At 47.4% G+C, this 288358-nt stretch overlaps 2 protein-coding genes across 5 annotated transcripts; one reads left to right on the top strand and one right to left on the bottom strand.

Annotated features, from left to right (window-relative positions):
* Positions 1 to 44975: 44975 nt before the first annotated feature.
* ABCA1 (ATP binding cassette subfamily A member 1) lies at positions 44976 to 180914 on the top strand. Of its 4 annotated transcripts, none has more exons than XM_077817924.1 (50): positions 44976 to 45133; positions 63719 to 63852; positions 68669 to 68762; positions 74466 to 74607; positions 76003 to 76121; positions 109612 to 109733; positions 114831 to 115022; positions 125326 to 125412; positions 131559 to 131799; positions 132471 to 132610; positions 133222 to 133338; positions 137804 to 137992; positions 138699 to 138904; positions 139000 to 139176; positions 139963 to 140185; positions 140988 to 141209; positions 144632 to 144836; positions 145427 to 145540; positions 146134 to 146305; positions 146955 to 147086; positions 148132 to 148271; positions 149440 to 149577; positions 152217 to 152437; positions 152970 to 153042; positions 153563 to 153765; positions 155612 to 155660; positions 156738 to 156851; positions 158436 to 158587; positions 158730 to 158854; positions 159338 to 159436; positions 161211 to 161400; positions 161552 to 161646; positions 162692 to 162724; positions 163662 to 163767; positions 164892 to 164966; positions 165586 to 165755; positions 166474 to 166651; positions 167699 to 167814; positions 167905 to 168049; positions 168924 to 169047; positions 169947 to 170076; positions 170936 to 171056; positions 171712 to 171774; positions 172401 to 172507; positions 173172 to 173313; positions 175924 to 176058; positions 176918 to 177021; positions 177221 to 177313; positions 177538 to 177781; positions 179241 to 180914. In XM_077817924.1, exons 2-50 carry the CDS (start codon positions 63787 to 63789, stop codon positions 179379 to 179381), a joined length of 6786 nt encoding a protein of 2261 aa, XP_077674050.1. In that variant the 5' UTR covers positions 44976 to 45133; positions 63719 to 63786; the 3' UTR covers positions 179382 to 180914. The 4 variants fall into 4 exon arrangements, with proteins under 4 accessions (XP_077674050.1, XP_077674052.1, XP_077674051.1 ...); XM_077817926.1 differs by having other exon boundaries at positions 44977 to 45133; positions 158439 to 158587; XM_077817925.1 differs by lacking the exon at positions 44976 to 45133 and adding an exon at positions 61699 to 61919.
* Positions 180915 to 183687: 2773 nt separating this feature from the next.
* Positions 183688 to 203259, bottom strand: LOC144265338 (protein NipSnap homolog 3A-like). Its single transcript, XM_077817923.1, has 6 exons — positions 203012 to 203259; positions 192283 to 192490; positions 187753 to 187914; positions 185937 to 186086; positions 184781 to 184867; positions 183688 to 184674 (listed from the first exon to the last, which is right to left on the bottom strand). Exons 1-6 carry the CDS (start codon positions 203069 to 203071, stop codon positions 184598 to 184600), a joined length of 744 nt encoding a protein of 247 aa, XP_077674049.1. The 5' UTR covers positions 203072 to 203259; the 3' UTR covers positions 183688 to 184597.
* Positions 203260 to 288358: the final 85099 nt, after the last annotated feature.

The following is a 288358-nucleotide window of genomic DNA, read 5'->3' as shown; positions in this document are numbered from 1 at the left end:
TTCAGGTAGTTAAAAGTAGCTATCAAATCCCCCCTCATTCTTCTCTTCCGTAGACTAAACAATCCCAGTTCCCTCAGCCTCTCCTCATAACTCATGTGTTCCAGTCCCCTAATCATTTTTGTTGCCCTTCGCTGGACTCTCCAATTTCTCCACATCCTTCTTGTAGTGTGGGGCCCAAAACTGGACATAGTACTCCAGATGAGGCCTCACCAATGTCGAATAGAGGGGAACGATCACGTCCCTCGATCTGCTGGCAATGCCCCTACTTATACACCCCAAAATGCCATTGGCCTTCTTGGCAACAAGGGCACACTGTTGACTCATATCCAGCTTCTCGTCCACTGTCACCCCTAGGTCCTTTTCCGCAGAACTGCTGCCTAGCCATTCAGTCCCTAGTCTGTAGCGGTGCACGGGATTCTTCCTTCCTAAGTGCAGGACTCTGCACTTGTTGAACCTCATCAGATTTCTTTTGGCCCAATCCTCCAATTTGTCTAGGTCCCTCTGTATCCTATCCCCACCCTCCAGCGTATCTACCACTCCTCCCAGTTTAGTGTTATCCGCAAACTTGCTGAGGGTGCAATCCAAACCATTCTCCAGATCATTAATGAAGATATTGAACAAAACTGGCCCCAGGACCGACCCTTGGGGCACTCCGCTAGATACCGGCTGCCAACTAGACATGGAGCCATTGATCACTACCCGTTGAGCCTGACAATCTAGCCAACTTTCTACCCCCCTTGTAGTGCATCCATCCAGCCCATACTTCTTTAACTTGCTGACAAGAATACTGTGGGACACCGTGTCAAAAGCTTTGCTAAAATCGAGGAATAACACGTCCACTGCTTTTCCTTCTTCCACAGAACCAGTTATCTCATCATAGAAGGCAATTAGATTAGTCAGGCATGACTTGCCCTTGGTGAATCCATGCTGACTGTTCCTGATCACTTTCCTCTCGTCTAAGTGCTTCAGAATTGATTCCTTGAGGACCTGCTCCATGATTTTTCCGGGGACTGAGGTGAGGCTCACCAGCCTGTAGTTCCCAGGATCCTCCTTCTTCCCTTTTTTAAGATGGGCACTACATTAGCCTTTTTCCAATCTTCCAGGACTTCCCCCGATCGCAATGAGTTTTCAAAGATAACGGCCAATGGCTCTGCAATCACATCCGCCAATTCCTTTAGCACTCTCGGATGCAACGCATCCGGCCCCATGGACTTGTGCACGTCCAGCTTTTCTAAATAGTCCCGAAACACTTCTTTCTCCACAGAGGGCTGGTCACCTCCTCCCCATGCTGTGCTGCCCAGTGCAGTAGTCTGGGAGCTGACCTTGTTCGTGAAGAGAGAGGCAAAAAAAGCATTGAGTATGTTAGCTTTTTCCACATCCTCTGTCACTAGGTTGCCTCCCTCATTCAGCAAGGGGCCCACACTTTCCTTGGCTTTCTTCTTATTGCCAACATACCTGAAGAAACCCTTCTTGATACTCTTAACATCCCTCACTAGCTGCAACTCCAGGTGTGATTTAGCCTTCCTGATTCCATTCCTACATGCCCAAGCAATATTTATATACTCATCCCTGGTCATTTGTCCAATCTTCCACTTCTTGTAAGCCTCTTTTTTGTATTTAAGATCAGCAAGGATTTCACTGTTAAGCCAAGCTGGTCGCCTGCCATATTTACTATTCTTTCTACAAGTTGCAGTGGGGGAGGTCTAGGCTGGCTTTTAGGAAAAAACTGTTTCACTAGGAGGGTGGTGAAGCACTGGAATGGGTTCCCTAGGGAGGTGGTGGAATCTCCTTCCTTAGAGGTTGTCATAAATATAAAGGGAAGGGTAAACCCCTTTAAAATCCCTCCTGGCCAGAGGAAAACTCCTCTCACCTGTAAAGGGTTAAGAAGCTAAAGGTAACCTCGCTGGTACCTGACCAAAATGACCAATGAGGAGACAAGATACTTTGAAAAGCTGGGAGGAGGGAGAGAAACAAAGGGTCTGTCTTTATGCTGTTTCTGCTGGGGATAGACCAGGAATGGAGTCTTAGAACTTTTAGTAAGTAATCTAGCTAGGTATGTGTTAGATTATGATTTCTTTAAATGGCTGAGAAAAGAATTGTGCTGAATAGAATAACTATTTCTGTCTGTGTATCTTTTTTGTAACTTAAGGTTTTGCCTAGAGGGATTCTCTATGTTTTGAATCTAATTACCCTGTAAGGTATTTACTATCCTGATTTTACAGAGGGGATTTCTTTACTTCTATTTACTCCTATTTCTATTAAAAGTCTTCTTGTAAGAAAACTGAATGCTTTTTCATTGTTCTCAGATCCAAGGGTCTGGGTCTGTAGTCACCTAGGCAAATTGGTGAGGCTTTTTACCAAACCTTGTCCAGGAAGTGGGGTGCAAGGTTTTGGGAAGTAATTGGGGGGGAAAGACGTTTCCAAACAGCTCTTCCCCAGTAACCAGTATTTGTTTGGTGGTGGTAGTGGCCACTCCAAGGACAAAGGGTGGAATATTTTGTAGCTTGGGGAACTTTTTGATCTAAGCTGGTAAAGATAAGCTTAGGAGGTTTTCATGCAGGTCCCCACATCTGTACCCTAGCGTTCAGACTGGGGGAGGAACCTTGACAGAGGTTTTTAAGGTCAGGCTTGACAGATCCCTGGCTGGGATGATTTAGTTGGGGATTGGTCCTGCTTTGAGCAGGGGGTTGGACTAGGTGACCTCCTGAGGTCCCTTCCAACCCTGATAGTCTATGAGTCAACAGGCCGTGCCCCTCACTCCAGGGTGTCATTACACACAGGCGTCTTCAGGGGAGAACCTTTTGCTCTGGAGGAATGAGCCCGCGGGGATCGGGCGGTGGGGGAGAGGAGAAGCAAATGCCACCTTTACTCTCTGCTGCTGCCTCCCAGCTGGGAGGAGACTCTCCTGCATGCACACGGAGAGCTCCCGCTCTGCCAGCGGGCGACACCCGGCAGAGTCCCTGGCACATGCAGGCAGCAGCCACCGGCCCGGCCCGCTGCGGGAGCTGAGCAGCGACGCCAGGGCCGCTTTGCAGCCGGCTCTGGGCAGCCCCGCCCGGGCACGCGCTCAGCCCCGCGCCCAGGCAAAGGAGCGGCGGGGGAGGGGCAGGACAGCGAGGAGGCGCCCGGCCCTTGGTGCGCACGCGCACTCTGCCGCGGCGGCCGGGGGAGCGCGCTGACACCGAGTTACCTTTCACCCACTTCGCCGCGGCTCGCCGCCGCGGGGTAACTGGAGTTCAGACGCTGCCGCTACTGCGCCTGCGCGGCGCTCCCTGCCTCGCGCGGGGCCGGGGTGGGGTTTGCAGAGGGGCGCTGGGTGAGGGCCGCCCCCCCCCTTATCCCAACGCCCGTCCCCCCTTATCCCGTCCCCCCTTATCCCAACGGCCGTCCCCCCTTATCCCGCCCCCCATCCCAACGCCCGTCCCCCCTTATCCCGTCCCCCCTTATCCCAACGGCCGCCCCCCCTTATCCCGCCCCCATCCCAACGCCCGTCCCCCCTTATCCCGTCCCCCCTTATCCCAACGCCCGTCCCCCCTTATCCCGCCCCCATCCCAACGCCCGTCCCCCCTTATCCCGTCCCCCCTTATCCCAACGCCCGTCCCCCCTTATCCCAACGGCCGCCCCCCCTTATCCCGCCCCCCCATCCCAACGCCCGCCCCCCCTTATCCCAACGCCCCCCTTATCCCAAAGGCTGTCCCCCCTTATCCCAACGGCCGCCCCCCCTTATCCTGTCCCCACTTATCCCAACGGCTGTCCCCCCACTTATCCCAGCGGCCGTCCCTCCCGTTATTCCATCGCCCCCCTTATCCCACTGGCCATTACCCCCCCTTATCCCAATGGCCATCCCCACCTTATCCCATCACCCCCTTATCCCAGCGGCCGCCCCCCCTTATCCCACTGACCCTTCCCCCATCCCAATTAATTCTTCCAAGGCAAAAGTCAACAAATATTGTTCACTGTTGTTATTTTTCCTCTTCTACCTCTCAAAGGTTCCGCTCTGCCTGGCTTATGCTGCGGATACTCCTAGTGCTTGCTTGTCTTAAATGTTGGCAAGGAAATAGCATGTTTTCACTTCTGGCTAAATCTGTCCCTCCCTGCTTGAGGTTACTATCGGACAAATCTTCAGAGCGAGTGTATAGTTCTGCTTTGCATTACTGAGTCCTGTACAGGAAAAGGTGACTTCATTGTGTGCATTTAACCATCATTTACATCTTGATTTAGATTTCCTTTTAACTGCTTTTGGCAAAATTGTAATGCAACCCATTCCTCTCCTCAGAGTTACCTCTCAGTAATATTTATGGGTCTCCACGGTATTCGCTGTATCAATGAGTCTCTGTTGCACACAAATCATATACCGATACTGTATGGATTTAAGTACGAAAGTATTACTTGTAATGAGATTTTTGATCTTGGATCTAGCATAACTGTTTGAAAGAGACCGAGGAAACCTCTAGACCAACACCAAACCATTGTTTCAGAGCTGGCAGTAAATGATGGAAAAAGAGTCAGTCAAATAAAATGAGGCCTCTATTTGCAATCTTTTGAGGCAGCAAATTGAAATTTCTTGCAATTCCTCCAAAGTTTGTGCAACTCTTGAACAAACTACAGTGAGGGGGTGAGGAGATGTGATGATTTTTAAAAAGGACAGTCTGCAATAAGTACAGTTATTAAGGCCAACCATGTAGACCTGTAAGCACAGCTAAATTCACAGTTAATGTAAGGGGGAGAGGGAGATCTGAATTTGGCCTCCAAAGTCATTATACAGGAACTTAGCCCTGCAGTCTCTCTACAGGCAAACCAAGGTGTCTGGCCTTTACCAGTAAGGCCTTATCTACACTGCAGTTGTAACACAATTGTTCCATGGCTCAGGTTCAAGGTTAAAAGCCGCAGTATGGATGGGTCCAAACTGCCTATAACCTGTCTAAAGCCTTGTACTGTCCAGGGTTTTACCTCCATTAAATGGCAGTTAAATGGACGTTATTAGATCCTCTCTACCCTGTGGCTTTTGACTGTTTCCCCCAGCATTTCCTTTGAAATAATTTTAAGTTTAGCTGTCATTAAATCCCTACAAAAGAGATGAAAGAAACTGCATGTTGCTTGTATCCAACTACTCAGTGTTTGTGTTTTCCTGCAAAGCAGCATAAGATTAACCAGCAATAAGCTAGGAAAAAGTGTTCCTTTTGCTCTTAGAGAGACGACTGTCTTCTCCCCGTAATATCTAGTGATGTGCTGTAGAATGAAATGTCTTTCACTCTCCCCCACCTCTCATAGTCTTTTTGTCCTTCAGCAGAATCATAATCCAGTCTTTAGATAAAGATTTTCTTCTGTTTTTTCCCCATTGCAAGCACCGATGCATTCTCTCAGCATCTCAGTGCATCCAGGTTCCTAAGTAAAGCTATTTACTTGCCTTTCCTACGCTGTACAAAGACAGCAATGTGCTAAGGGAAATAATAGATTTGTTGAGGGTAACTAGAGGGCTTTAGGAAACAAATCATTTGTCACCTTCTCAAGCTTTGAAGCTACTTTTCAATAACAGAACAATTCCCACTCCTGTTTTTAGTAGTGGTTTTGCTATCTTTCACTTCAGGAGCTTTAAAGGGAAGTTGTACAGTTATTTAACTGTCTAGGGTCCTGTTACATATGACAATGATTCCTCTGACATCCTGGGAAGCACATTCAAAAGTGCTGCAAGTTTGAGGCCTGTGGTATTACAACTGTATATATGGAAAAAACATGAATTTTTAAAACAGTTTTTACATTGTATCTGCACTCTCCATCACGGCCATTAGAGCTAGTATTGCTTTCCACTGGAACTGACATTTTTTGATACTTCATCAGCCTGAACGTTCTGGTGGCAGAAGAAACAGAGCTTGTGATTGGAATGTGTGAGAAGTGTAAACTTTCAAACTCTTTTTAAGTTAACCTCTATCCTTGCTCTAACAAACAAACTGGCTAAATCATCCATTTTGTTTCTAAAGTATAGCGATTACAATGTCTTCTGTTTACATTGCAGGTGTCCCTTCAGTTTTAAGTAATAGCTGTGGACTCATGCATACTAATAGTCATAGTATGCTGTCATAAAAATAAAGGGAAGGATAACCGCCTTTCGTATACAGTGCTATAAAATCCCTCCTGGCCAGAGGCAAAATCCTTTCATCTGTAAGGGGTTAAGAAGCTCAGGTAACCTTGCTGACACCTGACCCAAAATGATCAATGAGGGGACAAGATACTTTCAAATCTGGAGGTGGGGGAGAAAGGCCTTTGTCTTTGTGATACCTTTGCTGGGAACAGATCAAGGATGCAAGCCCTCCAACTCCTGTAAAGTTAGTGAGTAATCTAGCTAGAAAATGGGTTAGGTTTTCTTTGTTTTGGCTTGTAAATTAGCTGTGCTGGAGGAAATGTGTATTCCTGTTTTTATGTCTTTTTGTAACTTAAGGTTTTGCCTAGAGGGATTCTCTATGTTTTGAATCTGACTGCCTGTAAGATGATCTTCCATTCTGATCTTACAGAGTTGTTTTCTTATCTTTTTTTGTTCTTTTAATAAAGTTCTGTTTTTTAAGAATCTGACTGGGTTTTTTGGGTCTTAAAAATCCAAGGCTGATTTGTGCTCATCTTGTTTATTCTCAAGTCTCCTGAGGAAAGGGGGTATAAGGGCTTGGGGGGATATTTTGGGGAAATAGGAACTCCAGGTGGTCCTTTCCCTGATTGTTTGTTAAATCACTTGGTGGTGGCAGCGTTTTACCTAATCCAAGGGCAAAGACTTTGTGCCTTGGGGAAGTTTTAACCTAAGCTGGTAGAAATAAGCTTAGGGGGTCTTTCATGCGGGTCCCCACATCTGTACCCTAGAGTTCAGAGTGGGGAAGGAACCTTGACATATGCAGTGCAGAAAATATGATCTAAATGGATTTGGGTAAAACATGCTTTAAAGGTGAACTGTGAAGCAATAATATACACATACATACCCTATAGAGGTCCTGATCCTGCAGTTGGATCAATATAGGCCATATCTTATGCCATTTCCTACTCCTTTATAATATGTCTATGGGCCTCTTATTTCAAATGTAAAAAGACCTGTTAGATTCTGTCTGTCTTCCTTTCTCTGCGGGACTTTAGCACTCTTTGGAAGACCTTGATAAAGACTACATCAGCTGCAACATTCCCAAACCCCCAAGGAGGGAAAAGGGAATAAATTTCAGGCAGTTTAAAGGCCTTGTCTATGCTGGCCTAGGTATTGTTTGAAAATGGAGTTACTGTAAATACAGTATTGTTTTCAAGAACTGCTCCTGTTCAACTACTTTCATATCGTCTTAAGGTTTAATGTGGATGGGTCAAAACCATGTAAGAACTGGGTTAAAAAAAATATCTAGCCCAGGTAAATAGTGTAGGCTACTAAAATGGTTTGAAGAGGTTGGATATGTCTCCACTGACTTTGAAACCATGTTAAAACCCACTTTAGCAGGAATTGTTTGAAAACTGTTGTCTTACAATATCACAGGTCCCATTGTTCATTTTCAGTTCATCTTTTAGAGTTAAGGGAGTATTTGCATTTTTGTATTAGGAATTATAGTTCCTGTCTTTTCTTCCTGTCTACTGAAATTTGTTTTTTTTTTTTGTTTGGTTGGTTGGTTGGTTTTGGATTTTTAGCCATTTATGCAGATATCCTCTTCCTTCTTAGGCTTAATTTAACAGAAGGAAAGAATTTTGGTTCATTCTGCTATCAGAATTTGGAGCAGCTTTTTAAGGCTCCAATCATGCAATTGGACCCATGCAAACAGACTCCTAAATCTATTGACTAAAATTTTAGTGTGTGACAAATGAGGTATTGGGAGTTAATTTTTAACATTATATGCACTTACAACTTTGTAATAACACATTTGCAATTACTTTATCTACCAAATTCTAGGTGAAAACAGCCGTCAACATTTATAAAACACTTTCATATGATGCAGGGACTGTCTTTTTGTTCTGCGTTTGTACGGCACCTAGCGCACTGGCATCCTGGTCCATGATTGGGGTTGCTAGGCATTACGGCAATTCAAATATCTATTGTAAAAATCACCATAACTAATTTCAAAGTGTTTGAGGTGCTTCAAGATGGAAATATAAACCTACTGTAAAACATCACAAAAAGAGCAAAGTTAACAGACACAATTAGTGCAGGGTAGTCACCATGTAACAGTTCTAAGATCCCATACCTGGAAAGATGCAGTTTGTTTGTAACAGTGGGTTTGTGAGTTACCAGTCCTGTTATTGCTCTGAAAGAATCTTTTGTAGTTTGATTAAAATCAGTGGAACGTATTTCTGCCTATGTGAACAGTGGAAACTGTCTTAAACCCACATTTGGCAGTTGTCTTTAATGGGGTTCTATGTAGGCACAGTTCTATTCAGGTTCTCAGACTGCACCCATCACCATGGCATTTGAGTGTACTTGAGGACCACAGGGGCTGCCTCTAGTCCATAAGTGGTATTTTTGAGTGGTGTACAATTATTGTTTTCAGTCTATCAGTATGTCCATAAACCCCCCTTTTCATGGATTTATAAGTCTGCCTTCATGGGGCTCTGCAGAACTCTTACTAAAAGTTCAAAATCTTGTTTGTAGAGTTCATTGTACAATTAATATTTTGCACAATTTTTCTTTTGCCAAAATTGCAACACAGTTCAATTGAGCATGATGAGCACAATGAACAAGCCAAATCCTGTGGCTCCAACTAAACTTTATAGCTTACAGAATTACTCTGAGCGTGTGTGTGTGTGTGTGTGTACAGACTGAACAAAAGCACTCTTAGTGCAGGCAAAACTTCTGATTCCAAGAATTGCTCTGAAAGGAAAGAGCTTTTCCTATGCCACAACTAAGGAATTGAGAGGGTTTTTTAAAGAAATGTGGCTGTTTAAAAAAAAATTCACTGGTGTTGTAGTGTAATAAAATTAGGGCCCAATCCTGTACTTGTTGATGTCAGTGAGAGATTTGTCACTGATTTCAATTAGAGCATCATCTTGGCCTCAGATTATACACTTCTTAGCTCATCACCTTATTTTTCTGCTAAGCACCTACTAGCATGCTTTGGGAATGATGTAAATAATGACAATTCTGCATCCTTGAAAAAAGAAATATGTTTATATAGAACTACTTGGAGTGTCCCCTTAAAGCAGAGACTTGGGCTCTGACATTGCGATCATTAACAGCATATTGTGCCTACCGGCCTCTATAACAGGGCCTCAAACTGGGGGTCATTAAGTTATTATGTGGGGGTCGCAATATCAGCCTCCATCCCCAAACTCTGCTTCACCTCCACCATTTATAATAGTGTTAAATATAAAGAATGTGTTTTTAATTTGTAAAGGGGGGGTCGCAATCAGAGGCTTGCTGTGTGAAAGGGGTCACTAATACAAAAGTTTGAGAACCAGTGCTCTATAATATGGGTTCTGTATTCTCCGATTGATATACACAGCTTTAAAGGGGCTGCTATAGCTGGCTGGGAAATGGCTTAAATTTTTTTTACAAAGTATTTTAACAAGGTTTAAATTTTTTCTAATTTTCCTTGAAAGTTTCCTTTTGACATTCTTCAGGTTTTTGTTAGCCTGAAAACTGAAAATTTTCAGTTTAACCCCCCCCACCACCACCACCACCCATATTGGGGTTTGGGTGTACTATACATACCATAAGTGCTCTGCTAGGATCATATTTCACATGGCCTTCAATAAATGTGATTGCAAAACTTGTGAATGCATCCATTTGTGCACACAAAATGGATAATGGTGTGTGTTTTAGATGAGAACTAGCACAAACAGCTGGGATGGCAGCTTTTAATTTTTAAAACATTTATTTGAGTTATATCCGAAGTGCAAACAAAGTATGAGAAGCACCTGCTTATCAAGGCAGAGAACAAACTAATAACCCATAGGCATTACTTGTATCGTCCAAAAGCAAGGTGTGTGGGAGGAGGCTGGCTGCTGAATTGCACACATTTCTGAGCGCACTTAACAAGAAAAAATGTCCCAGCAAACAATAGTGTATAGACATGCTTCAACACTCAGTAATTTTGTGCCATTTTCTCTGCTTATAAGCCATGCATTTCTGTAAGTCAGTCTCGGTCCTACTAGGAAGGGTTACAGTAAGGCATGTGATAGGATTCAAGTGAATGAATATTACAGAAGTTGCAAATAGAAGTACTCTAAATGTTGGACTAGGGTTGTTCTATAGCTAACTTCACCACTTAGGCAAGGGGATCCCCCAACCCTGGTGCCCAGAGTCTGCACATTATCACTGCTGAGACTTGAGCTGGGACCTTTGTGGTCTGACGGCAGAAGCTCATTCACAGGGAGCCTAGTGCACAAGGAACTAGGAGCTGTGCTAAGCTTGTCTCAGTAGGACACATCAGAAGGTGAAATCAGCTGCTTCGTCCATTATTCTTAATCATAAGAAGATACAGTGTGGGCTCTAACTTGAAGGTACTGGGTATATGAATAATGCCTGGTAACAAAGTACATGTGTCTGGGTGACTCTAATATTCTGGGACCAGCGTGGGTACAACACCAAAAACAAGGGTGAATTCTACCTAGTGAGACCTAAGTGAGCTTTTTATTTCAGTAACAATTATATTAATTTTGTTTTCAACAGTCTCTCTTTAAAACAAAATATAGCAATGTCCAGTTGAGCCAGATGAGCACACTGAACAAGTAAAGCCAAAACCTCCAACAAACTCAACTTTTCATTTTACAGAATACATTCTGTCTGTGGACAAACTGCTCACAAAAAGCCACTAAATGGCTTTGTTTCCCATGCCTCTTGGCAAGTGTTCAGTTAGTCATTTTCAGAACAAGAACTGCAAAGGAAAGACCAAAATAGAGCTTAATGTGAAATTGCTGCTGCTTTGCTGTGATCTGAGAACCGTAGTGCAATGGGAGGTGGAAGTCTATATCGGAAAGAGCCAGAAGACCTACAGTTCCCAGCATGTACTGCAGAAACACGCCTATGGCTGTACCTAGGCTTAAAAGGGCAATTATTACAGAAAATGGCAAGAGCTGAGACAGGATTTATTTACTATGTGAAAACAGTTGTCAAGATCAGTTGATTGGGACAAGAAGTTGAATAATATTTAAGCACAATAGGTATTATGACTTTTCATTAAGAGATACATTTCTTCAGGAAAATTCTTATAAGGATTATTTTAAAGTTATGCTTAATGCATTTTTGTTTTCCCCTCAGCAGGGTGGATGTGTTCAGAGGCACGAGAAACAAATTTCACATGTTCTTTGGAATGGTGTGAGTACAGATATGGCTGTTAAAGTATAATTCTATCCTTTTGGCACTCCTGTGGGCCATGAAAAGTGTGTGGACTTCAATTTGTGCATAGCTTTCCTGACAGCAGAAATCAAATCTTGTGTATGGTAATTTATACTAGACAACTTAAACACTGGCCTTCCATGTAAATTCACATGAAAATTATAGAACCACAGGGGCAAAGACTAGGGCCCTTAGACTTTTTATATTATTAACAATACATAGCTGGCAATTTAAAAAAAAAAAAAACCTATCCCTTACTGGTAGTTTTATGCTTTAAAAGAGAGTCCCGTGTGTAATGTGATTATAAAGCTGCAAAAATAACTGCATAATTCTCTGGTTTTTTTGCACCGTCATATGCTTGCACTCATAAATCTAAGCTTTCATTTAAAAAATTAGGACTTGTACTTGATGTAACTAAAGGCACTCTTAAACTGATTTCAGGGTGCCCAACCAAGGAGGTTGCTCTGACATAACTAAGGGCACGTCTACACTTAAAATGCTGCATTGGTGCAGCTGCAATGATGCAGATGGACTGCTGTAGCTCTTAATGAAGATGCTCTATGCCGAAGGGGAAGAGCTCTCCCATTGGCGTAGTTAATCCACCTCCCAGAGAGGCAGTAGCTTTGTTGGTGGGAGAAGTTCTCCCACCGACAGCGCTATCCACATGGAGGTTCATAGAATCCTAGAATATTAGGGTTGGAAGAGACCTCAGGAGGTCATCTAGTCCAACCCCCTGCTCAAAGCAGGACCAACACCAACTAAACCATCCCAGCCAGGGCTTTGTCAAGCCTGACCTTAAAAACCTCTAAAGAAGGAGATTCCATCACCTCCCTAGGTAACCTCTTCCAGTGCTTCACCACCCTCCTAGTGAAATAGTGTTTCCTAATATCCAACCTAGACCTCCCCCACTGCAACTTGAGACCATTGCTGCTGCTTCTGTCATCTGCCACCACTGAGAACAGCTGAGCTCTATCTTCTTTGGAACCCCCCTTCAGGTAGTTGAAGGCTGCTATCAAATCTCCCCACACTCTTCTCTTCTGTAGACTAAATAACCACAGTTCCCTCAGCCTGTCCCCATAAATCATGTGCCCCAGTCCCCCAATCATTTTCGTTGCCCTCCACTGGACTCTCTCCAATTTGTCCACATCCTTTCTGTAGTGGGGGGCCTAAAACTGGACTCAATACTCCAGATGTGGACTCAATACTCCAGATGTGGACTCACCAGTGCCGAATAGAGGGGTATAATCGCTTCCCTTGATCTGCTGGCAATGCTCCTACTAATGCAGCCCAATATGCTGTTAGCCTTCTTGGCAACAAGGGCACACTGCTGACTCAGATCCAGCTTCTCATCCACTGTAATCCGCAGGTCCTTTTCTGCAGAACTGCCGCCTAGCCAGTCGGTTCCCAGCCTGTAGCAGTGCATGGGATTCTTCCTTCCTAAGTGCAGGACTCTGCACTTGTTGAAACTCATCAGATTTCTTTTGGCCCAATCCTCCAATTTGTCTAGGTCACTCTGGCCCCACTCCCTAGCCTCCAGCTTATCTACCTCTCCCCGCATCTTAGTGTCATCCACGAACTTGCTGAGGGTGCAATCCATCCCATCATCCAGATCATTAAAGAAGATGTGGAACAAAACCGGCCCCTGGACCGACCCCTGGGGCACTCCACTTGATACTGGCTGCCAACTAGACATCGAGCTGTTGATCACTACCTGTTGAGCCCGACAATCTAGCCAGCTTTCTATCCACCTTATAGTCCATTCATCCAGCCCATACTTTAACTTGCTGGCAAGAATACTGTGGGAGACCATGTCAAAAGCTTTAGCTTTAGGTCTGTGTAAGTACGTTGCTCAGGGCTGTGGATTTTTCACACTCCTGAGCGACCTAGTTATACCTCTATAAGTCTGTGGTGTAGATCAGACCTACTTTTCCAAGCAGCGTGTAGACAAAGTCTCATTTTTTAGATTATTGTGAAGGTGACCTTTTTAATTGTATTACAAACAGGGCTCTTTGCCCTGAAACAATAGATGTGAAACAAGTGTGAAGTGCTTCTATTTATCGAAATGGAATAATGACCAGATGTCCTGATTTTATAGGGACAGTCCCAATATTTGGGGCTTTTTCTTATATAGGCTCCTATTACCACCACACCTCCTGTCCCAGTTTTTCACACTTGCTGTCTAGTCACCCTAACTATGAAGCTCAGTTACATCTTCCCTACTGCTGCACTGCAGTGTGAGTACTGCAGATAAGCTTGCACCCATGGGCTTGTCTACATGAGAGGGTAACTCCAGTTTAAGGTATGATTTTAAACTGATTTAGTTAAGAGTGTCCACATAGCCTTCTGTGCCAGTTTATTGCAGTTTAAATAAGGATTATTTTGTCTTAATTTAAATTAAGAGCAGGGTTAAGTTAAAGAGTTTTTCTTTAACCAAAATCAGTGTGTACACAGGGGTTTGCATCAGTTTAATTAATTTAATTACACCGGTGCAACTTCTGCAGTAGACCAGTTAATTAACCCATATCCCTTGAGCTCAGAGATGGCAGTAGTAGCAGGTGAGTTCTAATAGCGCAGAAATGAGTGTGCATATAGCTCCATCCATTTGAAGAGCTCACAATACTTTATGAATACTAATGAATTTAGCCTAATTAAATTTGGGCATTAATCATCCCTCAGTAGAATGGTTCTTCTAAAGTCTTATAACAAGCCCAGACCTGAATTCACATTTTGGTCAGCTTTATAACAGATTTGTAACATCGTCTTGCAGCACCTCAGAAAAGATGTTCCAGACTCCGAAAGTGGAATTGCAGGTAAGGGTATGTCTACACTGCAATGAGAGGTGATTGCAGCAGGCATAGACTTGGGTGACCAGATGTCCCAATTTTACAGGGACAGTACCAATATTTGGGGCATTTTCTTATATAGGCTCCTATTACTCCCTACCATCTGTCCTGATTGTTCACACTTGCCATCTGGTCAGCCTAGCATAGACATACCTGAGTTGGCTTAGCTGTAGCCAGCACAGCTGCCAAAAGCGGTGAAGCTGTGGCAACACTAGCCAATCATTACCCAGGGTTCTGGACAGGTTTATACAACCCAGGCTGAAGTCTGTGCTGTTGCAGTTTCACTGCTATCCGTCCCCAAGCCAGCTAGATTAAAGCTAGCTCAGGTATGTCTGTGCCCACACACCTTGACTGCAATGCAGCCACCCAGGGGTTGCAAGTGACTGATGAAGGGCAGGACTGGCAATTTCCCTACATCTGGAAGTAGCCATGCTTCAACAAAAAAACTTCAAAAACAGTCTTCAAAGAGAAACTGCAGAGCTGCAATTCATTTGCAAATTTAAGACCATTAATTTGGGCTTTAATAGGGACTGGGAGTGGCTGGCTCACTACAAAAGCAATTTTCCCTCTCTTGGTTTTGACACCTCCTCATCAGCTATTGGGAGTGGACCACATCCACCCTGACTGAATTGGCACCGTCAGCACTGGCTCTCCACTTGTGAGGTAACGCTCTTCTCTTCATGTGTCAGTATAATAACGCCTGCATCTGTAATTTTCACTCCATGCATCTGAAGAGGTGGGTTCTTTACCCACGAAAGCTTATGCCCAAATAAATCTGTTAGTCTTTAAGGTGCCACCGGGCTCCTCGTTGTTTTTGTGGGTTGTAGTGGTGCAGGTGGCCCACTCCAGGAGGGGGTGGGGCAGAAGCAGCCAGGGGAGGCTGTGGAAACCTGCAGCTAATTAGGGTGGGGCTTGTTAGGAGCCAGACAGGAGGCAGCTGCTGGGGCAGCCCAGATATAAGGGGCTGCCCTGCAGAGTAGAGGGTAGTCTTTCCCTGACAAGCAGGGAGGAGGACTGGCTCCTAGGGATAGCACTTAGGATAGAGCAGTACTGGGTAGTCTCAGGGGAGTGGAGGGTGAGCTCTGGCCTGTTACTTGCTAGGCTGCAGAGCCCTGCTAGAAAGGGCTAAGAAGGTTCAAGGGCCAAAGGGAAGCGGCCCAGGGATGATAGACAGACAAGTGGGGGGAGAGAGAGGCTGCCCCTAGAGAGTTCCTGGGTCAGAGTAGCGGGTGGGCTTGGGTCCACCCCCCCCCCCCCCAGCCCCCTGCACTGCACCTGGCCGTGGAGGAGCATAGCCAATATGGACTGCAACTTGCCCCTAAAGTGAGGGGCTAGACTTTAGGTTGTGGTTGGCCCCTGTGGCAGGTGCAAGCCAAAGGACTGCCTTGACCTCCTGGTAGGGGGGTGAGAAAGAAGTAGTGAGCATTGCTGAAGGGCAGTGTCCTGAAGAAGACACTGCCGAGCTGGGGAGCAATGCAGGTCCAAAACAGCAGAGTAGAGCGAACGGACAAGACGCTATCCATAGAAGGTGCTCTGGAGCTGGACTGAGCTAATTCTCAGCGTGACCAGCAGGAGGTGCCCCCATGGTGAGTTCTGACACTATTACAAGATACAGATTAACATGGCTACCCCTCTGACTTTTCAAGGGTGACACCCTCAAATTTACTGTCACCTCTCAAAATACTCCTATTTGGAGGGGGTGCAGGACTTGCCCTTCCACTGACATTTCAGAAATGGCCTCTCGTTGCTCTGGTCTCAAGAAGGAGGGAGATAAGGATGGGAGGAAGTGGTGAACAGAAAAATAATGGTCGGATCAGACTGGGACAGAAGGGAAGAGCTGGGAGGGGAAAGAGACTGAAGGAGGAGGAGAAGAACCAGCTCAGGAGAGTAAACCTCCTTGAGAGAGAAAAGTTTTAAAAATGAACCTCCTGAAGAAACCTAATCTGAGGGAAAGCAAGGGCTGGGGGGGAGAGCCCAAAGAATAATGGAATAAGGTACAGAAAGATGGTGGTGAATGGGAAGGGTGGGGAACTGAGGGCACCTTCATTTTCTCTTTGAAAATGTGATAGTCATGATAACTGCAGTCTGACCTACATGGAATGGACTGGTGGATCCAACTCCTGTAATGACCACACAAGAGCCCACGCTGCAAAATCTGCTATTGTCATTAAAAACATCTGGCATAGCTATATTGGCTCTCTCGGCCAGGAGTTATCCGTTCATTCCAAAGGCAAGTGTCGATGTAACTAAAGGTGTGATTTTTATACCCATTTAGTTAACACAATGCAGCTGTGTGTGAGAGCACTCTCCCAGTGATCTAAGGCTGGGTTTAGCTTGCTGGCCTGTTCTACACATAGATTTATGTACTGATTTAACTAGGTCAATTAGGGTATGAATTTTGACTGGTATGATTATGCTGGTACAACCTCTAGTGAGGACAGTCGTATTGGCATCAGAGGCCTTCTCCTGGTACAGTTTATTCCTCTTCCTGTACTAGAATAACCTATACTGGCAAAAGCACCTCTTTATATGGTACATCCGCGCTAGAGAGGTTGTACGTCTTTAACTACACTTGTTTAGTACAAGCTGTGGCTGTAGACCAGCCCACAGAAACCTTCTGTCTAAACCAGGTTTAAGACCCAAATGTCTGGGCTCAGCAACTGTATCCATTTTGTGGCTAAAAAGACGTTTCCTGGTAACTAACTGTAGTCTTCTTTTTAAAAAGTACATATTGCACAAAGGCTTTCTGCTTCACTGAGAGTCAGCATTAGTATTAATTACACTTGCCTTCTAGATCAAGCAGTTTGCTGTAGTCTGTGTTAATGATTCTAGCTAGAACTGGTAGCACCATCTAGACATGAACTTGCCCAATACTTCCCATTATAAGGACCTGGTTTTAGTTGTTTGTAACTCTGTCAAACTTTGACTGCTTGTGCTGAAATTCCCTGTGCTGGGTGTCTGTTTCAGGCTGAAATGTTTTAGAAAGTTGCACCTAAAATGGCTCAACTATTTCAGAGAACGAGGGCTGATTTGCAGAAGTGCTGAGAACTCATGGCTGCAACTGAAGCCAATAGGAATTCTGTTTTAATGTGCTGTATTACACTAACCCCTGGTCTACACTGCGGGGGGATCGATCTAAGTTAAGCAACTTCAGCTATGCAAATAACTAACAGCTGAAGTCGACGTACTTAGATCTACTCACCGTGGTGTCTGCACTGCCGTGAGTCGACAACTAACGCTCCCCCATCGACTCCACCTGCACTTCTTGCTCCGGTGGAGTACCGAGTCAACGGGAGAGCACTTGGCAGTCGATTTATCGCTTCTAGTCTAGATGCAATGGATCAATTGCTCTGGAGGTCAGTGTAGACATGCCCTGAGTATGCTGAACAATCAGGCCTTATGCTTCTCAATTGGGGATCCAATGTTAGTGGACACTTTGACCTTAATCTTGCTGTGCCTCCATTCTCTATCTGTAAAATAGGGATAATAATACTCTGACTTCATTGTGATGTTGTGAAAATAAATGCAGTAATGTCTGTGAAGCACTCAGATGTGATTGTGATGAATGGCATAGAAAAACTCATGAGGAAATGAATAATCTGTATTTATCACAGCATTTGAACAGTGGGCAGTAAACTAGGGCCACACATTGGTCAATATTTTGTTTTCTCTTCATTGTTCATGCTGTGCACTGAATGAAGCAGGTGCCTTAAACGGGGTGGGGGGAATAGTATGTGATCATACAATTAAAGACTGTATCACAGCACACTTGCAGGGGGTGTGAATTAAGCTTTCACAGGCAACCTTTAGTTCTGGCATTTCCTAACTTTTGAGTGCTTGACTTTGCAAACTTAACGTTCTTTTATTGGAGTTTTTGGTATGTAATTTATCATTAGATTTCCTTATAGTGTGTACACAGGTTCCCTAATAGTAGTGTCTTACAGTCAGCCTGGCAAACAACCTGCCTTAATATCTAGTTCTATCCAGAATAGTTTAATCCTAATGGGATTTGCAGAAAAATCCTGGTTTTCTCATAACTCTTAATTTTGTTCTGTTCTTGTTCTTAGTGAAGCTCTGAGCTCATTGATATCAAAACATGATAGATTGGGGTTAAGTGCAAGCTCTGCTTATCCCTACCTCCAAAGCACTTGATACTCCAGCTCTAGACCACTCCTGAGCAGAGACTCAGTTGTATTGTGTACCAAAGTGTGTGATGGCTCCTGAGATGGATGAATGTCCATGAGTAATTAAGTTAAGGCCATCTCCATTGTGACCAAATGCAGATTGTAAATTAGAACCCATGGCTTAAATTGTGAAGAGTGTGGCTAGTGACTTGGGGTGCACAACTTGAGACGCCTTAAGGAGCTTGACTTTTTAAAATGTGCAAAACTTCCCCCCCTCTGAAAATCAGCCCATCTAGTCTCAGATTGGGCACCCAAAAACAAAGGGTGTCACTTCTCCTATCTTAGCCCAGGCTTCCAAAAGACAGAACTTAGTGCACTCGCCCAGTCTGCTGCCTACAGAAGGTCACTGAATCCTTCTTTGCTACTGAACCATTGCATATGCTAGATCGCACACTGTGGCCACTTCGTTTTTGGCAACCACATAATTATAAGGGCTTGTTGGCATAAAAATCCAGTTACTAGTATTAATTTCACACTAGCCCTGGGCCTGTCTGACACACATTGGTGTAAGAAGCATCATTCGTAGGGTGCAGTCAATAAATTGTATACCAGCTGTGGCTATTCTGCATGACAACGCATACTTCCATGTTCCAGTGTCTCTAATTAATATTTGCAAGTTTTTGTAGTTTTGTTTCCTTCGTGCTCACATTAAAGAGCTGGTATTTTCTTAAACACAGTTGTAATCAAAAAGGTGAAGTTGCTGCACTGGAGGCTCATAAGTGTGAGAGAGACTCAGCCTGTTTGTGGCTGAGTAAAGAGTGAATAAAAGCCCTTCTATTTCTGCTGGCTAATGGAGATTCCCCTTTCCATTCAAGTGGTAGGGGCATGAGATTCTGGAACCAAAACCCATCCCCTGTGTGCAGAATAGCTGCTGATCCTAATACTTGCATGGTATGTACGCAGCCCTGAACTGCTTCTGAGCTGCAGACTGGCTTGAAAAACCAAAATTACTTTTGACACATACAGAACATGAGCCAGACCCTCGATTGATGTGAACTGGCATCCCTTAATTGAAGTCACTGGGCCTATACTGATTTTTACCAGCTGAGGATTTGGCTCCTCCTCAGCAGGTTGATGGCCTGCCCAGATGGGTTCAGAAGGGGGTGGGGAAACTAGTAATAAGGTTTGTGTGCATTGGGTAGGGTGTAAGGAGTGAGTAGAGTGTTTTGTGCGTGAATGGGGTGCTGGAAAAGGCTGGAGAGGCCTGGGACTGAACTGGGCATGGAGACTCGAGGTAAGTCTATACAGGAATAAAAGCCCTGAAACACCGCTGCAGCTGGCCTGGGTCAGCTGACTGAGGCTTGCAGGGCTCAGGCTGTGAGGCAAGGCTCTGAAGCCCCACTAGGGGTTAGGGCTCAGAGCCCAGGCTCCAGCCCATATGGAGAAAATTAGTGGGTGCTCATCACCAACTGGCAGCCAGCTTCCCCCCTCCATCCGCCTGCTGCCCTGCCGATCAGTGCCTCCCCCTCCCTCCCAGCACCTACTGTTTCGCTGCAATTGGCTGTTTCGCGGCATGCCAGAGGCTCTGGGAGTGAGGGGGAGGAGTGGGGATGGGGCATGCTGGGGGGAGAGGAAGGAACTGGATGGGGAAGAGGTGGGGCAGGGGTGTGGGCGTGAGGTGGGGACTGGGCCTGGGGTGGAGGTGGAAGCTCGGGGGAAGGGTCGGGTGAGGGTGGTGCCTGGGGTTGAGCACCCCGAGGCCTGAAGGAAGCTGGCGCCTATGCTCCAGCCTGAGTCCGAATGTTTACACTCGATATGTAATCCCCAGCCTGAGCCCCGCCAGCCTGAGTCAACTGAGCCAGGCTCTGAGGCTTGCAGCTGTGGGGTTTTATTGCAGTGTAGATGTCCCCTAAACCACGCTTCATCACGCAAAGAGGGAGGAGGGTGAAGGCTTTTGGCTAGTTGCGTCTGCACTGTGCTAGGTCTCAGGCAAGAGTGTCCAGCTTGCAGAGCTGCCAAGCCTATGTGTTAAACGGACAAAGCCACTGGGTCAGATCCTCTCGGCACAGCTCTCTTGGTACAAAGCTGTGCTAGTTTACACCAACGGAAGACCTGGCCCCATTGTTTTCAGCACTCGGTCTCATTTGCTTGACAGGGTGGCTGACACTGCTGGAAACTGAACTCTCCTGGTTAAATATCCTTAAGCTTGTGAGTAATTAGCCAAGTTTGAAAGGCATGTAGTTAACCAGGAGAGCTTTCGTTTGAAATATGAACCAGCTTAGTGAATTGCAACAAGGGGGCTGCATCCCCCCCCCCCAATTTGAGCTCTGACCACGAACCCACAAAGGGAAAATAAGACACTTGAAGCTGAAATCCTATCCTTAATCTGCCTCCCAGTTCTGCCATCAGTACTGCCCTGCACAAAGGTCTATTCTGCCATCACTGCATAAGGAGGCTTTTTATATAAAGTAGCACAATAAGGGGCTTAAAACAGCTCTCTCCTTGAACTCCTGCATACATGGGGCCAAATTCTCAGCTGGTGGGTAACTCAGTTGAAAACACTGGAGTTTTGCTAGCAGAGAATTGGACAAATGGCATTTTCCAACTAGCTGGGGAGGAATATACAAGTGTCTTCCTAAACCATGGCTAAATATGGGGGTGGCAGGGATGTATGAGGGGGTTCCTTATAGCCCTATTGAACTGATGTAAAAAACACACAGATTGAATTCCATCTTCAAGAAGGATCTGCAATCATCTGTATCCATCACTAGGGACTGTCTATTCCTCGGTGTTTGTATAGTGTCTAGCACATTGAGTCCCTGATCTTGGTTGGTCTCTAGGCACTACTTTAATAAGCATGATTCAGTAACAAGCACTCCCGTAGCACAAAGCATTAATAAGGTGTTTAAATCAAACAGTGCAACTGGGAGTTGATCCAAGCATCAAGAGTAGGGTTATTAGATGTGTTGCTTCAAAATCCACCCCCCCACCATCCCTGTCTACATTTTCTGATATGGGATTTTACCCATTGCAGCCACTTCTAATTTCTTAGCTGTGTGCATGCTGTGGCTCAATTTCCACTTTTAAAAAAAGCTGACCTCTGCTTACACACCAATATCAACACACCAGGACACTAGCAGCAAGACACAGCTGGAAACAGTCAACACAGCTACAGCAAAGGGGGCTGCAAGTAAAAGGCTGTGAGCTCAACAAGTGACTGTCTCTCCGTAACAGTCTAGAGGAAGAGCATGCATCTTGAGATCTACAATTTTAGAATTATACCTGAGCAACTGCATGAATGAAAAATATGCATGCAAAATTTCCACACCCACAATCAGGGTAATTGAGTGCACAATGAACCAGTAAGGTATAGGCAAAGTATGCCAGTGCTCATATCCAAAGATGTAGACCTAATTTTGCCCTTCCTTGCCTGTGGTAGAAACAGGCCTGCTCTTTCCCTCTGTATCTTCATCAGGCTCAATTTCTCTCAAGTTTCCCAACACATTCAAATCTCAAACACTGTGAAAAGGACTGCAAAGGCCCGGTGAAATTTCTCATTGATAGCATCAAGGGTTTGGCTGCAAATAAGATGTGATTCTGAGAACATAGTGTCACTGCTAAAAAGGGAGTTAGTAGTGATTGCTCAATTTCCATTTATTCCTATTGCCAACAAATTCCATAGTTTAGACATTTGTGGGGAAATGGTTGAGCAGGAAGTGTATCTGTGGAGAGCACTGACTGAGTCACTCGAGTTTCCAAAGGTTACTACAGTTGATATGGAGGCCAAAAAACCAGAGTGGGCGTGTAAAGATTTTAAAACTGAACGCAAGGGGGTGACCTAGAGCTCTCAGGTGGGGAAAAATTTTGGTGGCTTGTGTACATGAACACTTCCACCATAGCCAATACCGGTACCATAGCAATGGTGGTGGGCATCTTCCCTAAATTCCTCTGTGTCAACACAACCTGGAACCAGTTCAGGGGTGTGTGTGTGTGGGGTAGAGATGGGGCCTCCTATCCATCCCTCTATAATTGGCTTGTCCAGTTCTTTTTTCTCCCAGCTTTGTGTGAGGCAGGACAGCCCAGAATGCGCTGTAGACCATGCAGCTCCGTGTGCACGTCTTCCAAGCACTTGATCTCGTTTGCTGGGGCGGTGTGGTATTTTCCCAGCATGCAAGCTTTCCCAGCTAAAAAGCATAGGTTAGAGCAGGGAAAGAGCTGAGGATATACACAAGTGGCTGTGATCGCAACAAAGCTGCTGCATCCCTCCCACCTGTCCCAGGCTTTGTGGAACTATCCCCCTGTTGGCCCCCAAGCCTGCTGGCCTGGTTGAAGGGCAGTTTGCAGCACCACTCGTATTTGCTCTGTCCACCCCTCTGCCTTCATCAAAGGGTGGGTGGCTGGGCCAAGCCAAAGTGGAGCTGTATCCAGCATGAGCCACTCGAAATGTCGTTGGGAGGTAGGCTGCTATGTGGATGCAAACAGAACTGTTACTGCTCGTGGTGACTGTGCCACAAACATGTGACACAATCCTGATTAAAAGTGTTCAGTGTGGAAAGGATCTCAAAATGTACCTGTAAATGGTGACTCATCGAGTGGGACTGTTTCCAGTGGGGTCCCACAGGGATCTGTTCTGGGCCCTTTGCTATTTAACGTTATCAGTGACTCGGAAGAAAACATAAAAGCATCACTGATAAAGCTTGCAGATGATCCAAAAATTGGGGGAGTGGTAAACAATGAAGAGGATTGCTCGAAATCAGTGACCCATCTGGATTGGTAAATTGGATGTAAGTAAACAATATGCGTTTTTTAATATGGCTAAATGTATACATCTAGGAGCAAAGAATGTAGGCCACGCTTACAGGACAGGCCACTCTAGCCTGGGGAGCAGTGACTCTGAAAAGGATTGGTTCTCCCCCTTCCCCCCGCCCCCCAATCAGCTGAACTTGAGCTGCCAGTGTGGTGGTTTGGCCAAAAGGGCTAATGCATCCTGGGATGCATAAACAGGGGAATCTCACTACAGGAAGAAGGATTCTAGGTGGACTCCTCCTGAAGGTCGAAACAGCAGACTGGACTTCTACATAGAGTGCTTCCGCCGACGTGCACGGGCTGAAATTGTGGAAAAGCAGCATCACTTGCCCCATAACCTCAGCCATGCGGAACGCAATGCCATCCACAGCCTCAGAAACAACTCTGACATCATAATCAAAAAGGCTGACAAAGGAGGTGCTGTTGTCATCATGAATAGGTCGGAATATGAACAAGAGGCTGCTCGGCAGCTCTCCAACACGAGTTTCTACAAGCCATTACCCTATGATCCCACTGAGAGTTACCAAAAGCAACTACAGCATATGCTCAAGAAACTTCCTGAAAAAGCACAAGATCAAATCCGCACAGACACACCCCTAGAACCCCGACCTGGGATATTCTATCTACTACCCAAGATCCATAAACCTGGAACTCCTGGGCGCCCCATCATTTCAGGCATTGGCACCCTGACAGCAGGATTGTCTGGCTATGTAGACTCCCTCCTCAGGCCCTACGCTACCAGCACTCCCAGCTACCTTCGAGACACCACTGACTTCCTGAGGAAACTTCAATCCATCGGTGATCTTCCTGATAACACCATCCTGGCCACTATGGATGTAGAAGCCCTCTACACCAACATTCCACACAAAGATGGACTACAAGCCGTCAGGAACACTATCCCCGATAATGTCACGGCTAACCTGGTGGCTGAACTTTGTGACTTTGTCCTTACCCATAACTATTTCACATTTGGGGACAATGTATACCTTCAGATCAGCGGCACTGCTATGGGTACCCGCATGGCCCCACAGTATGCCAACATTTTTATGGCTGATTTAGAACAACGCTTCCTCAGCTCTCGTCCCCTAAAGCCCCTACTCTACTTGCGCTATATTGATGACATCTTCATCATCTGGACCCATGGAAAAGAAGCCCTTGAGGAATTCCACCATGATTTCAACAATTTCCATCCCACCATCAACCTCAGCCTGGTCCAGTCCACACAAGAGATCCACTTCCTGGACACTACAGTGCTAATAAACAATGGTCACACAAACACCACCCTATACCGGAAACCTACTGACCGCTATTCCTACCTGCATGCCTCCAGCTTTCACCCAGACCACACCACACGATCCATCGTCTACAGCCAAGCTCTGCGATACAACCGCATTTGCTCCAACCCCTCAGACAGAGACAAACACCTACAAGATCTCTATCAAGCTTTCTTACAACTACAATACCCACCTGCGGAAGTAAAGAAACAGATTGATAGAGCCAGAAGAGTTCCCAGAAGTTACCTACTACAGGACAGGCCTAACAAAGAAAATAACAGAACGCCACTAGCCGTCACCTTCAGCCCCCAACTAAAACCCCTCCAACGCATTATTAAGGATCTACAACCTATCCTAAAGGATGACCCAACACTCTCACAAATCTTGGGAGACAGGCCAGTCCTTGCCTACAGACAGCCCCGCAACCTGAAGCAAATACTCACCAACAACCACATACCACACAACAGAACCACTAACCCAGGAACTTATCCTTGCAACAAAGCCCGTTGCCAATTGTGCCCACATATCTATTCAGGGGACACCATCACAGGGCCTAATAACATCAGCCACACTATCAGAGGCTCGTTCACCTGCACATCCACCAATGTGATTTATGCCATCATGTGCCAGCAATGCCCCTCTGCCATGTACATTGGTCAAACTGGACAGTCTCTACGTAAAAGAATAAATGGACACAAATCAGATGTCAAGAATTATAACATTCATAAACCAGTCGGAGAACACTTCAATCTGTCTGGTCACGCAATCACAGACATGAAGGTCGCTATCTTAAAACAAAAAAACTTCAAATCCAGACTCCAGCGAGAAACTGCTGAATTGGAACTCATTTGCAAATTGGATACTATTAATTTAGGCTTAAATAGAGACTGGGAATGGCTAAGTCATTATGCAAGGTAGCCTATTTCCTCTTGTTTTTTCCTACCCCCACCCCAGATGTTCTGGTTTAACTTGGATTTAAACTTGGAGAGTGGTCAGTTTGGACGAGCTATTACCAGCAGGAGAGTGAGTCTGTGTGTGTATGGGGGTGGGTTTTTGGAGGGGGGTGAGGGAGTGAGAGAACCTGGATTTGTGCAGGAAATGGCCTAACTTCATTATCATGCACATTGTGTAAAGAGTTGTCACTTTGGATGGGCTATCACCAGCAGGAGAGTGAATTTGTGTGGGGGGGTGGAGGGTGAGAAAACCTGGATTTGTGCTGGAAATGGCCTAACCTGACGATTACTTTAGATAAGCTATTACCAGCAGGACAGTGGGGTGGGAGGAGGTATTGTTTCATATTCTCTGTGTATATATAAAGTCTGCTGCAGTTTCCACGGTATGCATCTGATGAAGTGAGCTGTAGCTCACGAAAGCTCATGCTCAAATAAATTGGTTAGTCTCTAAGGTGCCACAAGTACTCCTTTTCTTTTTGCGAATACAGACTAACACGGCTGTTACTCTGAAATAGAGAGGTTATTTTACTCTTTATTTGGCACTGGTGTGACTGCTGCTGGAATCCTGTGTCCAGTTCTGGTGCCCACGATTAAATTGTAGAGGGTTCAGAGAAGATCCACAAGAATGATTAAAGGATTAGAAAATATGCCTTTATAGGGATAGACTCAAGGAGCTCAATCAATTTAGCTTAACTAAGAGAAGGTTAAGTAAGGGGTGACATGATTACAGTCTGTAAGGACCTAAGTGGGGAATAAATATCTAATAATGGATCTTCAATCTAACAGCAAAAGGAATAACACAATCCAATAGCTGGAAGTTGAAGCTAGACAATTTCAGACTAGAATTTAGAAGCTGGACTGGAAATAAGGTAAAAATTTAACAGTGAAAGTAATTAACCATTGGAACAAATTACCAAGGATTGTAGTGGATTTTTCCATTGCTGATGATTTTTAAATCAAGATGGGATGTTTTTCTAAAGTATCTGCTCTGGGAATAGTTTTGGGGAAGTTCTCTGGCCTGGATTATACAGGGAATCCGATTAGATGATCACAGTGGTCCCTTCTGGCCTGGGAATCTATGAATCTAAGGCCTTGTCCAGAGCCCTGTAAATCTGCGGATATCCGCGGGTTCAGATATCCACAGACCAGGTTTTCTGATTTGGATGGGGATAAAATTTTGTATCCAGGCAGGGCTTTAGTCTTGTCTACACTGGGAGACTGTCCTAAAAATTGGAGAGAGTCCAGCGAAGGGCAACAAAAATGATTAGGGAGCTGGAACACATGACTTCTGAGGAGAGGCTGAGGGAACTGGGATTGTTTAGTCTGCAGAAGTAAAGAATGAGGGGGGATTTGATAGCTGCTTTCAACTACCTGAAAGGGGGTTCAACTACCTGAAAAGAGGATGTATCTAGACTGTTCTCAGTGCTAGCAGATGACAGGACAAGGCGTAATGGTCTCAAGTTGCAGTGGGGGAGGTTTAGGTTGGATATTAGGAAAAACTTTTTCACTAGGAGGGTGGTGAAGCACTGGAATGCGTTACCTAGGGAGGTGGTGGAATCTCCTTCCTTGGAAGTTTTTAAGGTCAGGCTTGACAAAGCCCTGGCTGGGATGATTTAATTGGGGATTGGTCCTGCTCTGGGCAGGGGGTTGGACTAGATGACCTCCTGAGGTCCCTTCCAACTCTAATTCCAGCTATCGGGGATGTATCTGCACTACTGTAGATCTGCCATATGCACCATTTCGGGGGTTCTCCCTCACCACATATGGATTCCAAGGCCTGAAAGGACCATTGTGATCATCTAGTCTGGCCTCCTCCTGTATAACACAGGCGAGAGACTGTACAACTTTTTAAAATAGTTCTACAGATCTGTTTCCTGAAAATAATTTTGATTTCTTGATGGAAAAACCTGGAAACTCAAACACCAATAGTGTTTGAGGTTTTTTTAAAACTTTTTTCCATTCCCCCCACCCATTTTTTCTTCCTCCTCTCCCCCCACCTTTTCTTTTTTCTCTTGTTTTCACTTTTTTCCACAGGGTAAAACAAGTTGGGGCAGGGAGAGGGGGAGAGAGAAGGAAATGAGGAAAAAACAAACACCTGAATTTTTTTTTTTCAGTTTAGAAGACAAGATTTTTTTTCATGATTTCATACAAAAAAATCTTTTTTTGTTTTCTCTCCAGGAAATCTGTTTACCACTTTTTGATGTTTGGTTGGGGGAGGAGGGGAGGGGGAAACTGTTTTGAATGAAATGTTTGACCAGAACTACAACCATAATTGTACCAGTGCAGTCTGAGATTTCTGACATAACTATACTAAAGTTTATTTGAGCATAAGCTTTCGTGACCTACAGCTCACTTCATCTGATGCATACTGTGGAAACTCCAGAGTGGGATGGGAGGAGGTATTGTTTCATGGTCTCTGTGTATATAATGTCTTCTGCAGTTTCCACAGTATGCATCTGATGAAGTGAGCTGTAGCTCACGAAAGCTTATGCTCAAATAAATTAGTTAGTCTCTGAGGTGCCACAAGTCCTCCTTTTCTTTTTGTGAATACAGACTAACACGGCTGTTACTCTGAAACCTATACTAAAGTTGGCATCAATGTTACCTGTGCTCTGATTTCAGGTGCAGGAGACTACCAATAACTCAACTTTAGTTTGCTTATGCATAGCAATTTGCAAGTGTTTGAGTCCTGTTGCAGCCACTGCTATGAATAAACTCTAATTGCATAGTAAACAGTCCTTGCATCAGCTTTACCACCATTGGAGATTTATTTGTTAGGCTTCCTTGAACATGCATAAACAAATCATTAACATTGGCTTTAAAGTTGTATATCCATCATTGTGTGCAATGTTGAGAAGTGGAAAGCAGATAAAATATTGTGGCTGATTTAAATAGGCATTAAATATCTGTGAAACAATGGTCGGCTGATTACACTGATGGGTTGCCTGCAGTTTTGTTCAAGCATCTTAAATGGGCTGGGGGAAGTGCCTAATACTTGGTGCATTGGTACATAAGCTGTTGGCCCCAGTCTTGCAACCTCACCTCTGCAGGCAAAACCCTCATGTGGATGTGAGATTTTAGGGCCAGATCCAAAGACCATTGAAGTGAAGGGGAATCTTTCCACTGACTTCTTAATAGACTTTGGATCGGTACCTAAATATTTTTAGCTCCCTGCAGTTTGCAATTATTTAAGTAAACTTAAGGTGCTTGGTGAAGATATTTGCAATAGACATGCTTGTTTATTTTGAAACCCAGGTGACTCTTTGTATATCTACAGTGTCTGGGTAGCATACAAAGAACTTGATGAAGTTGATACTGAAAACAGCAGCACAGAGAAGAAGTGGCTGATGGAACCCACTTTGTTGTCCAATAAAACAAATACTCTACTTATCTGCTTAGAGGAATTCAGCACTCTTGGTCTGGGAGTATCCAGATTTGATATACATAGAATCCTGCTTTGAGCAGGGGGTGGGACTAGATGACCTCCTGAGGTCCCTTCCAACTCTGATATTCTATGTAGCTGGAGAATCATGGCCTAAAATTGGACAATGCTGATGTAAGCAGAGTCAGGATGAGCTCCATCCTGACCTCTGGTCGTGAGGTGTGGCAAGTTGTGGAAAAGAACTTCAGGGGCTGATCTCATTTGCATATGCACACCCACCCCGCCTAACATGAGCCCATAGCTGCCCAAATGGTCACTTTGGCTGCTGTGGGATCCCCAGTGTCTCTGTTATTGGGGCAGGAAGAATAAATTGTTATTACCCTGATTATGGGAACTGTGCTTGGAACTGTACTTGGCCTTTTGTTATGATGGAGGGACTCGCCATCAACTAAGCAGCACTCGCTAGGCAAGGGACATGGGTTCCAAAACTCTGTGAATTGAGAGAGGTTGGGGACAGGTATTTATACTTGGTGGCATGGGCCCGCTGGTGAGGGCCTTATGTGCTAATTGCACTTCCTCGTCTCTCCACTGTGGAATATCCAAGCTAATGTTGATTCCATTAGGAGTCTAGTTACAGGCTGCTGAGCTGAATTCGCTTTGGGCTAATGATGCACCAGCACTGAGGCTCCCCAACTACAAGCTGAAATCACAAAAGAGCTAAAAACTGACTAAGAGCTGAAATCACTGAGTGTTGTGTTAAGTAGTGGGGGAGCCTGAAGATATATTGTGGAGCAGTTTGTGGGACAGCTGGAGCAGCTTGTGGACCGGCAGTTCGTGGGACGGCGGGAGCTGCTTGCAGGACACGGAGCCAAGCAGAGCAGTTTGTGGACCGGCTGGTGGAACGGAGTGGAGCCCTATGGAGCTGTGGGGCAGTCAGCTTCAGATCATGTAAGATGCCCCTTACCTCTCACCCCCCCCCCCATATCCACCCAGATTGGGAGGTAAAACTCTGCAGATAAACTTTTGAACTCTGGGGCTGCCCTGACCAGGGACACAGCCTTTTGGGTCATTGGACTTTTGGGACTTTGGGTGATTTGGGGTTGCTGGACTCAAGAACCCAAGGGAAAGGACACGCCCCAAATTGCTTGGGGTGAGTTTTTGCTCATGGGTTGTGTTATGAATCCTGTTGGTGGTGTTTCCCCAACATAATGCCACATTGTTATTAAAAGGCTTTTTTGCTACACTCAGACTCCGTGCTTGCGAGAGGGGAAGTATTGCCTCCTGGAGGCGCCCAGCGGGGGTGGTATATATTTTGTCCCAGGTCACTCGGTGGGGGCTCGAGCCGGTTTTGCATTGCGTTATTGGAACGGAACCCCTAGATACTGAACCTGGCCCTTGTTACTGCCAACTCTAATGGGCAGAAGGGTTACACTGAGAAGACTGACCATGCGTATGTGGCCCCACTCCATGAAGTTCCCAGGCTCAGCAGGGCTGCCATCCCATTGTGGTCTAAATAACTTCTGACTGTTGCTGGCAGTGCTACAAGTTCAATAGCACATCTTCTTTTCATCCTTTTAAAAAAAAAAAACATCCCAAGGCAGCTACATTGTGAAAAGCCGCCTCCTGCTAATACACTGAGACAGAAAGCAGAATTTTGAAGTGACTTAGAGTGGAACTTTTAAAGTTGATTAAGGAATTTGGACACCCAGTTCCCATTTAATTGGGTGTTCTAATCCCAGCCTTGCTTTGCCTTGAGATGCAGTGATTAGCATTTTTTATACTGCATACTCCGCATGTGACCTGCAAAGGAATAGAATTGGGGGTTGTGCCTATTTCTGTCTCCACCTTTTGCTTTTTTATGCTTTATACAAAAGAGTGTGCATGTGAGTAAATCCACATTTAACTGCAAATGCCTGAGAGACACCTGGGAGACAGTTGTCTTTGATTCAGCATCTGAGACCTCAGACTTCCCCAGCAAAACCAGAGGTGACCTGACTTCATGTTCCTGATATATTTAAGATTTGGGGTTTTTTTTAAAGGCAGAAAAAATCAAATGGTCTTCCAATCCTTTACGATACATCATAAAGAAGAAAATCAGGGTACAAAACATTTTTCTTTGAAGGCCATCTTTAATTTACATCAGCTCTTAACAGCTTCCTTCATTCTGTTAGTAGAATGAATCTCAATTCACATTTTTTTTTTTCTCCCTGTCCCCCTTTCCCTTTTGGGATGTGAAGGAGGCAGAGACATCCCAGGGGACCACATAGAGATTTCCTCTATGCAGCAGGATATCAGAGATAAACACACTGAACCTGCATCCAATGAAGTGAGCTGTAGCTCACGAAACTCATGCTCAAATAAATTGGTTAGTCTCTAAGGTGCCACAAGTACTCCTTTTCTTTTTACACTGAACCTGATCAATAATGAATTGGATTCATAGGGGAACCTTGCTTTTGAAGAGGAATTTGCTATTTTATCATAAATGAGATCATGTGTATCCATATTTATTGAGTCAGTGATTTAAGATAAGTTGTAGGTGACACTAGGCGGTTATAGCACAGGGGGAAAATGACAAAGGAGCAAATACAATCATGGGACTGACTCACCAATTATAAGCTAGCATAATTCCACTGATTTTTGAAGTTGTAAAACTAGAGTGACACAGTAGTGAATCAGGCCCAATGTGTGTATACTGTGAACACATGAATTGCCTTATCAGGTCAAGCCAGCGGTCCATCTAGTTCACCAGTATCTTGTCTCAGACGGGGGCCGGCACCAGATGCCTCAGAGGAAGGCATAAGAACCCTACATTAATAGCACTAGTGTTCTATCTCGTCTAGATCACCACCTGCCCTGGTTGTGTGTTCACTGAAGAAAATTAACTGCACCATCTCTCTCCTTTCTCTGAAATACTGAAGGATGTTTCAAAATGTTTCCCTGGGTGACTCTTTAAAAAAAAAAAAAAAAAAAAAAAAAAAAAAAAATTGTCTTATGGTGGTTTGCCTTGTGTTTCTGGCACCCAGAACTAAAAATATCCTGAAGTTGCATTGTATTGGCTTTACGCTGTTTTAAGACAGGAAATGCAACCTCCCCATGGTCAACCACAGAGTCTTCAGTAGTTTAAGTTTTGGAAGTTCTGAATTATAGTATATGTATTCCATCTTTATGATCCAATTTTTTTCCTTTTTCCCCCTTTTTTAAACTGGATAATGCCTATCAATTGTCTCTGGCCTGTGTATTTTCTGAATGACTGCTCTGGTAGGTAATAACAGAGCTGCATGCTAGCTATGGAGAATATATCATTGTACAGATTATTTCTCCTGAGATTATTTCTCCATTCCACCTACAGTGATGCAATAACCCAGGAGACCATGAACAGGACTCCTGGAAACCTCTGATCTTTCTGTCCTAGACTACTGTTGTTGGACCAAGCCCTCTTTTTAAAAACATGTGAACTTCAATATCCACAACAGTTTAGCCTAGAATTCTAGACAAAGATCACAGATTAACACAACAAACTTAACAAGCTTTTTTTCAAAAGTGCTTTATAAGGAAGGGGGCAGCTCTCCTTGTTAGTGAAGAAGATATCTGAATTTTTAAGTTGTTTTACTGTTCTGTAAGCTCAGGGTCATCAATATTTCCATCTTCAGCATTGGCCCTATTTCAAGGATATATCTTTGCGTTTTATTTGCTCACAATCCAATGCACATTGAATTAAATGGGAAGTCTTTACACTGGAATGGGCCCTGGATCAGGCCTGAAATGTATGAGTTACTGCTCATCATGATAAGGCTCTCTGAAATATTTAAGTGGATAACTCCATGTCCACCTATTTTATATTTGTTGTTTTTGACATGAAGAATTAAAGATCAAAATGTTGAAGGTGCATTTGTTTTTCCTTCACTGATTTTACTGGAGCTACTCACATTTACAGTAGCTGAGGGCTTGGCCGGTAGGTAAGTAGGGGTGTGTGTGTTGTTGGCTCAAATGCAGAGGTCCTACCTTGGGCAAAACTCTCATTGACTTTGGGTTGGTCTACACTATGTCATTAGAACAAAATTCCCTGTATTGGACTGAGTTTATAATTAGCTTGTCTACACTACAGAGCCCTTCCTGCAGACCTAAAGGGCTTTTAAAACTGATGCCTGTACTCTGCCTCTACAAGAGGCGTAGTGCTAGATTAGACTTTTCCATGTCAGATGGGGGTAGTGCAGACCGCACAGTGCATTTCAACTTATTTGGCCTCCGGGAGGTGTCCCAGAATGCTCCAATGTGTCTGTTCTGGTCAGCACTTTCAACTCCACTGCACTTCAGCCAGGTAGACAGGAAGAAAAGCCCCGGGAACTTCTGAATTTCATTTCCTGTTTGATCAGCATGGAGCGTTCACCACTACAGCTGACTATGGCTGCCCAGGGCCGCGAACGCACTCCAGGGTGGAGCACCCAGGAGACGCTGGATCTGTATAGGGAGAAGAGTCTGTGCAGGCAGAGCTCCCGACCTGCAGCAGAGATGCTGACATCCATGCCAAAATGGCACAGGGCATGGGGTTGGGGGAGGCTACACCAGGGACACACAGCCGTGCCGTGTGAAAATTAAGGTCAGGCAAGTGTACCAGAAGACAAGGGAGACAAATAGTAGCTCTGATGCTGAGCCACAAACATGCTTCTTCTATGAACAGCTGCATGCGGTTCTAGGCGGGGACCCCACCAGTCTCCATGGATACCACCCAGGCAGCCATGGGCAACAACGAGGAGCACATTGTTGAGGAGGAGGAGAAGAATGCACAGCAGGCAAGTGGAGGATCTATTCTCCCCGACAGCCAGGACCTTTTTTCCGAACTCTGGGGCTAATCCCCTCCCAGGTCCCACTGGTGCGTGACTGTGATGGCGGGGAAGGCACCTGTGGTGAGCGCACACTTGTAATAACACTACGGGGGTTAAATGTAATTGTGGTTAATGTTTATCCCAGTTGTTTACCGCAGATGACAGTGGTAGCCAGTCCAGCTTCGCAAAGGGTACTCCCCGAAAAAGCCTGTTTGTGCCAAGAGTTTCCACACTAAAAAAAGGTCCCCAGATATGCCCTCAAATCACCTATCCTTTCATGTGTACTTACTATGCCTGCCTGCAAACTGAAATCTGCTGCCCAGTGCTGTACCTTACTGGCAGGCTCTTCTTTTGAAACACAATTTGGCCAAGTACCTCAGGGAATGTATTTACTGCTGTGAATTTTTTCATTGCAACAATTAACCTTTTGTTTTATGCTTTTCCTTGCAGCTGCAACACTTTCTCTGGGTGCTTCCTCTACTCCAGCACAAAGGCTGTTACAGATTAGAAGTTGGAAAAAGGTGGACAAGGGAAGACCTGTTCTGTGATTTGATGCATTCCTCCAAGGCTGACAGGGCCCAGCTCCATGCATGGAGGCTCACGCTCTCAGAGCAAACATGTCGACCAAGAGGGCTGGAAAGCAAGCAGGGAACAAGAGCATAACACGCAAGAGGAGACGATGGAGCTTATGGGGGAGCAAACAGACATGTTGAGGTGCAGGAAAGGCAGCTAGACCTTAGAGTCCTACTGCACCCAGGGATGAACCAGCTACCCTCCTCACCACGTTCCATATCCTCCTCCTCCCAGATGTCCTAGAATGTGTGGGGGGTTCTGTTATCCCTTGAACTCAACTCCAGGGGATGGTTCATGGAGCAGAAGGCTCTCATTCTCATACCTTTGATAGCTTATTACGCTTTCACTGACTAGCAATGTGCCTTTGCCCCTCCCTCCCTGTATTATCAGGCCCTTACCTGGTTATCATTACTATTCATTGCTGTCTCTGTTCAGTGTTTGTTGTCCTCAATTCATGCATTTTTATTATGCTAAGAGGTTCTTTATTCACTGTGGTTGGTGGGGGTTTAGTTTATAGGGTAGTACATGCAAAAAAGGGGGCAGGTTGGTCAGGAACAACACACACAACTACCACATCACTGTTGGGTCATTCATGAAACTAGTTATCAAAGCCTCTCAGAGATGCAGTGTGCTGTGATGTGCTCTTCTTATTGCCCTGTTGTCTGGCTGCTCGTAATTGGCAGCCAGGCAATCTGCCTTAACCCCCCACCCCCCCGGAAACTTTTTTCCTCTTTACTTTCACAGATCTTATGGAGCACACAGCAAGCAGCAACAACAATAGGAATACTGCTTTAACTGAAGATTAACCTAGTGAGTAAATTGCACCAGCGCCCCTTTAGATGTCCAAAGGCACATTCTACCACCATTCTGCACTTGCTTAGCCTATGGTTGAACTGCTCCTTACTGCTGTCCAGGCAGCTTGTGTATGGCTTCGTGAGCCCCAGGAGCAAGGGATAGGCTGTGTCTCCAAGGATAATTATTGGCATTTCAACATCACCAACAGTAATTTTCTGGTCTGGGAAGAAAGTTCCTTCTTGCAGCTTTCTGAAGAGACTGGAATTTCTAAAGATGTGAGCGTCATGCACCTTTCCCGGCCATCCCACGTTGATGTTGGTGAAATGGCCCTTGTGATCCACCAGCACTTACACCATTGATAAGTACCCCTTTCAATTTATGTACTCTTGGGCAAGGTGGTCTGGTGCCAAGATAGGGATATGCGTTCCGTCTATCGCCCCACTGCAGCAAAGCCATCCTCTATGTCCTGCATGTTTCCCAGAGTTACTAACCACCTTAGCGGAAGTGAATTGATTGCCCCGGTGACTTGGATCACAGCAGCCCCCATGATAGATTTACTCACTCCAAACTGATTCCCGACTGACCGGTAGCAATCCAGCATTGCAAGCTTCCACAGGGCTATCACCACTCACTTCTCAACTGCCAGAGCAGGTCTCATTTTGGTATTTCTGTGCTTCAGGGCTGGGGAAAGCAATTCACAAGTTCCATGAAAGTGGCCTTGCACGTGCAAAAGTTATGCACCCAGTGCTCCTCATCCCATATCAGGATGTGGTCCCACCAGTCTGTGCTTGTTTCCCGGGCCCAGAAGTGGCGTTCCACTGTATAAACAAGCCTGGCTGCCACTGCCAGTATGTACTGTATTCCATAGCTTCCAGCACAGCTATTTGCATGGCATCACATTTTCCTGTGTTACTGCTCTTGGCTAAGCTCTGCAAATACTGCAGGACAATGCACGAGGTGTTTGTGATGCACAGCGTACAGCTGAGCAGGGTCTATGCTATGGTATCTGCACAAGTAACCCAGGCTTAGGTGCGAAAATGACTGTTTTGCCTTTGCTTTCAGGGAGGGAGGTAGGAGCCAAGTGCATCGTGGGAGGCTGATGATATGTACCCAAAACACCTCACAAAAATGTTTTTGTCCCATCAGGCATCGGGAGCAGGAACTGTGGGATAGCTGCCCACAGTGCATCGCTCTGTGAGTCAGTGCTACCCATGGTAGTGGGGATGGGCTTGCCGACGGAATGTACATAGTGGGGACATACACCATCGATTTTTGGAAAATTGGAGGCTACAGGTCAACTTTAATAAATTCAGCCTAATTTCATAGTGTAGACAAGCCCTTTGAGAGTGAGTCTGAATAAGAATTTACAGCCAGGTTTTGAACTTTCTTAGACTGGTGTCTAAGAAACCCGTGAAAGCAGCCAAATTACTCTGGCTTATTATGCCAGGGTAACTGAGAGCAGAATTCAGTCTTGCATAAAAGAATCTAAGGTTTTGATCATTACATGTAACACCAGATCAATGGAGATACACTAATTTAAACCAGCTGAAGATCTGGACTTAAATTACTCAAACTGAGTTTGCAGGGAAAACATTTCTCCCATGGTGTTTTGTGTTAACTTTTGGTAATTGAGAGAGCTTTGTGTAGTCACTTTCACTTCTTGGTCACATGCACTAGCATCATGACTCTAGTATTTGCATGCAGTGCCCTAGACTCCCACATACGTGCTTTTCATTGGGTACTGCAAGAGTAGACAAAACTTTTAAAAGCACAATTTTGCACATCTGACCTATGCACTTCTAATGTGCAGCCAGAAGGCCTGCACGCAAGCCTTTGCTTGTGCATACATATCAAGAGTTCTATGTACATGTAAACAATAGCCCTCTGAAAATCTGGCCCATAATATACAGCACAGGCTGAAATGCTTATGCAGGTGTCCTTGTTCTTGCTAATTTTTACAAGCCTTTGCAAATTGTCCATGCTATTCTAGTCTTTTGCCACCCGATTCTGCTTTCCTTTGAAGCTGATGAGTTTTACCATTGATTTCATAGAAGTAGATGTGGACCTTTAACATTATTATAATACAGTACAATAAATGTATGTTTTGTGTATACTTGCATTCAGAGAACTTGAAGAGGAAACATGTCTGATTACTAAATTTAGAATATCTAAATATTTTAACTAGCAGTTCTACATCTTTTCTTTGCTTTGAAAACTGCTTTAAAACTATGGACCGGCTTGGCAGGTACTCAGTTTAGTTCCATTGAGTTGAATGGATTTGCACCAGCTGAGACTCTGAGCTCCCTCCCTTTCTCGCTTCTGAAACTTTGTTAGAGTTGTTTATTAAAAATACATATTGAATTCCTTTGTTTTGCTTTTTAAAATATACCCTGGTAGATATTTGTGACTGGGGGAGTATAGAAAGGATACAGAATAGCTATGTCTGTGTAACATATAGGTCCCACCCTCCTTATGGAGAGGATCGTAGCCGTTGTGGAGAATTCAGAACCCTCACTAATGGCTAATTATGATAGCCCTTAAATCATTACGTACCCAAATCCTATGGATAATGTAGCACTTCACCCCTTCCTTGGGGCAGGTGGCATTGTGCAAGTTACAAGGCCTTAAGGTCCAGATAATAGTTCTCCTACAGCTATCCAGGTGGTAACATGTCTTTGAAAGAGCTGCTGATCTGTGTATTACTTGTCTCAACCATCTGGAAATAGAGGAATGAAAAGAAACTGGGAGTAGCAGATTGCAGAAAATATCTTGATGTAATGATTTGCACTGTAGTGGAATAGCAACTGCACTTACCTGACTCTAACACCTGCATGAGGAAAGGTAAATGGAGGGTGGGATGTTAAAATCTTGCTTTTCTAAAGAGGACATTTTAACATAGGAAAATTTTTCTTTTTGTTTAAAATTAGAAGGATCTGTCCAGGAAACCGCACTGGTGGCATTTCTGATTGGTGTCAGATAACAAAAATCTAGTTTGAGAAGTTCAAAAAACCAGGGCAGATGCTTGATATACTGATTAACTTCCACTTTGTATAAGAAAATGCAATAGCTAGGAAGGAGGAAGCTTGGCACAAAGGCTGTGTTGCCACACTGTCAAGTAATAAGGAAGTTGTCAAAGTTTGTTAGGAAGCAATTTCTTGAATAAAAGTTACTAAACAGTTTGCACATCTTTCTTGCTGCCTGACCTGAGCCCAAACAAGGTCACGTAGAATTAGAGTTCAGAATTTCAGACATATCCCCATAATACTTTACTGCAAGAAACCCAAAGACAGTAAAAGGCATGTTAAGCTTTTGTTTCCTTTGCTCTTGTAATACACAGCCTTTTGGTTAAGTGGCTTAAATCTTCTCACTTTATATTGGAGGCTCTCTTGGTATGGGTGACAAAGTGGCAGAAATTTCTCAAGGGTGTGTGAGAAAGAGAGATGCTGTATAGCTCGCCTGTCTCACTTAAATTTACTGGGGCAGTTGATCTACTAGACCCAGCAACAGCTTGCATCAGCAATGTCTCTGGCCCCTACGTGGGAAATGCAACCAAACAGGTACAAGAGAGAAAAATGCGGTCAATGAAAATTAATGAGGGATCTGAAAGAGAGCAAAGGGCCAAACAAATATTAATATGTGAAAGTCTCATAGGAAGATACTAAACGCCTGATCTAAAGCCCACTGAAGTCAATGGAAAGACTCTCACTGATTCCAAATGGACTTTGGATCAGGCCTTGAGTGTAACATTGATCCTACTGCATAAAGTTTTGGGAACATGCCTGGAGAGTTCCCCCATGGCTTACCCCTTAGAGCATTAAGGATGAATACGCTTATTTTTCCATGCAGCAAGTGCCCGGCCTCCTTTCCCACATCTATTGCCTCCTGTTCCGCTCTATCAAATGAGCTCTCTTCTGCGACCCTCAGAAGATTTCACTTTCCCATCCCACTAACTACCACAACACAAGCATCCTGAGCAACTGTCTAGCCTCAAGCACCTCACCCATCTTCCACCTCTAGCCCTGTCTCCCCTCTCACTCATGCTGCTGCCTCCATGTCCGTTTCTTCCTGCTGCTGGCCAGTGCCTGCTGTCCGCCCTATGCTGGCCCAGGCCTGCAGGTGGTTGGTCATGCTGAGGGAGAATTGTTGGGCTCTTGGAGGAGGAAGGTGGAATGGATCATAACTGACTCCTCTTGTGAGTTCTGACCTGCTCCACCTCCCAGTACTGAAAAAGGTACTAGGGTTAACTTCAAATCTGCTGTGGATTTAATACTCAGTACAGATTTTGATCTCCATTTCACTGGTATAAATCCAAAGCATTGAGATGAATGGAGTTACTCTGCAATCGCAGTGATGGAACTGATATCAGAACATGGCCAGAGAATCAAATTCTATCCAGAAGTGGATCCATTCAATCCCATTGATTTAATTTATTCTTTGAGATTACATAGTTTGGCATAATTCTACTTAGTTATACCTTTTGTGTTGAATTCAGTGTGTGACCCTATACATTGCATACGTGAGTATGCACATTTATTTGGTATATTTGAGGCTCACGTGGCTAATTTTATTTTAAAGCGGGATCACTGTAATCCTTTGAGAGTCTATTTCAGGGTGTGATCACTCACTTCAGTCTCCTGATTTTTCTTTAAAGAATGAAAGAGGTTAAAAGTTAATGTGACTTTATGGCTGAGCATTGAAAAACACAGAAATCCGGAGATTCAGACTCTGTTCCCACCAGCCAGATTGCTCATATTAATAGCATGTGCAGTAATGCAAAAGACTTTACTACACATGAGCAATGGACCTGCAGTGGGAACCCTAATTTAGAACTTCTTATCTCTTGTGCATTAAATGTTTTTACCATATAGAATTTTTGGTGGAAAAATTCACAATACACAGGCACAGCCTATGCTCCAGCAGCTTTTGAGACCCTCTTTCTAATAGTGATATATCAGTAGGCATTGCAGAAGGAGAAAGCTGGGGTAATAACGGAGCTGTAACAATTTACACCAGCTCAGGATCTGCCCCCTCGTACAATAAACTAGGTAATCAAGCACATTTCCCAAGGGCTGAAAAAAAATGTTGACTCTACGTCTTACAACTAGAGCTGGTCAAATTATGCACCGCAAATAATTCTGCACATGAGTTTAGCCTTTTTTCTTTTTCTTCCCAATTGCTTCCTGACCTATTCATAAATATTAGTTGGACAAACAACTTGCAGCCGATGGGTTGTTGGTGAACTGCTAACTTTTGCCATTCATGCTTTGTTACTTACAATAAGTAACATGGGGTGAAATCGTGACCCTATTGAAGTCAATGGCAAAATTCCCATGGACTTCACAGGGCCAGGATTTCACTCCTGGTTTGTTTCCACTAACCAGAAGGCTCCTTTACACCCAAAGTTGCATTGGTATAACTGAAGGTGTTGTTCAAAAAATAGTTAAACCAGGGTAGAAGGCTGTGGAGATGCTCTTACTTCAGTTTAAAGTAGGCTTTGAGCACAAGGAGGTAACAGCACACCAGCTTTGGTCTTGCCAAGACCTTGCCAACAGGAATTTCCTCAGCCTAGACCATTTCTGCACACAGTCTGTGGAGGGAACAGCCTGTGAAAGGAGTGTCACAGCAAACTGGGGCATTACAAACCATTGGGTACACACTCAGATTTCTCTGGGTGTGGATACCATGCCAGGCTGGATGAAGGCATGGCTGCAGTCATGCAGAACTTGCCTGCTACTCTGCAGTGTTGTCGTGCTCTATTGAGTAAAGCAAGGTAACTAATTCCCAACTGCCCACCTTGAGGTTTGACTGTAGTGAAGACCGTCACATTTTGGTTTCGCTGAAGCTGACTAGGGACAGGGTCATGCAACACCAAAATAAACCATTCAAATCAAAAGAAGTTTCCATTTTGGGGTTTGCACTGGTTTAGCTAAACAAATGCAAATGTGGGTGTAGAAACTCCAAGATTTTTTTGAAAGGAGCATAACAAATGATTAATAATGTCACCTTTCTGTCAGAGGGAGCTGGCAGCAACCAGGGCCGGGTTCAATATCTAAGGGTTCCTTTTCAACAATACAACATAGAACTGGTTCGAGCTCCCACCCAGTAACCTGGGAAAATTACACACGAGCCCGAGGCACCTCTGAGAGGCAATAATTCCCCACTCGCAAGCACAGAGTCTGAGTGTAGAAAAGAAACTTTTAATGAAAGAAGTCACCCAACGTTAATTAGGGAAAATGTCACAAGCAGGATTCATAAGCATAAAACTGTGAGCGGGACGCCCACCCCAGAGTGCGTGGGGCAGAGCCTTCCGCCTCCTGTTCTTGAGTTCTACAACCACAGTTCCTTTACTGTGCCCCCCTCTGCTTCTTCACCATACCCAGGGGTGAAAGCAATATGGAACACTTACCAGTATGGGGCCTGGCTCCGGCCCCCCCGGAAGGGGCGGAGCCTTGGGGGAAAGGGGCAGGTCTGGGGGTCAGCCTCCCCCAGCCAGCCCATTCATGCTGCCTGGCCTTGGCGGCGATTTAAAAGTGCTGCGGTAGCAGCGAGCCCCTGGCCCTTTTAAATCACTGGTCCCGGGGCAGCTGCTCCTTTTGCCCCCGGGCTGTTGGTGGCCGGGGGGGGGCACAATGATGTTAAAGCACTGCCATGGAGGCACTCGAAGAAGGGTCCTTCGCTGCGGCAGCACTGTAACATCGGCTGGATACGGGCCGGTACCAGCTTCGGGCCGGAACGCCATAGCAGCCTGTACGGACCTACTTTCACCCCGACCATGCCCCACTCGCAGTGATTGCCCTTGGTCAGGGAGGACCCAGGGTTCAGAGGTGCGTGCGTGTGAGGTCACCTCCCACCTGGGGAAGAAGACACCTGGCTTGCTCTGCCATCTGAGCACTTGCTCTGGCTGGCCTCTCCTGCCGCTTCAGTTCCCTTCTGCTTCTACCTGCCTCTCTGCTGTGACCTCTCCAGGTCAGTCTCTTAGTGATTTTTAGCTCTTTGCAGACTGGGCAGAAACTGGGTCCCACCACAAGTGATTTCAGTTCTGACTGAGCATTTTAAATTACAGAGGTTCCTAATAAAGCGTATTTAGTTCTCTTTGAACAGTGGGAAAGAACAGGTTAAACCAGACCAGCACCCTTGGGAACAGTCCACACCTTCTGACTGGGATACCTGTTTCCCCTCCCTTTACTTTCTCTGGCATTGGAGCCCCTGGCTTAATGAGGCCCTTTCAGCTGAGGGTGACCACCTAGTTTGGGACAGGTTAAGCACAGTTCTGCTTCCCTTTATTCATATAATAATGACAACAACATTAATAACAGCATTTCACTACCCCTGCATTCAGTACTAAAATGATTTGTAACCAGTGGTGAGCTGGAGCCAGTTCGCACCGGTTCGCTAGAACCGGTTGTTAAATTTAGAAGCCTTTTTAGAGCCGGTTGTTCCATGAGGGAGAACCGGTTCTAAAAGGGCTTCTAAATTTAACCGGCCAAAAGTGGCGCCTTAGGCGCTGACTCCATGGGTGCTCCAGCCCTGGAGCACCCAAGGGGAAAATTTGGTGGGTGCAAAGCACCCACCGACAGCTCCCCGCCCCACTCCCGGCCCCAGCTCACCTCCGCTCCACCTCCGCCTCCTCCCCTGAATGCGCCACCCCGCTCTGCTTCTCCGCCCCCCAGGCTTCCCATGAATCAGCTGTTCGCGCGGGAAGCCGGGGTGGGCTGAGAAGCAGGCCACGGCTTCCCGCGCAGGCCCAGGGAGGCGGAGGTGAGCTGGGGAGGGGGGGGCGGAAGGAGGGCCGCCCACGCCGCAGCAGGTAACCCGGGGGGCGCACAGGGGAACCGCTCCCCACCCCAGATCACCTCCGCCACCCTCGGCCTGAGTGTGAAGCCGCCGCCTGCTTCTCAGCCCTCCCAGGCTTCCCGCGCGAACAGCTGATTTGCGGGAAGCCGGGAGTGGGGGAGTGGAGAAGCAGAGCGGGGTGGCGGTGAGGTGAGCTGGGGCCGGGTGCAGGATGGGGAGCTGCCGGTGGGTGCTCTGCACACACCAAATTTTCCCCATGGGTGCTCTAGCCCCGGAGCCTATGGCTCCACTTTTGATGTGATCCATGGGGGAGTGGCCGCTCCCCCTGCCCCTCCCTGAGCTGCGCTTCCCCACCCCTAGAAGCCAGAGGGACCTGCCGGATGCTTCCTGGGAGCTGCCCCAGGTAAGCACCTCTGGGACTCCGCACCTCGCGCCCCGGCAGGTCCCTCTGGCTCTTAGGGGTGGGATGGGCACCCACTGCAGTGGCCCACGAGACCCTCCTGCCCTGTTCTGGGGGCAGTCAGGGGACAGGGGTGGATGGGGCAGGGGTCCTGGGGGGGCATCAAGGAACACGGGGGGGTTGGATGGGGCAGGAGTCCCGGGGTGCGGGGGTGAGCAATAACCCTCTCGTGGGGTAAGGAGGAAACCCATTGTTAAGATTTTGGCAGCTCATCACTGTTTGTAACCCAACACCAGCCAAAGTTGATTACTTTGAGTAACATCACTTTATCTGCTGGGTATCTAAGCAGAGTAGGATTGTGTTCATGTAAATACAGTTTGCTCCTGCAGTCTCTCCCCCAACCAGCTAGCTGTCAGGGGAGAATTCATTCAGATCCTCCTTACATCAACTAACTTCTGGCATGAATGTTTGGATAAATAACCATCCATACTCAACTTTATAAAACATCCAAGTTTACAGACTTTATAAGACAACTGGCAGTTGCCTGAATATGCCCAATTAATATTAAGATCCCATGGATACTAGTGGCTCATTTGCTCATAAAGAAATATATTAAAAGCCCCCCCCCCCCAATCATTCCTCCCTCCAGCTCTGCTCACAACATTTTGGCACCTGAAGAGGGGAGCTCAAATGATGCCCCCGTGCCCCCTCGCTTGGGCCAAAACTTTGAAACTCTGGGTCCTAGTGGCGCCCCCGCCCCAGTCTTGCACCTGAGGCGGCTGCCTCAGTTTGCCTCATTGTAAGGCCAGCCCTGCTTTTTGGGCACAGGACTGATTTGTAAATGTTTATAGACTGTTATGACCTAGTAAATAGTCTGGGGGTGGAGGGCCCTGGGGTGGTTTCAGTCAGGTCCTGCGTCCCAGGAGGGCTGGGCTCTGCGGGGCATTCACCCCAGACGGCAGCTCCTGGGCTGTGGGGCTGGCTGGGCCCAGCTCTCTGCTCCAGGCATTGCCACCCTGGAGTCACAGCGCTGCTCAGGTTTGGCCTCCCCCGTCTGAGCAGAGTTGTGACCTGGCTCATGGGCTCGCAGTGCCCGTCCGTCAGGTTTGGCCTACCCAGGCTCTCCTCGTCCTGACGGCTGGGCCGAGCCTGAGTGGCGCGGGGACCATAGGCGCTAACTCGGTGAGCGTCCCGGGCTGGAGCACCCACGGAAAACAAAGAGGGCCCTGCCGCTCAGCTCCCACCCTCGCCCCCATGCCTCCTGCCTGCCGCCGAGCAGCTGTTCAACAGCAGGCCCTGGGGGGAGAGGGGGCGGGAAGAGGCGGGAAGGGTGTGCTTGGGGGAGGGGGGGAAGGTGGTGGGAAGAGGCAAGGCGGGGGTGTAGCTGGGGCAGGAGAGGGGGTGGGTCCCTGGGGGAAGGAGTGGAGTGGGGGCAGCGCCCTGGGCAGAGTGGGGGTTGAGCACCCCCAGGGAAATCAGGAAGTCGGTGCTGGGGGCTGGGCCCCCAGAGGTTGCAATGCCTGGAGCAGGGCGGCGAGCCCAGCTGGCCCCCGGGCACAGGAGCCATCAGGGGACCCTTTGAAACCCTCTGGCGAGTGGGGTGGAGAACCCCTGATAACCAGGGGGACTCCCCACTGCTGGCCAGCTACTCCGGGCAGGCTAGGAGGCCACGCACGCGCGGGCGGGGCGGGGCTGCGGGCGGGGTGACCGGCCCCTCGCCCGGTAGCGCTGCTGCAGCGGCGGCAGCAGCTGGTGGCTCGAGCCCCCCCAGGGTGCCCAGCTGCGCTAGAGGCGGCGCGGCCGGGGCCCGCCGGTGGCGCGCATCGCCCTTTTAAGAGGCGGGCCGGGTCTCCACGTGCCGCGCGTGAGTGACGGCCCGACATAAACAGCCGCAGGCGGGAGCCGCGTTTGACCGACAATAACCTCGCGGCGCGGCTGGGGCCAGCTATAAAAGCAGCCGCGGGTTCGAGTCCCCGGCTTCGCAGCAGCAGCGAGCGGGACAGCGGCGGGTCGGGGCGGCCGCGCAGCTCAGCGCTCGGGGCAGGGGGCTCCGCGCAGCCGGGAGACCACAGCGACAGCCAGGTAGGGCTCGGCTGGCGCTTGCTGCCCTGGGGGCGATTCCTGGAGAGACTGGGGCGGGGGGGTCTCCGGGCTGGGCTGCGCCGCGCCGGGAGCGGCGCCTCTCGAGCTTTGTTTGCGGGGTCGCCTCTCTCTGCTCCCCCCGCTCCTTCTGGGGCAGTCCCCGTCTCCCCTTGGCCCCACGGGACACGGGGCTTGCCCCTTCCCCCGGCTCTCTCCCTCGCCCGTGTCTTTCCAGCTGTTGGCTCGCTTCTGCTCCCTGAAACGCAGTGCCCCGGCTGGGCATCGCTCCTGCGCTAGCCCCCGGCTCGCCAGCTCGAGCCCCGGCTCGCCAGCTCGAGCCCCGGCTCGCCGCGCCGGCCCGGGACCTCCGCGGGGGGAGCCCGGGCCCATCCGCTCGCGCTGACCGCGAGTAACCCCGGGCCTGCCAGCGCCGCTTCCTCCGCGACCTAACCCGGGGCGGCCGCATCCTGGCCGGGCTGCCCAGGCGGCTCTCGCCGGGAGACCGGCCCCTCGCCCGGAAGGGAGACACGGGGCTCGTGCAGGCGAGCGTCCCGCCCCGAGGCAGCGCGGTTCTGTGCGAGAAGAAAGACGGAAGGGCTCCCGCGAAAGAGAGGGGGGGAAATGGAGACACAGCCTGGAGCGGGGGCGCAGCGCCCTTGCGCCTCCCCCGGGTTCCCCGGCCCGCCCGCCGGGCGCAGCGCCCTTGCGCCTCCCCCGGGTTCCCCGGCCCGCCCGCCGGGCGCAGCGCCCTTGCGCCGGAGCGTGTCTGTGCAGAATAGCAAGGAGTGCTTGGGACGAGGGGCGGGCTTTCTAGTCTTCTGGACAGCGTCGTTCACTTTCTTTAGGTGTTCTTGCGGGGTACATAGTTCATGCTCCCTGCATTTATTCCTCCACTGTGATATGTGAAAGCCGGATGGGTCAGAATCTGATCTCCGCTACAGCAATGTCAATCCTTTAAAGTCAGTGGAGTTACTCCAGGTGCATACAAGATCAAAATCTGTCCCAGGACTACTTTGTGAGCGACGGAAACTTTAAGGGAGTGTTACATCCTTTGTTTCTATGTTATAGCTGATTACCCTAAATTGGTACAGTATAACCTATTATCAGCCTCTTATAAACACTGATGTTTGGTTTTCCATGGAGTGTAAATTTTTTTTTAAAAAAGTGTCAAAATAAAGCAACAAGATTCAAGTTGCAACTTGAAAACCACTGATATTGTTTTCACCAAAAATTCCTTTTGGTTCTAGTACAGATAATGCATAAAAATGCAAATGAACATTTCCAAATTCTTGTTTGTTTTCGATCTTAAAAACATAAATAAAAAATTAAAGACACAAAATATAGTTTTAACCTAAATACAAAATGTGTTAACCTCAGGGAAACATTTAGGGCGGATTCTCAGGTGGGGTGAATCAGGTAAGCCAGTGTGTGCTTAAGTGCTTTGTTGAACTGGGGCCTAAATGGAAACTGAGCTTTCTTGAAAATCTGGCCACATTAATAAAATACTAAAACCCAAACAGCACAGCATACACTGTACAGCAGTGGATCCTATGTACAACCCAACACTAGTCACAGTAGAAAACAGATGTGCTTTAATTTTCATGATGTTTCATTAACAACTGGCACAGGGTTGGAACTTCACTCCTAAATGAGGAGTTAGGCACAAAGGGCATGACTGATCAAACTCCATGTAACTTCATTGACATCGACTGTGTTATTTTTGATTTATCTTGGTGTGAGTGAGAGCAGAATCAGTCCTAATCTTTTACTTTACCTCCAGATTTTCTTTCTTTTTGTGGTGATGCTAGGGACCAAATTTTCTCTTGGTGTAAATTGGCAGAGCTCCATCGACTTCTGCGGAGCTCTGCCAGCTTACATCAGCTGAGAATTTGACTGTGGAACTTGCATTTTATTGTGATCTATTTTTGTGTGTAGATACCCAGCATGTATGTAGTTGCAGAATATGTTAAGAATATACATTAGATATGTATTATTGCTCTCTTTTGCAGGATCAATAATATTAAAAATACATTCCAGACTTTAGCCATACTTCTGAACTTCAGTCGACTTTTCTTGGTCACACAGTAAGTCCTCTGAAAATGCAGGACATTAAAAGAATGTTAATGTCACCATGTCCCGGTTATTGATGGAATATGTTCATAGACTTTTTCTCTGTGTTCTGTTATGGGTAGGCTTTAAAAAGGCTAATTCTACCTTTTTTTAAAGCATTTGTCATTGGACGAAGACCTGTGATCTTGTCTCAAGGACTGAGGCAGGGTAGGATGGAAAACTGTTGATGCAGTTTTTCTGACAAAACGGCCTAACATCATGGACTGATAAAGAACACTCAGAGCACTTTATTCTTCTGAGCAGTGGATTAAAGATTACAATAGGAATGAACATCAGAGCCTGTAGTTTAAACAGGATAAATATCCACATTCAAGCTGACTTCTTATGCCCGTTAGTTATTTTCTGTGGGAGTGCTGCTTAGAAGAATGCTAGCTAAATCCAATAAAGGACCATTTTGCATTCTGTTAACTTCATTAGGGAACAGTTGGCATTAGACAGGAAAAAAGAAGAGTAGTTCCAAGACTGTACCAGTTTGGGCTAGACTGAAAGGTATATTCTTTGGGAATAAGCAAACAAAGCCCGGGCCTCTGACCGGAGTCCAGAGAGCATTTCAAAGGAAATCTGGTTTTCTTGTCTGAGACACCAAGTTAGTGGTGCCCTAGAAAAGATTTGTAAGTGACCAAAAGTTATTACCCTCAGATCATTTGTCCCAGGTGAAATAACTTGTGGAGTATCACCCCAAAAACCTCTCACTAAATTTTGTACTAATTAACAATCCTGGCAGTTTATCTTGTATTTAAACTATAAGGTTTTGGGGGCAGGAACTGTCTTACTGTGTGTATGTATAACCCACACACTTCTTGGTTGTGGTGTTCTGTCCCCTCTATTGGCACTGAGATCACTAAGAGAGAGGATGAGTCTGCTCTACAGCTTTAGCTGGGGGTGGGGGGTCACATGGCTCTGGGCTCTGCCCCTCTCTGCAAGCAGCACCCCCACAGCTCTCCCGGCCAATGGGAGCTGCAGGGGCAGTGCATGGAGGGAGAGCCCTACTGCCAGGGTCAGGCTGGCCACTTCCGGGAGTGGTGTGGGGCCAGGGTAGGCAGGGAGCCTGCCTTAGCGGCAGCCACGTTCCACCACCGGAGATTGCAATTGACTTGTTGGTGAGCACTGATTTAGAGAGATTGAGTCTGCTTTACAGCCTTCACTAACAGCCAGTTGGCTTTTAGTTTATGCAGTAGAGGCTCATGCACTAAGTTCCAGAGGTCCCAGGTTCAATCCCACCCGCTGATATGTGCAGTGCTTAGGATGATGGGGAGCTCAATTAGGGCTTCTGGCTGTCACAATACAAATAATATTAAAGTTAGGGGCTGACACTATGCCAGACACATGAGAGCGCAGTGTTTCTCAGAATTGGGAGAGCTGCATATCTCAGTGGGGGGAGGAGGGGTGTATCTCCTTGAGGACAGCGGTTGGGGAGATCTTTGTGTCCATGTCGTCTTGCTGAGTTTAAGGCCCAAGTTCTCCAAAAGGAACTCTGCTCTTGCAGGTACTTTCTGTGCCTGCACAAAGCTGCATCTGTATCTGTGGATGCAAATATTAATAAACTGCTCGCATGGTATTTTCCAAAGCTCTCAGCCTTGGCCTAGCTCTGCTGTCACTGAAGTCAAGAGTTTCACCCGGTTGATTTCAGTGGGAGCAGAGTTAGGCCCAAACTCCCACCCCTACCTACCATTTGTTCTGGGAGCAGTAGCTTCGGCCCATCTGTTTGTGGGGGCACAAACTAAGGCCTGATTGTCAACCAGCTTCCACGTGGCCTTCAACAGGTAGCTCTAAAAGGTCAAAGTGACCACTAACAGAACTGACCTTGTCCTGTAATTACATAACTCTGCCTTTTTAACCTAAAAAAGAAGTGTCTCAAAACTGTTTCTTTGCAAGAAAAATGTTTCCCTTCCTGTTGACCAATTGTCTTCCTTTTTAAATACAATGTGTTTTTAATTATTATTTGCCCCATTAAACTGTGTTGGCAATTCTTGCTGTCTAGGGGTTTTTTCCATTGACTTCAGTGGAGTCAGGGTTTTACCTTTAATCCCTGTTTGTTTACAGGGGATGGACACCACCTCCTCTTCTCTTGATGTCTTCCCATTCCCTCAGACTACCTCTTACTGTCCCTGAAGCCTTCCCCCCCTTTCATTTCCTGTCCTCTTTGTTCTTTTTCCAGAGCCTCCATCCCAGGTTCATGTCATCATTTCACTAGTGCTACATTCTAGATCCTTCTCCTCAATCCCAGTCACACATGGTACGGTCTGGATTTATTGCAGTACCCAGACACGCATAGGCCAGATCCTCAGCAGATACAGACCAGGTTAGCTCCTTTGACTTCATTGGAGTGTTGCCAACTCAATCAACTAAGGATATCTTGCTCTCAGTATTTAAAATGGATGGAGCCTATTTTTCTGTTAAAACAAACAGTCTCCTTCTTAACAACTTGTAAATGCTTGACCATTATGTGTATTTTCATTTTTGAAGCCAGTTCTTTGTCTCTTTCTTTCTCCTCCATCTGGTAGTTTATACTGGTATTCTGTGCTGGGTTTCCCTCCCTTTTGAACCTCACAGTCCTTCTGCATAGGCACAGAATTGTGTAGTTCAAAAAGAAAGCAATATTGAAGCAACATTGTTTTTAATTGACCAAACTTGGACTTTCCACCTCTCTATATATTTTGTGTGTGAAAATAAAACCCTAAACTCCGAAAATTGAAGTGTGTATTAGAAAAACAAGGTTATATCATGTATTCTGTATAAGAGGAATTTTATGTATTGTAAGTAAAAAAAATTGTCCTGAGCCAGTGTTTAGTCTTTAAAGTTAATGGAGAAAATTCTGCTCTTTTCTGAATCTGAATCCTTCCTGAGCCATGGGATGTAGCTTAGGGCTTGAACAAAACTCCGCCATCCATGTCTATCCTGGGCTACTTTTAGTAGGCCCTCTGTTAAGTCCCATAAGTTTTCCCTGTCTGGGTCTTGTTTGATGGAGGGATTCTTTCTGTTGGAGCCTTTTGCATGTTCCTCCAGCTGCCCAATGGCACACCTGTTATGGCAGATGTTCTTAGTGCCCTGTTGGGCCATGTGATGACTGTTGTATTTGTCTACACTTTTTTTTCTCATAATGAAGTCAATACCAGTGCCAGACAGTAGAGGTGAGAGAATACATGGTTGTTTATGCCAGTGTCTCTTGAACTGTTCGCTCAAGCCGGATGCAGTTTACTTCAACTGTATGAGCTGCACCTTGATAGAAAGCCTGGATGAGAACTGGTTTTGTTGGCATACCACTGCACTTCAGGATGTTCCAGAGTGAACTGTAATGTTGAATGCTTTCTTGACATCTGTGAAGTTTATGATAAGTGGCTTTTTGCCATTGGATGCTCTTTTCCAAGATCATTCTTAAGAGGGAAATCTGGTCGATACGGGATCTTCTGGGTCAATCTAGTTTGCTCTTCCCTCTAGTTTTGTCTCAGCCACTTCCCCTATCCTGCTTAAGAGGATACTGCAAGGAGAAAGGCATGTAGCCCCTTGCCACTTAGTCCCTTAGGTCACCAGGCTTTGCTATTGTGACACTGATGCCACTTTTCCATTGCTCTGGAACCATTTCTTGGTCTCTTACTCTTGGTGAGTTCAGTGATTCTTATCCATGGTGACACCCATGCTCGTGGACTGACTTTTAAATGGAATTGTGTGGTTTGCTTAAGAGCAGAATTTATCCCCACAAATGTAACCCTGACAAATTATTGGTAGTGTTGGTGAATCCCAAAAACACCACTAAAGAATTCCCTCTTCACCAAAAAACGATGTGTTTGCCGCTAGTTACTGCAGTTGACCTAGGATAGTTTGTGGCATATTGGTCCCAGAGAGCAAAGCCCAAAACAAAAATGACTGTGATGTTTGAACTTCAGTGGGTGAAGCCTGCACCTAATACTGCAGTCTGAATGTGCACCATCAGTTGCAGAAGTCGATTTTTATCAGGATTGTGCAATTTTTGTGCATGATACATTGGCTCTTTTAGAACAGAGTTACTGTGAGATCAAGGCTGAGCAGAGCCCAAGTTCTTCAATTCTGGCGTCAGTAGGATGTGTACTACTCTTTTCAGATCCTGCTACAGAGACCAGCACGTTCATTGGCAGTAAAAAGAGATTTTCAGCTAATATGGGCTCTGGATCTTTGGCACTGACTGATTAATTGACTATCTTATTTGATTTTGTATCTTGGCAGATTGGAACCTCGCTTTCCCTATGTTTACCTGGCACAGAGAATAAACTAGATTTTGGCCTTTTAGTTTAGGACAGCCAGGGACTTTAGTTTATAATAAGAGAGCTTCAATATCTCAGCCAGTTCGTCTTTCTAGTGGCTTTAGGAATGTGCATGATAGGTTAACGAATTTCATTTGGGGTGTAATATTTTAAGTTCAATGATGTCTGCAAGTGCAACTCCTTCAATCCCATTGGAGCTGCATTTGTTTTCACTAGTGGAGTAAAGTATCCGGGAAAAGATTTGGCATTGGCTGAAGGGTGGAACTACCACCAAAGAACATGGATTGTGGCGTCAGAGGTTTGTGGATGATGCAGATGGGGAAAACCAAGCGGGAGAGGAGCAGTGGTGGACTGATGTGCAGATAGCAACTGAAACAAGAAAATGGTACTTAAAGAGAAAGGAATGAACCTGTTGAGTGCTAGTGAAAGCAAATACAAAGAAGCAAAGTGAGCTGCCAACAGGCAGTGAAGAAGGCCCAAGAGAACGTCCTAGATTTCCTGTACGCTGAGTGTAAACTACCCACAGCTGACTTGCAAAAAGATCTGTATCGCTGCAAAAATGAGGCAAACAAATGGAGGATGGTATTGTAAACACGTGTAAATGATGAATAAGTGAAGGAAAGGTGGAAACAATCCTTTGATAGTCTTTTTTAAATGAGGCAAATCGTTGGCAGAGTTGCCAACATGTGATCCTAGTGTGGTGCCTGAGCCTGACCTAATGGAGGAATAGGTGAGACCTGCAGTCCAGATAATAAAGCCTAGTAAGGCAGAGAGCTGTGATGCTGGATCTGGTGAAAGCCTTGGGCAAGAGAGGCACAAAATGGATGAACAGAGTGGTTAAAGCCATATGGCGAGACAAGAAAATTCCCAAAGATTGGCACAAGTCTATCCTGATGCCTGTATACAAAAAAGGAAGCATCAATGACTGGAAACTATTGAGGGATAGAGGTACTGGCACATGGGGTAAAGCTACTGAATATACCTTGGATGTCAGGACTAGGAGGGTGGTGGAACCTCTCCTTGAACAAGAACAGTTGGGTTTTAGGAAAAAATGAGGAATCGCAGATCCCTTGTTTGTAGTTCGGCACATGAGAGAGAAGTGTCTAAGTACCACCAGGACTGTATTTGGGATTCTACAGACCTAGAAAAGGCATATGATACAGTGGACAGGAGAATGCTTACACCAGTGCTGAGGAAATATGGAGTATCTGAGGATTTAATAATGTCAGTGACTGCTCTATAAGGATTACCTAAGAGTATGCTGAGCATGTTTTGGAACTAAAGTCCCTTTGAAGGGGAAGTCAGATGGCACCAGGGGTCAGCCCTCAACCCACCGATGTGCCATGTCAGCAGGAAGATCCCAAAAGGAAAAGGTGAGAAACTGCTATATAGCAATAAGGGCATCCTCAAAAGAAGACCTGGAGGTACTAGTAACCCAGTGGTTAGGGCTGCCAACTTTCTAATTGCACAAAACCGAACACCCTAGCCCTGCTCACTACATTCCCCCTCCCCTCGTGGCCCTTACTCACTTTCACTGGGCATATGTATCCTGAAGGGATCCTATTTAAAGTGATATGGGCATCAAGCCAAGGAGTTTTGTTTAGACTAGAGAGACTGAATCACTATGTGAACTGAGATTATTTAAGTAACTTCTTATTTTGTCACTGTGCTTCCAGTTGTAAACTTCCCAACTGGTAAGAGTTGGGGATAAAGAAAATTACCATACACACTGCAGGTGAGCACAAAGCTTTCTTTCCTTTTTAGTAGTCTACAGCCAATTTCAAGCTGCTTTCATTTATTTAGATGGCAGGCAAATCACTTTAGTCTTGGTTAAAACATGAATTTGTTTTTATTAAGTGTTAGAGAACAAGACTTGGATCTGTTTATTAACACACGTAGGGCCAGATTGTTAGCTGACATGAAATGATGTAAACTAGCTGAGGATCTTGCCCATAACTATTAACGAAGAGTAATTATTGTGTGATTAAATGCTTCCCTATTGTCTGCTAAGTCAGCAGTTCCCTGGTTGCCCTGCAAAAAGGAGAGCTCCAAATATAAACCAGTGATTTCTGCTGGAGAGGAGCTCTTGCAGACTGAAGTTTTAAGGCTGTATAGGAAATGGGGGATGGGTTTGCCTAATTGGAAACCCTGAGTGATATAGAAGCTAGTGTTTGGGAATTCTGAAAGAGCTGTTTTCCAGTGACTCTAGGGTTCAGTTGATAGCAGTCCTGTGCCACAGCTAGAGGGTTGTAGGTTCACAGCTCTTATCTACAGCTTTCAGAGGGGCAGCTGTGTTAGTCTGTATCAGCAAAAACAATGAGGAGTCCTTGTGGCACCTTAGAGACTAACACATCTATTTGGGCATAAGCTCTTGTGGGCTAAAAACCCACTTCATCAGATGCATGGAGTGGAAAATACCATAGGAAGATGCATACAACAGTACATGAAAAGATGGGAGTTGCCTTTCCCAGTGGGAGGGTGGAGGCCAGTTCTAAGGAGACAATTCAATTAAAGTGGGCTATTATCAATAGGACAAAAAAATCACTTTGTAGTGGTAATCAGGGTGGCTCATTTCAAACGGTTCACAAGAAGGTGTGAGTAACAGAAGGGAGAAATTAGCATGGGGAAATTAGTTTTTAGTTTTCTGTAGTGACCCATCCACTCCCAGTCTTTACCTACATGCCTCCAGCTTTCATCCAGATCACACCACATGATCCATTGTCTACAGCCAAGCTCAAAGATACGACCGCATTTGCTCCAATCCCTCAGACAGAGACGAACACCTACAAGATCTCTATCAAGCATTCTTAAAACTACAGTACCCGCCTGCTGAAGTGAAGAAACAGATTGACAGAGCCAGAAGAGTACCCAGAAGTCACCTATTTCAGGACAGGCCCAACAAAGCAAGTAACAGAATGTGGCTAGCCATCACCTACAGCCCCCAACTAAAACCTCTCCAGTGCATCAAGGATCTACAATCTATCCTGAAAGATGATCCCTCACTCTCAGATCTTGGGAGACAGGACAGCCCTCGCTTACAGACAGCCCCCCCAACCTGAAGTAAATACTCACCAGCAACTACACACCGCACAACAAAAACACTAACCCAGGAACCTATCCTTGCCACAATGCCCGTTGCCAACTCTGTCCACATCTATTCAAGGGACACCTTCATAGGACCTAACCACATCAGCCACACCATCACAGGCTTGTTCACCTGCACATCTACCAATGTGATGTATGCCGCCATGTGCCAGCAATGCCCTTCTGCCATGTACATTGGCCAAACCAGACATTCTCTTTGCAAAAGAATAAATGGACACAAATCTGACATCAGGAATTACAACAGTCAAAAACCAGTAGGAGACCTCCCTGGTCACTCAATAACAGACTTAAAAGTGGCAATTCAACAAAAAGAACTTCAAAAACAGACTCCAATGAGAAACTGCAGAACTGGAATTAATTTGCAAACTGGACGCCATCAAATTAGGCTTGAATAAAGACTGGAAGTGGATGGGTCACTACAAAAACTAAAAACTAATTTCCCCATGCTAATTTCCCCCTACTGTTAAAATATGTATCATCTTTCTACTGTATTTTCCACTCCATGCATCTGGTGAAGTGGGTTTTAGCCCATAAAAGCTTATGCCCAGATACATTTGTTAGTCTCTAAGGTGCCACAAGGACTCCTTGTTTTATCTACAGCTGATACTGTTATGCTACTTCAGCATGCTGCAGTGCTTTCTAGTACTTAGACCAGGAGACTGAGAACTGTGAGGGTCTATTGATTCTATTCCCAGCTCTGCATCTGGTTTAATGGGTGATCCTGGGTAAGTCACTTAACTTCTGTGTCTCTGTTTCCCACCTTGTAAAATAAGGCTAGTGATGCTTTAACAACTCTCTCTGTAACTTGACTCAAATTCATTAGAGGAAAGATGTTTTAAAAGCACCAAGTATCTTTTTTTTTTATTGCCATCAAAGTACCTTTGTTTGACTGACTTGTCAAACCGGGTCCTGACTCCCCATCTCCACTGGCCCTCCAGGTGGAAATTGACAATTCTGTGGCACTTCTAGAGAAGGGTTTTGGAGAACCCCAGCGCCCAATCCAATTGACAGCTGCACACTTCAGAAAGTTGTTCTTCAAGAGTTTCCAAGTCTTTGTGTGAGCTGTTATTGAGCACATAATAGATACTACCATTCAGAGCTCTCTGTAGTCGTTGACCCAAAGAATTATACAAACACCTTTGCTATGGAATTCATTACCATTTTAGCACCAATACAAATGAGAGCTTACCTTGTGTACACATGCTGTTAGCTGTCCTTTCTCACTTGACTTGAACAGAACTTAGCCTAAAGTTGTCTGCTTTAAGTCCACCGGTCCAATTAAAGTTGGAGAGTTTACTGTAATTGTTTAGTTTTAATATAAGCTTTTCTCCAGATTTCTGCACATTGCTATGTTACTTGTTGGAAGCTACCCTCTATATCCCATTGTGCTGGGAGAAGCTGGAATTTGAAGTCTAATTTGAAGAGCTTGCAGGCAGATGGCTAAGGTTGAAGGCTGTGATTTAGGAGAGCTGCATATAGTTCCCAGGTCTCTGGCAGGTGCCTTATGTGACCTTGGAAAAGTCACTTAGGCCCAGATCCCCAGAAGTATTTAGGCACATAACTCCTATGGACTCCAGTAGGAGTTAAACACCTAAACACTTTTGAGGCTTGAGGCCTTAATCTCTCTGTGCCTCGGTTCTCCATCTGCAAAATAGGGATAATAGCACTTTCTTTGGCTAGTTTATTCAGAGTGTTAACTCTTCGTGGCAGGGATGGTCTCTCTCCATTTATGTGTAGAGCACCTGGCCCACTGGGTGGGGAGCTCTAGCATTACCACAATACTACAAGTAAGGGCTTTGCAAAGCTAATCATAGAATCGCAGGGTTAGAAGGGACCACAAGGGTCATCTGGTCTAACCCCCTGCCAAGATACAGGATTTGTTGTGATTATTTATCAAATCCAACCTGGAATTGCTTAAAGGAAAGTAAATAAGACATTTTATGCATTGAATCAGAATTTAAAGCCAGAAGGGACCATTAGTTCACTTAGTCCGGTATCTGACGGGCCATTAAATTTCACCCAATTACCCTTATGTTGAACCCAGTAACTTGTGTTTGGCTAAAGCATAACTTCCAGAAAGGCATCAAGATGGAGACTCGACTGTTTCCCTTGGTAGCTTGTTCTAATGGTTAACCCCTATCATGGTTAAATTCAAATTGGAAATAAAGCACACATTTTTATCTGGCTTGAGCTTTCAGCCATTGATTTCTTGTGCCTTTGTCTGCTAGATTGAAGAGCCCCTTAACCCTCAGTATCTTCTTCCTCCCAGGAGAAGGTACTTGTACATTGTAGTGAAGTCACTTCTCAATCTTCTTAATAAGCTAAACAGGCTGAGCTCTTTAAATCTCTCCCTGCAAGGCATTTTCTCCAGATCTTGAATTGTTTTTATGGCTACTCTGGTTTGGTTTGATAAGATTCATTTTGGAACCTGATCCAAAGCCGATGAAGCCAACCATTGATTTCAGTGGGCTCTGCGTTTGATCCTCCCTGCTCATGCAAGAGGCTGAATAGATAACTCAGGCAGCTGTCATCAGGGACAGCACTGGGAGTGGCAGTGCAAACCCACGCTGTCCAGCCAGTGTGCTTCAAACTTGTCCTGGTGTAACCATGTCAGTCTCCATGGCCCCTCAGTCCTTGGCCTCTGGAGAGCTGCCAGCTGTAGTGGTTATGGTTGTGGATTCTTGCCCGCTAACCACTGGACTGAGGCCCCTGAAGTTATTTAACATGGGCCACTGAACTCCCATCAGTTGGTAATAGCTGTTGGTCACAGCTGTCTGTAGGTTAAAGGCTCGGTAGCCCATTATCAATATTCTGAAACATCTGGATCCCCTGGGATTTGATTAGTTTGCTATGTTTCCTGTCTAAATAGTGATTTATTTTCTAGAGGAAAGGTCTTTCCCTGTCCTAGAGCAAACAGCTGCACTGTTTGCAGATAGATCTTTTGAAGGCTGTTGTATGTTTGCTGAGTACAGACACCAGGAATGGAAGGGGGAGGGAAGAGAGGCAGGGGTGGATTCTCTGCCACTGCAGCTTTTTTCTCTGTTTAAATTCTAAATCTGTAAAATGCAGCTTTCTGTTCGGACTGGGTCCGGTGTTGGGGACTCCTGTCCGACTGGCTTAGAGGCACTTTGGAACGCTCTGATTCAGAGCAGTGCAGGAGTGTTGTGCCAGTAATAAAGGGTGAAGAGAAGCACACCTTTTGCTGTCAATGCACCTGCAGCTCTTATGGCACAGATGGTCCATTGTGATAGTTTATTGCTAAAATTACTGATTTCCGCTGCACTGCTGGATCATCCCTCAGATGGCATGTGCAGATGGGGGGGCCTCTGCTCTGAAATCTCTCCTGTCCTTCTGTAGGGTTGGAGAGCCACTCAACAGACAGAGGTATAGGGAACAAACTGGGGAAAGGGCATGGATAACAGTGAAAGGGTAACAGCTGGCATCAGGCTGCATTTTCTTATATGCAGTTCCTACTCTTCTATTCAGGCAATAGAACTTTCCCTATGGAGAGTTAAGGCATAAAGGGAGCCCTGACCATACAGTTGCATTAGACCTGTGCTAAATAAGCATCTGAGAGGGGCCATATAGCCATGAGCCAGAGCAGAGGCATTTGACAGACTGCTCTGGGCCCATGCAGATTGTCTGAGATCCATTGGTTCTGTCGGCTGCACTGTGACAGATTTGGCAATTTCCTGCAATATTCTTTGGAGACCTTTTGAGTTATTAAGCTACAAAAAGATGGGGTTGTGCATAACTGCAGGAGGGGTATTTGCATTCACTGTCCCTTAGCCATTCCCCAGGCAAACCACTTTTTTTGGTTCCAAAAGTCCATTCTCATCTGGCACTTCAAGAGTGATTTCTCTATAAAGAAATCAGCTGAGCTGCCCTGTCAGGGTTCTGTTTCTTAATCTGAAACAGTTATGAACTTGTAACCACAGAGAGAACCCTGTTGTGAGTTTGGAAGATCTGACACCAGATCTTCCAAACTCATAACAGGTACCAGAGTCCGAGGCTGAAGTTAGGGTGATCTCCGATAAGCTTTTTAGCATACGTGTAGGATTTTTATAGTTTTTAATGTATTTTTCTCGAATGCTTTCATCTTAAGAATAAGCATGCTTGCTTGTTAGAAAGGGCTGTGTAGTAACTTATAACTGTGGGCCATTGAACTGTTCATAGAGTCTGGAGGGAAAGCAACATGCAGACACTAGTTTAGGCACGATGCCTTGCTGCAAATATCAGTGTAGGCAGGGAGCTGGGCAGCCTGGAAACGTGGGTCTCTACCCAAGAGTTAGTGATGAATGAGGAGCTGGGAGCCTACGGTATCCTGGGCAGGCCACAGAGGGAGAAAACAAGTGCAGTTGCCTGGAGCTGTGACATGAACCACTCACTAATTTGGTGATTGGGGGGGTTAACACCCCCACACCCAATGGATTGATCTGGGGGGATGCTGTGAGGGGGAAACTTACAAATTTCTCTCACCTGGCTCCCTCCTGTGGATTTTTTCAGTGCATGTGGATGATATTCAGCCAATTGCTGGTAGGGCAGACTGCACCCTGTACAGACAAGTGGCCAGAGAGCTGTCTTCTCATCCTCCCCTCGGCTAGGTATCAGAATAGTGATGTGCACAGCCGAACCCATGGAGTTGTGCATGAGCTTAGGCAGAGTATTCTCTGCCAAATTATTCACATAAAACCCAATACACACTCTATTCTTTGAGGATAGAGAATAACCTCCCGCACCACAGTTGGTTCTGGATTAAGAGTCTTGTTGTGTTTTCCTGTGATCAAGTGCAAAGGGGCCTCCTGACCATTAGATCTGCTCTTGCTTGTTCTTTAGCAGAGACCTTAGATTGTTCTCAGCCCTCCCTTGTATCTGCTAATATGACTGGGCTCTGTGCAGAGACTGCTCTGCATAGAAATAACACTGCTCCAGAGTGCAGTCACAGCCCAGTTCCATGCTCCAAGTAGCAATCAGTTCTTATTTGAATTCTGGTAGGACCTAAAGGCTCCAACTGCAATTATGCTAGGTGCCATACAGCCACTTAGTAAGAGACAGTGTCTGTCCTGAAGGTTTTACAATCCTAAATAGGCAAGACAACCAAAGGAAGAATTATTATCCTGATGTCTCATTGAGGGAACTGAAAGAGAAGTGACTTGCCCAAGGACGTCCAGGGAGCTTGTGACAGAGCTGGCAGTTGAGCTCATGTCTCTTAAGTGGGTATGAAAATGAAGGTTATGCAAATACATCACAGAATCTTTTCTGCTGGCCTGTTCCTGTTGATTCTTGCATGTGGGAATAGCTGGATTACTTGCAATAGTAAGCTCTATGCATTGTGGTGAGGTGTATGTAGGACAGCAGTGTCCAATAAAGCTCACTCCAGACAGCACCATCTGCCACAGTAAAGGGACTTCTTGCTGTCTTGTTGGAGAATATGGGATATATTAAAAACAAATTATGCCATAGATTGAAAGGACCAAATTGTCTGTGGGTGTCAATGTGTGGCTATCCATTGACTTCAATAGGGTGGCCTCAGTTTACACCAAGAGAATTTAGCCTATAGTTAGTGAATGCATAGAACAAAAGTTTACTTGCATGCCTCCACTCCTGCATTTAGTACTTTTAGGGTTCATGGTATGTACTAATGGCTCACAAAATGTTACTGGAAGGGGGAAGGCAAAGTCCCTGCTGAAACTGGCTGAACTCTGTTGTAGCATTGCACTTCTCCATTGCAAGTTGGCCTGGATTTTTACAGCTGTGCTGAAAACCCATCAGAATAGGTTAGGGTGGAAATGCTGATGGACTTTCAACTCTAGGTGACCTATTGGTGTCTGCTATAGCAAGGATCTTCCAATAGGTGGTGGTTTAATTCTCGTCCTTTGACTGCTGGAAAAACAAATGTCTGAAATATCTGAAGGAGGCTAAGGGGGGTCATTCTGAAGAGATTCTTACCCACTAGAATTTTCTGATGCATTAGTAGTGAATTTGGGGAGCTACCTAGATTATGTCACAAATGAATGAGCTCTGTCAGCCTCTCAAGTCAGTTAAAATCAGAGCCAGCTTTAGGCATGCACAGAAGTGTTTTGCCCAATCTCTGTTGATGTCTGACAGATACTCAGGATGTCTCTGTATGTAGTCATCGGATTAGTAGTTGTAGATGGCTGAGAGGTGGACGTGAACAGGTGTGCACAGTTTGGAATAACACATGTAGCACCCTCTAGTTTATCTGGGAAGTCCTGGCTTTGTCCATCCTATGGATTTTTGGCCCAGACTTCCCACTGTCCAGTTACACTCAGCTGATTGAATCTCTTGCTCCTAACAAAGTCAGTTCTTGCTGTTTTGCCTCCAGATTCCAAGTGCTGGGCTTTGGACAGTTGGGCATGGGATTTGCCTGTTGTCCTGTGGGACATCCTGCTCCCATTCCAGGCCTCAGGTTTTCCACTGAAGTGGATTATCCCAACTATCTAGTGATTAGTTCTCAGCAGAAGCATCCCATAAATGATTGCTTGAATTTCCATACTGCCTCTGTTGAACTGAGCACTAGAGCAAACGAATCTAGGGTAAGCTCAGTTGTAAACTTTTGTTTGCTTAATGGGTGCAAGATTAGGCCCTATGCAAGAAAGGGATGAATCCTTTTTGCTGTACTACAATGGGAATTAGGAAAGGGGGAATCATGGATTCATGGCCCAGGGACGGTGACTGTGTGGCAAATGCTTGGAAAAACAAGAGTTCTATGTAGTTGCTGGGACATTTCACTAGAGTCATCTTTGTACTGTTAGTGATCACAGAGAATCCATGTCTGTTCGCTCAGTCTTGTAAAGAAAATGCTTTTGGATACCCTGCAGCAATGAGTGGGTAGAGGGGACGGTAATGTTCCTTAGTTTCTTTTCTGGGTTATGTTTTGTTGCAGTTTGAAATATTTCACTTGGATACGTCACAGAGAGGTTGCCACGTGGCTCTGTTATCAAGCAGGAAAGCGAGCATGCTGTTGGTGGGAGGTGTTTGAGGGGAGTCCTTGGAGGCCAAAGCTTGTCCTTTGACCTTGTCAGAGGCCAGATTTTTCCCTTTGGATGTTCTGCAGAGCCTGTCAGCACCTTGTTTTTAGCATGTCTCGGACTGCCACACACCAGATGTATGTGCGGCTTGAACGTCCCAGGCGGAGTTGTCCAACGAGAGGGAATCTAGAGTGAGGCATTCCCTTTGCACAGAGCACCAAGGCATTTTCTGACTGGAGAGGGGCAGCTGTGGATAAAGAACACTTCTAGATCCTGGAGAATCCAGTGATGTAAATGGACCTATCCTGACAATATACTGAGGTGACTATGGGATGAGATTGATCACTTCTTAGATCCATGTTTGGTGGTGGTTATAGGGAGCCTCTTCTCGTGTTCTCCTGCTCATTTGCTAGTGTTAAGCAGCACTGTTGTCCTACAACACCGTGGTCACCCTAGGGATTTGGTATAACAGCAGTTTGGTTTAATTGGTTTTGGTAGTTACATTATGAGAAAATGACAGGTTTCAGAGTAATAGCTGTGTTAGCCTGTATTTGCGAAAAGAAAAAGAGTACTTGTGGCACCTTAGAGACTAACCAATTTATTTGAGCATAAGCTTTCGTGAGTTACAGCTCACTTCATCAGATGCATACCGTGGAAAGTGTAGAAGATCTCTTTATATACACACAAAGCATGGAAAAAATACCTCCTCCCACCCCACTCTCCTGCTGGTAATAGCTTATCTAAAGTGATCACTCTCCTTACAATGTGTATGATAAATCAAGTTGGACCATTTCCAGCAGCAACTTGATTTATCATACATATTGTAAGGAGATAATTGTGATATTGATGTTTAGTCTTCGACAACATTAAAAAACTGATTAGTCTGGACATTCATAGATTCAGATTTTTAAAGGCCAGATTATGATGATTTAGTCTGACCTCCTGTATAACACAGGCCGGAGAATTTCACCCAAGTTTATGTTCATATCTTGTTGATGAATTTTGGGAATGCTTTCACTGCACTTTGCAAGCAGGAATGCAATTTAGAATCTCAGTGCTGAGGCACTGTCAGGTGATTATCAAAGGCGTGTGTGTTCTCCGTGTAAGTAATATCAAGCAGGGGTAGCTGTAGCTCAGTGTGTTTAAATAACTGGTTAAAGCTTTGATAGCCTAGAAAGTCCACCCTATTAACATATTGTACTAGTCCGAAATTGACAGCAATATAAATACTAGGGATCTGATTGTTATCCTGCCCCTTGTGTAGTCACCTTACCCCAGTGCAAAGTGAGTGTGACATGCTACCAGGTCAGAAAGCACCATGCTCACAATTCCTATATTGATTTGGGAGCATTTTACACTCAGTACTGCTGTAAATGGCTCTGCAAGGTGCAGAGCATTGGTTGATCAGACCTCTCGTGTTGAGGAAGATGCATCAGTGGCATCTTAGCAAGCATGTAACTAAACCTCTCTAGCAAGATTGGGAAGAGATGCTTTTCTACTTGCCCATCAAGTGTAGCTGCATTTGCTGTTGCCTATGCCCTGACATGCCTATTGTGTGCCATATGGAGAACTGTTTGACTGACCCAATGTTTCCCCCCACTATGGGCACTTCTGGTGCTGCCTTTTGCGAGTGATGCTGCTGACAGAGGCTGAAGCTTTTAAAATAGCTGCACTCCCATCCAAATGGCTGGTTTTTCACCATTATAAAAAAAACATGTGGAGGGGAACACACAAAGCCATTTTACAAGATCTCTGTAGGGTTTAACCTGAAATGAGGTTCTCCAAGCAGCTGTAAGTAACTAGAGCTTTGTCTCCTGGTTTTGTTTTGTTGTTTTTTGCTTTCAGATTTGATGGGCAGGAAACAGGGGAATGGCCCTCCTGGGGATGGTGGGTTTAGTCTTGGAACCCTTAGGGAGGCGATGCTATGCGTCAGTCTGCACTCATTTGCACCCATGGCTGTCCACAGGGTTGGTGTGGGTAGGATGGAACAATCTGGCAGCAGCACTGGAGTCAGCACGGGTGTGGGAGTGTAAGAGAGTATCATGTAAGTGTCATGCGGGAGATCAGAACGTGGACTTGTTCGTTTGCTTTCTGTTTGTAACTTAGTGTTTCCTCTCCAGTGAATGCCCAGCCACAGTGGACCCTGCCGCTGCTGCACCGGGGAGCTTCCGGGGCTTGCTGAAGGAAGATGGCTTTCTGGACACAGCTGGGATTGCTGCTATGGAAGAACTTCACATACAGGCGAAGGCAGACAGTAAGTTTGAGCCATTGCCTAAGTTGCAGCCTCGTAACCCACCAGACTTAGAAGAGAGAGAGCAAGACACACTGGTCCAGGATGTAATCTTGTAAAAATGTCCATATTAATATGACAGTCTGATTTTTAGGCCTCTGAAAGGACCCAATCCTGCAAGGTGTCGAGGTGACCTGGTCAGTGGGAACTGAGGGCGCTCAGCACCTTGTAGATTTGGAACCGAAGTCAGAAGAGTGTGAACTTGTGGGCCAGCATCCCGAGTACAACCATATCCAAGCCCACCCACTCGTGAGAAAAGACAGACCCCTGCAGCACAAAGAGGTGGAGCTCACCTCAGCTGAGCATTTGTGCAGTGACCACGGCATCGCTTGCGGTGGTGCTTCGCCTGCCGATCAGGCTGTATGTCAGGACTGAACCTGGGGCCTCTGGATCTAAAAGCATGAGCTTCAGCTGCGTGGCCAGGGAGGAAGTCCTGCTCCCATTAAAGTCCTTCACAAAACTTCCCTTGACTTCCGTGGGGCCAGGACTTCATCCCTCGTCTGTTAACTAGAGGCAGTAGCAGATCCATAGGTCTCCGTGTGGTCCCGTCACTGTGCGAGGAGCGGCACACTTGGCCAGTGTCTGTTTTCAGTGCTGTTTTCAATACCACGAGTGCGAGATGTGTCTTAAGTGGCTGACATGGTGGCGCCGTGTGCACAGACCTGCCTTCGGATAGGGTGGCACTGTAAGAATTCCAGGCAGGTGCTTAATCCGGTCAGGTGTGGGGCTTCAGGGTTCATCACGTCTTACTAGGGCCTGTCTTGCCTCAGCCTGTTGTGTAGCTCCAGTGGTTTCTAGAGCAAGAACTACCCTGGAGTGCCCTCCAGGGCTTTTGCCTGGGTGTCTCTGCCAGTGGGGATAGGAGAGCCCTTTCTTTGGAGCTGTGGTGCGCAGTACTGTTGTGGTGGATCTGACCTTGATGAAGTGTGAATTGCAAAGTCAGCATGAGATGCGTTATGTAGACTGGGGGTGGAAAGTAGCCTGATAAGTTGTATGACCCTTGTAAATGTCAAGAAGTTGCCAAATGGCCAGGCCTGAATCTTATTAGAAATGCTGACTTATGAGAGAGAGGGGGCCAGTCATGTTCACTAGTGGAAATGGAAACTGTGTCCCTAAAGTGTCTGCTTCAATGTGTTGTAGAAGACCCAAGTGAGCTCCAACATAAGCAGGGGATAAATCCATGAAGGCCACGGGACTTCACTCATTTACTTCAGGACTGAGTTTATCCCATTCTACAGTACTTAAAACCAAACGAAGTGAGGTCAAGCGAACTTTAGCTTTTTCTGGCCGTCTCAGTGATGGCAAGAGTGCTGATGAAGCCAGGAAATTCTCTTTAGTCGAGATTCTCCCACTTCATGCATTCTGCATCGGCTCCAATCACACAGAACCTGCTCCTCTAGCCCATAAGTCCTCACCCTGCAGTTTAAAACAGGTGCCCAGCACATTTTGCTAGATTTTGAGGGGGATCCTTCCATGGAGAAGGCTGAGAATACCTGCTCTAGGCCTTATGTGAACTGATTGAAGCAGAGCTACTCCTATACGTAGAGGGCTGCAGCATGGCCAATAGGGCTGTTCTCTCCATTCATCTCTAGCCCTGTTTCTCCTTCTTATGCAAAACCTATATAAGCCCTGATCCTCCCTTGGTGTCAATTGACAGAGCTCCATGGATGTCAGTGGAGCTATGCTGGTTTGCACTAGCTGAGGAACTGACCCCTGTATCTCAAGCGTTGTTTATCCCCAGGCCTTCCGAGAGTCCTGCATTCTGAACAAAATAGAAGGTGGGTAAAGGAATTTAGTTTTAGTTTTAATCTATATTGACCAGGCAGAATATATCAGTTTATTGGGCAACCTGGACATAATTAGACCTCTCGAGATACCACAAAAACGTAGTGACCAATATAGAAGATTAGTGAACCGTGTGACTGTCAATGAAAATGGCCTTCTGGCTCTTTCCTTGTGCTGTGTTCTTGGTTGTCTTAATTCATGTTTTTTGGTACCATCTGGATAGCTTCTGTGCTGTAGTTTTCCTGGCTACTAGCCCATTGGATAAGATACAGTGCTAATAATTTTTTTAATGAACGGTTAGTTAACGTGTAATGAAGGCCTCAGGCAGAGTAATTTTAGTGCCTTCTCTGGTGCCTGTCCTCAAGGCTTTTATCTTGCTAATGATCCAGCTGTGGGATCTGACTGGCAATACCAAGAGGGGAAGAATATTACGTGATAGAAACAAAAATGAGAGGAAAAGGATCCCCACTACACCATTTTCATGGCTAGCTTGGTAATTCTGTGTTAGAGGCTAGTGTAAATGAGCATAGGTGCATTTAAGTGACCTCTTCTCTGATTTACACCAGCCAAAGATCTGACCCAGAAAACAGTGTGTGTGGACACAGATCAAATATCATTTTTACATCCCACAAGAACCCCTGTAATGAGCCAGCACCGCCTACGTTTCCTATCACAACTTCGCTTCCAAGTTGGAGTGAGTTTGAGCTGCATTGCAAAAGCTGGGTTCAAAGCTCAGCCTGACGTGTGCAACTCAAGTATAACTGTTGTGCTGTTGGAAGTTGTCCAGTATAAAGTATCCTGACTGCTCCCAGGGCAGGGGGAAGGAAAGGAAAACCAGGGGCAGGGGTCACAGTTGTGCAAAAACACACTGTTCTGATTCAACTTCCCTTATTCAGCACCTCCTCCTCTTGCTACTCTATTCCTTTGCAGATAGCTAGCTATCTAAGAATCAGACAGCTGTACGCAGGCCTATACACCCTGCAAGATCTCACTATCTAACTGTCCCCTCACATTGAGTTAGATCCTCTGCTGGTGTAAATCAGAGGAGCTACATTGTCCAACAATGCTAAAACACCCACTGATTTCAATGGGAGCAGAGTTGGACTAATGCTGGGAGTGTGCATGGCAATGATGTGATCGTTCCCCTCTATTCAGCATTGGTGAGGCCTCATCTGGAGTACTGAGTCCAGTTTTGGGCCCCACACTACAAAAAGGATGTGGAAAAATTGGAAAGTGTCCAGCGGAGGGCAACAAAAATGATTAGGGGACTGGAACACATGACTTCTGAGGAGAGGCTGAGGGAGCTGGGATTGTTTAGTCTGCGGAAGAGAAGAATGAGGCGGGATTTGATAGCTGCTTTCAACTACCTGAAAGGGGGTTCCAAAGAGGACGGTTCTAGACTATTCTCAGTGGTAGCAGAGGACATGACAAGGAGTAATGGTCTCAAGTTGCAGTGGGGGAGGTTTAGGTTGGATATTAGGAAACTCTATTTCACTAGGAGGGTGGTGAAGCACTGGAATGCATTACCTAGGGAGGTGGTGGCATCTCCTTCCTTAGAAGTTTTTAAGGTCAGGCTTGACAAAGCCCTGGCTGGGATGATTTAGTTGGGGCTTGGCCCTGCTTTGAGCAGGGGGTTGGACTAGGTGACCTCGTGAGGTCCCTTCCAACCCTGATATTCTATGATTCTATCCTGGAAGGATTCTGGACTGGAGTTGGGGAAGTATATTTAGAAGTTTTCATTGCTGTTTGCATTCCACGGGTGGCAACATCATCTAGTAGTTATCATGGAGTCCTGGGTTCTAATCTAGACTTCCTGTGTGACCTTGTGCCTCTGTCTTCCCTTTACAAATATGGGTAAATTAACCCCACCTTTACACGTGAACTATTGATGAAAAGTGATGCATGTAATTAGCAGGAGGGAAACCCACTGAGTTTTAGAAGCAAAAGGAGGATGTTCGGTTTTTTGAGTTGATTGATGAGGAATGGAACAGACCCAGCAACCAAAACCATCTTCTAAAACGCAAACGGAGACCAACTTATTTTTGATCTTACCTTAGGGCTAGCATGTAGTGTGTAGGCAAGCTTTCTGAGCAGCAAAACTCAGGGGAGGAAGGAACTAGACAGGGACACAGACACTCTAGGTTCAATTTCTAGCTCCAGCACAGATGTTTGACCTTGGGTAATTCACTCGATGTCTCTGCTTCAGTCCCCCATCCAGATAACACTATAGGGATAATACTCTCTTCTCCCACCCTTTGTCTGGTCCATGTAGATTGTTGTAAGCGATTTTGCATCAAGGACTGTCTTGCACTATGTATATGTGTAACGCTGACAGACCTGGGCAGGAGAGAGAGAATATGAATCTCGCCTGCCTGCCACTAGATGGGACAGAACACCACACCCAGGAGGTGTGTGGGTTACATATGTACAGTGCCTAGCACAAATGGCCCCCAGTCTGTACTGGGGTCTGTAGGTACTAATGAGGTATAAATAATAATTTGTAGACCAAACACGACAGTATGGGATCAATTGTGCTCTAATGTGTGCCATCAGTGGTGATGTTCCAGGTACACAGTGCTGTAACTAATAGCTGGAACTGAGTCCCTGGTTCTTGGGTAAAGGTTTAGGGCTTTGGGGGTGGGTGAACTGCACTTTTCAGCTATCCTTAACATAGGAGGCCAAAGTTTCAGCTAGCTGGCTGTGAGATGCATTGGGGGTAAGCGTCATTTCTTCGCCCAACAGACTGAAGTTAACCAGAAGTAAGCCCTCTATGGTATATTTTGTATATTCAGTGTAAGTGGCACTTAACAGCCCCAAAAGGTTCTTGGAATCAATAGCAAACAGAGAATCCACTGACTCTTTAAGAGCACTTACGCAGAGAGCCAGTGTGAAGCTTACAATATTTCTGACTAATATGTGGATTGTACTGTGATCTCAGCTCCCTCGGTATTTTCAATATGAAATCTTAATACTTGTTGTCTTTTTTTCTTTCCAGTTTCAGCTGCTGATTGAAGTTGCTTGGCCTCTCTTTATCTTCTTTATACTGATCTCCGTACGCCTTTCGTATCCGCCCTACGAACAACATGAATGTAAGTAACAGATGAGGCTTCTGTACCAAGGACAGGCTATTGTTTCATGGCTTGGAGGGAATGCAGTTTGACACACTGATCAAATCTTAATCAGGGCTGTTTACCATCACCTTTCCTTCCCCCTCCAACTGCCACCAACACAGATCTTGGGGTGTTATGCCACTTGTGGCCTGCTGCTGCAGCATTGTACCTAGCTGCTGCTTCTCTTGGGCGCATTTGGCATTTATATTACGTTGGCCTAAGCAGGTGCTGTATGAAAACATCTAGTTTGTGGGAATCCTCTGGAAAGCACCTCAGCCTTATTCTCAGTCATTGGTCCTTGAGTCTCCCTTCAACAAAAATAGACCTAGAAGAAAGCCACATTCAGAGCAGCATGTGACTGGAGTTGCTTTAAGCAGTCTGGCTCCTGCTACGGGACAGAAAACACTAACCTGGGTTACCAGTTGTAATATGGCACTGCCCTAGCATGACTGACATAAGTTTTGGGATCAGATGGGATAGCCTAAGTGTTAACCATGTTCCTAAACAGTACTAAAGGCCTGCAGTGTGCTGTAGCACAGAAGTTCAGGGACATAGTGAAAACATTGCTCAGTCTCCTTAGGCCACAGACTGACCCAAATTGTGCAAGGGCACTGCTGTGCTGTAGTGGAGTCCCCCACCACCATTTTTTGCAGTGCAGATGGGACTTTTACCTGCCCCTCTCCCAAATAGCAGACGTCAGCAGCTTGGACTCTGCTGCTCCACAAGGATGTCGCTCTGCATCACTCGGCACCCCACTGACTGCAGAGTCTGCAGGCAGTTCATACGGAGCAGCTTGCAAGGCTGAGCTTCCTTGCAAGCTTGCTGATGCAAGCAGAACCATCTTCCTCACAAAGCATTCAGAACACTGACTGCCAGCCTGTTGGGAAAGGGGACAGTGCAACTTCAGCGAGGGCCTGGGAAAGATAAGACAGTGTGGTCCAGTGGGTAGGGCACAGGACATGGAATCTGGAAACCTGGGTTCTGTTTCTGCTGTCCTGCTGTGTGATCCTGGGCAAGTCACTTCCCCTCTCTGTGCCTCTGTTTGCTCTCCCACCAGTTGGCTGTCTTGTCTAGTTAGGTAAGATCTCTAGGGCAGGGGGGCAGTTTTATATGTGACTGTACAGCGAACAGAAACGTGGGCCCTGCTCTCAGCCGGGGCTAGATGCTACTGCAATATACATACTAAAGAATATAAAAACACGAGGGACTATGTTGGCTCAGCACTCTGCAGACTCCACAATAGCCAGCTTATCTCAAGGGCATTCCTTTCCATCTTGAATCATGTGCAGCTTTTTGTTTGGGGAAAACTGGTTTGCATTGTCTTTTTAGATCTATGGACATAGAATAGTCCTCTCAGCAAGCCTTTTAAAGAGGCAAGAGGAAGCTATCCTCCTTTTAGTTACAGTGACCTCTTCTTCAGTCCTCTGGGATGCTCCCTGTTTAGTGAGCCAGATTTGCTGGTCAGCACAGTGCCCAGTCTTATGATAACCGCCTCTTCTCAGCAGTCAGCCGACTGGGGAAGGGCTCCTTGTTTATCTTTCCTTTACCTGATTACTTCTAGGTTAGGCCTAATGCCCAAGTTAAGAGAATTTTTGCTCTCCACAAAATGCACAGGGGAATCCCAAGTGTTTGATTTTTTTAAACGCAATATAACAATGGATTATTGTGAAAGCAGCTTTGCTACATTAGCACAACGTTCCCACATGAGTGACTGCTGTACAGAATGCTGCCTGGTAGAGCTTCAAGCCATCTGGGAATCCCTTCACAGAGAAATATTTTATTCACGATCTGGCTTCCAGCAAAGCTGAAGTGCTGATGTTTGCAGTTTTCCATTATCCAGCAAACTCTGGACATACGCAGCCTTGTGGGTTTTCTTTTTTGCCTAACTAGCCTATTGCTGTCTGTAATGCTTGGCAGGCACTGGAAGTTTCCCTGGGTGAAATTTTGTGCTTTTGTACTCCTTGAGACATTCCTACAGTCTTTCCTTACATGTTAGTGGAGACAGTGGCATTAGGACACCTTTCAGAGTAACAGCCGTGTTAGTCTGTGTTCGCAAAAAGAAAAGGAGTACTTATGGAACCTTAGAGACTAACCAATTTATTTGAGCATAAGCTTTCGTGAGCTACAGCTCACTTCATCGGATGCATACTGTGGAAAGTGTAGAAGATCTTATTATATACACACAAAAAGCATGAAAAATACCTCCTCCCACCCCACTCTCCTGCTGGTAATAGCTTATCTAAAGTGATCACTCTCCTTACAATGTGTATGATAATCAGGGTGGGCCATTTCCAGCACAAATCCAGGGTTTAACAAGAACATCTGGGTGGGGGGGTAGGAAAAAACAAGGGGAAATAGGCTACCTTGCATAATGACTAAGCCACTCCCAGTCTCTATTCAAGCCTAAGTTAATTGTATCCAATTTGCAAATGAATTCCAATTCAGCAGTTTCTTGCTGGAGTCTGGATTTGAAGTTTTTTGTTGTAAAATAGCAACTTTCATGTCTGTAATCGCACGACCAGAGAGATTGAAGTGTTCTCCAACTGGTTTATGAATGTTATAATTCTTGATATCTGATTTGTGTCCATTTACTCTCTTACGTAGAGACTGAAACTCAGGGAAAGCAGATGGGCTCAGTCAGCCAGGGGCTCAGTTGGTGTAAATCAGTGTAGCTCAACTGATGCTCATTTACACCAGCTAAAGATCTGGCCCTGTGTGTAGCCTGAAAGCCAGAGCTATTTTCCCTGTTGAGACTTGCACTCAGACTTGCATATGGCTGCCCTAAATCCTTTCCTTTTAACACTGCTGTGTCAGGAGCTGAATTTTAATCAACCATTGTTTGACATGCAATCCTTCCCTTTTATTTAATTTATTTTTTGAGGCTTTTAGCAGGGATTGTGGAGTGGCATCCACAACTTTTAATTCACTCTTTGAGTTAACCTCTTTCCTTTCATCTAATAGCTTCCAAGAATAAGTAACTGGATTCTTTCTTTTAAGCCTCTCTCTAGTGCAGTTCAGTTTCATTGAACATTCACTCATTTGCAAACAGACATGGATGAATCTTGTAAAGTGGAATGTTGTCTCTTGCTGAATCAGGAGCTGGGCTATGGAGAGAAACCTTGAAATCAGGTCACAGTGAACTCTGTGGCAACTCTGCATATGTCTTTAGAGGAACAGAGTTGTTATCTGTAGTGTTTCAGAGTAGCAGCTGTGTTAGTCTATATCCGCAGAAAGAAAAGGAGTACTTCTGGCACCTTAGAGGCTAACAAATTTATTAGACCATAAGCTTCCGTGAGCTAGAGCTCACTTCATTGGATGCAATGAGCTGTAGCTCACGAAAGCTTATGCTCAAATAAATTTGTTAGTCTCTAAGGTGCCAGAAGTACTCCTTTTCTTTTTGTTATCTGCAGTGGTGATCCTGTACGGTGTTAAGAAATGACTTGCAGACAATTACAAATTATAATAGTAACTAGGCCATGCAAAAACACTTTCAAACTGAGATATTAAATATTTTATTGTGCCAAGCATGGTTAAAAACAAAAAATTGTCATCTGTCTAATCTTATCTGAAAAGGACAAGAATGTAACCAAGGGTTGAGTCACATATTAGGCTAAGCCTTTGCCATTCAGGTTTTTGATAATTTTTAACAGCTTCAGCTTGTTGAAGCACTCTTGTCAGATCTAGTCAGCAGGATTTTTCCCCTTATATAAGTGATCGTTATGACTTCCACCATAGTCAAGCCAAACGGACCATTGTAAATATAGCTCTGTGGTGAGATTGCTGTCTTTATCTTGTGGAAACTTACTTTTTTAAAAATCTGCCTCCTCAGGATTTCAAACCGTGTACTTAGAAAAAAATCTGCATTACTTTAAACATTGCTGAAAAAGAAGCTGTTTGCAGCTATGTCACTGAAGGGGAATGCTAGCATTCTGTATGCTGCACTTCTAAATGTAGAGGATGCCTGGTTGCTGCAAGCTGCCCCTTTGTGTTTCAGCTCACATGCAGAATGCAACAGAGTGGATCCCAATGTACATGCTCTCGTGGACTATGTATTGGTTCTTTCTTTGCTAATTTCCTTAATCTGAAATGGAAGTCAGAGCAAAATAAATGTTTTGCTCTTTGTGCCTGGGAAAACTTAAAGGAAACTGATTTGGTTTAGTTTAAATTCCATCTTTGTCGCCAAAGAGCTCAGAGATGGTGAATAAGCTTCCTGGTTTATAAAAATCTCATGGGACTGTGGAAGGTTTTCAGTTTTGTAGAAAGGAGGAAGAACTGGAATCATAGAATCCTAGGCTTCAATAGTAATTTTATGCAAATACTATTAAAGATAACGGCAGGAGACTCTTTTCCTAGCGCTGGTGGGAAAAGTCATTTTGCCTTCTGTGTACTGTAAATGTCCCAGTATTTCCTTTCACTTACATGGCCATAAGTAGATAGCTTCTATCATCCTGTCATTGGTAGGAGAGAAGACCCAAAGATATCCCTGTGAAACACTGTCATAAAGCTCAGTCATGAGTAATTTACATCACTGCCTTAATAGCTCTATATGAGGCAGTAAAAAACTTGAGGGGTGATTTTTTTTCTCCCCTCTAATAGACCCTCAGTAATCAGAGCTGGGGTTTGCAAAGGAGCCAGACAGCTGGAAGCCAATGGGAGTTGGGTTTCTAACTCTCTTAGCTGCCTTTGAAAACCCTGCCCCAGAGCTATTGCTCAGAAGCCAAGCCACTGTGAGTTAGTAGTGACATGCCCACCTCACTGGTGGACTAGTGCAGAAACTCTCCTGCTTTCCTGGCATTTCAGTGGGATGGGCTGAGTTGGAAGCATCTTTAAAAAATAAAATGGGACTCGATTAGACAGTGGCCCAAATGTTGAATCCAAACACCCCTGAATGCTACAGGGGTTCAAAAAACAAATTCAAATGTTGCATGTAGCCTGAACCAAATTCTTCTCATTAGAACCAGGGTAAATCCAGAATGACTTCATGGGTTCAAGAGACGTGTGCACACAGAGCTGTGAAGTTCTGTGTAGAGAGTCACTTATTTCCGTGCATAGCATGCCTGGAGTGACAGGATGACGGCAGGGAGGAGTCTGTACCTCTGACACAGCAGAAGCAAGAGGTAGGAGGGACCTAAGGGCAGCTTGAAAGGTGGAGGGAGCCAGGGCTGATAGGGGAGCCTGCAAGGGAAGCCGTGCTGCTCATCCATGCATCTGAAGGGAGAATTTACCCTGTAAGCTTTTCTTAGCTGTCAGCCTGCTCTCTCTGTGTTAAAGCATCTGCTAGGACATGCGAAATTAGGGATTGGTGAGGAGGGAATTTGGAGAACATTCTAGCTCCAAATTCAGGGCCAGGTCTTGTATTCCTTGTTCACGCCAAAGTCCTGTCAATTCAGTGTTGCCAAGTCTGTTTTATTTGTTCATTTTGTTTTATTTATTTATTTTGTGTGTCAAATTTTTGGTGGGGTTTTTTTTTAAAATTATTTTTAAAATCTCAAGTTTTGGGGGCTGGACTCCTGAATGCTTGGGGTTGACATATTGTTGACCTCAGTAAGAGGTTACGGTACATAATGACCAGATTGGACCCTGTGCTGTCACACACCTCTCCCATTTCCTGGCTATGTTTACGATTTTGCAGTTTTGCAAACAAAGGGGTAACTTTTCCAAACATTTGCCCCTCTGTTCTAGGTCACTTTCCAAACAAGGCCATGCCTTCAGCAGGAACCTTGCCCTGGATCCAAGGGATTATCTGTAATGCCAACAACCCTTGCTTCCGCTACCCAACGCCTGGGGAATCCCCAGGTGTCGTTGGAAACTTCAATAGGTCCATGTAAGTACAAGATCTTGCTTTTCCTTGTGACCATTCACAGGGGTCAGCCAGCCAAGCGTAAGCTGTGAATTGTGGGAGTAGCAGCTGGTGGTTAGATTGGCATTAAGGGTTAAGTTACTTCAATCACCACCAAGTGCTTTGTTCTGTGGTGGTGCTTTCCTGCAGCTGGACTCTGAAGGAACCATACAAAGAACCCATGGCTGCAGTACCCAGCCTGTGATGTTATCGATAGCAAATGGTTGTGCAAACCCAGTGTTTACTCAGGCAGAGCTCCCAGTGAAATAAGGAGCTTTGCCTGAGTAAGGAATGAATATAAACAGAGGTCCAATTTGGCCTATAGAGAGAAGAGTCAGGTCTATTCCTTGACTGAGAAGCTGTTTCATTTGGGCGATGCCAGGTTACAGACTGGGTGTGACCTTTCCCTGATTTCCGTGCTACAGAGAAATCACTGGCCAATTGTAACAAAGGCATTAAAAACCCCCATCAAAGCTGTTGCATCTTGTACCTGTAAGGGCAGGAACAATAGTGGTGGTCTGGAACAATGGCCATAAAGCACTTCTGGGCAATGAGATTGGGTGAGTGAGATGGAGGCATGTGCGCCTTCTGCTAGTCACTGAGGAAAATACACCTTTCATACATACCACGTGATATGTGTGTAACATGAAGAGCTTTCGAGAACAGCCCTGTGTTAGGGATTGGTGTGACTCTGCATTGCTCCCAGGGGAGCATTGGGAAGTGTTGCCTCTCAGACATGCCATGTTCCCTGGGTTCCCCAGTCTGGGGGAGCAGGGGGGAAATTCACAACATGGCACTATGGAGAAGCCTTGCCCAAGTGGTCCCACTGGAATGAAATGCAGGGACTCCAGCTGTGGTTGGCATCCTTGTGCCCTTCCCTTACCACCTCACTATGCCCACGGGACGGTCAGCCCCAATCTGTCCCTAAGACCATGGCTAGAATCACAGAACAATCGGAGTTCAGGGTCAGTTGACTTCGGCTACCTGGAAAAGAATTGTAGAGAACAGGGGATGTATTTGTTGAGGCGCTCTACAAGCAGTGTGTTTACAAACAACCAAGTGTTTTATCCTAGCAGATAAAACCAGACAAACCTACCAGAAACACCTCACATTCTCCCCCATCTTAAATAACTGCTTTCAAATAACTTGAAGGGTCCCAGTGTACTTGGTTTTCTTTAATCTTTCATTAAAGGCCATTTTTATTTAGGCTGTCTTGCATTGTCCCCTGGATGGTCGCTTAACAAAGGTTTCACGGTACAGGAGAGGGTTGTCTTTGAATATAAAGGAATTGAGACATAAAACTGAGCCTGTGGAAGTTGGTGCGGACAGCACCACATGGGTAATGATTGCATTGTCTGCTTTTCCATCCCTGTCCTGCAGCATTTCCCGCTTGTTCTCGGATGCCAAGAGGTTACTCTTGTACAGCCAGAAGGACAGCAGCTTAAAGGATGCTCAGAAACTCCTGGGAAAACTGCAGAAGCTCGGGAACTCTGGCTCAGGTAACTCAATGGGGAAAAAGAGCCTTGTACATTTGGCAGTAGAGTTTGTTGTTAGTCGGCACTTTTTAAATTTTATTTTTTGGAAACCAGTGGAAAGGGCATAGTGTATATTGTCCTTGCTCATCAGATCCCACCCTAAAAACATCTGTTTCTCCAGGATCAGTGTTCTGTGCAGTTTCAGTCTTTCTGGCCTATGGCAGCCACCTGCAGCAGCTGGTTTTTAATGTAAACTTACCATCCTCAGAGCTGAAGTGAGCCTCATTTGAGAAATTGCCAGCATTGTAGCCTGTTGCTGCATTTTTGGAAAATACAAGTTTTGTTAGGGATTTCAGAGACAAATGACAAAATAGTAAAGCACATTTTCCAATACAGCTGGCACTGGCAGGGGAAAAACAAACAACAAATCAAAGGTTCAGAAGAACACGGGTGTGAAACAGCTGACGCTGAGCCATAGCATGCTAAATCAAAGCAGAATATTATCCAAAATTAATTACCCCACTTCCCTTCTAATGTAACCGGGTGTATTTAGGACACTTAATTATTTGATGTAGTCTAGAAGGAATTTGATCAGTTTCTAAAACAAAATGCTGTCTCTTAGGTATTTGTATGGCCTCCATCATTGTAGAATCTGATTGCCTCATAGTGTTTCATATATTTATCTTCACAACACACTGATGTGGGGAGGGAAGTGCTATTTTCCCCTTTCTCAGATGGGGAACCAAGGCACAGAGTCAAGGGACTTGCCCAGGGTCATGCAGAAGGCTATGGCAGAGCAGGGAACTGAACCTGAGTTTCACACATCCCTGGCTAGCAACATCCTTCCTCTTGTCAGTGTAAATGCCATCTAATTGGGCAGCCTTTATTAAGAGTTTTTTGTGTACTCCCCTCTAAAGGAATAAATATTTATTCCATAGGTTATTTTTCATATACTACCTAGGCTCTGCCTCTCCTATTAGAAACAATGATGGGGGGCAGGGGGTTGGTTTAAAAAGCAACCTTCCAAAAACAAATGGAAGCATCCAGTTGTGGACATGCCTCTAAGCTTTGATCCTTCAACTGCCTTTGCACAGCCAGGCTCCTGCACCCACGTGGAGCCTTGCTGAAGTCAGTGGGATTTAAGTACATGCATAAAGTTAAGCACATGCTTTGCAGAATCTGGGTCTTAATGGGGAACTGCACAATTTTACTACGGTGACATTCCTCCCACATGCATTACTTGGTGTCTGTTCATGATTCTTGTTTAGGCCCCAGTCCTGCAAAGACTTAACTACTCGCAGTGCTTCAAGTTCTCAGGTCAGAGTTAGACTATATACTCTTTGGAGCAGGGCTTGTCTCTTTACTTCTTTTCACATCCTTGGGCACTTAGACAAGTGAGTGTGTGTATTAGGACTCGATATATCCACTAATATATTGGGGGGTTGTGTTCAGAGTAGAACTGTGCACAAGATTCATTTAGAGATTCAAAACCCCAAATCAGGGCTCTGCAGCTTCTGGGCTCTAAGCAGACCAACAAACACCAGCCTAGGCCTTCAACATTTCCAGCTTATTTCCTTCTCTTCTGTCATAGGCCATGTCTGCACCCTTTTGCTCACGTTTGTCTTTGGGGGCACCAGTTGTTGAAACCCTACCCTGTCAGGCTTGGTGCCCCACCTCAGGTTTCTCCCTGGCTGCTCCCCCTCTTGTTGCTCCTTTGGGAGCTGACCGATAGGGTCATTGTCTTGTGCCCAAAATCCACCAGGTCTCGAACACGAGGAAGCAGCTTGATTTGCTTGCTCAGGAGAAACACAACGCCCTGCTTCTTCCCAGCCCTGCCACACTAACTAGGGAGTCCCAAATCTTCATGTCCCAGGTGTGTTCAAGGCAGCTGCTTTTGACAACTCCCCAATGCCACCTGCAGAGAGTCTGTGCCCTCATCTGACGCGTGTGCGTGCAGAGAACTACGCCCAAGACTTTCTAAAGTGATTTTGGTTGCTTCCATTTTTGGGTGCCCAACTTGAGACTCCTTAAAGGAGCCTGATTTTCCACAGGGTGAGTGCTTAGTACTTTCTGAACTTCAGCCCCCTTTTAAGGTGTCTCAAGTTGGTCACTGAAAACTTGAGGCACCTAAAATCACTGGTCAATTTTGGAAAAAAGTGTCTACATTTTACTGGTATGTCTTGTTCCCCTTGAAAATTAATGGCTGCACTCCTGTCGCCTTCAGATGGTGCAGAAGCAAGCAGTGTCCTAATTGGGAAGAACAGTACTTTCCATAACCAGGCCCTGAGGGTGTGCTTTGATATTGTGTGTAGTGAAACTTGAAATGTGAATCCAGTTTGGATGTTTAAAGAAATCTGATCAGAGCCACAAAGCTGAACTAGATGCTGCTGGGAAGGCCAGAGGGAGGGGTTCTACTCAGGGGTGTCTCACATAGAGGAGCTTGGTCAGTACAAGTCAAAGCAAGGATGCTCATGCTGTGTGATTATAATGCTTGGTGAATTTATTGCAAAGACAAGGCTCAGAGCAAACACAGGAAAGAGCTTCATTCTATAATAAAGTGTAAAAAAAAAAAAAAAAATCAACTAATTCAACTGTGTGTGTGTGTGTGTGTGTAAGTAAAAAACCCAACAGCTTAGTCATGACAGACCCTCCATTGTTGGTGTGGCAGAGAACAAAGCCCGATTGTCCCTTCCATTTTACACTCACTTACAAACTCTTCATTAAAACAAGTGTGGAAGTTTCCTATCAGGCTCTCCTGGCTGCCGACCTTTTCTCTAGCCGCATATAATAAAGGATCTTTCAGCTTTGCCTGACACAGGAGGACCATTTCTTACAGGACCAAGAGGAGGATGAGGGATATAGCGGTACCCTACCATTCTCTGCCACCTGCCATTGTCATCTTCAATGGGGTTCACTGATTCTGCTTTGATCAAAGTTTAGTGTTAAGAGAAAATTGTTGGGTTTTTATTTTATTATTGATCAAAAAATTTCAGAACTTTTATTGGAAATCTGGCCTTTTTCCATGGGAAAAAAGGCAGAAAATTTTCACATCTGAAGGCTTTTCATCTAAATAAAACATTTGATTTTAAAATCAAAGTGAATTTTTTTCCTCCTTTTTGGTCAATTCCCTGTTTCTCTCCCTATTTTTTCCTAGTTTAAAAACAAGGACGGGGTAAACCTTTAAAATCTGAAGCTAAAAAAAAATTTGAATCTAAATGAATATTTCTATAAATTGAACATGTCCATGAAAAATTTCAAAAAAATGCCAGCTTTGAGGAGAAAGAAATGAAAACACTTAGCTTTTTGCCTACCAGCCCTCATTTATTCTGAATGATTGTTTAACACTTACCATAGTAATTAAACACCTGAGCCATCTCCAGGCCCCATTGTGTGAGGTGCTGGACAAATACCTAGTATAGGACAATATTGCATCATAAAGGTTTTTATGTCAGTTGTAGGAAAGGGGTGAGGTCACAGCTTGTCCAGGGAAAAAAGATGACATACTTAATCCCCTTTCTCTTCCCCCACCTAAATAAGGAACTAAAGTTATTATCTTGTTCCAGCACCTTGAGTTAAAATGTAATCACTATGGACCTGCCTCTCTCCTGTACTAACATGGCCCTCTGTGCTGGTGCGATAAGGAAGTGCTGTTATATTCCCCCTTTTACAGCGGGGAACTGAGGCAGAGAGAAAGAGAAAGTGCCATGCCTAAGATTACACAGGAAATCTATAGCAGAGCAGGGACCCAAACCTGGGTTTTACAGCTGGACCAGCTTTCCCCTGCTTTGTTACACACTGGATTTGTACCAGTGTAACTCCATTGACTTCAATGTATGCTTAGTCTAATAGAGGAGGAGCAGGCTCCATAGGTGTGTTCTCTCTTTGTGCTGATGTTTTCCGAAGGACACAGACCTTAAGTCTGTAATATCTACTTGTCTTAGTGTAAAGAGGAGATAGCTGCAGCTGTGAAATGGTATGGCAGGGTGACAGGGTATTTCTGACTACTGGATGAAGAAGAAAAACAGTCCTTAAGAGTGTTGTGTGGTGGTTTCTCCAGGATCATTTTGATATTTGTCTCCTGTTACATCTAAGTAAATACACCATAACTCCACTCAGGTCAATGGCGTTATGGAGGATTTACAGTGGTGTAGCTGAGGCCAAAACATGGCCCTCTTGTCTCCAGCCCCCTTGCAGCTCATCAGAACAAATGCTCAAAGCACCTGTAGCTGTTTTCTGTGGCCTATTCATCCTCATGCTTCCCTTTTCCTTGCTTAGTTGCTGGCACAGAGCCAAACCTAAGTCTCCAGGGAGCGCAAAGAGACATTGGTTATCACTTGTCTGCAAAACATAGAGACTCATTAAGAATTTTTACATTATGGCATGAAACATGTCAGAGAGAGAAGGACAATGAGGAGTTGCCCATGGACCTCAGGCTAATCCTAATAGACTAAACAGCAGGAATTCTGGCACTCTGCTGGTTGCATCTCACATGTGAGCATCAAGTCCTTGACATGGTAAAGGCATTTTGTTTGTTCTTGGCAGGATTGGGAGTGTTCTCATGAAATAGACAAGCTGGTTAAAGGGAGGGAGTAGGCAGATATAGAAAGGGGTCATATGGCATTTTGGTTCTACTCAGCTTGCCACGCAGGGCTCCCTTGTTATCGTACACTCATGACTATAGCGTGTCATCACTTTCCAGAGCATATGGGCCATCTGTGTTTCATTGGGTGTCAGATATCCACAGATAATCCCGATAGGTTTCCTCCTCTTGTGCAACCATGCCCGTTGCATTCTGCACAAGCTGGGTCTGCACCAGCCAAGGGCAGGGCAAAGTCCAGAGGTTGCATCTGACTCTGACTGCCCCCTCTCAGCTCATCGCAATATGCAGGACTCAGTTGGCACAGTTGTTGCCTTTCTGTAGAGCAGTACTCAGCAGCGCGCTTCTAATAGCGGTTGCATCTTTATCAGCAGTTGTTGAACTTTATCTTGCTGAAAAGACACTCTGAGTTGGGAGTAAAGGGCTCTGTGCCTGGACCTCATACTCTGAATGCCAGAAGCAAAAGCTTGCCTGATAGACAAATGAACTACCAGCTTCTAAATACACTGTGCGTGTGTGTGTGTGTGTGAGCAAGAGAACTACCAGCTTCTAAATATATACACACATACACACACATGCGCGTGTGCTGTAAATGTGTGAAAGAGAGAAGATGGTACCTTATTTAATCTACCCTATCTTTTGTCTTTAAGGCTGAGGTCAGCGGGAGAAGGAGCCTGGGGCTGCTCTCAGCCATCAGTAGTAGCTGGGCCTATTGCTCACTGAAGCAACACGAAGTTAATTATTTAAAAGTTCTGTATTACCCTCCCCGCTCCAAAAATGGACCCATGCAATGCCAATTGAAATAATTGGGGGTGGGAGAGAGGCTTGCTTTTGCCTCCGCTAGGTTTTGGAGTAGGCCCTAAATCCATTTAATAACCTTCAGTTTGTTTGTTTGTTTTTTAAAAAGGAAGCCCTGCCTCTTTTCTGTTTGCTCTATGAAGTGCACCCAGGTGTGGTTTTTGGCATAGCTAATGCTGTCTGTGTCTAAAGCTGGGAACTTGTATCAGTTATTGAGTCAGCATTTGCCAGAGTCCTTTGTTCACTTCTTGAGAGGTCCAAAGTCTCAGTGGATCAGTTATATCATCCTTGATCTGAAAGAGCCTTCGTGTCCAGGGCTCGCTTACCGGAGGGGAGGATGCCCCTAGACCGAGGGATGGGGAAGGCCAGTTACCAGTGGTTGTGATCGCTCTGTTCCTTTTGCCCAGCCTCATCTTCCCGTTGGATTTTTTTAATCCAGACTTACTTAGAGCAACCGAACCCTTACAGGGGCTGCCATCCGTCTGTGTGTCTCCTCCTAGCCCGAGGGTCATTTCCTGCCTCCATTAGCTAGGGGGGTAGTACTGACTGCTGGGAGTTGGCCTGTTGCTCCTAGCAACAGTAATTAAGCACCATGGTTCTGTTCATTTTAAGCATGTGCTCAGCTTTAGGGGTGTGAGTGATGTCACTGAAGTGGGCCTGCTTGCATCTTAAAGCCAGCCACGTGCGTTAGCTCCTGGCTGAAATGCAGCTGCTTCCCCTGGAGCACGCAGCTTCCTGCTTTAGCACCTACCCTAGAAGGCACTGAGCACCCCCTGCGAGGCGTGCTGCAGCCAGAACGCCTTCTGCCCTCAGGGAGAGCAGAGGGTGCTCAGCACCTCACAGAGTTGGGCCCATTCTCCAGAAATTATGGAAGTGACCTGCTTACCCCCCCTCGCAGCTACAGGGGAAGGGAGACATGCATGGGATCCACTGGAGAGAGTACAGCTTTATTTCACCGCCCAGCCAAAGCTCTTTGCACAGATACATTGTCTCCTTACAACGATTAATGCTACAGAAGGCTTTCCAATGCTATAAGCACTGCTGCTTAACGGCCCTGTGAGCTCGTGGGCTATCAATCACTAAGGAGCCTTTAGGACAAAAAAAATCAACAAGAATAAAAAAATAACCCAAGCCAGGTGCCAGAGCTTCTCTCTCCCCCTGTGTTGTTGATACATGTAACAGAGCCAACTCTTCAGCCCTGAGACGAGAGCCAGACACGAGAGCCAGAGCCTAAGCCTCAGAGCCCTGAATCATAGCCGTGCCAGAAGCATAACACGGCAGTCAAAGCTCCAGCCACGCAGCCCAGTTTGCAGTGGTTGCTCTAAGACGCTGACTGCGTGGCTCCCATCAGCAGCATTTTAGGTGACAAGGAAGGGTTCACAGGGACAGAGTTTGAGTTTAGCAGCTCTCAAGAAAAATTCCCATGCTGCTTTTGCAAATTGCATTGGTGTGTGAAGGCACCCTGTGGAGTTAGCCCTGAGACGCAGCCCCCCCACAAGAAATACTAGGTCTCTGGCTCAGTGTTACTGTCTGGCAATAAAAATCCCAGGGTAACACTCAGCCAAATTTCCTGTTAATTACTAGGAATCACACAGCTGTGAATCAGCAGTTGATAGTCAACTCATGGCTTCCATGTTCTAGGGACATCAGAATGACAGTCTGCTTTTTCACTACAGCTTCTGTTCACTTCTTACAAAAACAACAACGAAACACACAGCTCCACACAAATATCCCCCTCAAGAAGTACGTATTCCTCAGGCTCTCACTGTGGGCTGCAACTTGCCAGACAAGGTTTCAGCATGGATTGCCCTTCAAGTCTTGTTCTCCCCTTTCCATATGGAATCACTTGCTTGACTAGTATTACTTAGTAATATTATAGTAGCAGCCAGAGGCCTCTACTGAGATCAGTGCCCCATTGTGTGAGGTGACAGTCCCTACCCAAAAGTGCTTAAAATGTAAATAGACAAGGGAAATACTATCTTCTTCATTTTTCAGGGGGAGAACTAAGGCAGAGGAAGTGATTTGCCCTAGGTCACACAAGATGACTGGGGTAGAGGGTAGAGGCTGAAAATGAAGCCAGGTTTCCTGAGGCCTACGTTAGTGTCTTCCTGTATTCTCAATACTGCCCAAAAGACCAGCTTTTGATTGGTTTTGGAAGTGGAGGTTCCTCTACCATCTCACTTTTCTCCATCTTCTACCCACTGGCTTCAGAGGTCACATTTTGTGGTGACCACTGGCTAAGGGAAGGGTTGGATCTGACTCCTTCCAGACCCCACAAAAACTGGTCCTATTTAAAGCAAGGGTGAGCCTAACCTCCAGTGCCTCAGGAAGCAAGCTGGCAACTTGAACGTAGAACCTCCACACAGCAGCATCTTAGGCTCAATCCTGCAAGGTGCTGCATGCCCACAATCCCCATACTTCAGCAGGCAATGATGATGCTCAGAACTTCACCTCATCAGGCCAGTTTTACAACAACTTGATAAAAATTGGCCCAGTGAATTTGAATTAAAAATGGAGATGAGGCAGGTGGTTGGTTTGTAGTAGAGACATCTTATGATTGGTCGTCTGTTTTCTCAGAGTAGAAAACAAGCGTCCCATATCCACGTGCCACAATCCCAGTACTTGATACAGGGCTGGAGGGACTTGTTATGCTTTCTGAGTAGTTCACATCTCGGTTCTGCTTTGGCACCACAGATGGAATGACTTCAAATTCTAAAGAATGCACTGATCGAAGGGGTGTGTAAGTGGGCAATTAAATGATAAGCCGGGTGGATTCAATGAGACTTGAGACCAGAACTGCACACGTGAGAGCATGAAAGCAGAGAGATGTTATATCCTTTGGCAGGCTTGATGCTTGCCCAGAGGCTTCCAATGTTTAATATTTCTTCAGATTTAAAGAAGAATAAAAACCCCATACAAAAAGCTTTAGGCATGCTAATGATTAGGCTTACAAAAGCGATGACCATCTATCAACAAAATATAAATAGTATATAAATAGTGAATGACTTGTATTACAATAATGCCTAGAGGTCCTAAGCAAAATTAAGACCCCACTGTGTTAGGCACTGTACAAACCCCTATTAAGAAATGGTCCCTGCCCTGAAAAGCATCCGACCTAAATACAAATTTCACTCATGATTAGTTGTTGACTTTGATACAATGGATATACTGATCATACTTTTTGTTTACAAGTGTGTCAAGGGTTGTCTACATAAGAGTTTTAATAGGAGAAATGATGTTACTTACCCAGACCTCCATGAGCCTGGGCAGTTGCATTTAGGAATGTCTGAGCCCATTCAGAGTACTAAATAATTGAAAATCTAAAAACAAAAGCGTAAGGAACACTATGAAATTTGCATTAAAACAACATCAGGAACAGACACTTCAATTGACCTACGCTAAAAGGGCTGTACCTTTTGTCTCCACAAGTCCCAGTTCAGCGCTCTCTGCCTACCCATTTTGCCAGAGCCCGCTTACACAGGTTTCGGCATCAGGCAGGCTTCACTATGTTGCCTATGCATTTCTGATGTAGCTGAGAGCATGGATCTGGCCCGGCATCCACTGCAAGCCAGGGGAGTCTTTGCATTGACTTCAGTGGACACTGAATCGACATTACATTATGGCAACAGCATAGCCTCACTGGAAACTTTGGTGGCCCCAGAGTGTGGCCACCACCTCTTGCCGGTGATGGCACTGATGCTTTTTACTAAAATACGTAATTAACTTTAGGAAAAACAAATATGCCTATAAATATGGACAGATACACATCCAAATCATTGTAATTTATTTATGTAGGGTTTTTTTGTAGACTCAGTAATAAAAAGAACGCTGTGAAAAGAGAGATTTGTATGTGTGTTAATATCACTTTTTACATCACACTTAGTAGCTAGCTGGAGGGCTGTGATAAGTGGTGTTAACCAACATGGAAGTATCACTTATCACAGCCTCCCAGCTAGCTAGAAAGTCTGCTAAGAAAAGTAATATTAACAAACATGCAACTATTACTTTTCTCAGCAAGCCCCAGGACAAATTAAGCCCGGATGGGGGGATTATAAGGGGTGGCAGATGGGGCCTGGGGCAATGAGGGGATGGATGCAGGTCCAGGGGAAGACAGCGGGGATCCGGGGGGATGGATGTGGGGCCAGGGGGAGGCAGTGGGGGCTGGGGTGAGGCCAGGGGGAGGCAGTAGGGGCCTGGGGCAATGGGATGGATGCGGGGCCAAGGGGAGGCAGCGGGGGCCTGGGGCGATGGGATGGATGTGGGGCCGGGGGGGATAGTGGGGGCCTGGGGCGATGGGGGGATGGATTTGGGGCCAAGGGGAGGCAGCGGGGGCCTGGGGCGATGGGATGGATGTGGGGCCGGGGGGGATAGTGGGGGCCTGGGGCGATGGGGGGATGGATTTGGGGCCAGGGGGAGGCAGCGGGGACCCGGGACAATGGGATGGATGCGGGGCCAGGGGGAGGCAGCAGGGGCCTGGGGCGATGGGATGGATGTGGGGCCAAGGGGAGGCAGTGAGGGCCCGGGGCAATGGGATGGGTGTGGGGCCAAGGGGAGGCAGTGGGGAGCCGGGGAGATGGGATGGATGTGGGGCAGCGGGGGATAGCGGGGGCCTGGGGCGATGGGGGGATGGATGCGGGGCCAGGGGGAGGCAGCAGGGGCCTGGGCAATGGGGGGGATGGATGCGGGGCCAGGGGGAGGCAGCAGGGGCCTGGGGCGATGGGGGGGATGGATGCAGGGCCGGGGGAGGCAGCAGGGGCCTGGGGCAGTGGGTTGGATGCGGGGCCAGGGGGAGGCAGCAGGGGCCCGGGGCAATGGGATGGATGCGGGGCCAAGGGGAGGCAGCAGGGGCCCGGGGCAATGGGATGGATGCGGGGCCAAGGGGAGGCAGCAGGGGCCCGGGGTGATGGGATGGATGCGGGGCCAGGGGGAGGCAGCAGGGGCCCGGGGCAGTCGGATGGATGCGCGGCCAAGGGGAGGCAGCAGGGGCCCGGGGCAGTGGGATGGATGCGCGGCCAAGGGGAGGCAGCAGGGGCCCGGGGTGATGGGATGGATGCGGGGCCAGGGGGAGGCAGCAGGGGCCCGGGGCAGTGGGATGGATGCGGGGCAAGGGGGAGGCAGCAGGGGCCCGGGGTGATGGGATGGATGCGGGGCCAAGGGGAGGCAGCAGGGGCCTGGGGCAGTGGGATGGATGCACGGCCAAGGGGAGGCAGCAGGGGCCCGGGGTGATGGGATGGATGCGGGGCCAGGGGGAGGCAGCAGGGGCCCGGGGCAGTGGGATGGATGCGGGGCCAAGGGGAGGCAGCGGGGACCCGGGGCAGTGGGATGGATGCGGGGCCAGGGGGAGGCAGCAGGGACCTGGCGCAGTGGGATGGATGCGGGGCCAGGGGGAGGCAGCAGGGGCCCGGGGCAGTCGGATGGATGCGCGGCCAAGGGGAGGCAGCAGGGGACCGGGGCAGTGGGATGGATGCGGGGCCAGGGGGAGGCAGTGGGGGCCCGGGGCAGTGGGATGGATGCGGGGCCAGGGGGAGGCAGTGGGGGCCCGGGGCAGTGGGATGGATGCGGGGCCAGGGGGAGGCAGCGGGGGCCCGGGGCAGTGGGATGGATGCGGGGCCAGGGGGAGGCAGCAGGGGCCCGGGGCAATGGGATGGATGTGGGGTCAGGGGGGGATAGCGGGGGCCTGGGGTGATGGGGGGATGGATGTGGGGCCGGGGGGGATAGCGGGGGCCTGGGGCGATGGGGGGATGGATGCGGGGTCAGGGGGGATAGCGGGGGCCTGGGGCGATGGGGGGATGGATGCGGGGTCAGGGGGGATAGCGGGGGCCTGGGGCGATGGGGGGATGGATGTGGGGCCAGGGGGGGATAGCGGGGGCCCGGGGCGATGGGGGGATGGATGTGGGGCCGGGGGGGATAGCGGGGGCCTGGGGCGATGGGGGGATGGATGTGGGGTCGGGGGGGATAGCGGGGGCCTGGGGCGATGGGGGGATGGATGTGGGGCCGGGGGGGATAGCGGGGGCCTGGGGCGATGGGGGGATGGATGTGGGGTCGGGGGGGATAGTGGGGGCCTGGGGCGATGGGGGGATGGATGTGGGGCCGGGGGGGATAGCGGGGGCCTGGGGCGATGGGGGGGATGGATGTGGGGTCAGGGGGGATAGCGGGGGCCTGGGGCGATGGGGGGATGGATGTGGGGCCGGGGGGGGATAGCGGGGGCGATGGGGCGGGGGCGAGCTTGCATGGCCGGAGCCAGGGGTCGATACCTGCGGCTGTGCAATCACGGCTGGGGCCATGCGGTTGAACCCAGGGGTCAGAGCCTGCAGCTGGGGCTGGGGTCAGCACTCAGAGCTGGCTGCCCACCACGCAGCTGGCGCCTGGGACTGGAGCCGGGGACCCGGGGCTGGTGCCAGGGGCCAGAGCCCAAAGCCAGGGCCACGTGGCTGGAGCTGGGGATTGGCTCCTGAAGCCGCGTCAGTGGAGCCTGCTGCCCAGCCACCCCGGAGGCCCAAGCCCCTTCCCCGGAGGGTTGAGAACTCACCTTCTGCAGTGCTGGGCCCCACCTGACTCCAGAGGCAATGCAGTGTGGCACGTCCAGGAGCAACAGGTGGGGCGGAGGCTGATCCTTTGCCCCCTCCGCGCCCCCCCCGCCCCAATCACCACCCAGGAGGGTGTAGCGGCTGCACAAAAAGCCCATGGTGGCCGCGTTTGAGAAACACTGAGCAGGAGACAGGGTTGTAGACTCACAGAAATATGGGCAAGAGAAAGGGCAGGGAGAAACCAAGAGACGACTGAAAGAAATGGGCTTTAACCTAAGAGCTCATTCAAAAAAATACATTAACAAACTGTAATAACAGCTGTATGAAATAGTCACCCCCCGTCGCTCCATCAAACCCACCTTTAAGGACAAAGACACAGCTGCCTTCAGACCCCACTGTTTGTGCTCAGGTCTAACCAACCCTTCATCCTGACCTGATGGGGCCAGAAACCAGCATTATAAACCCTTGGCGCCACCCTCTTTTGGTGTCATCTAATCAGCCCCCTCCACTTTTCTCTCTTTTTATTTGTTGGATTTTTTTTTTTAATGTGTATCTTTTCCTCCTCTCTTCCTTAAAACACTTTCCTTTCTCACTTTGCCCTGGTAGGGACCACCACCAAAAACCGAACGAATCAGAATGATAAGAAAGCAAACAACGAATATATGTAGCACTTTCCCACTCTTCAGTGGGGAGCTGCCTGTCCAACACCACAAGGGGCTGCGTAAAGGTATAAATCGCAGCACTCACCTGAGGACCCCAAATGGAGTCTAGCATGGAGTCATGCAGTTTGGCTTCTCTTGGTTCTAGAAACATGCTGCCCAACACACTGCTCTCAGGTATGAAAGGGATCTCAAGTTGCACTGGGGGAGGTCTAGGCTGGATATTAGGAAACACTATTTCACTAGGAGGGTGGTGGAGCACTGGAATGGGTTCCCTAGGGAGGTGGTGGAATCTCCTTCCTTAAAGGTTTTTAAGGCCCGGCTTGACAGAGCCCTGGCTGGGATGATTTAGTTGGGGTTGCTTCTGCTTTGAGCAGGGGGTTGGACTAGAGGACCGTATGAGGTCTCTTCCAACCCTAATCTTCTATGATTCATCTGTGCTCTGGGATAAGGCAATTGAGAGTAGTTAACTCTGCTGTGTGCACTACATATAACTCAGTGGGAGGTTCCCATACAGTTAATCCCATTGTGTGCTTTGCTTGTGCTACCAAAACTAACATCTTAGTGACCAATTCAAGCAGTTTTTTAGAAATACACTGCCTGTCTCAGTCCCAGTGATTGAGGTTTTCAGAGCAGTCCAGGGTATTGAGACATACAAGGGGGAAGTTTCAAAAGCAGTCCATGTGGGCTAAAACTCTGCTCCTGTTGAAATCATGGGGAGCAGAGTTAGGCTAATGCTGAGTGCTTTTGAAAGTCTCGCTCAATTCTTCTGTTAAAATAAATGGAAGTTGTGTCTAAATCCCTGGGACTGCTTGAAAAATCCCAGCCAGTGCTTGCATGCATGCCTTTGTGGTGGCAGGTCTCTGTGTCCCCCTCCCAGACAGTGGGCTCAGAATCTAAATGAATCCTGTTGTTTTTCTGTTTTATACCAAAACAAGACACCCTGCCAGAAAATGCAAATATGATACATGCAAGTGAAAGGTTTCTTAGGCTATGTCTATATTGCAAAGAAAAAGGTGAGTTCTTAACTCAGGTTAAAATAGCAGTGAAGACACGTCCGTTCAGCTTTTAACTTGGGTTAGCATCTCGAGTTAAAGTTTATAGGGGAGTCTGAGGTTGAACTCAAACTGCTATCTAAGTTAAAAGCTGAGTCTTCACTGCTATTTTAACCTGAGTTAGAATCATAGAATATCAGGGTTGGAAGGGACCTCAGGAGGTCATCTAGTCCAACCCCCTGCTCAAAGCAGGACCAAATCCCCAATTTTTGCCCCACATCCCTAAATGGCCCCCTCAAGGATTGGATATCCCTCAAAGACACTCTGGGTTTAGCAGGCTAATGCTCAGACCACTGAGCTATCTCTCCCCACCTTAACTAACCCAAGTTAAGAACATCCCTTTTTTTCCAGTGTAGACAGACCCTTAGTGTGATATTGGTAGAACTGTCTGTGTTGGGGGATTAGAAACACAGCTCCTTTAGCGAGGCTTTATTGTATATACTGAATTCCCCTGTTCCATGCTGAGAAATTATCCCTTTAAATTTAATGAACTTCTGCTTTCCCCTTTTATTTTTCCAAGTCAATGGTAGGATTTTTGTAGGAAATTATCTCTGCAGCAGTTTGAATAGAAAGGTCAGGTGAAGCGTTAAATTTCTTTTCCCCATGGAGCGCTCTGTGGGTCAGGATGCCCCGGAACTTTCAAAGCATCTGTTTTCTTTAACAGCATAATTACATGATCCACAATCAGAGGCAGAGGTTGGCAACACGGCACAGGGTGGTACGCTACAATGTGCATTGTACTTATGCGATTCTAGCAGAACTGGACTTAGATGTGTAGTTCAGAACTGAACTTCCCGAGCAGCTCAAGGGGGACCCTATTAATTAGTGTGTTGTGGGAGTGGCGGGGGAGGCAAAAATATTCCTGTTCAAGGGCCCTCATGGGCTAGCACTGGACTGCATGTGTGTGTTAGCAGAAAGGAGAGTCTTAAGTGTAATACTGTTAGCCAGTATTGGTTGGCAGTTCTGTTACCTTCTTCAGTATGTTCTGCACTGCCATCTTACTGATTGGCTCCAGGCCCAGGAAAACTGATAGTTTTTACTTTTTTTAATGATAGCACTTAGAAACACATAACAGTATTATTCCAGTAGGCAACAAAATACTGTATCTTAAGGACACTGTTTTTATCTTTCCATTAGCTTGTCTTTACTGCCTGGATACAGCCATAATAATAGAGAGAACAAGCACTTCCCAGTTCTGATGTTAGAGTCAGTGTAACTAGTATCTGCCTGCATAAAACACTGCTGGGGTTGGTTCTGAAAACTCTGTGTGGCTTTGCTTTTAGTCAACTAAAGTACTTGCTGTAGCCTTATCTGTAAATACAGATTCTATCTGGAACTGAGAAGTAAAAATTGTACTGAATAAACAATAGAACGTTCGTACTTTCCCATTATCTTGTGCTCTCTCTCTATAAACTTGTCCGCATAGTTTATTACACACTGGCATTGTGTAATCAGAAATATATGCATATGGTTATCTTCAGTTTGCAATTATTTTCACTCTTCAGGCTGTGTTGACAGAATTTCTGGGTTTGTAGTAAATTTTAAGCCTCAAAATCTTGAAATGTAAAAATTGGCTAATTTGCTGAACGTTGCATTTGGCTTCAGCTCAGTAGGCAGAGCCTGGACATGGGCTAGGGTTCATGGTTTGGCTCTGACCCATGGCTTTGATTTCAGAGTGGGTTTGATAGCACCAATATCTTGTGCCATTTCTGCCAAAAATAGTGAAAAAGTGACCTTGGGAAGCTTATGACATTTTGAATGGTGGACAGATCAGCTGTTTTTGGGAGACTTTCACCATCTGGAACAGAAATCTTGTGCAAATGGTTGCTTTTGAAAGATCGCAGCCACATCAGATGTATGGCTAGAACACAGGCCCCTTCCACGTTTGCATCTCACCTGGAACCAAATCTGTAGAGAGGGATTTGGTTCTGAGGCCCTACCTCCCCAAATTCAGAACTTCTCTGTTCATAGCACTTTTCATCTTCAAAGTGCTCTACAGACATTCACCAGTCAATTTTCACAATATCCCTGTGAGCTAAGTAACAGCTGCCAAAGGACTAGAGTCCTCACTCCGAAATACAGGGGGGTGTGGCATGGATTTTAGTGTAACATTGGGGCAGTAAAAGACTGATGTGTTGGAAATACTATCTGTGTTGAATCAAAGGTCAGCTTTAGCCAGGCAGGAACATGGAGCATACTTTAACCAGAATATCTATGAATCCATGGGAAATAGATTTTTGCAGGCTGCTTCTTCATGCAAATCAAATGACTTACCTTTTAAAATGTTATTGGTAATATAAATAGGTGACTGTTAACCCCAGAGTTCTGGCTAAAATCCAATATGTGTAATTCTTCTTCGAGTAGTGTCCCTGTGGGTGCTCCACGTTAGATGTCTGTGTGCCCCTGCACCTGTAATCGAAGATTTTTGGTAGCAGTGGCCCATTGAGCCCGGGCATGTGCTCTCCCTCCCTCCTGGTCTGCCTCTCGCCCCCTCACTTCCTTCTCTACCGTCTGAGGGAAGGAGCAGTTGTCCCTTCCTTATCTATGTCCTTAGCATATGTTGTGTTTGTTTCGTTACCTTTGTTCTCCCTAACAGTACTCAGGCTAGTGTTTTGTTTTATTTTATTTTATTCCTTTGGTTTAAAAAGAAAAGAGAAAAAGGAAAAGAACTTCACTTTCCTTCCCTGTCAGGGGGCATCCCCCCCCTCCTCCCCAGGCATCTAGTAGACTCATAATTATTTTCTTTTTCAGTAAAAAAAAAAAGGAAAGATGATGTTCTTCTGCATATTCCTCCCTGCTAGAGGGTGACACCCCCCGCCCAGGGGCTTGCCTGCCTCTCTCTGCTCCAAGCGGTGCCTCTCCTGCCAGGAGTCAGTTTCTGTCATGGCCAGACGCTCACTGTGACTGGGAGATCCTCACAGAAGTGCTTCACCCGCCACACCGAAAACTGCAGCCTCACAGGAGCTGGGAGCTGAAGTAAAAATTCCTCCCTATGGAGAAAACACTTCAGTCTGCAGGGGACTCCGGTGGGTGCTGACCCTGGATCCTCCCCGTCCCCAGAGCCTTCACTTCAAAAGGGATTGAGTGGTGAGGAGGAGAGAGAGAGAAAAAAGAAGAAGCCACCAGCAGACTCCCCCTGGAAAGGCTCCTCCGAGCAACTGGCCAGCCAGAGGGGTGTTCCCCAGTGCGGCCATCTCGGCACCGATCCCCAGTAACTGGCCAGCCAGAGGGGTGTTCCCCAGTGCGGCCATCTCGGGCACCGACCCTCGAGTAACTGGCCACCAGAGGGGTGTTCCCCAGTGCGGCCATCTCGGGCACCGACCCTCGAGCAACTGGCCACCAGAGGGGTGTTCCCCAGTGCGGCCATCTCGGGCACCGACCCCCGAGCAACTGGCCACTAGAGGGGTGTTCCCCAGTGCGGCCATCTCGGGCACCGACCCTCGAGCAACTGGCCACCAGAGGGGTGTTCCCCAGTGCGGCCATCTCGGGCACCGACCCTCGAGCAACTGGCCAGCCAGAGGGGTGTTCCCCAGTGCGGCCATCTCGGGCACCGACCCTCGAGCAACTGGCCACCAGAGGGGTGTTCCCCAGTGCGGCCATCTCGGGCACCGACCCCCAGCAACTGGCCAGCCAGTGGGACTCCCCAGTGCGGCCATCTTGGGAACCGACCCCCAGCAACTGGCCAGCCAGTGGAACTCCCCAGTGCGGCCATCTCGGGCACCGACCCCCAGCAACTGGCCAGCCCGAGGGGTGTTCCCCAGTGCGGCCATCTTGGGAACCGACCCCCGAGCAACTGGCCAGCCAGAGGGGTGTTCCCCAGTGTGGCCATCTCGGGCACCGACCCCCAGCAACTGGCCAGCCCGAGGGGTGTTCCCCAGTGCGGCCACCTCGGGCACCGACCCTCGAGCAACTGGCCAGCCAGAGGGGTGTTTCCCAGTGCGGCCATCTCGGGCACTGACCCTCGAGCAACTGGCCAGCCAGAGGGGTGTTCCCCAGTGCGGCCATCTCGGGCACCGACCCTCGAGCAACTGGCCAGCCAGAGGGGTGTTCCCCAGTGCGGCCATCTCGGGCACCGACCCCCAGCAACTGGCCAGCCCGAGGGGTGTTTCCCAGTGCGGCCACCTCGGGCACCGACCCTCGAGCAACTGGCCAGCCAGAGGGGTGTTTCCCAGTGCGGCCATCTCGGCACCGACCCCCAGCAACTGGCCAGCCAGTGGGACTCCCCAGTGCGGCCATCTCGGCACCGACCCCCATCAACTGGCCAGCCAGTGGGACTCCCCAGTGTGGCCATCTCGGCACCGACCCCCAGCAACTGGCCAGCCAGTGGGACTCCCCAGTGAGGCCATCTCGGGCACCGACCCCCGAGAAACTGGCCAGCCAGAGGGGTGTTCTCCAGTGCAGCCATCTCGGCACCGACCCCCAGCAACTGGCCAGCCAGAGGGGTGTTTCCCAGTGTGGCCATCTCGGGCACCGACCCCCAGCAACTAGCCAGCCAGAGGGGTGTTCCCCAGTGCGGCCATCTCGGGCACCGACCCCCAGCAACTGGCCAGCCAGAGGGGTGTTCCCCAGTGCGGCCATCTCGGCACCGACCCCCGAGCAACTGGCCAGCCAGTGGGACTCCCCAGTGCGGTGAGGAACCTCCTGCTGTGAGCTCAGCTGCTGTGAGCTCTGGAAGCTGAAACCTGCAAAGGGGCTTCCTGCTGTGAGCTCTGCCCTGCTCTGAGCTCTGCTCTCCGCGGACAAGGGGTTTCTGTGAGCTCCCTGCTGCTCTGAGCTCTACTCTGGGCAACTACTGCATCCAGAGGGCACCCTTACCGTACCATCTCTAAAAGAGCGGCACATCGGCACCAAGACACCAGAGGCTTCCACCCTCATGCTCTGAGCCAAGGGTACCATCCTTGTTACCGTACCATCTCTAAAAGAGCAGCATAGAGAAACCCTTTGGTACCAGATGCAACAAAACTCCCATCTAGGAAGTGTTCTGCACCTTCCCAACCATTGATACCGACTACAGACACTCCTCTGGGGTTCCGGATGAGCCTATGGTAACACAGGTGCTCTGATACTCTGGAGACCTGTGGCCTCAGTACCCAGGGAGAGACAATTACCATACCGTCTCTAAAAAAGTGGCACCATCAAACTTTTTGTACTGGGCGAAACTCTCATTTAGGGAGTGCTCTGCCCAACTATTGGTACTGACAATGTACCACGGATCCTCCTCTGTGGTACCAAATGAAGCCATGGTACCGCATGAGCTCTGGTACCCTGGAGACCTGATGATTGGGGAAGAACCATAATCCCCATTAATTGGTACCCCGGTATCGAGCACATCCTGGCACCCAGAATCGCTCTTAGCATTGGGCTGTATACTGCCAATGCCCCAGTCAGCGGCACCCTTACCCACGGATGAATCTGACACTGGCCAGGAGGAGATCATTCCCTGGCCCCTCAAGGTGGCCCACCACCACACTACAAGGGTCATCCGCAATTCCATCATGCCAACCGCCCGTGCCTGCCTTCCTGCCTCTCCCTCCCAAGGCCATATTGTAATTTTTTGGGTATATACCCACACATGGTGCGACCGTCTCCGGTGTCTCTCAGGGAGATGGTTTACTACAGCCTGGCACCTGAGCCAGTGCAGGAGAGCACCTGAGCCAGGACAGGAGAAAGCTTTTTCAGAACAGGAAAGAAGGGAGAAGGGGAAAAAAACCAAAAAACAAAAAACCAACAACACCTGAAGAGGAAACTACCTCTTCAGCACACTTCTCCTCATCTCTCCCAGATGAGACTGGGCTGCCCACCCCTCATCACTAGGTGAAGATTCAAGAACTTTCTGGATCTTACCAAGAGGGTGGCAGACGAGCTGCAGTATTCCCTTACAGGAGGTGGCAGATACACATCACAAGTTGGTGGAAATTCTGCACACTACCTTCTCATCTAGAACTGTCCTCCCAATTAATGAGCTGATTCTAGATCTTACCAAAATCATCTGGCAGAGCCAGCCTCCATCGCACCAACCAGCAACAGAGTGTAAACAAAAACAACCCTACATCTCTACCCAAAGAGGCAGACTTTGTTTTCAGCATCCGCAACCCAACTCCATCATAGTGGATGTGGTTAATGCATGAAGCAAGCAGCATAATGCCAAGTCAACTCCATATGATCAGGCTTTGCAAGATGGCGTATTCATCAACAACATTACTGTTTAGAGTCATAAATTACCAAACTGTCATGGCCAAAACAATTTTGTTAATCTTGGGAAACCCAGGATGTTTCTGAAACATTACTGGAAACACAAAAAGAACAGATTCAGACCATTCTTAGAGAAGGTCCGTTAATAGCCAGACTGGTCCTAGAGACCCCAATGGATGTAGCTGTTACAGCTGCCCGCCCAGTCTCCAGTGGTACTGAGGTGGGTTGTGGGTTTTTTTTTTTTTGTTCGCTACACCTCTCTAGATTGCCCAAAGAGCTACAGACTTCCAATTTGAAGGGCCAAACTCTTTGCAGAGAAGACAGATTTTCTCTCCACATCCTGAAGGATTCTCAGACCACACTACACTCCTTAGGAATCTACACTGTGGAACAGAGGAGAAGATATACCCCTCAACCACACCACAGATCACAGTCTTCTCAATACTCACCATCTCTGTGCTGTTATGAGCCACAGTGTAAGAGGCCCAGGGCTCAGAAGTGAGAACAATCTGCACCCCAGTCCATGACCTCTCAAACTGCCTCTTATAAGCACTTTGTTGACCTGGTCGGGGGTCTGAACAATGATACCGTACAGCATCAGCTGCCATCTATATACCTGTCACACCACTCAGAAGTCACCTTACCTTACTTCACAGCAGTTAGGACCAGTTCTAGAGCAAAGAGATTTATTTCTAGCCCTGAACTTACAGGGTGCCTACTTCCATATCTCAATACAACCATCGTACAGGAGATTTCCTACTGCTTACCTTTGGGGCAGGATCATTATAGGTACAGACTGCTCCACACAGGGTAGTCTCCAAGGTTCACTTCATTATAGTGGCATACTAACCCCGGTACAGTGACTGGACTTTATTAGCACCAACCTGATGCAGTACAAGCGAGAGCGCTCCTCTCACTACCCGCATTCACCACCCTGGGACACATGTCTCTCTAATATGCTGGGGAGCTCACCTACACAACAACAAGGTTCAGGTCAAATGGCCTTGCACAAAAATGACCTTCCATATCACTCTTTTGGGGCTAGGGGCTGTCAGGAGTGACTGTGCATAAACTCTGTCTTTCATCAAAAACAACACACAAAGGTTATGATGGACTTAATGTGACCTGTATGTTTTGTATAAATGGCCAAGGAGCTGCCGGATCTCCCTCCCTCTGCAAGACAGCATTCAAACTTTGGAACTGATGCACCCATCACAATGTGCTCATCTCAGCTGTCTGTCTACAAGGGATACAAAACGGGATAACCAACAGTCTCAGTTGGAATTTTCTCACCACAGTGAGTGTATACTGAATTCACAGGTGCTTCAAGATATGGCCACCCTTTGGGGAAACATTCACTGGCAGTTGCCCTCATCTTTCCAGCAGACAGGGCCCACTTGTATGTCTTTTCCCAGTTTCCTACCCTATCTAAGATTCTGTTGAAAATTCAACAAAACAAAGCGAGAGTTATTGTGATTGCCCCTCTTGACTATGACAAGTCTGGCTCCCTTACCTGACACAGATGGCAATATGCCCTCCTGTTCCTCTGACGTCAGCCCATTCCTCACCTGCTCTCTCAAAACAATGGGCTGACCCTTCACCCCAACCCATGGGTCCTCCGCCTCCAGGCTTGGATCTTTCTTTGTTCCAAGGCTTAGAAGCAGAATGCTCTGACAAACTGAAACACACATTGCAACACAACCACAAGTTGACCACTCCACATACCTATCTACAAAATGGAAACAACTCCACGTTTGTACCGTTCCAAACGGACAGACCAAACCTCAACTTTCCTCCCTCTGATTTTGCACTACATTTTAAACTCTCCCTCAGCTCCCTTAAGGTTCATTTCATGGCGAACATGGCTTCCCACTTGGAGTTCGCTCAACCACTAATGCGAAGACTCTTTAAGGGCATTGGGAATCTCTTCCCCCATGTGACACCACCCACTCCAGCCTGGGACTTTAATCTAGTTCTCAGGTCTTGGACTAGACCTCCCTCCGAGTCCGGAGCAACTTGTTCTCTCTTACACCTGTCCATGACGACAGCTTTTCTAATTGCCATCACCTGAGCGAGGCACATAGGAGAAATAGCGGCCCTGATGGCACACCCATCACTCACGGCCTTTGTCTTTAAAAAAAAAACCTCTAAGGCCATATCCCAAGTTTCTCCCTACTTTTTCTGCACTTTCCATATGAATCAACAGATCCACCTCCCTGTTTTTTCCCAAAACCACATTGTGACAACTGGGAGACAATTGTGCATATGCTAGGTATTAGAAGGACATTAGCATTCTACTTGGACAGGACTAAGGAGTTCAGGAAATCCCCTAAACTCTTCTTTTCGTCCACAGAAAGATCCAAAAGCTCTGTGATATCGCCTCAAAGACTATCCAAATGGATCTCTAGTTGCATTAATCACTTAGCAAGGCGCAACTTGCTTCCGTCCATAAGCACTCCATGAGATCAGTTCCTACCTCAATCACATTCCATAGGGATACCCCTATCTCCCCAATCTATAGAGCAATGATTGGGGCCTCTGTCCATACTTCCGCAGAACATTATGCGATCACTGAAGATATGGCCGCTGACACCATCTTCGACTCCACAGTACTCTCTGTAGTAAAAGACTGCTTCGAAGTCCCAGCCTCCAGTGGTGGGTACTGCTCCGGAGTCACCTAAAGTGGAGCACCCACAGGGACACAACTCGAAGAAGAAGAGGAAGTTACTCACCTTGTGCAGTAACGATGGTTCTTCGAGATGTGTGTCCCTATGGGTGCTCCACAACCCGCCCTCCTCCCCTCTACTTCAGAGCTCTCTATAGGGTTCTGTGGTAGAGGAGGAAGTGAGGGGGGTTTGCCCGTGCAGTGCTAAATAGCCTGGAGGCAGACCACGAGGGAGGGAGAGCACATGGCCGGGCTCAACGGGACACTGCTACCAAAAATCTCCGATTAGAGGTGCAGGGGCACACAGACACCTAAAGTGGAGCACCCACAGGGACACACATCTCGAAGAACCATCGTTACTGCACAAGGTGAGTAACTTCCTCTTACGTTCTGCCTCCTGTTACTCAATGCCCTTGCAGTTTCAGCCAGCTACAGCATTCTTTCTGACTTCTTGGTCTAAACTGTTGTCTGTTCTGTTGCTGCATGTTGAGCAGTGGTCGTATTTCACCACAGAGATAGCTGCATTTTAGTGAAGCGAATCCTGCATGTACTGTAGCCTGTATATTGAGTCACATTTCCAACGCATTATGGAATAATTTGAGATGAAAGCGTACTATAGACATGCAGTATATTGTAAGTAAGCTGAATGCATGCAAATTGCCTGCATGTGGCGGGTTAGAACCTCAGCTGGGGGGGGGCACCACAGGTGCTGGGGGGGGGAGTTGCGGCCCAGGGGGGCACTGCGGTTGCTGGGAGAGCGGGGGGGTTGGTGGGGCTGGGGGAGGCTCCCTACCCAGCTCCTGGGAAGAGGAGACCCTAGCCCAGCTCCTAGCTCCATGTGCTGCCTCTGCTCCGCCCCAAGCCCCAGTTCTGCAGCTCCCATTGGCTGGGAACCAGGGCCAATGGGAGCTGCGGGGGCGGTGCCTGCAGGTGGAGGCAGCACGTGGAGCTAGGAGCTGAGGGAGGGGAGTTGCTGTCGCCCTTCTCGGGAGCTCCCCACAGGTAAGCACTGCCCCCCCCCAGCCCGGAGGGGGCCCCCCCAAACTACTGCTGCTGGGTGGGGGGGTGGGGGTGGCCCAAGACTGCCCCAACAACAGCCGGTGTGACTGGCCCAGGAGCTGCCAGAGCTGCTCAGGCGGCTGCCAGGCAGCCGCATCAGGCTGCTGCAGAAGTCAGAGGTCACCGAAAGTCACGGAAACCGGGACCGCCGTGACAAACATGGAGCCTTACCCGTGACTAATGTATCCAACTCGTCTGGCAGTCCACACGCTGCGTTCCTCAGCTGCACTGCACTCAAGTGGCGCTGAGGACCCAACCTAGCATGTCCATGTCCAAGTGCGCAGGTCTGGACTGCTTCAGCTGAAAGAGAATCGCTGCTAGCTGTCTGTAATATCAAGGTTTTAATCCTCTCTTTAGACTGAGCACTAGAAGAGTGGTTCTAAACCTATTTACCATTGTGGGCCACATATGCAGCTCTCTATGCGGTATGTGGGCCGCATCCAGACAATATAGACATTACATGTAGTGCCCTGAGGCTGTCACACGGTCCGCAGCAGTGGGCTGATTGGGCTGCGGGGTGAGAACCGCTGCACCTGAAGATGACATAACAAGCCCTGGAATGATTAGACATTCCAGGCAGCAGGGGACAGTGGCATGAAGATACAGGGTATGTCTACACAGCAAAGAAAAACCCGTGCATAGCCCACAAGCCCAAGCTGGCTGGCACGGGTCAGCCATGGGGTTTTCTTTGCTGTGTGGACATACCCACCCTGTCCAGTACGTTCAAAACAGCATACTACTTGTGCTGAACTCCAGCATGTTCTGCACTGATTACAAAGTTGTGCTCCTCAGTGGGATAATCCTGATTTGAATGGTGATACCTTTTCATGCAGTTAGTGCATGTTTGCCCTGGTTTTCATCAGGACTCCCAGGAAAGTGTCAGGAGCATAGAAATTGCTGTATCATCAGATCAGACCAATAGTTTTTCTGGTCCAGTATGCTGTCTCCAATGATGACTGGTATCAGCTGCTTCAGAAGAAGTTGCAAGAACCGTTGCAGTAGGCAGTTTATGCAGTAACTTGTCCTGGAGAAATTTCCCTTCTGACTCCCAATAATCAGAGGTTGGCTTAAAAGCCGAAAGCATAAGTGTTAAAAGTGGTTGATTTTGGGGGGACGGGTAGTCGGCGGAGACAAGCAATGGATTTTCAACCAAAACAAAAAATGTTATGGGGAATTTTCGTTTTAGTTTAAATTTGCTGCCCATACACTCTCTCTCTCTCTCTCTCTCTCTCTCTCTCTCTGTTATTTCCCAGTACCTCATTAGCCTGTTTTTTTTTAAAAAATCGTATCATGTTTTATACTCAGTAAGAAGCTTGAAAATATGTTTTTCTCTTTGTTTTAGCCTGCATTTGGCAAACTTTGTTTTACTCTTGTTTGTACTAATCACAGAATCTGGTCCAGGGTCGAAGAAGAGATAATAGAGCATTTGTCTCTTTCCCTGCTTTTGTGCAGTATCTAAATAAGGAGAATGTTCTCTGATGGGTAGGATGCAGGACTGACAGTCTGCAGACCTGGCTTGTAATCCCAGCTCTGCTATTGACCTGCTGAGTGACCTTGGACAAGTCACTTTACCTCTCTGTGCCTCTGTTTCCCCTCCTGCCCTTTGTAAGCTGTCTGGAGCAGGGACTGTCTGTGGCTATCTGTATATACAGTGCCTAGCACAACAGGGCCTTGATAACAACTGGGGACTCAAGGTACTACCAGCAGAAAAAAATCTGGGTTTGGGTTGGTCTGGTGGCTGTATGGCAGATTCTCCACTGGTGTAAACTGGCGTTGCTCCATTGAAGACAACAGAGCAATGCCAGTTCATACTATGTGAGGATCTGGCCTGTGGTGTGCAATCGTTCATGAGGAGCTTGTGCTCGCTGTCAGAATTGCTCTTCTCACATGCATGTGTTGCAGCATTTAAAGCAGCGTTTTTACCCCTGTGCAAGACAGCTGAATGGGACAGGAAGAGAGACGAGCTCTTTTACCTTCCTCCAGCATGTGCAGTTGACTCAGGTGCAGCACGCAGAAGCTGCTTGTTCACCTAGGGACACCTCTTCAATCATGTGGAGCCGCGTTTTTGATACTTACCTTTGCTTCGCATAAACAACAACAGACGTGACGTGTGAGACCAAAGTCTCCCGTTAGCCCTGGCAGAAATAAGATTTTTGGGAATTCCTGGAAAGTGAACTCAGCCGGCAGAAAGATACGTCCTCCCATGGCTCCCCCCTTCTGAGAGCCCATTCTTTTTATTAGGGTCTCTCCTGCTGCTGCTATTCTAAACACTTTCGCTGCAGCTGTTCACCCACACCATCTGACCAAGTTTAAAGTGTGTCCCTCTGTGCTGGAGATGGAACATGCCTTGTCGGCTCCAGAGTTTATGGTTTTTCACCTCTCCTCTTTCTCCTGCGTGGATTGACGGGATGTCTGACTGAACACTAGTGAGAGGCAAACTGCAAAATGTTACCCACCTCTTCCCTCTGACCCGTCTGAGTTGTTCATTTCCCACAGTGCTCCAGGCTCCCATGGTTGCTGACCTCCCCTCCCCCGTGTTCTCTTTGCGAGGGGCAGCCCTTTCCGTGCCTCTTGTGGCAGCGGGGGGCAGGGAGCATTATCAAACACTCAACACGCCAAGGTCCAAGTGTGGGGGACAGTGTGTGACCGAGAGCTAAGAGTGAGGGACACAAAAACGTGATTTACACCGGAAGCGTAAAATGCAGCAGGGTCGCTTCTTTTAGTAGGAATGACTCTCTCTGTTGCCTGTCCTCTTTGGGGGTCTTTACTGCCGAGTGTCAGCAATTTGCAGCAGTATACGTGAGGCAATACCAAATGTGAGTTGCATATAGGTGTCGTTGGGACAATGGCCATTGGGAGGTAAGAGTAGGAGCCTATAGCTTCATCTCTGGGCTTTCTGCTGTGGCTCTGTTAGCCCTGTGAGGTGCTCTGGGATTGCCTGGCTCACATGCCGTCTGACTGAAACCTTCCCAGCATGACCTCCAGAAGAGGAGGAGGAAGAGTGAGCCATTCTCCAGAGTTCCTGTGGAGAGGGGGTGAGGAGTCTGCACATAACCTTTCCCCCCTCACTCAGAAGAAATCTAGCAGTCAGACAAGTAAATGAAACAGACAGGAGAAAGGGAACTGCCTGAATCCTTCTTGAACCCAGATTCATAGAAATGTAGGCCTGGAAGAGACCTCTAGAAGTCATCAAGACCAGCCTCCTGGGCTGAGGCAGGGCCAAGTAAACCAAGACCATCCCTGACAGGGGTTTGTCCAACCTGTTCTTTAAAAACCTCCAGTGATGGGGATCCCACAACCTCCTGCAGTAGCCTGTTTTCCGAAAGGAAGATGTGTGAAGGTTCTGGATGGGCCTTAACATAACTGGTTGTCTCCAGTGACAACAGGCTGAGAACACTTTATGGCTTGAGAGCAGATAGGCCTACCACCTCCCACAGCAAAAGGACAACACGTTTACATGGGAAAGGGACAGAGCCACAACTGTTGGCAAATTAGGCTGGTGCATTGATGCTAGCAGATCTTGCACCACAGGCCTGCTTAGCTGCTCAATTTCCTGTCAGAAAATCAAGGTAATGTTGTGTAACAAGTTCCTATGACTGTTTTAGCTCCTGTCAGCATCAGCTAGGAAGAGATTTAGCTGTGAGGACTAAACCAACTGTACAAGGGAAGGACACTATGTGGAGGGAGGAAAAAATTAAAAGCCAAATGAGCCCTTAAAGGAGGCTTGTGTGTCACTCCAGCACACTCCATGGATGTGTTGCCAAAAGTTTAATCAAGGGAGTATAACAAGGGCAAACGAAAATTGGCCAGCACTGGCTGATCACTGGGAATCAAAAGGGTTTGTTTGTAGCATAACAGAGCTGGGTCACTGGATCAGTAGGTCCTTTGCTAATATAGTCTCCAACATTACTGTGATTGCTGTTTCCTCTGGATAAGCAAGAGGCGCTGAAAGCTTGCAGGTCCTGAGTTCTATTTCCATATCTGACATTGGTAATTTACTAGCCTGTCTTAGGGTTTTATATTGCTGTCCAACACCATCATATCTAAATGCCTTCCTCAGAAAATAAATTAGCATTAGTGAAGTCCCTATTAGACTTCATGGAGACTCTTCTGACTTTTCTAGATATAAGAATTCTGATTGCGGTAGGGTTATTTTTTTTTGATTGGGTTGTTTGTTTCAGGTCTTTTCCCCCTCTTTTATTTTTGTGGGGGCTGATGGAAGGAGTAGGCGCTCAGCTATATGATGGAGAAGTTTCACCAAAGAGAATGTTATCTCCATTTTATATGCAGGTAAATTGAGGCTAAGAGACTTGCTCAGTAAATGAATTGAAGATCCAGGCTGAGAACACGGTGCCTCCTGGATCCCAGTCCTGTGCCACGTCCCAAACAGGTGGACCAGACCTCTGATGTCTGTATTGGTGCAGTGCAAGGAGCACCTGTGGCGGGAGAGAAGTTGTTGGGGAGGGCAGAGATCCAGAAGGATGCAAGGGCACTTTGGTTGTTCCCGGCAGTTGGAACAGCTCCTTAAGGTCTTTGACAGCCCGGGGTATGTGAGACCAGTCCTGCTGCTGCTCTGACTTATAAATGGGCTTAGCCCCAGTATACCAAGAGGTGCAAAGGTGTCCTTCTCCTCACACCAGTTTCTGTATTGAGTCCAGCTCACCCAGAGGTGGGAATCAGGCCCATAAGTCTGAACCCTACCTAGTGGGCATCTTGGTGCCTTGCAGCCCTTTCTCAATCACATCACAAGGAAAGAAACGTCCACTGATCGTTCCCATGGATTTATCAATCTTGCATTGCCGCTTTCATTAATTGAGAGAGGCAGGTGTGTGATTGCTTTGTGCCGGGAAAGGAATCCGCTCGCCTGCAGGCACTTACAAGAATCTGTCGAGGCTAAGGAGCAAAGTAAAGGCTTCCGTAACCCGTCTGGTCTTGCCACGTGGTCTTGCAATAATGCTGTTTTTATGGCAACACAATCACGTTTATATTAGCAGCCTCTGAGATAATAAATGAAGGGTTATGACTGCACTTCAGGATCAAGGGGAAGGAATGGCTGAGGTGGGAGAAATGGAAGTTCAGCCAGAAGCCGATCAATTCAGTAATAGCAAAGGAAGCGCAGAAAATAACATAATTGTTTTCTGTCTTGAATGTCCCACTAGAAGAGTCTCTGCAGTTGCTGAAGATGCAGTCATGGCACATGGACTGACTGGCTGCCTTGTTTTCTTCAAACCTTTTAATTAACAAAGAGCAGCAGGGAGCTAGCCTCAAGTCCTGAGCTCAACACAGGTCCTTGCAAGATCTAGGCCTTAGTGTGGGTTAGACTGGGAATTAAAAAGCAAAGCTGGCTGTACAGTAGGGAGAGGAGCTCCTTTCAGATGTTAGGCTGGATCCTCAGCTGGTGTAAATCAGCAAAGCTCTGTTGACTTCAGTGGCGTTAAATTGATTGACACCAGCTGAGCCTACATCCAAACCCAGATCCAGATTCATGACTAGGGCTCATCTCTCATTTTATTTATTTATTTTATACATTTCAGCCAGAAGGGCCTGATCTGCTGCCTAGTTTGTCAGAAGCACAAGCAGTACTATGGTACTGAACTCCTCTGGTTCTGTTGGCTGCAAAGGGCAGGACGAAGGGGGTGGGCTGTTCCATCTCAGTAGAACATAGATCATCCCAACAGGGTGTGAAGAATTTCTTTAATGGCAGGGATGCATTTTGGTGATTACGCTGTAATTCCAGCATGTATGTTCCATTACTTAGCATGTTGTTAGCGCATTCAGGAACTATGACTGTGTTGTTTGCGGGCATTGTGGCAGTTTTGAGCTAACAGTCTTGCATTGTTCGCATTGGTTGTGTTATGCTCTGGTGGGTAAATAGCCTTGGAATGATGCGTGTTTTGAAAGGGATGCCTTTAAAAAAGCCTCGCCTTCTAAGGCTATGTCTACGCTAGCATTTTTGTCAGTATAATTTATATTGCTCAGATGTGTGAAAAACACCCCCCCCCCCGAGCAACATAAGTTACCCCCACAGAAGCGCCGGTGTGGACAGTGCTGTGTCGGCTACCGCTGCTCATTGAGGATTGTTTAATTGTGTCGACGGGAGAGTTCTGTCCCTTTGGCATAGAGCAGCTACACGGGAGATCTTACGGGGGCACAGCTGCGTCGGTATAGCTATGCTGCTATAAGGTCTGTAGTGTAGACATACACTTAGACTGTGCAGTGCTGAAGGTCAGATTGACTGCACTGCTCTGCTCCCCTCCCCACCTGTGACTGGCTTGAGGGGCAAGTCAGTGTGTGGGCCTCTGTGATTTGAAGAATGGGGACTCTGGGGTGGCTCAGTCTGTCCTGATGGAAAAAGGACGAGAGACGGGGTGAGCTCACCAAGAAAGAGGTTGGCCTTTTGGTTCAGGCACTGGACTTGAGGTCAAGACAAGTCATTGCTTTGCCACAGGCTTTCTGTGGGACCTCAGGCATGTCAGCACAGTTGCTTGTGGGACAAAGATTAATGTTGCGCCAACCTGAAACAAAATGTTTTGGCATTTCTGAATCAAAATTTTTTCAAATTTTCCATTTGGTGAAAAACTTTGACTTTTTTTCACGAATTGGGATGAAAACAAATGTAGAAACATGCCTGGGAATTTCAGCCAGATGTAGTGCTGTGCACTTCTGAAAATGCTGGCTGATAATGAGGAAAGAAAACACCTGAGGGACACTGTGTTAGTTAATTTATAGACAAGTAAGAAGACGACGTTCCTTGGCATTCCACATCATTTTTACAGACAGGGCAGTGGGCATCCAAAAATAGCTTCTTTACATCCTGTAATAAGATGCAAGTTGCTTTGCTGCAGTTGTCCAAACACTTGGAGTTAGACAAACTAAAGAGAATGTTCCTAAGTAACAAAGATCCTGTTTCCGAGCAGCAGCAAAGCTCAGAGGAGGAGGAAATACAGGAAGAGCAGGAGAATTATTGTTCAATAAAATTTTATTAAAAGGTTTCCATGAGATGTGTGGCCTTTTAAGAGCAACTAGAAAAATAGACTCCATTTAGAATTGGGCTAAATCAAAAAGCTTGCAAATGTCTGATCTTTAAATGCCACTGTTTCTTTGTCCAGCTAATCTCTTTGTCCATTTGAATTTCAGTGCTGTTGATGATCTCACCAAAACCCAAATATACAGAGTAATTCTTTAGCAAATGCAGTGCAGTTAGGAAGTAGCCAGAAATCAGGAGGAAGGAGATTATTTGAATCTGAGTGATTCTGGGGGGCAAAGCCCTCAGCTGGTGTGAATCAGTGCAAATGGCTTGTGAATCAGTGCAAATGGCTTGTGCTGATTTGCACCAGCTGAGGATCTGGCCCGCTTTTCTTAGTGCCAGTGCTGGCTGAAAAGAAAACTCAGTCTGTTTGTTTGCACGAGCCTGTTAGGTTTTTTTTCACAGTATGATCAATGGGCAGGTTATTAAATCATCCTGCCTGGGAGGGGCGGGATAAAGTTTTCACCCTGAAGTAACCTCCTGTCAGCATTACCTCCAGCTTTCCTCAGCCCAGCTGATGGTGGCGATTATTTTTCATGTAGAACAAAAAGGCTACAGGGAACTTGTAACCAGAGATGTAGGCTAGAGAGCAATGACCGACAGTAACCCCAGCGCGCTCGTGCTGCAAGGAGAATGAGGGGTATTGCTTTTCTTCCCCCGCTCTCTCCTCATAATTCTTATACCAGACTGGTGTCCTGCCAAGTCGAGACCGAGCAGCACAAAAGAAACACTGAGAGGCATACAGAGAGCGGGATTCCATGTTCTTGTGACATGTGGCCGCCCTGGCTTGCTCCCCATCCCCTCCCAGCGCTGTGGAGATTTGCAGCAGGCTCACTCCGATGACTTCTCAGAAAGGCACTGAGTGTTTCTTGTAAGCAGTCAAGCTGATTAAAACAAGAACGAGAGCCCTGTGCCACAGTGGCTGCTGTTCCCTCCAGGATGAGCAGTACAGCCAGGAGGGAATACACGCTATTAGGAGTCCATTGCATTAGGACTTGGCACGTGGTTTTTTTTTCCCTCTTTGCCATCAATTACCAATTTGTTTTGTGACTCTGCTCTTCCTTAAGTAGAAAAAGTATCAGGTTATCTACCTAATCAGCTTAGCCTATGCCTATGAATCTTCTCTGAGTCAGCCGTGTCAATTCTTTTCATAAGAACATAAAGACAGCCCTACCGGGTCAGACCAAAGGTCCATCTAGCCCAGTATCCTGTCCTCTGACAATGGCCAGTGCCAGGGGCCCCAGAGGGAATGAAGAGAACAGTTAATGATCAAGTGATCCATCCCCTGTTGGTTATTCCCAGTTTATGACAAACAGAGGCTGGGGACACCATCCCTGCCCATCATGGCTAATAGCCATGGATGGACCTGTCCTCCATGAACTTATCTAGTTCTCTTTTGAACCGTGTTAAAGTCTTGGCCTTCACAACATCCTGTGGCAACAAATTCCACAGGTGGACAGTACATTGTATGAAGAAATACTTCCTTTTGTTTGTTTTAAACCTGCTGCCTATTAATTTCATTTGGTGACCCCTAGTTCTTCTGTTCTGAGAAAGAGTAAATAACACTTCCTTATTTACTTTCTCCACACCAGTCATGATTTTATAGGCCTCTATCATATCTCCCCTTAGTTGTTTCTTGTCCAAGCTGAAAAGTCCCAGTTTTATTAATCTCTCCTCATATAGAAGCTGTTCCATACCCCTAATCCTTTTTGTTGCCCTTTTCTCTACCTTTTCTCTATACCAACATATCTTTTTTGAGATGGGGCGACCAGGTCTGCACACAGTATCCAAAATGTGGGCGTACCATGGATTTATATAGAGGCAATATATTTTCTGTCTTATTATCAGTCCCTTTCCTAATGATTCCCAACATTCTGTTCACTTTTTTGACGGCCGCTGCACAATGGGTGGATGTTTTCAGAGAACTATCCACAATGACTCCCAAGATCTCTTTCTTCCCTCAACTCTCCACTGCTTAGCGTTTGCACCTTTCACCTCAACTGCATTCCTTTGTATTGCCAACCTCAAGCATTCAAAAGCTGTGGAGTAAGGCCTCCAAAATCATGTGATTAGTTTAAAAGAATCAGTGTTGCGGTTCTGTTCTTCACTCTCTGGTTTCTAAGACTTCAGGGCACATTTGAGTCACATTTTCCAGCATTTTGCCTCAACCATGAAGATTCTGCTAAAAAAAAAAAGCTGAGATTCTCATTTAATCACATGATTCCAGGAGCTGGGGCTTTTAGAAAAACACCAAATATCATAAGACTTATCCCCCAAAAATGTGAGAGATGGCAACACCACTTCCTAGATCTACCTGTGTTATCTGTATAAAGTAACCTCTGGCTCCAGGCACACTTGTGTCTGCCTGTGCTTGGCCTGGAAATGTCTTGTGGTAGGTTATGATGTTGATGATTATTAGTAGTATTTGTATTATTAATGATCAAACATTTTTATATAAGATTTAGTAAGTTTCTTATTGCCCTGTACACCAGTTCAGTCCTGCTTAAGCCTACAAAATAGAGTTTAAGTGGAGTCGTGAATCTCTTGTGCCTAGCCTTCTGCGCTGGAGTGAATTTCCCCAAAACTGAAGAGCAGTTTATTCTGAACCATTGAGCTCCCCTTGCATCTCATGTGCCTGGCGGCAGATTAAATGCAACAAAGCAGGTGTTAGCGAAGGTGTTGGAGGGAGGTTATTTTCAAAGATTCTATTTTTGGTGTAAAAACACGGCAGGTCCGACGTATCTCTGCAAGCTGCTGTATTTCAGAGCACATCGGCAGCAGCTACTGGTTTCCTTTTGTGTCCTCCATTGTGTCGTTGTCCCTTCCCCTTCCCCTCAGCCAGGTTTTGCTATTTTAGTTTGAAGATTTCACATTCTTTCTCCTTTTTGGGTTTGCGCTAAATAAAACCAAGTGACGCTTGCTTCTCACCTAACAGGTTTGAAACTTCAGGATTTCCTGGTTGACAATGAGACCTTCTCAGACTTTCTCCATCATAATGTTTCCATGCCATTGTTTGCTGTGGATGAGATACTGAATGCAGAGGTCAACTTCCAGCAGGTGAGGAACTCTTTCAAGCATTATTATTCTTATTGTGGTAGAATCTAGGAGCCTTGCCCCATTGTGCTAGTTGCCGTACCAATACAAAAAGATGGCCCCTGCCCCAAAGAGCTTACAATCTCATCTTGGTTGGTTTGCAGCAAGGCTGTAAAAGGACTTGAAAATCCATGTAGAGAGTCTGGAAATGCCTAAAAGGCACAGAACACTTGAAAAGCCAAAGAGAATTTCTCAAGGCCTGCTTTCCAATGAAAAGACACATCCAAATAGTATTGTTTGGACTATTTTACTTTTCTTTTTCAATGACAATGAAAAGATGCTCTCGTGGGTAAGTCACAGGAATGGGACTCTGGAGCTCTGCTGCAGACTGCCAGAGTGACCTTCGGCAAATCACTTAATTTCTCCCTGCCTCAGTTCCCCATCTGTCCGATGGGGAAGAGGAGGGTTCCTTTCTCCCACCCTGTGTCTGTCTTTTGTTTGGATTGTCAGCTCTTTGTGACAGGGGCAGTGTGCTTGTACAGAACATCATGGAACTAGGTGAATAATTGACTTTTTTTCAAAGGATCTGAAGAAAAATTGATTCAGTTTGACCCCAAGTGATTTTTTTTCTTTTTGACATTTCATTTTGGGTAATTTTTGGGTGCTTTTTACCCTTTGTTTTGGTTTAAAAAATTAGCCAAATTTCTGAACAGAATGCTGTTTTGAAAAGAAAAGTCAAAGCATGTTGTTTTGAAATGGTCAAAATGAAGCATTTTGATTTTTGTGGGAAAAAAATCAATTTTTTTGGCTGAAACTATTCACCAAATTGGACCCAAATTCGTAAGAGTGCCTGGTACAATGGTGACCTGATTTTGGCTGAGACCTGTGAAAGCTGCTGCACATAATACAGGAAGGTGCAAATACTGGAGTCCTTGACATAACAGGATGTTTTCTTTGTCAAGCTCAGAACATTGGGTTTACCATGCTTCAAAAGATCAATGGCCTACCTAGCTCATGTTCCTCTTTCTGACATTGGCCAGGGCTGGTTGCTTCAGATTTCAGAGGAAAACGTATGCTCACAGTAATGCAAGTGCCCACACAGCTGCCTAGCATTGAGGGAAAATTCTTCCTTCTTCTCACCCCTGTTCTTGATCAGTTTATGTCCTGAAGGATGGTGACTTAACCCTTTTAAACTTTGATCCTTCTTAATTTCAGATGCTGGTCTCATTCATATAAATGTTTGATGTTTTCTAGAATTTGACAAAGCATTCTGCCTTTGATAGTTAACCCTATAAGTTAATAATATGTTACTCTAAAAAAAAATTCTTTGTATCTATTTTAAGAAATCTGTCTGCCACCCTAATTTTTCTGAAGCTCAGTATAGAATCAAAGAGAAGCAAATATTAGATGTAAACATAGGATAATCAGAGAACTTTAACAACAACGTGTGTAGTGCTGAGTATTGGGAATGTAGAGACAGCTTTTAAATAGATTAATAATTTAAAGATAAAGGAAGTAAAAGATAGATGAAATAAAACTAACTGGCATCCAGTCTTTTGACAAACTTGAACTTGATTTGGTAGCCACAGTAGCCATTAGGAAGGCAGTATAAGTGAGAGGGAAAGTAATACTTTTAGCAGACCAACATATTAGAGCTACTCTGGTGACACTAGAGGGGAAAACTGCGAGCTAGGGTTTCTGTTGAATGACTTGAACTTACACCTTGATCTTGTCAATAGAAAAACACGTTTTGTGTGGACTCTGTCAGTATTGTTAGAATGATGTTTTCCAGCTCCATAATATTTTTTATTGAAGTACAGTAATAGCCATAAACCAAAATCAACAAGTTGTACAGTCGCACAGTGGGACCCTGGAGTCTGGTAGGGGGCTTCAGGCACTACCATAATATAAATAATGAATCAAAGCAGACTTCTTTCTTCCTGGAAAACTTCATGATTTGACTTTTGACTCAGAAAAAGCATAAAATGTTCGCAAGTGATTTTGCTCGAGAGTCATGTGAGAGGCCTGACTTTACCGCTGGATTGAATATTGATTGTGAGGGGAAGGTTTGTTTGGTTTTGCGGGATAGGAATGGAGAAGGAGAGAGGAGGATCTCCGCAGAGAGAATTTAGTGCCCACTGCAGGTATACAGTCCTCTCCCCAGCTCTGTATTGAAGTTAGGGCTCTGTATCCGCCTTTGTGAGATCTGGGATTATTTCCAGGTGCGGCTTTCTCTTTCATTCTCCTCAGAGAATGCCAAGGAGACATTATTGGTATATAGTTAAAGCTCCAGTCAGGATTGTGTACTCTATAGGTACTGTACACATACATGTGATGAGATTTAAGGTCTCTGCCTTGAATAGCAGTCTAGTCAGCTCTTGTGGAAGGGAGACACAACTCAGGTCACTCTATAGCACTCCTCAGGCCAGTTAGGCTGGGATTTTCAAAGGATTGTTGATTAGTGCCGAAGAGAGATCCACCCAGACCTCCTCAGCCAGAAGCTGGAGATTTGAGCCCCGAAAACATAGAAAGCTGTAAAACCACTTAGACTGGAGGTTTGTGGGGCAGGGACTGTCTCTGTGTTCTGCATTTGTACCACACCTACCACAATGGGTCTTGGTCCATGACTGGGGCCCCTAGGTGCTACCACAGTATAACTAATAATAGGACTGAACAATTGCACTTAAGCCACCTAAGCCACTTGTGATTGACTGTATAAATATATGGAACAAATCTCCCAATTTTACATACACAGTGCTTCGTGGAGGGGAAAGAATGGACACCATGATCCATGAGCCTGAAATAAAGTGACCCGTGTCTTGTTTTTCAGAGCCCATCCAAACTTGGGAGGGATAGCTCAGTGGTTTAAGCATTGGGCTACTAAACCCAGGGTTGTGAGTTCAATCCTTGAGGGGGCCAATTAGGGATCTGGGGCAAAAATTGGGGATTGGTCCTGCTTTGAGCAAGGGGTTAGACTAGATGATCTCCTGAGGTCCCTTCCAACTCTGATATTCTATGATTCAACTTCTACAAAAATGATCTTGACATTTTAAGAGTCCTTGGGGGAATTAGCCTGTCATTTATAATTTATGTTTCTACTTGAAGTCACCACAATTTCAGACCGATTGTAATTTTCATGAAGTTGTGACTTCATGCGGCTGGGAGTTTTTTTGGTCCTGTCTGCTTGTAATTTTTGTTTAATACAATTGTTGTGATAAGTGTTGTGCCCCAAGTTACACAGAAAATCTGTGCCAGAATTGGAAACTAAACCCAGATCTCCTGAATCCCGTGGGGTCCACTGCCTTTTATCACCAGACCGTCCTTCTCTGATATTGCTGTGGTGCTGGTGATGCTGATTTTGTAAAGTGCCACCATCACAGATCACAAAACACATCCCATTTACTCAGCAAAGAACAAAGATTGGCTTCATCCTGTTTCTGGAGTGCAGCTGTAGGCAGAAGTTAAGGTTCTATCACTCTGAGTACATTTGCATCCTTCCTTAGATAGGCATCTCTCCACTGGATGGTTGATGTGCTTTTGCCTTGAAAAATATGAAAGTTCTTGTACTTCGTTGGCTCCACATGATACAAGAGATTTTGGTGAGACTCTGTCCCCGTGTGGCTGGCCCCAAAGAGACCAGGTCACTGAGGAGTCCTGGAAGGAAGCTGAAGTTGGTTCTTTAGAGAAGGCTGACAGCAGGAGGAGCAGCAGGAGGGGTTTGCTGACTGGTGTCCCCAAACCAGAGAGCCAGAACTGGAGAGGGCTGAAGGCAGGAGCAGCAGCAGCAGAGGGAGTTGCGTGCTTGGGAGTCTGCAGAAGGGAAACTGAGACAAGCATTGCTTATTGTGCCACAGGCTGCCGCAAGACCCTCGGACCGACGCCTCGGGATCACCTTTGAGTCAGACTGACGTCCAGTCCAGGCATACCAGCGGTTGCAAACCAAGAGAAGCAGAAATAGAGAGAAACACCACTGTTAGCTGTGTCAATCTGGTTGCCCTGCCACAATTCACAAAGCAAACCGTGACATTCCCAATAGAGTCACAGAGCTTCTCTTGTTTGTCACCTGCATTAAGCACTTACCATTGCACATCCAAAGGACCCCAGTGCCATAATGACCTGTTGAAGGGATTTGGAGATCAGTCCCTCCCATGAGAGACCCACGTATTGGATGCTTGATCAGAGATTTTCATTAATTTCCTTTACAGATATTAAACAGGAGTCCTTAACTTAAAGTACGAGGTGTCTGTGGACAGGAGTTAGGGATCTGGCCTAATGTCCATTGAACTCAGTGGCAATGTTCCCATTGACTTCAGTAGCTCAGGATCAGTTCCAAACATTGCAGAATTACAAGCGCCAGGCTGTGGCTGCTCCTTTGTGAGCATGTCAGGAAGAGAGAGGGAGGAACCAATCTCCCCCATCTCATGTCCTTTGCACACTGGTGAGGATAGGCCATTGGGGGTGTCTTGTGCTGCAGGCAAAGCTATGATTTCCCACTCACACATAGTCACACTCACACATCACTTTGTGCTCAGAGGTCTTGATGCAAAACCCATTAAAATCTGTGGGAGTCTTTCCAGTAACTTTGGTGGGCTTTCGATCGGGCCAAGGAGCACAAACCACAGGATTCTTGTGCTCTCAACTGCCGCACCTGTATGTGAGGCAGGAGGAATCTGATCGCAAATAATTGTAGGCGAGAGAAAGTGCCTTACAGATGATATATCTCAGGAGTTTAGGCTTTGGGTCTTTCTTCCTTGCTTTTGCCGACTTCTTAGGCTTGAGCACAAACCTTTCGTTGGAGGGGCCCAGGTCCCAGACACACGTATATTGAGGTTGGTATAGAGTAGGGAGTCTACTACTATATGGCTCTGCCTGGAGTGTTGGGGATATCTCAGCCGTCGGACTCTCTTATGGAACTCAGGGGGGCCACACACTTCTGTCATAATCCAAGTAATACATGGCCAAGAACCATGAAATCCTTAGGGAGAAATTCCCTCTCCCTTCTAACCTTGAGTGTTGTGAATCATGATGTAGCCAAATGATCATTTCTGACTCAGTGATACTAGGTTAGTGCCAAGAATGATTTACTGATGGCATTTTGTATTGTTTCACAACTGTTCCCAGGTCATCCTGTCTGGCTATCGAATGCAGCTGAGAGATCTGTGCAATGGGTCAGAGCTGTCTGAATTCCTTACAATCCACAACCCAGTAGTCGCAGTGGTCGGCGAAGCCTTCCTCTGCACCATGCCTAAGGAAAAACTCCACGCAGCAGAACAAGCCTTTCGTGCTAATATAGACCTTTTGAAGCCTGTACTGGTGAGTGCACTGGCTATACAGTGATTCCTAAGGGAGAGCATCAATGCTGGGAATTAATGCTTTATGAAGGGCATGATATAATGCAGGGGTGGCCAGCCTCAACCTGAGAAGGAGCCAGAATTTACCAATGGACATTGCCAAAGAGCCACAGCAATACGTCAGCAGCCCCCCATCAGCTCCCCACCCCCTGCTCCCAGCGCCTCCCACCCACCGGCAGCCCCGCTGATCAGCGCCTCCCCCTACCTCCCTGCGCCTCCCAATCAGCTGTTTCGTGGCGTGCAGGAGGCTCTGGGGGGGAGGGGGAGGAGCAAGGGCACGGCAGGCTCAGGGGAGGGGGCGGGAAGGGGTGGAGTGGGGGCAGGGCCTGGGGCAGAGCCAGGGGTTGAGCAGTGAGCACCCCCCGGCACATGGGAAAGTTGGCACCTGTAGCTCCAGCCCCGGGGTCGGTGCCCGACAAGGAGCCGCATCTTAACTTCTGAAGAGCCGCACGAGGCTCCGGAGCCCCAGGTTGGCCACCCCGTTATAATCCGTGGTTGTACAAGCTTTTGGGAAATACAGGGATGGAGTGTTTAAGAATACACGAGCCTTTATTTTTTGCAATAGACTGTTTAATGCCAATAAGGAAAATGGAAGAGGATTCTGAGTCCCCAGGTTAATCATATAGTTTTCTCCTGCCATACTCCTGCTTTCTGTTGATTGGGGTGATGTGTTAAATGAGGACATTGCCTGGGAACATGTGTCTCTACACGGATTTCTCAGGAGAAAAATATTTATGCTGTATGGTAACAAATGGGCCATTCATTGTTCCTGTATTTTGATCAGATGTTGTGTCTCAGCTGGAATGAACCCACAGATGTCTGACAGAAACCTATTTAGCATTAGAACTTTCATATGTTTGCAACATGAGGAAGCTTATAGCCAATGGCAACCCAAACTCTTTGAGTCGCTTTAACACACGCGCACGTGAGATTTTAGGGCCAGATCCAAAGACCATTGAAGTGAAGGGGAATCTTTCCACTGACTTTAATAGACTTTGGATCAGTATCTAAATATTTTAGCTGCATGCAGTTTGCAATTATTTAAGTAAACTTAAGGGGCTTGGTGAAGATATTTGCAATAGACATGCTTGTTTATTTTGAAACCCAGGTGGCTCTTTGTATACCTACAGTGTCTGGGTAGCATACAAAGAATTTGATGAAGTTGATACTGAAAACAGCAGCACAGAGAAGAAGGGGCCGATGGAACCCACTTTGTTGTTCAACAAAACAAATGCTCTGCTGTCTGCTTAGAGGAATTCAGCACTCTTGCTCTGGGAGTATCCAGATTTGATATACCTCATAGGACAGATAGTCAAGCATCAGTTGCTTGGAGTTTGCCCAATCAAAGGGGTTGATTATCAAGCACTGGAGTCAGATTACCTTTCAGCCCCGACTTTACTGTAATTCATGTTCTGTTTTGCACATGTCTCCCACGTGCATTTTGTCCTTACTGAGAGAGGCTACTACTGAGAATGACATAATAATGAATACAGAGAGATGAAGTAACAGCAGACAGAGGGAAGAGAGCACAAAAATGGTTCCTCTAGCGAAATGAACTACTTTGAAAAGGACTCCGGGAAGGAAAGCATTTCGGAGCAGGCTGGGGACAGGAGAGGTTGAGTTGAGATTATCTTTAGTTAATTAGTGTGTTCATAATAAGTGAAATCTGCATTTTGTGGGCTTGAATGGGACTGAAGTGGTTTCTAGGCCTTTTACTGGCCTTCTGCACAGGCATAAACATTCACACGGCTGCAGCCTAGCCTCTCTCTGTCTGGGCACAGTTTACACCTCCCAGATCTCCAGGCACACTCACTTTGAGCCAAAGATTTTCAGATGCCAGTCTGAGTATGTGCCTCTAACTGCCCAGTTTACGCTCACAGTCAGGTAGGTGAAGGTACAAGTACTGAGATTTGCACCCACAATCCAACTGCAGATGCAAAATACGGGAGCAAATTACCTGAGAATAAACTGGGCCCTGAAAAAGGAGGCCACCCGCTGGAAATGTCGGCCCGTAGGTTTTCTTCCTCATGAAATGAATTTGGTTCCAGCCAAACTCGCTTAGTACAGGCTTAACTTCCTCATTTCCCACCATCCTCGGTTATAGAACTCTCTTTCTGTAACAACAAGGTCACGAATATTCTTGCAGCAAAGATCGTAAAAGGATAAAAGTGAGAACACTGCCAACAAGTGGGGTAAATATAGACATACCCTTAGTAAAGTCCAAATTCTTTAGCCCAGCAGAAACAAATACACTGGCCATATCTAAGACTATGTTTTCAATCAGTAAAAGAGTGGCCATAAGTCATTATGCTCCTGCCACTGGGCAAGAACAAAATAGATATTGGGAGAATCCTGCTTCTGATCTCTATTTTAGAGAAAAGCTTTGTGCTTCTGAAGAGAATCTTGAATACAGCAATTCTGAACCTGATGAGCATTCTGCCAACCTTACTTAGGAGCACAAAGCATAATTTTTCCAAAGGAGAACGGTGAAGGTTGCTGCAATGCCTGAATCGTTAAATGTGCTCTATGTGGCCAAGCGGACTGAATAAATTAACCTAGGAAATGGTCATCACACATGTGAAACACTCTAGCTTAATGGCTAAACAGTCCCTTGACCTACAATAATATCCTTGGAAAAGGAGGTAACATTCCGTCGCTCTTGAACAAAGGAGTCTGTTCACTTGCAGTGTATCAATAAAAGCAGCATTTTCCTAAGGGTGAAATCTTGGAAACAAGTTCTGCTCTGCTTCTTATACAAAGCTCATAAACCCGTGTTGAAAAGCTCATTGGCCAAGGAAATTAAATTTTTAAAAGTGCCCCAGAGGTCTTTGTTTAATGGCATTTTAGTCTCCCTAGCTGTAATATAAGTATAACGGAAACTCTGGGCCATGTTTTCAACCGATGCAAACAGACATGGCTCAATTGGCTACAAGTTTTCATCATTTTCTTTTCTGAGAACCCTGAAAAAGAAGAAGGGTCCGTGAGTTTGCAGCTTTGTGACTTTGTGAAAAACTCAAGCTCCCATTTAAGCAGCACATTAAGGGCTTGAGTGATAAATTCGTCTTTCTGCATTGGAGAGTGTGTGCAGCTCTAAATAAAAGAGAAGAATTAATGTTACAAAGGAAATCAGTACGGTACAAAGTGCAATCCATTGGCCGGTGAGATTTCAGCACAATTAAGAAGAAGAAAGCCAGATAGAAAAATGGTGCTCGTTTTTACCATACTTCGTATTCGCAAATTTTCCCTATGGAGAACTTCCCAAATAATGGTCCAAACCTGGGGACAGAGAACCTTTGCCACAGGAATAGAGGGAGGCAGTTGTGGTTAAAACCCTGGACTGGGAGCCAGGTTGCCATCTTTGCCACTGTCCTGCCACTTGATTCTGGGCATGTCTGTGCTGCATCTGGGAGCGAGCCCGGGTCCTAAACATAGCAGTGTAGACATGGCAGCTCGGTTTGGAGCACATGCTCTGGGGCGGGGGTGGGCTTGAGAGCCCAAGCTCCAGCCTGAACTGCAACATCAAAGCACCGCCTACAGAGCTATTTCTAGAGCACCAACGTGAGCCTCACCAGCGCGAGTCTCTGGGCCCCCGCTGGGAGGCTTGCTGCCGGATGGAGTGTAGACGTGCCCTGAATGTCTCTGTACCTCAGCTCCACACCTATGAAATGGCGATCGTGGTGTTTCCTAACCTCACAGAGGATCAGTTAAATGGGCTTAGTTATACTTTGGCTTATATAAGCACTTAGGCAAATCAGTTTAGACAGGACTGCAGAAGGGACTCTGGGAGGGATCATCAAAAAGTCCAAAATTATGGCTGGATGGATGGCAAAAAGCCCTTGTTGAATGGATGTTCATTGTCCAAGGAAAGCAACACACATGGGCATAAAGCAGTACCAATCACTGAACTGCATATTCAGTAGAGATCTATGTAAGCCTTTCCCTTTGCATAGGCTCTTTAGGGTGATGCATGAGACCTGCCATGTGCAGTATTAGACGCTCCGCGTTGGGCCCACCCTGCAGGGAGCTGCTGTTAATTCCCACAGTATGCAGAGAGTTTTCAGTGCTTTAGGCAGGGCTGGCTAAAAACCAGGGGAACGGAGGGGCCATTTCAGACTAACTTTCATGGATCTCATTTTCTCTTTCCTTCAAACTTTTCTCTAGTATTGAGACTGCTGCTGACTCAGAAAAGAGGAGTGATGCCAATCAGGGACTACAGGCAGCCATGGCTGGGGAGGGGGCATCTAGTGCTTGCCCTCAGTTAATACCCTAGATCGGTGCTGGAGGGATACCCCCGCCACTTAAATGTGGGACCAACCCTCCTTTGCTTGACAGAATGAGAAGCAATCTCTGTGAGTGGGTTTTCCCCGCGAGACAGTAAACCACACAAGTTAAAATGACAGGTTTCAGAGTAGCAGCCGTGTTAGTCTGTATTCACAAAAAGAAAAGGAGGACTTGTGGCACCTTAGAGACTAACAAATTTATTTGAGCATAAGCTTTCGTGAGCTACAGCTCACTTCATCGGATGCATTCAGTGGAAAATACAGTGGGGAGATTTATATACATAGAGAACATGAAACAATGGGTGTTACCATACACACTGTAACGAGAGTGATCAGGTAAGGTGAGCTATTACCAGCAGGAGAGCGGGGGGCCGGGAAAAAGCTTTTTGTAGTGATAATCAAGGTGGGCCATTTCCAGCAGTTGACAAGAACATCTGAGGAACAGTGGGGGGTGGGGGGGGGGAATAAACATGGGGAAATAGTTTTACTTTGTGTAATGACCCATCCACTCCCAGTCTTTATTCAAGCCTAAGTTAGTTGTATCCAGTTTGCTAATTAATTCCAATTCAGCAGTCTCTTGTTGGAGTCTGTTTTTGAAGTTTTTTTGTTGAAGAATTGCCACTTTTAGGTCTGTAATTGAGTGACCAGAGAGATTGAAGTGTTCTCCGACTGATTTTTGAATGTTATAATTCTTGACGTCTGATTTGTGTCCATTTATTCTTTTACGTAGAGACTGTTCAGTTTGGCCAGTGTACATGGCAGAGGGGCATTGCTGGCACATGATGGCATATATCACATTTGTAGATATGTAGGTGAACAAGCCTCTGATAGTGTGGCTGATGTGATTAGGCCCTGTGATGGTGTCCCCTGAATAGATACGTGGACACAGTTGGCAACGGGCTTTGTTGCAAGGATAGGTTCCTGGGTTAGTGATTCTGTTGTGTGGTGTGTGGTTGCTGGTGAGTTAAAATGGGGCCTTCCCACGTAGGGAAGAACTTTGCTCTGTGTAGATCTTCCCAGTTCTGATATTCAGCATGGAGAGGCAATTTGTATGTGTGTTAAGTAAAGGGTTTTAGCTCTGCAGCACTGGGGCATCCCAGAAAATGTCTCCAGGTTTGGCAGTGAGCTGTAGCTGTGCCGTGATTCACATGTTGCACGAGGCCATGAGGGAGCTGTGAGGGCTACAAAAAGCAATTGTGTTGGTCTCTCTGAATGACATGGGTGGCATTTTGTCATTGCTCTGGCCCAAACAGAACACTGAATAATACATACATTCCAATGACTTTAACACAGCGCACAACGTTGCCTATGAAAAGAAGGTTTTCTTTAATATAAATACAAGTGTCATTTGAACCTCCGACTTGCTGTGTCCTTTTTTTGGGATGAAGCCGCATGAGATCATCCTTCCCTTGAACAATAGGGCAGGACTCCTGTTAGGAAATAATAACAGAACTTCCAAATGCGTGATTTGTCTACCACTTCCTGGTTGAAATAGTGTTTATGACAAACATTGTTTCCCATTGCAAAGTAGATATGACTCAGATGCCATATTTACTTACCAGAAGCAACCACTGAAGTATCCTGTGGCAGGGCAAGGCGACAGATATGCAAACATTGTGCCCCTTGAAAAAATGCTGACATATTTGATTGCATATTGTGCAGAAATCATTTTTTAAAATCTCACAATTCAGCCTGTGAATTGTCCATTCTCATGTCAGAAGCACATGACCAGCTCCTGCATCTCTTACTCAGGCTTGTCGTCACAGCAAAGTTAGCTTGAGTGTTGCCCCTACCTCGAGTTCTATCCACACATACCCTTCACTGAAGTGCAGGGGTGCTATTAATCCTAGTCGACTGGCCTGCGAGGGGTATAGGCTAAGGCTCAACTGAGCGACTGGTCAGCTGCTAACACAACCGCTCTGCTGCCGTTGGCTCCACTCGAGTGCTGCTGGTTCTCTGATGCCTTCCTACAGTCCTCCCCATCTGCCCAGAAGGAGAGAAGTTCTCCCACAATCCATTGAGACAGAATTCACAGAGCAGCTCAGCTTCCTGCAGCACAAAGAACTCTGGGATGTGCCCTCAGAATCTCAGCACCAGTGTGGACGCAGCAGCTGGAGAGCTCTTTCATAGCGTGGCCGTTTTCACGTGAGCTGGGCTAACTCCAGAGGAGGAACGGGAGTGCAGATGACTCAAGCTAACTCTGCCTTCAGACAAAACTCCCAGTGACTTCCATGAAAGGTCTGCTTGTGTAAGGAGGAATGCTGGCTTATTGGGCCTGAATTTCTGCCCACCTCTACGGATGTGAATCAGGAGCAACTCCATTGAAACCAGTGGAATTCCTTGGGTGTAAAGTGTACAGTTAATTCAGGGGGCGGTCTCACATCTGTGTTACTGTAGCATGGTCCTATAAATGCATGGTATGGCATGAACTTTTGTGTCTATGCAAGAGAGGCAGGGTGGTGTACTGGACTGGGCATTGGACTGGGACTTAGGCGATCTGGGTTTGATTACTGCTTGATCAGAGCCTTTTTGTGTGACTTTAGGCAAGTCACTAACTGTCCCTGCTCCTCAGTTCTGCCTCTGGAAAATTGGGGATAATGTTTGCTGTTCCCAGGTTTTGCCTGTTTAGATGGTGAGCCCTGCAGGGCAGGGGCTGTCTCATACTATGTACATGTGCTGTGCTTAGCACAATGGGGCCCTGATGTGTTTTGTAGCCTCTCGGTAATATAAATAATAATGAAATGGAGCTTGTGTCTATTTCCATGTGCGATGCTCCAGAGGGACATGCAAGTACATTGTGTGAATGGAGGTAGGACCGCTCACCCTGGCATATTGTTAAAATGTTGCCACACCTTTGAGACTTCATTATTTGTGACCCATATTTCAAATTTGTCCCAGTAAGGATTAAATCTGTGGCAAGTTTGAACTGCTTTTCTTTCCTTCCTTCGCTGTGTGTGTGGGTTGGTTTTTCAAGTTATCTGAGCCTTAAATTCCTGACCCTTAGCTGGTGTGAATGTGCTCAGCTGATCCAACGGAGGCTCTAGCCCAGTGGTTCTCAACCTGTGGCCTGTGGGCTGCTTGCGGCCCATGTGACATCCTCAGGGCCATACAGGTAATATTGGATGAGGCCCGCATATGCAGCCCACAGTGGTAAATAGGTTGAGAACCACTATCTAGCCAGCTGTTTTATCACGCTCCCGTGACTTAAATAGGCCAAGCGACATTTTACCAGACTTTTCTCCCAAAAAATCACCCCGGGCAGAGGACAAACATGAGAAATCTTAGCTCAAAGGATCATAGAAGTGTCTAAGAACGGGGGCTTGTAATTGAAGAGCCATTCCTGTGATTAACAAGGAGTCCGGTGGCACCTTAAAAGACTAACAGATTTATTTAGGCATAAGCTTTCGTGGGCAAAAGACCCACTTCTTCAGATGGATCTCAGTTGCTTTGAGAGTGTGTGGCACAGTCTCTCACCATAGTCAGTGTTGTATGTCAATGGCAGTGGATTTTTTTACCTTCAGTCCATTTGGTATGATGTCCATCTGTTTGCACTTGGAGAGGAAGATGATGTCTGTCTGTATCTGTGCAAGTTTTTTGTTGAGGTTGATGGATTTCCACTCCATATGGCTAAATTAGTGTCTTGCATGGTGTCAAGTATCGGGGGTAGCCGTGTTAGTCTGTATATGTCAAGGTTCCTTCCCCACTCTGAACGCTAGGGTACAGATGTGGGGACCTGCATGAAAGACTCCCTAAGCTTATTCTTACCAGCTTAGGTTAAAAACTTCCCCAAGGTACAAACTTTGCCCTGTCCTTGAACCCTATGCTGCCACCACCAAGCGTGTTAAACAAAGAACAGGGAAAGAGCCCACTTGGAGATATCTTCCCCCAAAATATCCCACCAAACCCTACACTCCCTTTCCTGGGGAAGGCTTGATAAAAATCCTCACCAATTTGTACAGGTGAACACAGACCCAAACCCTTGGATCTTAAGAACAATGAAAAATCAATCAGGTTCTTAAAAGAAGAATTTTAATTAAAGAAAAGGTAAGAGAATCACCTCTGTAAAATCAGGATGGTAAATACCTTACAGGGTAATCAGATTCAAAACATAGAGAATCCCTCGAGGCAAAATCTTAAGTTACAAAAAGACACACAAACAGGAATCTACATTCCATTCAGCACAGCGTATTTTACCAGCCATTAAACAAAAGGAAATCTAACACATTTCTAGCTAGATTACTTACTAACTTTACAGAAGTTCTGAGTCTGCATTCCTGATCTGTTTCCGGCAAAAGCATCACACAGACAGACAACCTTTGTTTCCCTCCCCTCCCGATTTTAAAGTATCTTGTCTCCTCATTGGTCATTTTGGTCAGGTGCCAGCAAGGTTATCCTAGCTTCTTAACCCTTTACAGGTGAAAGGGTTTTGCCTCTGGCCAGGAGGGATTTTATAGCACTGTATACAGAAAGGTGGTTACCCTTCCCTTTATTTTTGTGACAGTATATAACACAGCTACCCCCTGATTCTTGTCACTGTGTCACAGTGCTGTAACATGCTATAAGCCTCAAAAAGAAAAGGAGTACTTGTGGCACCTTAGAGACTAACCAATTTATTTGAGCATGAGCTTTCGTGAGCTACAGCTCACTTCATCGGATGCATACCGTGGAAACTGCAGCAGATATTATATACACACAGAAAGCTCATGCTCAAATAAATTGGTTAGTCTCTAAGGTGCCACAAGTACTCCTTTTCTTTTTGCGAATACAGACTAACACAGCTGTTACTCTGAAACCTGTCATTATAAGCCTCAAATGTGTCATCTCAGGAAATGGTCTTCAGATCAAAGGAGAGAGGCTGTCAAAGTTGTGAGCCCAAACACCCAATCTAAGTGATCATTTGAAACTTATGTGAAATGTCTTGCATTTGAGATGTAATTTTTAATAAATCATTCCTTGCTGCATGCAGAACTAAAATAACAATCAATCCCCACATAACTCTTGGACTAACGGTAAACAGGAACCTTGACATGCAATTGTCTGCTGTGGTTTCCGGATGCAGCAAGGATTGGTTCTGAATATAAATAAAGGCTTCCTGAAAGCAATCGCCTTCCACTGTTTGACATTTGGAACTATTTTATTTTGCATTGGCTCTGGATTAGACTTTGGATCATTGACTATTTTATGGAAATTGGTTGCTTTAAAATAAAATATGCACTTGGTTTAATGTTAAAATCCCAAGGTCTCATTTAAAGCTACTAAAGCCAGAGTTCCTTCAGGGTCCGGGGAAAGAAGTGGAACTGCCCAAACCTGCCTGCACAGTGTAGCAGCAGGTAGGATGCCTCCAGGCACACTGGGGGGGAACATTCTTACCAGCAGCTGTGTTATGTTGCCATATAACTTGGGCTTCCCACTTCCCAGCTTTGGCTTCATGGGGCCACAGCCATCTCCTGATCTTTCCAGACATTCCCCCTTTAGTGCACTCAGGGCTTATAACCTTCTCACCCTTGTATTTGGGGGATCAGCATTCTGGCTGGAGCACAGAGGGGAAGGGGCCTCTGGTGCACCCACTTAGGCCGTAGGCAATCAGGAACATGGAGCACCCTCTCAGTTGAAGGCGCATGCAGAATAAAAGCAGGTGTTTTACAACTTGTGTTCTATCTGTATGGCCCTAATGACCATGGTATCTGAGCAACTCACAATCACTAATGGATGTTATCCTCACTCCAGCCCTGTGAGGAAGGGAAGCATTACCCACCCTTGATGGATGAAGAGCTGAGACACGGGGCAGATTAAGAAGTTTTCCCAAGATTGCACAGAGGGAATCTGTGGTTGAGCTGGGAATTGACTTGGGTCTCCTGAGACCCTGTCCACTAAACCCTCCTCCCTACTCCTCTCTGCTTGGTATCTGAACGTTTCTGAGGGTTTGCGTTTCCCTTTTGGTTTCTTTTTGTGATCCCAAGTTTCTATTTCTCTTTCCTGTTACAGAAAGGAATCGCCTCCAATTACTCCTTACAGGATCTGTCAGGAGCCATGGAGACCTTGGTGGAGAGTCTTGGGACGCTCGTTAAAGAGGTACGCTGCTCCTTCCTGCGTCAGGAGGGAGAACCTCTCTTTGCCATCACCGTTTCGAGCCTGAAATTGACTTCCCCAAAGCACAAAGCTGCTCTGTAACCTGCACCTGCCTTACAGCTTTTTTCCTTTTAATAAAGATAGGCCCTACTCTGCAGCATCTTTGTGCCCAGAACTCTGAGGGAAGTCAGTGGGAGTCCTTTGAGCCATGCAGCTGCAGATTTGGTCCTCTGAAGGAAGAACTCTGACATATCTGTGATATGTACCATGCCCTACATTTGCTTTTCAGAGCCTGCTTTTTCAAAGGCAGGAACAATCATTGCATTGACAACATAAACAGAATGCTTGCTGTGCCCTGGACGAGGCCCGTGGGCACGAGCCTGCACAGTGATTTTTGCTCGCAGTGGTTGAGGTGATATCAGTTGGTTTCAGCAACTGGTCTCAGGGAGTGACAAGGAGTTATGGGAGGGGGAAAGTAGGTTGATGTTAGAATTTACTAGCTCTGGACTTCTGGGCATTTACGTGTTTGTTTCTTGTCCCATCTATATTTGTACATCATCTAGCGTAGTGGGCACCGGATCCTGCTTGGGGCCCTCCAGGCTCTATCTGAATATAAACACAAAGAATAATGTGACCAATCTGCATGTGTAAATGACAGTTTTATGGATGAGAAAAAACATTTTTGTAGGTGAAATGGTGAAAAATCAGCCCTACGTGCTTAGTGCTGGACCAACCCCCCGATCTATTTTTAAAGCTAGCTCCTTGGAGCAGAGACTATCTTTGTTCTGTGTTTGTACAGCACCGCACAGTGGGGCCCTGCTCCAGGACTGTGGCTGCTGGCCCTATGAGAATATAAATAGCAATAAGAAGTGAGCTATCTTACTTCAGCTCCGATTGTGCTGACGGTGATGGGCTGTTATTATTCTAACATGTGTTTTCTCTCTTGGAGAAGTTGACGTTGAAGCTAAACAATACCATCCCCCTCCTCCCCATTATCCTTCATCAGGGAAAGAGAGCCCGACAGCCATGAACTGGAGTAACCTCTTAGCGCCTGAGAAAGCCGAGGGCTCCTCAGGTTACTGAGCGCTCTGCTTCCAGAGAGGGGAGGGTGTTCGCAGCGGCACAATGCCCGCCAGCTCTTCCTTGGACACCTTCCCTGCCCAACCCTGGGACCTGCAGCGGTTCCCATTTATGATGAAATTGACAAGAAGATTCTAAGATCAGCGTCAGTTTGGAACCAAGGCCACAGGAGAGCCTCTCCTACGCGCCTGGCTTTGGGGTCTGGTGACAGCTGTTTCCTGTTACAGCACTCAGGCCTCTCTTTATTTCTTTTGTCTGGGGGTAAAAATAATTGAAGCCATGTGATGTTCTCTTTGCTGATGTGGCTGAAAACTCCCTGAGTAACGTGCCTTTTGCTTGGCAGCTGTCCTGGGTAGGAGTACCTTTCCTTCTCCCTATTCCAGTGCAGACAAAGGCCGCCTTTTCTCCGCAGCGCCCGTAGCATCGGCCTCCCAGACGACTTGACCGAAAGTCACGTTTCATTGTTTGGGGTGCTGACTGTTGTGTGACAAATGGGGAAGGAGGATTCATTCCCTTGTTGATCTAGCAGCAGGCGTTGTGGAAAAGAGGGCACAATTATTTGCACCACATCCCCTAGCCTTTCTAGCAGAGGGTGTTAATTAGGAAAGGGACTGAACTAGATCCCTGGCTCTGAACCTGAGGGCAATCCGGATCCCGGTCCTTGGACAAGTTTCCAATTCAGCCTCTACATGCTGAATGTTTCCTAGCCTGACCTGTTGGTGAGAGGCTCCCAGCCTGCAGTGGAGAACGAGCCCAGTATTCTGGAAAACATGCATGGGCCAGATCCTCGGCGGTTATAAATCGACATAACTCCTCAAGTGGCTACTGTTAGTTTACATTTCTCAAGTGCTTCGCACAGTCCTAAAGACTGAACAAAGCTGCTCACACAAATGACTTTTTTTTTTGTTTTTTAGTGGCAGGGTCTGCTAGATTGAATTATTATTATTTTTTATTATGATAGCATCGAAGGGTATGTCTGCACTGCAATTAAACACCTGTAGCTGGGCCGTGTCAGCTGCCCCGAGCTTCTGAGGCTCATACTGTGGGGCGAGACAATTATGGGGTAGCTGTTTGGAGCCCAGGCTCTGGGTCCCTCCCAGCTTGTAGGGTCCCAAAACCCAGGCTCCAGCCTGAGCCCGGATGTCTACACCACAATTTCATAGCCCTGCAGCCCAAGCTCACATCTGCAGACATGGGCCAGCCGCAGATGTGTTGCACTGTTAAACATACCCTGTGGGCCCCATCTGAGATTGGGTGTTTTATATACATGTAGTAAGAGACAGTTCTTGTCCCAAAAAGCTTGCAGTCTAAACAGACAACAGACATAGGGTAGGAGGGGAAACTGAGGCACGGAGGTGAAGTGACTTGCCCACGGTCACACAGCAGATCAGTGGCAGGCTGGGAACTGAACCCTGATTCTCAGTCCAGTGCCCTAGCCTCTAGGCCAGGTTACTTCTCAGTCATGTTCCCACTATGAAGCCTGTTTTCTGCAATAGAAAACCACTAACATCGGGCTGAGACTTGCCATTTGAGTTTTCAGTCCAGCTCTTAAACATGTTCACCCCCTCCCCCCCATTTCCCCACTTTAGCTGATTGTGGTACATTTTGCACCAATGCAACTCCACTGCCTTCAGTGGACTGACTGCTTGTCTCTGTCAGTGCGAGTGATGCAAAGCTCAGGGCACAGCCAGGGGAACTGCGAATGAGCTGTAGAAAGCCACATCTCCATGCTTGTGTTGCTTTCAGTAAAATATTTTCAACTCGATCCTACTCTGTGATGTGGGATATGCATTGCGGCTTTCTTGAGATTAGAACCATCCCTTACTGCTATTGCAATGTAGCCTTCAATGTTGAATGCAGTGCAGCAGTCAGCTAGCCATATGCATCTGAAACCTTAATGATAGGTGATACCCAACAGCCAGCTTCTTACCTGTTATGCCTTCAGGCATCTCCAGTGCTTAACAGAGGCCTATTGATTACTCTGCTCGGGCAGTGGCATATTGGGATCCAGGGTTTGTGACCCTCACAGCGTGTTTTCTGTACGTCCCCAGGCCAAAGCGGGGAGTAGCTCTCGAGTGTTCTGGAGTTTGCCCACTGTGGTTTTGTCAGAAATTAGAGACAGGAGACATGTAGAAAGGAAATACAAACTATAAGGAGCTATAAAGAGTAGAGTAAATGAGACTCAAACTGCCAGCATTACTACTCAGCCTAATCTAGTCTGTCTGTTTTATTCATCTAATCTCTCTATCAATCAGTGGTATAAAATGAGTCATCCCAGACTGCTTGATCAATATACCCCTGTGGATGTGTATGTCCAAGATATTCAGAAGTGACTAGTGGGTTTGGGATGTCCAGCTCAAGCCAAAGCAGTCTGATTTCAGAGAATGGGTGCCCAGAACTTTCAGAAAACCAGGCCCTTCTCGAAGGCCAGGTCTACACTGGGCTTTACCGCTATAGCTAGCCCAGTATGCTACGTTGGCACAGAGCTCCTAGTGTGGACATGACTCACACAGGCAAAGCTGTGCTTTGGCCAGTAGAGCTTATTCCAGCCCCCCAGAGCAAAACAAGCTACACTGGGAAAAGCACAGGCTTACAAGTATAGCTGCATCTACACTAGAGGCTTCTAGCCGTCATAGATCTCACCTCATTACACCCTCAACTCAACATAGTGGAGCTGCTAAAATCTGTCATTTAGGCCTGGCCTAACTCATAGCCTAAGGTTGGAAGTTGAACAGGTATAACTGTCAGGCGGGTGATTTTGTTTTTTAACCAATATAAATGGATGCTGGGGGAAGTGAATCATACTGCTTTAACTAGCTTAGTGGAATGGATGAATTTTGTAGTGTAGATGAGACCTTTGAGTGGGCACTGAAAATCACGAGTCTCTTTTGAAAATCTTGGCCATATTTGTCAAATTTTTATTTTTAAGAGTCAACCAGAGCAAAATTAAAGTTAGCCATTTTGAAACCTAAAATAACTGATGTATACCTAAGGTTATTTCCACTGTATCGCATGGTGTCTGCCTCCTCCAAGCTGTGCTGTGCACAATGACACAAGATCTGGTGGGGTGGGATGTAGTGGAGAAATTTTAAAATATGCCTCAGGCATTAACATTAGGCAAATATGGAGCAAACCCCAAGGTTTTGCTTGTCTCATCTGTCTCCCATCATATCGATGTGATGTGTATATTTTTCTAAAAATAAACAGACTTCTTGTGTGTGACATGGGAGTGGCTCTTGAACAGCATCATCTGAATTTTTGCCAAGTCATTGGAACATATTTAAAACATCCACAATTCTGGGAATAAACTCAGCGGGCCAAGCTCATCCCCAGTGTAACTCCACCATCTTCAGTGGTGTAACCTCCTGGGTGAATTTGGTTTGCTCTGTTCCAGGGCTTTGTCATTTTTGACTGTCAAAATCAAGAGACATAGTACATCAGAAGCAGCAGGCCAGCTACACTGTGATTGATTTTGTGTCACGTCCATGGAAATAAAGTGATGGACCACAGCTCATTGGTTCAGATTTCAAATTGACCTGACCATGTAGGTACCAGGGTAGCATACTGGCTAGCAATGCAGAACATGAGAGCAGCTGCACGTTTATAGGTCTGGGGATGTGGGTGAGGGACATTTTGGTAGCAATACTGTAGTGCCTTCTAGCTATTACAGAGACAGGGTGGGTGAGGCAGTATCTTTTACTGGATCATTGTCTGTTGGTGAAAGAGAAGTGCCTTCGAGCTACACAGAGCTCTTCTTCAGGCTCCTCTGTGTAACTCAAAAGCTTATCTCTCAGACCAGCAGAGTCCAGTAAAAGATATTACCTTGCCCACCTGTGTCTCTCATATCCTGGGACCAACCCTGCTACCACAGCATTTCTTGGTACTGTGTAATTTAGTTCCTTTCTGCTCGATTTCAGAACGCCCTTCTACACATTGACAAGGAAGCAGTTCAGGTTACCAATACAAATGTGCCTTGTTGTTGTTACAATAGGTGGCGAATATAGCGACACCTCTAGTGAAGGTGGCCTGATATTTTCCAAAGGTGTTGATCGTGCACAGCTCCAGCTGAAGTCAATGGGGCGGCAGCTCTGAAAATAATGGTCCGAAGCATTACAGGCTAGATTGTGAGCTGGTATAAATGGACATCCGTGGAGACATGCCATTTTACACACTCTGGGTGTCTGGCCTTCTCTCTTAAAGCACAGTATGTTACTGTAGTGTCATAGGCCAGTCCTGTGGTGTTTTTATTCACATCACTTTGTAAGTGAGCGGACACGGGTGCTTATGTCAGAGTGACGGGGATTCTGTTTCTGGTGGAGGATAGACTCTTCCTAACCAACCTGTAGTGTTAATGCCCCTGCCCCTTGTGTTAGGGAAGATGCCAAGGGAAGTGCCCTATGATGTTTGGCTGGCTTTATGGTTGCGGAGACAATGAAGATCCCTGTTGTGACCCCAAAGTTTGGCTGCAGCTGGACTTGCCTCACGGCCATCAAGGATTTTCTGGGAATGCCCCTGATAAAGGGAGGGTGGGAGGAAAGTGATATCTGAGCTCACGGGCCAGTGTAAATGGGCACAAGCCCATTGACATCAGTGGAGCTATGCCAGTTTACACCAGCAGAGAACTGGGCCCTGTCTCTCAGCCTCTGAATGTTGCAAAGCTGCATCTGATTAGTTTGACTCACTGTTTATTATTTCCCTGCCTCTCCTTCTGGCTCACTTCCCCCCCTCCCCCCCACATTCTGTCGCCTGAATGAGGGGGTCCTGCTGGAATGTGAATGGGGTGCAGCCCTGAGAAGGGTGGAGTTCACGTGAGGGCAGGAGCTAGGGATTTTCTCTGCGAGTCATTGAAAAACGCAGAATAAAGGAGATGGCGCAACAGAAGCCAGGCCCCTACTGCATACATGGGACATTTCCTGAGTGCAAGGTCCCCTGCATTGATTTTCCAAGGTCTGTTTCACGTGGATGGTTTATTAAATTAATGAGGTGATCGTGGAGACAGATGCTTTGATATCAAAATATCTGCTCCATGCAAGTGAAATAAATAAGCCCTTTGTCCCTGTGCATTGCAGCTGGTGAGCATGAAGAGCTGGAGTGACATGAGGCAGGAGGTGATATTTCTGACCAATGTGAACTCCACAAGCTCCTCCACCCAGATCTACCAGGCGGTGTCGCGGATCGTGTGTGGCCATCCAGAGGGAGGAGGGTTGAAAATCAAATCTCTCAACTGGTACGAGGACAACAACTACAAAGCCCTGTTTGGAGGCAACAGCACCGAGGAGGATGCAGCGAATTTCTATGATAATTCTACAAGTAAGTGAGACCCAGTCCTGGCCAACGTGCCTGTTCACATTACGAGTGTGTGACTCGTGAGAGGCCTCCGCTTCCTCTTGACTGTCCCACAGGCTGACAGGATAGCCAGATAATGACTCAAGGCCTGTGTGTATTTACATGATTATACTGCACAATAGGCTAGCGGAGACCGTTCCATATGATGTGAGAGGTTCTTATAATGGCAGTGTAAGGACCTGACACGGAACCCACTGAAGACTCCCACTGACTAATCTAGGCTTTGGGTTAGGCCTTGTGTGTGCTACCATGTGTTAGGTTTGCAAAGTGCTCTGCCCTGTGGGTGCACATGGGGTGCTGAGCTCTGCTGCAGATCTGGCTACTGAGCCTTTGAAAATTGGGCCTTTGATGTGCTCTTTTGATTGAACTGCGCTTTGTGATCAGTGAGCAACGCACGCTTTGCACGGTGCCTGGTTTTCATGGTGGATGTTATGCAGATGTCCCTTTGTCACTTTCAGAACTCCAGATCCCGTTGGTCCTGTGCAGCTCAGGAGGATAACTCCAACCCTCTTGGCTCAGATATTTCTGGTTTTAAAATGCACACGTGTGTGACATGCTTGCCCATGAGTAAGTGCCTTTGAGTTGTTCGATACCGTGTCTCTAGCTTAGCTCATGCACGTTCTCTCCCTGTTTAGCACCCTATTGCAATGAGCTGCTGAAGAACCTTGAATCCAGTCCGCTTTCCCGAATTATTTGGAGGGCTCTGAAGCCTTTGCTTATTGGGAAGATCCTGTACACTCCTGACACCCCGGTCACGAGGAGGGTCATGGCTGAGGTAGGCTATGGAACCCTGTCCCGCATGTAAGCAGCACAGAAGAGATGGGGCCCGACCCATTTATGCAGTTCACAGCTTTGTTCTACGGAGATGGTTTAATTTGGCCCTACTGTTGGTTTAACCAGCTCAAGTAGAAAGGTGATTGTTCTCTGCTGAAGCCTCACAGAGAAGAGGGGGCTGGAAGACAGGAGGGGTGGCTGGGGCATACCCAGGCTGCGTCTCCTTCCCACCTCCTTTGGGGAGATACTCACTTCTGGGAGCGGTGGGAAGCAGCAGTCCTAGTGCTTTCCTGAATGGCCCTGACATGAAAAGTGAGAGTGGGAGGGGCAGGCTTTTTGTACGCTGCTCCCCATGCACACCCATGAAAGAGCCAGCCATAATTCAGCCCTTCAAAGTGGCCTACAAAGGCATTGAGATCCTGGGCACACAAATGTACTAGATTGTGATCTATTTCTTTTCAAACGTGTGATTTTTCTCCTTGCTGTAGCTACCACATTACCAATAAAACTTGGGCAGCACAGTGCCTAGACTTGCACTCTGCCCACCTGACCTGCTGCTGCTCAGACCTGCAATGCTGAAATTTTGGAATAATCCTTCCCCTTTGCTGGCAGGTGAACAGGACTTTCCAGGAGCTGGGCGTGTTCCGGGACCTAGGAGGGATGTGGGAGGACATAGGCCCGAAGATTTGGACGTTCATGGAAAGCAGCCAGGAAATGGATCTGATCCGGGTCAGTATGCTGTCACTGTGGGTATGTCTGCACTGTAATTAAATCCCTGCGGCTGGCCCGTGCCAGCTGACTCAGGCTAAGGGCTCATTCTAAGGGACTGTTCATTTGTGGTGTAGACAATCTGGCTCGTGCCGGAGCTTGGGCTCTAGGACCCTGTGAGGTAGGAGTGTCCCAGAGCACCCGAGTCTACACTACAAGTAAACAGCCCCTTAGCCTGGCCCCGAGCCAGCTGGCATGGGCCAGCCAGGGGGGGTTAATTGCAGTGTAGACATACCTTAAATTTCTTGGATAACTTTGTCCTTGCCAAAGCCACAAGAGCCTTGTATACAAGGAGTGAGCTAAAGTATTTATTTTGGGGATGTGACTGGCACTTCAGTCCTGAGCTGGTATGCTCAGCACTAAGGGGTCATTCCTGGAGACAAGTTCTCCTGCATAGTAGCTACTGCCAGTGCAATGCTACAGCATGATTCGAGAAGGAAGGTTTTAGTCTTGTCTGAAACTGTGTGTGCGTGAAATGGGAACTGAATAACGCACTAGACACAGCTGCGTCAGTTCCTCCCCTGGTGTAAGTCAGCAGAGCTCCACTGACTTCACTGGAGTTGCACCAGCTTACATCAGTTGAGGATCTGGCCCGTCTGAGTTGAGAACAAGAGATTTTTAAGTCCAGGATGTGACATATGAGCGCCCTGTAATCATGTCACACAGTGCCGTGGACTGAAGCAGAGCATGATTAACCACTGCTCTCCATCTGCCTTGCCTGGGGTCCGCTCTTTCTTCTTCACTGCTGACTATTACATGTGTATAACCTGGAGAGCAGGGTTCCTGACACATTTAACTTGCTATGCTGGGTTCTCCTTCATCACAGCAAATGTCTGTAAGTACCAGGGCAACTGCTGTCTTGGTGTTAGCATAAGGTATACCTTGTAGAAAGCAGTCACAAACCAAGCACTGATCCTGGGAGATGTCAAGCACCCTCAGATCCCATTGAGTGCAGTGGGAATTGGGGGCTCAGCACCTCTCAGCTGAAGTGAGGCATCTGGCAGGATTGGGCTCATTTTGAATTGCACGGTGTGCTTAAATTTGTGGAAGAGCCAATGTTGCCCTAGGGGCCGATCACTTGATAACATACAGTGCGTGCTGACTTACCGGAGGGAGCAGTGAGTCTGAATATGATCTCCCACCTTTGTTATAAATCCCTTCGCTTCATCGGCGTAACTCCTGGTTTACACCCGTGTAAGCAAGAAGCAAATCAGGCCTAACATATAAAATAAATATCAGGGGCCTGGTCTGCTGCTGCATTACTGCACTTACATGCTGGCATAGCTCCCTTGATCAGGTGGACTCAGAGTCAGACCATCTGCACCTTCCCCACGGGAGTTACACCAATGTAAAACTGGAGGGGCACAGTGATGAATCAGGCCCTTCAGAACGAGTCCGAGACAGCTGTTACCGCTGTCCCCCCAATAAAGCTAGACAAACATCAGAATGTCGTCGTTGCACTGCGGTAATCTTCCTATATCTGTTGGAGCCCTGGCGTTGTCTCCCAGTTCCCGCACTGAATGGAAGTGCAAAGTATTCTCTGGCCCACCCCGCTGCATTCGCCCCCGGGGCCTGGAAATGTGAGGGCAGGACTCTCTAATCACTCTAATGGTGGTGCTGGCTTGATGGGAGTTTCTCTTGATTACACTGGTCTGAGTAAGATCAGAATCAGGCCCGGAGACTATAAAGGGAGCTGCATACCCTGCCGCAGGGCCAGCCTTTGGATACTGGTTTGCAATCAGATGTCCCTGGAAAAGTGAGTGGTGCGTTTTGAAGCGAGATCCATGAACCAAGAGAGCTGTTGTTAATCGTCTCCATTCTAGCAGAGGCTTCCTTAGGTCCCGAAGAGTTCCAGTCTCCTGCTTTGTTTTAACAAATTCCATTATAGCTCAGTTTTCAAGGCATCACTCCTTCCCCATCACCTATCCCAATGTGTGTGCATGGGGCCTTTTATTGTGAGTATCTGGCAAAGTCATGCATCAACATTCTGTTAAATTTAGAGATGGAACAAGGATCAGTTACATACTTATCAGGCCAAAACACAAGACCTTCCAGCTGGGGCCACTGTCATGGTAGGTCAGTTCTTTGGCCTAATGACCTTGACGGCTGTTTGTTTAAACCCAGTGACATGCCTTCTGTGAGACAGGCAGGCTGTAGGGTTACTGAGTGGTTAGATGCCGAGTTCCAGCCCTGCAGGTCACTGTATGTTTATGTCAAGCTCCTTGTAGCTGAAGGGGCACCGAAAGGAGAAATGTTTTTCTACCTCGTGGTTGACATTTGGGGCTGGAGCCTACTTCTGGTGAGGATATATGACAACACACCATTGACTTAAAGGGTGCAGAAGGACTTGCTCAGAGAACAGTGCGTGTTTGCTTTTAACATGAACAACGTGAATACAAATAGTGTGAGACCACTGGCAGCTGTAAGGAGTGTTTGCATGAGCGGACGCTAAGGAGACAAAATATAGACAGAAGGGACAGGAGAATGTACCCCTTTTCCATTTCTATTTTTCTTTCTTGTGTTCTCCTTTACTAGCTTGGCATATTCTTCCCTTTTTTCCTGCTTTGCCATGTTGTTTTTTTAATCTCGTGCCCATTTGCACTGTCTGTGTGTCTGAAACAGCTACTCAGGTTTAAATTCTTTACCTTTCTTTAGTCTGAAGTACGCTCAAAAGTCAGTTTCCTATTTGTATAGTTCGTAACCATTCCTTAGATTTGTTGTTCTTCTGCTTAGCCATATCCTTTGCAGGGAATGTTTCCCTCTTTTCTACTGAGCCTTATATGGTATGTAATGTTACATGTGGTAGAGTTGTATAGGAGACAGTCTTACTTCCAGCGTAAACAGACAAAGGACATACAATCCCAGTTTACAGATGGGGAACTAAGTCACGAGATTACATGACTTGCCCAAAATCACAGCAGGGTCTATGGCACAGGTGGGAATTGAACCCAGGTCACCTGGCTCCCGGTTCAGTGCCTTTAGCCCCAGGATTAGCCTTCCTCTAACAGCCCTCCTCCAGAGATTCTTTTATTAAGTGTTTTATTATTTGTCCTGCATATTTGGGATGTCCCTTCCCTTTAATATTGTGACCCACTCTGTCTGTGAGACGGATAGTTCTGCCAGCAGTTCCTCCTTGTATAACCTCTACTCCCAGAGCAACACTGTGCTGTAACTTACAATAAATACATGCCGGAGGAGGCAGGGTCAGCCTTGCTGCATTGATATTTACGCTTAGCACCTCGGGAATTGAATTCCCAGTTACACTCGATCACCTCTTCGTCTCCACTCAAAGCCAAGAATTGTTTGGAAGGTGTCAGTAGCATGCAGCAACCACCAATTAGCTGAAAAAATCTCCTGTTTTCTTTGTGCTTCTCTGCTTTCCAGTGATGGCTTTTTTGTTTGGTTGGGGGGGGAATGTTTTGTAACTCTTCCCGCTTTCCCAGAGATCTGAGTAAGGCTGCCACCTGCTGGAGAGTTGTTGTTATCAGAGGCTGGGAGTGTATTTACTGTGTCAATGGGCAGGCTCTGAGTGTCCAAAGTGTGTGGTTCTCTGCTGCCCTCCACCTGCAGTAGAGAGAGCAGTCCAGAGTCACCTCTCAGCCTGCAAGGCAGGACATATGCTGTTGGGCACTCTGTGAACTCCTCAGATAGAGGGATTTAGATAGATCTGGAGATTTCTATTTGTATTACAGTTCAGCCTAGGCTAAGATCATGATGCCACTGTGGTAGGACCCGTGCACACTCATTGTGAGAGATAGTCCCTGCCCTGCACAGTTTAAATGCACAGGACAGACGAAGTGTGGGGGAGAAACTAAGGCACAGAACGATGAAGTGACTTGCCCAAAGTCACACAGTAGGCCAGTGGCGGAACAGGGATTAGAATCCCGGCCTGATGAGTCTCAGTCCTGTGGCCTACGCACCAGACCATGTTGCCTTTACCAAATAGCTAGACCATGATGTGAGTGGCCAATCTGTGCTGGGATTTGTGTTCTCTTAAGAGTAGCTGCAACTTGTTTATTGTCCTGTGAACTGGGAGTAGCCTTCGGTCTTCTAGCAAGCTGCCAAACGAGGCCCCTGGATCAGGCAACTTGGGCGCCCCATTTGATACTACTAATTTTGTGTCTCCCCTGAATGTTATTGTCCCCTGGGGATTTTCATTTTGTCATACTGCAGTCACTGTGATGCTGCACGCCGGGAACCTGGGCTTCTCTGATGGAAGTCCCGGGCTTTGGCAGAATTAGCAACAGGGCATGCTGAGGAGCATTCATGTGCTCAGGAAACTCTCCATTCTCAGTCGTTGTCCGGAGCTGGACTTCCAGGTCCAAGGGGAAAGAGTCATGGTAGCTTGGTACAATCTCTGTCTTGCTGGGGGGGATCCAAAACTGAGCCTAACGGTCATTATTTCCCCTTGACACCATAATTGCAGACGCTGCTGAAGAGCGAAGGCCTCTGGGACACTCACTTGAGCGGCTCAAACTGGACGGTTCAAGATGTTTCCCTGTTCTTGGCAAAGTCCCCAGAGGACGTTCAGCCAGTGAATGGCTCCACATACACCTGGATGGATGCCTTCAATGAGACTGACCAGGCTGTCCAAACCATCTCCCGCTTCATGGAGGTGAGCCCACACGCAAGCTTGCTGCTGCTGTTAGGTAACGTCTGTGCTCCCCCTTGACAGCAGAGAGGTTTTGCTCATGTATATCCTCCAGTACAAGACCAAGCCACGGTCTCTGCAAGGGGTCTAGGAGAGTCATGTTGTAAAAAGCTCAACGCTTATGGGTGGTAGTTTGGTGTCTGGGTTTGCAGTGTCATGGCCCACATTTAGGCATCTAAGTAAGTATCCTAGCCTCAGTGGGAGCTGCTGGGCATTCAGCACTTCTGAAACTCAGGCTGCTCACTTAGGTGCCAAAATACAGACAGAAGAGCCTAACTTTGGGCCATCATCTTTGAAAAAATCTTATCTTGCATGTTCCATGTGGTTTCCAGTGACGGTCCTGCCCCAACATTATGGGCAGCTGGTGATGGCTGGTCTCATCAGTGCCCTGGATGCTTGTTTTTCTGCATCTGGTATTATTTAGTGACTGCAGGAGAAACTGCAGCGGTTTTAAAGCTCTAGGCTGTATTGAACTCACTGGATTCCACCTCTCTAAATGAATGACTGGGTGTTCCAGCACAGTGTAGCTTTGCCCCATCTTTTAGGTGAAGGTGTTAGCATCTCAGGGTCCCTCTTGTTTCAAAGGCTTGAATGTGTTCTATAACTGTAGCTACCAACATATAACCCTATATAACTCTGCCCATGGACTTACAAATCTGTCTCCATTTAGTGTGTCAACCTGGACAAACTGGAGCCCGTGGCCACAGAAGTGCGGCTCATAAACAGGTCCATGGAGCTCCTGGATGAGAGGAGGTTCTGGGCTGGCATTGTCTTCCCTGAAATCTCCCCAAACAGTGTAGAGCTGCCTCCTCACATCAAGTACAAGATACGGATGGACATAGACAATGTGGAAAGGACAAACAAGATTAAGGATGGGTGAGTGCTGCCCGGCTGCCTTCTCAAGAGAGGCGTTGGGAGACTCTAGGCCTGGTAAGGATTTCTAACAGGTGATCTTTGTTCCCTTGGTTTAGGTACTGGGACCCTGGTCCTCGTGCTGACCCCTTTGAAGACATGCGGTATGTCTGGGGCGGCTTCGTGTACTTGCAGGATGTTGTGGAGCAGGCGATCATCAGGGCGCTGACTGGCACGGAGAAGAAGACTGGTGTCTATGTACAGCAGATGCCCTACCCCTGTTACGTGGATGATATGTAAGTTATGAAGTAGGTCGACCAGGTAGCAGGATCCATGTCTGATCCTGAGTCACTGGGACTGCGGCCACTGGCTTTGAAAGGGGCAGGGTTGGGCCTTCTTTTACCCCGCTGATTTGGTCTAGTGGTACCTGTGCATTCCTCTGCTGGTGCATGAACAGGGCTCCTTAATGTGGGATTGGGTGTATTGCTCTGTGCAGGTACCCAAAGGGTTTCTGGCTCCATGATGGCTCCTGAGGGGGCTGCGCAAGGAGGCCCTGCCCCAGGAGAGCTCTGTGGAGGATGGTGCCTCCCAACTGCAGAGTGTGGGGATGGGAGAGTGCATTATCAGGACAGTGCTGTGTCACTCCCTCTCGGTGTCTGGCCAGGCCTCAGTGGGAGAGGCAGGGGTCAGCAGTGTGGGGGCAGGAAATGTAGCTGTGCTTGGTCCCTGGGCCCTCTCCTCCACCCAGGCTTGTGCAGCTGCAGGCTGGCCCGGAAGTGGCCAGGGACTAGTCTAGAAAGGTCGTCAAGCATTGCCCTGCTAACAGAGCAGCAGCACCGCATTGTGAGTCGCCCCCTCCCCCAGTGACTTCTGGAGAGCTACACCGATTTGTACCAGGTGAGGCCCTGGCCCTGTGTGCATGCTTCACTTTGCACAATGGAGCCCTGGCCCCGACAGGGACCTCAAGGCACGATTGTGATCCTCGTCCTCCGCGCCTGTAGGGTACCCGGCAGCCCTTGGTGACGCTCTCTAAAGTAAATAACCACCGCAATCTTTCCCGTCTCTTTCCTTCCCGCCACCAGATTCCTGCGTGTCATGGGCCGTTCCATGCCCCTCTTCATGACTCTGGCCTGGATCTACTCGGTGGCTGTAATAATCAAGGGGATTGTGTACGAGAAGGAAGCCCGGCTGAAGGAGACCATGAGAATCATGGGCTTGGACAATGGCACCCTCTGGTTCAGCTGGTTCATCAGCAGCCTCATCCCCCTCCTCATGAGCGCTGGGCTTCTGGTGCTGATCCTGAAGGTGAGGCTGGCACCATCTCCCTCTCTCTCTCTCTCCCCGCCTCAGCAGTGTTGATTTCCTGGGGGGCAGCTTAATGCAGGGCCCTGCTGACAGTCAGCCTGGTAACGAATGATCTGGGGTTAATTAATCTTCTAGGAACTTGGATCAGGCAGTGACTCACTGGGCAGGGGCTCTTGGTTCCAAAACGAGGCTGAGTGATTTAAAACAGTGGCACTCAACCTCTCCAGACGACTGTACCCCTTTAAAGAGTCGGATTTGTCTTGTGTGACCCCAAGGTACTCCTCACTTAACAACGACTTGTTACAAAATCAGACATAAACATACAGAAGTGTCACAGCACGCTATTACTGAAAAAGTGCTGACTTTCTCATTTTTACCGTATCATTATAAAATGGATCAATGGGAATATAAAGATTGTCCTTACCTTTCAGTGTGTCGTACATAGCGCAGTGTAAACACGTCACTGTCCGTGTGGAATTTTAGTTTTTGCTGCCTTTGCTAGTGCTTCTCATGGAGCCTGTTGTAAAACTAGGCAAATATGGAGATGACGTAATGAGAACCACTGATTTCAAACAATAGAGGTGCTTCAGTAATTGTTCAGTGCACCTCAGCGTGCAGAGTACCAGGCCTAGGGCAAAATGCACTCTGGCCCTGGCACAATCCCTCCTGCTTACAGGACGGGGCAGCTAAAGCAGTTAAAGGGTAGTTCTGTTCTGAATAGCGATTCTGCAAGTGGGCCCTGTAGATTGCGTCTCAGTGAGCCCTGTTTGCCTTGTGACACATGTATCTCCTCCTTGCCCAGATGGGAAACCTGCTGCCCTATAGCGACCCCAGTGTGGTGTTTGTCTTCCTCTCCGTCTTTGCCGTGGTGACCATCTTGCAGTGCTTCCTCATCAGCACCATGTTCTCCAGGGCCAACCTGGCAACAGCCTGTGGGGGGATCATCTATTTCACCCTCTACCTGCCCTACGTGCTGTGCGTCGCCTGGCAGGACTACGTGAGCTTCTCCCTGAAAATGTTTGCGGTGAGTCACAGCGGGCTTGGCACAGAGGAGCTGTATTGAATATTATACCATGGCCAGCAAAGCGCTCGGTGGCTCTTTAGCATGTGGGGCTTGGGTGTGCAAGAGGCCATTGTTTTCCACTGTAGCCAGGGCAAAGGGCCATCAGAGCTGGCACCAATTAAAAACTTCTGGCTTTGATAGTGATCAGAGAGCCTGGGAGTGGGGAAGGGATCTCTGGGCATGCTCTTCAGGGAGTACTGAGATTCCCCCATCTGATGCTGTGAGGCCTGATGCTGCCCCGCTGAAGTTCATGTCGTATTGCCCATTTGTGACAGGATCAGACCTTTAAGGTGTTCTCCCCTAGAGGCCTGTCCATCTGAGAGGAACTGGATCAGCCTCCCTTTAGAGATTCTCCACAGCATTCCTTAACTCGCTGGGGGGTGGCTGCATACAACACTCCCTCCCTTCCTCCATACTGCGGTCTAGTCATCTGGGGAGCAAGAGGAGGGGGAAACAAACCAAACCTGTCTTCAGCATAGCAGCATGAAGAACTCCCATTGGGGCATTGCCTAGCCACATAACAGCATAGTGTTCAAACCTTGGGCTCAGGGCCAGGAGCACTGGGTGAAATTCCACGGATCGTGTTATGCGGGAGCTCAGACTAGATGATCATGATGGTCACTTCTGGCCGTAAAATCTGTCACTCTCTGAACACTTCAGTGATCCCAGTGCAGATAGGGATGGGTGCCCATCATGCAGACTGCAATTTTGAGAACTACTCAGGCTAGTACAAGGACTAAACCTGTGCCACAATGGCTAAACAGCAAAGTAAAAGAATCGGTTAGAGGCAAAAAAGCATCCTTTAAAAATGGGAAGTCAAATCCTACTGAGGACAATAGTGCATAAACTAGCAAATGAAGTGTGAAAGGATAAGTAGGCAGGCCAAAAGAGAATCGAAGGAGCAACTAGCAAAAGACTCAGAAACTAACAGCCAAAAAATGTTTAAGTACATCAGGAGCAGGAAGCCTGCTAAACAACCAGTGGGGCCACTGGACGACTGAGGTGCTAAAGGGGCACTCAAGGAAGATAAGACCGTTGTGGAGAAGCTCAATGAATTCTTTCAATTGGTCTTCATTGCAGAGGGTGTGAGGGAGAGTCCCACACCTGAGCTCTTCTTTTTAGGTAACAAATCTGAGGAACTTTCCCAGATGGAGGTATCTGTGGAGGCGGTTTTGGAAAAAATTGATAAATTAAACAGTAATAAGTCACCAGGACCAGATGGGATTCACCCAAGAGTTCTGAAGGAACTCAGATATGAAATTGCAGAACTACTAACTGTGGCATGTGACCTATCACTTAAATCAGCTTCTGTACCAGATGATTGGAGGATAATTAATGTGACACCAATTTTTTAAAAAGGGTCCAGAGGCAATCCTGGCAATTACAGGCCGGTAAGCCTAATGTCAGTACCAGGCAAATTGGTTGAAACTGTAGTAAAGAACAGAATTATTGGACACATAAATGAACATGATTTGTTAGGAAAGAGTCAATATGGCTTTTGTAAAGGGAAATTATCCCTTACCAAACCATTAGAATTCTTTGAGGGGTCAACAAACCTCTGGACAACAGCGATCCAGTGGATATAGTGTACTTGGGCTTTCAGAAAGCCTTTGATAAGGTACCTCACCAAAGGCTCTTATGCAAAGTAAGCAGTCATGGGAAAGAAGGAAGGTCATCTCACAGATCACTAACTGGTTAAAAGACAAGAAAACAAAAAGTAGGACTAAATGGTCAGTTTTCAGAATGGAGAGAGGTAAATAGCGGGTTCCTCCAGGGATCTGTATTGGGACTAGTGCTGTTCAACATACTCATAAATGATCTGGAAAAAGGGGTGAACAGTGAAGTGGCAAAATTTGCAGATGATACAAAATTACACAGGATAGTTAAGTCCAAAGCTACTGCAAGGACTTATAAAGGGATCTCATTAAACTGGGTGATCGGGCAACAAAATGGCAGATGAAATTGAATATTTATAAGTGCAAAGTAATGTACATTGGAAAGCATAATCCCAACTATACATAGAAAATGATGGGGTCTAAATTAGCTGTTACCACTCAAGAAAGAGATCTGGGAGTCATTGTGGATAGTTCTCTGAAAACAACTACTCAATGTGCAGCAGCAGTCTAGAAAGCGCACAGAATGTTAGGAACCACTAGGAAAGGGACAGTAATAAGACAGTAAATATCATAATGCCACTATTTAAATCCATGGTATGCTCACACCTTGAATACTGGGTGCAGTTGTGGTCACACCATCACAAAAAAGATAGATTAGAACTGCAAAACATACAGAGAAGGGCAACAAAATCATTGTTATGGACCAGCTTCTGTATGGGGAAAGATTAAAAAAACTGGGACTTTCAGCTTGGAAAAGAGACGACTAAGGGGGGATATGACAGAGGTCTATAAAATTGTGACTGGTGTGGAGAAAGTGAATAAGAAAGTGTTATTCACCCCTTCACGTAACACAGGAACCCAGGTATCACGCAATGAAATTAAAAGGCAGCAAGTTTAAAACAAACAAAAGGAAGTACTATTACACATAACACACAGTAAACCTGTGGAATTTGTTGCAGGGATGTTGTGAAGACTAAAACTATAATGGGGTTCAAAGAACAATTAGATAAGTTCATGGAGGATAGGTCCATCAATGGTTATTAGCCAAGATAGTCAGGGACACAACCCCATGCCAGGTGGTCCCTAGCCTCTGACTGCCAGAAGCTGGGAGTAGATGACAGGGGATGGATCGCTCAATGATTGCCCTGTTCTGTTCACTCCCTCCGAAGCATCTGGTGGTGGCCCCTGTCGGAAGACAGGATGCTGGGCTAGATGGACCATTGGTCTGACCCAGGGTGCCTGTTCTGGTCTTACTTTTGGGGTGGTTGCAGCACTATTTTGAGTTTGCAATCGCCCCCCGGTAATTTAAACCTGGGTTTTCTTCCTAGGGTGACTCAATAAAAACAAACAAGGACAACATGTTTCTGCAGCTAAAGGAAAGTCCTTTCTGGTTACTAGGGGTAGAGAATCCCCTCATTTTACTTATTTGTACACACACACACAGTTATTCTACTGCATTATTCGCTCTACCTCTGCTCCTTGTTTCAGTCTCTTATAAGAGCAACACAAACCCCGTCACGTTTGAGTGGGAGTCAAGCTTTCAAACTCAGGATGGCTATGCAAGCACAAAACTAGGCAATGGGAGCTTGCAGAGCCCTCAGTGAAAACCCTGGCCCCACCTGACTTCAGTAGGGCCCAGATTCCACCCTTTGTGTTTTGAGTCATGACACTAGCATGAGGGCTGAGCAGCCCCTCTCCGTTTATTTTTAAAGATGAAGAGATGAGTTTGTGAATGGTCTCAAGAGTGTGAACATCTTGCTCTCCTAGAGCCTGCTGTCCCCGGTCGCCTTTGGGTTTGGCTGCGAGTACTTTGCATTGTTTGAGGAGCAGGGGGTTGGCGTGCAGTGGGACAACCTCTTTGAAAGCCCCCTGGAAGAAGATGGCTTCAACCTCACCATATCTGCGTTCATGATGTTGTTTGATACCTTCCTCTATGGGGTTATGACCTGGTACATTGAGTCTGTCTTCCCAGGTGAGCCTTCACTATTGTCTAGAGACGTGGTGTCCTGCTCTTTGTGGGTCCTGCGTATTCCTGCCCATTCATCGAGAGCGTTTCACATTCCAGGCAGCACATGTTACAGAAGGGGGAAGGGGGCAACCCCGCACATCGAAGCCGCTGATCAAACTCCTGGACAATTTCCAAGTGCCCCCGTATACAGAGAACCTAGCCTCAGTCCAGCCAGGTGCTAGCACCTCCTATGAGATTCTCAGCCTCTTCAGTTCCCATTGGCTTTGCCAGGAGTTGAGGGCACTTGGTACCTGGCACAGGGTGGTTAGCACCTCCCAGGTATCGGGCATTTAACTATTAGAGTAAAGTGGGGTTTGGGAAGATTGGTTGTAACGTTTTGAAATCATCTAATATTCCCCACCTGGCTAAAATCTCTCTCTCAATCTGTTGCCAATTTCCATCCTAGAAGGGGGATTTTCACGTATATGTGCTGCTGGTCTCCAAGGCCCGACAGCTGGAGATACGATGTGTCAGTACTTGCCCTCTGCTTTTAAACATCGAGACGTTATGGTGGATTTTGCTGGGCTCACGTGAATGCTTTCCTCCCCGTTTAGGCCAGTATGGAATTCCCAGGCCCTGGTACTTCCCCTTTACGAAGACTTATTGGTTCGGCGAGGAATCTGAGGAGAGGCGGCACGCTCATTCTGATCACAAAGGGCCGTCGGAGCGTAAGTGTCTGACCCACGCTGGGCCAGAAGGCAGACGCTTAGGTTTAAATGAACGAAGTTGGGGACTTACCCTGGGTAAGGACTGCGTGAAAGGATGTTGGAATTTAGCATCATGGAATTAAAGCTGCTCCTGTCCTACTCGCTATTCATTCCCCTGATAATGAACAGAATGTGCGCGTGATTGTGCAGTCCTTATTCCAATAAAACTCCCACATATATCGCTGGAAATCTTGCCCAAATAAGGCAGGCAGGATTGGGCTCTCCTTTGGCATTGAGGCATGAATCTGTGAGCTGTGGCATTCCCTCCACTTCCGCTGATTTCACTGGAGGGTGCTCAGTATCTCACAGGACTGGGTCCTCTCTGACATGGGGGCATTGGATCAGGGCCTTACAACTGGCCTCCAAAGAACTGATTAGTGCCAAGCTAAAGTGAACCTCCATGGAGGGATAACACCCAGGAAGGGAGATCAGGAATCTTCCTAGATGCCCCACTTCACTGTGGGTTCTCGTTGGCCATGGAAAGATGTGTGTTAATATTTATTGGTGGTGTGTCTGTTCTACGCTGCCTTGCTGATTACTTTTTCTTCTCGCAGACTGCATGGAGGAGGAACCCATTCATCTAAGCCTGGGGGTCTCCATTCAGAACCTGGTGAAGATTTATCGTGATGGCAAGAAGGTTGCTGTGGATGGGCTCACACTTAATTTCTTTGAAGGGCAGATCACATCCTTTCTGGGACATAATGGAGCTGGGAAAACCACAACCATGTAAGGACAATATTTTTAAGGGTAGGGAAGGCACGCTTGTTAGAGTGGCTCTGAAACCTAGTGTTTTGTCTAAACACGACAATGTAATATATGCATGTGGATAGATGTATAGATTAAATTTGCAAGGCCGGAGACTCAGCAGGTGTAAATCAGTGTATCTCCGCTGACTTCAGTAGAGCTCTGCTGATTTACATCTTCTGAGAATCTGGCCCATGAAACACACCGATATTGGGGAATGGAACATTTTGATGCCAGTGAATTGTCACGGTTCCAGATCAGGACTATGGCTGACTTGGTACAATGTCAGCAACACTTTTTAATAACCCACTTTGTGACCCTGCTTTATCAGAATAAGGAAATGAATTCTGAAAGCATTAAAAGCTTTTAGGGAGTGTGGAGGGTATTTTTCTCTTGCAGAACCGAGAGCATGTGGTTCTGTCCAGCTCCCATTAAAACTGAGCTCACATGCGAGATGTTTCTCTGATTGTTTTCCTTTGGGGAATAATCATGTGATGTGGGATATCAGCAAAACTCTATCCTAGCCATTGTCCTTTCATTCCCTAGTGCATGTGGAACAAGCCCCCTCTTGATTTGGATTGTGCTGTGACATTTTGGAGCTCACTTACCATTTACTGTATTTGTCATTCAGGTCCATCTTAACTGGTTTATTTCCTCCGACCTCGGGTACGGCCTTCATCCTGGGCAAAGATATCCGCTCCGAGCTCAGCACCATCAGGCAGAACTTGGGCGTCTGTCCCCAGCACAATGTCCTCTTTGACTTGTGAGTAGCAGCCAGGAAGCACAATGATGGGGTCTGTAATACAACACAAAAATGTGTGTGTGTTTATTTAAAATTACAGTGGATTCCTTTTCTCATTTTCTGACATTACCACCCTCTATGGCTCTAGGCCCACTTCTGGTCTCTCTCTTGCTTGTGTAAATCCAGAGTAACTCCATGGGACAGTGGTTAGCGAGTGTGCATACAGAAGTAGATGTAACTGGCATATCATTTTGCAAGGGGTATAAAGGCTGCTGTTTAAAGGCAGTTGAACGATGAAGTAGTGTTGAAGTAGTATCAATATAGTGGTAAATGGGAATGAACCAAGAATCAGGATGTTAAAATGCACCGTATTTGGCTACCTGCTCAGTGGTGTAATTCAGCATAGCTCAATTGAAGTGGGTGGATTAGTTACACCAGCTGCGGATCTGGAACATAATATTCAATGGAAGCTGAGGGTTGTTGGTGTCACATGGGAGACATTGCACCTCATGGGCTCAAACCAGCAAATAGTGGCTTCTACTAGGGGTTACTTCCCACCCAGGAGGTGCTGTTCCGAGTTGTATATATGGTCTGGGATAGCTCAGTGATGGAGGTGTTCAGAATCTGTAGCTGGACAGAAGTAGGTTCTGTTTTATTGTTCGATGTATCTGGGGTCTATCAGCAGTGCCTTGCACATCCATCGAGACCATTTTCCCAGTTTTTCTTTTAGAAAACTGTTCCTTCCATTAAAACAAAAAGGCTAAAATTTTCCAGCGTGACTAATGATTTGGGGCACCTCAGTGTTTGGGAGTCCAACCTGAGGCACCTTAATATGGCCTGATTTTCAGATTGCACTGAGCACCTACCCTCTGGAAATCAGGCCCTTCTAAGGTGTCCCAGGTTGAGTCCCCCAAATCATTAGTCACTTCCAAAAATCTTATCCCTGTACAATATTTTCCTGCCTAAATAAGAATGGGTTTTGTAACTAATTAAAAAATGGTTCATGGGATGAGTCTGAGCCTGACTGAGGCATAGTGCCTTGCCGGTTCTGCTCCCTACCCCTTAGGCTGACTGTGGGAGAGCACATCTGGTTCTACGCACGTCTGAAAGGGCTGTCAGAAGAAAAGGTGAAAGAGGAGATGCAGCAGATGGTGCTGGATGTCGGCCTGCCTCACAAACTCAAAGCTAGAACCAGCAAACTCTCTGGTAGGTCCAACTCTTCAGCCCTTTGCGTGTCTCATCTCAGCTGCTCAGGAGGCTTCGAGAAGGGCACTGTCGTTCCCTAATACTGAGAGGCAAAGCAAGGTACTACAGTGTAACCTGCCACTCAGTGTGTGTTAAATATCCACCTCCATGCCTAATCTACAACAGAGGTGGGTCTGCTACAGCTAGTAGCTTGAGAACTTAGTCCTGTAGCTCAAGATGAGGAGACTTATGCTCTTAGTTCTGGACCTGCCAAGGTTCAATCCCTGTTGACATAGGTGCTAATTCCGTGGATGCTCCGGGTCTGGAGCACCCATGGGGGAAAAATAGTGGGTGCTCAGCACGCACTAATGGCCCCGTGGATCAGCACCTTCCCCTCCCCGAGCCCCCTGCCCACTCATGCTTTAGTTCCAGAGGTCCCAGCTTCAATCCAATGACAGTCATTACAAAAGCTCTCATAGTAAATACACTATTGAATTTATCAGCAGCCAGTGTCCAAAGATCTCTAGACATCTTAATAAAATATAAAACTAAACCAGTACGTCTGGCACCCTGGGCTGTGACTGGAGCAATGCTTTGCCCTCCACCCCTAGAAAGTTAGACAAAAGCAAAGTGGTTAAAGCCACTGTCTGTATTCTCCAGTCTGCTCTGTTCGCTTTATCTCCCTCAGGCAGTGCCAGATGAGTGGATTCTGGCCCCAAACGGCTAACTGAGAATCCGCTAGTGTAGGAGAACACTCTGCTGGTGTGAGGCTGGCTGCACTGGCTCCTGCACCAGCTGCCCCGCTCCCAGTGTAGGTGGGGTGGAGCTCCACTCTGCCAATTCTCCATTGGCAGTAAGGGACTTTGCAGACTTTACACCAGTCAAATAAGTTAGATCAGCTTCTCAGCTGCTCTGATGCTGGTAAGCAGCGCAAGATCCAGGAGCAACGACCAGCTCCTTGAAGGGCTCCCCTTCCCCCTCCTTGTTCCCAGGCACGGTGCAGAGCTCTGTCATGGCGGGAGGATGGAGCCTAGAGTGATTTACCTTCATCTGTGTGCACACATGGCTTCAGAAGGCATTTGTGTGCAGGGGGTGAGGAATCTCTCCCACAGCACCTTACAGCACAGATCACTGCTCCTTTGTTCACACCTCCAGCCTGAATTCTTCTCTCGTGCCGTCTGCTTCGCAGGTGGCATGCAGAGAAAGCTGTCGGTGGCCTTGGCCTTTGTGGGTGGATCAAAGGTTGTCATTTTGGACGAGCCAACAGCTGGGGTGGATCCTTACTCTCGCCGAGGGATATGGGAACTGCTTCTGAAGTATCGCCAAGGTAGCTATACTTTCACCCAGTTATAGTTGGAAGCAAAAGGGCATCAGTGGCTTGTGGCTTTGATAAAATACATTGTTCTGCCTTTGCTGATTGTATGGGGGAATTGTTACTAACGTGTCATTGCAAATCCCTTGGTGCCCTGGTAGAAGACGGCAACAAACAGCCCCAGGCCCTGGGCTCTGGGCACCCAGACACCTGCATTCCCTATTAATGAGACCCTTTTTGCAGTCTCGTTATAACGAGACCCTTCTCTTTAATTGGTGGGACTGCATTTCAGTTCTCAAGAGTAAACCATGTTCTACGTACACTTCCCACTGAGGGAAGAGGATAGGAGGGCAGATTCTGATTTCACTCCCACAGGTGTAAATCTGGAGTAACTGGATTCATATGGGTGTAGCTCAGATCAGAAGCTGACCCTTGGTGTCTGCATTAGGGTAAAGCCCTCTGGTATTAAGTAGGCTTACTTATTGGTATGAAACCCCTTTCATTGGTGTACCCCGAAATCACAACCCTTGCTCCAGTTGAGCAGAACCTGGTGAATCGGGAATTCAGGAGCACCACATCTTCCACTGCTCAGATCACTGTGTGTCCACTCACTGCTGGGTGTGGCTTGTTCTATTTCCATAGCTAGCACTGTAAATGCCTACCAAGACAAGTGGCGAAATACAAACAGGATGGGGACTAGGTCATGAAGGAGAGGAGAGAATCCACCTGAGCTAGTAGTTGTTAACTTATTCCATACCGACAGGTTTCAGAGTAACAGCCGTGTTAGTCTGTATTCGCAAAAAGAAAAGGAGTACTTGTGGCACCTTAGAGACTAACCAATTTATTTGAGCATGAGCTTTCGTGAGCTACAGCTCACTTCATCAGATGTATACCGTGGAAACTGCAGCAGACTTTATATATACACAGAGAATATGACCCATGGAAAAGAAGCCCTTGAGGAATTCCACCATGATTTCAACAATTTCCATCCCACCATCAACCTCAGCCTGGTCCAGTCCACACAAGAGATCCACTTCCTGGACACTACAGTGCTAATAAACAATGGTCACATAAACACCACCCTATACCGGAAACCTACTGACCGCTATTCCTACCTGCATGCCTCCAGCTTTCACCCTGACCACACCACACGATCCATCGTCTACAGCCAAGCTCTGCGATACAACCGCATTTGCTCCAACCCCTCAGACAGAGACAAACACCTACAAGATCTCTGTCAAGCTTTCTTACAACTACAATACCCACCTGCGGAAGTAAAGAAACAGATTGATAGGGCCAGAAGAGTTCCCAGAAGTTACCTACTACAGGACAGGCCTAACAAAGAAAATAACAGAACGCCACTAGCCGTCACCTTCAGCCCCCAACTAAAACCCCTCCAACGCATTATTAAGGATCTACAACCTATCCTAAAGGATGACCCAACACTCTCACAAATCTTGGGAGACAGGCCAGTCCTTGCCTACAGACAGCCCCGCAACCTGAAGCAAATACTCACCAACAACCACATACCACACAACAGAACCACTAACCCAGGAACTTATCCTTGCAACAAAGCCCGTTGCCAATTGTGCCCACATATCTATTCAGGGGACACCATCACAGGGCCTAATAACATCAGCCACACTATCAGAGGCTCGTTCACCTGCACATCCACCAATGTGATTTATGCCATCATGTGCCAGCAATGCCCCTCTGCCATGTACATTGGTCAAACTGGACAGTCTCTACGTAAAAGAATAAATGGACACAAATCAGATGTCAAGAATTATAACATTCATAAACCAGTCGGAGAACACTTCAATCTCTCTGGTCACGCAATCACAGACATGAAGGTCGCTATCTTAAAACAAAAAAACTTCAAATCCAGACTCCAGCGAGAAACTGCTGAATTGGAATTCATTTGCAAATTGGATACTATTAATTTAGGCTTAAATAGAGACTGGGAGTGGCTAAGTCATTATGCAAGGTAGCCTATTTCCTCTTGTTTTTTCCTACCCCCCCCCTCCCCCCAGATGTTCTGGTTTAACTTGGATTTAAACTTGGAGAGTGGTCAGTTTGGACGAGCTATTACCAGCAGGAGAGTGAGTCTGTGTGTGTATGGGGGTGGTTTTTGGAGGGGGGTGAGGGAGTGAGAGAACCTGGATTTGTGCAGGAAATGGCCTAACTTCATTATCATGCACATTGTGTAAAGAGTTGTCACTTTGGATGGGCTATCACCAGCAGGAGAGTGAATTTGTGTGGGGGGGTGGAGGGTGAGAAAACCTGGATTTGTGCTGGAAATGGCCTAACCTGACGATTACTTTAGATAAGCTATTACCAGCAGGACAGTGGGGTGGGAGGAGGTATTGTTTCATATTCTCTGTGTATATATAAAGTCTGCTGCAGTTTCCACGGTATACATCTGATGAAGTGAGCTGTAGCTCACGAAAGCTCATGCTCAAATAAATTGGTTAGTCTCTAAGGTGCCACAAGTACTCCTTTTCTTATTCCATACCATTCCCCCACTCATACCAGGGACCCATTTAGCAGTATGGGGAGGGCAGGGTGCTTGCATCTCCCATGACCTAGGAACATTGATATTGTTGACTTACTGGCAAACTCCTTGGTGTTTGTCTTCCCTTCTTTGTTTACAGGCCGCACCATCATTCTGTCCACACATCACATGGATGAGGCAGACATCCTAGGGGACAGGATCGCCATCATTTCTCATGGCAAACTGTGCTGCATTGGCTCTTCCCTGTTCCTGAAGAACCAGCTGGGAACAGGCTATTACCTGACCCTGGTCAAGAAGGATGTGGACTCTTCACTGAGCTCCTGCAGAAACAGCAGCAGTACGGTGTCGTACCTGAAAAAGGTACAGTTCCCATAGCGGCTGTCCACTTCCTTTCTCCTTCCACCTCTGTCCTCCTTACACCAAATCTTAAGGCTGCCAAGAAGCAACAGTTAAAATGCAATGGAGTAAATGGTTTGAAAAGAAATCCCTTAGCACGGCACAGAAGCATTATCTACCTTGGCACAGCCCTGAGATCAGATCCGGTTAAACCATTGCATTGGAGGCTTGTGTCCATTACACCCTCTTTGCATGGCATCTTTAATGACAGTGTTTTAGGCCTGACAATGGATGCTGCTGCTTTGCAATTTGGCTGCTTACCTGAATAGATTAAATACATCACTGCTGATATTAGCTTCTGCTCTTACATCCTCTTACAGTACTTATCTCAACCCTTTGTTACAATAAAGGACATTAAGATCCTCTACGCTATAGCCCCTTCCTAGAGCATCCGGATTGCTTGGCCTCTCTGGGTGGTGTTATAAGAAGAGTGCAGCATACAGCTGGCTGCCTTTTGATCCAGTTAACATATGCTCATCCTTTCTTATGTACCTAGGACGACAGTGTCTCCCAGAGCAGCTCGGATGCTGGGCTTGGCAGTGACCATGAAAGTGACACCTTGACAATAGGTAAGGACTGAAAAAGGCATGCATGAAATTGAATCTCACCGCTGTGGTCTTGAGCAACTCACTTAACCTCTCTGCTTCTGATCCCCCATCTGTAAAAAAAGGATAACAGCACTGCCCTATATGGGGTTTTGAGGGACATTTAATACTTGCAAAGTATAATGAATGCAAAGTGCTGAATAGTATGAAATTTCACCTAACGATCAAACGAGACCAGAATTTAAGGGCCATCAAAGCCGATGTGCTTGCCAATTGTTAGCACTGCACAGAGAACATTTGTGTAGTGTGGCTTGCAGGGCTGTTGATTGTGTTCTGTTTTCAAAGGTCTTCAGAAATGGTGCAAATAGAAATAGCTGCTTGGATCTGCAGCTGGGGCTTAGCTCCACTGAAGTCGATCCTTCACTGGGTTGTGTTTTACCCCAGCTGAGGATGTGTCTCAGCGAGATTCCTGAGTCTCTGCAGTGTTTATTACCGGTGACCCACAGAGTAACAGGACAGGCATCTTGTATTTTGGTTCCTCCAGACGTCTCTGTTATCTCCAACCTCATTATGAAGCATGTTCCTGAGGCCAGGCTGGTAGAGGAGATTGGCCATGAGTTAACCTACATCTTGCCATATGAAGCTGCTAGAGAAGGAGCTTTTGTGGAGCTGTTCCATGAGATCGACGACCGTCTCTCTGACCTGGGCATTTCGAGTTACGGCATCTCGGAGACTACCCTGGAGGAAGTATGTGAGCTGAAGCTCATCTGATGGCTTAGACAATGCCAAACAAGTAATTGCAGACTCCACGGCAAAATCCCCTGTGTATCCATGGGAAACCTGTCAACCAGGGAACTGGTCTGGCCCTGAGTTCATAACCCACGGAAGTGTGAAAAGAATTCTCTCCTCCTGCTCAATTTAAGTGTGCCCACAAGGGAAACGTGCATTAAAAATTGAGGGCCAGGTCTTCAGCTGGGGTGAGTGAGCACAGCTCTGTTATAGACAGTACAGCTCCCCATTTTCACCAGCTGGGGGTCTGGCCCGAACTATTTTCTAATGTTCAGGTTTTTAACTTACTCTGTCAAGTATTTTCAGATATCTCGGGGCTGCTGTAAGTGCACCTGGTACCAAGAGACTCCAAGGGGCCATTCCAGCAGCCAGGGATTGCTGGATTTCAGCAACATTTTGGTCGTATCCCCTGCCCAGACTCTCCTCCACCTAGAGATTTCACTTTCACTAGGGCACACTGGCTTTCCTGTAGCTTTGCGTCACCAGAGCAGCACAAAGAGCCAGTCCCCTTGAAGCCCTGTCTGTTGTATTCTGCAACACCTTCTGAAACACATTTACTATCATGATTTCCTCTGTAACTGGTTGGAGGAAAACCTGATTCTTCCAGCAGCTTCTAGAACATTGTTGTTGTCTTCTGTGTTTGAAAACTTGGTCCTTCCTGTATAAGAAATCACAGGGGAAAGCATATCCCATCACAGCTGGGAATGTTGTTCCTTCTTGATTAGAAGGCAGGTGGACTTCCACTAGTTTAATACCACGCTTCATATGTGCATCTTCATTGGACAGGGATGAAGGTTACAATAAGTGCTTACTCTGCATCATGATTATTGAATAGTGAGCAGATAAAAAATGTCCCATGCCATTCTTAGCTGGAGCTAATAGAACATGTGTGCTGTTCACCCCTTTCCCGCCGCCCCCCTCCCCTCCCCCCCAAAAAATACTGTCCCAAACTCAGCAATCAAAATCATAGGGCTGCATTTGGCTGCCAAGTCCTCAGGTGTCACACTGGTTATATTTCTAAGTTGTTCTAGGCCAGTGGCTCTCAACCTTTCCAGACGACTGTACCCCTTTCAAGAGTCCGATTTGTCTTGTGTACCCCCAAGTTTCACCTCACTTAAAGACTTATAAAATCAGACATAAACTCAGACAAAAGAAGTGTCACAGCCACACTATTACTGACAAACGGCTGACTTTCTCATTTTTACCATATCATTATAAAATAAATCAATTGGAATATAAACATTGTCCTTACCTTTCAGTGTAGAGCAGTGGTTCTCAAACTTTTGTATTGGTGACCCCTTTCACATAGAAAGCCTCTAAGTACGACACCTCTTTATAAATTAAAAACGCTTTTTATATATTCAACACCATTATAAATGCTGGAGGCAAATGTTTGGGGTGAAGGCCAACAGCTTGTGACCCCCCCCCAAGCCTCCATGTAAGAACCTTGTGACCCCTGACCCCCAGTTTGAGACCCTCTGGTGTATAATATACAGAGCAATATAAACAAATCATTGACTATGAAATTTTACTTTGTACTGTCTTTGCTAGTGCTTTTTATGTAGCCTATTGTAAAACCAGGCAAATATCTAGATGAGTTGATGACCTCTGAGTACCCCCAGGGGTACACGTACCCCTGGTTGAGAACCACTGCTATAGGCAAGGGATATTCCATATAGCCCCTCATGTTGACATGATGCATTCTGTACTGGAATCATTGGATCTCCCATGTTACATCAGGCAGCACATTATTGCTGTATTAGACCACTTCTAATTTTCTTTTTAACCTCTCTTTGCCTGTCAGATCTTTCTCAAAGTGGCTGAAGATAATGGGGTGGATGCAGAGACCTCAGGTTAGTGCAATCGTTTCAGGGCTGCATTGTCAAAGGAGGTTCTATGTGTACAGCTTTATACCTGGGATTTGCATGCATCATCCCTTATGCACACAACTGACAGAGGGTTAAATTCTCAACTGATATAAATTCCCATTCAAGGAATTAAGCCATTGGGCAAGCAGAATCAACCATCTAGTGGTTAGAGCAAGGGGTGGAATTTAGCAGATACGAGTTCTGTCTCCCACTTTGCCACTTACACGTGCTGTAGTTTTGGGCAAATCCGTTGACCTCTCTGGGTGTCACCTTTTCCATCTGTAAAATGATGGTTCTTGCCCTGGTGTAGAAGCCACAAGTGAAAGATGATACACAAATTATTTTCAAAATCAGAAACTGGAACACTTTTGTGGTGACTTTTTTAAAGTCACAAAATAGCCATACAAAAATGTCATTACTGAGTGTCAAGACACGTGCACATATTTCTTGGAATGGAAGATTTTTTCCAGTAACTTAGTGTCCAAATGAGTTTATCATGAAACATTGAATATGTCATTAAGTAAGTTTCTGAGCAAATGATCAGCTCTGACTGTGTCTATGTTCAGTTGACTTTTCTCTTCACTATAAATGCTGCTCTTTGCACCACCAAAACGAATTTGTTCTACTAGACTCTTTGTTCCTGGGAAACACAGAACAAATTCTGCTTAATGTAACAATACTCTTGAATTAACATTTTAGGATTATCCCCCCGCCCCCCAAATTTTAATTGATCAATGTAAAAACAGGACGTTTGAAGTGTTCTTAAAAGTAAGCTCCTTGGACACCATATGAAACCTGGCACATGGGTTCACTTTACATATCAATGCACTTTACATTTCCCCGCACTGGTGCTAATTTAGCAGCAGCTCAGAGGCAGTCTACAGCTGTTCAGTCTGCATATGGGAACTTCTTAAAAGTTGAAAGCAAATATTCAGTGAAGATTTCTATACAGTAGCTTGCTGGTGACACTTCAGTTCCCAGTGCTTGGGGCTCACAGAAGAATAGGGTTGTTCACTGTCTCTGTTAACTTGAGCAAATCAGCTAACGTGCTGTCCTCTTCAGATGGCACATTACCTGCAAGAAGGAACAGGCGTGTCTTTGGAGACAGACAGAGCTGCCTTCATCCATTCACAGAAGATGATGCTTTCGACCCTAATGATTCAGACATAGATCCAGGTAAAGATGGAAGGAGCTGTAGTGCAATAATCTCAACTGTCTGTCTGTGCCTCATTACTAATCTACAGTTCTAAAATATTAATGTTTTAAAGAAATGTGTTCATTGTCCATGTTCTTGGGTGAATCACAATGCAAGAAATACTAGATTTTATGAGGGCATTTAAACGAACTAACCAGCACACCCTGGAAGAGTTTTGGACGCTATTTAAATTCCTTCCAGCAAATGTCCTATTAGTTTCTCCGGCATTTGTTGAAGTGTGCTAGAATTCCTGACATACTTAACCTTGGATGCTCCATCCTCATGCAGGATGTTTATTAATCTCTGCTTCCCTGCATGGGCTAAGGCAAGAGGAACAAGGTTTGTTTATGCATCAGTGCTAGATATCCTAACTCATTCTGGTGCCCTGCAGAATCTAATGTGTGAACATGCATGAGACAGTCTGTCCAAAGGGGACAGACTTAGGGCCTGACCCAAAACCCATTAAGTCAAATGGGAGCTTTTTCAGTGATTTCCTTGGGCACTGCATCAGGACATTTTATAGTAGAGAGGTGCCCATAGTGATACCTAGACTATGGCAATGTGACCTAGCCACAATAACTCAAGCAGGGGCTTTCTATGTCCAGATGTTGCTGGATCTCGGCTGTCATATCAACATTCCCCTGCCCTTTGAAATGCATCTACCCTTCCTTATGGCCAAGTTAATATTCTTAATCCTCAGGATAAATATATAATGCACCTTTGTCTGTTATAGGACACCTTATAATGAAAGGTGGACCTGGGCTGAAAAGTTCCATCTAGAGTGGAACTTTCCCCAATGTTTGGGGATGTTCAGAGCTGGCATTTCTGGTTTGGCCCACCTCTGCTTCCAAGAGGGGTTTAATCAACAGATAGTATAAAGCAGGGGTTCTCAAACTTCATTGCACCATGACCCGCTTCTGACAACAAAAATTACTTCACGACCCCAGGAGGGGAGACCGAAGTTTGAGCCTGCCTGAGCCCCACTGCTCCGGGCAGGGGAGCCAAAGCAGAAGTTCAAGGCTTTCGGCCTCTAGTCGGGGGCCTTGAAGCTGAGCCCTGCCACCCAGGGCTGAAGCCCTCAGGCTTTGGCTTCAGCCCTGGGCAGTATGGCTCGGGCTTCAGCCCTGGGACCCAGCAAGTCTAAGCCAGTCTGGTGACTCCATTCAAAGGGGGTCGTGACCCACAGTGTGAGAACCACTGGTATAGATTGTAAGGCTGAGGTTTCCAAAAGTGAGGGTCCCCACACATCAGGCAATGTGTGATTTGGATGCCCACTTCCCTTTGGAAATGAATGGCAGCCAGATCAGAAGGTTGTCTGGAGAAGTAGTCTCAGCCTCGGTGATGCAGAAAGATAAACACTCAAATGCATATTCATGAGAGATCATTTCCCCTGGCCCCACTGCACGCCATACTCCTTTGTGCTCAGAGCGTGTCTAGGAGACACAGTGGTAAGAACATGGGCAGCCACCAGGGTTCTGTCTGCACAAGCAGGAGCAGCCTCTGAAGGAGAAGGAAATCTGCTTTTGTTTCTGTGTGGGTGAGAGTCCTGTATCATTCGTTGTCAGCAGAATCCAGAGAGACAGACCTGCTCAGTGGGGTGGATGGCAAAGGCTCCTACCAGATGAAGGGCTGGAAGCTCATCCGGCAGCAGTTCGTAGCTCTGCTGTGGAAGAGGCTGCTCATTGCCAAGCGCAGCAGGAAGGGTTTCTTCGCCCAGGTGAGACCAGGCAGCAGCTCCTGCAGAGGTCACTGAAACACGGCCAGTGTCTCCGAGTGGTTAAATGCATCACTCTGGGTGGCTGATGCCTATGGGGGCGGTTCTTTTAAAGGTGGCTCTGCCTCTTCCCTTGTGATTTCAGATCGTACTGCCAGCTGTGTTTGTGTGCATTGCTCTCATGTTCAGCCTGATCGTACCTCCCTTTGGGAAATACCCCAGCCTGGAACTGCAGCCCTGGATGTATGATGAGCAGTACACTTTTATCAGGTACCTTTCAAATGACCAGAAAACATTCTTTAGGACTGGTTCTGCTTTCTCTATTCACCATTACGGTCTCATCACCTACGTTTGCATTTGTGTGCATAGCTCCAAAGTACAGTGTAAGGAAAAGGCACCATTTTGCCTGTTTGTAGCTTTAACAAGGCAAGCTCCAAATAAGAGTGAGTTTGAATGGCAGGAGGAATAGAATACTATTTCACTTTTCTTCCTCAGATCTCAGTTCACTTTGTTCTCAGATGCTAAATCACACAGAAAAGAAGCTAAAAGTATCCCAAACTCTTTCCAAATGTTACAGTACTTTTCGTGTGTGTGTGAGAGAGAGAGAGAGAACACACACATTCCACACAGAAAACTTTCCACCCAGTTCCTTTTCCTATCTTCTTGCCTGTGTCTCTGCCCTGCCGCGTTGCTGGTTTTGCTGCACATGCCTTATCTCGGTGCCCTGACTGTGTTTCTTCGATGCGCCCCTAGCAATGATGCACCAGACGATGCAGGCACCCAGAAGCTTGTGAACACGCTTGTCAATGAACCCGGCTTTGGGACCCGCTGTGTGGAAGGACACTCCATTCCGTAAGTAGAGCCCGAGCAAGGGTAGGCGCAAGGAGCAGCTCTGTCATTTCTAAGCCACTGGATGTTGCTGCTGCTTTGAGATGCCGGTAGATGCTGTTAATGTGTGTCACATAAATCATAGCTGCCATTGCCACCAGCCTCCGAATCCGCTTTCAGGGGTCGTAACCTCAGCATGGTGGGTGCGGTGTTCGTATTAGCACAATGGCGGAGGTTAGTTAGAAGTAGCTGTAGCGATCAGCTGAGGGAAACACCAAGCAGAAGGCCTGATCCCAGCGGCCTGGACTCATCTGAAAGCTCTTCCTTCAGAGGTGTAGGACCCTTGCCTCCTATGTTGTATTAAAGTATTGATTTATGGTGGCAACCTTCGTTGCCACCGCCCCTCAGATAAGGAAGGGTTGCAGGCTCAGGCCCAGCTTTTCCTTCCCCTTGCTCACTGCGAGTATTGACCCAGACTTTAGTGGGAGCTACTCGCTCCGCAGGGCAGAACAGAGCACAAAGGGGTGCAGTCCTGTACTGTGAAAACAACCTCTCTCCTCTCTTCAAGAACCTGCCCCCCAGGGTTTCCCAGACCATTGCTCGTGCTCCATGCAGGCAGCATGCTGGGAACTGTCATTGACCGGGATAGAGACGTAAGGGTGTCCCCAGGTTACCAGCAGTGGGATTCTGGCTTTGAAAAGAAAAAGCCGAACTGGCCACGGGGCAGTGTATCATTGGCTTGGTCTAGTTGTTTTGCTCCCACAGTTCTCTGCTCCGTGTTCTGCAGGATTTCTCTGTGTGTGGCTTCCACAAGTGGGCTTTCATGGCTAGCAGGCAGGATGGGAGGCCTGGAGACAGGCATCTGCCACGGATTTTCTGCGTGGCTTTGGGCAAGTCATTTATGGCCCGATTGTGCCTGGAAGGAAGGCACAAAGGAGAACCCTCCCCGCCACCAACCCTTGTGTGATCTGGCCACCCAGAACTGAAGTCACTGCCCCCAACTGGGTAGGGAGGTGATGGGGCCATAGCTCCTTGCCCCACACATCAGGCAGTGGGGTAGGCCGGTTGATGGGGGGTAATTATCTGCACCTGCAAAGTTGTGCAGTAGCAGGCAGACTCACCCTGCGTGAACGGGAGCTCCGAGACACACTGCCTCCTGGGGCTACCCTGGGGTAGCGCAGCTCCATGCCCACCCCAAAGGCAGAGCTGGCATTCGGGGCCCACCCAAGCCCGCAAACACCCCTGCGTGTCAGCGTCCCCGCCCCACAAAATAGCTCTCTTGGGGGCTGTGAGGCGGAGTTAAATAAAGGTCTCGAAGCTCCCCCGAGAGGAGTGATAATGGGTGGGATTGTCCAAAGTGCCTGGTGTCGGCCTGACTCTGCTCCCATTGATGTTACTGAGAGCTTTCCCTTTGCCTTCCCCGGGGGCCAGGCTAGGCCAGTGGGAGTCTGACTGTTGGTTTCAGCGGGAGCAGAGCTAGGCCCAAGCGGAGTGCTTCGGAAAACTCCATCGGCGCGTTGACCGCCGCTGACTGTTTACGTAGCATAGCAAACTAGGTGCTAGCAGGTGCCTGGGCGGCAGTGGGAAAGGGGCGGCCATACCTGTCCCGCGGCGGCAGTTTGGCGGCAGCTCCGACGCCCTCCCCGCCGTGGCGGCTTTTGGCCGGCAGCTCTGCCGTTATTGCTGCGGCAGCAATTCGGCAGCGCCTGCTTGGGGCAGCGGAACTGGGGAGCCGCCCCGGAGCCAGCTGACCGGTCTCATAAAACGTCGCATTTGCCTTGGCTCTGGCCTCATGCAGAGACACTCCTTGCCTGGTCAGAGAGGATAAATGGACCACCGCTTCTGTCCCCGACACGGTCCTGGACGTCTTCCTGAATGGCAACTGGACCATGGAGAACCCTTCCCCGGCCTGCGAATGCAGCAATGAGAAGATCAAGAAAATGCTCCCTGTGTGCCCACCTGGCGCGGGGGGGCTGCCTCTTCCACAGGTAGGAGAGGTCCCAGCTGCTCGGTAGCCCCAGGGCAGCCCGGGGATGTGCGTGGAGCACGGGCGGCTGGGTTGGGTCTTTTGGGGGGATGTGCATGAAGCCAAGGAAAACATCCTTGATTCCAAGTCCCTCTGCTTCCCCCCGGCACCAGAGAGAACAGAACACTGGCGACATCCTGCAGAACCTGACGGGCCGGAACGTATCGGACTATCTGGTGAAGACCTACGCGCAGATCATTGGGAAAAGGTGCCTATTACACACGTTGTTCCCTGGCGATTGCTGCTGCCCCTGTGCAGAGACCTCTGCACCACATAATTCCCATGGGGTGACTCTGACCCCTAGAGAGCCTTAAACTCTGCGCCATCTGCAGAGGTGACGCTATGGGAGGCTCAGTGAGTTTAGTCTGCGCTTTCTCCTGGCACACCCCAGCTTCGACTCCCTGGTACGCACTTAGGCTCTTTTAGACCCGCCTGTGTAGAGCTAACAGTCCCTTCCCGATCACCTTGGAGGGACTGATGCAAAGTCAGTGAGAGTCTTTCCATTGACTTCAATGGGCTTTGGATCAGACCCTACATTTCAAACTCACTTTGCCTGTTCTCTCAATGGCTGGTGCAAGCCAGCCCAAATCAGCAGGAAGTGTTTCCAGCAAAGTACTCCACTAGCTGAAATGTTTCTTCCTGAAGTAAAATATGAGGCATTTAAAACCATGGCCTGAAACTGTTGGGTCCCTTCCAGGGTCAGAAGGGACCACTGTGATCATCCAGCCTGACCACCTGTGTAACACAGGCCAGAGAATTTCCCCCAAATAATCCCAGAGCAGAGCTTTTAGAAAACGCCCACTCTTGATTTAAGTCTTGTCAGGGATGGAGACTCCACCGGCTCCCGGCTACGGTTTCTGAGCAGCTTCTGATGCTTTTGGGATGCAAAGGCAGCTCGTTGGACATAAGTCTGGCATTGGGCTCAGCCCAGAACGTCAGCCAAGTTCAGAAGCGTCTCTGAGCCCAATTCCAGCTCAGGTCCCTCTCTGCTTTATCCCGTGGGCAAAGGCAGTGCAGTGCAGTGGTGCAGCAGTGAGCCCGGGAGCTGCTATATCCGTGTAAAGCATCAGGGTAAACTCCTCTGCCGGGTGACACAACTGAACTCCTTGGAATTACACAAAGCATTACTCTGACCCGCGTCATTAGTGCACGACTATCTCCTTACAGTCTGCATTCATGTGGCTGGAGGGTAGGTCTGACTGATGGTCCATCTCATAAATAACAGACTTGTTTTCTTCTCTTTGCCTTCCCAGCTTAAGGAACAAGATCTGGGTGAATGAGTTCAGGTAAGTTACTGTCCTTTCTTTAGGTTGCTTGGAACTCATTAACCGATTGAGTGCCATGCTCTGTGGGCTGCTGTCTGGTCAAATTTGCCCCTAAATTTAGTTTTTGTAAAACGAAGCTTTTTTCAAAATCTAAACCCACCAGAAATATTTCAGTGAAATGATTATTTTTAGCATTGCACTAGAAATAGTATCCACAATTACTGATCCTTTCCCTAGTCACTGGGCTTTGTGAGCAGTCAAGGGCCCAATCCTGCAAATGCTGTCTGCCTACTACACTGCCTGCTACTGTGAGTAGTTCCAGTTAGCAGGATGCTCATTCGCAAGCCCTTGCGGGATTGGGTCCTTAGTACAATCAATTGCACCATCCTAAGAGGGGCCAGGGGAGCACTGATCAGCCAAGCCAGAGAGAGGACCCCACTTTGCTGGTAGCAGTGGAACGGTAGCTGCTCTCTGCCTTGCTTCCCCGTCCTCGAACCCCAGCCCGATGAAAGGGCAGCAGACTAAAAGGTTGGACTGCAGTGTGGAAAGGCCACAGGTTACTTTTGTAAACAGTCAGATCTAATTTTGTTTGGGGGAATTAATCACAAATCTAGCACAGCTCTTGGGAGGAATAACCCTGACTGTCCTGCTGTCACCTCTGAGAGCTCAGCGAGCTGGAGTTCTGTTTGGTTCAGCGCATGCTGCTGTGAGAGTTCGGGCATGTCTGCATGGCAGGCTCACTGCTCTGAGCTGTGTGGATTCCCCGAGAGGCTCCTGTTGAATGGAAGCTTAACAAACAAATGTAAACTTCAAGTTGCCACTGAAGGCCTAACTTTGAGGTATTAGGTCCCAGCACAGAGCAGCAAGCTAAAAGCCACAGGCTATAAAAAAGGGCCTTTTATGGAGGACACTGTAGAGTCAGTCTGTGCTTCACTATCTTGTCTGTCTGTGCTTTCAGATATGGTGGGTTTTCAGTGGGCGCCAGCAGTTCCCTCCTGCTTCCTCCCAGCGATGAAGTCAGTGATGCCATCAAGCAAGTGAAGAAAATCTTGGAGCTAGCCAAGGTGAAGAGCAATTTCGTATGGGCTCAGAATGTGCTGATGTCACAGTACCCCCCTGGGGGTGGGAGGGAGTGTGGCCAGCAGGGATTGAACCCCGGGACCTTTGGGTCTAAAAATATGAGTTTCCTCTGCTTGAGATAAAGGACCATGTGCTGAGCCACATTATGCTAGCATGGGTTGTAATATAACTGCATTTGTGGGAGGAGTCGTCATTGTTCAAATTCAGAAGAACCATTTGGTAACTGCGGTCTCGTAATACCTGATCATATAAACCCAAAGTAGAGTCAGGAAACTGACTTAAAGAGGACTAAGTCCTGAGGCCCTTATTCTGCTTTTACTCCTTTTTAACTCCAGTAAGCTTCCATTGATGTCAGTGAGGAGCCACAAAAAAAGATCCCAGTTACTATCAGCTAGCACAGCTCAGAATCTGAGAGAGAGCAGAGAGCAAGCTGGGTGTCTCAGAAACCACAACATGAGAACAGGGGGAAAAAAATCAAGCCTGATATCCTCATTCATTCTGGCCTCTCTGTGCCACTCTGATGTTTCAGAGCAGCCAGATAGCAGCTGGATCTGGCTAGCTCAGAGCTCCTCTACACTCAGATGGCACAGAGCTGGAGTAGAGGGCCTCTATGCCCCATCCAACCCAATTGCCACTTGGCGTAAATTAGAGCAGCCTCGCAGCTGCTCTAACCTGTGCCTGGGAAGTGCAAATTGCTTCAGAGAATCAGTGAGCCTCGGCCCACCCCTTTGCACTTAATGGATCTTGGCACAGGAAGGAATCTAGGCTATTGATTTTCTTGGGAGGGCAAGTATTTGTGACACCATGTCTCCGAGAGCTGGTGTAATAGGAAAGTTCTGTGTGGGACTGTGGTGGTTAGTTGCTACCACACAAAAGAGAGTTCTGGAGTTCCCTGGGGCTCTCTCAACTTCCTGCCCACTCTGGAGTCATCCCAGAAGAATAGTGCGGGAGCAGACTCTGAGCCCTGGGACTGCAGTGCAGGCGGGAGTGTGAGGCTGGGACATCTTACCCATTCCCCAGTCTGTGGCAAAGAAACCAGTATAAATAAGGTATCCATAGCACGGTCTATAATGAATGAAGCAGATGTACCATTGTGTGCTGTTCACAGGGGAGTTCTGGAGATCAGTTTCTTCACAGCTTGGGAAGCTTCATGAAAGGGATGGACACAAAAAACAACGTGAAGGTAAATCCTGCCCACCCACTGCTGTGCCTGATATTCAGAGCCAGAACCTAGCATTTTAAACCAAGCTCTGTTTCTAATTGGCGATCTGTATGCAGCATGTGTTCAGAGCAGGGGGCACTGCACCCGAATCGTTTGCCAACAGAACCACAGTGCCAATGTCCCTGTGTGGGATTTTCCAGGAGAGGGTGGCCTCGTGGACCCCAGTCCAAAGCCCATTGACTCTAATGGATGTTGGATCAAGGTCTTGGAAATCAGTAGATCGTGGCATGTACCTGCTACCAGCATAGGAACCATGGATTGTGCTTTCCCAGTGCACATGGGCCATATGCATCCATTCACACATGCTTAGGACCTCATCCCAGGTTCCTCATAAACTGAAGTGATGCTACCACATTTGTTCAGGAGACCAGGGGGCATATATGATGCCCTTGTCAAACCGTATATTGTGCCACTGAGGTGGCTGACAATAGTTTGTAAAAAGGCAGGAAGAATCAGTACAACGTCCCACCACACGGAAGTGGCTGCAGACCTCTGAACCCCTTGGCTATGGACACGAGGGAGCCTGTAGAATGGTAGGCATGGCTGGCAATCCTATTGATGCTGGTGTGTTGCTTTTCAGGTTTGGTTCAATAACAAAGGCTGGCATGCCATTGGCTCCTTTCTGAATGTGATCAACAATGCCATCCTCCGGGCCAACCTTCAGGATGGCGAGAATCCCAGCACCTATGGGATCACCGCGTTCAACCACCCGCTCAACCTCACCAAGCAGCAGCTCTCCGAGGTCGCCCTGTACGTCCTAGTATGAACGTTATTTGCGGCCTGCTGGAGACGGGGGGGCTATGGGGAATGGAAAGGAGGGGAGAAGAAAATGCCTTGGAATTAAGGAAGCTGCAAGAAATGAGTGTTTGGGGAGGGGAGCGGGTAAATAAAAGAACCAGGTTACCTTAGTGATTCAAATGTGGATTAACGTGGCCAGTTGTAGTCACCAGCTGAGGATCTGGCCAGGGATTTTGCAGCACTCCAGGCTGAGATTTCCAAAGCCACCTATGGGAATTGCATCTCCAGTTCCCATTACATTAATGGGACTTGGGTGTCCATATCCCCTAAGCAGCGTTGCAAATCTGAGTCCCTGACTCTCCCAGCTGCATTATGCTGAAACTTGTTAACGCTAGAAAAGTGCTGGGCGGAGCTTTGCTCTCCTGCGCCCGCACCCTGCACATCTGATCTTCGGTGGAGTAAAGACCAGCTGTAAATCCCTACATTTTCCCATGCGTTTAGACACATGTGAAAGACCTCTCATCATTATCCGGCCTAACAATGCCTTTCCAATGAACATACCTGCAACAGGGCTGAAACAGAGGGCCCGGTTCTGCCACCTGCATTCCCATTGCGGAGGGAGGGTGGCAGAATCGGGCCCCTGTTCAGGTTATGGTGCTAATGTGCACTGGAACGTCTGGAGGGAGACTCTGGCAGTAATTTATTGCCACTCTGATTTCCCTCTGCCCAGGATGACCACGTCGGTGGACGTTTTAGTCTCCATCTGTGTGATCTTCGCCATGTCCTTTGTCCCAGCCAGCTTTGTGGTTTTCTTGATCCAGGAGCGGGTCAGCAAGGCCAAGCACCTGCAGTTCATCAGCGGGGTGAAGCCGGTGATCTACTGGCTGGCTAACTTCGTCTGGGATATGGTAAGATTGCCTCACGGAGCTCATCCTTTAGAGCAGGTTACAATGCGTATAACACCCATTGCTGCGAAACTAAGGCCAGCTTGTGCCGGTTAGGCCCAGGCCTGCTGCGGAGGCAGTGCAGAGCCTCAAAGGCACTACGCCTTGGTTGCAGAGTTCCCTGGGATGAAGGAATGTGTGCTCTTCTACATGCCCTAACGGGATGCATGTGATGAGTGTTCTGGTGCCTGGTACTTCTGACAAGCTGCTCCTGCCCCTGCTCCACCCACCTGGCTGTCCTGCCAACACAGCATTTGTCTCTGCACAGCTGACCACCCCTGGAATAAGCTGGTGCAGTTATGGAGTTCTGGCTGGGCTGAATTTGGCCCTGGTGCATGCATATGAGCACACAGACGTGTGCATATGGTCACACACCTACTGAAAGGGCATGGTGAACTCCCACTTTCAGGGGAATTTACTGACCTTAGCTAGTGCTGAAGATCTGACAGTGTGATCAGGCCACTGCCCTGGGACTCAGCAGCTCTGGGTTTGATTCCCAGCTCTGCTGCTGGCTGGCCTGTTCTGTGACCTCGGGCAAGTCACTTCTCCTTTCCATGCCTCTGTTTCCCCTCCCACCTTATATCTTGTCTTTTAATCTATTGCTAGCTCTCCAGGGCGGGGCTGTCACTTTGTGCATGTCCAGAGCCAGCACAACAGGGCCCCATATGTGAAAAACCTCTCATCCGTATCTGGCTATTCTAATACAAATAATTGTGACAATCATAAACACCTTGACTTATTCCTCTTCATTTATTTGAACATCCTGGGCACTGCGATTCACCCTAGGATGAGTACACAGTACGTTTCCAGTGCTGGACTAAGGAAGATGTGGAGTGGCTGGCCAGCTCTCCAATCACCACGTATAATGTGCAGATTTATTTTCTGAGCAGATAGCATCATAATTTTCAATTCTATTCCCATATTTTTACCCTGATTTCCTCCATTTAGAGCATTAAGATGCTTTTGATTTTATTTTGCAAGTAACCTGGAGCTATTTCTTCCTCCTTCCAGTGCAACTACATAGTTCCAGCCACCTTGGTTATCATCATCTTCATCTGCTTCCAACAGAAGTCCTACGTGTCCTCTTCCAACCTGCCTGCGCTGGCCCTTCTCCTCCTGCTCTATGGGTAAGGCTGCATCTCTCGAGGGGATCCCTGAGGCCCCAGTGGACTGTGTGCTGCGAATGACGTGTGTTACTGTGTCTTTCTGCTCACCAGGTGGTCTATAACGCCACTCATGTACCCAGCTTCCTTTGTGTTCAAGATCCCCAGCACAGCCTACGTGGTGCTGACCAGCGTGAATCTCTTCATTGGCATAAATGGCAGCGTGGCCACTTTCGTCCTTGAGCTCTTCACCAACAACGTATGTTCCCACTGACGTGTCCTGCCGCCGCCACATCCCCCAGTGCTGCTGCTTTACATGGCCCTTAGAAAACCAGTGTCCACTCCTGGTATTCAGGGGAGTGGTAGGGAAGGCTAGGTCAGGTGGTCAGAATCGGGAATGCTGGAGCAAGTGGGGCATGTTGCCCAGAAGACCTCAGTTCAGGAAGGCAAGTAAGAATGTGTGTAACTTTAAGCACACGAGTAGCCCCTTTGACATCAGTGGCATGACTCGTGCTTACGTTCCTTGCTGAAAGGGGCTTAAAACTCTTCTGCTGTTTCTAATTGATAGTCAAAGGGAAAAAAGTGAGTTTGGTAGCTACTGAGTGCTGTGCAGACAAGCTAAGCTCTGTATTCACTGGGAGATGGAAGTGAAAGCTGAGATAAGAATACCAGTCCCCTGCCCTCTGGAGACCTGGGGGAATGGGGTATCCCATGCCTGCTTGGCATTAGTTCAGCTGATGGTAATCTGTGACTATTATGGGCACTGAGACAGTGCATCCCTCTGCTGTTACCTCGACCCAGCCCTAATTGTTCACCTCAAGCATATTATCTAAATCTTGGACTGTGAGCCCTCCTGGCTGGACTGTCTTTGTGATGTTGGTACATACAGTGCTTTGCACCATGGGGTCCTGGGGCACAATTATCATCATGTCCAGAGGGTTCTCCCATTATTTGTCAGGTTTGTTTGCTAATCTGTGCTGTCAGAGGTTGGTGGTGGAGTGGTTGTTTCTACCCATTGGGAAGCAAATTCGCAGGACAGTCACCCTCAGCAAGCTAAGCCTCCCTGCCTTTTTGTTCTCTGCCTTGAGAAGCAGCGCAGGTGGCTGATCTGTGCTTGGCTTTTGTTCCTTTAGAAGCTGAACAACATCAATGAAATCCTGAAGTCTGTCTTCCTCGTCTTCCCCCACTTCTGCCTGGGGCGGGGACTGATCGACATGGTGAAAAATCAGGCCATGGCCGACGCTTTGGAAAGGTTTGGTAAGTGACCTCACACAGTGTGGGATCCACAACGTCAGCTGGACACCCAGGGCATGAGCCTGGGAGGTGCTGAGCACCGTCCACTCCCATTAAAATCACCAGGAACTGAGGGCCCTTAGCTCACAGGGCCTGGCAGGATTAGTGCCTAGCTAACAGTAGTGAAAACAGTACAGAGGTCTGCTCTGAACAGGCCAGAGCCTGTAGCTATCCCATCTGATTCCTTACCAGGACTAGAGAGCAAATAGTTCTCAGCTGTTAGAGAGCTTGAGTTATTAGGGAGTCAACTGATTCTTTAAAAATACAGAAATGTAGTTGTGTGAAATGCAGCCTCAAGTTGAGAGGAAGGATGGTCGTGTGGTTAAGGCAGTGGGGCTGGGAGTCAGGAGAGCTGGGTTCAACTCCTGGCATCGCCGCAGACCTTCTGTGTGCCGTTGGGCAAGTCACTTCATCTCTCTGTGACTCAGTTCCCCCTCTGTAAACTCAGTGACTTCATCTCAGTGACTTCATCTCAGTGACTTCATCTCTCTGTGACTCAGTTCCCCCTCAGTTCCCCCTCTGTATCCCATTATCTGGGGATAATGCTTCCTTTCACTGTCTTGTCTATTGAGATTGTAGACTGTTCAGGGCAGGGCCTGTCTATTACTATAGCTATGTGCAGCTCCTAGCACACCAAACATCTGAATATCACTATTATAAAAGTACTATGTGCACAAGCCAAAACTGGGTTACCACGTGATCTTATTATCTTTGTCCTCTCTTTCCCCTTAGTGTCACCCCCTCATTGCATCTTGTCTAAAATGAGTCTGTAAAGCTCTCTCAGGGCAAGAGCCTTTCATCTTTGTGTTGGTCTCTCCAGCCGCTGTGCAAAGCTGACTGTGTGCTTCGGCTTTTCCAAACAGGCGAGAACCGTTTTGTGTCCCCTCTGTCCTGGGATCTGGTGGGACGGAACCTCTTTGCCATGGCTGTGGAAGGGGCAGTCTTCTTCCTTATCACAGTGCTCATCCAGTACAGGTTCTTCATCAAACCGAGGTAAGCTTGCTCTGCACCATGCTTCAGTGTTGTGGGCTGGGGGGAAAGATGCACAGAAGCCTGAGGTGTGCTCTTGGCTCTGACATATAGGACACAGCTGGCCCGGTCATACTGCAAAAGACCCATGCTACAACTTAGACAATCAGCAACGTCCAATCACAGTTATCAACCTTGTGTTAGTGATGATGCTTGTGCAGCCAGTCACTGTACCATCTCATTGTCAATTGACAGTGGGAAATTCTTATGCAGCCAGACCCTGTATGTCGTTTTTCCATTTACCTGAGTGGCAGTAGGAATGGGCCTAAAGTTTCTAGTGCAAAACCACCTCCCTGTGTACCCCAAGCCAATCAAACCAGCCTGAGAAAAGCTGGGGGAGGCATCTCAAAGAAAGGACATTTTGGTCCTTGGCGATATTTTGAACTTGAGCAAACGTTAGTTGGTGTGAAATCGGTTTTGCCTGGAGGATGCTATGTGAACACAGCAATAATCAGTAGCCCAGGAGTGTGCTGGAGACCATAGGAGTCATGTTCCTGGATTTAACAGTGAGACATTTATAGAATCTCTGACACCAAACAGATCAGCATTCGCTATGGGTGAAGTTCCCTGGCATGCACAGGGTCAGCACATGGCCTGTGCACTGAAGCCTCGCTTTGAAAGCCTAAGTGGGATGGAAGCAGCTTGCTAGCCTTCTGCATAGGGTTGAATTGCAAACACAGATGGGCTTCCCCAGGTGTGTTCTGTTTGGATGCTGGTGCATGATTGATACCTGTCTCACCCTCTCTGTCTTTCATTTGTAATGCATTCACCTAGCATGCTTTCTCCTCTTCCTTTTCACATGTTGACTCGTTCCCCTTCGAAGGCCTGTCAGTGCCAAGTTGTCTCCTGTCAATGATGAGGATGAGGATGTGACCAGGGAGAGGCAGAGGATAATTAGTGGTGGTGGACAGAGTGACATCCTTGAAATCAAAGAGCTGACCAAGGTGAGAGATAGAGGGCTGCTCATGCTTACCTAGATAGGTTGGGAGTGGGGCAGTCCCTCACTAGTACCACACAGCTTACCCAGGACCTGATCCAGAGCCCACGGGAGTCAAGGGGAAGACTCCCACTGATTTCAGTGGACTTTGAGTCAGGGTCCAGATATATTCTATTCACAGACTTAAAAGGCAGTTCACTTCCATCAGGTAAAATGTGTTGGATGTCAGCAATGCATCTTCATCCAGAAACACACACATCTCAGGCACAAGTCTCACATGTCTGGGGTACTGTCTTGACACATTACAGTTTCTTCCCCAATCAGATACTGGGCCAGACCCTCCATTGAAATCAACAGAACTACGCCAATTAACCCCAGCCAAGGTTCTGGCCTTGTATGCCTGAGTGCAGACACCAAAATCAGCTCCCCTGATTATCTCAACCACCAGTTACCTCCGGGAGTATGGTTAGTATGATTTGATGCAGTTGTAAAAAGCCTAATCCTGTCCCACTGAAGTCCAATGAGAGTTTAGCCATCGAATCCAAGGGGATCAGGACTGGAGCCTTAAGGATGTCTTAGAAAGTATGAGGGGCTCAGATTCTCTCTCTTCTCCCACCCTCCCACGTTTGTTATTCTTATTAATTTGTATTTCCTGGTTTCAGATTTATAGAATGAAGAGAAAACCAGCTGTTGACCGGATCTGTGTTGGAATCCCTCCTGGGGAGGTAACGTCCAATTGGTCATCTAGATCTGTGTTTGTTTTTACCTGACTATTTAGGAGCAGTAGAAGGCAGTGAGTAGGATCAGAGCTGAAATCCTTCAGGTTTTCATTGTAATAAAGAGGAGACATGGTCTTGTGCTTAAGACAGTTCCCAGCTCTGCCATAAACTCTGGGTGTGACCTTGGACAAATCACTAAATCCCTCAGGAAAACGAGGATAATCACACTCCTGGACCTCCCTTGGGGTGGCAGGATAAATACATTAGTGTTTGGTACGCAGTCTGAGGCTATTCCACTAGATAAAATGCTTTTGTTCCCTCCTCCCTTCCAAATGATTTCAGTTTGAAATAAAAGTTCAGAAACTTCCTATGAAAATGTGGTATTACACTGAAGAGCAGCTGTCAGAATAGGGGGAGCCAGCGTTAGTCTGTCTTGCTAATTCCAGATCAAATTTGCTCACACTTATACATAAAAAGATGTTTTTTTCCTATAGTCCCTCACTCTCACCCTGAGCTCTGAGAGTCCAGCGACTTCTTCCCGCCTTATGTGTCATTGTCAGTAATAAAAGATTCTGCAGGACAAATCATGCACTCAAATACACATGGATTCATATGCTCTTTAATGTTTTCAGTGCTTTGGCCTCCTGGGAGTGAATGGCGCTGGCAAATCATCAACTTTCAAGATGCTAACTGGAGATACAGATGTGACGGGAGGAGAAGCTTTTCTGAAGGGAAACAGGTGAGCAGAAGACACAACTCCTCTTCCCTCTGCTTTACACCAAAGAAAAACCTCTGCTTCTCTCTCCTTCCTGTGTGCTCAAATTCCCAAGCAGATGTAACTCCACTGACTTTGCTAGACTGGCCCCTGCTTGCACTAGGGCTAAACCTGCCTAACTTTAAGCATGTGCTCTGCTGAGTCAAGGTCATAGGGTAACATTTTCAAATGTACCTAAACCCCAAGTCACTTTTGAAATTGGGGCTTAGGACTTGTCCACACAGCAAATTACTGCGGAGCAAACCACGGTATGAAACTCCAGCACATCAGCTTGCTGCACAGCGAAAGTCCCAGAGTGCAGCTTGCCTTACTGCTGGCACTCCAGGGTTTTCACTGTGCTGTAGAAGACCAGGCTTGCCACGCAGTAACTTGCCATGTAGACATGCCAATAGGCTCTGAAGTTACGTAGGCGTTTTTGAAAAGGTACCCATCGTGATTAACGGTCACATTTTAAAAGAAATTAATGTGACCCCGAATTGCTTTTGGGATCCAGTTACATCTTTGCCTAAGCCACTGGGGTTTGATACTTCCAGAATGTTGACTGGTCACACCCCTGTTCTGTATTCCCTACCTGAAAAGGCAATGGATGTTGCACCACCCTAACTATGGATCTTCTCTTGCTTTACAGTATCTTATCTAACATCCAAGGAGTCCATCAGAACATGGGCTATTGCCCTCAGTTTGATGCTATTAATGAGCTGTTGACAGGGAGAGAACATCTGGAGTTCTTTGCACTTTTACGGGGTGTTCCTGAGAAAGAGGTCTGCCAGGTACGCAAAACGGAAAGCACACACCCTGGCTGAACTGGTTACACATTTTTGCTGGCATGCATTCCGCTGCCCACTGCAATCCGTTTGTTTGGACAGGATAGCGAAATTGTCATCTCCTGTATTTTTTCAGTACCAAACAAGTGTTCTGCTCGTTCACTCCTACCTAGGACAACTGTGTCCTGCCCAAAGCAGCTGATATTACCAGTAAACCTGGGTTTCAAGTCAGTTAAACCCTCCCTGGGCTTTTCCTACTGGTCACCATTACTCCTAGACTGATCTGTTGCCTTAAGGAATGCTTATTTAGGGACAAATGGTGGAGTCCTTATTCCTGTTGCTGATCATTTACTCTGAGGAGCAGTCCCACTGAGTTCACTGGGAATAAATGCTCACCAATTTAAGGGTTTCCCAGTCTGGCCACTCATCTTTTATAGGGACTAAATTTTCATTACTTGAACACTGACATTTTGGCATTCCCAGTGCTGGAGCAGTCATTCAGGCCATTGGTATCAACTCCCTCCCTCTCTGCTGTTGATTTCTCATGCTGTCAGCAACGTGCACCATCTGCATCCCAAATGCGGGAGATCTCAACAGAGTGCTGGTCTGGAAATACTAACAGGCTGTATCTATGTAAAGGAGCTGTGGCCGTTTACACCAGCTGAGGATTTTCCTCAATCAGTTTAAGGGCCTTCATCTGCAGTGGTGGTGTGTAGTAACTGCAAGCACCTTGAGGAATCTTGGGCCATTTCCTATGAGCGCACAATGAGTCATGTTACTACAAGCCCTGGGAAACAGTAGCTTGCCACCAAGTGAATGGGCACTGAGCATTATCCAACGAGAGTGCTGTATAACTGGATCTATTTCTATTAGGGCTGTCAAGTGATTAAAAAAATTAATCGTGCTGTTAAACAAAAATAGAATAGCATTTATTTAAATATTTTTGGATGTTTACTACATTTTTGAATAAATTTTAATTACAACACAGAATACAAAGTGTACAGTGCTCACTTTATATTTATTTATTACAAATATTTGTACTGTAAAAAACAAAAAAAATTTATTTTTCAATTCACCTTACACTGGTACTGTAGTGCAATCTCTTTATCATGAAAGTTGAACTTACAAATGTAGAATTATGTACAAAAAAAAACAACCCTGTATTAAAAAATAAAACAATGTAAAACTTCAGAGCCTACAAGTCCACTCAGTCCTACTTCTTGATCAGCCAATCGCTCAGACAAACAAGGTTGGTTACAATTTGCAGGAGATAATGCTGCCCACTTCTTGTTTACAGTGTCACCTGAAAGTGAGAACAGGCGTTCGCATGGCACTGTTGTAGCTGGTGTTGCAAGATACAACTCTTTAGCGCATCTGGCACATAAATATGTCCCTTCATACTTCAGCAACCATTCCAGAGGACATTCTTCCATACTGGTGATGGGTTCTGCTTGATAACAATCCAAAGCACTGCAGACTGACACAGATTCATTTTCATCATCTGAGTCAGATGCCAGCAGCAGAAGGCTGATTTTCTTTTTTGGTGGTTTGGGTTCTGAAGTTTCCGCATCAGAGTGTTGCTCTTTTAAGGCTTCTAAAAGCACGCTCCACACCTCGTCCCTCTCAAATTTTGGAACAGCACTTCAGCTTCGTAAACCTTGGGTCGAGTGCTGTAGCTATTTTTAGAAATCTCACATCGGTATCTTCTTTGCGTTTTGTCAAATCTGCTGTGAAAGTGTTCTTAAAACAAACGCGTGCTGGGTCATCATCCGAGACTGCTATAACAACATGAAATACATGCAGAATGTGGGTAAAACAGCACAGGAGACATACAATTCTCCCCCAACGAGTACAGTCACAAATTTAATTGCTGCATTATTTTTTTAATGAGCATAGTCAGCTGGAAGCATGTCCTCTGGAATGGTGGCCAAAGCATGAAGGGGCATATGAATGATCTGGCATGTAAATACCTTGCAACACCAGCTACAAAAGTGCCATGCCAACACCTGTTCTCACTTTCAGGTGATGTAAATAAGAAGCAGGCAGCAGTATCTCCCGTCAATGTAAACAAACTTGTTTGTCTTAGCGACTGGCTGAACAAGAAGTAGGGCTGAGTGGACTTGTAGGCTCTAAAGTTTTCCACTGTTTTCTTTTTGAGTGCAGTTACGTAACTGAAAAAAATCTGCATTTGTAAGTTACACTTTCACGATAAAGAGAGTGAACTTCAGTACTTGTATGAGGTGAACTGAAAAATACTATTTCTGTTGTTTATCATTTTTACAGTGCAAATATTTGTAACCAAAAATAATAATATAAAGTGAGCCCTGTGCACTTTGTGTTCTGTGTTGTAACTGAAATCAATATTGAAAATATAGAAAAACATCCAAAAATATTTAATACATTTCAATTGATATTCTATTGTTATAAGTGCAATTAATCAGGATTTTTTTAATCGCGATTGTTTTGAGTTAATCGCATGACTTAACTGCGATTAATGGACAGCCCTAATTTTTATAAACATGTTTCTATTTCCCAAAGACTCTTTACCTTCCAGTGCAGTAGTTCCTCACCCCTTGATATCGATTCAGAAGGTCCTATTGCCCTCTCTTCCTGTAGGTTGGCGAATGGGCAATTCGTAAACTGGGCCTTGTGAAATATGGAGAAAAATATGCTGGGAACTACAGCGGAGGGAACAGACGCAAGCTCTCCACTGCTATTGCCCTGATTGGGAGCCCTCCGGTGGTGTTCCTGGTGAGTTCACGACTGCTCATGTACTAACATTTTTTTCCATTAAAAATAACTAGGTCTGAATGCTGTTCCCATTGAGGTCTGTGACGTTTTGCCATTTAGCAATGAAGTATACATTTAAATGCATAACAAGTCATTTGCATGTGCAAAGGCCAACTTATATGTGAACATGATGTAGTTACATGTACAAATACAGGGCAAAATATATGGCATGAGCTTCAGGCCTCTATTTTTGGAAATTTGTTCCAGAGAGTTGTTTCCAGTTACTTTGGCAATGACCGTCTAGATTTGGATACTCACTAAGAATTAAGGACAATAGCCTGCCACTGCTTTATATACAAAACTCCCTTAACTTCAAGGGAGTACTGCGCATAGATGGATGATCAGATCCAGCCCTTTATGTGTAAACAGTTTGCAAAAAAAAACAGATAAGAAAGCAACGGTTTTATCTTTCCTTTTGTGAATTCTTGAAAGACAACTACTAAAATCCATAGTATGTGATCAGTGAGAGCTACGCATTCTATTTAAACTAGAGCTCATTAATTTTTTCCAATTTTGAAACTGATGATCAAATTTAGTAATTAGAGAAAAAAATTAACGATGTTCACAAAATTTGTTCCCCAAATTTTGACCAACTGATCAAATTTTTACTAAGTTAACATTTCTGGGAAAAAATCATATTTTAAGTTTTGAAAAGGGGAAAAGTTTCCATGAAACTTTTTCTTCTTTTAAACTTTTCCAGTAAAAATCATTTGGATGGGTGTGGTTTTCACTCTTCACAGTTACACTATTTCATATACTATGACAATATTTATCAGTAGCATGTTATAGTAGAACATGGTTTATTAAATGTAATTTTCAGGATGAGCCAACCACGGGAATGGATCCCAAAGCACGCCGTTTCTTATGGAACTGTGCTCTGAGCATCATCAAGGAGGGGAGATCAGTGGTGCTTACATCTCACAGGCATGTAGTGTTCATTATAGTTGGGTATATACTTCATTGTATTTCTCCAGTCTGATTTAATTGGGGGTGGATTTTGAAATCGAAACGTTCAGCTCAGCTGTTTTGTTTCTGTTAACGCAGGTTGGTGCTACGTGGTGGTGGTGAATTTAGAAAATGCAGCCTTTTTGTAGGGCTAATGTTTTTTCATTTGCCCCCATAGCATGGAAGAATGCGAAGCCCTGTGCACTCGAATGGCAATAATGGTCAACGGGCGGTTCAGGTGTCTTGGCAGTGTCCAGCATCTGAAGAACAGGTGAGCGCTTTCAATTTGCTCAGGCCACAGAATGGTCAGTGGGCCTGCATTTTTAGGGCTGCCCATCCCAGTTCAATCTGAACTGCTGGGATATTGACATGAGTGATTTTTCTCCTTCTTCAGTTCTTCTTACGTGGCTTTCTTGTTACTCTTTAAGCTACAAGAAAGGACACCCCTTTTTCAAAGAGACTCACCTAAATTCCTCTGCGTGCTGTTGTTTGCAGGTTTGGAGATGGTTATACAATAGTAGTGCGAATAGCGGGGGCAAACCCTAACCTGAAGCCCGTTCAGGAATTCTTTGGGCTTGCCTTTCCTGGCAGCGTCCTGAAGGAGAAGCATCGGAACATGCTGCAGTACCAGCTCCCATCCTCACCATCCTCTCTGGCCAGGATATTTAGCGTCCTCTCCCAGAACAAAAAAAGACTCCACATAGAAGACTACTCCGTTTCTCAGACTACACTTGATCAAGTAAGTTTCTAGTGCGTTGTGAGCCAAATTCTCCTCTCCTCACATGGCTGGGAAACCCTGAGTAACTTCACGGACGTCATTGGCCCTCCAGCGTGTGACTGGGAGCAGAGCTGGGCCATTTGTCTTCAGCTGAGTATTTCCTACATGGAGATGGTAACACATCAATGAATTTCACCTTTGTAGCAAGGCAAATGGGTTACTTATGTGGGGCCTAGTGCATAGGGCACTCAGGAGACCTGGGTTCTAGTCCCAACTCTGCAACTAGCTTGGGCGTCACTTTACCTTTCTGGGCCTCAGTTTCCCTATTCATAAAATGCGGATAATGCTACTGACCTCCTTTTCTACAACACTTTTAGATCTGTTAATGAAAAGGACTACATAAGAGCTAGGTATTATCTTCATTATCGTAATTGGCTTATTCACTGCATCTTTTTCTCCCTATTCTGAATCAAACATGCAGGCTAAATGCGACGTAAAAGCTAAGAGAAACACATTTGAGGGAGGAATTATAGTCTTGCAATTGTACAGAACTGGCTGTTAGGATACCTGGTTTCTGTTCCCTGTTCCACAGATTTCCTGTGTGACTGTGGGTAAAATCATTAACCCGATGTGTGTGTATGTGTTTCTTCATCTGTAAAATGGGGTTCAGAATGCCTGCTTACCTTGCAGTGGTCTTGTGAGGCGAAATTCATGTGTATAAAAGCCTTTGAAATCCTCAGATGAGAGGCACCATAGTAGTGCAAGGTAATACTTGACAGTGCAAGGTATATAGCACGCAGTAAACGCCTGTGGTATTTATAAATGCAAGGTACCAGCACTGTAAAAATACATGGCACCTTCCAGGAGACTTCAAAAGGCAGGGCCTTTGCTTCCAAGAGTTAAAATCTAGCACGGGCACTGCACAGTACAAAGGGAGGAAAAGGAATGGCACTGCCATTGCTGAAGAGATCTGTGTTGAAAGGGTTTGAGGAGGATGCTCGGCACAGAGGTCCCACTCTGGGGATAGTGGAAAAGGAGGCCGAAAGCAAGAGTGATCAGAAGCAAAGGGTGAGAGACGGAGGATGCAGAGGAAGGTAGGACGAAATGAGGGTTATAAGCAGGAAGAAATTGATGAATAGGATGTTGAGCTCAAAGCAGTGAGCAGCGAAGCCAGTGCAATGAAGAGGGGTGCTGTAGCCAGAACAGCTGATAAGGCAGCTGAGGCCTTTGGACAGTGCTGCTTACTGTGTGGCAGATTTTTGATTTTTCCACCTGGGCTTTTCTTCTGTAACTCTTATTTTAATTGACAAGAAGTAGATACTGGACTTAATCCTACTGCCACTGAAGCCAGTGGGAAATTTGTCATTAATTTCCATAGGGAGTAGGGTTGAATCCATGTTAAACAAACAGTTCATAGAGGAAAATATCCTGCACTAAGCAGAACCAAAGTGACTAAAGACACGACCCTTTTCTCTTGTAGGTGTTCGTAAACTTTGCCAAGGACCAAAGCGATGATGACCACACAAAGGACATGTCATTGCACAAAAACCAGACTGTTGTGGACATTGCAATCCTTACTTCCTTTCTGCGAGATGAGAAGGTGAAAGAAAGTTGCGTGTGAGCTACCATAGGCAAGGACATGGTGTTGAGCAGAAGGAGGAGACAGCGCACCTTCCTTTGCATGGAATGGGATATTCCCAAAGGCGAAAGCTAGAGGATACAGAGGGAAAGACGTGAACTGGACACTCTACTGATAACCATTCAATGCAATGCAATTCAATGCAATGAAAACAAAATTCCATTACAGAGGCAGTGCCTCTTGGGAGTCATTGCCTTGTTGTACTGTTCTCAAGTGACTGACTTGAATCTAGTTCATTACAGTATAACTCTGTGAAACTGTAGTATGGAACCCATTGGACACTGTGGGCTTTCAGCCATACTGTATTTTGTTCCTACATCATATACTTTTCCTAGGGTTGCAACAATCGTTCATTGAGGAATCATGGCCAGTGCTTATTTATTGATATTTTAAAGGTGTGCACGTTCATACTCTAACTTTTTTCATATTGGGAGTGGAATTTCCCTGGTGCTACATGCATTGCCGGCAATGAATGCACCGAAACAGTAAGTGCCAACCAGTTACCAAAAGGCACAGTGTTGTGGCCTTATTTTGTGGGGGGGGAACCACTTGACCAGCTACTCCGTAAAGATCTTTATAGACTGGTGGAGGTCAATCGGTAATAATCCTAAACCACGACGCACACTGTATGTAGATGGTATGCAGAGATTTGATAACCTGTCTCATCATCCGCTGCAGGGGTAGCAGTGTGCACAACTGTGAACCTTGCAAATGTATGGGACTGTCCCACTAGCATTGAGACCAATCACCTGCTTCCTAACTAGCCTTTCTGTAGTTAAGTACTTTGCTGCTCCTCTTGAGGTACCACCGTAGTGCCACTTGGAAGGCTGCACAAGGACTGCGTAGAGAGCAGTGGATGAGAAGCAAAACTAGTGATCAGACTAGAGCAGCAAACTCAGTGGTTGTATATGCTGCTAATGCCCAGAGTACATTATAAAACACAAGACAGTCATTCTGCTATGTAGTGTCTTGAATTCCCGTTTCAAGGCAGCAGAAAGGTAACCAGCATCTGAAATTCTCTATTGCTTAGCTCAAATGTGGTGTCATTTCTGGCTTTGTCACTTAAACTGAAAACCTGATGAGATGTAGATTTTTTTTCAGTAGTATTATTTATGTCCTTAAAAAGGTTAGGGTATGGAAATGCTTCAATTTGTTATAGGTATGTTGTTAAACAGGATCTATGCAACTCCCACTAGCACTGGCTTCAGCTACAAAAATTTGCCTGAAACTCTCCTACATGGAAATTGAGATATGGTTAGATTAACGTGATGTAGTTTCAGTTATTAGGTGAACCCTAATTGCAGAATTTACTTTTGTTCGTGTGGGAAACCACCTCATTCAAGTTCCCCTTGGGAACAACACCACAGTGACAGCTATCAGTCATCTAAATTTCAAAACTTTACCAAAAAATGTTTATCATGGTGAGACTTACTGACACACTCTCTCGGCTGGCTGTGCCTTGGGAGCACATCTGCACAAATGTGTTCCGCAGGTACCTTGGCCGTGCTTCAATACTTAAAATAGCCCCTTGCTGATGCTGGGTCTAACTCTAAGCACATGAACAGCCCCACTGACTTCAACAGGGCTACTTGTGCTTTATGTCCCTTGCTGAACCTGTGCCTCTAAAATGTATTTATTACCTCTTGATGCTCCTCCATCATGACTTGATTTTTTTCAGTAAATGCCCTGAAGTCTTACACTAATAAATATGGAAAGTGCCATGAACTGAAATTATCACTTTAGCAGCATTAGGCAATGTGATGGTTATTTATATACTTCCAGGCATCTTGGCATTGATAAATTCAGCATTTTATTAAATGAAGCACTGTGCAAAGGGTTAAGTCTACCAGTACTCACTGTATTCCTGCATTGGAATAAAGCAAACCAAGCTACAGCTCAGCTGAAGTGCCTTTGACATTCTGTATTCATAATTTAATCCACAGAATACAGTTGTAGAGGGGAAAGGACAGAAGAAGGGGTTAGTATACCTCATTTCTTAAAGCATAATCTGTATTGTACTTACAAGAACTCAATCAGACACTTCCCTACAGTATCCTCAGCGAGTTATTAATATAAATTAACAGTATACATTATATTTTCAAGAGCAGAGCTGTTATAAATATTGGGCCCAATCCTGCAGCTGTAACTCATATGATACTAAGGGCTGCAGGATCTGGCCTACGGTGTGATTTTCAGAGTCAGCGAACACACTGAACATTTAGTACCTCTGAAAACCAACACCACAAGTGGCACTAATTCACAATATCAACAGAAAGATTACAGCAAGAGACTCAATCCTGCAATGCACAGAACTACCAGTCAGTATAGTACGAATGTGGGGTGTGCAAGTTTGAGCCCACTGCAATGGAGTTTATTTTAAACCCATACAGATGGTTGCAGTTTTTTGATGGATGATTTCATTTGCAGTGCATAGACAGTGTACACATTTCTCCTAACCCTGCCAAAGAAGAAAGCCTTGAAGATTCCTAATGCACAATCTGGCTTCTATGATAAAAAGAAAGTTACCCTAGATGTTGAAGGTAACAGGAATATTTCACAACTCTTCAGTCCCTGGAGAAATCTCAGACTTTTGTACAATTTTTTAATCTGTATGGAATCCAGCCTGTGCCATACAGTTCTCTCATACTGCTCTCTCACTCGCTGAAATGATTTCCAACGACTTTTCTGCCCTTGGAGTTGGATGTCAGGCAAAATTATCCTCGTGCCACACGTGTTACAATTGTGAACCACTCTGATAACAGAACTGCATTGAGGGCATTTATGTATTTGAAACAATGTTACCACTTACTGTATGCTATTAAATTGTTGCAACCCTTTTTGTAGTATATTTGTATTTCAATAAGGACTATACATGTTATTTTTCCTAAGATAAAGTGCTTCTCCCCTTCCTCATACCCCCCTCCCCACCCTACCCCCCAAAAATACTGTTGGTCCTTCATTCCAAGCACTTTATGCTGTCTGTAAGGGGATCTATTTTTGCACTGGAATATCTATTAACTTTGCAAAATCTAGAGATTTCACAACAAAACTTCTAAGTTAAATCTTTCAATGGACATTTTCATTAAAAATAAATATATATATATTTGTATTTGCCAATAACTGTTTGTGAAGTATTAGGCATTTTAATTGCCTTGTATTAAGTCAAAAATAAAGCTGTAACAGCACTGTTCGACAAAATTTGCTGTTCTGCATTTACTGCTTAGAAGGGTGCTATTCATCTGTGACAAGCAGGAGGACCTTACTTATGTTTGGCTTGTGATGTGAACTTCCACACAAAGTGGAAAATTGTTTTACACCTTTCCCCATGAACTGAATTGTTTTAGTCCTTTAATGCAAACAATATTAATGTAAGTTTTACTTCTGCAGTCCAGTATGGTGGAGGGTAAATCTCAGTGTCATAGAATACCAGGGTTGGAAGGGACCTCAGGAGGTCATCTAGTCCAACCCCCTGCTCAAAGCAGGACCAAGCCCCAATTTTTGCTCCAGATCCCTAAATGGCCCCCTCAAGGATTGAACTCACAACCCTGGGTTTAACAGGCCAATGCTCAAACCACTGAGCTATCCCTCCCCCTCTGCCACATAACATCTGGTTATTAAAACTTAGTCCAGGTTAAGGTCAGAGATATTCAAACTTGATAGTAGTAGCGTAATCAAATCAGATTCAAGTTGAAGACCTAATCTAGCGCTTTGATATTTTTTTTTTTTTTTTCAGATAGGAAGAGCTGATCTCTAAAGAAGTCAGTCTCCACGGAGTCTGACCTTGGTCCTATCATCCTGAGGATAGTGCCCGTGTCCTCTGTAATGCAGTGAACAGCTAAGGGGGGCTATTAGAGTTGGCAACTTCAATTAGAGCCTATCTACACTGCATACACTTGCCCATGGGATGCGACTTAACATTTGTAAAGACAGTATTTTTCCCATTTATATTTGCTTTTATTTTAAAACTAGGCTTTAGTTGTAAGTCTTTACACACAAGTTGACTTATTCAGTGTATGAAGTAACTGAATTAACATCTTGGGGCAATGCTTTGTAAACTAGACCAAGATTTGATTTTTAGTCCCAGACGGATGGGCAACATGCATTGACCCACTCAGTGACTCCTTCCAGCAAGTTAAGGGGCAAGATTACTGGCTCTAAAGGAACTATTATCTAGGCTGCTGGAACCAACATGTAGAACCTTCAGAATGCTGCATTTATAGAAGTATTATAGCCTCTTGGTTGGAAGAACAGGAAGAGTTTTAGGCATGTAATATAGCTATATAGAAGATGCAGAACAATAATCAATGCTTTTATTAGGCTTTAAGCTTTACAGTCTAGCAAAGCTTTCTTCAAAAGTATAGGCATATGTACTTTAGTGGACAGTTAATCTGATACACAATCCACAAAGAAACTCTCAGAATTAATCAGTTCATTCATAATCCATTTCAGCACAATAAACAAGTATTTGCATGGAGAGGTGATCCATGTAACTTACTGTTCAGTCATAATTGAACAAAGGGGTGTAGACCCACAATAGAAAGTATTTAAGTAAATCGCAATACAGTACTTCAAGTAAAAAAGGTGCTCCTGATACTTAAGCGGAGTTCCCTATATCACCACTTGAACAATTTTACTACAACATTTCTCATACCTAATTCCAACCTCATTGCAACCTTATTAAAAATAATAAATACAAGCAGACACATCCGTGAGATGTATGGTCAGCATGCAAAACCTAGGTTAGGATTCCTGCTTCTTAGGGCAACAAGTAGTAACTGGGAAGATGTGACCTTTTCAGGAGGTAGCAAAGTACATTATACAGATAACAGCTCTCTAATCACCCTTGCACTGGCACAGCTGTGAGCTTTGGCAAGGACCTTGTACCTTTTTGTACCAGTTATAGAATACTTCTGTATGGATGCATCTTCAAGTGGCGATAAGATGAGAAATTCATGGCTAACATGAAGCGTTTGCAGAGTTCATGGCATGGTGGACAGGCCTTGAATTCTTATTGTGGCATAGAGTGCAGAGGACTACGGCTAAGATTAAGCATGTGGATTCAGGTTTTATCCACATACTGTAAACTGAAGAATATTTGGCTAGATTATATTGGTATTGAGAGAGACCCATATGACAGTTCAGGATAAAAATGCTGTATGAAAGTTGTGTTGTCTGCCATTACATCAGTTGGTAGAAAACTATTTCAATGGTGAACAAGGCATAGGAATCAGGAGCATATTTTGCTGGGACTCCAGGAATCTAACACTCTCCCGCACTGAAATTAAATACACAGAGTTAGGTAAATCAAGACAGCATTCTTAAATCAATTGTATTCTGAATTTTCAGTACACATGCTGAAAAGACAGAGCCTTCTTGCTTACCAGCTGCTACCACCCTAGCATCCTCATGGGCATAATGCCTCCCTGCTGCACGATTGTCAGGGTTCTCATTCCACCAGAGCACATGAACTGTGAAAACAAAAGCAAAACAAATTGAAGAGTGAGACCATAGCTAAATTACAGTATGAAATATCCTACAGGTCCTTTGCTCTGTTCTGAAATCCTCCACCCAGAAGCAGCAATTCATCAGACAACTACATTCCAAGACATTCCTTCTGCAGAGCTTTCCTTACACTGATTTTTAACACTGCATTTTCTAACCCTTTTAAGCCACAACTCTAGTTTCAGTAAACTGTCTTTAGACCCCATGTCAAGCTGAATTCAGGGAGACAGTGAACATGATTTCAGGGAAAAAGAAATACACAACTGTCTACCTAGTCAGAGCCAGTATGTCCATATGCAGCATCCATGATACTAATGGGGCTATCCTGGTGCATGTGTGCTCTTCCATGCACTTACAGTGACATCAGAACTAGTGCCAAGATGCTGCTCCTTTTCCCCTGGCAAGAGGGAGTAATTTGGCCATATTTGAGAGGGGAAGAGATCCATAAGCAAGCATGAGGCAGACTTATTTATAAATTTAAATCCTTTCAATGATTTCATATATACACATGCTTGCTTATCAGCATGATGTGTATATATGGAGTTTCAATTCCCCACAGGGCTCGTGCTGGCACTGGTTCGTAGCAGGCTTACAGGGAGAGGGAGAGCTCAGTGGTTTGAGCATTAGCCTGCTAAACCCAGGGTTGTCAGTTCAATCCTTGAGGGGGCAAAAATCTGTTGGATGATTTAACTGGGGATTGGTCCTGCTTCGAGCAGGGGGTTGGACTAGATGACCTCCTGAGGTCCCTTCCAACCCTGAGATTCTATGAGACAAGCACCCCATCATCATCATACCAGTGCTCGGTACTAGCATTATGGATGCAGATTCTGGGCAAGTAAAGTTATGGTGACAGAAATGATAAGACATCACAGTTTTTGATTAGCTAAAGCCATACAAGAGGCCCAGGATCCAAAATGCAGCCTCCAAAGTTGTAGTTACATTAATCAGGAGTCTGAACACTCTCATGAGTATTGCTGATTTGCACCTTTGCCCCTCTGTGCCCATGACTGTACTGGAAACTGACTAGTATTGTACCTCTGTTAAGTAATCCATATTCTGTGTGGAAAACACCAATCAGCTTCGTGTAGCCTGTATTGAGATGAGCATTGATTGCAGCTCTGAACGCTTGGCCCCACAGAGCTGGCCCACCAGGCTTCATCTGAAAAGTAACCATCTCATACACCCCTGATGGAAAAAGAATACAGCAGTACAAACCACAAAATGTCAAATTAATCATCTGATTCTCTAAAAGGTATAAAAATTTTACAAGCCATCCTCACATTTATTGTGATTCAGTTAAAGCAGTAACTTTCAACTCTTTGGGGTTAATAGACCAAAACATTGCTCCAAATGGTCCCAAGATCCATCATGTCACACAGGAATACAGGTCACAGAAAAGAAATCAACAAAATCTCTTGAGTCTACAGAAAGATGAACAATCTGAACTAGCCCAGATCTTACTACCCTTTCTGAAACTGACAGTGTCCTTTGTGGTCAATATTATTTGTGACATCATAACCACTACATGAATCTTGGCAGCATCCATCGCAGCAAGAGGTGTCCTAAGGCCAAAGCAGCAATCACTGACCAGACACCTGGGACAAACGTATCAGCTCTATCCTTCAAGGGTCTTTCCTGTTTGAGGAGGAACTACAGGAATGGCAAGGTTTACAGATTGGACTCCAGGCTTGCTGAAAGACATGCCACCTTTAACATTGACATTCCAGGGATTAATCTGTACTGACACCAATGTAAATGTGATCTCAAACAAAAACTCTAATATAAATCAAGGTAAGTGCCACCAGGCAATATATCTTCCAATTTAATCCTCCAACTCTGGACAGCATATACATTTTAGCTCCATTCTACACATAAGTGGAAGGCAACAAATTGACATTTTTAAATAATCTGTTACCTGCTTACTTTTAACAGGAAGTTAGCCAGGGTTTATCTACCTGTTAACTAAAACTAAATAAAAGGCCCAGAATCCAAAACTCACTTATGTAGAACAAAGGTTCTTTTTTATATATACAGATATACACACAAATACCACAGATTAAATCTCCACCATTTCCAAATAGTTGAGAAAATTCCATGTAATAAACAATATGAGGTTTGGATGGCTTGATAAATAGATGGATGAACAGTTAAAACTGGCAACACTGTTACTGAAGGATTAGAGAAGATGTAGATAGTAGATAGATAGGAAAATATTTGTGGCCAACATGCCTTATAAAAAACACAATGAATTCTACATGAATGATGCATATTTACCTCATAGAAGGTTTTTAAAATCACGATTGTGACAAAACAAGAAAAAAAAAACATAGTTCCTAAACTGAGAGAGAAAAGTGAATGGATTTGTGAAAAATCTGAGTGTCATCTGCTAAACTGACCTTGTGGGTGAAATCACACTACAAATTGCAGCAATCTTATTTTCTTTTATGCTGTAAAACATGAAATCTGTAAGCGAGAAGGGATACTGGATTGTCTTTTAATATCTCTAGAAAATGCATTCCCATACATTAAGCAAAGAAGCAAGTTAAGAGAAAAATATTCAGAGCATTGCTGTAGGGGGAATAGATTGCTCATCTTAGCTGTTCATCCATCCAATTTTCCAATTCATTCCCAACCATACTGCACAGGGCTTTAGCCACCACTCATGAAAGTGCAAGTTCACACACACACAAACGTATGCTGTGCCCTACCCTAACCTACATATTCCTGTAAAAGAAAGTCACTGTTGAACTTTTCCCTAGCCTTTTACACATTTGGTTAAAACATTAAGCTATTTTTTATTATTGAATCCACATTGATAGCTTTAATCAATACAAAGACAGATAAAGCTCACCCCCTTCCTTTGAAGGCTTCCCAATCTCACACCAAGGTACCAGGTAAACGATTTCATTGTTTTGTTTATTCAAGAAGGGCAGAACTGGAGAGATGAATTTTCCTTGCCATTCTTTATCATTGGCTACTGCTTTCCGGACTTCTGCTCTATGGGCAAAGTTATCTACCAGAAAGGGAAAGACATTAAAATTCTATATTCAGCTCTGTCAGACTGGATTCAATTAAAATAAATGTATTATGAGGAGACAAGCTATTCACAGAATCACAGAATATTAGAGTTGGAAGAGACCGCAGGTCATCTAGTCCAACCCCCTGTTCAAAGCAGGACCAACCCCAACTAAATCATTCCAGCCAGGGCTTTGTCAAGTCGGGCCTTAAAAACCTCTAAGGATGGAGATTCCACCACCTCCCTCTGTAACCCATTCCAGTGCTTCACCACCCTCATAGTGAAATAGTTTTTCCTAATATCCAGCCTAGACCTCCCCCACTGCAACTTAAGACCATTGTTCCTTATTCTGTCACCTGCCACCATGGAGAACAGCCCATCTCCATCCTCTTTGGAACCCCCCATTCAGGTAGTTGAAGGCTGCTATCAAATCCCCCCTCACTCTTCTCTTCTGCAACCTAAATATGCCCAGTTCCCTCAGCCTCTCCTCATAAGTCATGTGCCCCAGCCCCATAATCATTTTCATTGCCCTCCACCGGACTCGCTCCAATTTGTCCACATTCTTTCTGTAGTGGGGGGCCCAAAACTGGATGCAATATTCCAGATGTGGCCTCACCAATGCTGAATAGAGGAGAATTATCACTTCCCTCTGTCGGCTCGCAATGCTCCTATTAATGCAGCCCAATATGCTGTAAGCCTTCTTGGCAACAAGGGCACACTGCTGACTCATATCCAGCTTCTCGTCCTCTGTAATCCCTAGGTCCTTTTCTGCTGAACTGTTGCTTAGCCAGTCGTTTCCTAGACTGTAGCAGTGCATGGGATTCTTCTGTCCTAAGTGCAGGACGCTGCACTTGTCCTTGTTGAACCTCATCAGATTTCTTTTGGCCCAAACCTCCAATTTGCCTCAGTCACTCTGGACCCTATCCCTACCCTCCAGAGTATCCACCTCTCCCCATAGCTTAATGTCATCCGTGAACATTCAAAAGTTAAATTCAGGGTAATTTTTTTTAAAATGACAACGTAAGAACAGTTTAATTTTCTTCAGGAATATCCTCTTTTGCCCTCAGAGTTGATCTAACAATTTTCAGAACAAACCAATTTTCCAAGCAAAATTCCCATCAATATTAAAGCAGGGTTTTTTAACGAAAGCTGGTGGCCACAGTATCTCAGTATCAAGAAGTTGGAACTAAGTCTTTCATGTATACGCTTTCTATACCTACTAGATATTTGGCTATTGGTACAAAATAAGAAGGGACAGGGAAATGGAAATAAGAAAATAAGTAGTGGCTTAGCCTTTTCCATAAACAGATTTGCTTTAGGCTTCTAATTTTAGGTTGAGTTTTTGCTCATATGAGAATATTTTTTATTAATTCTCCCTTATGTAACATTAAGTATGCTTTGTTTGGCTATATGAAACATTACTAAACCATAAATCTTTCAGACAGCTTTTCAAACAAAGGAAAAGCATAAAATTTCTTGATTAAATTTGCCATTTTTAAGGGCTCAGTAACAATCCTAAATCCTGCTTGTTACCTTGAATAACTAGGATATATGAAAGTACACAGACGCGCACACAGAATTTTCAATAATTTAAGAAAAGAAAGCCTCACAAATGAATAATGAGACATACCAGTATCTTGACATAAATACAGGGAATAACTAAGCAAATTAATTTTAATGAACAAAAAAGATGTAAAAACAAAGCTATCTAAGTGCATCAGAAAAAGACAGAGAATGATGTGTAGCCGCACTGGAGCATGGTTAGAGAACAAATAAAGCAAGTAAAACAAAACAAAAACACACAAGCTTCATCCCAATTTTCCCTAATAAAATAAATTAGTTTCTCAGTGGTTTACCCTTCAAAAATGAATTTAAGTAATTAACTAAGTAAAAAGAGAAGCAATTGAACAGACAAGAAATTTGGAGAAATTAACGAAGATTAGAATTATGTGTTAATCATTGCTAAATCTGAATTCAAAATATTTTGCCCTACAGATGCTAGATCAATTATTAGGTAAAGGATATTCTAGACAGTTGCTCAGACTTCATGAGGCTCTATCAATGTAAAGGGGGGATCTGGGGAAAATTTAAAAAAGGATACTAATGCCCCAGAGCAGAAATAAATCCTAATCTACTATACGATACCTGAAGTCTTAACCCCTGCACCTGCACAAAACTGCAATGATTTCAGGGCTGCTATGTGTGGGTGCAAGGGTCCATCCACACAGCTCTCTTTGCAGGATTGGAGCTTTATTTGGTCCCGGAATATCCTCCAGTACAACAGTGACTCCAAGCACACAAGAAAACTGATTAAACACTATCTGAGCAAGAAAGGTGAGAGAGGAATCTAAAATATTGAACTATACATATGCACACTTTAACCTGAAGAACCCAATCCTACTTCCACTGAAATCAATTTTAAAAATTCTCATTGATTTCAATAGCGCAGGATCAGGCCCTAAGTTTGAATGTGTATTGCAATTAAGAGTCTCAATTGCAATTCCTCCATTAACTATTTTAGAGTCCTGTAAGACAGTCTAGCATGGAGATATAAAGAATGCTTCACCTTAATTCTGCAAGTACAGTAGAACCTCAGAATTATGAGCACCAGAGTTACAAACTGACCGGCCAACCACACACCTCATTTGGAACCGGAAGTACGCAATCTGTGGATGAGGGGAAAGCGGTGGACGTGTTATTCCTTGACTTTAGCAAAGCCTTTGACACTGTCTCCCACATTATTCTTGCCAGCAAGTTAAAGAAGTACAGGCTGGATGAATGGACTCTAAGGTGGACAGAAAGCTGGCTAGATAATCGGGCTCAATGGGTAGTGATCAATGGCTCCATGTCTAGTTGGCAGCCAGTATCAAGCAGAGTGCCCCAAGGGTCGGTCCTGGGGCTGGTTTTGTTCAATATCTTCATTAGTGATCTGGAGGATGACATGGATTGCACCCTCAGCAAGTTTGCAAATGACACTACACTGGGAGGAGTGCTAGATACACTGGAGAATAGGGATAAGGTCCAGAGTGACCTAGACAAATTGAAGGATTGGGCCAAAAGAAATCTGATGAGGTTCAACAAGGATAAGTGCAGAGGATAAGACAGAAGAATCCCATGCACTGCTACAGATTAGGGACTGCGTGGCTACAGAAACGGACCTAGGGGCTACAGTGGACATGAAGCTGGATATGAGTCAACAGTGTGCCCTTGTTGCCAAGAAGGCTAACAGCATTTTGGGCTATATAAGTAGGAGCATTGCCAGCAGATCGAGGGATGTGATCATTCCCCTCTATTTGGCATTGGTGAGACCTCATCTGGAGTACCGTGTTCAGTTTTGGGCCCCACACTACAAGAAGGATGTGGAAAAATTGGAAAACGTCCAGCCGAGGGCAACAAAAATGATTAGGGGGTTGGAGCACATGATTTATGAGGAGCAGCTGAGGGAAATGGGGTTATTTAGTCTGCAGAAGAGAAGAATGAGGGGGGATTTGATAGTTTCTTTCAACTACCTGAAAGGGGGTTCCAAAGAGGATTGATCTAGACTGTTCTTGGTGGTAGCAGACGACAGAACAAGGAGTAATGGACTCAAGTTGCAGTGGGGGAGGTTTAGGTTGGATATTAGGAAAAACTTTTTCACTAGGAGGGTGGTGAAGCACTGGAATGGGTTATCTAGGGAGGAAGTGGAATCTCCATCCTTAGAGGTTTTTAAGGTCAGGCTTGACAAAGTCCTGGCTAAGACGATTTATTTGGGATTGGTCCTGCTTTGAGCTGGGGGCTGAACTAGGTGACCTCCTGAGGTCCCTTCCAACCCTGATATTCTATGAATCAGGCAAGAGCAGAGACAAAAAAAAAAAAAAGAAGCAAATACAGTACTGTTTTAAACGTAATCTACTAAAAAAAATAAAGGGAAAGTTAAAAAAAAAAAGGTTTGACAAGATAAGGAAACTGTTTCTGTGCTGGTTTCATTTAAATTAACATGGTTAAAACCAGCATTTTTCTTCTGCACAGTAAAGTTTCAAAGCTGTCAATTAAGTCAATGTTTAGTTGCAAACTTTTGAAAGAACCACCATAATATTTTGTTCAGAGTTAAAGTGAGCTGTAGCTCACGAAACCTTATGCTCAAATAAATTTGTTAGTCTCTAAGGTGCCACAAGTACTCCTTTTCTTTTTGCGAACATTTCAGAGTTACAAACAACCTCCATTCGAGGTGTTCGAAACTCTGAGGCTCTACTGTATTTGTTTTCAGTTGTCAGTATAGGAGCTATTCTCTAATCATTCATTTATAAGAGCCCAAGAGAAACATCCTGTTTCATCTGTCTAAAGCACATGACACACAAGAGCAATATGAAGTGATGCTGCGCATACCAAACTTCCAAATATGGATGGCCTTATTCATGCCCCCAAACTCCGCAGTCCAGATTCCAACCATCTCTGAATGAGCTGTGCGCAGGTGGATGTGTTTATTGACCATTTCCACAAACTCCTTCATCTTTGATGGCTTAACATCATAGGTACGAATTTCATAAAACGTGCCATCACTTTGCCTGGGCCCTGTAGCCAAAGATGCGCGGACCTGAACAGAGAATGTTTAAAAAATAACTAAAGTTACTACTGGAGACATAAACAATCTGCCAGTTCATTCTAGATTTCAGTGCATCTCATTTCTAGATAGAAGCTGGTAGCAATGCCTATAATTTAGCCTGCTTAATACTTTCCACTGTAAAGGATTCCTGACACCTTTTGAGCAGCTCTCTCACCTCCATTGTTTGCAGTAGGCCTTTAATACTTGGCAAGGGATAGCCCTCAGGCCATTGAGGTACCTTTTCTTTTTCCAATGAAATTCTGATCAGTTTTTGCCAAGATATTAACTGTTAAAAATCAGCAGTTCCCTTCTCTCATTTCCTCTCCTCAGGAAGTTTTTGGCAGGATGTTAGGATATAGATATTCAGGCCTGTCTATAAAGGCCTATACTCTAAGAATTTAGGTGTATTCTTATCACTTGGCTAGTGATAGAGGTATAAAAGAAAGAATCAAAACCACTGTCTGCCAGTGTAAGGGCCTTCTCTTACTGTGACAGTTTGTGGCCCTGTGCTTAGGCTCAGGCCTTTGGCTAAGCAGCAGAGGCAGCCATAAGCTGGGAAGCGAACGGTCACATCCTCACATTCCAAACTAGTCACACTGAAATAAGGTGCTATTGGGCTGTTAGGCACTATCAGGACAGGATAGTTCCTATCACCTCCAGAGAAAGGGAAGTGCCTAGACAATGTAAAAGGAAACTTAGTTTGATAGCATCCTGTCTGGCAAGAACTCACTTATCAATAGCTGGGATGTGAAATCCTCACTTCTGTATTGTTTTGTCATTATAGTTCCCACTTTGCTGTTGTTTGTCTGTATAATCTCTGTCTGGTTCTGTGATTGTTCCTGTCTGCTGTATAATTAATTTTGCTGGGTGTAAACTAATTGAGGTGGTGGGATATAATTGGTTACATAATCATGTTACAATATGTTAGGATTGGTTAGTTAAATTTCAGGAAAATGATTGGTTAAGGTATAGCTAAGCAGAAGTCAAGTTTTACTATATAATCTGTAGTCAATGAGGAAGTGACTGGGTGTGGGTGTGGGTGGGGGTGGGCATGTGGGTGTGTGAGATGGGAACAGGGAATGGGGGTAAGAAAATTGGAATCATGTTTTGCTAAAGGGGGAAATGGGAACAGGGAATGGGAGTAAGGAAGTTGGAATCATGTTTAGCTAAGGGTAGGAATGGGAACAGGGACACAGGTGTAAGGCTCTGTGGTGTCAGAGCTGGGAAGGAGGATACTAAGGAAGGAAACTGGAATCATGCTTGCTGGAAGTTCACCCCAATAAACATCGAATTGTTTGCACCTTTGGACTTCGGGTATTGTTGCTCTCTGTTCATGCGAGAAGGACCAGGGAAGTAAGTGGGTGAAGGAATAAGCCCTCTAACATCTTGGTGCCGTGACTCGGATGCATCGCATTGGATAGGTGAGTGGCAGCCTGTAAGTCCCCCTCCCCAACAGTCCGCGCAGCTGCTTGGAGGGGGTATCGCGAACTCTCGTGATGGTAGTTGCGGGTTCTGGCAAGCCAGGGTAAAGGATTTTTTGGATGAATGGATAAGGGAGGACCAGGGCCCATACCAGGTACAGGGGTCAACCTGGGATAAGATTAAAAAGGAAATGGAGGAAGTGTTAGGGGACCCAGAGGTATGGGGGGTGGCTGAGGAGCCCACCCTCCTTGGTATATGGGTAGGGGAAGAAGGTCCCTGCCCATGGGGACTGAATGCCTCCCAGGGAAAAGAGGCACTTCAGTCTGCTTGAGAGGTTTGAAGTAAGGGCAGCATTATGGGAAGCTGCCAGTAATCTTTCAAGTTTGGTGCTGCTTCAGCAAGGGCTGCTGAAGGGTTGTAAATTAGTTAGGGGTAGTGAAAGATGATTTGGCACAAAAGGGTTTAAGGTCAAAAGCAGAGTTAACAGACCACCTTTAGAGACTGGATCTGAGACTTGGTCCTGGGGGAGTGGAGAAAAAAAAAAAATAAAAGTTTCAAAGTGCAACCTGCCTTTCCACACTCTTTTGTTTTTCTGAAGTTTTAATGGAGGGTACTTTGGATACTTATGTGAGATGTCAAGAAGGAAGTTTTTGTTTAATGATAAAACCCAGTTATATAAATGTAACTGTATGTGCAACTCTGGGCAGTCACATTGGATGGAAGCTTGGTAATTAGATTATCCAAGGGGGTCAGGTCGAGTGGCTACTACCACCACTATGCTTCTGTCCCCAGAAGCCTTTATAGCTATTCTGAGGGAAAATGGGCCCTTTTCCCACAGAAATGGTCTATAGGGGACTGCTGCAGGCAGCAGGCAGAGAGAGAATCTGAGCAAAATTATTTGACTATTGGGTAATGTAATCAAAATCACTAAAGGATGGAAGAGGTTTCTTTTGGAACTTAACTTGGCTGCCCCTAGTTGTGTCTAGTTGTACAAGATGGAAGTGTAATCAGGGTACAGTTGTGTAAAAAAGAGTAATCACAGTGCAAGGGATGTTAGGCAAAACAGAATTTTGTGTGTGTGTGCACAGGTAAAAGAAAAGGAAAAGGGGAGGAATGATGGGAACACTGAGCCTTGGGATGGCTCTGGGGGATTAGATTGTTGCTTTGGTGGGTGTGCATGAAAACTCTGTAGGCATGGGGGAGGCAGTTATACCTTGTGTAAAATTAATTTGGCTAATATGATGTTATGGAGGTTAAACTATATGGAAGGAATTTGCATTTTCCCAGGACATGTGCAGTGTATATTGAAAAAGGAGTAAAAGAAATGCAAATAAAACATGGTACTTCATTAAAATCCTAATAGGGCTCCAAAAGGAGCCACAATAGGTTGTGCTTTCTTTTTCAGATCGTTGTGTTTTGGAGCAGGAGATGAAAGTGGAAAGTAATCAGAACTCTGGTGGAAGTAAAATGCTTCCCTTTTAAGACAGTGTCTGAGCTGCTAACAGCTTTGGATCCAGAAGCAAGCTAGTAAGCCTCTGTGTGCAAATGCAAATTACCTAGCTGATGGGCACAAAGGAGCTGCAAATAACTGAATACATCTGGTCAGCAAACAAGCTACTAGAAGACTCAGATTATGGCCCTTCAGGAAAGGGAGGTGAAAAAAAAAAAAAACAAGTCAAGCCTGAAAATAAGGGGGACAGGTTAACCTTAAGGGGTGTGTGTGTGTGTGTGTGTGTGTGTGTACAGTGCTAAAATCTGAAGCTGTGTCTCAGCTATTACCTGAGAATAAACTTAAAGCTTGGTACAGCAGAGAAACTATTGCAAACTTGGTCTGTTGTACAAGAGGGGAAACTGAGGTACACCATCTCATGAATTTCATAAATGACCAGTGAGTGAGGTAATTCACTAGCCTGACTATAGAACAAAATAAGGACAGTCTGGAGGTAATTCTTCTGTTTTTCCTGCAAGTAGCAAGGACATTTGTAAAAGAAAGTGGTATTATTATTAAGCAATAATCTGTCCCCACCATGGGGAAGGAAATTGTTTCTTTTGTTTTTCAGACACTCTACAAGCAAGCTGGCGCCAGCGGGAAAAATAACCCAGAATACCATGGATCTATGTTTTGTGTTGTTTGTCTGTGGTGTTTGTCTTGTTGCTAGCATTGTTGTGTTTTAATGAACAGAAAACCTCATGATATGGGTGGGGGGTGGCTTCAAAAGGCTGGCCTTGGGGGGGGAAGATGTGTATGGGAATGCAAATTCTCAACTAGGAGGCCAGGACCTGTGTAATAGCTACCGTGGTACCTGGAAATGGAATGGCAACTAAGGTGGCCCCCACAAGCCCTATGGAAATAATGAAAAGGGGAGGAGCTCACTGGGAATTAATGGAGGGGTGTGTAAAATAGTGTAAATCAATAGAAGATGTTTGGATGTGCCCCTCTCCTATGACTATAGAGGAGCAGGATCAATGGCCTATGCAAGGGGTGGACAATTGGGTGTACTGTGTATAAGGTGTTTTGCTGGGAATGTACATATTACTGGGGGCACAATTACACCGGCCCATAACCAAACTACACCCATCTACATGCTGCTATATGGACTTTGGTGCACAAATGGATCTGTGAATCTTATTGCTGTGAATAAGCCAGTGCCTACTGCCTGATTCCATACCAAGTGGTCAAGCTGGTTTGGACAATATCCCATTTCTCTGTGAACATTCAATGGACTTGTGATATGGACAAAAGCATACAAAACTTGCAGGAGCAGCTTGTTGCAACTGCCAGCAACTGGACACAAGATCGTGACCCCATCGAAGGAGGAGAGGCAGTATTTTGGGGGTGTCTCGGATGTTGGACCATACTGCAGTGGTCAGGACTCGGTGTTGCTGTGGATTTTGTATTGTTAACTATACTTGTGTTACGTTGCATAGGGAGATAACCTATTAGGAATGTAATAAGCCCTCCAAATCCTGCAGTGTACTAGACAACCCGGACCCAACCTTCTCAGGCCCACTCTAATGGGAAGTCTGGAACACTAATTGGAATAAGTGTGGTATGCCCGTATGAGAGAAGGTGCAGGGCACAATACTACACAAGGGGCAGTGGGACAAATGGAATATCGACACCTTCCACCTTGATGCCTGGCCCTATCAGGAAATGTGTCGCCATATGTCCTATGCTTTTCCAGGGATACCTGGGCAGGAGGATCCCAAAAGAAAAAGAAAAAAAAAAGGGGTGGAGTGTTAGGATATAGATATTCAGGCCTGTCTATAAAGGCCTATACTCTAAGAATTTAGGTGTATTCTTATCACTTGGCTAGTGATAGAGGTATAAAAGAAAGAATCAAAACCACTGTCTGCCAGTGTAAGGGCCTTCTCTTACTGTGACAGTTTGTGGCCCTGTGCTTAGGCTCAGGCCTTTGGCTAAGCAGCAGAGGCAGCCATAAGCTGGGAAGCGAACGGTCACATCCTCACATTCCAAACTAGTCACACTGAAATAAGGTGCTATTGGGCTGTTAGGCACTATCAGGACAGGATAGTTCCTATCACCTCCAGAGAAAGGGAAGTGCCTAGACAATGTAAAAGGAAACTTAGTTTGATAGCATCCTGTCTGGCAAGAACTCACTTATCAATAGCTGGGATGTGAAATCCTCACTTCTGTATTGTTTTGTCATTATAGTTCCCACTTTGCTGTTGTTTGTCTGTATAATCTCTGTCTGGTTCTGTGATTGTTCCTGTCTGCTGTATAATTAATTTTGCTGGGTGTAAACTAATTGAGGTGGTGGGATATAATTGGTTACATAATCATGTTACAATATGTTAGGATTGGTTAGTTAAATTTCAGGAAAATGATTGGTTAAGGTATAGCTAAGCAGAAGTCAAGTTTTACTATATAATCTGTAGTCAATGAGGAAGTGACTGGGTGTGGGTGTGGGTGGGGGTGGGCATGTGGGTGTGTGAGATGGGAACAGGGAATGGGGGTAAGAAAATTGGAATCATGTTTTGCTAAAGGGGGAAATGGGAACAGGGAATGGGAGTAAGGAAGTTGGAATCATGTTTAGCTAAGGGTAGGAATGGGAACAGGGACACAGGTGTAAGGCTCTGTGGTGTCAGAGCTGGGAAGGAGGATACTAAGGAAGGAAACTGGAATCATGCTTGCTGGAAGTTCACCCCAATAAACATCGAATTGTTTGCACCTTTGGACTTCGGGTATTGTTGCTCTCTGTTCATGCGAGAAGGACCAGGGAAGTAAGTGGGTGAAGGAATAAGCCCTCTAACACAGGATATCAAAAATAATGACTAAACAGGAGCATTCTGAGGCCAGGCTGATGTTGCTACCAAAGCAAGAGCAGAACCAACACATAATGTACTGGGAACATCTGAGAGATGCCACAGCAGCTCCCACAGACCCAGCCCATAGCCGCAGTCACCTCTCTACTCCTAACATAAGAATAGTCATACTGGGTCAGACCAATGGTCCATTTAGCCTAGTATCCTGTCCTCTGATTGTGGTCAGTGCCAGATGCTTCAGAGGGAATGAACAGGGCTATTATCGAGTGATCCATCTCCTGTCGTCTAGTCTCAGCTTCTGGCAGTCAAAGGTTAAGGGACACCCAGAGCATTGGGTTGAGCACCTGAGCATCTTGGCATTAACTTATCTTTTTCAAACTCAGTTATCATTTTAGCCTTCACAACATCCCTTGGTAACAAGTTCCATAGGTTGACAATGTGCTGTGTGATGAAGAACTTTCTTAAATACATCACTCCGCGGGAACCCCTGCTACACAAATACCTTAAAGTGCACTACATATGGTATAGATAGCCATTTAAATAAATTTTGGGGTATCCTAACTTTAGCCTTGATGGAGATATCCCTGGATTCCTTTCAGGTTCATTGTTTCTTAATGCAAGAAGATTGTCACAAAAATTTTAAACCTGCACATATTTTGAGTAACCACAATTGTGCAATGTGTTATCATTTACCCACTCAATGTCAAGCTTCAAAAGGACAAAAAAGATTCAGAGAACCATAGAGGCAAATGGTGAATCAGTGTCAAGGTCACAGTTTCTGCCCTTCGTATCCTTCATGAGTGCCAACAGCACATGTTCAGAGATTGTTCTGACATGCATTTCAAGGATTAAAGTCTGTATAATTGACTGGTTCCATAAGACACCAGTCACTGTTGCTTCATCTGTCCCCTTTCCACAAGAAGCTGCCCCAGGTCCCTGGAGGACTCCAAGGGCTCAGCTACATAACAAAATGTGGCTGTTTGAGAACATGATTGTGAGCAGTCAGGTAGATGACATTATGCCGACCAGGGTTTATTGCAGCTTACACTCACCTCCAAGTCATGGCTAGCATTGCGTCATCCAACTCAAATGTTTACGCACCATTATATTCTGCAATGTAGACAAGGCCTCAAAAGCACTGGTAAGTGCAGCACCAACCTGGATCAACCTCTGTGTGCAGAGGGCAGTTGTTCAGAGTTTCCAATTTAAGAACAATGTCTTTCGAGGCGGTCACTGCATTGCTACAATGTGATGTTACAGTATCGTGTTGCAATGATGTATCAGTCCCAATAATACTGTGGGAACACCTTGAATATCAAAAGCCAGAGCCTGTTCGGTGCAAGTCAGAATGAGAGGGAACCTTGGGATACTGACATTTCAAGAAGTGAAAGCTTGCCACTGTGCTACCAGGCTGTATGGACCGAGGAGAAGCTGAAGTTATCTTCAAAGTGAAGGTGTAAAACCCACAATGTGGCTGCCATTGCCACTCTGAGTTTGAATCTGTGCTTGCTTTAGAACAGAGATTTTTTTCTTTCTTTCTTTTTTGACAGAGAGACCAAGTTTCTATTCATGGAAATCATTGGAGCGAAACAGTGAAAACGCACCTAGCACATGTAAGTTACGGCAGGGAGTGAGAGCAGAAACAGGCTAACCCTTTCTGTATGTTCACAGACAAGTAAGAGGGGCTGTGCAGCGCTCACACAGGGTTGGCTTCAGGAGTCACTAAGGACCAGGACAGTGACTCCTCCTTACTGCCTGCACTGCACAGCAGCCACATGGTCTCCAGCCACCTGCAGGGGCAGCACCGACTCAACTCCCCGCTCCCTCTTGCTCCCCCTTCATGCCCCCAGGGGTTCCCTCCCCTCTCTTACCCAGGCCCCCATAGTGCCATGCCACCACCCCTTTCCATGCCTCTATACAGCCTCACCCCTGATGCCCCCAGCCGCTTCCCCTAACTGCCATGCCCCTCCCCCACCCAGCTCCATGCCCCTTTACTGCCTTACTCTCACCCCATACCCCAGCGCCCCCATACCACCACATCCCTCCCCCCCCAGCTCCATGCCCCCCTTTACTGCCTTACTCCCACCACATGCCCCAGTGCCCCCATACCACCAAATCCCTCCCCCACCCAGCTCCATGCCCCTTTACTGCCTCCCCCCTCCCATGCCCCAGCGCCCCCATACCACCAAATCCCTCCCCCCCCAGCTCCATGCCCCCCTTTACTGCCTTACTCCCACCACATGCCCCAGTGCCCCCATACCACCAAATCCCTCCCCCACCCAGCTCCATGCCCCCCTTTACTGCCTTACTCCCACCACATGCCCCAGTGCCCCCATACCACCAAATCCCTCCCCCACCCAGCTCCATGCCCCTTTACTGCCTCCCCACTCCCATGCCCCAGCACCCCCATACCACCAAATCCCTCCCCCCCCAGCTCCATGCCCCCCTTTACTGCCTTACTCCCACCACATGCCCCAGTGCCCCCATACCACCAAATCCCTCCCCCACCCAGCTCCATGCCCCTTTACTGCCTCCCCACTCCCATGCCCCAGCACCCCCATACCACCAAATCCCTCCCCCCCCAGCTCCATGCCCCCCTTTACTGCCTTACTCCCACCACATGCCCCAGTGCCCCCATACCACCAAATCCCTCCCCCACCCAGCTCCATGCCCCTTTACTGCCTCCCCACTCCCATGCCCCAGCACCCCCATACCACCAAACCCCTCCCCCACCCAGCTCCATGCCCCCCTTTACTGCCTTACTCCCACCACATGCCCCAGCGCCCCAATACCACCAAATCCCTCCCCCACCCAGCTCCATGCCCCTTTACTGCCTCCCCCCATACCCCAGCGCCCCCATACCACCAAATCCCTCCCCCACCCAGCTCCATGCCCCTTTACTGCCTCCCCCCTCCCATGCCCCAGCGCCCCCATACCACCAAATCCCTCCCCCCCCAGCTCCATGCCCCCCTTTACTGCCTTACTCCCACCACATGCCCCAGTGCCCCCATACCACCAAATCCCTCCCCCACCCAGCTCCATGCCCCTTTACTGCCTCCCCACTCCCATGCCCCAGCACCCCCATACCACCAAATCCCTCCCCCCCAGCTCCATGCCCCCCTTTACTGCCTTACTCCCACCACATGCCCCAGTGCCCCCATACCACCAAATCCCTCCCCCACCCAGCTCCATGCCCCTTTACTGCCTCCCCACTCCCATGCCCCAGCACCCCCATACCACCAAACCCCTCCCCCACCCAGCTCCATGCCCCCCTTTACTGCCTTACTCCCACCACATGCCCCAGCGCCCCAATACCACCAAATCCCTCCCCCACCCAGCTCCATGCCCCTTTACTGCCTCCCCCCATACCCCAGCGCCCCCATACCACCAAATCCCTCCCCCACCCAGCTCCATGCCCCTTTACTGCCTCCCCCCTCCCATGCCCCAGCGCCCCCATACCACCAAATCCCTCCCCCCCCAGCTCCATGCCCCCCTTTACTGCCTTACTCCCACCACATGCCCCAGTGCCCCCATACCACCAAATCCCTCCCCCACCCAGCTCCATGCCCCTTTACTGCCTCCCCACTCCCATGCCCCAGCACCCCCATACCACCAAATCCCTCCCCCCCCAGCTCCATGCCCCCCTTTACTGCCTTACTCCCACCACATGCCCCAGTGCCCCCATACCACCAAAACCCTCCCCCACCCAGCTCCATGCCCCTTTACTGCCTCCCCACTCCCATGCCCCAGCACCCCCATACCACCAAACCCCTCCCCCACCCAGCTCCATGCCCCCCTTTACTGCCTTACTCCCACCACATGCCCCAGCGCCCCAATACCACCAAATCCCTCCCCCACCCAGCTCCATGCCCCTTTACTGCCTCCCCCCATACCCCAGCGCCCCCATACCACCAAATCCCTCCCCCACCCAGCTCCATGCCCCTTTACTGCCTCCCCCCATACCCCAGCGCCCCCATACCACCAAACCCCTCCCCCACCCAGCTCCATGCCTTTACTGCCTCCCCCTCCCATACCCCAGCGCCCCCATACCACCAAACCCCTCCCCCACCCAGCTCCATGCCCCCCTTTACTGCCTTACTCCCACCACATGCCCCAGCCGCCCCTACACTGCCATGCCCCTCCCCCACCCAGCTCCATGCCCCTTTACTGCCTTATTCCCACCCCATGCCCCAGCGCCCCCATACCACCAAACCCCTCCCCCACCCAGCTCCATGCCCCCCTTTACTGCCTTATTCCCACCCCATGCCCCAGCGCCCCCATACCACCAAACCCCTCCCCCACCCAGCTCCATGCCCCTTTACTGCCTGCCCCCCATGCCCCAGCGCCCCCATACCACCAAACCCCTCCCCCACCCAGCTCCATGCCCCTTTACTGCCTTACTCCCACCACATGCCCCAGCGCCCCAATACCACCAAATCCCTCCCCCACCCAGCTCCATGCCCCCCTTTACTGCCTTACTCCCACCACATGCCCCAGTGCCCCCATACCACCAAATCCCTCCCCCACCCAGCTCCATGCCCCCCTTTACTGCCTTACTCCCACCACATGCCCCAGTGCCCCCATACCACCAAATCCCTCCCCCACCCAGCTCCATGCCCCCCTTTACTGCCTTACTCCCACCACATGCCCCAGCCGACCCTACACTGCCCCCCACCCCTCCCCACACCCTATGACTGACACACCCCTACCCTATACCCCTCCCCCCCCGCGCCCCCATGACGCCACGCCCCCTCCCTTCGCCCTCCTCTGCCCCTCGCGAGGGGGGCCCCGCCCGGCCGTTACCTGGGGGCAGGCCCGGGCCCGGCGCGCGCCCCGCAGGAGCAGGGCTCGGAGGCCCAGCATGGCGGCGGGCCGGACGCCTGTGCGCGCGGACAGAGGCGCTGGGGGCCGCTCCCAGCGGAGCGCGAGCGCAATCGGCGTCGGCGGGTGCCCCTGCCCACGACCGACAGCCCCGCCCCCTCTCGCTCGGCCCCTCCCGCCGCACGAGGCTCCCAGCACGTTACAGCGGCTACGGAAAGAGAAGAAGGAAAAAAATGCTCAGCGCGAAAAGGCCCTCGCGCAGCGCCTGGGCCTTATCCAGGAGGAATGGGCAATACCACAGCGGCACGGGCGGGATCTCTGCGCATGCGCTGCACGCAGCCAATCCCGGCCGGAGGGCGTCGCCCGCGCAACGGGCCCTGGCGGCTGCGGGCCCCGTCCGAGTGTGGCGCTCGTGGCTCGGTGCCCCGCCCTGCGGAGTGGGGGCCCCCTGCGCCCCCACCTTCCCCGGACTCCTCTCCGCTGCCACGCCCCGCCCCCCTGCACCCCCACCCCCTCCCTGACCCCCCACTACAGCCTGCCCACTGCCCCCCTGCGCCCCCACATTCCCCCGACTCCTCTCCGCTGCCACGCCCCGCCCCCTGCGCCCCCACCCCCTCCCTGAGCCCCCCACTACAGCCTGCCCACTGCCCCCCTGCGCCCCCACATTCCCCCGACTCCTCTCCGCTGCCACGCCCCGCCCCCTGCGCCCCCACCCCGCACCCCCCTCCCTGAGCCCCCCACTACAGCCTGCCCACCGCCCCCTGCACCCCCACATTCCCCCGACTCCTCTCCGCTGCCACGCCCCGCCCCCTGCGCCCCCACCCCCTCCCTGACCCCCCACTACAGCCTGCCCACTGCCCCCCTGCGCCCCCACATTCCCCGGACTCCTCTCCGCTGCCACGCCCCGCCCCCTGCGCCCCCACCCCGCACCCCCCTCCCTGAGCCCCCCACTACAGCCTGCCCACCGCCCCCCTGAACCCCACATTCCCCCGACTCCTCTCCGCTGCCACGCCCCGCCCCCTGCGCCCCCACCCCCTCCCTGAGCCCCCCACTACAGCCTGCCCACTGCCCCCCTGCGCCCCCACATTCCCCCGACTCCTCTCCGCTGCCACGCCCCGCCCCCTGCGCCCCCACCCCCTCCCTGACCCCCCACTACAGCCTGCCCACCGCCCCCTGCACCCCCACATTCCCCCGACTCCTCTCCGCTGCCACGCCCCGCCCCCTGCGCCCCCACCCCCTCCCTGACCCCCCACTACAGCCTGCCCACCGCCCCCTGCACCCCCACATTCCCCCGACTCCTCTCCGCTGCCACGCCCCGCCCCCTGCGCCCCCACCCCCTCCCTGACCCCCCACTACAGCCTGCCCACCGCCCCCTGCACCCCCACATTCCCCCGACTCCTCTCCGCTGCCACGCCCCGCCCCCTGCGCCCCCACCCCCTCCCTGACCCCCCACTACAGCCTGCCCACTGCCCCCCTGCGCCCCCACATTCCCCCGACTCCTCTCCGCTGCCACGCCCCGCCCCCTGCGCCCCCACCCCCTCCCTGACCCCCCACTACAGCCTGCCCACCGCCCCCTGCACCCCCACATTCCCCCGACTCCTCTCCGCTGCCACGCCCCGCCCCCTGCGCCCCCACCCCCTCCCTGAGCCCCCCAGTACAGCCTGCCCACTGCCCCCCTGCGCCCCCACATTCCCCCGACTCCTCTCCGCTGCCACGCCCCGCCCCCTGCGCCCCCACCCCCTCCCTGAGCCCCCCAGTACAGCCTGCCCACTGCCCCCCTGCGCCCCCACATTCCCCCGACTCCTCTCCGCTGCCACGCCCCGCCCCCTGCGCCCCCACCCCCTCCCTGAGCCCCCCACTACAGCCTGCCCACTGCCCCCCTGCGCCCCCACCTTCCCCCGACTCCTCTCCGCTGCCACGCCCCGCCCCCCTGCACCCCCACCCCGCACCCCCCTCCCTGAGCCCCCCACTACAGCCTGCCCACTGAGCCCCCCTGCAACCCCCACCCCGCACCCCCCTCCCTGAGCCCCCCACTACAGCCTGCCCACCGCCCCCCTGCGCCCCCACATTCCCCCGATTCCTCTCCGCTGCCACGCCCCGCCCCCCTGCACCCCCACCCCGCACCCCCCTCCCTGAGCCCCCCACTACAGCCTGCCCACTGAGCCCCCCTGCAACCCCCACCCCGCACCCCCCTCCCTGAGCCCCCCACTACAGCCTGCCCACTGCCCCCCTGCGCCCCCACCTTCCCCCGACTCCTCTCCGCTGCCACGCCCCGCCCCCCTGCACCCCCACCCCGCACCCCCCTCCCTGAGCCCCCCACTACAGCCTGCCCACTGAGCCCCCCTGCAACCCCCACCCCGCACCCCCCTCCCTGAGCCCCCCACTACAGCCTGCCCACCGCCCCCCTGCGCCCCCACATTCCCCCGATTCCTCTCCGCTGCCACGCCCCGCCCCCCTGCACCCCCACCCCGCACCCCCCTCCCTGAGCCCCCCACTACAGCCTGCCCACTGAGCCCCCCTGCAACCCCCACCCCGCACCCCCCTCCCTGAGCCCCCCACTACAGCCTGCCCACCGCCCCCCTGAACCCCACATTCCCCCGACTCCTCTCCGCTGCCACGCCCCGCCCCCTGCGCCCCCACCCCCTCCTTGACCCCCCACTACAGCCTGCCCACTGCCCCCCTGCGCCCCCACATTCCCCCGACTCCTCTCCGCTGCCACGCCCCGCCCCCCTGCACCCCCACCCCGCACCCCCCTCCCTGAGCCCCCCACTACAGCCTGCCCACTGAGCCCCCCTGCAACCCCCACCCCGCACCCCCCTCCCTGAGCCCCCCACTACAGCCTGCCCACCGCCCCCCTGCGCCCCCACATTCCCCCGACTCCTCTCCGCTGCCACGCCCCGCCCCCCTGCACCCCCACCCCGCACCCCCCTCCCTGAGCCCCCCACTACAGCCTGCCCACTGAGCCCCCCTGCAACCCCCACCCCGCACCCCCCTCCCTGAGCCCCCCACTACAGCCTGCCCACCGCCCCCCTGAACCCCACATTCCCCCGACTCCTCTCCGCTGCCACGCCCCGCCCCCTGCGCCCCCACCCCCTCCCTGAGCCCCCCACTACAGCCTGCCCACTGCCCCCCTGCGCCCCCACATTCCCCCGACTCCTCTCCGCTGCCACGCCCCGCCCCCTGCGCCCCCACCCCCTCCCTGAGCCCCCCACTACAGCCTGCCCACTGCCCCCCTGCGCCCCCACCTTCCCCCGACTCCTCTCCGCTGCCACGCCCCGCCCCCTGCGCCCCCACCCCCTCCCTGAGCCCCCCACTACAGCCTGCCCACTGCCCCCCTGCACCCCCACCCCACACCCCCCCACTCCCTGAGCCTTCCCTCTACAGCCTGCCCACTGCCCCCCTGCGCCCCCACATTCCCCCGACTCCTCTCCGCTGCCACGCCCCGCCCCCTGCGCCCCCACCCCCTCCCTGACCCCCCACTACAGCCTGCCCACTGCCCCCCTGCGCCCCCACATTCCCCCGACTCCTCTCCGCTGCCACGCCCCGCCCCCCTGCACCCCCACCCCGCACCCCCCTCCCTGAGCCCCCCACTACAGCCTGCCCACTGAGCCCCCCTGCAACCCCCACCCCGCACCCCCCTCCCTGAGCCCCCCACTACAGCCTGCCCACCGCCCCCCTGCGCCCCCACATTCCCCCGATTCCTCTCCGCTGCCACGCCCCGCCCCCCTGCACCCCCACCCCGCACCCCCCTCCCTGAGCCCCCCACTACAGCCTGCCCACTGAGCCCCCCTGCAACCCCCACCCCGCACCCCCCTCCCTGAGCCCCCCACTACAGCCTGCCCACCGCCCCCCTGAACCCCACATTCCCCCGACTCCTCTCCGCTGCCACGCCCCGCCCCCTGCGCCCCCACCCCCTCCCTGACCCCCCACTACAGCCTGCCCACTGCCCCCTGCACCCCCCACTGAGCCCCCCTGCATCCCCAGCCCGCCCCCCCTCCCTGAGCCTTCCCACTACAGCCTGGCCACCGCCCCCCTGCCCCCCACATGCCCCACTGAGCCCCCCTGCACCCCCACCCCGCACCCCCCTCCCTGAGCCCCCCACTACAGCCTGCCCACTGCCCCCCTGCACCCCCACCCCGCACCCCCCCACTCCCTGAGCCTTCCCACTACAGCCTGCCCACCGCCCCCCTGAACCCCCACATTCCCCCGACTCCTCTCCGCTGCCACGCCCCACCCCCTGCGGCCCCACCCCGCACCCCCCTCCCTGAGCCCCCCACTACAGCCTGCCCACTGAGCCCCCCTGCACCCCACACCCCCCACTGAGCCCCCCTGCACCCCCACACGGCACCCCCTCCCTGAGCCCCCCACTACAGCCTGCCCACTGCCCCCCTGCATCCCCAGCCTGCCCCCCCACTGAGCCCCCCTGCACCCCCACCCCGCACCCCCCTCCCTGAGCCTTCCCACTATAGCCTGGCCACCGCCCCCCTGCCCCCCACATGCCCCACTGAGCCCCCCTGCACCCCCACCCCACACCCCCCTCCTTGAGCCCCCCACTACAGCCTGCCCACTGCCCCCCTGAACCCCACACCCCCCACTGAGCCCCCTGCACCCCCACCCCGCACCCCCCTCCCTGAGCCCCCCACTACAGCCTGCCCACCGCCCCCCTGTCCCCCACACCCCCCACTGAGCCCCCCTGCACCCCCACCCCGCACCCCCGTCCTTGAGCCCCCCACTACAGCCTGCCCACTGCCCCGCTGAACCCCACAGCCCACACTGAGCCCCCCTGCACCCCCACCCTGCACCCCCCTCCCTGAGCCCCCCACTACAGCCTGCCCACCGCCCCCCTGAACCCCACATTCCCCCGACTCCTCTCCGCTGCCACGCCCCGCCCCCTGCGCCCCCACCCCCTCCCTGACCCCCCACTACAGCCTGCCCACTGCCCCCCTGCGCCCCCACCTTCCCCCGACTCCTCTCCGCTGCCACGCCCCGCCCCCTGCGCCCCCACCCCCTCCCTGACCCCCCACTACAGCCTGCCCACTGCCCCCCTGCGCCCCCACATTCCCCCGACTCCTCTCCGCTGCCACGCCCCGCCCCCCTGTACCCCCACCCCACACCCCCCTCCCTGAGCCCCCCACTACAGCCTGCCCACTGAGCCCCCCTGCAACCCCCACCCCGCACCCCCCTCCCTGAGCCCCCCACTACAGCCTGCCCACCGCCCCCCTGAACCCCACATTCCCCCGACTCCTCTCCGCTGCCACGCCCCGCCCCCTGCGCCCCCACCCCCTCCCTGAGCCCCCCACTACAGCCTGCCCACTGCCCCCCTGCACCCCCACATTCCCCCGACTCCTCTCCGCTGCCACGCCCCGCCCCCTGCGCCCCCACCCCCTCCCTGAGCCCCCCACTACAGCCTGCCCACTGCCCCCCTGCAACCCCCACCCCGCACCCCCCTCCCTGAGCCCCCCACTACAGCCTGCCCACTGCCCCCCTGCGCCCCCACATTCCCCCGACTCCTCTCCGCTGCCACGCCCCGCCCCCTGCACTCCCACCCCCCTCCCTGAGCCCCCCACTACAGCCTGCCCACTGCCCCCCTGCACCCCCACCCCGCACCCCCCCACTCCCTGAGCCTTCCCACTACAGCCTGCCCACCGCCCCCCTGAACCCCCACATTCCCCCGACTCCTCTCCGCTGCCACGCCCCACCCCCTGCGGCCCCACCCCGCACCCCCCTCCCTGAGCCCCCCACTACAGCCTGCCCACTGAGCCCCCCTGCACCCCACACCCCCCACTGAGCCCCCCTGCACCCCCACACGGCACCCCCTCCCTGAGCCCCCCACTACAGCCTGCCCACTGCCCCCCTGCATCCCCAGCCTGCCCCCCCACTGAGCCCCCCTGCACCCCCACCCCGCACCCCCCTCCCTGAGCCTTCCCACTATAGCCTGGCCACCGCCCCCCTGCCCCCCACATGCCCCACTGAGCCCCCCTGCACCCCCACCCCGCACCCCCCTCCTTGAGCCCCCCACTACAGCCTGCCCACTGCCCCCCTGAACCCCACACCCCCCACTGAGCCCCCTGCACCCCCACCCCGCACCCCCCTCCCTGAGCCCCCCACTACAGCCTGCCCACCGCCCCCCTGTCCCCCACACCCCCCACTGAGCCCCCCTGCACCCCCACCCCGCACCCCCCTCCTTGAGCCCCCCACTACAGCCTGCCCACTGCCCCGCTGAACCCCACAGCCCACACTGAGCCCCCCTGCACCCCCACCCTGCACCCCCCTCCCTGAGCCCCCCACTACAGCCTGCCCACCGCCCCCCTGAACCCCACATTCCCCCGACTCCTCTCCGCTGCCACGCCCCGCCCCCTGCACCCCCACGCCCCTCCCTGAGCCCCCCACTACAGCCTGCCCACTGCCCCCCTGCGCCCCCACATTCCCCCGACTCCTCTCCGCTGCCACGCCCCGCCCCCTGCACTCCCACCCCCCTCCCTGAGCCCCCCACTACAGCCTGCCCACTGCCCCCCTGCGTCCCCACCTTCCCCCGACTCCTCTCCGCTGCCACGCCCCACCCCCTGCACCCCCAGCCTGCCCCCCTGCACCCCACCCTGCACCCCCTCACTGAGCCCAGCCACCACCCTCCCTGCACCCCTACCCCGCACCCCCCACTGAGCCCCCGCCCCCCTGCGCCCCCACTGAGCCCTCCCTTACTGAGCCCCCCAGCACCCCCACCCCTCACCCCCCCACTGAGCACTCCCACCCCGCCCCCCCACTGAGCCCCCCTGCACCCCACACTGCACCCACCCACTGAGCCCCCCCACTACAGCCTGTCCACCCCCTGCACCCCCAGCCTGCCCCCCACTGAGCCCTCTGCACCCCAGCTGCGACCCCCACTGCAGCCACGCCACCTGCGCCCCCACATACCCCCGACAACTCCTCTCTGCTGCCACGCCCTGCCCCCTGCACCCCCACCCCGCCCCCCCACTGAGCCCCCCAGCTGCCCCCCTGCACCTCCTCACTCCGAGCCTTCCCACTACAGCCTGCCCACCGCGCCCCCTGCACCCCGCACCCCCCCACTGAGCCCCCCTGCAGCCCCACACCGCACCTCCCCTCACTAAGCCCCCCCACTATAGCCTGCCCACCGCCCCCCTGCGCCCCCACATTCCCCCGACAACTCCTGTCCGCTGCCACGCCCTGCCCCCTACATCCCCACCCCACACCCCCCATTGAGCCCCCCTGCACCCCCACACCGCAGCCTCCGACTGAGCCCCCTGCACCCCCACACTGCACCTCCCCTCACTGAGCCCCCCACTACAGCCTGCCCACCGCCCCCCTGCGCCCCCACATTCCCCGACAACTCCTGTCCGCTGCGACGCCACACCCCCTGAGCCCCCCTACTGAGCCCCCCTGCACCCTCCCACCGCTTCCCCTGCACTCGCCACTGAGGCCCCCTGCACCCCCACCCCTTACCCCCCACTGAGACCCCCCACTACAGCCTGCGCACTGCCCCCCTGCACCCCCACCCCGCACACCCCACTGAGCCCCCTGCACCCCCACCCCGCAACCCCCCACTGAGCCCCTCCATCACCCCCTGCACCCCCACCCCGCACCCCCCCACTCCCTGAACCCCCCACTACAGCCTGCCCACCGTCCCCCCCTGCATCCCCACATCGCACCCCACATCCCCCACTGAGCCCCCCCACTACAGCCTGCCTACTGCCCCCCCTGCACCTCCACCCCGCATCCCCCTCACTGAGCCCCCCCACTACAGCCTGCCCACCGCCCCCCCTGCACCCTCACACCGCACCCCCCACTCCCTGTGCCCTCCCACAACAGCCTGCCCACTGCCCCCAAACCCTGCCCGCTGCCCCACCACGCCCCCTGCACCCTCACCCCCGCACTCCCTGAGCCCTCCCACTACAGCCTGGACACCATCCCCCCGTGCACCCCCACACCGCACCCCCACCGCCCCCTGCCCCCCCACACCACACCCCCCTCCCTGAGCCCTCCCACTACAGCCTGCACACCATCCCCCTGTGCACCCCCACACCGCACTCCCACCGCCCCCTGCCCCCCCACACCACACCCCCCCTCCCTGAGCCCTCCCACTACAGCCTGCCCACCATCCCCAAATCCTGTCCACTTCCATACCCCGCCCACCCTGTACCCTGATACTACAGCCTGCCCACCGCCCCACATCCCCACCACAGCCTGCCCAATGCCGTACCCCATATCCTGCACTTCCACCCCCACCCTCCCTGTACCCCCCCGTACCCTGCCACTACAGCCTGCTCACCCCAAACCCTGTCCCCTTCCACACCCCGTACCCTGCTCCCCCACACCCCGCCCACCCCGTACCCCCCACACTCCCTGTACCCTCCCACTACAGCGTGCCCACGTACTGGCCACATCCACATTCTGTACCCTGCTTCCCCGCCCACCCCCGTACTCCCCACACTGCCAGTTCCCTACCTCTACAGCCTCCCCCCTGCCCACCCCTGCACACTCCCTGTACCCTCCCACTACAGCGTGCCCACATACCGGCCACATCCACCCCCCATACCCCGCTTAGCCCCTTACCCTCCCACACTCCCTGTACCCTGCTACCTCAGCCTGCTCACACACCGGCTACCTCCACACCCTGCCCACCCCCGTAACCTCTGCTCCCTGTATCCTGCTACACCACCGCCTCCCACGTCCACACCTCATACTCTGCACCCCTACACCCATACCCCCCACAGTCCCTGTATTCTGCTACCAAGTCTGCCCACCACCACACCCCACCTACATCCGCCCCCCATACCCTGCACTCCCACCCCCCAACACTCTGTGTACCCTGCCCATTCATGCACCCCATAACCTGCACCCACACACCCTTCCCAGGCCAGTATCCCCCACTCCCTGTACCATGCTCAGATGGGGCCCTAGCCTGCTCAGCTTACGCTGCACCCTGAGACCCCACCAGCCCACCACTTGCTCCTCTTGGCCTGCCTGCCAAGGGCTCCTCTTCACCCCCTGGCCAGACCCCAGTGCACATCCGGCTCCAGGCAGTCTCTGCTTCTCACCACCTGTGGGGCCCCTCCGGTCTCCCCGGAGCTGCGCTGCTTGGGACTGGTTAAGAAGCCTGGCCAGTCTCAGCCAGTTGTGGGGGACTGTGTGGGGGGCTTGGCTGGGCCCCTCCAGGCAAGTGGGTCCTGAGGGAGGCTTGTTGGGGCAGGCCCTGGCCTGGCTGATTGCACCACTCCCGGGGCCACAAAAGGTTAATCCGGCCCTGCCGTACCCTGCCTATGCTGGTACCCCCCACTCCCTCCTACCCAACCCACACCCTGTCCACATTCACAGCCCGTATGCTGCACCCCCACACTCCCTGTACCCTGCCCCACACTCCCTGTACCCTGCCCCATAGCCTGCCCACCCCCACACCCCGTCCACATCCATATCCCATCCCTGGCACCCCCACACCCTGCCCACACATGTAGCATTTTGATTGTCGCAACTGTGGCTACTGCTCAGGGTGGACTCAGGCCAATTCACTCTCCACTAGTGCATACTGTAGCCCCCTGAATAGCCATTGCACAGAAACTAGTTTAATCAGCACCAGCCTGGCCCGGATCTGAACTAGTTGCATAGCAAGGATTCAGTGTCCTAAGTACGTGCCGAGGTGAGGGAACCAGTGCCAGTAATAATACGAAATGGAGTTCTGTCAGGGAAAGAGAGGGGAAGTAAATGAAAGGGGCAATATAATCCCCACATTTAGTTATTTTAAAGCAATGTCTTCTTGAACTGCGTGGAATTTATTCTCTGCCTGTGTCCCCCTCTGCCTTTGCCCTACCCACCAAAGTCTGAGGGTGATGCTAACAACCAGGATGATGTGGGGGAGGGAAGCCTGGTCCCACAGTGAGTTGGCCCTGGGGCCTACAACAGCCATTAGCAGCTGATCCTGCAGCCTGTGCCAGGCTACTTTTTCTCCCCTTGAAATCCCTGAGGAGTTTCAAGCCCAACCCAGCAGCAGGTGCATGTGTCCATGAAAACCTGGCACGCATGCCACTTCTGACAGGAGCACTCCCCTCATTGCCTGAGTAGGAAGTATGGCACTTGAGGCCCTCAACAAATGTGCCCCACTGGGAACTTAGCACCATCAGTAGGCTCCACAGTGGGAACTAAGGAGACTCCACCTGGGCTTCCTGTTCCAATGAGGTGGGGAAAAGAAGCTATTCTAAATTCTCCCACTTTCTGAGAAAAGGAAGAAGCAGCTTATGCTGTTCACTGCACCCCCTGCGCCCACCCACGCAGAGGATTGGAAGAAAAACAGTTCTCAGACATCCCCCTCCCACAGAAGTATAACCCTTCTGCCCGTCAGAGTTGGCAGCAACAAGGGCCGGGTTCAATATCTAGGGAATTCATTCCAATAATACAATGCAAACCGGCTCGAGCCCCCACCCAGTGACCTGGGACAAATATAGACCACCCCCGCTGGGCGCCTCCAAGAGGCAATACTTCCCCTCTTGCAAGCACATAGTCTGAGTGTAGCAAAAAAGCCTTTTAATAACAGAGAGAAACAATGTGGCATTATGTTGGGGAAACACCACCAACAGGATTCATAACACAACCCATGAGCAAAAAAAACCCACCCCAAGCAAATTGGGGCATGCCCTTTCCCTTTGGTTCCTGAGTCCAGCAACCCCAAATCCCCCAAAGTCCCAAAAGTCCAATGACCCAAAAGTCTCTGTCCTTGGTCAGGGCAGCCCCAGAGTTCGAAAGTTTGTCTGCAGAGCTTTACCTCCCAACCTGGGTGGAGATGGGGGGGTGGGGGAGAAGGAGAAGAGGTAAGGGGCACCTTACATGATCTGAAGCTGACCACCCCACAGACCTCCGCTCCACTCAGCCAGCCACCCCACGAACTGCCCCACGAACTGCTTCGCTCAGCTTCACAGCCCACAAGCAGTTCCCACCACTCCACAAACTGCTCCATCAGCCAGTCCACGAACTGCTCTGCGTCCCACAAGCAGCTCCCACCGTCCTATGAACTGCTCCACCAGCCTGTCCACAAGGCACTCCAGCCGTCCTGCAAACTGCTCCACAATATATCTTCAGGCTCCCCCACTACTTAACACAACACTCACTGATTTCAGCTCTTTGGTGAATTCAGCTTGTAGTAGGGGAGCCTCAGTGCTGGTGCACCATTAGCCCAAAGTGAGCTCGGCAGCCTGTAACTAGACTCCTAATAGAATCAACATTAGCTCTGATATTCCACAGTGGAGAGAGGAGGAAGTGCAATTAGCATGCAAGGCCCTCACCCAGAGGCCCATACCACCAAATATTAATACTTGTCCACAGCCCCTCTCTCAATTTACACAGTTTTGGAACCCATGACCCTTGCCTAGCAAGTGCTCCTTCGGTGATGGTGAGTCCCTCCATCATCTCAAAAGGCCAAGTACAGTTCCCAGCACAGTTCCCATAATCAGGGTAATAACAATTTATTCTTCCTGCCCCAATAACAGAGACACTGGGGATCCCACAGCAGCCAAAGTGACCATTTGGGCAGCTACGGCCTCATTCTAGACGGGGTGGGTGTGCCTATGCAAATGAGATCAGCCCCTGAAGTTCTTTTCCACAGCTTGCCACACCTCACCACCAGATGTCAGGGTGGAGCTCATCCTGACACTGCTTACAGAAGGAAGATGAAAGTGCTCTTGGTGTGTGGAACAGACTGGCCTGGCACTTCCCAAAAGACATCTCCTCCTGAGGACTTCCAAGAAGACCACTCCTGCTGCTGGTGAGGGCTGTGGGATATCTCCCAGGACAGAAGTTCTGTGTATGTAGGTAAACACACATGGGTGCCAAGGACCCGATTTTCAAAAGTGCTGAACACCCACATCTCCACCTGAAGTCAGTGAGAATTGTGGGGGCTCAGTATCTCTGAAAATCATAGCTGCATAGATTTTAAGGCCAGAGAGGACCATCATGATGATCTCTTTTGACCTAGGTAATAGCCCAGGGAATTTCACCCATGATTCCTCCAGTGAGCGCATGTTGTAACCAGCAGCATGAGTCGAGTTGCTGTTGGAGTGGGGGAATTTGCTCTGCGGAGGGTATTTCTTAGGATTTGTTGTATGGGTTACTTGGGGTGAGGGTATTGCTGTCGGGAAAGGTGGGTGGAATGCGGGATGAGCAGGATAGGATAACTGGGGTGCTGGTGAATGGGAGGTTGCTCCAGGTCATCAAAGGATGATCAGAGTTTTGGCTGTAGATGGAATTTATTAGGTGACAGGGAAATTGATTAGCGGGCTTCCTCGGGGATAGGGGAAGAGCAGTCGGGGGAATTGAGCAAGGAAGCGGGAGGTGGAGTTTCTGAAGAGTCAGAAGTGAAAGAGTTAAATACCAAAAATAAACAACTCTGGCACTTCCCAGCCCATATAATAGACACTTCTTTATGAAAAGAATTACAGTTAACTGCTGCCCAGAAACAGTATCAGAGCAAAGCTTTTGATCTACTAGTGTGTGGGCGATGTCAAAACCAAGATGAATTTTAAAGTTCACATTGCTGTGCTCTTGTTTTGCTTCTCTGCTTTTGCTGGTAAGTCTCTGTATATTTTCTTTCCTGTTTCACTGTGTTGCGGGGGGTACATTTTTCATTTGCTTAGAAACACTGAACCAAAACTCTCAAACTTGGATATTGGAGTTAGCTACCTATAGCCACAGCTGAGCAACTAAATATAAGTGACCTGATATTTCAGGGGTGCTGAAGACTCACTTATCTTCTTGATTTCCATGGAGTTACTCCTGGTAGTAAGAACATTACCACATCCTATAGCATCTGGAGGATGAAATCCTGAGAGTCAATGGGATAATTTCTACAGTCCTTGGTCTTTCCTCGGCCAAAGGTCCCATTGGCTGCAAACTGCAGGATTTGACCCAATATTCTTTCGTTTAACTGTGACCTTTCTATAACAGGTGGATGATCAGTGCTTGCGATTTTATTACATGTTTTTGCCCTATCTTGCAGCTCTTATTTTATTATTTGTGAAGGAGACTCTATTGTGCTAGGCATTGTATAAATACATAGAGTGAGATGGTGGCTGCATTGAAGTCTGTGGTAAATCTCCCATTGTCTTGAATGGAGCCAGGATTTCGCCCATAGAGGGATCATGCTATCTGCAAACAGCTCACAGTGTTGGGTGTGATCTGGAGGATGCACCGGGACTGTGCCTAACAGTGGTCCTGTTTGTGCTGGGGCAGGGGGGAATAATTTGTGACTCTCCTTTAAGGGGTGCAGCATATTCCATCCCTCACCCTGCATAACCAGCTAGTTCCACTGCCCACTGTAGGGGGGGAGGGAGAGAAATTATGGCTTTGTTTGCTCCTTGCCCAGTTTCTGCTGGTGGGGGGGAATCTGGCATGCAGCCCCAGATACTCCCCCAGGCACCAGAGCTGTGACCTAGGTGCAGAGACTGCCTAAGGGAAACATTCATATTGCCTCTTATCGTTCGATGTAGTTCTGCACACTCATTTGCCCATTGTTAAAGACAGTCCGTGCCCCCAAATCTTTCAATCTAAATTAAAACAAGAAACAACAAATGATTGTAGCAAACATACTACGGGAGGATGAGGAACACATGGCTACATAGATTAATTCTATGCACATTTCACTAAAGTTTGATCATGGATGCAGTGTTCACCACTTCAAGCTTATGTTTTGATTTCATATGAACCAATTGTATTTCAGAGGAAGGCACAGGAAGATATGAAGGACTAAATAGAACTGGACAATTACCAAGCTATGTAAGATCTTTCTTTGTTTACTCTGTTACATGTATGAAATATTGTTCAATAGAACTGAGCAAATACTGATAATATTAATTTGAATTTTTAAACAAATTTGCTGTGACTATCTTGCACCCTTCTGCTTTCCATAAACAGCCTAACAAATAAGGTTACTGGCAGGAATGACCATGGAATAGATAATTTTAAGTGACAAGGCAGAAAAAGCAAATTTTGAACTTTTAATCACAAGTATTCAAACTGGAAACTTGAGTCAAAATTTCACTCAGCCAAGCAGGGACCAGAAACGTATCTTTTGATTTATGTGTCTGATCAAAATTCTTCCATGCAGCTCAAATTTTAAATATCAAATGCTCACTACAAATTCCTCATGAACAAGCTACAGGCTGGGAATTATTCCCAGAAATTATTAAGCAAAGAATTTTGAATAGATAATAAATATGGATAAATCACTATCTGTTCGCAGACAATGAAATGGGCAAAATTGATTGAAAAAATTATTTGTTACAAATTATTCACCCAGCTCTGTTACTCACTGTCATCAACCTGAATTCATCCCATTCCCTGTCTACTCTTTTCTGTATGTATTATTATAGAACACATGGGAGTGGAGTGGATATATTTTTCTATAAGCACACATGGCAGGGCCAGTCTTGTATAGTGGTGAAAGCAGGGGACTGTGAGTGAGCAAGACAATTCTAGTCCCCTGATCACTCCCCTTTCCATAAAGGGAGACCAGAGAGAAAGTGTTTATCTGATTGTTACAAAAATGACTATTGAACGTGGTCCAGCATTGGACAGGCTATTTAGTTCCCTTTGTGATCTAAATGGATCTAAGTGGTGGTGCATAAAGCAAAAGAAACATTCTGTACAAAAGGGCTTAACTATGCCTAAGGCTATGTAACATCAACTGATATTTGCTTAAACTTAGAGAAAGTTACTGATGACTTTAACTCCCTGGCAAATGACCAAGGATCACATCTGCTCATTCAGCATTTCCATCTTAATCATTTCCACGTTGCCCATCTGTTAAGGTGGAACTTGGAGTTTTCTCTTATTTCTGTTGGTAAGTGCTGTCCTTAGCTCTTCCCCCGAAAGGGTAAGGGGGGAAGAGTCTCAAAAACACAACAGCAAGTTAGGCACCTAACGGCCCTTGACTTTCAATGGGAGTTTGGTGTCTAGCTGCCAATGAGGCCTTTGAATCACCCCCACCCCATTTCTCTTACAACCAATGCTGTTACTAGCCAAGGAGTGTATAACATTCTCTGATTGAATGTAGGTGTCATATGCACTTTTTATTTTCAAATAACTTTTAGCAGTAAAAATTACTCTTCCATTTATCACGATCAGTGCTGTCTGAGCTAGTGACCATGGGCCAGACTTTGCATTACACCCCAGGCTTCTTGACTGGATTCAGTGGGGATTGCTCTGGGTGTGCAGAACGCAGCCCTCTGATTTGTATTCACTCTGGCTTTCTCCATGAAAGTCTAAATAATGAAATACTGATCTCATGATTTTTCCTCCAATTTTTCCAGCCTGTGTGTGTTCATTACATCCTCAGACCAATATGTTTTTTGTATTATCGCCCTGTCTGTGGCAGTGACGGGAGAACCTACCGGAACAAGTGTGAGCTCTGCAGTTACTGCAGGTGAGATTCATGTCAGGGTTCTTTGTGCCATCTGACTGAAGATGTGCTGAGCTGCTGAGGCAGATTGTTTCTCAGGGGTGACATATAATAGGCAATGGAAGGGTGCAACGCAAGCTTACCTGGTATTTTCCTTTTATGTAGAAAGAAACTGGAGTTGACAGCAAAGATTTCAGTATCTGTTCTGGGTGTAGGAAGTCTCTATTCAGACTGGGTGCATTGTGCATCTGATCTATGAGAGCAGTACCCCGGAATATTGCATACCTGTGACCCAGCTTGAGAAAGCTTGATAGTTTTTTCTTGTTTTCCCTAGGGAACATGACATGAATATAAAGATTGTAAAGGAAGGAGCATGTTAAAGATTGAGGAAACCACCATCTGTCTTGTCTTGCACGCCCTGGAATCCTTCAGGCTTATTAATATGTAATCCTGCCATGGTGCCAGAGGACAGACTAGATTTCTTCCTGAGGTTCCTACATTCTGATGACTGTGTTCATATTGTACTAATGCTATCGTTTTAGTTTGTTTAAAAAATAAAATGGTTGTTTAAATCATTAACATAAAATGGTTCTATTCCAAATCTCTGTATTAAAATAGTTGGTTGTCTAAGGACACATCACCGATAACCCATTGGTTTGCTAAAACATTTTATTAATACATTGTGCTTCTTCTTTAACCACTTTGTGGTCACTGTTGTTTCATGTGCCAAGGCCACCGAATCCCTTGGGTTTTGTAACAATATTTTAAAGTTTGATAATGAGACATTCCTTTCGGACAACCCCAGGAAGAATGTACAGCATTGGAGTCTGTTATCACACCTTCCAGGAAACCAAGTGCCCCACGGCATGTTTGAACACTTTAAGCAAATTTCAGATCTGATTTCTAAGATGGTGAATGTTACATGTTAGAAAACAAGTGCAAGGGTGTCTAAGGGTATGTCTGCACTTCAAACCAGGGGCGTAATTCCCAGCTTGATGAGAAATATCCATGCTAGCTCTAATTGAGCGAGCGTGGTAAAACCAGACAGTGGTCGCGGCACTGTGAGCGGCTAGCCACCACGAGTACTGGCCTAGTGTAACGGTGACAGACCCCAGTCATCAGGATCAAACCTGGGCCCTTTGGAGCTTAGCGCGTGAGCCTCTAGCACATGAGCTGAAAGTCAGCTGGTTGTTGGCTAAGGCTGTAGAGCAGACTCAGAATCTCTCTCTTTCTCTAAGAGGTCTCAGTGCCACTAGAGGGGACAGAACACCACACCCAGGAGGTGTGTGGGTTACACCCGCATCTCGGACAGGCATTGTACTTGAGGTGCCTTAGCCCCACTGCTGCTTGCCTGGCCCTCTATTTTTAACATGCTAACTTGATCAGAGCTAGTGGGGGGGTGTCTCCTCAAGCTGGCAATTACACCCTCTGCTTGAGACATAGACATACTCTAGGGGAGCGTATGAGTGACAGCTCAAGAGGTGCACTGGCCTTTGGTCAGCCCTCTGCATGCAGGCAGATTTGTCACTTACTATGTGCTAGCTCACACGTGTTGAAAACAGACCTTTTCTCCTACGGAAGACAAGGCCTAAGAGGAGATTGAAAGTTAAAGTCTTGGAGTCCCTGTGCATATGGATGCCAGATGAGGTGCACGTGGACCATGAGTGGGATCCACATGCGTAGCACATCTCGAAGGATCACAGTTACTGGAACGTAAATAACCGTGTTTTCCCAAACTATGACTTGAACCTTCTTACATCATCCTGCTCTGCTCCTTCCTTCTGGCCCTTTGGCATGTAACCTATGTCAGTGTACCTTACCCTTTTTTACCCACTTGCAGATACTTACTGATAAATCGTATCTGACTAATTCACAGGGGTTTTTTTAACATATTGGTGCTACCCGCCCTTGTTAGTGCTGTTGAAGTGAGGACCCCATCATTGTTTCTTTGCGATTCTGAAGTGAGGAGGAGAAGTTCCTGTAGTACTGCTCATGATCTTCTGTGTCTATGACGAGAAAACCCCTCTCCAATATTTAACTTTTCCCCTTCCTATTTAACACTCCCCTTCTTAAAGAAGAAGAATCAAGATACTTTATATTAGGAAGCAACCAGAATCCAGTGGGAGGCTTGGGTAGAAGACTCTTGACCAAAAGAGATGGCAGGAAGGCAGGTTACAGAGATTATTACAACACATTCAGAGTTGGTGGAAAAACTGCAGTGAGAGGAGATATTTGATATTTGAATGATTCCCAGTGCATCTCCATTACAGCAAAAAGGTAAGAGAGAGCCCTGAATACAAATACTCTCATAGTCTCAATTCAGCGGCCACATGTAGGATAACCCTGTCTTCAGGAGAGTACATCCCAGCACACCTGGAAAGCTTACAAGTAGCAAACTCATATCCTAATAGCATTAGGCAAATGAACAGAATTGATCACTTTAATTAGCTCTTCAAATGTCAGTATTTACCAACAATGACTACACATCAGATCTGAGATCCTACAGTTTTCCCCTTACTTATCAGAAAAAACCTGGCACACGCTCTAAACTACCTCTGAATTTTGGATTATCTAATAATAATATCAGTTAGCACTTACATAGCATTTTATATCTTCAATGCAGCATCCAAACATTCATTCTTCTGAACCACTCTCCGGTGAAGTAGGGAGGTAAGTTGCATGAATCCTATTTACCAGGTGCAGGAACTGTGACATGATATAAGGTTGTGATTTGCCCAAGACCATACAGTAAAGCAGTAGCAGAACTGAGATTATAATGCAGGAGTTCTTGGCTCCAAGTCCTAGCCTATAGTGCTTTCTTCCATAAGTCTAGAATGTTTTTATTCTCCTTGGTAGAAGCAGCCCAGTGATCATGATTCTGGCCCATGTTAACCTAGATTTTTACATTTCTATTTTATTCACCATGTACAAAGGTATTTACTAAGGCAAGTTCAATTGCTAAGATAAGGCATTCACCTACTCTCATCTGTATCTGTAGAGCTGTACATTGTGGTGATAGCAGCCAGCTACTGCCAAGAGCCCATCCTTTGTTACTGAAAGCCCACAAGGGCCCTCTAGATCTTGAGTTACTACTAAAGCAATCAGGGATGCATCGGTGTTAAACATCACTATGCGGTTTTGTCCTTCATCTGCAACAAACAAGTTCTCATTTGAACCTACACAGACTCCAGAGGGCTTCACAAAGGTGAATTTGCTGCCGTAGTCTGGTCCAATTGTTTTCTTCAGAATTCTTTCACTGTCCATAATTTTGAGGCAGCAGCCTTGGTATTTTCCAAAGAGCTGCCCTTCAGTAACCAGTATCTTTTCACTCTGCTGGGGGGAAAAAGTGATAGTACCCTAGTTAGAGCTGCTAGAATTCCAAAGGGCTTAGCTTTACTGCTGGTCCTAAATAACCCAGAAATCTATTCCAGAGTTTGGATGCTGAAGGCGTATCAGAGTAATTTATTAACAGCAAAAAGAACATTCTTTGAATTCTACTAATACTTAGTTGGTCTACAGCCTGGTGGGTTTGTGGAGAAACTGTGAATGGATCTCACCCTGATCTCTCAAGAAAATCAGTCTCTCTCATTCAGCAGAATCATCAGGACTACACAGAACAAAACCACTCATCATACACTTTGCTCAAACATTCTTCTTACTCTGTGCACTGTTTCAGCCTATCAGTACAAGAGAGAAAGGATTGTTTGTGGTTAAGGCAATGGACAGAGACCAAGAGATCTGGGTTCAATTTTTAGCTTTGCTACACCTGGCTGATCCGGGAGGCATGTAAGCCTGGCGGTAGGGGGGATTGTTACAGGGCTGTGACACCAAGGGACATAGAAGAGCCTCAGCATGGAGTACTAGCCTTGCAGAATGTTTAATAAAGCTCTGGTTCTTACAATTCTGCCACCTTGTTCCATAACTTACTGCTAACAAAAGAGTCATCATTAACATTATTGGTTTCAGAGTAGCAGCTGTGTTAGTCTGTATCCGCAAAAAGAAAAGGAGGACTTGTGGCACCTTAGAGACTAACCAATTTATTTGAGCATAAGCTTTCATGAGCTACATCTCACTTCATCGGATGCGTTCAGTGGGAAAAAGAAATCCGATGAAGTGAGCTGTAGCTCACGAAAGCTCATGCTCAAATAAATTTGTTAGTCTCTAAGGTGCCACAAGTCCTCCTTTTATTAAAATTATTGCTCATCCTACATTGCAAGCACATGGGGGCAGGGACTGTGTTTCCCTGTGTTTAGAAAGCACTTAGTGCATTTTGGGAACTGCCACAATGTAAATAATCATTGTATTAGTAGTTTGTGCTATACTGTACCTTATTGACTGCAATGTGCTCTGGTCTATGAAAGCCATCTATCGCATTCATCTTCAGGATGGCATTCATTCTCCAGTCCACCCCAATGATGTGAACTTTTCCCCCATCTATCCAGTCTGTCACTGCAATATCATTGGACTTCAGGACTGCCATCCTGTAGGAATGATTCCAGTCCATTTTGGGAGACTTCAGCTGATTGATCATCTCACCATCTTTAGAGAAGACCTTGATGGCTTTGGATCCATCAGTCACAAGCAACAAGCCATCCTGTGTGCATGCTACATCTCCCAGACCTTTTCTTGGTTCAGATCCATAGGAAAACCCATTCTTATAGCAACCATCAGGGCTGAAGAGCTGGATCTTTTTGTTTCCACTATCTTTTACAACCAGATCTCCATCCAGAGCCATGGTCACACTGGTTGGCCAGATGAACTTGCCAGGCTCTGTCCCAAACCCTCCCAGTTCTTTGACCAGATTGTTGTAAAATATCCTTTGGATTCCAGAGAACCTCCAGCCTTTATTAAATTCAAACATGTCTTTCTAAAAGAAAGAAGGGAATGAGCTTTTAACACTCACTTTCCAGGGTTTCCACACTAGATAAAGCACAGCAGTTCTTGTTGCAGGTTTAAATTATATATTACCAAAAAAGCTTCTCTGGGCGGTACATGCAAAGAGCTTTATTTGTTGATGTATTTCATTTTAATTCTGTGTGTGAGATGGGGTGTTCTTTCAAACGGGTTAAGATGGCCAGGTAGGCCAATTAACTCCAGAGACTGCACCTGGAGGGAGAGCCAGGGGGCAGGGTTGATTGTGGGCAGGCTCAGCTGGGCAGGAGAGGTGGGACCTATAAAGCCAGGCAGCCCCCCAACAGACAGGGGGCTCCTGGGAAAGGCTGCATGGTAGGAAGGTAGCAGGTGAGAAGAGAAGAGAAGAGAAGAGAAGAGAAGGACTGGAGCTTCTAAGGGAGGACTAGGAAGGAGTAGTGAGGGCTGAGTGGCTAGAGCACAGAACTGCTAAGCTGAGAGTCCCTGGACTGGAACCTGCAGTGGACGATGGTTCCCATGCTGGCCATTGGGGGAAGGGACACCATCAGGGCAGCATGGGTGAAGACTGCCTGGGACTGTTTGCATAGAAGGACTTTGGGTAACCTCAGAAGGGGGAAACATAGATAGTGGCCTGGCCAGAGGGCCAAGTCATGAAGAGGATGCTGGGATTCCTGGAGTGAGGTGGGTCTGCAGGGTGAGAGGACAATGGGAGAGGCACCATTTAGCAGAGCTAATCCCCACGATGGCCAGCAGGAGGTGCCACTATGGTGAGTGGACCCCTTGACCATGTAAAATACAATGCTCTTGGAACTGACACTTATAACAGCACAACAGTAACCTACATCAAGCATCTCTGTGGACAGGTGTGTAAATTTCACCCTCAGGAATAGATCAGCCTATACACATAAAGCCTGACCTGTGACATCCATGTTACTGAATTCTTGGTCCCTCTTGAACAGAGGCTGCCAGTCCCACAATATGATATGGTGGTTTTGTGTTGTGGACACATGGGATGAGACTCCTATACCCATTTTCAATGGGGATCAAAGCTGTCCATTGAACGATTTCTAGTTGTGAAAGGCTGGGCTCAGATTTTCCAAAGAGCTTCACGGCAACCAGAGTTCCAAGGGAGGGTGTGGGGAGTGTCCCTTCTTAGCAACGGAAAGCTGCAGAATTATTGTGTGAAGTAGCTAGATTTATTCAGATGTTTCTTGGGGAGCTGCTGGATGCTGAGCTCTTTTGAAAATGTGGCCATTTAGATTTGTTCTCAAACAATGAGTAGCAAAGCATTAATCCAGGGCATTGTAGCGCTGCCAGAAATACAGTAAAAAAAGCTTGAAAGCAAAATCAAATATCACTCAAATTATAGATATGAATGATCCATGACTTTCCTAGTCATGGGGTTTATTAGTGTGAAGCTGCCTGACCAGAAAAGAGGCTAACCATTCAAATGGGGAAAAAATTATTTTACTGCTGGATATTCATAACTCTGCCCATTCTCCAGCTCATGCCAGGCTGTCCATGCCAGTTTGGACCCTGTTGGAGGCCCCAATTCAGCAGAGCCCATGGCCAACATTAAATACTTATATAGCCCAATCGATTTTAGTGGGATTATGCATGTGCTTAAAATTAAGCTCCTGCTTAAGTACTTTGTTGGACCAGGGTCTGAAAATACATTGCATGTTTAATCTCACCTAAGAGCTAGATGTTCTGTGGAATCCGAAGGATAAGTCACAGTTACACATGCAAGGCATTTGAGCTTCAGTTCAACAAAGTATTTAAGTATGTGTGTAACTTTAAGCACATGAGTAGTCCTGGTAGCTTAAATCCCATTGAAGTTAGGTGCTTTGTTGAATCAGGGCTTAGAGGTGCCATGGAGAAAGGTCTGGCCCTAGTGCTGAGATAAGGAATAGGTATCAGGAACTTTTGCACTGTAATCCTGCTTTGACACTGAACTCCCTCTGTGGCCTTGATCCAGTCACTTTACCTCTCCGCAACAATATCCTTATCTGTCAAAGGAGAAGGCTAGTGTTTACCTGACCGGTGCTGTGAGGGGGTTTCGCTAGTGCCTATACACCACCTTGCAGAAGGAAAGCACTATCTATCGAAGTACTAAGCAGTCTCCTATTATTAATTGCGTGTCCAGCAGCGTGAAAAAGCATTTGCACATTTACAGTAGGGCCTGATCCTGAGAAATGCTGACTTTTTGCAACTGCCACTGAAATCCCCGGGGATTCTGGGTGCTCAGCAGCTTGTAAGGCCATGTGGAAGCAAAGTTTGAAAGGGGAAATGTCTAGAGCCAAAGGCAGGATCCAGAGCCCATTGAAATCTATGGGAGTTTTTCCATTGACTTTGGTGGGCTTTGGTTCAGGCAATAAATTCCCCCATCCCAGTCTCAGATACTTCACCTGTTCGTCATCTAGCTCCTTCAGAAAATATTAATCTAATGTGCTCTTCATGCAAACTGATGTCCCTGTGTGGAGCCTAATAAAGGAGGGAAAACAGTGTGTGAAACTCACACCAGTCACCAAGGATTTGCTGCATCGTTTGTGATTTTTTTCAACAGAAAAGACTCATGAGGGGACCTGTCACAGTGTGGCTGGCCCTTTAAAGGGAGATGGGGCTCAGCCCCAGCTGTAACATAGCCAACTCCTCTCCCCAGGTAGGGAAAATTAAGATAATTTGACCCATTCAGACCTTGGGGGTAGAAAAGGGAGAGACTTTAGGAGCTGCAGAAAACAGTAGAGAGGGTACCTGTAGGAGGCACTGAACTAGGATAGGTTTCAGAGCAGCAGCCGTGTTAGTCTCTATTTGCAAAAAGAAAAGGAGGACTTGTGGCACCTTAGAGACTAACAAATTTATTTGAGCATAAGCTTTCATGAGCTACAGCTCACTTCATCAGATAGAATGCTCTCTGCCCGCACATGGAGGGGTACTAGAGAAGGGCTGTTTGTCAGTGGACTGGCAATCTTGGGAGGGAAAGGGGTGATCTGGAGTCCCCTCCCCAGTCTGTGGCAGAGGGATGGAAACCCTCCCTGTGGAATAAGTGGGAGGAAGGACATTTACTACCAAGGTTTTGTGTTTGAGGTCACTCTATTTTGAAAGACTCCTGCAGCCAGGTTAGGTGGAGCTGCATCAGGGCCTGCTGAGACAGAGGGAGAGAGTGGCTCAGGGTGGTGAACCTGCCGTAAGTATATTGTCCTCTGGTAGACGCAATTTATTTCAGACTGAAAGTGCCTCGTGCAGGTACCTTGGCATGGAATATATCTGTGAAGTGCCACGTGCACACATGATGCTAGGCAAGGTACCGACCGGCCAGGCACGCCGGTGTTTAGAATTTACAGTGCTTAAGGGAGGTAGGAGCAGGCGTCCCATTGTGCTTTTGAAAAGCAACTCTTTATTTTCTTTAAAAATCTCATCCCTGAGCAACAAGGCCCGTTGCGATGAATTGGACTGCTCACGTGCTTAAAGTTAAGCATGTTCTTTGCTGGAGCTGAGCCTGAATAATTAGTCTCCGCGGTTTTGCAGAACACGATCTTGCATCTTTTCCATAACTTCAAGAAAGCTGTAAATTGGCTTTGAAAACATTCAGTCTTCTGAATGAAACTGCATGACTTGCAGTGTAACCTGACAGGTTTCAGAGTAACAGCCGTGTTAGTCTGTATCAGCAAAAAGAACCAGGAGTACTTGTGGCACCTTAGAGACTAACCGATGAAGTGGGTTTTAGCGCCCGAAAGCTCATGCTCAAATAAATTGGTTAGTCTCTAAGGTGCCACAAGTCCTCCTGTTCTTTTTAGTGTAACCTGATCCACTCAAACATAGGCTCATCTTCACAGAGCCCAGAGTGCAAATATTTTTCACAAAGAGGGCACATCCTGAATTTGTGGCAAAAAGCACAAACGTGCTCGTAATCTAGGTAGTCATAGAGTTTAAGGCCAGAAGGGACCACCAGAGAGACTGCCCTCCTGTATAGCTCAGGCCACTGCAGGTATGTCTATACTCTAATTAAAAACCTTCAGCTAGCCCATGCCAGCTAGGGTTGCCAGGTGTCTGGTTTTTAATCAGAAAAGCTGGTTGAAAAGGGACCTTGGTGGCTCCGGTCAGCACTGCTGACTGGGCCGTTAAAAGTCTGGTCGGCTGTGCAGCGGAGTTGGCAGCTCCCTGCCTGCTGTGGGTCCGTGCAGCTCCCGGAAGCAGCAGCATTTCCCTGCTCTGGCTCCTACGGGTAGAGGCAGCCAGGGGGCTCCATGCACTGCCCCCACCCCAAGGGCCGGTTCTGCAGCTCCCATTGGCCAGGAACTGTGGCCAGTGGGAGCTGCAGGGGCGGCACCTGCAGATGGGGCAGCACGCAGAGCTGCCTGGCCACACCTCTGCTTAGGAGCTGGAGGAGGAACATGCCACTACTTCCAGAAGCTGCTTGAGGTAAGTACTGCCCAGAGTCTGCACCCACCCCCAATGCCTCAACCCCATTCCCCAGCTCTGATTTCCCCTCCTGCTCTCCAAACCTCTAGGTCCCAGCCCAGAGCACCCTCCTGCACCCCAACCCCTCATCCCCAGTCCTACCCTAGAGCCCACACTCCCAGCCAGAGCCGTCACTCCCCCGCTCCGAACCCCCCAGCCCGGAGCCCCCTCCTGCACCCCAAACTCCTCATTCCCAGCCCTACCCCAGAGCCCACACCCCCAACCAGAGCCCTCACCCCCTTCCACACTCCAACACCCTGAGCCAGCCCAGTGAAAATGAGTGAGTGAGGGTGGGGAGAGCGAATGACAGAGGGAGAGGGGAGGGAGTGAGAGGGGGCGGGGCTTCTGAGAAGGGGTAGAGCAGGGTGAGGCCTTGGAGGTGTGGGGCAGGAGTGGGGCAAGGATGTTTGGTTTTGTGTGAGTAGAAAGTTGGTACCCCTAATGCCAGCTGACTCAGGCTCTCAGGACTTGGGCTAAGGGGCTGTTTAATTGCAGTGTAGATATTCGGCCTCGGGTGGAAGTCCAGGCTCTAGGACCCGGTAAGGTTGGAGGGTCACAGAGCTCAGGCTGCAACCTGAGTCTGAAACTCTATCTCAGCAATTAGACAGCCCCTTAGCCTGAGCCCCGGGGGGCCAGCCATGGGTGTCTGATTGCAGTGTAGACACACCCTAAATGCCACCCGCACACCAAGCCAACAGCCTGATGTAAATCCAAGTATTGCAGCCCCCAGAGACTAACCTACAGTGTGCCACAGGCAGACAATAGGAGGGACTGAGAGGCCCCCCGCCAAGGCAGCTGCAATGGCAGGGAGTTGGTAATTAAATTATTTTGGTTATATATTGAACATTTCATCCACCATTCTTATTAGTGAATGACCATGCCTGTAGCAGGGAGATCTTCTTGAATGCTCTGAGGTTTTTTGGCTAGTAATTCTACATTATTGACATTATTGTAATACATAGCAGCCACAGTGATAGGTGCCTTACAAATACATATTTAACTTTCATGGGAAGAAATATACAATGATGGAAAATGAACTGCTTTGCAGGAGATTTGCTTCTAGAGCTAGAATCCTGGCCAGTCAGGCTTATGCTCTACATTTTCCCTGTGGCTTGTCATCACTGTAGCAGATCATTTAAAGCAGACGCAAGCCCCTAGGAGTTTCCTGGTTCTGTAACAAGCCCCCGATCTTGCAGAGCCAGAGGAAAGGATCTCTATAGAAAGCTCAGTAAAGGAGAAAACTGCTGTACTCACCAGCACCTGGATGCAATCTGCTCTTATCTGTAAACCAGTGGCGGTTACCATGGTATTATACCTGAGAGACTGATCTGTCTCTGGTGTTGCTCCACAACACACACCTAATCTGCTCAGCTCAGATCTTTTTTTTTTTTTTTTGTTTCATCAGCTTCAGCTCCTGTTTTCTGCAGGAAACTGTCTTCTTGTCAGCTGTTTGAAATGGGCCATCCTAATGATCGCTACAGAAGTTTTTTTTCTCCTTCTGATAATAGCCCACCTTAATCGATTGGTCTCATTAGAGCTGGTAAGGCAACCCCCACTGTTTCGTGTCTTCTGTATATATGTATCTTCTTACCGTATTTTCCACTGAATGCATCCGATGAAGTGGGCTTTAGCTCACGAAAGCTTATGCTCAAATAAATTTTAGTCTTAAAGGTGCCACAAGTACTCCTCGTTCTTCCTGTTTTCTGCAGATGATCCTTTATCTTATTGAAGGGCCTACGGAAACCTAGCAGTATTCACTGCCTCCAAACTCCATATTGATTCACTCAGAGGGGACATGCCTGTCCTCCTAACAGTGCCCAACTGGAGGTGAAATATACTTAAACAGCATCCCTCTCTTGTCCCTGACTTGGGCCTGCTGTTCCAAGAGATGGGTCAGAAGTGAGAGAGCCTGGAGGAGGGCCGTGGAGGCATAGAGCAGTATCTATCAGTGGGAGTGGAGTGGAGTGTAGGAGTGGGCTGTGATCCTTGGGAAGGCCAGGGGAGCTCTGGAAAGGACTCGGAGAGCCACAGCAATTATCAACACTGGGGCTGGGCTTTTCCAAAGTTCTCAGCACTGGCCAAATTCTGTTCTCAGTTAGAGCAATGGGCAGCTAACAGATTTAGGCCAGCACGGAGCACCCTTTAAATTCCCACCCCTTAAGACAAACCCCCAGCCTCCGCTTAGACCTGCAAGCTGTGAAAGGGATGTGGGGCTGTTCCCTGCTGGAAGGCTTATATAGGGTTGTTTGACACACCAAGCAGAGACCATTACTATGTGCCAGAGAGAAGGAGAAGATATGAGGAGAATACACACACAGGTGGGAGCCGCCGTCCATTAGCTTTGGGGTGCTATCTTTGGCTGGGACATGGATTTGAAAACCCAACCTCCAGTCAGATACACACACCTATCTTTTTCGGGATGAGGCTCAAAATCCTGGGTTTGCTGGGCCCTTCCGAGCAAAAAGGAATCCTCCTAAATTCTCATATAGGCATATGTGGAATAAGGAATCTAGCCCTCAGATTTCAGCATAATGCATCAACGCCAGTACAAATGGACAGAGTGCAGTGCAGTCTGGTTTGGAAGCCTTTATCCTTCTAATTCAGTCCTTTCTGTACTGTCTCTTTGTAACTCCTCACTCTCCTGAATGGAATGGCGGGGCTGCTTGCTAATTAGCCGTTCCGTTGTAACTGTCTCTAGCGCAGGGGTGGGCAAACTATGGCCCACAGGCCACATCCGGCCTGTCAGACCATTTAATTCAGCCCTCAGTTCCCTCCAGGGAGCTGGCTTGGGGGTTTGCCTGGCTCCGGCACTCCAGCCAGGGAGCTAGGCCAGGGGCTTGCCCCGCTCTGCGCAGCTCCCAGGAAGCAGCCAGCATGACCTCCCCACCGGCTAGACCCTCCTCCAGCTCCTATGTAGTATGCGGAGGCGTGGCCAGGCGGCTCTGCGTGTTGCCCCAGCCGCAGGTGCCGCCCCCACAGCTCCCATTGGCCCTGGTTCCCGGCCAGTGTAAGCTGCAGGGGTGTTGCCTGCAGAAGGGGCAGCGCACAGAGCCTCCTGGCCAGGCTTTGGAGCCGAAGAGGGGACATGCTTCTGGGAGCTGCTTGCGGTAAGCGCCGCACGGAGCCTGAGCCACCGCTGTGCCCCAATCCCCTGCCACAGTTCTGATCCCCCTCCCACCCTCCAAACCCCTCAATCGCAGCTCAGAGCACCCTCCTGCACCCCAAACCCCTCATCCCCAGCCCCACCCCAGAGCCTGCACCCCTAGCTGGAGCCTTCGCAACCCTCCCCCGTACCCCAACCTCCTGCCCTGATCCCTCTCCTGCCCTCTGAACCCCTTGGTCCCAGCCTGGAGCCCCCTCCTGCACCCCAAGCCCCTCATCCCCCAGCACCCCAACCCAGAGCCCCTCCTGCACCCTGAACTCCTCATTTCTGGCCCCACCCCAGAGCCCGCACCCCCAGCCGGAGCCCTCACCCCCTCTCATACCCCTACCCCCAATATTGTGAGCATTCATGGCCCACCGTACAATTTTCATACCTCTATGTGGCCCTTGGGCCAAAAAGTTTGCCCACCCCTGCTCTAGCGGGTGTTCGTATAGCAGCTGCTGTGTAAGTATCTGGCGGCAACATGTCCCACTGGCTCCCTACCTGCCCTTCGCAGTGAAGGATGGAAGGTGCCCAAATGTGCGGAAATCTGTGTGAGAAGCTGCACCACAACGTGCTGTCAGGCACAGAGATTTGATTGTTCTCTCCTGTTCTCGCCAACCAGTTTCTTGAAACGGCACTGGGAACATGAGGGACTATCGTAGCGGAAAACGCATAATGCTTGGCAGGTCTAATACAGGGTGATTCATTGTTGTACTGTGTAATTTCAGTACAATAGAGAAACGGCACAGGACAATTCTACTGAACCTGCTGCCCAAAGCAAGTGCTGGCTAGATCAGGGGCCTGAGGGCCACATTGGGTTTCCAAAATTGTGTGGCGGGCCGGTTAGGGGAGTCTGTGTCTCCCCAAACGGCCAGACGTGGCCTGGCCCCCGCCTCCTATCTGACCCCCTGCTTCTCGCCCACTGACGGCTCCCTTGGGACTCCTACCCCATCCAACCCCGGACTCCTACCCCTTCCACCACTCCCTGTCCCCTGACCACCCCCGGATTCTCCTCCCCTGACTGCCCCCTGCCACCTCATCCAACCCCCCTCTCATTCCTGACTTGCCCCCCGGGACTCCTGCCCCATCCAACCCCCCTGTTTCCTGCCCTCTGATCGCCACGACCCCTACCCACACCCCTGCCCCCTGACCACCTCCCGCAACTCCCCTGCCCTCAATCCAAGCCCCGCCCCCTGCTCCCTTACCGTGCCGCCCGGAGCACCGGGTCAGGCCACGGCTCTGCAACTGCGCTGCCCGGCCGCCCAGAGCCTTGCGCCGCGGCGCAGTGAGCTGAGGCTGCGGGGGACGGGGGACAGTGTTGGAGGGGCCGGGGGCGAGCCCCCCAGGCCAGGAGCTCAGGGGCCGAGCCGGATGGGGCCTGCGGGCTGTAGTTTGCCCATCTCTGGGCTAGATCCACGCATATTAGTCAATGATACTCTTGCCAGGTCATCAAGAATTCCTGCCTTAAGTGGGAGATTCTGCTACAGCCAAGGCCCTCAGAGCCACAACCACGTTCACCAGTTGTAGATTCATGGAGGTTAAGTGTGGAAGGGACAATTACGGTCATCTTGTCTGACCTCCTGCGTAGCACAGGCCAGAGAATCTCACCCCGTGGCCCTGCATCAAGCCCATTAACTTCTGGGTGCAGGCCCTCTTTCTCTCATGCACCTGGTATCACCAGAGGGTTCAGTGGTGTGGATACATGTGGGAAGGACCGTGTGGGCAAGTTGTTGTGTGTGATCCCCAGTCGTACACAGCGAGCGGATTGGAAGTTAGCACTTGTGAGAGGAGCCCTGACTTGCATTGGACATTTGCACAGCAGGACCATATGTTTGCAACCTCACTGTACATTGATCACTTCATGTCAGGTGCCTTGTTCTGCTTTGGGGCAGATGAAACTACCCCTCTCCCACTATGGGGCTGGGACCCCTACAAACGGTACAGTGCCAAATGGGCATGGATTTCGAGTTGCAACCTCCTAGCAAGTAGCCTGTGGCTCCTGCAGCAGGCCTCCCAGCTCTGACATTCACTGAGCTTGCACAGCCCTGAGTATGTGCTCTCGCCGGAGCAGTCTGACATTCATTTATCCTGCTGTGTGCTAGACAACTTACATGTGGTTTCTTATTTAGTGCTCCTTAGGATATAATGCATCTAACAGGCTCTTGGACAGTGTGCCATTTAAACACAGTAAGGGCTGCTGATTAATTACAGTTAAATCATGCGATTAACTCAAAAAAATTAATCGTGATTAATGGGCAGTTTTAATAGCACTATTAAACAATAGAATACCAATTGAAATTTATTACATATTTTGGATGTTTTTCTACATTTTCATATGTGGTGTTATTGAAATCAAAGTGTATATTGTTTTTATTACAAATATTTGCACAGTAAAAATGATACTATTTATTTTGTTTTTTTAAATTCACCTCATACAAGTACTGTAGTGCAATCTTTGTTGTGAAAGTGCAACTTACAAATGTAGATTTTTTTTTATTACATAACTTTTGTTTTCGAGTGCAATGTAAAACTTCAGAGCCTACAAGTCCACACAGTCCTACTTCTTGTTCAGCCAGTCGCTAAGACAAACATGCTCAAATAAATTGGTTAGTCTCTAAGGTGCCACAAGTACTCCTTTTCTTTTTGCGAATACAGACTAACACGGCTGTTACTCTGAAATAAGACAAACAAGTTTGTTTACATTTACAGGAGCTAATGCTGCCCTCTTCTTATTTACAATGTCACCAGAAAGTGAGAACAGGCATTTGCATGTCACTTTTGTAGCTGGCGTTGCAAGTTATTTACATGCCAAATACGCTAAACATTTGAATGCCCCTTCATGCTTCAGCCACCATTCCAGAGGACATGCTTCCATGCTGATGATGCTTGTCAAAAAAATGATGCATTCATTAAATTTATGACTGAACTCCTTGGGGGAGAACTGTATGTCTCCTATTCTGTTTTACCTGCAATCTTCATATATTTCATGTTGTTAGAGCAGTCTTGGATGATGACCCTTAGAGGTTTTTAAGGCCCGACTTGACAAAGCTTTGGCTGGGATGATTTAGTTGGTGTTGGTCCTGCTTTGAGCAGGGGATTGGACTAGATGACCTCCTGAGGTCTCTTCCAACCCTAATCTTCTATGATTCTATGATGACCCAGCACATGTTCATTTTACGAACACTTTCACTGCAGATTTCACAAAACACAAAGAAGGTACCAATGTGAGATTTCTATATACTTGACCCAAGGTTTAAGAATCTGAAGTGCCATCTAAAATCTGAGAGGGACGAGGTGGGGAGCATGCTTTCAGAAGTCTTTAAAAGAGCGACACTCTGATGCAGAAACTACAGAACCCGAACCACCACAAAAGAAAATCAACTTTCTGCTGGTGGCATCTGACTCAGATAATGAAAATGAACATGTGTCGGCCCACACAGCTTTGGATTGTTATCAACCAGAACTTGTCATCAGCATGGACGCATGTCCTCTGGAATGGTGATTGAAGCATGAAGGGACATATGAATCTTTAGTACATCTGGCATGTAAATATCTTGCAATCCCAGCTACAACACTGCTATGAGAACGCCAGTTCTCACTTTCAGCGGACATTGTAAACAAGAAGCAGGCAGCATTATCTCCTGCAAATGCAAACAAACTTGTTTGTCTGAGCAATTGGCTGACCAAGAAGCAGGACTGAGGGGACTTGAAGGCTCTAAAGTTTTACATTGTTTTATTTTTGAATGCAGTTCTTTTTTGTACAGAATTTTACATTTGTAAATTCAACTTTCATGATAAAGAGATTGCACTACAGTACTTGTATTAGGTGAATTGAAAAATACGATTTCTTTTTTTTTTTACAGTGCAAATACTTGTATCAAAAATAAATATAAAGTGAGCGCTGTACACTTTGTATTCAGTGTTATAATTGAAATCAATATATTTGAAAATGTAGAAAACATCCAAAATATTTAAATAAATGGTATTCTATTATTGTTTAACAGTGCGATTAATCGCGATTCAATTTTTTAATCACACAATTAATTGCGATTAATTTTTTTAATCACTTGACAGTGCTACACATAATGTACCTAAGAAAGGTAAAGAAAGGTTACTCGAGACGCATAGATTTTGAAAAGTTAATGTCTGTATCCAGTGCAAAGAATAGAGCTGGCAAAGGAGCTGGGACCCAAAGCTGTATTCATATCTCCCCTGTAGAGCAACATTTGTGAAGATCAGTCCTGTAAGCCCTTAACTGTCTAAGTCAATCCTAGTCAGGAAAGTAATTCCAAGAAGCTACTTGCTGGAGTTCAAACTAGTTGCAAAAATTAGGATGTGAAGGATCAGCCCCTAATCTGGATTCACATCACCAAGTTCCTTTTCTTGCAGCTGTTTTTGTGTATTTCCTGGGTCAAGTGCTCAGGATCTTTGTCAAGAAGTGCACAGAAATCCAGGGATTAAGCAAGGGTCTTTCCTCAATACCTGAGTTTAGATGAAAAATCTGAGATTAAATGATGCATTATTAATTATTTCTTATTATAGCTATTAGATTTATTATTAATTATTATTATTATTTTAATACCTAGCTGTTATTTAGTGCTTTTCATCAATCAGTCTCAAAGTGCTTTACAAAAACCACAAATTATCATTACCCCCATTTTATAGATGGGGAAACTGAGGCACAGAGAAGGGAAGCAATTTGGCCAAGGTCACCCAGCAAGCCAGTGGCAGAACTGGGAATAAAACCCAGGTCTCCTGCATCCCAGACCAGTGCACTATCAATTTATACAGAAAGTAAAAAAGGCTATTCGTTTTTCTACTAATAGTTTAAATCCAAATCAGTGATCCATAGGGCCTGACAAGTTAGTAAAGCTCCCATTGATTTCAGGCTCTGCAGTTCCCAAATGTTACGCATGGAGCAGCTTCAGATTTGATCTTTAGGGCCAGGATTTAGCAAAGCAACATTAAGCATGTGGTTAAGCACCCTTGACTTCCAATGGGATTTAAGCGCTTAAAGAGAAGCACTTTCTTAAGTGCGCTGCAGAACTAGGGCCCATGTAAATTATTTGAATGCTTACTTAAAGGGAGATACAACTAGTGATTTAAAAAACATTTTTTTTTGGATCATTCATAGTATCTTTCTCTGGCTGATTATGAGGGTGGCTTTTCTCTTGGGTGGCTGGAATAGGCACCTGCCCCACACAGGAGAGGAGGCAGATCTTGTCAGCATGGCTGCATCCTCAGCTCTGACATAAAGACTGCACACACATTGGAAAGTGAATCACACAAGGCTCTTCCATTCTGCTATTCAGTGAAACACAGGGGCTTATTGGCTAATAGCTATCACAGCAACTGGCAGTAAATCTTCTTCATGCCCAAGCATGTTTTAATATAGCTCTAATCCTTTGCCAACAGAGACTCAGTTGGGGGATAGCTTAAAACACTGGAACAGATTACAGTATCTACAAACCCTGACAAAATCATTGTGTCCCTCCAGGATTAACATTGCATCTAGCACCATCTTGCCCAGCTACTGTAACCTAACAGCCAACTAATTATAGTTGTAACTGGAGACAGGGCCACATCTCTGCAGTAAACTGTTATTGTAGCCACTAATCCTTCATTGGACCAACTTCTCTCCATGAGAGAGACAAGCTTTCGAATTTACACAGAGCTCTGCTTTAGGTCTGGGTGTCACAGCTAATACAAGGTGGAACAGATGGTTTAGTATAAGTAGTTATCACATATTTCAAGGGACCGTTCAAGGTGAAGCATCACATTAACACCCCTCCAGTCACAGGGAGGAAGGAGGGGAGTAGCAACTGGGATGGAGGGGGTTGTTAGTGGGTTATAGATTGTTGTAATAAGCCATAAATCCAGTGTCTCTGTTCAATCCCTGATTTCAAATGTCTAGTAGAGTAATGAATTTAAGCTCCCAGGCTTGGCTTTTGAAAGTGTTGTGCAGGTTTCCTTTGAGGATGAGGACTGAGAGGTCAGATATAGAGTGATCACTTTGTGAGAAGTGTTCCCCCCCAGGTGATGTGGTGTTTTTGTCTGTTATGATTTTCCTGTGTGAGTTTATTCGAGAGCATAGTGATTGTCTGGTTTCACCCACATAGTTGTTGTTTGGGGCATTTAGTGAACTGGATGAGGTACGCCACATATTGTGATAGGCATGTGTAGGACCCAGAGATTTTGAAAGATGTGTTAGGGTGTGAGGAGGGAGTTCTGATCATTGTAGCAGTGGAGGTATGTCTGCAGGTTTTGCATCTGTTGTTCTGGCAGGGTCTGGTGCCTCTTTGACTTGGTATGTCCTGCTCTGTGGGGAGTTTGCTTCTGTTGATGAGGTTGGTGTCTGAATGCCAGAAGAGGGGGTTCAGGAAAGATTTCTTTTCAGGATGGGGTCCCATCAAGTATAGGTTGTGGTTGTTTGATGATACCCTGTATCATATGGATTCCAGTGTGGGGTGGTAGGTGACAACTAGGGGTGTGTGGTCAGAGGGGATTTTAATTCTGTATGGGAGCAGGTTCTCTCGGGGTATTTGGGCGGCCCATTCCATGATGCAATTTACTTCTCTGGTGGAGTGTCCTTGTTTGAACGTGGTTTTGAGTGTGTTTAAGGTGTGCATCCTGGACTTTCTCCTCAGAACATATTCTGTGGTATCTGAGTGCCTGTGTGTAGATAACAGATTTCTTGGTGTGTTTGGCATGGTTACTGGATCTGTGAAAGTGGGCGTTGTGATCTGTGGACTTCTTGTGTATAGCTGTCTGTTGGGTTCCATTGCTGAAGCTGATCCTGATGTCCTAGAAGTTGATGCTGGTGTGTGTGTGTTCCAGGGAGAGTTTAATGGACGGGTGGTGGTGGTTGAAGTTGTGGTGGAAATCTGTGAGGGAGTTCAAGTCATCTGGCCAAGGGATGAAAATATCATCAATGTATCTCAGATGTATCATTGCTTTCATGGTGCATTTGTCTCTGCAGTAGGGATGTAAATATAGTTTTAAAAGTTAACCATTTAAATGATGGGAGTGTGATGGGTTGGGTCACAGAGACCCCCTTGGGACTGTCACCTGATGTGCTGAGACTACCTCTGAGTCCGTTTTCTCTGCCAGTTTGGGACTTCAGAACGCTGCCTGGTTGAGCCAGACATGCCAGCCTGCTGCAACACAGACCCAGGTCTGATCCACGCCCCCAAAGCTGCAGACTTAACTGAAAACGGCTTCGAAAGTGCTCCTGTCTCTAGCACCCAGACACCCAGTTCCCAGTGGGATCCAAACCTCAAATAAATCCGTTTTATTTTGTATAAAGCTTATTCAGGGTAAACTCATAAATTGTCCGCCCTCTATAACACTGATAGAGAGATATGCACAGCTGTTTGCTCCCCCAGGTATTCATTACTTACTCTGCATCAATTAATAAGCAAAAGTGATTTTATGAAGTATAAAAAGTCAGATTTAAGTGGTTCCAAGTAATAACAGACAGAACAAAGTAAATTACCAAGCAAAATAAAACAAAAACATGCAAGTCTAAGCCTAATACATTAAGAAACTGACTACAGATAAAATCTCACTCTCAGAGATGTTCCAATAAGCATCTTCCACACACTAGACTCCTTTCTAGTCTGGGCCCAATCCTTTCCCCGGTACAGTCCTTGTTCCAGCTCAGGTGGTAGCTAGGGGATTTCTCATATCTGCCTCCCCCTTTGTTCTGTTCCACCCCCTCGTATAGCTTTGGCACTGCTACAAGGTGGGAATCTTTTGTCTCTTTGGGTCCCCACCCCTCCTCCTAAATGAAAAAGCACCAGGTTTAAGATGGATTCCAGTACAAGGTAACATGGTGTCATGTCCTGTGAGACCCCAACCCTTCATTGCTCCCAGCCTGACTCACAGGAAGGCCTGCAAGTAAACAGATCCATCTACAGTCAATTGTCCTAGTTGATGGGAGACATCAAGATTCCAAACCACCATTAATGGCCCACACTTTGCATAACTGCAATAGGACCTCAGAGTTATATTTTATATTCCTATTTTCAGATACAAGAATGATACATTCATACAAATTGGATGACCACACTCAGTAGATTATAAGATTTGTAATGTGGCTCACGAAAGCTCATGCTCAAATAAATTGGTTAGTCTCTAAGGTGCCACAAGTACTCCTTTTCTTTTTGCGAATACAGACTAACACGGCTGTTACTCTGAAAGATTTGTAAGGATACCTTACAAGAGACCTTTTGCATGAAGCATATTCTAGTTACATTATATTTCACACTCATTAGCATATTTTCATAAAATCATATGGAGTGCATCGTCACACATACTACCTATCTTCAAATCATTAGAAGTAGCACTCTCTTTGGGATTTTGTTTAGTGGTCTTGTACAAAATTTGTAATCTTAGCTCAGGAAACTAAGGAAATTCCCAGACAAAAAAACACAGTAAGATGGATTTAAGGTTGAGCACATACCAGTAATTTCAGGCTAAAAAAAAATTACAGCAATATAGTAACTATCCCCAAACCAAGCATGATAAAGACAGGAAGTCCATCGTTAAGGAAATCCAGACATGTTAAGGTAAGAAAATGCAGAGTTCTGGAATTCACAGAATCTTCTATGTGGTTAAATGCATCACATGGTTAATTGAAAAGGTGTATCAAGAGCACAAGTTCCATGGAAGAATGTACATGGGCTTCCTTCCTTAGGGTTCAATCCAATGCTCATTTAAGTCAATGTAAAGTCTTTCCATTGAATTCTGTGGTTGTGGGTTGTGCCTGAAAGGGAAAGCTACTGTACACTGTTATGAGCTGGGGGAAACGTTGTTATGGTTTGAGTTAAAGCCTCATTGAGATTGGTAGATGTGAACTCGCCTTCAGTTAACATGACTGTAAGCATAGGCCACACCTAAGATAAAAGGTATGTGTGGCCCAGGAGCATGGGCAGCCCATCAACCACCGACTGGGGAAGGCTAGCCCCCAGCCCCAGCCGTTCTGCCCGAGGCCCTGCCAAGCCCCGAGCTCCGGAGCCCCAGGAAGACAGGTGGCACGTGGCCCCAGCCTCTCCAGCTCTGGAGTGCCGGGAAGATGGGCAGCACACAGCCCCATCTCCAGAGCCCTGGGGAGGCTGCTGGCCTTGGAGCCGGGAGGACTGGAGCTGCAGCTGCACACAGGGAGCATCACAGCAGGGGGTGGGGTCACGCCTGGCTGTTTGGGGAGGCAATACCTCCCCCTGCCTATGCGACCTGCCGCTTGTGCCCAGGAGTTTCTGGCTGAGTGTTGTTTTGGGTGTGGGAAGAGATCTTACAGAAATGGAAGTCAGACAAGAACAGACACCTGAAAGCAAGGGGGCTGTCCCTAGAAGAAACTTGAGAAGAGGTTTTGAGGTCAGGGGGGAAGGCTACAAGAGTGCTCTTGCTGCTGGGAGCGAAAGAAGCTGTTTCCTTCTTCTTGATTCCCTGTGTGTTCAGAAACAGAAATTTTGTACATGCTTTGTAAATAAACCAAACTGTATCAAAGACAATATCAGTCTCCATCAATTTCTACTCCTGCCTGGAGTACCCAGAGGGCCCCAAACCTTGACTGGCTGCTCAGGTTGAAAAGGACCAACAATACCATTCTGGCCATGCCTGCAGTAAAAAAAGGGTGAGGGAATCCTTCAGTAGGATGCCTTTTCTATCGTGTGCATTGGCAATCACATTTAGTCTGCAAATGGGATTATCCATTAATAGATGTGCAGTGATCACTTGATTGGGTCAGCAGTATAGACTGACCCTGGGACCTGTAGCTCTGAAACCTAGGCAGGGCTGTACCATTTGAACTAAAGGATGTAATTTGTAAAAGAACCTATAGACTTAGGAGCACAAGCACAGTTGAAAGTCAATGGAACTTGTGCTCCTAACTTCCTAAGGCTCTTTTGAAAATCCCACTTGCAGCCTCTTACATTGGGGACAGTAGCAGGTGCCTATCCTCCCTGCCTCAGCCTCAAAGGGGGAAACGTAATGCACTCTGCAGTTGTGCTACAGAGCTATTCATATTTTCCTTTCAAACCTTCTGAGGGGGGGCTTTCTTTCACAGTACCTGGCCCAGGTGTTTTCATCACCGTCAGCCCCAGCACCACCGGCTGTTGCGGTGAACTCCTTTGTGTGAATAGCAGACCACTATCACCAGGTGAGCTTTGCCACGCTTCCTCAGCAATGTACCTCAAACCTGTGCCAGGTAACAGCCCTGGCTAAGAAAGTGGTTTAGCTCCTCACCAATTCATCCTGTGGCTTCTCCGCTGAGACTGACGACAACGGAGGGGTGGTCTTTGAAATACTGACCCCTGTTTCTGGCCACTGGAAACTGAACGGCAACCACCAACTCCCTTCGCTTAGAGAAGCAAATGGGCATCCCCAGCAATGCCAGCTTCTAATCACCACTGGCCCAGGCTAGATTCAAACTGGTGGTGGCTTGATGAGGAAAAAGTCTATAACTCATCACCAAGCCCTGAGCCACCCAGCCCTACACACTCCATGGTTAAATAAAAAGGGGAGGATATTGTTATTGATTGTGTTAGTCACAAAAGCATGAAACTAGGAGGACTGGCTGGAACCGGGCATAGCCTACTATGCAGTGTGCAAGCTTCCTCTGTGCACCTCATTCCTCACCTGCAACCCCTTGACTATTACTGCTCCAGCTCTGGGTCGCTGAGATGTATTAGTCTGATATGGAAAAGGGAACAAAGGTGTGATTATCCCAGCAAAGTTGTGTGGGTTATTTATTGAGCCATCTACTGTTGATTGTTGAGGCACAAACAAAAGCTCTAGATCAACAAACATTTTCCTTGTCAAAGGATACTTTGTGCCATATCCTGCCAGTTTTGTACTTGAGATGCAATCTTAGTCCCTCTTGGATAACTTGAAACCACCCAGACCAGGTAAAAAGCAAAATCACACCCAGCCTCTTTGCAATAGAATACCACCATGCCAATACCCCAGCAAAGGGCACATAGCAGAAGAAGGTGCTATTTGTGGTACACAATGCAACAACATATAAGCTCCTTTAGGTCCGTGGTTCTCAACCAGGAGCCCGGGACCCCCGGGGGCCCATGAGCAGGTGTTGGAGGCCACCAAGCAGGGCGAGCACCATAGAAAGCCGAAGCCCCATTGCATGGGGCTGAAGCTCAGGGCCCTGAGCCTTGCCACCCAGGGCTGAGGCTGAAGCCTGAACAACGTAGCTTCATGGGAGCCCCCGTGGCGTGGGGCCCTGGGCAACTGCCCTGCTTGCTACCCGCTAACGCTGGCCCTGGCTTTTATATGCAGAAAACCAGTTGTTGTGGCCCAGGTGGGCTGTGGAGTTTTCATAGCACGTTGTGGACAAGGGGGGTCACAAAGAAAAAGTCTGGGAGCCCCTGTTTTAGGTTCCCATTGAACATAAAATATAACACAGGGATAGTACTGAAAGATTTGGCTTCTGCCTGCCTTGTTCTGCAGGAGGTCACGATGAGAACAGTTTACACAGAATCTCACATTCTGGGAAAGGGCCAGCTGGATCATTTAGCTTTTCCTTTGCCCTAGCCCAGAATTATCCTCTAGAGCAGGGGTTCTCAGGAGGAATTTTTGGGTGGCCTCAGAGTGCGGCCACCAACTCTTGCTTGTGGCCGCTCTCACACTTTTTTCCCTAAAACACTCAAGTAGCTTTGGGAAAAACAAATAAATATGCACATATACACGTCCAAATCCTTGTAATGTATTTATTGCTAGCTAGTAAGTCTGTTGTGAAAAGTGATATTAACAAACATACAAATATCTCTTTTCACAGCAGACTTACGCAGCCCAACCAAGCCTGGGGACAAATTAAGTGCCGGATGGGCGGTTGACGGAAGGAGCGGGGGCCTGGGGCAATGGGGGTTGGTGGGTGGGAGGCTGGGGGAGGCAGTGGAGGGCTGGAACCTGAAGCTGCGCACCTGGACTCTGTGGCCTGCCACTGCACAGCCAGAGCCCGGAGCTGGAGCCCGAACCCCCTTGGCCAGAACCTGCCGCTCCACCACTCCAGAGCTGAAGCCCAAAGCCTGAGCCCCACAGTCCCTGGGAAGGTGGGGAATTCACTTGCTGCCTGTTCCTACAGCACTGTGCCCCAGGTGTCTCCAGACGGTGGCAAAGCCCAACCCCTGCTGGCGGTCCCAGCAATCAGTGCCAACACGGTGCAGCCATGAGCAACGGGCAGGGGGAGGGGCCACTATTTTGCCCTCCCCCAATCACAGCCCAGCAGGCTGTGGCTGCAAGAAAAGCCCTTGGTGGCTGCATTTGAGAAATGCTGCTCTAGAGACATCTGTTTTGCCCAGTCTGCTTAACACCCTGCTATTATTGCTTTCGTGGCCTTTCCTGTAACCTATAGCCCATTGCAACAGGCTAACTCTTTGCCTGAAACACACACTTTAGCAGGTGTTGATCCTGCAGGGAATGGTTCAGTGGGTTTACACTCACTGGTGCACCTGGTTAGTTACCTCCCTCAGCTATAAGCGAGGCACGGGAAGTCCTCAGAATATATTCCCTGGGATAGACCGGTCCAGAGGGAAAGAATTGCCAAGCTTGGGGAGAAGACTCAGGCACTGTTTTCTTGTAGGATTGCGGCAACTCCTCACTTAAAGTCAGGTTTCAGAGTAGCAGCCGGGTTCGTCTGTATCTGCAAAAAGAAAAGGAGGACTTGTGGCACCTTAGAGACGAACAAATTTATCTGAGCATAAGCTTTCGTGAGCTACAGCTCACTTCATCAGATGCATCCGATGAAGTGAGCTGTAGCTCACGAAAGCTTATGCTCAAATAAATTTGTTCGTCTCTAAGGTGCCACAAGTCCTCCTTTTCTTTTCATTTAAAGTCGTCCCGGTTAACGTTGTTTCGCTGCTGATCAACTAAGGAACATGCTCGTTTAAAATTGCACAGTTATCCCTTATGATGTTGTTTAGCAGCCACCTGTTTTGTCCTCTGCTTGCAGGAAGAGCAGCCCGTTGGAGCTAGCTGGTGGGGGCTTGGAACCAGGGTGGTCCGGCAGCGCCCCATCAGCTACCCTAAATTCCCTGTGCAGCAGTTGCCCAGCAGACTATCAATTGCCAGCAGTTCAGCTGTCCCTTCCCCCACTGCCATGTGCTGCTCCTGCCCTCTGCCTTGGAGCTGCTCCCAGAAGCCTCCTGCTTGCTGGGGAGGGGGTTGTGGGGGGAGGGGTTTTTGCTAATGTCAGGGTGTCCCCCTCCTCCCTGCTTCTGCCCCCCCCCCCTTTATCCCATCGGGCCATCTCCACAGAGCAGGGGGGACACGACAGGGCTCAGGATGGAGGGAGCTTGCTGGCAGCAGCTGCTGTCTCAACTTGCTGATCTACTTAAAAGGGCAATGTACTTAGAGTGGGGTGAGCGTACTTAAAGGGGCAATGTGCGTCTCTCTCTCTCACACACACACACAGGGTGTGTGTCTCTGTCTCTCTCTGCCATACTGTGTCTCTTCCCTCCACTTGTGCTGCCTTGTAGAGTGTGAGGATACATTAACAACGAGTTAACCCTTGAGTGCTAGTTCATCATTTAGCAGTAAGGTGTTCCCTGGGAAATAGCCCACCCTCTTCAACCCTCTGACTTCACCACCTCAGCCAAGAGTCACAATCATCATCGCTGTGTACAGTATTAAATTGTTTAAAACTTATATTGTGTATGTGTGTGTGTGTGTGTATATATAGTCTTTTGTCTGGTGAAAAAAATTTCCCTGGAACCTAACCCCACCATTTACATGAATTCTTATGTGGAAATTGGATTCACTTAACATCGTTTCGCTTAAAGTAGCATTTCTCAGGAACATAACTACAACGTTAAGCAAGGAGTTACTGTATTTTGAAATTGGCTTTTGTTTAACAAACTAGCCCCTAGAAGGCAGAGGCCTGTATGTGGCTGTGCATTGCATCAGCACTTCCAGTTAAACTCTGTTTCTGCAGAAACTAAGCTAGTCATGGAGTGACATTTCTAGCTCTTATGGTTGCAGAGAAAAAAACATCTCTCCCAGTGCCAGAGCCTTCAGCATGTCAGAGGAATCCCACTTCAGGTAGCTACCTCTATGCAGTTTAAGTATCGCTGGTAAAAAGGCTCTTCCGATCATTGTAAAGCAGCCGCCAGTTGCTCTGAGTAGAGCATTCCTACTCCCTGAGATATGGGGCCAGATCCTCAGCTGGTGGAAACTTACATAGTTACATGAATAGCAATAGTGCTAAGCTGATTTACATCAGCTGAGGATCTGTCCCACGGCTCCCAAGACTGCTGCCTGGAATCGGTCTACTGATGCAGTTAATTTCAGAAGTCCTTGTACTCAGATGGTGAGAGTAAGGCCATTTAAGATGCCATGAGCCCCCAGGGACATCAGCCCCAGGAGGCAAGTTAACAATCAAGGTTTTTGAAGCTGTTGTCATTTCATAGCGGGGGGGGGGGGAGGAAGTCATGTTTTAATACCGGTTCAGAGTCAAATCAGAGTGACTAACTCAATGGAATCTGTCTGTTCTGCATCTGGAGTGTTGGTCAGGGATGTCAAACAAGAGAATTACTAGCTCAATGGCTCTTTAGCTCAGTTATTTGGAAGCTTACTTTGCCTGTCCATGGGTCTTTCTGGAGTTCCAGCCCCTTGGGAGACACTATCATGTTCCACTAGGTGGCAAGACGGTTGGCCAGTCCATTAATTCCACTTGGCCATATAAGCCTCTTCCCTTTAGCAAGAGATCCCTTGCATGATAGCTGCAGCAGAAATAATACAATAATATACTGTAATAATACTCTCAGCTAGTGGACAAAAAACCAGAACCCCAGCACAGTTCTTAGGCCAGTTCCCTCCAAAGGCTTGGAGCAGGACACAGAGTTGTCTTGGCTTCCCAGACTTGGGCAGACTTGGGGACTTCCACAGCCACAGCTGACAAAGCCCCCTGCCAGCTGTCCCTGTCTCTTGCCTGGGGAAGAGTTAAAGGGCACTCTAAAGAACTCAGACATGTTAGCATTTGGCCTCCCACCTTCTCCCTAGAGCAGCGAGAATGGAAATCAGGAGATTGCAGGAGTCCATGGATAAGGGGACCAGGATGGGGCTCCCCCAAAATAAAAGGGAATGGGGCTGATGGGATCCTGGCTTCAGGCAGATGGCGTGCAACCCTGACTGTCAGCAGGGGCCACATTTTTGAGATAACCTCTGGGTTATTTGTGCTGTAGATTCCTCTCCTAAGGCAGGAGGCAAGGATTTTGGCATAACTTTACCCAGAAGAGTGTAGGGTTGAGGTTTCGTTAGTGGTGGCCACTAGAGGGCTCTGATTCAGGCTGGAGAGAACCGCAGACTGCATCCACTAGGTGCTGAGGTAGATACTCCTGGTGAACTGTGAGGCCTTGTGCAGAGTGTCAGTTCCCTCCCCAAATGGCACCAGACCTGCTCACCTACTGTGAGTGCTCCCACAGCAGGGCGCTGAGCCAGGCATTGAATGCAGCACGGCTGCAGTGGGATCTGCGCCAGGAACCAGCCACATGGGGAAGCAGGTTGGGAGAGGGGTTGCTGCGACCGACCAGGGATGAGCCCCAGTGAGGTTCCTCCTGAGGGATGGAGGCAGGAAAGGAAGACGAGTCCTAGTCACAATCCAGGGAGGCAGGGGAAAGATGGGGGAGGGGGGGAGACTGTGCTGTGTGTCACCACATCTGGGCAGATGTTTTAGAAGGACTGGGCTTGGAGTGTTTTCTGCCAATCTTAGCTGTTGCTTGCTAATTCCTTACTGAGGCAATGTCCAGAGGGATGCTCCTTAATGTTCAGCATGATTTCGTTGGAATGTTTGTGCTTCACAGAAGTCTTTTAAAAAAATCAGCAACTTGAGCCTGCTTTTCAGAGGTGCAGCACTCCCCTCACCCTCAGCTGCTGTGGTGAGTACCCAGCCCTCTTCAGATGCAGGTGTGGCAAATCAGGCATCCAAAATCTGCTGCCATTCAGGACAACTTGGCTAGCTACGCTTAGTGAGTGGCTAGAGGAGCCTATTTCATCGCAACACCAAAACTTTAATTCTGAGCCAACGTGAACATCTTTCTGATGCTCTTGTCCCATATTTAATAGGCATCAAAACCAGGAGCTAACCCCTCCTTGTACATAGAATTTAAGACCAGAAGAGACCACTATGATCATACCTTGTTTGACCTCCTGTATAACACAGGCCAAAGAACTTCAGTGATTCTCACAATGCAGGGAATTCTTCCCTGCTATGTAAGTGGACAACACTGTGCCCAGCAACTGGTGGTTGAACTAGAGCATCTCTATTAGAAAGACATCCAGCCTCGACTGACAGACTCCATGTACTGGAGGCTCCACCACAGGCCGCGGCAAGATTAGCCAGTTGTTCATTACCCTCCATGTAAAAAAGCTGCATCTTATTTCAAAATACATTTTGTTCTCATTTCCATTGCCAGCAGCTCCATTTGCTGGCTAGATTAAAAAGCCAGTTCTATAATTTATCTCCTCCCCACGTAGACATTTGCAGACCACCATCAAGTCACCGTTTCACTTTCTTTTTGTTATAATGATTCTCTCATAATAACCAATGTTTCCCAGATCTGGAATAATGTTTGTAGTTCTTTTCTGAATCCATTCCAGTTTCTCATTATCCTTTGAAGTGTGGACACCCGAAGCGGACCCAGCATTCCAAGAATGGTCTCATCAAAGCCATGCCCAGCGGGAACAGCATCTCCCTACGCCTACTTGACATTCCCCTTTCTTCTACACCAAGGATCACGTTATTCCTTTCTGCCATAGCATCTCACTGGTGACTCGTGTGCAGTTGCTTATCTACCATAGCACTTAAGTCCTTTTTCAGAGTCATTGCTTTTCAGAATACAGCCCTCCCACCCTGTAAAAGTGCCGTACATTCTTCATTTCCATTTGGGGATAAAGGGACTCTTAGCTGCTAACTTGATAGCCCCTAACTGACTGACTTATGCCCCAGACTGGGCAGGTGAGGAGGTCACTCCCATGGAGGGTGGCTCCACAATTGACCGGTGGGTCTCTGCTATACCCTCCCAGATAGTACTTGGGGTGACTGCAAAGTCTTACAAACTCCTTCTTTAATAGGTGCTATGGGATGCTGAGCACTTTTGAATGGCTGGGCTCAGCTATGTGTGCTGAGAAAGGAGACAGCAGCAGGTGACTGTGACAGACCAGGGTGTTATGCTCAGTGGTTTGGTATTTTTGTGGTGTTTATAAGGTGAACCTTAAATCCCACTTTTTCTTCCCAGACATACATACTGGTATTTTTTAAAGGTTTTAAGAGTTGGCTAGTATTTTTATTATATTATTTTATGAGGATTACTGGATTACGGATAGGAATTTATGATTGGTTCGCGGGGAGTGAATTATTCCTTAAATATTGGTTTGTAAGGAGGGCTGCATTTTTTTTATGATTGCTTTAATAATCTGGGCACTTGTGTTGCCATTTATGGGCAGTTTTTTTTTTATGTAACCCTTCTGCCCGTCAGAGTTGGCAGCAACAAGGGCCGGGTTCAATATCTAGGGGATTCATTCCAATAACACAATGCAAACCGGCTCGAGCCCCCACCCAGTGACCTGGGACACATATATACCACCCCCGCTGGGCACCTCCAAGAGGCAATACTTCCCCTCTCACAAGCACATAGTCTGAGTGTAGCAAAAGCCTTTTAATAATAGAGAGAAACAATGTGGCATTATGTTGGGGCAACACCACCAACAGGATTCGTAACACAACCCATGAGCAAAAACCCACCCCAAGCAAATTAGGGCATGCTCTTTCCCTTTGGTTCTTGAGTCCAGCAACCCCAAATCCCGCAAAGTCCCAAAAGTCCAATGACCCAAAAGTCTCTTTCCCTGGTCAGGGGAGCCCCAGAGTTCGAAAGTTTATCTGCAGGACTTTACCTCCCAACCTGGGTGGAGATGGGGGGGAGGGAAGAGAGGTAACGGGCACCTTACATGATCTGAAGCTGACCACCCCACAGCTCCATAGGCCTTTGCTCAGCTCCGCCAGCCACCCCACGAACTGCTTCGCTCGGCTTCGCTCCGCTCCACTGCCCACCAGCAGCTCCCGCCGTCCCACAAACTGCTCCACCAGCCGGGCCACGAACTGCTCCGCTCCACGTCCCACAAGCAGCTCCCGCCATCCCACGAACTGCTCCACCAGCCTGTCCACAAGGCACTCCAGCTGTCCTGCAAACTGCTCCACAATATATCTTCAGGCTCCCCCACTACTTAACACAACACTCAGTGATTTCAGCTCTTAGTCAGTTCAGCTCTTTGGTGAATTCAGCTTGTAGTAGGGGAGCCTCAGTGCTGGTGCACCATTAGCCCAAAGTGAGCTCAGCAGCCTGTAACTAGACTCCTAATGGAATCAAAATTAGCTCTGATATTCCACAGTGGAGAGAGGAGGAAATGCAATTAGCATGTAAGGCCCTCACCAAGGGGCCCATACCACCAAGTATTAATACTTGTCCCCAGCCTCTCTCAATTCACAGAGTTTTGGAACCCATGACCCTTGCCTAGCGAGTGCTACTCAGTTGATGGTGAATCCCTCCATCATAACAAAAGACCAAGTACAGTTCCCAGCACAGTTCCCATGATCAGGGTAATAACAATTTATTCTTCCTGCCCCAATAACAGAGACACCGGGGATCCCACAGCAGCCAAAGTGACCATTTGGGCAGCTATGGCCTCATTCTAGGCGGGGTGGGTTTGCCTATGCAAATGAGATCGGCCCCTGAAGTTCTTTTCCACAACTTGCCACACCTCACCACCAGATGTCAGGGTGGAGCTCATCCTGACACTGCCTACATCTATTAGTTACATAATTTGCATTAACATAGGCGCTTTCTGGCTTGCTTTTGGATCCAAAGCCATTAGCAGCTTAGCCCTGGTCTACACTAGGACTTTAGGTCGAATTTAGCAGCGTTAAATCGATGTAAACCTGCACCCGTCCACACAATGAAGCCCTTTATTTCGACTTAAAGGGCTCTTAAAATCGATTTCCTTACTCCACCCCTGACAAGTGGATTAGCGCTTAAATCGGCCTTGCCGGCTCGAATTTGGGGTACTGTGGACACAATTCGACGGTATTGGCCTCCGGGAGCTATCCCAGAGTGCTCCATTGTGACCGCTCTGGACAGCACTCTCAACTCAGATGCACTGGCCAGGTAGACAGGAAAAGAACCACGAACTTTTGAATCTCATTTCCTGTTTGGCCAGCGTGGCAAGCTGCAGGTGACCACGCAGAGCTCATCAGCAGAGGTGACCATGATAGAGTCCCAGAATCGCAAAAGAGCTCCAGCATGGACCGAACGGGAGATACGGGATCTGATCGCTGTTTGGGGAGAGGAATCCGTGCTATCAGAACTCCGTTCCAGTTTTCGAAATGCCAAAACCTTTGTCAAAATCTCCCAGGGCATGAAGGACAGAGGCCATAACAGGGACCCGAAGCAGTGCCGCGTGAAACTTAAGGAGCTGAGGCAAGCCTACCAGAAAACCAGAGAGGCGAACAGCCGCTCCGGGTCAGAGCCCCAAACATGCCGCTTCTATGATGAGCTGCATGCCATTTTAGGGGGTTCAGCCACCACTACCCCAGCCGTGTTGTTTGACTCCTTCAATGGAGATGGAGGCAACACGGAAGCAGGTTCTGGGGACGAACAAGATGATGATGATGATGATGAGGTTGTAGATAGCTCACAGCAAGCAAGCGGAGAAACCGGTTTTCCCGACAGCCAGGAACTGTTTCTCACCCTGGACCTGGAACCAGTACCCCCTGAACCCACCCAAGGCTACTTCCTGGACCCGGCAGGCAGAGAAGGGACCTACAGTGAGTGTACCTTTTAAAATACTATACATGGTTTAAAAGCAAGCATGTGAAAGGATTACTTTGCCCTGGCATTCGCGGCTCTCCTGGATGTACTCCCAAAGCCTTTGCAAAAGGTTTCTGGGGAGGGCAGCCTTATTGCATCCTTCATGGTAGGACACTTTACCACTCCAGGCCAGTAACACGTACTCGGGAATCATTGTACAACAAAGCATTGCAATGTATGTTTGCTGGCGTTCAAACAACATCCGTTCTTTATCTCTCTGTGTTATCCTCAGGAGAGTGAGATATCATTCATGGTCACCTGGTTGAAATAGGGTGCTTTTCTTCAGGGGACACTCAGAGGAGCCTGTTCCTGCTGGGCTGTTTGCCTGTGGCTGAACAGAAATGTTCCCCGCTGTTAGCCACGGGGAGGGGGGAGGGTTGAGGGGGTATCCACGTGGTGGGGGGAGGCAAAATGCGACCTTGTAACGAAAGCACATGTGCTATGTATGTAATGTTAACAGCAAGGTTTACCCTGAAAGAGTGTAGCCACTGTTTTATAAAATGTGTCTTTTTAAATACCGCTGTCCCTTTTTTTTCCTCCACCAGCTGCATGTGTTTCAGTGATCACAGGATCTTCCTCTTCCCAGAGGCTAGTGAAGATTAGAAAGAAAAAAAATACACTCGAGATGAAATGTTCTCCGAGCTCATGCTGTCCTCCCGCACTGACAGAGCACAGACGAATGCGTGGAGGCAAATAATGTCAGAGTGCAGGAAAGCACAAAATGACCAGGAGGAGAGGTGGCGGGCTGAAGATAGTAAGTGGCGGGCTGAAGACAGGGCTGAAGCTCAAATGTGGTGGCAGCGTAATGAGAGGAGGCAGGATTCAATGCTGAGGCTGCTGGAGGACCAAACCAGTATGCTCCAGTGTATGGATGAGCTGCAGCAAAGGCAGCTGGAGCACAGACTGCCACTACAGCCCCTGTGTAACCAACCGCCCTCCTCCCCAAGTTGGTTCTAGACTATTCTCAGTGGTAGAAGAAGACAGGACAAGGAGTAATGGTCTCAAGTTGCAGTGGGGGAGGTTTAGGTTGGATATTAGGAAAAACTTTTTCACTAGGAGGGTGGTGAAACACTGGAATGCGTTACCTAGGGAGGTGGTAGAATCTCCTTCCGTAGAAGTTTTTAAGGTCAGGCTTGACAAAGCCCTGGCTGGGATGATTTAATTGGGGATTGGTCCTGCTTTGAGCAGGGGGTTGGACTAGATGACCTCCTGAGGTCCCTTCCAACCCTGATATTCTATGATTCTATGATTCCATAGCCTCCACACCCAGACGCCCAAGAACGCGGTGGGGGGGCCACCGGCCAACCAGCCACTCCGCCACAAAGGATTGCCCCAAAAAAAGAAGGCTGGCATTCAATAAATTTTAAAGTTGTAAACTTTTAAAGTGTTGTGTGGCATTTTCCTTCCCTCCTCCACCACCCCTCCTGGGCTACCTTGGTAGTTATCCCCCTATTTGTGTGATGAATGAATAAAGAATGCATGAATGTGAAGCAACAATGACTTTATTGCCTCTGCAAGCGGTGATCGAAGGGAGGAGGAGAGGGTGGTTAGCTTACAGGGAAGCAGAGTGAACCAAGGGGCGGGGGGTTTCATCAAGGAGAAACAAACAGAACTTTCACACCGTAGCCTGGCCAGTCATGAAACTGGTTTTCAAAGCTTCTCTGATGCATACCGCGCCCTCCTGTGCTCTTCTAACTGCCCTGGTGTCTGGCTGCGCGTAACCAGCAGCCAGGCGATTTGCCTCAACCTCCCACCCCGCCATAAACGTCTCCCCCTTACTCTCACAGATATTGTGGAGCACACAGCAAGCAGTAATAACAGTGGGAATATTGGTTTCGCTGAGGTCTAAGCGAGTCAGTAAACTGCGCCAGCGCGCCTTTAAACGTCCAAATGCACATTCTACCACCATTCTGCACTTGCTCAGCCTGTAGTTGAACAGCTCCTGACTACTGTCCAGGCTGCCTTTGTATGGCTTCATGAGCCATGGCATTAAGGGGTAGGCTGGGTCCCCAAGGATACATATAGGCATTTCAACATCCCCAACTGTTATTTTCTGGTCTGGGAATAAAGTCCCTTCCTGCAGCTTTTGAAACAGACCAGAGTTCCTGAAGATACGAGCGTCATGTACCTTTCCCGGCCATCCCACGTTGATGTTGGTGAAACGTCCCTTGTGATCCACCAGAGCTTGCAACACTATTGAAAAGTACCCCTTGCGGTTTATGTACTCGCCGGCTTGGTGCTCCGGTGCCAAGATAGGGATATGGGTTCCGTCTATGGCCCCACCACAGTTAGGGAATCCCATTGCAGCAAAGCCATCCACTATGACTGCACATTCCCAGGGTCACTACCCTTGACATCAGCAGATCTTTGATTGCGTGGGCTACTTGCATCACAGCAGCCCCAACAGTAGATTTGCCCACTCCAAATGGATTCCCAACTGACCGGTAGCTGTCTGGCGTTGCAAGCTTCCACAGGGCTATCACCACTCGCTTCTCAACTGTGAGGGCTGCTCTCATCTTGGTATTCATGCGCTTCAGGGCAAGGGAAAGCAAGTCACAAAGTTCCATGAAAGTGCCCTTACGCATGCGAAAGTTTCGCAGACACTGGGAATCGTCCCAGACCTGCAACACTATGCGGTCCCACCAGTTTGTGCTTGTTTCCCGAGCCCAGAATCGGCGTTCCTCAGCATGAACCTGCCCCATTAGCACCATGATGCATGCATTGGCAAGGCCCATGCTTTCAGAGAAATCTGTGTCCATGTCCTGATCACTCACGTGACCGCGCTGACGTTGCCTCCTCGCCCGGTATCGCTTTGCCAGGTTCTGGTGCTGCATATACTGCTGGATAATGCGTGTGGTGTTAAATGTGCTCCTAATTGCCAAAGTGAGCTGAGTGGCCTCCATGCTTGCCTTGGTATGGCGTCCGCACAGAAAAAAGGCGCGGAACGATTGTCTGCCGTTGCTCTGACGGAGGGAGGGGCGACTGACGACATGGCTTACAGGGTTGGCTTCAGGGAGCTAAAATCAACAAAGTGGGTGGCTTTACATCAAGGAGTATTTCAGACAGGACTTCACCGAGGGTTCCAATAAGAAATGGTGCACCTAAGTTATCGTTCTTATTGGAACAAGGAGGTTAGTCTGGCCTCTGATTGATACATGGCTAGATTTACCTCGCTGCACCTTCTCTGTGAGTGACTACAGTGTGACCTAGAGGAATGAGTCCCCTAGACAGGGGAGGGGGGGAAGCAAATGAGTACAAAACAAAACTGGTCTATTTCTTGTTTTGATACACTCCATCTATCTTTTACATCTTTGGCTGGCAGCAGACGGTGCAGAAGGACTGCATGCCATCCACATCTCATGGCTGCTCGGCAGAAGATGGTACAGTACGACTGCTAGCCATCCTCATCTCTTGCCTGCCCGGCAGAAGATGGTACAGTACGACTGCTAGCAATCCGTATCGCCTGCCTGCTCACCATAAGACGGTTCAATAGGACTGACTGCACGACTAAAGAGAATGACCTGGTCAAGTCATTCCAAATTTAGTCCCTGCGCCCATGTCTGCCCAGGCACTCCCAGCCGATGTGGCCAGGAGCACCTCGGACACGACGATGACGGCTACCAGTCGTATTGCACTGTCTGCTGCCAGAAGGCAATGGGTTGCTGCTACCGTGTAGCAATGCCGTACCGCGTCTGCCAGCACCCAGGAGTCATAGGGTGACGGTTACCTGAGCGGGCTCCATGCTTGCCGTGGTATGGCGTCTGCACAGGTAACTCAGGAAAAAAGGCGCGAAACGATTGTCTGCCCTTGCTTTCACGGAGGGAGGAAGGGAACAGGGGCCTAACGATATGTACCCAGAACCACCCGCGACAATGTTTTAGCCCCATCAGGCATTGGGATCTCAACCCAGAATTCCAATGGGCAGCGGAGACTGCGGGAACTGTGGGATAGCCACCCACAGTGCAACGCTCCGGAAGTCGACTCTCACCTCGGTACTGTGGAAGCACTCCGCCGAGTTAATGCACTTAATGCACTCAGAGCATTTTCTGTGGGGACACACACACTCGAATATATAAAACCGATTTCTAAAAAACCGACTTCTATAAATTCGACCTTATTCCGTAGTGTAGACATACCCTTAGAGACTTTGTCTTAAAAGGGACACAATCAACTTTCACCAGAGTTTTGATTACTTTTCACTTTTAACTTTTGCTTCCAAAACACACAGCGGTCTGAAAAAGAAAACACAACCTATTGTGGCTCCCTTTGAAGCCCTAATAGGATTTTAATTAAGTAGTATGGTATGTTTTTGCATCTTTTAACCCTTCGACAACATACACTGCACATATTCTGGGGAAAATGCACATTTCTTCTATAATTTAACTTTTATAACATTAGCCATATTAATTTTTACATAAGGTGTAACTGTTTTTATGTACCCTTTTTGTGTGTGTGTGTTTTGTGTTTTTATGTACCCTTATTAAAGTGGCAGTTTGATTACACAGAGCCACCATAAGGTTCAGTGTGGGACACTATCTTTTTTTTTTTTTTTTTACTACAGCTTTTATTTGCTATTTTGTTACCAAAAGACAAATCCAGATTTTTTCCCCCATTTTTTTGGTTTTGATTGCTTTGCTGCAGCTATGACTTTGGTCTTTTAAAAAGATATTGAACTTATAAAGCATTATGGTACCTGAAGGGTTAAATGCTAAATACCAAAGCCAAACAACACTAATTATTTGTGTCTTGGAAAAAGTGTTTTTTGGTTTTGCAACTTTGAATGAAAGATTCAAATGGATATTAGAGGTATTATTTAAAAACAAAACCAATTTATTTTAAACCTACAAGAGTTTTACAAACCAGGAGTGTTGGTTTAGGTTCTAAATACTCCACATATTTACACAATATATTTATACACACATTTTTTTTTCAGAGTAGCAGCCGTGTTAGTCTGTATCCGCAAAAAGAAAAGGAGGACTTGTGGCACCTTAGAGACTAACAAATTTATTTGAGTATAAGCTTTCGTGAGCTACAGCTCACTTTATCGGATGCATTCAGTGGAAAACATCTGAAGAAGTGAGCTGTAGCTCACGAAGGCTTATGCTCAAATAAATTTGCTAGTCTCTAAGGGGCCACAAATCCTCCTTTTCTTTTTTTTTTTTAATATCCCTTACACTGCTTTAATTTTTACACAGCTGTACATAGACTACATTTGTATACATTTGGGGGCAGTTAAGTTTCAATAGAAACCCCGTATGTTCTTTTAGCGAATTTGACTAAATTGTTCATAGTCAAATGATTTAAATCAGATTGGTTTTTTTGCCTGGCTTATTTACAGACTTTTTTTTGGAAAAGGGCCCATTTTCCCTTCAGAATGGCTGCAAAGAAACCAAGATTTTTTTTTATAACACTTTTTTAAAAATTTTTTTTTACAACTTTTAACTGCTTAAATTCTTTTAGCTTTTGCAGAGTAAACTTTTTTTAATTATTTGCTTATTTTTTAAAATGACACCTTTATTAATTTAGATTTTACCATTTTAAGTATTGTTCCAGGGATTTGAAATCCCCAGGCCTGTACTTACGTTTGCCTCTATGCCCTCAGGGCTTCCAATCTGTTTTTTAATGTTTTTATTTGTTGCCTGCCTGCTTGTCTGGGCCCGATTCTGCTTTTTTTGCTGAACTGTTTCTTTTTATGGACACAGGCTTTGTTCCACTACCAATTTAGCAAGAAGGATGGGCTTTTTAACTAGCCCCCACCCCTTTTGGTCCCTTTTCTTCAACATTTCTTTTAAAATTGTGAAATCACCGTAATACTACTTACAAAAAAATACTACACTGCCCAAACTCCTATATCCTTCAGAGTTTGGTTGAACAGAGCAACATCTGTTTAAATCTCTTGAACAAAGTATCATCTTTGGATTGCTTCCTTTTAAACATTTCCTACACAGGTGCTACCACTATTTGCCCACACATAGAAAACACCACCTGAACATATTTCTTTATGAATTTTTTTTACCTTTATAACTTTTCTGTGCCCACGCTTGTGCTGGGACTTACACAACACAAAAGTCTATACCCACTAAAAAAACCTTTGCCTGACAGAGCAGGAGGGGGAAACTTTAAGCCCCCTACCTTTTGGGCTTGATTTTGCTACAACTGAGGGTATATTCACCTATGCAATTTTCCCCCTACAGACGGGTAGGAGTGAGGACTCTAATCCTCCCTCTGATGGCCTGGCAGCTCTGTGACCGGGGGTGTATATACCTAGACAATTTGTATATATCTTATTTGTATAGTTTTCCCCAACAGATGGGTTGGAGCGAGGACTCTAATCCTCCCCCTATTGCCCAGCACTTCTACGATTGGGGATGTGCACACCTGAGTGATCAATCACTTTATACGTATGGTATACCTTTTAGCAATATTTAGCAGTATTTTTAACAATCACAGTGCATGTCTTCCCCATTTCGCAATTCTCCACCAAAAATGTTATACTTATAAGAAACACATGGGATCTTTTTCAGGGGAAAGGGTAATGTGCCGTTTTGATTGAAGATACAACAATTAGCATATGCATTCAATCACACCACTCACCCACCCACACTGTCCTGCCAGTAGATGTTATAGTTTACAGTCCAGAGTCTGGATCAACCTAGAGGTCAACCGGTAGGGAGGAGCTGGGTTCTGTCGGCTGCGATGCGATGCTCTGAGGAAGTCTTGGTAGGACAAACCCAAAGTTTCACGGCAAGGCACCGTGTTTATATAGTGATCTTCCTTTATTGGGACCAATGAGTTTTGCACCGTTATGCTGTAATCAATTGTTGCTTGACAAGTGCTTGTTTTTTTAAATTGTCCTTCTTATTTTTGATCACAGCTATTTTGTCCCCATTGATAGGTGCCTGTTTTATATTTAGAGTCATTAATCTGCCCTCCTCTGACATTTTAATAGGGGTGTGTTGCAGCCTTCCGGCGCCCTGTGTCCATTTCTGGTTCCTCCCTTATACATCTAGCTCAGCGATGGCCTTCACGCTTATCTCTTAACACATACATTCCTTATTCACACACAAAACAGAATTAATTTACATAGAACATTTTGAACAGGGAAATCAAATTGCAATGCACAGGACAACAATCATGACATTCTTTTACTTATTTTAAAATGCTAAACCTATAACAAAATAGTGACCTTAAAACGTCTGTTACTGCCTTGAAATCAGCCCAGACACAGATTCCGGCTGATGCATCTTTACCAAATGGCTCATTAGCCCATTCCTTTCTGCTATTCAAAAAGGGTGGCTGGCAGGATATGATCAAATCATACACCAATACATTTAATACATGCTTTATTATCTCATTATTTTGTATTCTTTATTGTAAATCATACAAAATACAAACATAAAATCCTACTACTACAAGGGTACAATCCAGACTAATGAGCAGTTACGTCACCCCTTCCCTGCATGCTTGGGTGCCTACAATGCCTTGCTGAAGTAGCTCCCACCCAGGCTGCTCACAAACAGCCTTCCAGCATGCAAGCCACACCCTGAGTGTGTGTGTGTAACTGCAGCCTCCCAGTCACACTGAGCTCTCACCAGTCTGGGTTACACAGCAGGGTGACCTCAACCCACCCCCAGTCTTAGATATTCCCCCAGAAGTGTATGTCCTGTACTGCCCAGCCCTCTCCTGGCCAATACAAGTTTATAAAGTCCATTATATTTTGGTCTAATCTGGTGGCTATTGGTCTAATCTGGGCGGGGTGCCTTTTTCTAAGAACGATGTCCTGGGTTATTTGTTCCACTGCCCCAGCTGGGTCAGACAGGGGAAGGAGGTGGAGCTGGGTGCCATCTGCACAGTGAATACCTCTCAGCATGCGTGCACTCACTAACCCCGGGTCCTCTTAGACAGGAATGGAGCTACTCAAGCAAATCTGTTCCCCATCTTTGGGATTAATAGTGTGCATCAATTCTGGACAGACGGTAAGGGGGCAGGTTCCTCGGCTGCTGACCCTAGCACACCAATGGGTACAATTTATGCAACAATGCTGAGGAAAGAACATAGGTACAATGTGATGTTTCCTCTGCCAGGGTGTGTTGGCCCGTTAAGGGCAGGTGCAGCCCAACACTCCTCTTCCTGTTTAAAGCCAGGCATTCTGGAGGCTCTAATGTAAAGGAAGCCTGTGACAGAGAGCAAGGGAGGGGAGCAGGTCCTGTGGCTTTGCGAGAAGGGAGATGAGGCAAGATCTGTAGAGAAGTAGAGTGGCTGCTGAAGTTGCAGGGGAAGTAGCCTGAGATGGGGTAGGATCCCTGAAAAGAGGTAACTTGTTCACAGCCTGGCCCAGGAGATGGGAGACCTGGGTTGAAGCCTGTGCAGGGTCCTGGTAGGTGTCCAAAGAGGCTGTGAACAGCTGGGTAAGGGACTAATGGGGTGGGGTGAAGGGTGCAGAATGTGGTGGGGCTTGGGATGGGAATTGAGTGTGAGGATCCTGTTGTAGGGCTCACAGCACAGGCTTCCAGAGAAGACTGGAGGCAGGGCAGGGTAGATACTGATGGATAGGACAGTTGAACTGTCTGGCCTGGGGAAGGGAAATCTCTCCCATCTGGAGGTGTCAGAGGAACCACTGAAGGCTATGGGCCGAGGAGGGCCAGTGTGCACTTTCATTTTGTGTTTAGAAGAGAAGGACTCTCCCTCTGGCTAAAGCACTGAGATCTCCCAACTGTGAGAAGGAGACTGTTTCCAGGAGGAATCCTGGGGTGCTGCTGGGGAAAACAAGGCAGCAGCCTCATGGCTGGGAGGTAAGAACCTACTACCCTTGCCCTTGGCTCTGAGAGGGAGGAGGTTATATTGAAATACCACTGCCTCAGGAGTGTAATGAACTCAAAGGGCCAGGATGGGGCAGGCTTTGTATCAATAACTTACAAGTGGGGAAAAAGGACAGGAGTACTTGTGGCACCTTAGAGACTAACAAATTTATTTGAGCATAAGCTTTTGTGAGCTACAGCTCACTTCATCATATGCATGCAGTGGAAAATACGGTGGGGATATTTTATATAAACAGAGAACATGAAACAATGGGTGTTACCATACACACTGTAACAAGAGTGATCAGGTAAGGTGAGCTATTACCAGCAGGAGAGAAAAAAAACCTTTTGTAGTGATAATCAAGGTGGGCCATTTCAAGCAGTTGACAAGAACATGTGAGGAACAGTAGCTGGGGGAAAATAAACATGGGGAAATAGTTTTATTTTGTGTAATGACACTTCCACTCCCAGTCTTTATTCAAGCCTGGTGTCCAGGTTTGCAAATTAATTCCAATTCAACAGTCTCTCGTTGGAGTCTGGTTTTGAAGTTTTTTTGTTGAAGAATTGCCACTTTTAGGTCTGTAATCAAGTGACCAGAGAGATTGAAAAGTTCTCGGACTGGTTTTTGAATGTTATAATTCTTGACGTCAGATTTGTGTCCATTTATTCTTTTACGTAGAGACTGTCCAGTTTGGCCAACGTACATGGCAGAGGGGGCACTGCTGGCACATGATGGCATATATCACATTGGTAGATGTGCAGGTGAACAAGCCTCTGAAAGCGTGGCTGATGTGATTAGGTCCTACGATGGTGTCCCCTGAATAGATATGTAGACACAGTTGGCAACGGGCTTTGTTGCAAGGATAGGTTCCTGGGTTAGTGTTTTTGTTGTGCGGCGTGTGGTTGCTGGTGAGTATTTGCTTCAGGTTGGGGGGCTGTCTGTAAGCAAGGACTGCCCTGTCTCCCAAGATCTGTGAGAGTGATGGGTCGTCCTTCAGGATCACTTCTGCCTTCAGTGACTTTCTGAAGGCCTTCAGCACAGAGCAAGGGAATTGGAACAAGACTTAACCTCAATATAAAAGTGCATTTGCCACTGCAGTAGAAGTAGCAAAACAAAAATCATGAATTCTCCAGTTACTTTAATTCAAACTTCAGCTTTCTTCTAGCTATAAAATGCACTAAGGGCAACTGAATTAACTGGACAGGAAGTTCTACACAGACACAATGGGAGGGAAACCCTTGCCCAAAAGAACAATAAAAAAGGCCTGTTACCCACAACACAAGAAATAAAGCTAAATGCTGACACAATTTGACAGAGCAAGCCAGGTTTAATTAATTGCTAGGGATTCCATCCTCTGATTGCTCCACACTATGGTGCTGTGTGTGCTACCTGACACTAGGTTGCTTAGTGCTGGTTTGTTGTCGGATCACAGGCAATTGTAGTTGTTTGAGCAGCACACACATTGGCTCTGCATAACTACCTGCGGTGTGTTTTTTTTTGCACTGCCCTAACCCCAGCTGAACAAGAGCAAATACAAACTGTAGTCTGCATTGCTTTACAATGGGGTCAGGCTAGTACAGAGCCGCACATAGTCAGTCAGTGCATAGTGTCACGCTGTCTGGAGTGGCTCACGACCGTGAGTGCCAACCTCAGGGCAGACTATCAAGAAACAGGGCATGAACCCCAGACTGATTGCACGTTACATATTTTGATTTTACCAACCAAGTAACAAAGTAACAAACTCCTCAGGTCCTGAGGGAACCACAGACAGCCCCTTGTGTTACCTATCAGCTCTTGGGGAACCAGGGTGCAGTACCCAGCCTGTCTGACTCACGAAAGACGACGCCCCCCCCCCCCCCGCAACCCCCTCTGCTTTAACCAAAACTGATCAGAAGAAAGACTTACAAAAAGCAATGAAAAGGCACTGGGAGACACACCTAAACCCCTCCGGACAAGCGTGACAAGATTAAGGAAACTCCCCTAGCCTCATTTGCATCAAAGATGGGACAGGGAGGCATCTTCATTAGCATACAGAATGGAGAACAGAGATTCCAAGGCAAGAACCGCACAGAACTCTGGCACCAGAAAAGCAGGGAAGCACTGCATGATGGGGGATCTCTGCTCCAGATGTTAATGAATCCACCCCTGCACACACCCAGCTCAGTAGTTATCAGACCAATTCTAGTAATAAATCCTTTATTGATATCCAAAATACTGAAGCTGCCTAATTGCATTGTGAGCTCCCTCGAAGGAACACCACCCATAGCCAGGAATGATCAGTTCCTATTGTCTAGCCTGAACAAAACAACTTTGGTATACTCTCTTGAGCCATCAGTTTACTCAAACAAATCTAGTGTTCTCCCTTGAACCACTGTTCTTTCCCTACAAAACCCCTTACCTACGGCTCAAGGAAGTGCTCTGATACCTGGATGCAAAATCTGTATCAGTTCCATTGGGACTTCATCTTCTCCTGACTGATCGTGCTGGAGGCTCTGCCTGTCTCCAGCACTCCAGACCCTCAGCTACAAGATTCAAGCTTCACAGAATGGTAAGAAGCCAGCTCTCTCTCTCTCGGTATAGCCTTCTGACCCTGACTTGTGTGATCAGTTAGTTTTCTAAACTGACTTTTATAATCAAATTTGTTAGATTTAATATTATCACTGTTTTGTTTGTGTGGCTCCCCTATGGTTATTATGTGGCAATAAATAACTTTCATGGTTAAACTGGTTGCTCTTCTCTCTCTTCTCCCCCCCCCCCCGCTCCCCGTGGGTGCTTTTTGGCTTCCTCATTCACTCTGCAGCAACTCACCTCGTACCTAAACTAAAGATCCCTGCAGCGCCCAAAAATCTTGTGGGGTTTGCTCATCTAGTGGGTTACGACCAGAACAATGGTAATGTGAAAGTGGGGAAAGGGACGTGCTGAACCTGGGGCATATGAGGGTGGCAGCTTGGAAGTGCTGCTTGACCCGGCCAGCTCAGGCGGGGTCTATTCCGGTGCGGTGCCCATGGCATAGGAGGGTGACAGCATGGAGGTGCTGTTTGAGCCAGCCTGCTGAGTCCAGGGACATAGAAGGGGTCAGCTTGGGAGTGCTGATTAACACGGTCCTCTCAGACGCGCCCTGTTAATGTGTGTGTGTTTGTCTGATTCTGGGGCTGGAAGAACCCAGCCCTGGGGAATGCAGATCCTGCAGGATGGCTCCATTGGGAGGGAACGTGCAGAAGCAGAGCTCTGTATGAGAACACAAGTGACGCAAGCAGTACATTGATAGAATTACAGAGCCCCCCGCCAGAACAGTAACCCTAATAAATGAGCATACTCCAAAGTAACAGGCACATCTGGTAACACTCAGGTACTCAAATCTATCTTGCCTTGCAGGGAAACCTGCCCGAGATAGATGGTCCCATACAGCAGAATCACAACAATATTCAGGTTTCAGAGTAACAGCCATGTTAGTCTGTATTTGCAAAAAGAAAAGGAGGACTTGTGGCACCTTAGAGACTAACCAATTTATTTGAGCATAAGCTTTCGTGAGCTACAGCTCACTTCAGTCCCAGTCACTTACCCCAGGTCAGTTGTATACAGATCTCAAACCAAAGACAATGCTTGTAGTCAACCATGTAACAAACTAACTAAAGGTTTATTAACTAGGAAAATGAAATGAGGTTATTTACAAGGTTAAAGCAAGTAAACACACACAAATGAGGTACAATCTTAAGTTCAAAAGGTAACAAAAGCTTCTATAAGAAGTAAACTTTAATGTCCTTTAGGGCTAACCCAAGCCAAGCAGCTAGGGGATCTCCCTCTTGTGTTTAGGAATCTTTGCCCCACAGAGTCCAGACAGCACAAAGATCCCAAGTTCACCTTAACAGGCACTTTTATTCCCGTCCCCCAGCGTTCAAGCTCTCATGGGACTGGAGCTGGTGCATGTAGCCTCTTCGGGGGGACGGGGGGGGGGGGAAGCGAGTGGGGGGGGGTGCAATCAGCAATGTCTTTTGTCCACAGTGGTTTGTCTGATGGCTGTAGACCTTCTTTTGTTGGGGAGAACATAACACCTCTTGTGGTGAACTAGCATTTCACACTTGGTAATGCTTCTCCCCTGACTGTAGGGGATTTACAGTCTTAGCAAATGTTTTTATGGTTACCAAGGAAACATTTAAACATTACCTTACAACATGGGATACAGATATCATAAGTAGGATTAATACACGCAGCATCCTACGAGCATTCCATAAAGTCTAAATCTGTTCTTATGACTCTACTATCTATTTTAATAATACTTACACACAGGTGAGCCAGCCTGGTTTCGGGCTATGCATTTGTCAGTGTTCAGTGCTGCCTAGGGGCCTTGGCATGAGCTGGCATCCGGTCTGCATCATTGTTCCTTCTCAGATATAAACTTGATCATGCTCAAACTATAAACAGGTGCTGATTCAACCCTGAGGTAAACTTTCTTGCTAGAGCCTATGGTATTGCCAACTTCACAAACTGTTACAACTGAAACAAACTACTGATAACTGTTTAAGTTTCATGAACTGAAAATTATGTGAAATATCACAAAAATACAAGGGAGAAAATATTGAGTAAAGTAACAGAAAACAACTTAATTCACTAGCCTATCATCACTATGGGTCACAGCATGAGCCCCAGCAGTGAACTTTTTGAGTCCCGCTAAAACAGGGTTCTCAGGACAAATTTTTGGTGGCCTCAGAGTGCAGCCACCAACTCTTGCTGGTGGCCACACTCACACTCTTCCCTAAAATACTTAATTAGCTTTAGGAAAAACAAATAAATATGCACATATACACGTCCAAATCAGTGTAATGTATTTATTGCTAGCTAGTAAGTCCATTGTGAAAAGTGATATTAACGAACATACAAATATCACTCTTCACAGAAGACTTAATCAGCCCTGGCAAGCCTGGGGGAAAATTAAGCCCTGGATGGGGGGCCAGGGGAGGCATCGAGGGGCTAGAGCCGGAGCCCAGGGCCTGCTGCCATGCATCTGGAGCCCGGGACTGGAACCCGAAACCCTGTGACCAGAGCCCGCCACCCCAGGGCTGAACCCCAAGGCCTGAGTCCCACGGCCCCTGGGAAGGTGGGGAACTCACTGGGGGCCTGCTCTTCCAGCGTTGTGCCTCAGGTGTCGCCCAAGGGGGGCAGGGCCCAACTCCTGCTGGCAGCCCCAGAAATCAACACCAAGGAGGGGCACCCAGGAGCAACAGGGAGGGGCCGGGACTTTGCCCCCAGCCCAGGAGGCTGTGACCACAAGAAAAATCCCTGGTGGCCACATGAGGCCATGGTGGCTGCATTTGAGAAACGCTTAGGGGCCTAAATCAGTGGGACGTGTGCTCCTAAGGCCCTTGGGTGCAGCTGGGATCCCTCTCCCCTCAACTGCCGCATGCCGGTGGGCTCGCGCCCCATCTCTGCAGCTGCCGTCGCGGGGCGCCCTGTAACCCTCCGCGGCCGCCTCGCCGCGCGGGGGGCTCTGGGCTTTTCCCGGCGGGGCCGCGGCTTTGTCTGCTCCCCGAGCGCGGAGCCGCCCGCCCGGGGCAGCGACAGCCCGGCCCGCGCGCCCAGGGACACGCACCTTGCCCCGGCGGCCCGCGCGGGACCCCCCGCTCCGGGGGCGCGGGAAGGGCCCGGTCCTGCGGCTCGGGCTGGGCGCCGCCCCCGCGGCGGGATGTGCGGACCCCGCGCCGCCTCAGCCCCGGCCGCGGCTCCCCAGGCGCCCGCCACCCCCCGGCCCGGGACGCCGCGGCCGCCGCCCCCCGCGGCTCGGCCGGCCGGGGCTCGGAGCCGGGCCGTGGGCGCATGCGCGCAGGGGAGCCGCGGCCGCCGGCTCGCACAGGCCCAGACGCCGGGGAGAGGCTCCGTCCCGGCTCGCGGGGGAGTTCGGCGGCCGCCGCCGGCAGCCGCAGCCGCAGCCCCGCTGGGCGCGGGGGAGGCGCCGCTCCGGCTCCGGCCGCCGGGGCCGGGCGAGCGGGGCGGGCGATGGGCGATGGACGCCGGCGCTGGCGGGGTAAGGGACCGGAGCCGGGCGCGCTGCCCGCGGGCGGAGCGTCGCCTCCCGCGGCGGGCCACAGGCGGGGGGCCGCGGCTCGGGGCCGCGAGCGCCCCCGGCCCGCCCCGGCCAGGCAGAGAGCCAGGAGCCCGGGCGCCGGCTCGGGCGCCTCCGCGCCCCCGGAGCGGGAGTCACGCCGCGCTCCGGAGCGTGCTGCGGGGAGCCGGTGTCGCTGAGCTTCGCAGGCGGTTTCAGCGGGTTTCGGGGGGCCGGCCTCGCCGCCGGGACAGTCTTCTCGATGACCCCGTGGCACGCCAGAGACCCCCCGCCCAGGCAGCCGGTGCCTTGGGGGCCAGCGGGGTCGAGATGAGGCGGGAAAGCGGGGTCAGGGCCGCGGTAGCAGCCCGTGTTCTGCAGGGGAGCCTCTCGCCAAAAGAAAAGAAACCCCCCCACCCCGGTATTTTTCTTTGATCATCTTGAGTTTAGCTAGCAGGGACGTTAGTGTGTTGCTAGACATTGAAACTTCCCGGACTTTCACTCTGCCTTGATTGAAAAGTGATTTCCAGTGCACTGAAGGCATCAGAATGTGCAGGGATGTGAACTTGTTCTTCATCAACATCACTTCCATTATGTGACTTTTTTCCCTGTCAGGGAAACATGGTCTGTATAACGAGTTGTTCATAAGGCCAGCGTTTGTAAAATTAAGATTCTGCTGCAAAATGTAGAGAAAAATGTAAAACGGTGTATTAACTAAGTTGTCATTCACAAACCTGTACACTTTCTCAGTAGCTGATTATGATCACTTCAGTCATTTGAGCGGTATTTGTTTAGTTAGTGTTGTGGAAAGAAACTGCTTCCTATTTGAAATGCTATTTCATCACGTAGTGAAACTATGGGTCAGATCCTGAAATGGTGTATTTCACTGGAGCTGTGCTAGTTTGCCCCAGCTAAGGACCTGCCCTAGTTGCACTGAAATACACCATTGATTAAAGGCATCTGAGAAACTGGCTACATATACACAGTTGCACTTTGTTGGGGCTTCTTTCTTTCTGACATCACTTACCTTTTCATATAGATTCAGAAGCCATGTCTCCTGCATTATTCATATGGCCCAAATCCTTTCCTCTATGCAGGGCCTGAGGAAATGGGCTCTATTAGGATTTCTAATGGGTCTGTTACCATAGAGTTGAGGGCTTGGTGTTAGGTAGTCCCAGGAAAATTGGGAAAGAGGGAATAAAAAGCCTATGGAGTGGCTTACTACTGCAGTCGATGGCTCTGCCGTGGCTGGGCCATCTCTGTGTATGTCTGGTGGATTGCATGATAGGACTTCGATTTCCAGTCTTGATATAGGGATTTTTTTGATAGGTTTGTGGGAACTAGCATCACACATGACTTCACTAACTGTAGTTAAGGGACCCAGTTGTTCCATTTGCAGGTACACAAACTGGGTTCTTACCAGGCACCTATCGCTAATATCTGGGTGCCTGCAAATTGGAGACAATAGAGCAAGGAGCCCAGCAAGTAAATTAGATTTCTCCTTCCTTTCCAAGAGGTTGCTGGGTGAGGGAAGAGTGCAAGCTTTTCTTTTGTTGCTCTTGTGGCTAAAAAAATGGGTTTGCACCTAGCTCTGAATGCTGAGGTGTGTGGTCATTCCTACCTCCTCTGGAAAGGAGTGCCATATTTTTGGGCTAGTTGCTAGGAAAGCAACTCTTGAGGAATAAGGATGCAATACCTGAGTAAGAGGGGCTCTCTTACATAGCATGGGCCAGTGCAATGTAGGATCTTCAAGATGAGTGCTCTTGATAATCCCATATTACGAGAAGTGCAATGGGCCGGACGAGTTGCATCTGAGAGTGCTAAAGGAATTGGCGGCTGTGATTGCAGAGCCATTGGCCATTATCTTTGAAAACTCGTGGCGAACGGGGGAAGTCCCGGATGACTGGAAAAAGGCTAATGTAGTGCCAATCTTTAAAAAAGGGAAGAAGGAGGATCCTGGGAACTACAGGCCAGTCAGCCTCACCTCAGTCCCCGGAAAAATCATGGAGCAGGTCCTCAAAGAATCAATCCTGAAGCACTTACATGAGAGGAAAGTGATCAGGAACAGTCAGCATGGATTCATCAAGGGAAGGTCATGTCTGACTAATCTAATCGCCTTCTATGATGAGATTACTGGTTCTGTGGATGAAGGGAAAGCAGTGGATGTATTGTTTCTTGACTTTAGCAAAGCTTTTGACACGGTCTCCCATAGTATTCTTGTCAGCAAGTTAAAGAAGTATGGGCTGGATGAATGCACTATAAGGTGGGTAGAAAGTTGGCTAGATTGTCGGGCTCAACGGGTAGTGATCAATGGCTCCATGTCTAGTTGGCAGCCGGTGTCAAGTGGAGTGCCCCAGGAGTCGGTCCTGGGGCCGGTTTTGTTCAATATCTTCATAAATGATCTGGAGGATGATGTGGATTGCTCCACAATTTGCGGATGATACTAAACTGGGAGGAGTGGTAGATAAGCTGGAGGGCAGGGATAGGATACAGAGGGACCTAGACAAATTGGAGGATTGGGCCAAAAGAAATCTGATGAGGTTCAATAAGGGTAAGTGCAGAGTCCTGCACTTAGGACGGAAGAACCCAATGCACAGCTACAGACTAGGGACCGAATGGCTAGGCAGCAGTTCTGCGGAAAAGGACCTAGGGGTGACAGTGGACGAGAAGCTAGATATGAGTCAGCAGTGTGCCCTTGTTGCCAAGAAGGCCAATGGCATTTTGGGCTGTATAAGTAGGGGCATAGCGAGCAGATGGAGGGATGTGATCGTCCCCCTCTATTCGACATTGGTGAGGCCTCATCTGGAGTACTGTGTCCAGTTTTGGGCCCCACACCACAAGAAGGATGTGGATAAATTGGAGAGAGTCCAGCGAAGGGCAACAAAAATGATTAGGGGTCTGGAACACATGAGTTATGAGGAGAGGCTGAGGGAACTGGGATTGTTTAGTCTGCAGAAGAGAAGAATGAGGGGAGATTTGATAGCTGCTTTCAACTACCTGAGAGGTGGTTCCAGAGAGGATAGAGTATTCTCAGTGGTAGAAGAGGACAGGACAAGGAGTAATGGTCTCAAGTTGCAGTGGGGGAGGTTTAGATTGGATATTAGGAAAAACTTTTTCACTAGGAGGGTGGTGAAACACTGGAATGCGTTACCTAGGGAGGTGGTAGAATCTCCTTCCTTAGAAGTTTTTAAGGCTTGACAAAGCCCTGGCTGGGATGATTTAATTGGGGATTGGTCCTGCTTTGAGCAGGGAGTTGGACTAGATGACCTTCTGAGGTCCCTTCCAACCCTGATATTCTATGATTCTATGATACTGTTGGCAGCTAGGGTTGCTGCCAGGGTCTGGATCTTTAAGGTCAATGTGCTTATTCCCAAGCACAGGGAGTTGCAGTGGTCAGCCTGGAAGCCACAAAGGTGTGAATCACACCTGGCCAGGCCAGGTCTGATGGTGCAGGATGCAGCTGCCCTTTCACCAATGGAGGGAAGGCACTTTGGCAGCCCTGGCTGATGAGGTGAGATCAGTACAGGTTACTGTTTGAATGGGAAAAAGCTTCCAGTTCTATAAAAGGGTATGGGACCGGAGAGCCAGTGTTGGGTTTTAAGCTGAGCGTGCATGGTTATGGAGTAGTATTGATGGTCAGGAGTAGGCCAAGTTGATGGTAAAGGGGAGTTAAAGGCCATCCCGTGCATAACTGGCTACATGTTAGGGCCCTGACTGGAGGGGTACCTGAATGGCTCCCAGCTCTGGAGGCTGTGTGCTGCTAGGTTGGTGAACTGAGGATCCGTGGGAGGTATTGGAGTGGTATCTAGCTGACTACCGAGGTCTTGAGTTGACATTGCCTCACGAGTCCATCAGCAGAAGACTTACACAAGTTAAGAGCAAAGATGCTATTTGTACTCTGCTAATATGTGGCTACAAAACCAAGTAATCAGAATGTATAAACACCATCTGATTAGGGGATTAAGTGATCAGGCATGCATATCCGGTCTCTGGGACATTTGACCTGGTTTCTCAGGAAAGTTACATTGATGAATCAGATATCTAACAGAATATCTAATCTGATCTGGTAATGAACATGGTTCTCTCCTTCCTTTTTACTATCAAATGCACAGCTGAAGTGTTGGCTTATCTTCAGATAACAGCAGCTCATAAATACGTCATTGAGGTAATAATTGTATCTCTCCACACTGAACAACAAATGCCAGGATTAATAGTAAGAGTCTCTTAGGCTCAGGATATGGTTTTATTCTAGTTAACAGAAAGAACGTTCAGGTTTCTTTATTCAAGTGACTATTTCCAAAACCAGCCAGGACACTGCTTTGGAAACTCTTTTTTAGAGTCACAAAATACCAGGTTAGCTTCAGATCTGTTTTCCACAAGCCCCGGTTGATTGGCATTGATTATATTACCCTCATGTTGCATGGTCTTTCACTGGCTGCCATGAACCTGGGCTTCCCAAACTGCACAGAGGTCCCTGGGGAGTGAGGATTATCAGAGTCATGGAGACAGGTGGACTCTAGCCAAAATGGACTGCACTATTGTGATCTTTCCAAATGTTACACTGTGGTGTTGGCTGTTCCACTCCTGACCCTGATAACTCCTCCTGGGGTGCTGGAAACTCTCTTGTATCTGGCTGGTCTGTTTTGCTTGTCTCTGGGGCTCTGCTTTTGCTCCTTACAGGGGCAGTCCACATAGAGGAAGACCCACCTGCTCTGCTACCTCCTCAGATGCTAGCGGTTGCCAAGTCCCAAGCTCTGTCCTGGGGTATTATGCTAGTGACCCTTCTGCGTTCTCTGTTTGTCTGGCATTCACCTGCTGGTCCCTGCCCCCAAGAAGAAAAGGAAGATGTCCCAAAAGGACAAAAAATACCTTCTTCCTTCCTGGGGGAAGCGGCCTTCTCGAGCGGGGAGACTTCCTCCCCAGGGCCAGATTAATGCATAGGCAGCCTAGGCACATGCCAAGGGACCAGTTTAGGGGGGAGGGCAACCCCAGCAGGGATGCAACATCTGTGCACCAGGTTGCAATGCCACTCACTCAAATTTGGCTTCGCCCCCATCGTGATGGAGGGGTGGCAGTGGGGTGGCCAGTGCTGCTCCTCCACTCTGCTGCTGTGGGGCCAGCTCCTGCACCAGCACCTGAGCCAGACGACCAGCTGGAGGTTCGCCGCCCCAGGCACAGGATGGGGAGCTGCAGTCGTGCCGGCACAGGGCAGTTGGCCAGGAGCGGGGCGGCAGAGAGCCCTGGGGGTAGACCGGAGGGGGGCAGTATATATGCAGAGGGAGCCTGTGCTGCTGACTGATCTGGGGAGGAGGGGGGTTAACTAAGCAACAACTGTGTACGTGTGCTTAGGGCCCAGCGATGGGCTGATCTGGCCCTGTTCCTTATCCTTGGATAGCTCTTGTCATAAATATAAAGGGAAGGGTAAACCCCTTTGAAATTCCTCCTGGCCAGGGGAAAGCTCCTCTCACCTGTAAAGGGTTAAGAAGCTAAAGGTAACCTCGCTGGCACCTGACCAAAATGACCAATGAGGAGACAAGATACTTTCAAAAGCTGGGAGGAGGGAGAGAAACAAAGGGTCTGTGTCTGTCTGTATGCTGTGCTTAGCCAGGGATAGACCAGGAATGGAGTCTTAGAACTTTTAGTAAGTAATCTAGCTAGGTACGTGTTAGATTATGATTTCTTTAAATGGCTGAGAAAAGAATTGTGCTGAATAGAATAACTATTTCTGTCTGTGTATCTTTTTTGTAACTTAAGGTTTTGCCTAGAGGGGTTCTCTATGTTTTTTAATCTAATTACCCTGTAAGATATCTACCATCCTGATTTTACAGGGGGGATTTCTTTATTTCTATTTACTTCTATTTTCTATTAAAAGTTTTCTTGTAAAAAACTGAATGCTTTTTCATTGTTCTCAGATCCAAGGGTTTGGGTCTGTGGTCACCTATGCAAATTGGTGAGGCTTTTTATCCAACATTTCCCAGGAAAGGGGGGGTGCAAGTGTTGGGAGGATTGTTCATTGTTCTTAAGATCCAAGGGTCTGGGTCTGTAGTCACCTAGGCAAATTGGTGAGGCTTTTTACCAAACCTTGTCCAGGAAGTGGGGTGCAGGGTTTTGGGAAGTATTTTGGGGGGAAAGACGCGTCCAAACAGCTCTTCCCCAGTAACCAGTATTAGTTTGGTGGTGGTAGCGGCCATTCCAAGGACCACGGGTGGAATACTTTGTACCTTGGGGAAGTTTTGACCTAAGCTGGTAAAGATAAGCTTAGGAGGTTTTTCATGCAGGTCCCTACATCTGTACCCTAGAGTTCAGAGTGGGGGAGGAACCTTGACATGGTGGCATAGTGGTGGGATTAACCTGAAATCATTTTGAGATCCAGTTGAGATTTTTTGAACTAGAAATACAGATTTTAAAAAGAAATTATTTTTTCCTTTGGAAAGGAAGTCCAGAAAGCAGTTGAAACTGAAAGCAGATTGTTTTTCTCTGCTTTGTGGCCAAGCAGAGACAAAAGGGGATTATCTTGTGAATTGCAGGTTTTCTTTGCCTAGAGGCAGGGTACTTAACTCCTGCAGGGAAATTCACAGTCTTCCAACCCAGAGGTTTTTTTTTCTTTTCTTCCAAAAAGTAAATAGGGGGGGTGTGCTCTACCCATTTGCCTGGAGACAAAAGTGGCAGGGTGTTTTTTTTAGGATTTTGATTTTTTTTGTTTTACAAGGAGCACAGGTTTGAAAGGGAATTTTTTTTTCTTTGGGCTGGGTAAGCAGGTTTCCAAGTAGTTGGAGGTTTTTTGCTTTAATTTGGGCCCAGAGCAGAGACAAGGGAATTGTCTTTTTCTGTAGGCTGACAATCACTATCAGAGAATAGGTATTCTATTCCAGCACAGCAAAATTTTACAGCCAAGTTTTGTTTGTTTATTTCTAAACCTCGGGTGTAAAGTTAGTTAAAAACAGAGAGGTTAGAATGGCAAAATCCGCGGCTCGACTACAGCTCGAATTAGCCAAATTTCAGGCTGAGGAAAGACAAAGGGAACATGAAAGACAGATAGAACTCATGCGGCTGAAGAAGGAACAAGAAAGGGAGGCAGCGAGAGAAGCAGAACAACACCAAGCGGCTGCTCACAGGAGAGCTATGGAAGCGAGGGACAAAGAACTGGAGGAGAAGGAAAAAGAGAGGAAGTATGTGGAGGAGATGGAGAAGATAAAGGCTCAGCAGAATATCCCAACAAACCCTAGTAATCCTTCTCCAAGTACCACTTCCCATCCCAGAAAGTTCCCCACCTACAAGGCAGGCGATGATACTGAGGCCTTCCTAGAAAACTTCGAAAGGGCCTGCCTTGGGTACAACATCTCTACTGACCAATACATGGTAGAGCTGAGGCCGCAGCTCAGTGGACCCTTAGCTGAGGTGGCAGCTGAAATGCCTAAAGAACACATGAACAAGTATGAACTGTTTAAATCCAAGGCGAGAGTCAGAATGGGGATAACACCCGAGCAGTCTCGTCGGAGGTTCAGAGCCCTAAGGTGGAAACCAGACATGTCATTTACCCGACATGCCTACCACATTGTGAAACATTGGGATGCCTGGATATCAGGAGCAAGTGTTGAATCTCCAGTAAATTTGCCCTTCCTAATGCAAATGGAACAATTCTTAGAGGGTGTTCCTGAGGAAATAGAAAGATACATCCTAGATGGGAAACCCAAAACTGTAATCGAGGCAGGAGAGATTGGAGCCAGATGGGTGGAGGTGGCAGAGAAGAAGAAAACTGGTCGCAGTTGGAGCGGAGACCAGAAGGGACCACCCCAGACCACACCCTATTACCGGGGGCCGCCCAAGGCCCCACCTACCTCCCAAAGAACCCTCCAGACCCCTTATCGTCCTGCCACCCCGTTCTCCAGCAACCCTCCTCGCCCCAGTGACCCGTCAGCTGGACGATGTTTTAAATGTAACGAGCTGGGGCATGTAAAGGCCAACTGCCCCAAGAACCCCAACAGATTACAGTTCATTGCACCGGAATCACACCAGAGGTCCACAGGCCCAGATACCTCCCAGATACCCTTGGAGCGGAGGGAAACTGTGAGTGTGGGCGGGAAGAAGGTCACCGCGTGGAGGGACACCGGAGCACAAGTGTCAGCTATCCATGCTTCCTTAGTGGACCCCAATTTAATCAACCCAGAGATCCAAGTGACGATTCAACCCTTCAAGTCCAACTCTTTCAATTTGCCTACAGCCAAGTTGCCTGTCCAGTACAAGGGCTGGTCAGGAATGTGGACTTTTGCAGTCTATGATGATTATCCCATCCCCATGCTGTTGGGGGAAGACTTGGCCAATCATGTGAAGCAGGCCAAGAGGGTGGGAATGGTCACCCGCAGCCAGGCTAAACAAGCCGTGAGGCCTAGCTCTGTTCCGGAAACTTCTATCAGGACCCAGTCAGAGGTGATGGACCCGGACCCCAGGCCAATGTCTGCAACAGCAGTAGTGGATCCAGCCCCAGAGACCCAGACGGAACCAGTCCCAGAACCGGAACCAGCCGAACAACCAACACCAGACCCCGTGCCAGCACTGAATCCAGTACTTGCAACCTCAACATCCTCCAAACCTCTTTAGCCCTTGCTAAAGAAAACTTACAGGATGCTCAAAAAGAGCAAAAAGCCTGGTATGATAAACATGCCAGAGAGCGTTCCTTCAAAGTAGGAGACCAGGTCATGGTCTTAAGGGCGCTCCAGGCCCATAAAATGGAAGCATCGTGGGAAGGGCCATTCATGGTCCAGGAGCGCCTGGGAGCTGTTAATTATCTCATAGCATTCCCCACCTCCAACCGAAAGCCTAAGGTGTACCATATTAATTCTCTAAAGCCCTTTTATTCCAGAGAATTAAAGGTTTGTCAGTTTACAGCCCAGGGAGAAGATGATGCTGAGTGGCCTGAAGGTGTCTACTACGAAGGGAAATGTGCTGGTGGTGTGGAAGAGGTGAACCTCTCCACGACCCTTGGGCGTATGCAGCGACAGCAGATCCAGGAGCTGTGCACTAGCTACGCGCCAACGTTCTCAGCCACCCCAGGACTGACTGAACGGGCATACCACTCCATTGACACAGGTAATGCTCACCCAATTAGGGTCCAACCTTACCGGGTGTCTCCTCAAGCTAAAACTGCTATAGAACGGGAGATCCAGGATATGTTACAGATGGGTGTAATCCGCCCCTCTGAAAGTGCATGGGCATCTCCAGTGGTTCTAGTTCCCAAACCAGATGGGGAAATACGTTTTTGCGTGGACTACCGTAAGCTAAATGCTGTAACTCGCCCAGACAACTATCCAATGCCACGCACAGATGAACTGTTAGAGAAACTGGGACGGGCCCAGTTCATCTCTACCTTGGACTTAACAAAGGGGTACTGGCAGGTACCGCTAGATGAATCTGCCAAGGAAAGGTCAGCCTTCATCACACATCTCGGGCTGTATGAATTTAATGTACTCCCTTTCGGGCTGCGAAATGCACCCGCCACTTTCCAAAGACTTGTAGATGGTCTCCTAGCGGGATTAGGAGAATATGCAGTCGCCTACCTTGACGATGTGGCCATATTTTCGGATTCCTGGGCAGACCACCTGGAACATCTACAAAAAGTACTTGAGCGCATAAGGGAGGCAGGACTAACTGTTAAGGCTAAGAAGTGTCAAATAGGCCTAAACAGAGTGACTTACCTTGGACACCAGGTGGGTCAAGGAACTATCAGCCCCCTACAGGCCAAAGTGGATGCTATCCAAAAGTGGCCTGTCCCAAAGTCAAAGAAACAGGTTCAATCCTTCTTAGGCTTGGCCGGTTATTACAGACGATTTGTACCGCACTACAGCCAAATCGCTGCCCCACTGACAGACCTAACCAAAAAGAAACAGCCAAATGCTGTTCAGTGGACCGGAAAGTGTCAGAAGGCCTTTAACAAGCTTAAAGCGACACTCATGTCTGACCCTGTACTAAGGGCCCCAGACTTTGACAACCCGTTCCTAGTAACCACAGATGCATCCGAGCGTGGTGTGGGAGCAGTTTTAATGCAGAAAGGATCTGATCAAGAATTCCACCCTGTAGTGTTTCTCAGCAAAAAACTGTCTGAGAGGGAAAGCAACTGGTCAGTCACTGAAAAAGAATGTTATGCCATTGTCTACGCTCTGGAAAAGCTACGCCCATATGTTTGGGGACGGCGTTTCCACCTGCAAACCGACCATGCTGCACTGAAGTGGCTTCACACCGTCAAAGAAACTAACAAAAAACTTCTTCGGTGGAGTTTAGCTCTCCAAGATTTTGATTTCGACATCCAACACATCTCAGGAGCTTCTAACAAAGTGGCTGATGCACTCTCCCGTGAAAGTTTCCCAGAATCAACTGGTTAAAATCGTCCTTGAGATGTGGAAAATATTGTTAGTCTTTATGTACTTGGTAGTATACTTAGAGATGCATGTGTCTTATTAACTCTGTTTTTCCTAGAGCTCCAGGAAGAAATCCCAGCCAGTGTTTCACCCTAGCTGAGATTTGGGGGGCGTGTCATAAATATAAAGGGAAGGGTAAACCCCTTTGAAATTCCTCCTGGCCAGGGGAAAGCTCCTCTCACCTGTAAAGGGTTAAGAAGCTAAAGGTAACCTCGCTGGCACCTGACCAAAATGACCAATGAGGAGACAAGATACTTTCAAAAGCTGGGAGGAGGGAGAGAAACAAAGGGTCTGTGTCTGTCTGTATGCTGTGCTTGGCCAGGGATAGACCAGGAATGGAGTCTTAGAACTTTTAGTAAGTAATCTAGCTAGGTATGTGTTAGATTATGATTTCTTTAAATGGCTGAGAAAAGAATTGTGCTGAATAGAATAACTATTTCTGTCTGTGTATCTTTTTTGTAACTTAAGGTTTTGCCTAGAGGGGTTCTCTATGTTTTTTAATCTAATTACCCTGTAAGATATCTACCATCCTGATTTTACAGGGGGGATTTCTTTATTTCTATTTACTTCTATTTTCTATTAAAAGTTTTCTTGTAAAAAACTGAATGCTTTTTCATTGTTCTCAGATCCAAGGGTTTGGGTCTGTGGTCACCTATGCAAATTGGTGAGGCTTTTTATCCAACATTTCCCAGGAAAGGGGGGGTGCAAGTGTTGGGAGGATTGTTCATTGTTCTTAAGATCCAAGGGTCTGGGTCTGTAGTCACCTAGGCAAATTGGTGAGGCTTTTTACCAAACCTTGTCCAGGAAGTGGGGTGCAGGGTTTTGGGAAGTATTTTGGGGGGAAAGACGCGTCCAAACAGCTCTTCCCCAGTAACCAGTATTAGTTTGGTGGTGGTAGCGGCCATTCCAAGGACCACGGGTGGAATACTTTGTACCTTGGGGAAGTTTTGACCTAAGCTGGTAAAGATAAGCTTAGGAGGTTTTTCATGCAGGTCCCCACATCTGTACCCTAGAGTTCAGAGTGGGGGAGGAACCTTGACAGCTCTGTATGTGAATCTGGCTGTAATAGTGGCAGTGGGATATTTTAGTCTGAGAAGGGACACTGGCTAATGTTCAATAACTCAGCATCAATCTGATTAACGTCCCTTTGAAGATGGTTGCACACAGGTGGCTTTCATTGTAAATACTAGACTAGTGTTTTCTGGCCAAGGTAGTCAAATGTGGGCTTTAAGTCTGTGGGTTGATGGCTAGATAAGTGGCCTGACTTTTAAAAGTGCACACAGAGGAGCTTCCATGGGGGGACCTGGTGAGGGCTTGGTACTCTGGGAAATCAGGTCATCCACTTAGATACCTAAAGACTGATTCAGCAACCTAGCTTCATATTTAAACAAAATAAATAAATCTTCTCCTTAGACACCTTAAAGGCCTCTGTGTCTTTTAAAAATGCACTGCTCTGCCATTAAGGGTAAAACATCAGGGTAAACCACATACAGGTGCACTGCACTGGAGTATCACTAAGGACCAGTATTAAGGGCCTAATGCACCACTGAAGCCTTAGTGAGAATTCTTTACATTGGAGTGAATTTTAATGGATAAGAACTGCATACACAAATGCCTAGGGAACTTTCATGTGAACCTACACTGAGACATTAAAAAAAAAAAAGTAGCAAATTATGTTACTTCATGCAGCCCTCCAGCTGCTAAATGAGAATAGCGGGTCTATGTGACATTGGTGAGAGCCACGTGTGCACTTTCAAATAGCTTTATGTGTTTAGCAAGCCCAAGCATGACATGCCGCAGAAATGGAGTTGGTGAGTAGGTGGGACCTCGCTGCCACAAGGCTAAGAGCTTAATATGATTTAATATGTCATAACTTGCTTATGAGGCAAGCTTCTTCCTAACCTCCAGCTGAGGGAGTTGGCTTATGCTCTGAAGTATGAGGGTTTATATCACTTCCAAACTTGTATTTATTTTTTAATCCTTACTAATGCAGCTCGGAATGTTCCCTGTAAATGTCCAGGCTTCTTCTGAATGCTGCTAAGCTCTTGGCTTCTGAGACCTTGTGACTTCAATGGGCTTTGGATCAGCCCCAAAGTTAGTGGCAAAATTGGGAACACAAATCAGAAATCTTAACTTTGTGCTTGATCCAACAGTTACAGCTGGGCCCTTTACTGCAGCACAGTCTTTCTTTGGAGACAAACGTAATGGCAGCTACCACTCCATGGTGTTAAAACTGCACTACTTCTGGCCAAGATGTTTAAAAATGGGTGCGTGAAGTTAAGGTCCTAAGGGCCTGAACCTCATTTACAGTAAAGCCCCTTATAATGCCAAAGCAGTATAAAAGAGGTCTGAAAGTCAGGATATATTACAGTGTAAATAATAGGGCTGTCAAGCGATTAAAAAAATTAATCACAATTAATTGCATGTTTAAACAATAATAGAATACCATTTATTTAAATATTTTTAGATGTTTTCTACATTTTCAAATATATTGATTTCAATTACAACAGATTACAAAGTGTCCAGTGCTCACTTTGTACTTATTTTTTATTACAAATATTTTCACAGTAGAAAAACAAAATAAATAGTATTTTTCAATTAATCTAATACAAGTACTATAGTGCAATCTCTTTATCATGAAAGTTGAACTTACAGTATGTACAAAAAAAACTGCATTCAAAAATAAAACAATGTAAAACTTTAGAGCCTACAAGGAGATAATGCTGCCCGCTTCTTGTTTACAATGTCACCTGAAAGTGAGAACAGGAGTTCTCATGGCACTGATGTACCCGGCGTCTCAAGATATTTATGTGCCAGCTGTGCTAAAGATTCATATGTCCCTTCATACTTCAACCACTATTCCAGAGGACGTGTGTCCACGCTGATGATGGGTTTTGCTCAATAATGATCCAGAGCAGAGCAGACCAACGTATATTCATTTTCATCATCTGAGTCAGATGCCACCATCAGGTTGATTTTCTTTTTTTTGGTGGTTCAGATTCTGTAGTTTCCTCATCAGAGTGTTGCTCTTTTAAGACTTCTGAAAGCATGCGCCACATCCCGTTCCGATCAGATTTTGAAAGGCACTTCAGATTCTTAATCCTTGGGTTGAGTGCTGTAGCTATTTTTAGAAATCTCATATTGGTACATTGTTTGTGTTTTTTGTCAAATCTGCTGTGAAAGTGTTCTTAAAACGAACAACATGTGCTGAGTCATCATCCAAGACTCTATAACATGAAATGTAGGGCAGAATGTGGGTAAAACAGGACAGGAGACATGCAGTTCTCCCCCAAAGAGTTCAGTCACAAATTTAATTAACACATTATTTTTTTAATGAGCATGATCAGCATGGAAGCATGTCCTTTGGAATGGTGGCCAAAGTATGATGGGGCATATGAATCTTTAGCACATCTGGCATGTAAATATCTTGTGACGCCGGCTACAGAAGTGCCATGCGAATGCCTGTTCTCACTTTCAGGTGACGTTGTAAATAAGAAGCAGGCAGCATTATCTCCTGTAAAGGTAAAAAACTTGTTTGTCTTAGTGATTGGCTGAACAAGAAGTAAGACTCAGTGGACTTGTAGGCTCGAAAGTTTTACATTGTTTTGGTTTTGAGTGCAGTTGTATAATAAAAAAAATCTATATTTGTAAGTTACACTTTCATAATAAAGAGATTGCACTATGGTACTTGTATGAGGTGAATTGAAAAATACTAATTCTTTATCATTTTTACAGTGCAAATATTTGTAATCAAAAATAATAATATAAAATGAGCAGTGTACACTTTGTATATAGTGTTGTAATAGAAATCAATATATTTGAAAATGTAGAAAAACATCCAAAATATTTAAATAAATGGTATTCTATTGTTGTATAACAGTGCAATTAATCGTGATTAATTTTTTTGAGTGAATTGTGTGAGTTAACTGCGACTAATCGACAGTCCTAGTAAATAAGAATTGTGGCCCAAGTCTTAGGCACCTGAGTAAGTGGCCATGTTGTTTCCGAGAATGTTGCGTACTCTGCTGTTTTTTTGTTAGGTGTCTGACAGAAGATTTCAGTATAATTCCACAGTATGTATCTGATGAAGTGAGCTATAGCTCACGAAAGCTCATGCTCAAATAAATTGGTTAGTCTCTAAGGTGCCACAAGTCCTCCTTTTCTTTTTGCGAATACAGACTAACACGACTTTACTCTGAAAAGTATAATTTTAGGCACACATTTTTATAAATTTAGCCTATGAATTAAAATGACAGGGATTTTTGACTCTTGTTGGATAAATGGTTAGGGTGTAGTGAACTGGAACAAGAATTTCTTTCTTGACAGTATGGCACAATTTGATATTGTTCCTGTATGGGTAGGATCCCATCTAACTCCTTAGGGTAGTGAAGAGCGAATATGGTGGTTTAAAGACTTTGACTTTCATCACTTAGTGTTCTCCTGGCACCTGTTGCTCATGCGGCACCTGTTACACTTTTAGAAAGTCAAACCAGGTACATGCAGTTTTTCTCTACACATGAAGAGGCCTCCTTTGTGCACATGTCACAACTGTACAGTGAGAAGCATGTCTAATCAAAGTAGTTTCCTTATGAAGAATGCATAACTTGTTCAGTCATTTGGACAAATCTTTTGTTGTACATTGTTGTAGCTGGGTGTAGTATGCAGCTGACTTGATTGGGCAACTTCAGGAGGTTCACGGTTAATAGCTATTCTGATGGATCAGGTCTCCTAAAATGCTTCCCTCTTGAGACCCTTGTTCTGTTTACTGTCCAAATACTCATGACTCTCTGTGTCGGATTTTATACACCAACCATCAAAATGCTGGGCCAAATTCCGCAAAGCTGGCTCAGAAGAAGAAAGTTAGGGATGGGGGAGGAGAGGAATGGCCAGAAAAGCCTGCAGTAACTGTTTTGGAATGTGGAGTGAGATGCTCATCTGCCCATCCACCCATTGCAGAAAACATCATGGCTGAAATGCTGAACCTGCTGAAGTCGTCCATTGACTTCAGTGGGGCCAGGATTCCACCCGAAAGGTCATCTCTGTCTCTAGATTCTGTGGTCCTTATCATGAAGTTTGGGTTGCTAAGTCTTTCATGAGCCTTAGTGGGTACCACCCACCTTTAGCAAGCTGTAATCCTGCATGTTCAGTAGATTTCAACACTAACTTCTCCTCCACAAAACAAGGCCTTATTTTAATATGGAGTAAATTTTGAACTCTCTTAGTCATACCTTTTCTTAGTGTGCAGCTTTTATGCCTGTCTTCCAGGCTGTAGTGCTCCCAAAGTGGAAAGATGATTTGGGAGCAAAACTTACTTATCAGTATTCTTTATAGTTGATCATTTCGCTCTTCCCTCATTGCTTATAATTCTGTTACATGCACAGTCACACATGACAGAAGAAATTCAGTGCCCAAAATTTACGACAAAGAAATATTGCCTAGTACAGAAGGTACTATTTAGTCAGTGTTGCAGAATTCATCTTGAAAAACTTGTGTGTCCTCCTCGACTGGGAGAATGGTAATTTTTAATGAAGGTTTTAATGTTGGGTGCCTTTCAGTATTTGTCCCTACAGTGACATGGCGGGACCCGGTTTTCAAACCCGGGTGCCTAAAGCTATATGCATAGGCCAAGGTCCTTTGAAAGTGGTCACTGACTTGCCGAGTATCCACCCTGTTAACTAAGCCCCTTTAAGGTGCTGCAAGTTGGGGCCCCAAAATCACTGCTCACTCTTGAAAATCTTGGCTGTAAGACTTAGAGATGGACTTCTCAAAAGTGCTTAGCCTTGGCCTGACGCTGCTCCTATTGACTTCAGAGGCCGTGCTAAGTGATTTTGAAAATCCCTAGTCTGTTGACATGCTGAATGATTCACTATTAACATTCCACGTTTTAAGTGAAAGATTAACCCTGTTTTTTGTTTTGACTCTACAGGCAGAAGCTTTTGTTTGGGTTAATGATGCATTGGCTCATTCCCAGAGTGTTGCCAAGGCCAAATATGAATTTCTGTTCTGTGGGACAGAAACAGAGAAACCTTCAGAAACAGGTAAGTGCTTTTTCCACCGCTTGAAGGACAAACAGACAACCTAATTCTCAGTTACATTAAAGCTACTTTACAGTGTACTGCTGTGAAGGTGCTTAAAAGTGCATGTTGATGTAATTTGCAGTGTAAAGGAGCCTTGCTCTAAATGAGAATTGCACCCCTTGTATCAGCACTGATGTGACTGCAGTCCTGTGGCATGTAGCACTGCCTTCCTCTCTGTTTCAATGGGGACACTGCCACGTGACTGTAAAAGTTCTGTGCCAGGCACGTTCAATATTTCTCCAGGAGTTTGTACAGTAAGTCTCACAGCTCCTATTTCTGCCAGCTGTACACTGTGAGTAATTTTAGCCACACTTTCTAACACTGTATGAATCAAATCATTGCCAATTCTTTTGATATTCACTGCATGTACACTTAAAGTGTTTCTGGATGATTCTATATCTGTAGCTACAATTACCTAAGATTTAATTTAGATATTCTAGGCTAAACACTCAAGCTAAACTTTTTTCTCTGTTTGTATTGGAAAAACTCCACTCACTATTTTATTTTCTGGATGCAGCAGCAAGAAGTAATGTCTCGGGGTCAGCCCCATTTCTTCCTCCTGTTCTGTAGTAAGGACATTCGCCTCCTCCCACAGCTAGCCCTGGGCCAAGCAGAGTAAAGAACTGCAGTGGAGATGCCCATTTCTCTCCGTTCTTGTTTGGATTACTACAAATCCTTGCCTTTATTTCAGGAGTGGGAGGCAGTCTGGTCTGAGGAGATGCTACTCCTTACATCTTGGTAAATTTAAACCTTCCAGATTATGGGCTGTCTTTACTATGCCATTTTTAGTTAAAAAGAGGAGTCTCTTATACCAAAATTGTGCAAGAATCTGTTCAGAAGCAAATTTTGAAGTGGGCAGAAAAACTAAATGAACAGAATTAAAGTCCAGATGATGAGTAATTTCTCCAAGGCTCTTGCTGAGTTTTATCAGGAAATCCAGCATGCCTAATTTTTTAACTTGTTTATTTAGGAAATGTAAACAACTTTACAGATCATCACCAAACATGTTAACAAAGTACATGACTCATTACGAGCTCATCTCTTGTTTAGAGTATCATTAGGCAACAGCACAGTTGTAATGCATGTTCAGTGTTTCTGGGAACATCTTAAACCTGAAAATTCTGTCTTTACTAACTAACAACCCAAAGCAAGTCCTCATACGTGCTACCATTTAAAGAAATTTGTCAAATGCAATGACTTTTGTGGGCAAATGTATGGAATAAATACTTACTAACTAGCCTGGTATCTATTTGTCCTCTGTCTGCTGGGCGGTGTACATGCTTGATGTGTTCACTCTTCCATCACATCACCAACTTCCAGTATTTCTCAGAGCCATTCCTCACTCCTGCCAACCCTGTTGCCAGTGAGAAAGTACCAGTTGTCTAGGAGCTATTAATAAATTAAAGATTTGTTCTTGGTAATCTGTTTAAGGGAGTGGTTTAAAAGGAATATGTGGTAATAAGTGTTCAACAATTGCACCCTAATACTATTTAATAATTGAACATGTCCATCATATAGGCACTTCTTCCCCATAATTTCATCAACATCTTTCCCCACCCTTTGTGTGTTTCTGTATTTTAACCTTTCTGGTTTAAGGTACCATTCAAACAGTATCTCAAAGAAACTCTTATTTTAGTACAATTTGGGATTGCCCGTCCACACCTCAGTCCAAAACCAAAACCCACTCCTCTGGAAGACAGTCCATCCAAATCTATTCCCTCTTATCATACATGGACTCATTCTTCTTAGCAAAGTTGTTGGCAAAAGCCAAGTATAAACTAGTTAATTCTTTGTTTCCTTTTAGTTCAGAAGCCATCTCTCCTATTCAGTTTTACTTCTTTTCTTATAAATCAAATTCTCTAAAAATGTTGCGAGATCACACTGTCTGACCTGAAGGTACTGGTACCATGGGAAAGTGGACCAGCTGTGTCAAGAAAAGATGCCAGGAAACAACTGGCTAATTTCATGTATTCCATGGCTCTCGCAATCTTTATCCTGGGAGAAAAATGGACCAGAGTGCTTCTTAGTCGAAGTGTGTGTGTGTGTGTGTGTGTAGGGGGTGTGTGTCACGGATGGAAAATAATTTTACCTTTAGCTTTCTCAGTCTCAAATACAGCCTTGAGAAAGCATGGGTATGAACTTACAGAGACTACTGACCGACTGGGAAGGCAGTGTTTGTCTGGCTTTCTGTTTAACCAAGCACCACTTTTCGGGTCAGTTGGGAAGAGGCTCTGGGCCTGGAAGATCCTCTCCTCTACCATATTGAAAGCCTTTTAAAAATTGCAGGACAAACTTGCATGCTATTTCCTCAGTTTTTGAAAACTTGGACATGCCAGACTAGTATGAAATTACACAAGCAAGGGTTGATGTACTAGAAAAGGGGGGAGAAAAGCAGATGTTATTAAAGTAAACGAAGACAGCTTCTTAGCCATATGTTGCTAATAACTTTCAGAAACAAAGCCAAACTTAGTTTGACTTGAGATGGGCATTCCATTCATTCGTCTTTTGCTTGTCTTGTTAAAATGTGGGAAAATGTTTGAGTTTCTGTATGGCTCAATCACTTCAGCACCCAATTCCAGGTCGTGTCTCCCAGGAACTTCACAGAACACATGTGAAGTCTCCCAGCCACTCCAAGTCTGTTGTTTTGTTGGGTGGTAAAAAGCAGCTCCTTTTTCCTGAGCCAATCAGAAAAGGGCGATTGCCCTGAAGAAGAGGGAGAGGTTGAGGTGATTAACTGGGAGAAAGAGGTGTGGCTGTCCAGAAGTTTAACAAAATGGCCGATTCTGTTTAGAGAAATTGACAGTAAGTGGAATAAGCTTCAGCATGTTTTGCCACAGCTGTGAAAATGGGCACTAGCCGAAGGCCAGAAGGACAAAGCAGACTGTAGGCAAGTGGTATCTTACCCAGTCCTGTTGAAACACGCAAACACGTGCACTTATAAAGTTGTCAGAAAAAAAACAAATTTCTTCTCCCTGTCTTGTTTAAAGCTAATAAAGTCTAAGTCTTGTCAGAGGGCTCTTTCCAAGAGGCTTTAAAAACACAACTTGAAAAAATTTCACCAGAGCTCAATACCTGCCCAAGGCTGTCCCATCCCTCCCCTCCACCCATGTATTTCGCAGCGCAGGGAGCTGTCTGGGAAATAGGGGGTGAGCGGATAGACATGCTGTAGGGAGTAAAAAGGAGTTTACCCCCTCAGGGTATCCTGCAGGAGGCAATCCCACTTATCCTCCTGCTGCCTTGGTGCTTTCCTTACCCAAATCCCATCCCTTCGGCTTCTCAAAACTTTTCAAAAGCAAAACTAAACATGACTATAGAAGACATTTCCTGAGTCTACTCACTAATTGAAAAATCACTTATTTATGTGGATTTGGAAACCTCGAATATGTAAGTATTTATGGAAATCAGATAGCTATTGGTTAAATATTCTTATCTCTTACATTTAGGCACACCCCTTTGTAGTTTCAATGTATTTTTTAAAATAAAATTAAAAAAGAAAAAATCCAGATAACTCCATGTGAAGGTAGAAGGTACATCTCAGCAAGTTGAGGGTAAAAAAAAAATCCCTACAAAATATTTGTTTTTTAAAAGAAATGAGAGAGCCAGGAAATTCATTATTAAAGTGAAGTTGGACAAGAAACCAAACTGTTTGGTATGGAAATACAGTTAGGGCACCTGAATAACCTTTATTCTGACCCAGTGTTGATTCTTTGAGGGTGGTAACTCTGACAGCCATATCCCAATGAACAGTCTAATCTTACCAGTGATCAAACATCTTAGAATGCTTTCCTTCTAACTGTATGGTTGTCATGCAAATTCTGGCTGCCCTTACAGCCACAGGAAAATACTTGCTTTACAAATTCCTGATGAGCCAATTCACCGCTCAAGGGGCCGTTATCCTCTGGGCTACATTAAGATGCCATGTGCTACCAATTACGCAAGAATCGGAGCCTCTATTTCTACACCAACAAGCCTCCTGAGCCTCAGTCGTGGCAATGTCAACGGGACGCTTACTATGTTAACGCATGCTCGCGTTATGTGGCAGGTTGTGTGGCACTCCGGCTATTGTTTGTACAAGCTCAAACCCTTCTGTAGCCTGAGGCTGTCAACTTGTGGCAAAAGATTCTGGTTGCCTTATGCAAAGAAAATATCCGAATACTTTACTCACACACTTGACTAAGCATTGTGCTTGTCTCACTAATCTGTTTGCCTCCCTCTGCTCTCTTCCTCTACCCAACTTGCCTCACTGCCCTTCCCTACATCATTTCCTCTTTCTTCCTGCCTCCATTCCTCTCAACAGATAAACCTCCCCTTCCCATCTCCCCATCTCTACCTTCCGCATCCTCCTTCCGTCATGTTTCCCTGAACCTTTGTTCTCCCTACATCCCTTCCTTATCGCCAAATTCCCTGTCATCCTGTCCTTTAGGTTCCACATGTTCCCTCACCTACATTCCTACCGTGGCTCTCCTCTCCCTACCTTTCTCCTGTTTCCTCTGGACTGCCCCCTTCATCTAAAATCCCAGTCAGCCATGCCTCTTCATCTCTCACTCTTTCCGTTCTCAAGGCAATTCCGGACACCTGGATTTCTTTCTCTGAGGTTTCCCTCTGCAGCTGTGCTCTCTTGCTGAGCCCCCAAACTACTTTTTGTAAGAGGCCAAAGCAGAGATTGTTCTTTATGTGTATGTGGTTAATTGGAATGAACAGAAAATACGAGGCGAAATATATGGAATGTGGAATTAGGATTACAAACCTGCCCAAATTAAATGGGATTCAAATGCAAAATTTTTAAAAGGGTGAAACTCAAGCCTCCATCTGTAAATTCATCACTTTGTCAGACGTATTTGAATCCACAGGTTGTGAATGGAATTTCAGCTAGTTACCCCACTGCAATACTGGATATATTAAAGAGTAGCAAGAGTTCTGAAACTTTAGTGTGGGACTGTGCCTTACATTGTCTCATCGTTAACCCGTGGAACTCATTGTCACAAGATGCAGTGTGACAAAGAGCTTAGTAAGGAAGAGGATATTCATAGCTACATTTGACAGGATTAAACTTTTTTTTAATTAAATGAAGGATATAAACACCATAATGGTTCAGGCCATCAGACAGTGCCTAACTGATGGGGATTTAGGAAGAACCGTCCTTTCAGAAAGCTTATGCTCAAATAAATTGGTTAGTCTCTAAGGTGCCACAAGTCCTCCTTTTCCTTTCAGACAGATTATTCGATGCTTTTGCACTATGCAGTTGCTTGCACCTTCCTCTGAAACATCTGGTCCTGGCCACAGTCAGATGGACCATGGGTCTGATCAAGTGTGGTAGCTCCCATTTTCTTGTTCCTCCCTTTGGTGTGCTCCATGGCCCGTCAGGGACTGAATGCTGCAGATGTGAGGCTAGCCCCAGGGTCAGCACTGACTGGCTAGAGATCCAGACTTCAGTAACGACCTGAGGAAACAAAACAAAGACTCTGAGGCATTATACTAACAACTATATTGTTTTGTAAGAGGGCTCTGGAAACAACCTGACCTAAACTTAAAAACAGGGTGGTTAAAGTTGTCATAATAACTTTGACAACTGCTTTCTGTGAAGGAGATAACCACACCTTAGACTCAATAAACGCTGTAGCTCAGGGTCAAGGATATCACAGCAAGCCAGTTAAAGAAAAGAAGTTGAATGTATATTATTAATGTTGTAGAATAAAGCACTCAGGATCCAGGAAGTGCCAATATTAAGGTAACAGTATCTTCATAAAAAGAAAAGGAGTACTTGTGGCTCCTGAGAGACTACAAACCCTCTCCCTGTAGGATCACAGTATTAGAACAAAAAGAAAAGGAGTACTTGTAGCCCCTAAGAGACTAACAAATTTATTTGAGCGTAAGCTTTCGTGAGCTGCAGCTCACTTCATCGGATTTTTTTTTTCCCACTGAATGCATCCGATGAAGTGAGCTGTAGCTCACGAAAGCTTATGCTCAAATAAATTTGTTAGTCTCTAAGGTGCCACAAGTACTCCTTTTCTTTTTGCGAATACAGACTAACACGGCTGCTACTCTGAAAAGTATCTTCATACTACAGACTGGGAACTGAGACACAGAGATGAAGGACAAAATTGGCAAAAGAGTCCATTCATTTTGGATGCCTGTTTTGAGCCACTTAGGGTCGGACTTTTTTAAAGGCACTGAGTGTCCGTGATTCCCCATGACTTCAGTTGCAGTTGTGAGCACTCAGTGCTTCTGAAATTCAGGCCCCAGGTGCCTTGCGCTGGACAC

The sequence above is a fragment of the Eretmochelys imbricata genome, chromosome 5 (assembly GCF_965152235.1).
Source record: "Eretmochelys imbricata isolate rEreImb1 chromosome 5, rEreImb1.hap1, whole genome shotgun sequence".
In the NCBI taxonomy this organism is placed as follows: Eukaryota; Metazoa; Chordata; order Testudines; family Cheloniidae; genus Eretmochelys; species Eretmochelys imbricata.
This window is presented reverse-complemented; position numbering and strand designations above follow the sequence as displayed.

Excerpts from the sequence above, each read along its gene's own strand:
- LOC144265338 (XM_077817923.1), bottom strand. The coding sequence starts at position 203,071 with ATGCTGGGCCTCCGAGCCCTGCTCCTGCGGGGCGCGCGCCGGGCCCGG. Across the intron at positions 184,868-185,936 it reads ATATGGATTACTTAACAGAG|TTCATGTGCTCTGGTGGAAT; the intron begins GTACAATACTAG and ends TTGTTTTCACAG. Across the intron at positions 184,675-184,780 it reads TGCTAGGGTGGTAGCAGCTG|TGCGGGAGAGTGTTAGATTC; the intron begins GTAAGCAAGAAG and ends ATTTAATTTCAG.
- ABCA1 (XM_077817924.1), top strand. The coding sequence starts at position 63,787 with ATGGCTTTCTGGACACAGCTGGGATTGCTGCTATGGAAGAACTTCACA. Across the intron at positions 164,967-165,585 it reads ACACAAAAAACAACGTGAAG|GTTTGGTTCAATAACAAAGG; the intron begins GTAAATCCTGCC and ends GTTGCTTTTCAG. Across the intron at positions 165,756-166,473 it reads CAGCTCTCCGAGGTCGCCCT|GATGACCACGTCGGTGGACG; the intron begins GTACGTCCTAGT and ends CCCTCTGCCCAG.